This window comes from Neolamprologus multifasciatus, chromosome 7, assembly GCF_963576455.1.
Source record: "Neolamprologus multifasciatus chromosome 7, fNeoMul1.2, whole genome shotgun sequence".
Classification (NCBI taxonomy): Eukaryota; Metazoa; Chordata; class Actinopteri; order Cichliformes; family Cichlidae; genus Neolamprologus; species Neolamprologus multifasciatus.
In genome coordinates, this window is record NC_140445.1 from 3,061,758 (window position 1) to 3,350,115 (window position 288,358).

The 288,358-nt window shown below is 41.8% G+C and overlaps 11 protein-coding genes, 2 long non-coding RNA genes and 1 other non-coding gene across 30 annotated transcripts; 11 read left to right on the top strand and 3 right to left on the bottom strand.

Annotated features, from left to right (window-relative positions):
• Positions 1-4,765: 4,765 nt before the first annotated feature.
• ces3 (carboxylesterase 3) lies at positions 4,766-21,476 on the bottom strand. Its single transcript, XM_085168629.1, has 13 exons — positions 21,331-21,476; positions 15,735-15,936; positions 15,516-15,654; positions 12,982-13,115; positions 12,638-12,791; positions 12,400-12,504; positions 9,585-9,686; positions 9,208-9,348; positions 9,025-9,105; positions 8,720-8,861; positions 7,454-7,603; positions 6,857-6,929; positions 4,766-5,302 (listed from the first exon to the last, which is right to left on the bottom strand). The coding sequence occupies exons 1-13, from the start codon at positions 21,395-21,397 to the stop codon at positions 5,113-5,115; spliced, it is 1,680 nt and encodes a 559-aa protein (XP_085024755.1). The 5' UTR covers positions 21,398-21,476; the 3' UTR covers positions 4,766-5,112.
• Positions 21,477-30,116: 8,640 nt separating this feature from the next.
• On the top strand, positions 30,117-158,590 carry zfpm1 (zinc finger protein, FOG family member 1). Its single transcript, XM_085165579.1, has 9 exons — positions 30,117-30,702; positions 85,374-85,520; positions 91,793-91,930; positions 123,665-123,798; positions 146,678-146,780; positions 146,940-147,188; positions 148,846-149,079; positions 149,160-149,402; positions 149,621-158,590. Exons 1-9 carry the CDS (start codon positions 30,663-30,665, stop codon positions 152,248-152,250), a joined length of 3,918 nt encoding a protein of 1,305 aa, XP_085021705.1. The 5' UTR covers positions 30,117-30,662; the 3' UTR covers positions 152,251-158,590.
• On the top strand, positions 51,213-85,242 carry LOC146513476 (uncharacterized). Of its 2 annotated transcripts, XR_014874966.1 has the most exons (4): positions 51,213-52,053; positions 52,118-61,362; positions 61,395-81,475; positions 81,531-85,242. It is a non-coding gene; the product is annotated as an uncharacterized LOC146513476 (long non-coding RNA). The 2 variants fall into 2 exon arrangements; XR_014874965.1 differs by having other exon boundaries at positions 51,213-61,362.
• trnar-ucu (transfer RNA arginine (anticodon UCU)) lies at positions 157,241-157,332 on the bottom strand. The gene is given in 2 exon segments: positions 157,241-157,276; positions 157,296-157,332. It is a non-coding gene; the product is annotated as a tRNA-Arg (tRNA).
• Positions 158,591-160,045: 1,455 nt separating the features above from the next.
• LOC146513478 (E3 ubiquitin-protein ligase TRIM39-like) lies at positions 160,046-169,429 on the top strand. Of its 3 annotated transcripts, none has more exons than XR_014875237.1 (3): positions 160,046-160,449; positions 163,552-165,769; positions 166,887-169,429. XR_014875237.1 is itself a non-coding variant. In XM_085167765.1 (2 exons), the coding sequence occupies exons 1-2, from the start codon at positions 160,370-160,372 to the stop codon at positions 165,131-165,133; spliced, it is 1,662 nt and encodes a 553-aa protein (XP_085023891.1). In that variant the 5' UTR covers positions 160,046-160,369; the 3' UTR covers positions 165,134-166,920. The 3 variants fall into 3 exon arrangements, 1 of the variants encoding a protein (XP_085023891.1); XR_014875238.1 differs by having other exon boundaries at positions 163,552-165,764; positions 166,883-169,429; XM_085167765.1 differs by having other exon boundaries at positions 163,552-166,920.
• Positions 169,430-170,187: 758 nt separating this feature from the next.
• dld (deltaD) lies at positions 170,188-181,269 on the top strand. The gene is made up of 14 exons (XM_085167766.1): positions 170,188-170,341; positions 171,393-171,468; positions 171,770-171,849; positions 171,967-172,035; positions 172,554-172,623; positions 174,286-174,386; positions 174,482-174,625; positions 174,866-174,967; positions 175,084-175,274; positions 175,420-175,590; positions 176,885-177,074; positions 178,654-178,791; positions 180,240-180,329; positions 180,461-181,269. Exons 1-14 carry the CDS (start codon positions 170,303-170,305, stop codon positions 180,524-180,526), a joined length of 1,527 nt encoding a protein of 508 aa, XP_085023892.1. The 5' UTR covers positions 170,188-170,302; the 3' UTR covers positions 180,527-181,269.
• A 10,544-nt stretch (positions 181,270-191,813) lies between these two features.
• syt8 (synaptotagmin VIII) lies at positions 191,814-200,395 on the top strand. The gene is made up of 8 exons (XM_085168755.1): positions 191,814-191,994; positions 193,918-194,081; positions 194,886-194,981; positions 195,147-195,314; positions 195,471-195,638; positions 197,740-197,857; positions 198,460-198,593; positions 199,776-200,395. Exons 1-8 carry the CDS (start codon positions 191,814-191,816, stop codon positions 200,034-200,036), a joined length of 1,290 nt encoding a protein of 429 aa, XP_085024881.1. The 3' UTR covers positions 200,037-200,395.
• On the bottom strand, positions 191,961-208,293 carry LOC146513481 (uncharacterized). The gene is made up of 4 exons (XR_014875404.1): positions 208,183-208,293; positions 194,238-206,188; positions 192,590-194,002; positions 191,961-192,517 (listed from the first exon to the last, which is right to left on the bottom strand). It is a non-coding gene; the product is annotated as an uncharacterized LOC146513481 (long non-coding RNA).
• Positions 208,294-208,368: 75 nt separating this feature from the next.
• Positions 208,369-223,551, top strand: LOC146513482 (uncharacterized). 3 transcript variants are annotated; one of them, XM_085168756.1, is made up of 5 exons: positions 208,369-208,500; positions 208,584-208,664; positions 210,877-211,061; positions 212,730-221,545; positions 223,517-223,551. In XM_085168756.1, exons 1-4 carry the CDS (start codon positions 208,425-208,427, stop codon positions 213,609-213,611), a joined length of 1,224 nt encoding a protein of 407 aa, XP_085024882.1. In that variant the 5' UTR covers positions 208,369-208,424; the 3' UTR covers positions 213,612-221,545; positions 223,517-223,551. The 3 variants fall into 3 exon arrangements, with proteins under 3 accessions (XP_085024882.1, XP_085024883.1, XP_085024884.1); XM_085168757.1 differs by lacking the exons at positions 208,369-208,500; positions 208,584-208,664 and adding an exon at positions 208,702-208,909; XM_085168758.1 differs by lacking the exons at positions 208,369-208,500; positions 208,584-208,664 and adding an exon at positions 208,983-209,413.
• On the top strand, positions 221,476-229,682 carry LOC146513483 (troponin I, fast skeletal muscle-like). The gene is made up of 7 exons (XM_085168776.1): positions 221,476-221,545; positions 223,517-223,550; positions 223,681-223,717; positions 223,798-223,926; positions 224,108-224,197; positions 224,513-224,689; positions 226,160-229,682. The coding sequence occupies exons 2-7, from the start codon at positions 223,543-223,545 to the stop codon at positions 226,253-226,255; spliced, it is 537 nt and encodes a 178-aa protein (XP_085024902.1). The 5' UTR covers positions 221,476-221,545; positions 223,517-223,542; the 3' UTR covers positions 226,256-229,682.
• A 3,112-nt stretch (positions 229,683-232,794) lies between these two features.
• On the top strand, positions 232,795-256,425 carry LOC146513484 (troponin I, fast skeletal muscle-like). 10 transcript variants are annotated; one of them, XM_085168783.1, is made up of 12 exons: positions 232,795-232,899; positions 240,649-240,684; positions 242,623-242,659; positions 242,760-242,888; positions 243,020-243,109; positions 243,842-244,018; positions 244,517-247,286; positions 249,564-249,630; positions 253,935-253,975; positions 254,087-254,183; positions 254,705-254,967; positions 256,393-256,425. In XM_085168783.1, the coding sequence occupies exons 2-7, from the start codon at positions 240,674-240,676 to the stop codon at positions 244,595-244,597; spliced, it is 525 nt and encodes a 174-aa protein (XP_085024909.1). In that variant the 5' UTR covers positions 232,795-232,899; positions 240,649-240,673; the 3' UTR covers positions 244,598-247,286; positions 249,564-249,630; positions 253,935-253,975; positions 254,087-254,183; positions 254,705-254,967; positions 256,393-256,425. The 10 variants fall into 10 exon arrangements, with proteins under 10 accessions (XP_085024909.1, XP_085024906.1, XP_085024908.1 ...); XM_085168780.1 differs by having other exon boundaries at positions 244,517-253,847; XM_085168782.1 differs by having other exon boundaries at positions 244,517-249,630.
• LOC146513485 (troponin I, fast skeletal muscle-like) lies at positions 254,868-262,185 on the top strand. Of its 2 annotated transcripts, none has more exons than XM_085168789.1 (7): positions 254,868-254,967; positions 256,393-256,425; positions 257,008-257,044; positions 257,793-257,921; positions 258,151-258,240; positions 261,564-261,737; positions 261,829-262,185. In XM_085168789.1, the coding sequence occupies exons 2-7, from the start codon at positions 256,418-256,420 to the stop codon at positions 261,904-261,906; spliced, it is 516 nt and encodes a 171-aa protein (XP_085024915.1). In that variant the 5' UTR covers positions 254,868-254,967; positions 256,393-256,417; the 3' UTR covers positions 261,907-262,185. The 2 variants fall into 2 exon arrangements, with proteins under 2 accessions (XP_085024915.1, XP_085024916.1); XM_085168790.1 differs by lacking the exon at positions 254,868-254,967 and adding an exon at positions 255,181-255,353.
• A 1,674-nt stretch (positions 262,186-263,859) lies between these two features.
• On the top strand, positions 263,860-270,548 carry LOC146513486 (troponin I, fast skeletal muscle-like). Of its 2 annotated transcripts, none has more exons than XM_085168774.1 (7): positions 263,860-265,189; positions 267,405-267,437; positions 267,979-268,018; positions 268,145-268,273; positions 268,354-268,443; positions 270,104-270,277; positions 270,360-270,548. In XM_085168774.1, exons 1-7 carry the CDS (start codon positions 265,050-265,052, stop codon positions 270,435-270,437), a joined length of 684 nt encoding a protein of 227 aa, XP_085024900.1. In that variant the 5' UTR covers positions 263,860-265,049; the 3' UTR covers positions 270,438-270,548. The 2 variants fall into 2 exon arrangements, with proteins under 2 accessions (XP_085024900.1, XP_085024901.1); XM_085168775.1 differs by having other exon boundaries at positions 265,113-265,185.
• A 7,984-nt stretch (positions 270,549-278,532) lies between these two features.
• Positions 278,533-282,421, top strand: LOC146513487 (troponin I, fast skeletal muscle-like). Its single transcript, XM_085168791.1, has 7 exons — positions 278,533-278,806; positions 279,723-279,755; positions 279,924-279,960; positions 280,052-280,180; positions 280,711-280,800; positions 280,888-281,061; positions 282,057-282,421. Exons 2-7 carry the CDS (start codon positions 279,748-279,750, stop codon positions 282,132-282,134), a joined length of 516 nt encoding a protein of 171 aa, XP_085024917.1. The 5' UTR covers positions 278,533-278,806; positions 279,723-279,747; the 3' UTR covers positions 282,135-282,421.
• The last annotated feature ends 5,937 nt before the right edge of the window (positions 282,422-288,358 follow it).

The window sequence follows — 288,358 nt, forward strand, 5'->3', positions numbered from 1 at the left end:
TCACTTAATTTATGCCTCTGCCTTCACCAGTTTCCTGTTCCTGAGTCATCCTACGAGCTGCCACCAGATACAGAAGCATCTTCCCCTGACACCACCTTAGTCTCCTCTCACTGTCTTCTTCTGTAGTCCACCTGTGTGTACTTTATATGTTACACTATGTTTCTCACTGTTGTTGAGATATGTGTTCACAGCCGTTTCTATCCTTTTCACAAAATCCACTGTTATCGTTCATTTTTCTCCTTAACACCATATCTATCCAACACCTGATTATCATCTCTGTTCCCTTTACCTGCACCTAAACTGTTGCCTGTTACAATCACCACCAATCACTTCCCTTCCACCTGGTCTCCCCCCCCCCCCACACAGGATCTGCCTTTCTTCTCTAAACCACACCAGCCAGCTCTCTTCCTGTCAGTTTGTATTCAGTGTTGGTCAAGTTACTTGAAAAAAGTAATCAGTAACTAATTACTGATTACTTCCCCAAAAAAGTAATCCCGTTACTTTACTGATTACTTATTTTCAAAAGTAATTCATTACTTAGTTACTTTTTAAAAACACGATTTACAACCTGATCTTTCAGCCCAATTCTACTTTTTCTGCATAATCATCATACAAAATGTAATCAAATGGAAAAGTCTCTTTTTAAAACTTGTTTTATTAGTTTTAATCTTTTAACTTTATGCATCAAGCAAAAATGTAATTAAATGCAACATTCTCTGACTGGAAGAAATTAGTTTAATATTTAAACTTATTTTCTGCACATTCCAGCACATAAAATATTTTTTGTGTTTACACTCAGTCTTTCAAATAGATGCAAGTAAAACACAGCAGAAAATAAATTCAATTCAATTCAATTCAATTTTATTTATATAGCGCCAAATCACAACAAATGTCGCCTCAAGGTGCTTCATAGATACAGAGAAAAGCCCAACAATCATATGACCCCCTATGAGCAGCACTTTGGCGACAGTGGGAAGGAAAAACTCCCTTTTAACAGGAAGAAACCTCCGGCAGAACCAGGCTCAGGGAGGGGCGGGGCCATCTGCTGTGATTGGTTGGGGTGAGAGAAGAAAAACAGGATAAAGACATGCTGTGGAAGAGAGACAGAGGTTAATAACAGATATGATTCAACACAGAGAGGTCTGTTAACACATAGTGAGTGAGAAAGGTGACTGGAAAGGAAAAACTCAATGCATCATGGGAATCCCCCGGCAGCCTACGTCTATTGCAGCAGATGTAGATAAATAAAGTCAAAGACTCGCGGTCCTGATGCTCTATTTTCACCTGTAAAGCAGGAGTGGGGTAGGCGGAGGTTTACCCTGGTGCAGGTGTGCCGCGGTCAGTGGAAGAATCCGCGAGTTTCTCTGTGAGTTTCCCATTACGTCGTAGCTACTCGGAGCTTGCTCGGAAGTTTAGGGGTTTTTTTCGCTGTAAAAAGAAGTTTTCTTCCCACGCACAACGGACACTAATGTTTTTGTCACTTTTTATGGAATCAAACTCAAAGTAAGGTCAGTACTTCCACGCTTTAAACGCTGCACGCTCATACTCTCTCTGCACTCGATATATGATCCATTGTTGATCTGCACACAGCTGTTGTCACGAACGTCGCACTCGCTTACGTCACTGTCATGAGACATTCTCGCAAAAAAATCACAGTTTTAGTAACGCAGTAACGCAGCGTTCCTACGGGAAAGTAACGGTAATCTAGTTACCGTTTTTGCAATAGTAATCCCTTACTTTACTCGTTACTTGAAAAAAGTAATCGGATTACAGTAACGTGTTACTGCCCATCTCTGTTTGTATTTAAAGTCCAGATCTGCACTCCCACCTTTTCTTCATGCTTGCTGCTTCTGAAGATGCTTCCCACTTTCCTCTTTGTCTGTCTTGCCGTCTGTCAGAACACTACTGGTCAGCAGCACTGGAAGCGGCTGTTGTTAATGGGGTTTGACCGATCCTATGTGGAAATCTCATTGTTGATTAATCAAACTTAACCGGCCTTCAGCTCCTGCTTCAAGAGATCCATCCAGTTCAGTCAATCGTGACAATCACGGCTGCTACTTCAGACATTTGCCCCATCTGTATGCCCACATCTGTAGTATCTGCAGGTCAGCTGGTATCCTCTGGAGGTTTTCTGCCTCTTTCACATTCTTTCTACCCAGATCTATACAAGCTGTCTGTACTTGTCCATATAAAACACATATGAGTGATTTAAAAATTTATATTAAAGGAAAGGTCACTCATTAAAAAGTTTATGTTTTTATTGATTATTTGACTGTAGGGTTTATTTGTGGGCAGCCTTCCAGCTTCACTTGATGGTGTGGCAGCCAAAAGAGTTCCCAGGTGTCTTGAGTGCCTTTTTAATGTTTCCTGGTGGTACCAAGTGATTAAAGTGAGGATTGGATAGCCATATTCCTTTACTGTAGATTGTAGTCGGTAGGCCAAGTGGGAAATATTTTATTTAATAATTGTAATTATGGTTATTATGTACACAGCATTGGTGTGATATTAATAAAGGTTATTAGGTAAGAAATGTGTGTGTAGTTTAGTATGGAACCCCAGATAATGGTATGGCTCGAGGGCCAATTAGCAGCAGTTTATTAAGGGGCCGTTGCTGGATCCATGTCCCACCCCTGGGCTACATTGTTTTATTTCATGTTATGTTTTTGGAATTTTAATATAGGTGAATAAACACACCTCATCTCTGCCTCAAGCCTCCTATTTGAAGCCAGCCACTACAGGCCATCCTAACAGTGTCCCGTATGAATATGGGGTATAAAGGACAGTGTTGGGAAGGTTACTTTTAAAATGTATTCCATTACAGATTACAGAATACATGCCCCAAAATGTATTCTGTAACGTATTCTGAATACTTTGGATTACTTAATATATTATCATGCTGTTTACAACTACATGAATGTACTATTGCTGTGATTTATTACTGTTACTGAAGGTCCGCGGCTCCGAACCGTAGTAAAGGGACCTCTGGCTAATACGGTGGGTTCTGTGTCGGGCTCGTAGCCGAAAACTAGCTTTACTTTGTTGTCTGGGTCAACTTTGCTAGCAGAGACAGAGAGAGGCGTTGAAAGGCTGCTCCAACGGAGCTTATTGTTTCAGAGGAAAACACGAACACGGTGTACAGTCGAGTCTTAATAGCTTACTTACAACTGGGCTCGTCAGGCTCTCTTCTTGGCTGCAGTGGTTATTATTATATTTACATGCTTCCAGCTCCCGTTTCTGCTCGATGACAGCTCGTACTTTTCCTTTTTCTCCCTCCCTCGCTCACAGACACATAACGTGTATGGCAGTCCATTCTCCCTGCAGCACGGACTACACTGCCCATGATGCTACATTCTTTAGAGCTATACCTGTAGCATTCTGCCTATTAGCTTAGCACAACAACAACAACAACAGGCGCTCTCTCACCCAGGAAACACGCAGAGAGAGAGTGTCGCCCTGTAACCATGGCAACCGTAACGCTGCCGCCTGGAACAACAGAACGTAGCTGTCAAACAAAACCCAAACAGTCCTGACCCGCCACAATATGAAACAGGGAAGTACCGCCGTGTAATCCATTTATTTCAACAAAGTAACTGTATTCTAAATACCACCTTTTTAAACGGTAACGGTAACTGTAACGGAATCTATGTCCACTGTGAGCGACCATCTTTGAACAGAGGCGGTGGTTTACGACACCAACTCTCTGCCATCTATAATCCAGTTCTGAGTTCCCTCCCCAGACGCCTTAACGCCCACTCACATCCTGGGCCATCTGACCTCAGGAATTCGCATGATAAGGTGGGGCCAGGTTTCACAATGAACTCACCTGAAACTCTGGCTGATTGGGACCCACACCCAGTTTCACACCTTGGCTCAGGCGATTAGAGGATCATCAGGGGGTCCTTTTGTCCCTCTGTGGGGGGAAACTCCCACCAGGTTTATATCTGGGACTCTCCACCATTTGACCTTAGAACTGAAGAAGCTTCTCGGATGAGAGGTGAAACGTCTTCAACTTAAAGAAGTCCAGACGCTTTTCTTTGCAAGCTCCTTTGACTGTAATGGAATACTTTTACTCATATTTTGTATTTTAAATACGTAACGGCGGTACATGTATTCCGTTACTCCCCAACACTGATAAAGGACAGGGCTCTGTGCTGGACTAAAAACTTGTTGCAGCCGCTGAACCGTGACAGGCTTCATGTAGTGCAGGTTTGTCTTTGGAGTTTTATATTCTGGCAGCTCAGACTGAGTGGAGTGACTCTGTGCTTACAACCTGAACTTGACACCCTTGAAAAAGTCACTTTTTTATTTGTGTCTTTGAGGGTGTCTTGCATCATTTGCAGTTACTTTAATTATTTTTATTTATTCTTTTTTGCATCGATTTTATTTTGACATTTTCTTGGTTAGTTTCAGTTTCTCATTTTGGTTTTATGTCTCATTTAATCATTTTATGTTTTCCAGTCATTTCAAGCCTTGCTGTTGGTATTTTGTGTGTCTTCTGACTGATTTTTCATAGAAGAAATACGGCGTTACCTGTAACATAAAACTGGGGCTCTGACCTTTGCCCAGTAAGACCTTCAGTAATTCAAGTGTCAGACAGAATTACTCAACTTTCCAATAAAACTGATATTTTATTTTAGTGTCCTTTTAAAGTCCTCTGAGAGTTCACCGGGTGTGGGCAGGACTAAATACATGATAATAAGATATATTCCTTCATTCTAGATATGTAAGAATTAGTTATGCAATGGAATAGTCAAAACTCTTGATGTGAAGATTGTTCCTTTGCCTTTTAATATATGATTGCATTTTAAATTATAAGTGGCACATTTTATTAATTTATTATTTTAGGAAAGTAATCAATCAGCAAATCAAGTACATAACCTAAAAGACCTGATAATTCTCTTTTTGCTTTTAAAATTCATTTCAAAGTTCATCAAGCATTATCTTATTTCAACAATGCCTATTTAAAAAAAATTTAATTACAGTTTTGTTACAAATCACTTAGAATTACAAGAGTTGTGAAAAACACTCAGTTAATCTATTCTTAAACAAAGAAAAAAGAGTTCGGGCTGTAAATAACTCTGGATGTTTGTCGCTGTAAAACTTTATCAGTCATCAGTTTCCAGGCACCAGTTTGGCTGCTGCTTCCAACTCTCTGAGCTTCAGAGGCAGGGTGACAGTAGCGAAGTGGACCCTGTTATTCCTCAGTTTCTGTTTCACGGTCTGAGTCGGGCCCAGCTCCATGTACTCCTGCGTCTGCCTGTTGTACGGAGGCCAGCTGACCAGCCCAGGACCATTGGGAGAGCTGGGGATGTCAGTGCAGAGAAGATCATCAGCATATGTTCACTGCGCTTTCATTCTGCAGAAATATCATCATTTCATTTGTATACGGCAACTGCACTCATGTGTGCCCATGTGGGTTGCATCCTTTAACCCTTTAAGACCTACCATAGAACCAATTCCGCCAGAGCTTATATTATATGTTTACATGCTGTGGAGCCATTTTTGGGAGCATTTCAAGTTGCTATACATCAATACAACCATTACAGCCTAAATATTAATAATATGTATGCATTAAGTGCATAGTAATTACATAAATTGCAAAAAAGTGCAATAAACTACAAAAAATTGAAAATCGTTTTTGTTTTTTTAACATATATTTCTAGTTAGAGAAATTTAAGAGGCTTATCCCTCAAAACTGTAAATACAAAAAAGTTGCACAAAATAGTTTCCCACCACAGGAAATTTATTTTTGAGTGTCTTCATAGTTTTATTTTTGAAATACACCAATTTTTATATACTGCAAGAAAAACGAAAATAAATATTATAATGCAAATTTGTAAAAAAGCAGCATATGCATCAAAATAAACTATTTCCAGCAGTGCAATATGAGTCCTAAGCATCCCAGAAACGACACAGAAAGTCATAAAGTCAAACATAACTTTTAAAAACACCAGTATAGGCTCATGAGGCCCTGATGATAAAAAACTAAATTTCCACAAAATGACGTCACTTCCAGTTTCGGGCAGGTCATGGCGGACATGTGATAGTTCGCGCTGATGGACGTAGGAAGTGTTACAAACAGCTGATCGGATCGGCAAAGCGTGTTTCTGGAATATTATGTTTTTGTTGCTGCAAGTGCTTTTTATGCAGTTTTTGCAAAGTTATATGTGGAAGGAAACTGTGACCGAGGACAAGCTGATGGCATAAGATGTAAGTACAACTCCTCCGGTTTCATATGGAAAAAACTTTTTGCGCTAGCTCACGTGGTTGCAGAGCTACCGGCATTTTAAAAAAGTTACGCAAAACGGAGCGTGCCCGCTCCAACCGGCTTTAAAGGGTTAAATATTTCCTACTCCAACCAGCAAATTTACTGCAGTCACCTGTCAGCCACTCACAGCTGATATTAATTAAACTGATTACTTATTGCAATAATTCCTGTCGAGCATTTGGTTCTGGAAGCTGATGTGCTGGAAGGAGAAAAGCTGAGATAAGATATATTTCTTATATCCCAAAAGAAAAACCTCGATGACATCATGGTGGTAACAGAGATCAAACCCGGGCCTCATTAGTGCTCTTATAGACTTGACCTGTGACCTATTTCCCCTGACAAACGTGCAACCATTAGGTGTTGTATTTGGATCAGATGCCAACCTGAACCTGACTCATAAACCCAGACAGGTTGTTAGTAACAGCAAGCAGACCTGTTGAGGCCAGTCAAGAGTTATCTTTTCTGTTTCTACTATACCGTACATCATCAGCCCTGTATCAGTTGCTACCAGTTGATAGTCAGCATGTCATGAAGTTAGTCAACAGTACAGGGTCGGTAGTTTTGCGGTTTGCAGCCGTTTTTACTCACCCGTCTCGGACAAAATTAGCCCAGTATGACATCATCGTCCTGCAAAATCTCTCATCCTCTTTGGTGACGTTGCCTGAAAATGGGACAGTGGAAAGTCAGTCACAAAGCTGCCCTCTGACTTTCAGTCTCCTAAGGTTAAAGCTGATGTATTCTGCCCATTCTCAAAGGTTTTATTCTGTGACTCTGATAATCTGGATCTTCTGTCTGAAACAAGCTGGTCTAACTCTTCCCCCTTTGACTGACATAAACAGAGTTGAAACCGCATGTGGGTGGAGCTTCTGTGCTCCCAGCCAGAGTTATGTGCCCGACATGACCATATTAGGGACATCCATTCTCTGTGACATCATATAGATGCAAGAATAGAAAAAACTGTCTGAAAAGCAGCTGTCTTACACCTTTTGGCTCGTAGTGATTACTGTACATGTGCTGACCTCAGTATTTAGAACTTTGGGGATTTTATTTGACTTAAGTCAAGAAGGGAAAGCAGAATAGGTCCCTTTTAAACAACATTTTGTAGCCATTTGTTAGCCACAACTTTCCCCCATCAGTGATACCACAATAAAAATGTATTATAAGGAATATACTCCACACACTTACCTAAGATTTTTATATTTCCATTCCAGAAACATCCACCAAACATCAAGCCGACATCATCTGCGTGATCTGCTTTCACAAAGCTGGGCCTGTTCTGTTTGTATATCTCAGCCCGGTATGCAAACTCATACATGTAAACTGGAACGCCCACGTCTGAACAGCCGAGGAGACAAAAGATGAGAGCAGCATGGTTAGGCTGGGCTTAAACAGAACAAAGTGAACTTTTCCCCTCACTATGTTAGTCACGGTTCACTACTGGCATAAAGCTTTGAGGAGCTTCTTTCCTTGCATCAGTTATAGTTGGATTAAAGGAGCAAAAACTAAGCTGATAAGTAGGTACACTGATAACCGCAGAAATAAAGAGAAGCTAGCTGCATTGTGAATTGATTTTAACAAGATAAAAGTGTTTATTTTAACCAAAACCAACCAGCCACTGAAAAACCATGGATGGTCTCTAAGCTCCTGTGCTTGTGTCATCTCTTTTCTATTCCCTGAGTCTGTTTCAGCAGAGAGACTGTTAGTTCCTGCTGTCGCCAAGTGCTGCTCATTGGAGATCATCTGATTCCTGGGAGTTTCCATTTAATATTGTAGAATCATCACCTTTTTTATATTCATCCATAGCTGCTGTGATGCAGATGCTGTCGTGGTGAAGAAAGAGCTGAGCGCAAAAGCAAAGCCGTCAATCTACATCCCTACCCTCAGGTTGTGGATCCAAGCGATGGAAATTAGCTTTCTATAAAGCGTGGCTGGCCTCTCCCTTAGAGATAGGATAAGGTGTTCTGTCGAGAGCGGCTCTGACTAGCCGGAAGGGTCTATTGGTTCGGGCATCTGACAAGGATGCCTCCCAGGTGACTCCTGGGTGAGGTGTTCTGGGCATGTTCCACCAGGAAGAACCCCGAGACAGACCAAGGACATGCTGAATAGATAACACCCCTCATCTGGCCTGGAAATGCCTTGGTGTTCCCTTGATAAGCCGGAGGAGGTGGCTGGGGATAGGGATGCGACCTGGCCTCGGAGGAGTGGAAGAAAATGGAAGTATGGAAGCAAGGCCAGGAAAGCAGTTTGGGTTTTTTTGGTTTTGTTCGGATTTCTGCTCCGGATTTGCTGAGTCCCATTTCACATAATGTCTCTGATAGAGAGGCCCGACTGTCTGAATGACAGTGTTTCATTTCTGGCACTTATATGTGTGGTTTTGGGAGTCCTTGGAAGTCCACCTGCTCTAATATTTAAATATAAAGGCATGCTGGATCAGTTAGCCCGTTCTCTAACCTGAGTGGTACCCGGCCACTTGGACAACAGGCAGTGTCATCAGCAGGTCTCCTATGATTTCAGTGAATCCGTCTCTGATCTCCTCTGGAGTTTTAGCATCTTGCAGGTATTCATCTACAATGAGGTTGTTAACAAAGGAGGCCTGGAACAGAGAAACAGGTTTTGAAACTGTTAGATCAAGCTGAGTTTTATTATAGCGCCTAGTCCTGATTTTAACCTGAGCTCAAAAAAACTTCACCTCAACTTCAATCAAATCATTGAATCAATGATATAAAGAAAAGCTGCCCAGCTGTCGCTGTGCTCACCCCTGGAGGATTAAACATGTTCACCACTGCCAGCACGGCCTCTCTGTTCATGCCATTCTCCCACCCAGGAGCGACGAAGCTCTGCAATCCACAAAAACAAAATTTAGATCAAGACTTTAAACAGGAAACACATTAGGAGAGTGGAATCAGCCACAGAGACTGGTGTAGAGGCATCTGTGCGACCTTAGGTAAGATCCAGCCAAATTCATGGTTTGTGATTCCCATCAGTACCGGAACCTTCAGCACTTCCTGTTTCTGAAGAAGAGCCTCTGCCAAGTCAGTCAGAAATTCGCCGTCCACCACGGCCCCGAGGAAAATTTTCATCTGCACAGAAGTGACTGTTGATGACTTCCAACAGACGTCAAATGGATACAGGAAGCTGGAGTTTGCCAGCTGAGAGTGTTTAAATGCTGCCATCTAGTGGCCTTAATTAAGTATTATTCTTGCACGTTTTCACACAATTGGCTTGAACAACATCAGATTCATTGTGTGTTTTTCTTTTCTCTGCCCTCAGTGAATTCAGAAGACGTCTGCTTGCACGTGTTAACACAATCATTTACCTGCTTTGTTGCGGCTACTAATTCATCTTGACTCTTCCCCTTCATACAACGGATCAGTTCCTCTGTGCTGCTGTGGTTACATCCAATATGGCTCGCAACAATCTGGGTATGTGGGGGACATGAATGACAATCACAAACAACACAATCTCTTGCTGCCCCAGGGTTAAAGCTACACTAACTTCACCCAACTTTAGTGAAGTTAGTGTAGCTTTAACCCTTTCACGCACAGTGGGACAGCTATTCAAAGGCTGTTTTCTTGTATTTGTGTCAGTGTTGATGGTATACTTGCACATAAAACACTACATTGGACACTGATGTGTGACTCCATACCCTGCCACCCATGTAAAAAACTCTTTGAAAAGTACATGTTTGAAAAAAGAAGTTCAAGAATCTTTTTTTCATGATTAAAGATGAATAAAAATCCTGACTGTGATTGTTATAATTCATCCATGAAAGGGTTAAACTGAGCAATTTCACTGTTACCATCTCGAGATTTCTTTTTTAACCTCTTAAGCCCCAAGGGGGTTTCTGAGCTTCCTGCTCGAAAATGTAATGCCCAAATTTAATTGATTATTTCTCTGCAATTACAAACTCTGTCCTTACAATCTTGGTATCAAAATAAAGCTAACACTTGGGAAATTTCATCAGAGGTGTAAATATTGAAGCAGAGATTACTGTGTCAAAGTTACTGAGACTGGAACACAGAAAAAGTAAGTAGATTTTATCCTCGCCTAATTATTTTTTTTAATTTTTAGCATATAACCCTTTGAAAAATATGCCTCAGATCACATTTGGTTCCAGAAATTCAGTAACCAACATATAAACATCATCTGTGCAAAGACTCATGTTTCTAAAGTGAAACAGTGAAAAATTACAGCCCTATCAATACAATACACACAAACAATAACTGTAATACAGAAAAGGGCCATTAGATTAATAAATAATGTGGGGTACAGGGACCATACAAATGCACTCTTTGTCAAAATGCAAGTTATTAAATTCCAAGACTTGGTGAAGCTTAAAACAGCGCAAATAATGTATAAAGTAAGAAATAAATTGCTTCCAAAAGAAATCTGTAAATTGTTCATAGAAAGAGAAGGTGGGTATAACTTAAGAGGGAAATGGAATTTAAAAGTACAAAGTGCTAGAACAACTTTAAGAACTATGTCTATCTCAATTGCAGGAGTTAAATTATGGAACAGTCTAACAGAAGAAATAAAAGACAGTAAAAACATAAAACAGTTTAAAGTAAAATATAAAAACCTGATTTTAAATAAGTATAACAATGAAGAAAACGGGGTTAACCCAGGACGGTAATGTTGCTGGTAATGGTGTTGTGGTTCTTTTTTTTGTTTTGTTTTGGTTTGTTTGTTTTTCCATAACTTGTGTATCTGCAAATATACACCTTCTGTATTTTTCATATGAAAGAAACTATACTGTGGTGGGGCTTGCTAATTTCTTATTTTTGATTTATGTATGTTTTGTTTTGCTTTACTTTTGTTTCATATGTTGTTTGTTTAATTTAAGACTAAAAAAAAAATTTAAATGAATGAGAGGTAAAACTTGAGGGGGTAGGGACAAATAAGTAAATACTTCTACCTACTCCTTTTCAAACAAATAATGGAATAATATATTGTAATGATTGTGAAGGCTCATGTTTGAAATGTTTGAAATAAAAATGAACTGAACTGAACTGAATATCCAGACGTTGTACAAAAATGTCCAATTTTGGCACACAATTGGACACCATGCCAGTTGATTTTTTTAGGTATTAAAGAGCAGAAATTAATAAATTTATTAACAGGCCTAAAAATGCTTTTTTTTAAATATATTTTTGAAGAATTAACCACACATTTACGTGGTAATGGCCCTTTTCTGCCGCGCGCATAGAGCGTTTGATTGGCCTCTGGCCCTTTAAACTCCGACGGGCTGTAACTTTGGTTTCTTTTGGTCAATTTGCGTGATTGACACCTCTTTTTAATTGTTTGAGCCAATAGATTCACAGTGACGATGCCACGTTCACGTCACTTCAACCAATCAGACGTTGTGATGCCAAAACCCACGTGGGCCCAAATTTACTGCATGTGGCGTCTGTTCAGTCACGTGTCTGTAGGTGGGTCTAAAATGGAGGCTCTGATGCGGCTAGGTAGGCATGGTAACTACTGTTAATCACGTGGCTACCGGCGAAAATACCGGAGGAAATCGGGACAGTAAGCCAATTTCTGTCTTAGCGCATTTGCGCCGCTGTGTGTTTTTGTGATCTTCTTTTGCGGCTCATTCAGTGAATTTTGGTCTGATCGTGGTGAAACTTGGTGTGTGAAGTCAGTGATAGCTCTGGAAGCTAACCAGCCCATCTTTAGCCGGTTACACGAAGTCTGAAGAATTTCTGGTTCGGTTTTGTTTGTGCGGACTTCTGCGCATTTACGTAACTGCTCGTTTAATCACAGCTTGTTTTCGGTGTGTTTGGTGGTTGTAGAAATGGTTTATATCACATTTTAGCTGAGATTCTGAGGTTTCTGTGGATACCACACATGTCTGGACTTATATTTCTCAACCCGCGTTATAACCGATTAAACGTGATCTCCTCCTTTTTGCCCCCGGTACCGGGGGCGTGGGGCTTTGAACATGGACAATGCATCTATATGCATGTCTGTTCAGATAGTGGTGAAGACTTGATTAGCACTGAAGTATTAACTGTTCATTCTTGGCCAGATTTAGATGCTACTTCAAAGGAGCTACAAAGCAGATATGTTGATCTGCTGATGGAGCAGTCACTGTGAGCTACTTCAAATTCCTCGCATTCAAATTTCAGCACCTGCGCTTGAGACAAAGGATGATTTGTAGTGTAGGTTCCAAGTGTTGCTACTCCACTTTGAAAGATTGCCCTCTGAAACAGTCCTTTTGCTTGTGGAGAAAGAGTCTGTTCAAAAAGAGACAGCATGCATGTAAAATACTCAAACACTTGAATTACTCAGTATTAACTTTGAGGTGCTCATATTTGAGCTTAAACGAATGTTTAGCAGGTTGATTTGACATGCTGATTTCTTCCTTACCAGTATGGATGCACTGATTCCTCCAGCAGATTCTCCAGCCACTGTGACCGTCTGCGGATCGCCACCAAAGGCTTCAATATTTTCCTGCACCCATCTCAGGGCTGCCAGCTGATCCAGGAAACCCCAGTTGCCCTGGGCGTGCTCATCTCCAGTGCTTCGGAAGAAGAAGAGTTGACACAATTTCTTTGGATTGCTTTAACTTCATAATATCCACCACATGACTGATGAACCAGCTGGAGTTATTATTGGCAGCAGATTGTGAGTTAGCTCAACCTTTTTGTTAGAAATAATTTAATTAATGTGATCAGGTGGATGTTGAAAGGTTAAGGAGAACAACTCCTTACCTCAGGAAACCCAGAATGCCGAGTCGATACTGAATAATAACCATCACTATGTTTTCATAAACAGCTAGTGGAGCCCCATCATACTGTGAAGCTGCACCCATAGCCAGACCTCCTCCATGGATCCACACCATCACCTGAAACACAGCCAAAGAACCTGCATGTCACACCGGACCGATGCCGATTGGAGGAAAAGAAAAAGGTAACGTAGTAGAAGCACACGGTCAAATGGAAAGCTGCTTAACCATGTCATCAGTCAAAACAGAGATGCCCAGACTTCCTTCTCGACAGCCAACTCGACTTCTTCAGCGTCCTTTTGCTTTCCCGAGCAAGCCAAGAGAGATAATATCACCAGCATTTCCGGACCCACACCAGGGTATCCTCCAAGTTCACAATCCCCTAAGCCTAAATCCTTCTAATCTAGGAGACATAACCAAATCTGATTACTGAACCGCCACAAATGCTCTCATCTCAGCCCTTTCTGCTTCGCTTATTAACAGGATCCACAGGTATTGGGAACCCTTCAGGTCTCCTTCACTCTGGGCATCAACTTGTTTTTTTTAAGCCAGAGTGGGCACTCCACCCTCTTTCAGATAAAAATCACGACTCAGAGTTTAATCTCCACTTCACACTGGCGATCATCACTCACTGAAGCCAGCAGTGCTGCATCATCAAAGCGGAGATGAGATCCTGAAACCACCGGTCGTGACACCCTCTGTCCCTCGGCTGTAACCAGACATTCTACCCATAAAAGTTTGAAACAGACTCAGTGGCAAAGGACACCCCTGCTGGAGTCCAACACCCACTAGGAACAATATGCCTGGAAATGCAAACCAAGCTCTCACTTTAATTGTACAGTTGGCCCATAGCAATGGCCCTGATGGGCGAGTCGTACGCCTCGTGTGCGGGCTCTGTCGTCCCTGCAGTGGCCATGTCAGTGGGGATCAGGGGACTCTCATTAAGATGTGTCAATAAAGATCTGTATGTGACTGCTTAACCTTTACTGTTGCAAGAACATATAAGGCATATTTGGAGATAGCAGGACTCTGAGCGAGATACCTCCTTAGTCTGGATTTAGATGCCTGAAAACAATCACAACATTCTGCTATGCTTCCTCTACTGAGCATGTTTCACTAAAATAATGTGTAGCCAAGGAAGAAAGGCTTTGTTAGAAGTGTTAGCCACTCAGGAGCAGAGATGGGCAGTAACGCATTACTTGTAACGCGTTGCTGTAATCCGATTACTTTTTCAAGTAACAAGTAAAGTAAGGGATTACTATTGCAAAAACGGTAATTAGATTACCGTTACTTTCCCGTAGGAACGCTGCGTTACTGCGTTACTAAAACCGTGATTTTTTTGCTAGAATGTCTCATGACAGTGACGTAAGCGAGTGCGACGTTCGTGACAACAGCTGTGTGCAGATCAACAATGGATCATATATCGAGTGCAGAGAGAGTATGAGCGTGCAGCGTTTAAAGCGTGGAAGTACTGACCTTACTTTGAGTTTGATTCCATAAAAAGTGACAAAAACATTAGTGTCCGTTGTGCGTGGGAAGAAAACTTCTTTTTACAGCGAAAAAACCCTAAACTTCCAAACAAGCACCGAGTAGCTATGACGTAATGGGAAACTCACAGAGAAACTCGCGGATTCTTCCACTGACCGCTGCACACCTGCACCAGGGTAACCCTCCGCCTACCCCACTCCTGCTTTACAGGTGAAAATAGAGCAACAGGACCGCTAGTCTTTGACTTTATTTATTTTCTGCTGTGTTTTACTTGCATCTATTTGAAAGACTGAGTGTAAACACAAAAAATATTTTATTTTTTGTGCTGGAATGTGCAGAAAATAGGTTTAAATATTAAACTAATTTCTTCCAGTCAGAGAATGTTGCATATAATTAAATTTTTGCTTGATGCATAAAGTTAAAAGATTAAAACTAATAAAACAAGTTTTAAAAAGAGACTTTTTCATTTGATTACATTTTATATGATGGATTATGTAGAAAAAGTAGAATTGGGCTGAAAGATCTATCACTTTATCACCTATTCAGGTTGTAAATCGTGTTTTTAAAAAGTAACTAAGTAACTAAGTAATTAATTACTTTTGAAAATAAGTAATCAGTAAAGTAACGTGATTACTCTTGGGGGGAAGTAATCAGTAATTAGTTACTGATTACTTTTTTCAAGTAACTTGACCAACACTGCTCAGAAGCAACATGCACCCACATATTAAGAAGGCGTCGCTTGGACGATGCAACAGGAGGTCTGGGGTGAGCTTTGTGTTGCTTTGTTGTCATTTTGCTTCCATTTGCATTCATTTTGAATCATTTGAATTATTTGCTGTTATCTTTGGACATGAAACAAGAAAATCTGAAACTGACTGTGAGGCTTCAGTTAAGGTGGTAAATATTTGTTGACCTGGAGGGAGAAGGGTTGTAATGGAAAAGAGCCCAGGACACCAAACTCATCTAGTGCAGAAAATGGCATCAGTGCTGTATTATACTATATAAAATATGCACCCTGCCACTTTTACTCACTGGAAGCTTGTTCCCCTTCGTTGCTTCAGCTGGAGTGTAGACATTCAGATACAGACAGTCCTCTGAGATTGCTGGTGGGATGAATTCGAGCGACATGGTTTTTGAAACATTCACAACTAGTTCAGGATCCTGGATACACCTGAAAAGGAGACCGATGAGGGAGAGCGTGTGATTCAGAATGAGAGTGCTGTTAAAATGTTCTGCTCTTTGGTGACTTACATAGATGGCTCTTGTGTGCCGTCTCTCACACCTTCCCAGGGTTCCTCAGGCCGCGGAGCAGAGAAGCGGAGGTCTCCCACGGGCGGCTGTGCGAAGGGTATCCCCAGGTAGCACTTTGCCCTCCTCTCCGTGCCTTTCACACTAACATATTCTCCTCTGATTCGACCATTTTTCGCCAAGACCTCGAGGTCACTTCTCCCTGCTGAAGAAAGAAGTGTGCCGTTAATAGGCTGTGCATCTAAGGCTACGTTCACACTGCAGGCGAAAGTGCATCAAATCCGATGTTTTTGACCCTATTCGACCCATATCTGATCATGCTATGACAGTGTGAACGGCACAAATCCAATCTGGGTCACTTTCGTATGTGGTCCTGAATCCGATACATATCTGATGTTTCAGAAAGCTGCTGTTTGATGGTCAAGTCGCATTAAATCCGTCTTTTACGTCACTGACACAAGACAGACGCCAATTATCAGCTCCGGAGAAGACATCGCGAACGCTTCCTGGTCATCCGGTGAAACTGTTGGGAAGACAACGTTGGAGAAACGTTAACATTTTATTTGTACTGTATAATCGGCAGATTCTGACAGAAATCTGCAACTATCCTTTGAAGCAGCGCTCCTCTAAAACAGCAATAAGGATCATTATTAGGTTATTTACATTATTATGTAAATAACAAAATAACTTAAAGCAAAAATTGGGAAACGTAAAGTCCGAAGTCTTTATATTAAGGGCCATCAGTCAAACAATACTGTTTGCTCTGGGTCTAAACAGAGCGCGTTGTGTGTGACGTCTTCTTTTGCACATGCGGGCCGCTTTGAGCGTTCACACTAGAGCGCGTTTGCTGTCGCATTTTATTTGTAGTGTGAACGAGCAGACAAAAAAATCGGATTTGATCAAAAAATCGGATTTGATCAAAAAATCGGAATTGAGCATCAAGACCTGCAGTGTGAACGTAGCCTTAGTCTGAAGAAGTCTTTTAACTCAACAGCTTTTAGTTTCTCTGTTTGTAGAAGTTCAAGGTGTCAGAAGCAGATTTATATCTGCAGGTCACATGACTGAAAAGTATCATTATTCATTCAGTTTAATGCAGTTTTATTTATACGTCGCCAAAACACAAGAGCATAATTAATTATTAAGTAAAAGAAAATATGCTCCGTATAAACTGAATGTATGTCAAACAAGTACACTTTATTTTATTAAAATTAACATTTTACATTGCACTTACATGACACACTGACATGGAAAACTGAAATGACTTAAAGTCAACATTTTGGAAAGTGTGTAAAATACAAATAAAAGCAGAATGCAATGATATATGAATCTAAAACTCATATTTAGTTCACAACAGAAAATAGTCAAATATGTCAAATGATTAAAACGAGGGCAGCAACGCTTTGTAAGTTTGACTAAAAAGTGTGATGTAGTCCTGTGTGGAAGGCAGAGGTCAGACCCAAACTCGGGAAACAAAATGAGTAAACTGTGTTATTACCTGTAACACGATACTCTTAAACTCAAAGATACAAGCATACAAAAACTCAGGCCAGGAGAAAACTAAGCCTTAACTAAGAGTAAAAGAGGGAAACACGGAGCATTCGGGGACGAAACTACAAGGGACAAAGTGAAACTGAGAACTTAAATACACACACAGAATAACGAGAGGCTGAACCACAAGTGGGAGCACAAAAGGACCGGGCAAGAAGCAGACATGGAGACGAACACAGAGAAATGAACAAAGGAGCATGAAGGGAGAAACAGGAACAGGACTACAACAGTGTCACGGTGCCATGGAGACAGCACAGGTAGGGGAGGGGACACAGAGATGAGACTGGACCAAACAGGCACAACAAGAACCACAGAATTAGAAATGTAAAGAATGAAAACTCAGACGCATTAGGAACTAAAGACAGAGCTGGAATATGAAAATCTCCAACACCAAACACAACAGCACAACTCCAAAAGACCCAGGATCGCGACTAAAAGAAACAACCATAAGAATATTTCACAACTAACCAGGGTAACTGGTTACAGGTTAGTGACGTGAGTGGGTAAAAAAAGGATCTTAGAGAGGCAGAAGACTGTACGGTACTCAGTGTTGGGGAGTAACGGAATACATGTACCGCCGTTACGTATTTAAAATACAAAATATGAGTAACTGTATTCTGTTACAGTTACCATTTAAAAAGGTGGTATTTAGAATACAGTTACTTTGTTGAAATAAATGGATTACACGGCGGTACTTCCCTGTTTCATATTGTGGCGGGTCAGGACTGTTTGGGTTTTGTTTGACGGCTACGTTCTGTTGTTCCAGGCAGCATTACGGTTGCCATGGTTACAGGGTGACGCTCTCTCTCTGCGTGTTTCCTGGGTGAGAGAGCGTCTGTTGTTGTTGTGCTAAGCTAACAGGCAGAATGCTACAGGTATAGCTCTAAAGAATGTAGCATCATGGGCAGTGTAGTCCGTGCTGCAGGGAGAATGGACTGCCATACACGTTATGTGTCTGTGAGTGAGGGAGGGAGAAAAAGGAAAAGTACGAGCTGTCATCGAGCAAAAACGGGAGCTGGAAGCATGTAAATATAATAATAACCACTGCAGCCAAGAAGAGAGCCTGACGAGCCCAGTTGTAAGTAAGCTATTAAGACTCGACTGTACACCGTGTTCGTGTTTTCCTCCAAAAACAATAAGTTCTGTTGGAGCAGCCGTTCAACGCCTCTCTCTGTCTCTGCTAGCAAAGTTGACCCAGACAACAAAGTAAAGCTAGTTTTCAGCTACGAGCCGACACAGAACCCACCGTATTAGCCAGAGGTCCCTTTACTACGGTTCGGAGCCGCGGACCTTCAGTAACAGTAATAAATCACAGCAATAGTACATTCACGTAGTTGTAAACAGCATGATAATATATTAAGTAATCCAAAGTATTCAGAATACGTTACTCTCATTGAGTAACAGAATACGTTACAGAATACATTTTGGGGCATGTATTCTGTAATCTGTAATGGAATACATTTTAAAAGTAACCTTCCCAACACTGACGGTACTTAACATCATTATGAGATTCAGAGAATGTGGTGATATCTCTGTGCCCAAGGGTCAGGGCTCAATGTATTCATTGGATGGACCGTACCTTGGGCAGCATTGCGTTAAATCAGGGATAATTCTGTGATGGAAATCAGTGCCTGATCTCAGGTACACTACCAGACATCTCGGTCAGTGAACGCTATTCTCTGTCCACAGATGCAGATTAAAGCTCCATCATTGCAGAGAAGAAGCATGTGAACATGATCCACAAACACTGTGTCTTCTCTGGGCCAAAGCTCGTTTAAAATGGACTGAGACAAAGTGAAGACTGTTGAATATTTGAAATTCTTTTTGGAAAACATGACTGTCACATCTTCTGGACTAAAGAGGAGAGGGAATTTCCAGTTTGCTATCAGCGCTTACTTAAAACACCTACATCTCTGATGATAAGTGGGCGCTCAGTGTCCCTGGAATTGACAGCTTGCACTGTAAAGGCACCATCTGTGCTGAATGGTTTGCAGCGGGTTTAGAGCGACGTGCCGTGCAGAAGGTCTTACAAGATAATCCTAAACCACTTTTTCAGCCCCATGGCTTCAGAGTAGTAGCGTCCAAATGCTGAAGTGGCCTGCCTGCAGTGCTGACCTAATGAAAACATTATATGACTCAGGACTGTCGAGCAGCTAGAATCTTCTATGAGACGACAAGGGGACAAAATTCCAGCGGCTCTCCTCAGTTCCCGGACATTTACAGACTGTTGAAGAAAGAGGGGACGTTACATGTGTTGCATGAAACTCAAAAGGACCTTCATGTTTAAAACTGTGCATTTCCTCAGTTCAAACAGTTTACATGTTTGTGTTCTGCTGTGAATAAAATTTGGGTTTATGAGATTTGCAAAATAGCTGCATTCTGTTTTTAGTCAAATCAAATCAGAATTTATTTATATGGCACATATTAAAACAACAGTGTTGACCATAGTGCTTCACAGTCAGTAAAAGCATGAGACAGTTAAAACAAACAATAGGTAACAACACAACAAGCTGGACCAGCCAACTAGACAGAATCAAAAGCCAAAGTAAAAAAATAAGTTTTAAGACGTCATTTAAAAGACTGGATCGACTCGGCAGTACGAACATGAACAGGGAGGTTATTCCAGAGTCTGGGTGCCACGGATGCAAAGGCCCGGTCACCTCTCGACTTCATTCGAGTCCTAGGTTGTGCTAGGAGCCTGTGATTGGACGATCTAAGTGCTCTGTTGGGATTGTATGGAGGGAGTAGTTCAGAAAGATAGCTGGGTGCTAAATTAGTCAGAATATTAAAAGTGAACACGTTCACATTTCACAGCCCAATGTTTTGGAATTAGGTTTATATTTAAAAAAATAAAAATAAAACTAGTGATAAATCATAATCAGTATGTTTCTGTTATTAATCTCTGTCTCTCTTCCACAGCATGTCTTTTATCCTGTCTTCCTTCTCTCACCCCAACCAATCACAGCAGATGGCCCCGCCCCTCCCTGAGCCTGGTTCTGCTGGAGGTTTCTTCCTGTTAAAAGGGAGTTTTTCCTTCCCACTGTCGCCAAAGTGCTGCTCATAGGGGGTCATATGATTGTTGGTTTTTCTCTGTATCTATGAAGCGCCTTGAGGCGACTTTTGTTGTGATTTGGCGCTATATAAATCAAATTGAATTGCTTTGTGCAAAGAGGGTTTGACCTCTGGCACTTCCACATGCCACCCTGTCCCGGGCCTCCTGACTGTGGAGCAGCAGCTCACAGATGCCAAATGTGTGAAGCTGTTCTTTGACTTTGTGTTTGTGTCCAATCATTGCTTCTGTGTAGCTTTAAAATGTTTAGCCTACCTTGAAGAAACGTATCAGGTGGATTTCTCCAGCCCAGTGGCAGATTGATTCTTTGTAACAAATAGGTCGGTTTAACTAGTTAACAGAATGCTTTCCATTAGTGGGCCTTTACTGGATATTTTTACTGATATCCACTGCCACTTACTGCCATCTGCTGTCTGAATATTTCCTGTAACACTGAACTGTGTGAAGCATGCATGTAGTGAAGCACGATGATTTAACATGGTTTTGGTTTTACTAGTCTAGTGCCTTTTCATGGAAACTGAACCCCACATCATTTCTTTGGGTGGTAGTTAACATTTGGGATGACTGGTTTGGGAATGCATTAAGAAATGTGCAGAAAAATAGCCCCACAAGCATGCCTGTGTGTGTGGTTTTCTTCCTGCACAGAGATCGAAGCAGACACCATTCACTGTCATGGAAACACTGAACTACTTTCAGCCAGAATAGCTTAGCTCATCCAAAAAAACCTCAGACCTGGCACTGAAATCCTCCCCAACACACCTGCCAACTTTCAAGGGGGTGGGCAAAATGATGAAGGCGTACATGGAGCAAACATCAAAAACAAACTCGTTTCCTTTGGTCAAATATCAGCATGATTATACTTTATGTGACACAATCCTTCTTTTCTGCTCTGCTAACATACTACAACATCCTGCAGTGAACCCATGAATCAGCCATCTGTCTGCAAACATTACCACGAGCTCAAATGAAGCGTTGTCTCACCTGGTGTTGCCTGTGCTACCACAATCAGCACAGGTAGAACATAAACAACAAACAGCGCTGTTCTCATCCTGGCCAGGCTCAAAGAAAAGACGGACTGAATTACAGTAGTCTCAGAGAAATAGCCTTCGACTCCCCCCTCCCCTATCCTGCCCTCCTCTAGCACCTCCCATACACTCACAAACACACAAGCATTCAAAACATAAAGCGAGTACACAGACTTTTAACCTCTTTCACACACACTCGATATGCGATCGCCTCACCGTTACGACCCGGCTCAAAAGCCGCAACATTAAAAAAAAAGATGAACACCAGAGTTAGTGAGAAGAGGTTTTTTTCTTAAAATAGACGACCAGGTCGGCTAAAATAGCTGATGCCACCAAGGCAAAGACAAGGGAGCTCCCTGGAAGCTTGCCTCAGGTATGCTTTTATCTACACCTGGCTAGGTGTGGCCAATTAGCACCAGCTGAAAACATTGAGGAGATTAGGGGCTGCAGAGGGACGTAACACTCAGCATAAATATTGGAGTCTTCTATTGATTTAAACTCCACGCACGACTCTGACCGCAGAGTCAAAAATGAGGAAATGCTGCTCTTTGACCCCCTCAGATCTCACTGGTATACTCCTAACAGTATGGTAAATACAAACTGTTCTCTATTTCTAGGAAAACAGACTGCTGTCAGACTGAGAGGAGGTACATGAGGTGAAATGTGGTCCAACAAACAAACCCAAATAACTGTGAAATGAATTGTGCACATTCTGCCGCGGCCCTTCTGTGAATGATCGCAAAGAAATCCTTGGAGCAAAGCTGCTGTGGGTTCTTGCATCACTTGTGTTCCTCGTGTGCTTGTAAAAGTCACTTAAAGGTGATCCATAATATTTTCACAGCTGAGGGCTTTGTGTCACATTATGTGGTTCACTGAGCAAACAAGTGCTGGAGTCAGACCTTTCTGTATAAAGACCATGTGGAGTCCCCATCAAACCCAACGTAAACCCAATGAGACTAAGAGAAAATACAGTAAAGTGGCGTCGCTGGTGTCAAATACTGTGTTTGTAAAGAATTGCTTGAGTTCTGATGTTGGTAATTCTCATTTATGTCCAGTTTAAAGGTATTTTAAGCATTATTTAGGTAGGATTTCTTGACACCAACTATATTTACCAGTGTGAGGAAGGTTTAGTCTGCTATAATGACTAAAACATAAGAGTTGAAATCAAAGACAAATGCTCCTATGGTCTTGTTCTGAGAGTATATTAAAGTATTTAGTAAACTACATCCAAAAGACATCAAATTCAGGATTCTGCATGCTCGTTTACCAAGAACTAGATCTACCACGTTTGGAGAGGTTTGGATAAATGGTTTTGAGGATAGGAAAAGAACGGTCAGACAGGAAGATGTAGGAAGATAAATGATCTAAATATACCAAATGCAGTCTACTGGAGTACAAAGTACAATAATTGCCTCTCAGTTTAAAATATTTGAGTACTTTAAGCATTTATGGTTGGGTTTGAGTCTTTCCCAGATGACATTTGGCAAGAGACAGGAAGTCACTCTGGGCTAGAGGTGGGAATCACCATACATCCCACGATACGATATTATTGCAATTTTTAAAAATATTTTACGATATTCAGATTCTGTACATAAAGGTAAACTTTATCAATATTCATTTTATCTAATATCAAAGTCTCACACTCAGTCTTTCTCTCATTTCAGTTTTATTGTTGACAAACTGAACGGTTTGTATTACAGTCTAGTCCAACTTAACTGAATCAACCATCTGGTACAATTATAGCTATTCTGAACTATGCAGTTTATGAAAACTATGCAGCCCCTTCAGCAACTGAAGAATTTGAAAGTAAATTAAAACAAAATATCATTTTACATTAAATAAAAAAGTTTTAAACTTAATTAAAATAAAACATGTCTTAAATTAAAATAAGTAAACTGTCATGTTTATTGCTGCCATAAAAAAAGTTAAACACATTTGGACAGTGAAGGAATGTCAGGATTCTTGCTCAGAAAAAGGATCAACATGCTCTGAAGTCAGAGCACAAAAACCTTTTTGTAACAAAATATCGATTTCTGCTGTTTCTGTATCGATACATTATTAGCAAACAAAATATCACCATGCTACACAGTATCGATTTTTTCCCCCACCCCTACTCTGGGCTGACTTGCAATTCAGAACTAACAGACCTAGAGCCAATGTAGAATCACCAGTACCTCTAACATTCATGTCTTTGAACTGCGGGAGAAGTCAGAGCATGTGCAGACACAGAAACTCCACAACGAAAGGTCCCCAACTGGCCACCGAGTTCCAACGCAGAACCTTCGCGCTGTGAGGCTCCCCGTGCTTCAACTGAATACTTTGGTAAATCTCCGACCTGTTGAAGTTTATATAGTACATTTAGAATTGGCATGTTGACATCCCAGCGGTGTTGGTGGATATTACTGTGCTCAGTTCATTTGACAACTTTCAAAAGATCCCAAACTCCTCTACATGCCACATGGCATTCGGCTCTTGTTGAGTCCCCATGTTTAACAGGATTTATCAGGATTTAAGATTTTTTTTCTCTCATGTTAAGAAAGAAAAACAAAGAGACAAATAAATGCCACACTGGCAGGATTGCATGGATGTGGATCTAAAGTCCCATATATGTGTCCTGGGACGCTACCTAGCCAACCGTTGGTCTTATAAAGCCCCGCTTTTTGATAAAACATTAGAAATTCTTTGTCCAAGAGATAATATGATAATATGATTACTGCACATTCTTCAGCCAATCAGTTTGTCAACCACTCTACCACATTTCAAACGTGTACACTGTGGTTGCACAGCTTGTAAGACTTTCCATCCCTCATGGGAACACAGGCTGTAGACTTAGTTCTGATTAGGTAATCCTCCCCCATCTGCATCCTCTTGATCACCTATAAGGACAAATTCTTCCCTATAGGTACCTGAAACACCTGAAACCATTTTGTAATGTGGCTGATTGTATATGTGACCATAATAGGAAGCAAATTGCTCATAGATTCAGATTAAAAATCTTATTCAGTGTGTTCTCTTTTGTATAATATAACTTCACGCACACAGTCTTCAATAGGAGGCGGGACAGGTGGAGGTCCTGGTTTGTGTCTCCAGTTAACTCACTGGTCTGTTTAGTTTTTATGTGTTTTTATGTTTGTTTACACGTCACTATTTTTGGTTAGGGTGAAACTCCAAAATCTAGCACGGATACCTATCTCGCCGATGACATAGCCCATTTGGTTGCACAGCTCCACCCAAGGACACCTGGTACTTTAACTTTGTTTCACTCCCTGGGAATGAGAATAAGCCAGTTTTATCCTCTGTTCCTGCTTCCAAATGACCAGACCTGCTGCCTAAACGCCTCAGATGTTTACAGTATGGTGCAAAAAAGCAGAACATGCTTTGAGCAATAAAACAAATGGAGTATGTGAGCATGACAAAAATAAAGATAACAAGAGACTGGCAGATGTTACAAACAGAATTCAGAAGTTACAAGGTTCGTCTGAGTAAACAGTGAGCAGCGTGTCAGTGCAGTCTTCCACCCCAAAGGTCAAGTTAGGCAACAGTGTGTTTACCTTTTTACAGTCAGCAGAAAAACAGTGTTTCAAGAGGCCAAGCAAACATGCCAAGTTCTGATAACTTGTTCTGGGAGCATGAAGGGCTTGTAGAAATTCAACGTCAACCTGCTTTCCTGCAACAAGCTGCAAAATAATGACAAGACAAGGAAATATTGCACAGTTGATGGCAGTAAGTGCATAACCCCTGCTGTCTTTAGTTAATGCTTCCAGGTATGTGTGCATCTCCTGCAGCAGCACTCTGGGTCAGTTTAAGTCAGCCTCCTCAGAAGATGCCGAGCTCACAGAAACTGAGCTGACACTGCAGCTGGTTACAGACACTGAGCCATGCATTAACACTACCCTAAACCCTGCTTGTGATCAAATCGCGGCAACAAACTGTATCACACACAGGTTTAGGGTTATGGTAGAGCTGACCCATTCTTCATTCCTATGGAAGCAGTGAGGCTGAACTTTGTTTTTCAAAGGTCTCCTGAGAAAAGCTTTTTTTCCACATGGCCGTGTGGTTACAGCCCTTTATCTGCCTGTGTGCAAATGCATCACTGGCCTCAGTGAAGTGCCACCTACTTAGCTGACATAGGCTACTTTACACTAGTGAAAAAACAATTTATCAGACAACTGCAACAAGCTGGCTGCTAGTGGTTATTTTTAGCCACTTGTGAAAGTAACAACAAAACCTTTGAGTGAGTGAGTGCAAAACCTGACTCCTGCAAAACAGTTGGACAGACGTTCTCACTGGAGACAAAAACAGAATGCCTTGTGTGAACTCACATACTGTACTGAGAGACGTCCATTTGTTCTCACACCACAACATCCACATGTTATTGTCAGGTGTGCTAACAGGCTACATTTTGAAGGTCACTGGGGGAAACAGAATAAAAGTCTGAATAGAAGCTAAGAGACCAATCTCTAATGTGGGGCGCATGAATAAATTAGACTTTATCTAAGGAGGACCATAACCTAAAAAGTGATAAGAGCCCAAAACTAGCCACCACTTTGCTGTGTTGCTGCTTTAAAACTGATTGCAAAATCAAACTACTGCAGTTTGTAAATAGGGAAAAAATGGACGACGGAAAAAATAAACACCCAAAATGTGTGAATGCTAATATTTAGCATAATGTAGCTGCGTTCGAAAAACTTTTTTTTTTCATTTTGTTGTCAGCATTTCTTGACTTACTGTCTAGCAATGACAAAGTCCAGAGTCACTGGAGAGAAAATGCTAACATGCTAATAATAGCATGCTAATCTTTGCTAATTAGGCTAAGATTTTTTTCCCATCTAGAGTAATTTATATTTTACAATATGGCTCTACGTCTGGAGAACAACTTCCACAGAAAATAAGGTTCCTAAATGACAACCGAGGTCAGCTGGCAGCTGACCTGGGTTGAAATAAAGAGTTAACGTCTTGGTCCAAATAAACAGTCTGGAATTTGGATTAATGGTTGAAATTACCCATAATCCACACAAATCTCCAAAGTATCAGTGCTGGACAGCAATTTGACAAACTCAAACAATTCACTGATATAAAGCTGTTGTTAACCAATTCAACACCATCAAATTAAAGAAACCTGAGAAACTCTGTGAAAAGATGGCCTGAATATATGTAAGCCTCTTTAGCATGTTTCCCACAGTACCAGAAGGACTGTGGCAGCAAGACATAAAGTAGTGTATAGTAGTAGTAGAAAAAGAAACCTCAAGATTCAAGTGTCTGAATCTTGAGTCTAACCAAAAACCACAACAGTGACGCAAATAATGGCCTGAGCACTAAACCTGGCCCTCCAACAGCAAGATGTTAAATGTAGCCCTTTGCATCTAAATGTTTGAACCGTTTTCTTCCAAATCTTCTACAAAAGCAGCAAAGTAAATGCATTGTTACAGAACGTTATTATATCGATTCTTCATTTTCTATAAGTCTACTAATTTGTATTTTGAGGTCATTTTTTGAGAGCTACAAATTGCACATTGCATTGTTGTACAACACACCATGAAGAGCAAACATGTTGTGTATTTATCCAGAAGACTATGACCGTGTGTTCAGTAACATAGTGGTCGTGATTAAAATTATTCTGGGCTCTTCTTCTCATAGTTATATTGAAATGGAGTGAGTGTTATTAGTTGTATGGCAAAAACAAAGGCATTGTCTTGATTGAGAAGTAATCAAACTTGATGATGTAATAAACGGCTCAATGGCGTTCAACATTTTGTTGTGTTGCTGCTCTAAAACTGATTGTAAAATCAATGAGAACACACAGGAAACCAGCACTGTGGTGATATGATGTCATCCTCTAAAACCAATAACAAAACGTAAACTATGTGTATCTGAGAAAGTGACTTCTGGTTGGTTCCACAAATGAGTTTTGAAATAGTAAAAAAATCAAAGAATAGTGTGTCTGTGGCTTTTGGGAGTCAGAGGTGTGAGGTCATTGCTGATAGTTCTTAGATGAATTAAAGTTTTAATCTGTAGTTTTAGATGTGAAGATAGACGTAGCCAATGTAATTCACCTGACATATTTCTGAATTTACCTCATGCCATGTTTTGATTTTGGCAACATAATTTTCATATCTGGACAAGAAAGTGGAGTGTTGTCTGTGAAGGTTCTCAGTCATCCAGATCATCGTAGTCTAAGAAGCTTGGAAAGAAAAGCATCTGGACTTAATTATGTTTCTTGAAGATGTTTCACCTCTAATCTGTGAAGCTTCTTCAGTTCTAAGTGCAATTGGTGGCGAGTCCCAAGCTTGGTATTCTAGGCACAAGCATAAAGTGTACGGACACAAATAAGATAAGAGATAAGATAAGATAAGATAAAACTTTATTAATCCCTCGGGTGGGTTCCTCTGGGAAATTTGGTTTCCAAAAAATATGCGCTAAGATAGCTCGAAGAAACAGTCCTATAAATGCTAGAATTTTTATCACCAAACCTGAAACTATTGATGGGTAATATCACCCAGAAAGCCAATTATTTGTCAGATAAATCAATTAAAAATACTCCAAAAATAAACCTACAGCACAAACACGGTGACAAGATCCAGTTCTGTGAGTCCAATTAGTGGATATAAGGCCTAACAGATGGCCAGCAGCCAGTATCCAAAACATTTTACACTATTTTTCTGAAGGTGAAACTATCTATACAACTAGAGGCAATTTTTTTTTTTTTTATTTCAGGCTGTAAATGTGTTTTAAAGCATATTCTCTTGGGCTTTTAACTTGGGAGTTCATGAGGATGGAGTCACTTTTGAATTAAGGGGACATTGAGGCATGCAGGGCAGAGGAGACATGGAGACACCGAGCAGAGAAATGAGCCTTGGGCTGATGCAGCTATGCTCACAGTCATCTTAATTGGCATCACTGAAAAATGTTTCTTGGCCTCCTCTCTCCTCAAAAACTCTCCTTTCTCCTCTGCTCCTTCTCTGTTGGGGGGGGGGGGGGACTTGGACACTAACAGAAGAGCCAAGTAAAGGAATCGAGGACTGATCAAGGAAAGGAGAGGGGCGAGCTACTCTCCTGCGAGGAATCAGTGGTTATTCGAAAAGTGCCCACTAGATGGCGCCAGTGAATTTCGCTGGGAAGAAACTAATCTCGATCCTCTTCCATCTTCTTGTTGAGGGCAGCATGCATTTTTGGAGAAGCACGTGTGTAACCTAGAGGTTGCTGGCTGAAATCCCTGGATAGAATAACACTTTATAACTGAGCCACTGAATGCTGCTATCCAAAATCAAAGGAGGCTTTCAGTTATGCACTCTTAGGGTTATTATTTTTCAAAAGTGATGACGCTATACCGACCTAAAACAATCTTTAGACTATTTTAAGTTATTAAAATAAGCTAAATATCTAAAAAGACAGAATATTAAAAGGAAAGAAGAGTGCAAACACGCTGCATTTCTCTTCATTTTTCCGTCTGCTCTTCAAACTGTAGTGTTAATGTTATTAATATTAATTTTCCATGTGTCATGAAAGCCTCATTATGTCACAGCCTAACACTGCTGTTACACTTTGTAGGTATTCTTATAAGGTAAACATTTCAACGTGAGTCATTCATGCAGGAAACCGAAGCAGCCTGTCGTCAGTCCAAAAGGAAATCCTGGCTAATCTCATGTCTGTATCACATTTGAACAAGAAACAAAGCGCGCGACAATGAAAGCAATGCCACACAGAAGACTATACACACGCAGGTGACACAAAAGAAAAGAAATTTGAATAATTTACCCACCGCTTATAAACACATTGATTAAGAAAACGGGTGGAGTGCTTAAGAGTATCCCAGCGGTCGTAAGGTGAGAGGTGGGGTCTGCTGCAGGGCAGTGGCACATTTCTCTTTTGAGTAAAGTCAAATTCTATAATTTGACTTCCTTCATTTGTGGTCAATCAATGAGCAGTCTACAAAATCATTTAAATAAAAACCAAAGCTCATAAAATAGAAAAAAATGTATTACTTTAATCTGTTTCTACTTATTTGGGCAATTTCATTTATCATTTATTCCGTTTTATTGGATAAATATTTAGTATTAATTTCTACGTCTGCTTAAAGCTTTTGCATTTTTCCATAATTTTTCATATGGAAAACAGCAGATGCTTGTTTGTTTTGCTGCTATTTGTCCCCTATTTACGAAAATTTACTCTCTGCATCACACTATGTTTGAAAGTGCAGTCTAAAATTGATACCAAACTACTAACATTAGACACCAAGATCTTACAGTCACCACTGTTTGGCTCCCATGACAGATTACAGATGTTGATGCAAAAACTAGGGAAAAAACTACACCTACTAAATGAACAAGTAAACAAAAACAGCATAGCCCTTATTTATAGCCGTAGGATGGATGGAGAGCACGGGATATATTTGTCATGCGTGTACATCAGCATTACACTCCACTGTGCTACTGAAAGAAGTGAAAAGAACCACAAAACAGCAAGAAAAAAGTTAAGAAACTGAACTTTACAGACTTTTGTAAACGACACAGTGATCACGGTTAGGCTGGTTTTAATTATCCATCTATAATTACAATATAAAGCAATATTATATCATTAATTAATTAGAGTTGAGGATTTATATACACTGCTGATATTTGTATTGTGAAGTCGATCACGCGGTGGAATTATGAGGCATACTTTCTGTTTTATTGCGCTTTACAACGGGGTAGACGGGAGCCAATCGGGGACGAGTGCGGCGCCCTACGTCAGACGCAAGGGGCGTGTCAGAGGCGCGTCCGCTCCGGTGTAGTAGCGGAGTTGACTGTAGCGCTCGAGCTCCATTGAAAGTGGCTCCCTGGCTTAGACGCGGTGCGGGCAGACAAGGGGGCGGACCAGCCGGAGAAAAACTTGACAGAGAACAACAGCAGCCGCACCGCTGACCTCCACAGCTGACACTTTTATCAGCGCGAGCTTCCACGGGACACACATTTACTGCGTGTCGCTGAGTGACGTGCCAGCGGACACAGCGGAGGCGCGCCCGGTAACGGAGTAACGTTTGCAGGAAAGCGAGAGGTGAGGCGGCGGCAGATATTTGTAGTTGAGAAGAAGAGCCTCGGTCACAGGTGGGGACTCAGCTACAGGTAGCCTCGCGGGAGCTGTCGTGGCACGAGATAGCTGTGAAAGCGCACGCGGGTCATGAGGATTTCTCCGGTCGCTGCTCGGAGCGCCGCGTCGCAGCTGTGAACGAAGAAGAAGAAGAAGAGGAGGCAGAAACCAGAGGAAGAGCCTGACCACTTCTCTGCCGCTCAGCCCGAGAGCAGAGGCAGCATGTCCCGGAGGAAGCAGAGCAAACCCCGGCAGATAAAGCGTAAGCATGACACAAGTTTCCCCTCTTCTTCTTCTTCTGAGTGTTCGTGTGTCGATGCGCCGCACGCGCGTCCCTGCCCGGACCCCCCTCATCGGTGCGTAAATTAGAAAGCACAGCTGACTCTGAAGACTTTAAGTTTCAGATGCAGCTCGTTGTCTCGGGATAACCGGAGGATGTCGCCTCCCCTCCAGCCCCTCCTGCCCTCCTCAGCCTTTATTAAAGGGGCTCCTCGGCAGCTGCCTCCGCGCTGTAAGCCTGTGCAGGAATATCAAAAAGTTTTTCTTTATTACCCTGTGCGGAATGTTTTTGTGCATTGGCAGCTGAAAGTGTGGCCGGGGCTTCCTGTTTAATTCTGTTGTGGAAACGTCAGTGTTCTCGGCAAAAAGCCGATGTGAGCTGAGATAAAGCAGCGATCCGATGTGAGCGCAGATAAAGATTAAAATTGGATCTTTTTTATTTGTTTTCTGTCTGAGGCAGCGCCAAGGCCGCCGCTGCATCCCCCCCTCCTGGCTTTTCACTTCTCCTTCCTAGAGATGGGGCGTGAGATAGGCCGCATGGCCGATCTCTCCCGCTGATAGCTGCTTACAATTGGATCTGTTTTTTCATCTATCCTTTTAACTCAATAATGCATCTCGGGGCCGCTTGAAAGGCCCTTTTCTTGGTCTGGCGCTTGGCTGGTCTCCGTGCTTGACGAGCTCTTCCTGTTTATAAAACGTGTGAGGGTTTATCGCTGCTAACTGATGTTCAGAGTTGATATAAGAGCATATTAATGATGTTGTGATTAACCTCTGCTCCTGCTCTGCGGGCCTGTTGCACACCGAGAGGATGGTGGGGACTCTCAGTGTTAATGTGGTTCTGCTGGAGAAGAACAAATGTTTGGGAGCAGCAGCTGGAAACCGTGACATGAGTTTGTTTGGCAGCGTCGTCACTGATTGTGTCACGGTGTCCTCTTTAACCTAAACCTCCCCAAAACCTGTGGATCTTTTTAAATGAATCAAACAGTTGTTTTTGTGCAGAAACCAAACATACCAACCACAGAGAGGCCGGTTATTAGAAAGTTCAAATGCTAACCAGCCATGCATGCAAGGACTTCTTAGCCAAAGTACAACATCATTGTAAACTGATAGTAATTAATAGACCTGGACGTGTCTCTCCTTAAAATCCATGTGAAAGAAGCCAAAGGAAAATATTAACATGGCAACTTCATCACACGTCTTCCTCTTGTGATGTATAATCGACACAGTAATGACACATATTGATATTTTATTCCATCTTGCAGGTGCATTGGACTCACCAGAGTCAGTGCTGTCATTACAGTTTGTCCATTTGTAAACATTAGTAACGCCACATGTCGGCTGTATTTTTATTGTTATTGCTATTATCATTTATAATATTATTAGTATTAGTTTTATTAGCTGGCAGATTAGCTTTATTCTGTCCAAAGTCCTGGAAGCAAGTCTTGACCCCCCCCCACACACACACACACTCATTTTGAAGCCGCATCTAACTTCATTCGTTGCAAAGACTTAAAAATAAATCTGACCTTTAATAAATAAATGCGTAAAGTTTGCTGGCTTTTTGTGAAAATAAGGTTTCATTGAGTGTTTGCTCATGTGGGATTCCTCTTCCGATTTCTACCACTTTGAGTGCCACGTCTCTAATTTATCTTGGGTACATCAAGTTCCAGATTCAGATTTTGTGGCTGTGCTTAGACTCTGTTCAGTCGAATTCAAGCATCTAGTCCAAAATGGTGCGACACACTTGGAGTAAAGTTTCTCTTTTTCAGTTTGGATCCAGAAATACTTTAAGTAGATATTTAAATCAACCGTTAGATGATTAACCTGGACTAATGAAGGCAGATGATGATGATGTCTTCAGTACCTGGAGAATACAGTTGGTGGTAGCTGTTTGTGTTCTAATTCATCCACGGCATCTGTCTTGGTCGTGGATTTCCATCAGGAATTTCTCTCGATGATGCCTAACCCTACCACCCCTACGTCGGTTCCCATAGAGAGGCAGTGAGCTCCCAGCAGGCACCTCCAGTAAGGCCAGCAGCGAGGCCTGGAGATGTATTCCAGACCCCAAGGCTGATAAACTCAGGCTAGACCCGGTGTGTACGAGACAGCGTGTACATGTGCGCGTCTCAGGGGTGTCATGGCCATCTTTATCAGCGCTTCTGGTCCACCGTGCTTCCCCGTGCACCAGGCCCCGGCTGTGGTCGAGGCCGGCCAGGCTCTCAGCCCCGTGACTCTCTTGTGATTTGGCAGACATTTTGATAGGAAAGAGTGAGGAGTGATAAGGACTTTGTTCAGCTAGGGGGTGTGTTTGGGGGGGGTTCATGAGGTAGGGGCTGCTACCACTACTGTTACTGTTGAACCACCATGTTGTTTTGAGCATGCTGCTTGCTGATAGTGATATGACAAATTCCAGCCAGGTCACGGTGGTGTTGGGTGGTTTCATTGTTGAAACTGACTTTGTTTGATGATTCACGCCTTCGATAAGTCGTTTAGTTACTCATCCAGCTGGAGGTAAACCACTCGGTTTTTAACGTTGCATTTGGAGCTACAAATAAACTTGACCTGCTCTCAATACAGCTCTTCCTGTTATTGTAAAAGTTATTTGGTGTCCAGTTAAAGCTTTCAACAGACGGAGACGTGAGAGCTTGACGCTGATTTACAGTTGGTGTGTTTCCATCATCTGAGTGCAGCTAATGGCCGAATTCTCCTGACGTCTCCTGAAGTTTGTTATAGTTTCTCACGTTGTGGATTTATCCGTTTGCATTTTGGATTGCTGTTTGTGTGATGGAAAGACGAGCGCTCGTGTGTGATCTTAGTGTAACTGCATCAATTTGGCTAATGGCTAAATGTTTAAACGTAGTGTGATGAAGAGCTGAAAGACTTCACAAGCGGTAACTTTTTTATTTATTTAATTGGATGAAGATGTCTGGAAAAAATGCAATTTATATAGATGTTCTTGGCCCCGGCCCTCAGTTTTGTAGTATGATGAACTATTGTCGTCAGTACATCGACTCTTCAGTTAACCTGCTCAAGTTTGCTCAGTCGAACATTACAGGTGAGCTGGCAGGTGGAACCTGGTCCCGCTGAGTTGGATGTTCGAGTTCTTGCGTAAACCTCCAATAGGTAATGCTTTAAAAGGTTCAGGGCTGCAGAGTGTGTGTGAAAAATGCACTAAATGAATCAGTGGGGATACAGCCGGGTGGTTTTGTATGTGTGCAGATTATAATCCAACTCATTAGTGGTGCAGTTACTGTAAAGCAAAACTCAGGTGGTCTAGAACAGCGGTCCCCAACCCCCGGGCCTCGGACCGGTCCATGAGTCGTTTGGTACCGGGCCGCGAGAGTTGAGGCTCAGGTGTGAAATGTATAGTTTTCAGGGTTTTTATCGGTTTTCAGCGTTATTTTGTTATCGTTTTGATCGTTAACTTGGTTTTCCTTGGTCTTTTCACGTGTGTTATGAATAAATCTTTAGTTTTATTTTGTTGTATTTATCCGCGACACCTTAAAGGCCGGTCCGTGAAAATATTGTCGGGCATAAACCGGTCCGTGGCGCAAAAACGGTTGGAGACCGCTGGTCTAGAATCATCCATGAAGCCAAGTGACTGAGTATTCCTGCCTTTCGTACCACACTGAAGATGTTTATGTTAAGACTACTTCTACTTTTCCTGTAAATATCGGCATTAATATAATCGATGGAGATGACATCTTTTTGTTGTTGTCCTTTTCTTTGTTTCTTTGTATCAACTTTTGTGTTTGAAACACCGCAAACATAATTTATTACAGTTAATAAAACTGGAAACACTGTTATTAGCTGTATTACCTCATGGCTGAATCCTGTGATTCAACTATTTATTTTAGTAATAAATTTTATTTTAGGCCCCCCCTGCCTCCCCGTTCATGTTTGGTTGCCTCTCCACCCAGCCGTACCACTCCATTTAGGAAAACAAGAGTCCTGGAAACGCCCCCATAGCTACAGTAGCTAATACTGTGCAGACTCAGGTGTGGTTTGAAAAGCAACAATTGAACACTGGCAGCACCCTCACCCACACACACACACACACACACACACTGGAGTGCTCCATTAAGACAGTGTAGCATGGATATCTCTTTTAGGTTTGATTTTTATTTGCCAAACAGCAGTCCAAGTCCAGAGCTTTCTGGAGGCCCTTAGTAGAGGAGGAGAAGGGGGTGTTTGTGTAGCAGATAGATATTTGTCTGTGTCTCTTTGTGCGTCATCCTCCCCAACGGTTTGTGATCTTTCAGCCTGATATGGCTGCTCTTCTTGATGGGGCGATAGGAGGCAGGCAGGCAGCCCACTGAGGCTGAATCCCTGGGCTTATATTTTGGCGGTTGAGATGGGAGACGCGATAAAACTTGGCGGCGATCGCTGCTGCTGATATCGCAGAAAGCAAAAGAGAGGGGGGGGAGAGGAGGTTGGGCAGATGGAAGGAGAGATGGAGGACGGAGGGCGCATTGTAATTACATGTGGCCGTTGTGTGCCGTTTTTACCAGCGTTGCTGTTGGTGGTTTTTTTGTTTGCGATCGGCTAGGGGTGGATGTCTAGATAATTAAAAGAAGGAGAGAGAAAAGGGAAAAGGGAAGAGCGGTCGGGAAAAAAGTGCAGTGATAAGGGGAGGGGGTTTGGAGAGGGAGTGGAGGTAGATAGTGGGAAGAAAGAGTGAAAAAGTGTGCTGCTAGATGAATGTGTTGTGGTGTGTTTTTTAATGGCAGCCTGCCTGCTCTGCCGCTCCCCCACCCTCTACCGAGAAAGATGTTTGGGGCTGATAAGGAGGCCTGCAGATGGTAGATAGATAACAACCTGCAGATCCACTCTGCTGATTGTGTGTGTGTGTGTGTGTGTGTGTGTGTGTGTGTGTGTGTGTGTGTGTGTGTGTGTGTGAGAGAGAGAGAGAGAGAACGCCTGGTTCCTATGACATCAGCGCTAGAGCTCAGAGGTCAGCATGAATAATGCGCTGCCTCCCACAGCTGAAAGCAAACCAGGACGCCTGCAGAGGCCAGACAAGGAAATCACCGGGCTGACCTCCTCCTCCTCCTTTTAGTCTTCGTCTTCTTTCTCTCTCGTTCTCTTTCTGCTCAAAGTTGTTTTGAAACTTTGAACACTAGTTTTAAAAAACTAAAAGTGTGCAACAGGAATGCGTGGGCGCGGCTCACGTGATTTCCATACAGTCGCACGTCGAGGGATTAATTCATTGTTTGTGAGTGACGAAACTAAAACACAAGCTTGTCTAAATTCCACAGACAGCCAGGAGAGTCACGCTGCGCCTTGGTGGCTTTGCCTTTTGTTTTTTTTCTCTTTCAGTGTGCTTTTTTTTTTTAACTCCTCCTTTGTTCTGCTTTTAGCTTGATGTGAACTTTAGATAAGCCGCGGGGGCCCGATCTCCGGCGCAGATAGAGATCGCCAAGCGTGATTAGAGTTGTTATCAGGCCGGAGCAGGCAGGAGCAGAGGCTCGGCTGCAATAACAACAGGCCCAGGCAGGAGCAGCCGGGGTCCAGACCCTGGCAATCAGTTCCAGCCCTAATGGGATTAATGTTGTTGTATAATTAGATGATAGGTGTGAATGCTTTTCTATTCTCCCTCAATCTCGTCGCACTCTCTCTCCTCCCTAACAAGCGTCCTCATTGATTAATTTAATTCAAATTAATAGCACGTATTACTCTTTCCAGATTGCGTGCGTGATAGCGCAGACATGTTGGGGAAATTTTATTCGATGACTATCTGTTTGTGTTTTAAACATATTCTCCGTCGTTAAAGGCGTGAAACTTTCGGGTGCGTACAGTAAGCGGCGGCAGATGAAGAAAAAGAGGAAAGGCACGGCGTCAGCAGGATGACTTGCTTGATTCTGCTGATATTAAAGCAGCTAGATGGTGACTGATTGGGTATCGACTGGCAAAGATTCTCATGCTGACTATCAGATAGCTCAGCGTGAGAGCCGCATGTGACTGCAGTCAGTCATGCCCACATGTGCACGGATAAAATGCTGTGAACACTTTGAAAACATTGAAATAATCCCGTTTTTAGCTGGTTGAAGCAGATTCGATCGGCTTCCGGTTCTGGAAGGTTAAAAAATGCTTTTATTTGGAGTTAGATCGTGGTTTTGGGACATTTCTCTACTTGATTTGTAGTTTGAAATCCAGCGATAGAGATCTGATGAAAGCAGCAGTTTTGAGTGTTTTTGGTGAAGATGCCTGATCGATTAGCGCGCTCTCTGCTCTCCTTATTGCTCTTTTCATGAGTATGTAGGTATGCATTGTGGCTAACTGAGCAATGATGACAGTGTGTGTGTGTGGTCAGATATACCAAAGGAGGAAGTTGGCGAGGTTACAGAGGAAACACCGTTTGTGTTGAAGGCATGGATGAGTTATTACCCTTTCCTGCTATTTACCCGCGGGGACAGCCTCGTGGTGAATTATGACCCCGCCAGCCCAGCGCAGTTGTAAACGGTTTCACCCCTGACCTCGGTGCTGACGCCTCTGCGCTCGAGGGAGGAGAGAAAGTATTACGCACAGTAGCGTAATCAGCGCCGGCTGTTTGCTCTGGCAGTAATTACAGGTCTGATAGCTCGGTCCGCAGAGCTTTGGGAGGACTTGTGGTCTCTACAACCCGGGGAGCCAAACACCTTCTCCTCAAGCAGCTGTGCCGCTTCATCACGTGACCCCATTGTATCAAAAAGATCACACGGAGGTCAGTTATTGCCGTGCAAAGCAGAAGTTTGTGTGTGAGGTACCTGAGGGCCACGTGGCTCCAATCTGTGGTCAGAATGATTCTTGACACTCAAAGTACAGTGTATTTGTGCAGACTTATCTGTGTGTGTGTGTGTGTGTGTGTGTGTGTAAAGGAGAGTCATAACCAGTGTTATGACAAGCCCCCCCCCAGCAGCAGTGATAAGACGGACCATTTGCGCCTACTGTGCTGAGCACTCTGTTCTGGGGTGTTAAGGCAACCTGGGCAAACAACACCGCCTGACCTGCTTTTACAGCCACACACACACACACACACACACACACACACACACACACAGTTCTTCTCCTGACCAACAATAAATGAAAGTGTACGTTGAAGCTGCCAAGCTTGAATTCCCAGATCGCCGATATGAAACCAAACGGTGAACAGTGCCAGGTTCAAAGGTCACAGAAGCCCGACCAGATAAAACACTGTGTCCCCAGACAGAACATGAAGCGCTTAGCGTACACACACAGACTCATTCACAACGACCTTTGACCCTGTGTGCACCTGCTTCCAGTGCAGTCTGATATTGAGTGAAAAACGACTACACACACACACACACACACACACTAGTAAAATAACAATAGAACAACAATTTGGGGGTAAATATGCAAAACCACGAGTTTCTGTTACCACAGAAAAACACAAAAACACACCAACGTTTGTATTTGTGTATTATTAATATAACATTTATTTAACTCCCTGATGCAGGCAGTTTTAAAACAAAGCTCCATATTCATGTCACGGCATTATGCACGAAGTAATCTGTAATGTACAGCAGGGGTCGGATACCCAAGGCACGCGAAGGGTTAACTGATGGCACGGCCACAGCTGGACTGGCCATCGGACATACCGGGCATTTGCTCGATGGGTCGATGATTTTTTTTTGTAACGGTATAAACAATGAGAGGTGGTGGATTGGCCAGATGCTGGCCGGTGTGTAAAAATAACTCAGTTGTTTGGTGGTGGCTATGGCGGAGCTTCCACAGAGGCAACAGGTGGATGAGGGAAGGGGGAGGCAGGAGGAGCAGAGACCCGAGGCGGCCGCCGGTCTGAGTGTCAGGTGAACTGAACTTCAGGTAAGAAGTTATGACCTGCAGTCTATCTGGGTCAGATATAAACCAAGTTTAGGTGGAGTTTATTTTCGTTATTCTGACTTTTTACCGTCAGTTACAATAACTCGTACTGCTACTAGCTAGCATGATGGAGTTTCTAAACAGCTGGGTGGTGCTCTGATGTTACTGATAGTGAACTTTGTTTTATTCATAAGATTATTTACTAGAGTTGCCAGCCGTCCCATAAAAAGATGGAATCGTCCTGTATTCAGAGAAAATATTACGCGTTTCGTGTTGAGCTGAGAAGGGACGCAGTTTTTCTAGGATGGAAAAAGACACAAAGGTGGAGTTATTCTGTCTTTGCTGCACAGCTGCCTCTTCTTCTCTCATTCTCCCCCCTCTCTCTCCTGTTGCTACTTTAATCATGAAACTGATCAATGATCAGCTGATCGTCTCTCTCGTTTGTTTATCGCCAACTTTGCACCAGAAAGAGGAAACCAGCGGATGTCGCGCTAAACAACAGCAGCACGTTTAAGCTTGATCAGCTGTTGTTAGAATTTATTTAACATTAATTTCTAGTATCAGCTGATGTTTGCTGGAGCCACAGCTGTAAAGCTGCTGGTCATGGTGTCGGTTTGTATATGTGGTGAGAGGGAAACATGAAGATGAAACCAGGAGATGTCCTTACTGAATCATCAGAGCTGAACAGGAGATGGAGTTTACCTTTTAGGTGACATGAATGAGTTGAAGGGAAGTTATGAACTGTTTCTGAGAGACAAATAACACCAGGATCCTTTTCTAAGTAGCTGACAGCTGATAACTGTGCAGGGGCGGGTCTAGCAAAGCTTTGCCAGGGGGGGCAGGTAGGGCACAAAGGAAAGGGGGGCACAAAGAAATACTTTTCTTTCTTATTCTCATTTAAAATGTCTCACTGTTATTAAATAATTATCTGAATCTTACAACCAAAGTTTTTATCTGACCTAAAATGTATAGAAATCATACATATACCAACAAGACTGTACATCACTGTCACAACAGCGTTTGTTTTCATTCAAAGGCTTTATGGCTTTAATACCCGGTGGTCCGGTCTCCAGTCAAGCCCGGGCTGTTTTTTTGTCCCAGTCCAGCCCTGGGCACGACACGCAGTGAGTTAATCTGAGAAGGTGCATTAAAAAATAAATGGCCGCACCAGCGGTTCACATCGCAAATCAGCTCTCATAGACACATTAGTTGTGCCTCTTCTTAATGACGGTATCTTAGCTAACAAGCCCAACTACCAGATTCAACTTGTAATTGGCTAAAAATAACTTCACCTACTGGTGAGAGGGACGTTGTTAGCTTTCCACATTCTGACACCTCAAAAGCTTCAGGAGCTTTCCGCTCAGCGCAGCATCAACACCACGGAAATACACGGATACATCCGTAGACTCGAGACACAATGCGTTTTTGGAACTTTCAGGTGTTTGGACCAATGTTTTATTTTCTGATCAAACCAGAAATCTTTAATGAGCAGCTGGATTTGTCTCGCATTAACTGGCTGAGTAAATGCAACATCGAAGCAGCTGGAATCCACAGCTGTGCGTGTTCATGGAGCTGCATGTTCACCTGCTGGACGTCACCACCTGACAAGTTTAACTGTCTTCAGAACATTGCAGAGACCTTACTGACAGTATTTGGCTCTACATGTCTGTGTGAGCAGATTTTCTCTCACATGAGTCCTCAGGTAGCCTCTGAATGCTGGACACTCGGAGACCAGAGATCACATGTGTGTCTCTGGTCATATTGGCCCAGTTTATTTTTCTTATTATTGTTGTGAAGAGACCATAAACAGCATTTGTATTTTCTGTTGTACAGTTCATTTGCTGTTATGGAGAAAAAGTGTTTTTTTTGTTTCAAAATAGCTGATAACTATTCGCTGATAGCTGCCAACATCTGCAAACAAATATAATTCTGTAAAGTGATTCTATATATTGTGTAGCGTTATTAAATTTATTGCTAATGCAATCATATGGCACACTGACTTCTGAGAAAATTTTAAATGGCACTCGCCATCAGAAAGGTCGCCGACCCCTGATGTATTGGGTAAAATATTAAAGATGCAAGAAACTGAACATATTGAGCATCTTCTGTGATTTTTTTTTTAGTAGTAAAACAATGATCAAATTTGTAATTATAAATGATGATGGGGCAAACTACCGTTGAAGAAAAAGCAGTTTCCTCACATACAGAGCAAGAATAAACTATTGCTCATATTTTGTTTTCAAGCTAATCAGACAGGAAATTTTTTTTATCATTGTGGTGGTAAGTGATACAATCAGTGCCCACTTCTCTGGTATTTTCTCTCTTCTCTGTCACTTCAGTCTGCAGTGAATACACTGAGTCCATAAACTGTTTTATGAGCAGCTTACATTTAATTACTTGAGAAATGTTATAATAAAATTCAAGATAAACTTTATTGGCATAACACACAGGAATGAACCTGACTCCCATTCTCAGCTCTCCAAAAGTCTGCGGTCATTCCGTAGGAGCTAATAGGTATGTGCGGGATGGCGCTCTATATGCAAGTCTGATTAGCATTCATCCAGTGTTGCAGGTTGCACAGCTGTTCACACGGCACATACTCGGAAATGTGCAGACTTGCATCCTTACAGAGAATGCACGTAAACGTGCTCCTTCTATTCATACTTTGTGGGTAAGCAGTAGAGGGCTAGGCCTCCTATCTTGCACACGAGACATTTTGACATGTCTCAGTAAAGCACAGGTGTGAAGAATGAAACAGATGATAGTTGAATATAGCTGCCTCAGTTTCTCACTACTGATGCGCCTCCTGCTATTTCAGGGTCACTGTTATTGCTTATTGGGATACCTGACTGTAAGCTGTGTGTGCACTAGGGCTGCCACAAACTATTATTTTGATAGTCGACTAGTCACCGATTATTTTTGCGATTAGTCGACTAATCAGATCATCATCCATTGGACTAAAACGTACAGCTTATTGCACCAGCAGCATCTGCTCTTATATAACTATCATTAGCTTACATCTTTAAGTGTTTACGGTATGTGCTAACTAAAAATAAAGACAAGATGATAGTTTATTAAATTTTAATGAAGTTTGCAGATTGTTTCGGTGAAGTTTAATAAACTCCTTGCTATCTAAAATATAACAGGACACTGGAGTATATTCTTGAGCATCTCACACTTCTGATAATCAGCTGTCTGCTTGACGTTTATTCAGCTGTGTAAAAACTATAACTTTAATCTCAGCCAAACCGATTTACTCAGGAACAAATAAAATACTGAAAAAAGCCAAACAATAACATTTTTAAGTTATCTAAGTGACTTATATATCATATTTAACCTGAGTAGAGAAAGACAGCGGTGGGTCCGGTGTTCTCACGGCTCTAGTTAGCCTAGCCCCCGGCTAGCTATCCAGCTAGTGGGTAACAGACGTCTCCGAAAACGTCGGAGCGCTTTTGAAAATATGTGGTGTCTTGATAAACTGAGCAGATATTTGAGGTTTACACAGCTACATTTTCGCCTGAAAATATGTTAAACGTTTATTTTGTGACCCAGAAAGAATAATAAGAGTAACATTAAAACTAACTAGCTGCCGCCATGGAAACTGAGCTGGGCTGCGCTATGAATTCTGGGACAGAGCTACTTCTTCTTCTTCGGGGTTTAACGGCAGCTGGCATCCTTGTACATGCAGTGCTGCCATCTTCTGTTTCAGTCCGTTATTACACTCTTAAATCCTACTACTTATTCCTGCGTCTTTTGTGATCTTACAAAGCTTCAAACGACGCGTGGACTATTAAATCAGTCGTCGACGATTTTGATAGTCGACTAATCGTGGCAGCCCTAGTGTGCATGCCTGTATGTGCGTACCCGTGCTTTTGTAAATGAATTAGCGGCACATGGGCCGGTTGTCTGCTTGCTGCAGTTTCTGATTTGAGTCAGTCTGAGGCAGTGTGTTCCCCTGCAGGACGAGAGAGTCTCTGGAAAGGCAGCTGAATGATGAGGACCTGGTCCTGCTGCCAGTATGCAAACCAGGAGTGCAGCTAGCTAGTTATAAAGAGTTTTTATCCATGGATTAAAGCAAAAACTACAATTACAGTTTTTTAATCAATTTAAATGTATCCATCTGCATTTTAGAACATTAATAGAATTCCTTTATTTAATGCTACATGGTGAGAGTCACATTACCATGACAAAAAAATAATTTCCTGTTGACCTTTTTTATTATCAACTAATCTGCAGCATTCTTCTGGGTAGCCAGATTAATCATTTGTCTAATGAAACACATAAAATTGAGGAAATCTGGCCCTGCAAACACATCTAATCCTTAAACTTTAGCACTTTGAACCCATGACTCTTTCTTCTTTTTGAAATTTGAAAGTTTTGTGATTGAGAGACTTCAGCAAAATGTTTGCGGTAGTGGACTGTGGGGGTTGTCAAACTATCGATGCTCTAATAATGATAGTAATAATAATGATAATATAATCTGCTAATCTGGAGCGGGGAATCAGATGGGCTTCATGCCTGATACTGAGGAGGAGGAGTGTGAGCGGTGGACGAGAGAGCAGCTGCAGGCAGATCAGACCAAGATGATCGACTTTTCTACTTTTAAAATCATTTATGAAAAATTTGTTTCTTATTTTGTTGCAGCTGTGAGGTCAGTTTAATAATGCCGGCAGTGACCGGCTCAGCCTGCTTCATACTGAGTGCAGTTTTTTATATCTTCTTCGGTACATATTTATTCTTTTATGTACTTGCGCACTGGATTGCATTATGTGATTTCATGTAAAAAAGTGCTTGGGTGATTAAGGGACTGATGCTGGTTATAACATTAAAGAATAAAGGGGAAGGTAGAGTTTGGGAAATGAGGAAGAAACACAAGCCACCTAATGTCCAGTAATGAGGAGGGGAAGAGGAAGAAGATGGACACAATGAGGGAATGAGGAAGAAACGGGAAGGACGGGAGGCGAGGAGGTGATAAGGGCGCCTCGGCGTCCGAGACAATGCGAATAGAAAGAGGAGATGCTGGAGGATCCTCCTGGGAGCCTCTTTAACAGAGGAGGTCTAGACCGGCGGCTCCTCTCGCTGTCTGCCTACAGACACACAAACTATCTGCTTACATAAAAACAGCACCGTCACCTCGGATCATATGCATTTACCTTCGTACGGCTGATTTCGTGCTTTCGAAACGTGCTCTGTGCCACTTTTACTCCTCTGCTGTGGAAATGAGTCTTTTGGAAATGTGGACCATCGCAAACTATTCCAGATGTTGTTGCAGTTCCCTCTGGCTGCCAACAGAGGATGATAAAAGTCACAAAGAATATAATGTTTTTCCATTTAAAATCCTTTTTCCCCTCAAAAAATATGTTGTGGTTGATCTGCAGAAGTCTATTTGATCAGAAGGAGAAAAGAACTGAGAGCTTAAATTTATGGCATCTCTGCTATTTCAGGGCCAATCATGATCCGACTGCTGCTGATATAAACCAGTAACGTGGAGCTCGAATTGCACAAATTGTTTTCCAGATATGGGTGAACTAAAAATATGCGCACTGTTATAAATTTTTCTAGAATCTATACATGTTTTAAGCAGGGACAGCATGTTTAGATGTACTTTCATTTACTCACACACACACACGTCTCACTGTGTACATTATGAGTCATGTGAGCCAGTAGTGTTGCAGTGATCCGGGCCTCTGAATTGCTTTGTGCTTGTGTAAACCATGGTGCTCTGGCTCCCTGGCTGATAAGTGAGCTGCCAATCAACTGCCTGCATGTGTGTGTTTGCGTGCATGTGCGCGCGCGTGCCTGGCCTTTACAGTTTGGTCATAGACTGTACAGCATGTATATTGGAGCTGTTGGGTTGGGAAGATTGAGATTACTGTCTTAATTAATTCCTGAAATGTGCCGGTGCAGACTGTAACATTCAGACAGCTCGTGAGATCCACTGGAAAGGGTGAGAGCCTATCCCGTGATTACTAAGAGCTTAGGAGAATGAATGATTCATGCATTTCCTTTTTTTACTTTATAATACTACTCGTTATCAAGTCAAACCACTGCTTCTTACTGAAGAGGACACTGACCTACTAGTGCGACTAATGACCGTTTTGGACACGATTATAACTCAGTAACTTAAACTGAAGAAGTATTTGTTTCTGTTTAAAAAATAGTTTCCTTGTCAGTAGGCAACGAGCCTGGAATCACTTGTAGTCACCACCTATTTATGTTGTTTTTAGTTAGTTTGAAACTGAGAGTAGTTTCATATTGATGTATAGATATAATAGATTTAGAACCATTCATACACAGCAAATTCAAAAGTGTTAAATGTTTTGGTGTTAGTAGTCTTAGAGTTAATTTTACTCTAAGTAGAGTCACATGCTTTTAATGTAACTCTGAGGTGTAAAATGATAGTAGTTAAAATCGAGTGTTAAAAATGAGTGTTTCTATTTCAAATCTGGAGGTGTTACAATGGAAACATTAACTCTTGACCTCTTAACTCTGAACTCCTACAGGGGCTATGACACCAATAGAGTAAATTCACAGACTCCGCCCCCAGCACGGCTCCAATCGAAGCTGAAGTGAAGCCGTTTCAGAACATTTTGCTCTACATATTTGAGTTGTTTGCCATGCTTGGTAAGTCATGTTTTCAAAGATTGTTTCAATTATTATTATTAGCTTTTACTTCTGTGGCTCTTTGGAGTTGAGACAAAGCTGTGTGAAAGGCATTAGCCGTGTTGCTCGCTGATAGCACCGCTCGCTGTTTTAGCTAGCTGAAAGGTATTGTTTTCGGCAAATACCACAGCCTTGAAAAAAAGCTTGCATGTGAATTTTCGGTTAAATTTTTTGGTCAAATACACCTAAAACAATGTCTAGAATGTGAAATGTTGGTATAATGGTGCTACTTGAAGCCTGAAAACGATCTCCCATAAAAAACGAGCAAACAGCAGTAGCAGATGTCCTGACTGGATTCTACTTTAGCATTTAGATCCCTCCAGAGTTTTGTGCACACGGTTTAGGTAAAAATGAAAAAGGTTGAGGTTTTACATTTAGTTCAGTATTACCTGTTGTCTGTGTCCTTGTCTTTTGGGAAAATACTTTACACAAGTAATGGCTCAAAAAGGATTCCTTTTTTTTCTGTGCTGCAATTGATTTGTGCCATTAATTAGTGTCAACTAATTTTTATTCAATCTCCACATAGGATATGCTTGTGAAGATGGAATATGGGGGAGAGCAGAAGTGCGTTGAAGTTCCACAAAGTGATGAATGAAGGACATGCATATTGTATTTTGTATTTATTGAAATAAGTGATGAGAATGCTGTTATTTGCATTTACCAGCTCACCTATGTCAGACCTTTTGATAAACGAAATTCTAATGAAAGTGAGAACATGTACACTGTTACATCTTTCAGAAAATGTTTTGAAATTGTGGTGCACAGTTCAGAATAAATGTTTTTCAAAAACCATTGCGTCTTTTTAGTAAATGTTTATTTCCAAAAGAAATTTCTAGAAGTTCAGAACAGTAAAATTCCCGCTTTTTAGAATTAATTAGAAGATAACTCTTACGTAGTTAAACTAAAATACTCTTTGAGAGTTAATATATAAACTCTTAACACCAAGTGTTAAATTATCAACTCCAGAGAGATTTGGTGTTTAACACTAAATCAAAGTTAACGTACCAACTCTCCAAAAAGAGTTAAATTAACACTCTCTGGTGTGGACCCATATAGACACTTTAAAAGTGTTGAAATCAAATCTGACAGTGTTAATTTGGACATGCTGGATTTAAACACTTGAGTAAAGGAGCAATCTTACTCTGACATTTTGCACAGAAAGGTCAGTGTACCAGTCTACTCTGGAGTACTCTGGGTGTTATAATAGTTGTGTAAAGTCTGCGGCCTGACTGATGTTCGATTTTTAAAGGGACAAAAGCAGGTTTTAAAGGATGTATCCTTTGTACTTTATACTTTAAAGTTACTGTTGTGTTAATTATTTCCAAAAGGTTTAGTTTTTATGCACCAATATGGATGTCATCAGCTGCTGCAGGAAGTGCTCTGCTTTGTCTTTTTATGACACAGCCGACACACACACAGCTATTTAACTATTCCACAAAAAGTGTTCTGGCGTAGATGGTGCTGTAGCGCCACGTTAACCGCGTTATCTACCAAACTGTTGGCTCTGTATTAAAACTGGGGGCCTGGAAAGATGTCAGTGATGGATTTAAAATGGGACAGCACAAGGTGCTCAAATGTCTTCGTAACTGCAGAGCTCAGAGTGTTGGGTCTAGATTCATTAAGGCTTTTGGATGGAGAAGCCAAGTCTGGCCCAGATGCTTTACAGGAGTTCTGTCTCTTCAAGGGTCTGTTTACATCTCGCTCAAGTATAGAGAGGTGTTGCCAACTCTGAAGTGGCGAGCAGTCGGGGGAAGGTGCAGACTGAGGGGCTGAAGGTGTTGACAATCTAGGCTGGGGACTGAGGAAGTAACATGTAGTTACCATTATTTGTCGAAGTGACAGTCGAAGCTGAACAGGGGTCATCTCTAGACAAAGGCAGAGTCCTAGCTGAGAACTGGTGTTTTAGGCTACGTCCACACTAATGCGTTTTCGTTTGAAAACGCATCGTTTTCTCTCCGGTTTGGCCTCCCGTCCGCACTGAGATGACGTTTTCCCCAAGAAAAAACGCAGCGTTTTGAAAACGCATCGTTTTCTCTCCGGTTTGGCCTCTCGTCCACACTGAGATGATGTTTTCCCCAAGGAAAGACGCAGCGTTTTGAAAACGCATCGTTTTCTCTCCGTTTTGGCCTCCCGTCCACACTGAGATGACGTTTTCCCCAAGGAAAGACACAGCGTTTTGAAAACGCATCGTTTTCTCTTCGTTTTGGCCTCTCGTCCACACTGAGATGACGTTTTCCCCAAGAAAAAACGCAGCGTTTTGAAAACGCATCGTTTTCTCTCCGGTTTGGCCTCTCGTCCGCACTGAGATGACGTTTTCCCCAAGGAAAGACGCAGCGTTTTGAAAACGCATCGTTTTCTCTCCGTCTTGGCCTCCCGTCCACACTGAGATGACGTTTTCCCCAAGAAAAAACACAGCGTTTTGAAAACGCATCGTTTTCTCTCCGTTTTGGCCTCTCGTCCGCACTGAGATGACGTTTTCCCCAAGGAAAACGCAGCGTTTTGAAAATGCTCTCGAAAACGCACACATTTCAAAACGGAGCTGTTCCGTCGCAGTGTGGACACTCGAAAACGCAGACTTTCGAAAACGATGACGCATGTTGGTCATATGATGCAGTCATGTGACCACTTAAACCAAGATGGTGGACGGCATCGGACAGCAGTTGTTTTGTTTGCTCACAGTTTTGTTCGCCCTTTCTCCCAGTCGATGTTCTCGCTTGCTTTGGAAACCTTGTACTCGTTGGTGACTCGTTGTCTTGCCATTTCGCCGCCACGTTTCAAAGAGCCGGAATATAAATAAACGGCAGAGGGAAACGACGCAGGTCGAGTCGTCTTGCGTTTCACGCATGCGCGGAACTGCAACGTCAGCATTTTCGTCCGTCTTAGTGTGGATGAGCAAATTTGAAAATGACTGAAAACGCTAGTGTGGATGCGGATCGTTTTCAGACCAAGACGCCGTTTTCAAATCTATCCGGGCTAGCGTGGACGTAGCCTTAGATTCTTCCAGGGCTGCTGTTTAGTCTCTCTCTCACCGTCTTGCTAAACCCCCTTCTGAGCGATGAACCAGGGATTGCTGTTGTTGGAACTCACTCTAAAACTTCTGCCCTCACAGACGCTGATGTAGGATATCACATCATCTGTATACTCATCTTAACGGAAATCATCCATGCGGTTTAGACACCTGCCGATTCTTTTAGTGTCTGTGAGTGTGAGGCTAACTTCAGTTTCCTGTCCAGCTGACAGGGATGGTACCCAGTGTGGTCTTCTGCTGCTGCTGCCCATCTGCTCTAAGGTTCAACATGCTGTGCATTCAAAGACGCTCTTCTGCGCACCATGGTTGTAACAAATGGGGGTTTTTTTTAGTTACTGTTGCCATCTCAAGGCAACAATGTATTTTCACCCAGAGAACTGCTGCTTGTTTCTGAAATAGTCAGACAAGCCAGTCTTGCACCAACAACCACGTTGTGTTCAAAATTGCTTAAATCACCTTTGTTCCTCATTCTGAAGCTCATTGAATGTAACTTAGACTTTGGAGGACAAAACCAATTTCAGGGTCAGCTTGAGCACCTCTAAGATGAGCTCTAATAAAAATATTGTGTTGGCTGCAGCGAAGGAAATCTAGTTTTTGAAACTTTGTACGGAAAATTGTACAGTATGGCTCAAAATGCGACCCTTAGCTTGATACAGAATCTCGTCCAACGTCATAAGAAAAACAAACCCTGCTGGAAACATTAATTTGAAGGCTCGGATGTTAAAAGTTCGAGTCGATATTGGCCGCAACAGTGATGAGCAAATGGCATCAGCACGCAGCAGCGTTTCCATTCTGTCTTTATACGTTATGGTGAAGACTGTTGGGAAAAAGACATTTGTGCAAAATCCTGACACATTGTTTCATCTTCCCATGATAAAGACGCAGATAAAGATTGAGTGAGCTATAAAAACTAACTTCATGTAATCTTCCAGATTAATGAATCCCCACTGTAACATCATTTACTGTGGGCGTGTTGATCTAATATAACTTAACAGCTCACAGAGGCAGGAAGTCAGACCGTAAACAGTCCTCCTGAGTGTAGACGCAACAACGGAGCGCAACACAATGTCACTGGCATATCTGCGTAAATAACAAAGCCCGAATGCTTTTTTTCTTCTTAAGTTTATTATGGCTTTTCAGGACCTTCCCATCACTGACGCTCTCCCTCTTCAGTCCAGCTCGTCCATCGGTTCTCTCATTTTTCTCCTTTTTAAATTCCTCTCTACCAGCCACTATTTCTCTCAACTTCACTCCCTGTATCTCCAGCCTTCCACCTTCACTTCTCTATCGCCCCTTCTTTCATTCTCTCTCTCGCTGTGTCTCCAGCCAGACCCCTAGCCTTGGCGAACCAGGTCTTGGCGGTATGATAATGTGGAAAGTTGAACTGGCCCCATTACAGCGAGGCTGATGGTAGGCCCGATAAGCCTGTTGATAATGGGTGCAGATAGCGCTGACACAGCGGTCCAATAGCCTAGCCCTGCCCCCCCGCTTCCCCGCCTTCCTCACCCCCTAAACCCTCCACCCCCACCCCCCCATTATCATTCCTGCCCACCGATGGGCTCCCAGAACGCTATCTCCTCTCCATTTCCACTCCTGCGACAGATAAGAATGGAAATACTGACTTCATAGCTGACTGATTAAAGTGTCTGCCTTTCTTGATAATACACAGATAAATTATGTTTTTTTTCTTCTTCTTCTCCTCCTCTCCCTCTCTCTCTATCTAGAAAAGGGTGGGGCACAGCAGAAAGAAGAAAAACCCGCTTCTTCTTTCATTTCTCTTTTTCTTTTGTGAAGATTTCTTTTTTTTTTAGTGAGTGAGGGAGACGTAGCGCAGAGAGGAGTGGTCGCATGACTGAAGCGACTGTATAAAATTTGCAGATCGTGTGGACGGTAAAGGCTTGGGCACAGAGATCAGTGCAGAGTGGCCATCTGTACCAGGCCGACTATAAAGAAAACTTGTATTACTGGCTTTTCGAGTCATTATAAAGCCAACAAGAGTGGCTGGAGGAGGCGGGTGGTGGCGGTGGGGGACACAGAGATGGAGAGATTAGGGGCAGACAGGCCTATTTGCAGCCCAGTGAACTCCCACTGCAGCTACAGCCGTTTCCAGGTTGAGTTTTTATCGCTGATCGCTCCAGTTTGATACCAGGAAAGATCCCTGATGGATATGCTCCCTGCATCCAAATCCTCTAACCCATTTGCTTTTTATCCCACCCCCCACCCCCCCGAACACGCACACACAACCTCTATCTCCCTCCCCTCTCTTATCTTCAGCTCTCCAGCTCTCTGTCTGTCCAACTGAACTTCTGTCCCTCCTCCTCCTCACCTCTTCCTCCCTTCTTTCCATGAGGAGAAATCCCCCATCTGCACCATCCTCATTCCTCCTCACCTCTGATGGTCCTACGGCATACTCGCCTCCTGGAGGAGGAGCTTTGAAATCTCACGCTGTATGAATCGACTGGCCGCCATGTGAAGTTGCAATAAATCCAAACATATCTGGGCCAGAGTTGAAGAGTCCCAGAAGTATCTGTATGCAGCCATGAGAGCTTTAATGCAAAGTCATCAGGATGCACTAAACCACTGTTTCAAAATAAATGCATTTAACCCTTTAAAACCGGTCAGAGCGGGCACGCTCTGTTTTGCGTAACTATTTTTAAATCCCGGTAGCTCTGCAACCACGTGAGCTAGCGCAATAATTTTTTTTGCATATGAAACCGGAGGAGTTGTACTTACATCTTATGCCATCAGCTTGTCCTCGGTCACAGTTTCCTTCCACATAAAGCTTTGCAAAAACTGCATAAAAAGCGCTTGCAGCAACAAAAACATAATATTCCAGAAACACGCTTTGCCGATCCGATCAGCTGTTCATAACACTTCCTACATTGGATCAGACGTCAGCGCGAACTATCGCATGTCCGCCATGACCTGCCCGAAACCGGAAGTGACGTCATTTTCGCGGAAATGTAGTTTTTTACCATTTAGATGAACACAGCAACTCTGAGTTTAGGATCTCTTCCCCGAGCAGCCAGGAATCAAACCACCAACTTTCTGATTAGCAGATGACATACTCCGCCTCCACCACATGACCAGTCGATGGTTTTTCCATCTAACCTCCACTAATCCACCCAACTGCACCTGTTTAGCATGTTTGTGCTGTCAGTAGCTTTGGAGCCTTTATAATGAAATGATCCGAAAGAAAATGTGACCTGCTGTGGGGTACAGTGGGCTTCAGTTTGTTCATTAAATTGTGTTTATTATTGTTGTTATTATTATTATTATTGTTATTATTATTGTTGTTGTTATTATTATTATTATTATTATTATTATTATTATTATTATTATTATTATTATTGGTCTGTTACTTATCACTAATTAACAGATATCTGTTAACTACGGGTGCACCCGTAGTTTATGGATACAGTTTTCTAACCAAATATTAGCTGATACTGTAACATTCATCCAAATATGTTCACTTTTAGCACCTACCCATATAGAAAAGAAATAGTAAAAACATATATGATTTACTCATGAAAGTGGCCACTTTCTCATTACTTTAATATATTTTTTTAGTAAGTATACAAACCATACGTTTCATTATATAATTTTTCAAGGGATTTTATATGTGTTTTCACTCTTGTGTGCTTTTCATACAAGATAGATAAAAACTTTATAAGATTTATATATCTTTTCCATATGGGTAACAACAACATGGCCAATATCATATCAATGGTAACTCTGTCTATCTTTACATAGACAGCGTTGAAAAATATGACAGTATGTTGATGTAATGAAAGCAAAAATGCCCTGTAACAAATGTCAGTTGTAGTTAATTTCCATTTGCATTACCTGGGTGGGTACAGACAACATCTGTATATGCACCAACCAGTGTCTAACTACACCCCATATTTGTAATGATCCATATAAAATGGAATAATCTGCCCACAGACCAAATTGATTGATTGATTTGATCTTTTTATAAGCTACCCAAAAGGGTCTACTCGTGTTAATGAGGGTAATTTAACAGCCCTGATGAAACACAGACTAAAGTTTAATCCGTTAAAACCGGCAGGTACAGCTTTCCCTTCCGTTTAAAGCAACCTCGCTTCATCATTAGACAGCAGCATTTTTTTTTGTTCGCTGCGAGTGCACGAGAGGTCTGGTCAGCTTGTCGCACAGTCATCCAGCTCAGTCATCTCTCCAGCGAGCCAGTCAGATGTTGTGTTCTCCAGCAGGAAGCAGCGGGATGGAACAACATGCTGCTCGCCCGGGCCACACTCGCTGACCTTGATAGATTAGACCCAGAGAGGCTTTTCTGTCTGACACACAGCAGTGATAAGTCTGTGTGCGAAATAGTTTTTCCTCTTCTCAGAAATATGGCTGCAGTGTAGGCTAGGACAAGATTATGTGCATGTGATTGTGTGTGTGCGTGCTCACGCGTGTGTGTGTGTGTGTCAGTCTGCCTCTACCAACCAATCTTCCTGTCTGTGTCTGCTAATAAGCAACTCCCCTCCCACCTCACGAGATCACTTATCTAAATATATTTTCTTTCCCAGCCCACAGTCTGCTTTGCTTATATGTGACCACTTCTATCTGTCGCTGCCGTGTACACATTAACCATGAGGAGGATGCAGAAAATCGCCATAAAGGTTAATTTGATACCAAAACCTGACTTTACTTTTTAAAGCCAGGGCTGCTTCTTTCTCTTCTTTCTCTTTTTTCTTCGGCAAGTGCACAAAGAACAGGCCTGAGAAAGAAAGAATGAAAGAAAATAGAGGGAAAAAATGAAACTGATAAAAAGCCCAGATAAGAGAATGACTGTGTTGTGTAGGAGTTGATATCAATGTTATCTATCTGTCTTTTTTCACTCTGTGAGCCCTTCTGTTGTTTTTTTAGCCCTTATCTTGCTCCACCAAAATGCCAGGAACAAAAAGAGGAGAAAGAAAGAAATTACCGTGCGGATTATTCATGGGGGTTGGCTGATAAAATGTTGATGCCGAAATTAAGACCAAATACACGGAGGCTCTTTTTTTGCGTGTGTTTATCTTAATGTTATTTGTGTGTTGTTGTTATTTTAAAAATATGCATATAAAGGTTTTTGCATTGTGCGCAAGCTGTGCGTTGATAATTTCTCGCTGTTGCTATTAGCAGATTAGACCTCATTTAACTCCTTAATGCCCTCCCTGACACCAATTCATTACACACACACACATTCTGGTGGGCCCAGATAAGCTCAGTTCTCAATCTGTCGCTAATAAGGAGGCAGAAACCGGCGGCGGACAGGTTTGAGTTTCCACAATGGCAACGGCGGCGGGAATCGGCCGCTTTGCGGCACCTAGCCGTCCGCTGGCGTCCCGACAGAAGACGTGAAAGACGTGCAATGCCAGCAGCTTGACCCCACTTTACATCTCAATCCCTAATTGCTCCTGTGCTTCACACAATAGCTCTGAATTCCCATCTCACACACTGAGTGTGTGTGTGTGCTCATCCATCACTTGTCTTCTCATGGACTAATTTAGCTTATTAATGCTCGCCGCTAACTTTACATAGAAATCGTCCTGGGCCATAAAATGACTCTGATGCAACGGATCTATGGAAGAGCTCGCTTCTTTGCTCATTAAGGGCCTATCAGATCATCTGACAGTGAAAAATGCTACATGTGACATGCAAACAGCCAATCATTTAACTGGCTGATTGGTTTTTTTGCGCCATCAAAATGTGACAACAAAAGAAACACCATGTGCTCCGTCTTGAAGGACAAAGGATGAGTTGCCACTGTGATGCTCAGCAGACTGTTTCAAAAGTATTTTTGATTTGCCGAGGGGTTTGGCTCTTTGGCCATACCCAACCGAGGGAATTTCATGCTGTGCTGCAATACTGGAAATCTGGAACAGCTTTGTGTGGGTCCTTGTGTTTGTTGTAGTGATGTTCCCTCTAAGTGAGCGTCTGCTAGGGGTGGGGAAAAAATGGATACTTTGTAGCATCGTGATATTTTGTTTGCTAATAATGTATCTATACAGGGACAGCAGAAATCGATACTTTGTTACAAAAAAGGTTTTTGTGCTCTGACTTCAGAGCATGTTGATCCTTTTTCTGAGCAAGAATCCTGACATTCCTTCACTGTCCAAATGTGACAGTTTACTTATTTGAATTTAAGACATGTTTTATTTTAATTAAGTTTAAAACTTTTTTATTTAATGTAAAATTATATTTTGTTTTAATTTACTTTCAAATTCTTCAGTTGCTGAAGGGGCTGCATAGTTTTCATAAACTGCATAGTTCAGAATAGCTATAATTGTACCAGATGGTTGATTCAGTTAAGTTGGACTAGACTGTAATACAAACCGTTCAGTTAGTCAACAATCAAACTGAAATGAGAGAAAGACTGAGTGTGAGACTTTGATATTAGAGAAAATGAATATTGATAAAGTTTACCTTTATGTACAGAATCTGAATATTGCAAAATATTTAAAAAAAATTGCAATAATATCGTATCGTGCGTTAAGTATTGTGATAATATCGTATCGTGGGATGTATGGTGATTCCCACCTCTAGTGTCTGCCCATAGGAGGGCGTGGCATTATGGACCGAAATATCATGAGTCAGTATTTCTAAACCTGAATGCCCAAAAACAGTATTTCTGAGGACTTTCTACAGTAGCAACAGGCTGAAGTTACAGAGGTAGCGTATAACGTCAGTCCTGGTCTGTAATTGTGCATGTAAAGCTGGTTGTTCACTAATAGGAAGCCTGGCAGCTTGATCCCCAGCTCCTCCAGCCTGAGTGTTGAAGGGAGTATGCTTGGACAAGCTGCTGAAGCCCCAGAATTACCCCCAGTGTATTACCGATGTGATAGAAAAGGCACTGTGTGAATGTGTGTGTGTAAAGCGCTCTGAATGGTCGATAAGACTAGAAACGCTCCAAATAAATGCAGTCTATTTACTCTTGGCAAGGCGGTAAATATTCCTCAAATGATGGACTAAACAGTTATGTATCGCCGCGCTGGGAGCCCGCCCGCTGAGGCTTTAACTCCTAAAAGTGAATGCTCATCTGCATGAGTGGTACTTGATATTGTGCAGTAATTTAATACAATAATGGATCACCCTTCTTTATCATGATGGAGTACACCTGTAGAAATAGGCCGGAAAAATCCATAACTGGAATGAGAAAATACTGTGGGAGGAATAATGAAATAAAAGAGTGATAAACCGTTAATTCAATGTCTTTGAGAAGATATTTTATGAGGTTATATTTCTTATTTTCTGAGGTTAGATTTTATTAGGTTATTTCAGCTGAGATTAAGATCTTTTTAAGAACTGTGGCTTTTATTAGGTGGTAAACTGTGAGTCTGGGCTAAGAGAGAAGAGAGTGCTGGAGAGGCAGGGAAAGGGAGAAAGTGGTCCTTGTGTTTCACACTTGACCCTGTTTTTAACCGGAGGTCACCTGGCGAGCTACCCTCTGCCCCCCCCACCACCACTCCTCCCTGCAAGCTCAGGTTACCCCTGTAAGTGTGCATCTAACCACTCTCTCATGCATGCAAACGCTTTAGAAAGGGCTTAAAAATCTACATTTCATTCATTCATCAATATTTAAAGCGGCCACTCTTAGTCTGTATTATCAGCAACATTAGCGAGTTTCCAGATTTGCAAACTCGTATTTTCACCGCAGGATAAGGACATATGGGACATCGGCTGTAATTTCCTCCACCCCGTCGCGGTTTCGTTGCCCTTACCTCTTTGTGCCTCTTTGCCCCCTACCCTCCACCTCCACCCCTCCTATCACCGGCGAGTCTTCTTGTCTGTGTATTAGTATTAGCTGCAGCAGCAGTGTCCCCTGAAGTAAAACAATCTGCTGTAATCTATCAGTGCGTTATCGGCCCTATCTGAGAGCTGAGAAAGCCGGGGCCGGGGCTGTGGCGCCGCTCTCCGGAGCTGATAAAGTTTCAGAGTTCAGCGATGATGAATGTTAAGAAACTACACCCTCGTTACCAACGATGTGGACTTGGCAAAGCTCAGCGATAGGGAGGGGCAGCAGGAGGTTGAAAGTGGAGAAAAAGGGAAAAAGAGGAGGGTGGCGGCAGCGTTAGGGAGGGCAGTTGGAGAGGGAAAACAGGTCTGCTTGGCATCAGTCGTGGGACGGGGAGGGGGGTCGGGCCCCGGTGGGCTGCTGCTGCTGCTTCTCCACAAACCTGTGCAGTGTAGTATATCCTGTCTGTCTCACTGACATTAAAATCCTCTTTTTAAAGGAGACACCTGACCAAGAGGGCAGCAGAAATTATGCAACAAATATAACACAACAATATTAACACAAGTTTTTTAGAAGACACTAATTCATAAATGCTAACAACTGTTTTGCAAAGCTGGCTAATGTAACGTAGATGTCTCCTTTTGCATTTTTGGCTCCACAGAAGTGTGTAAAACACGGTTTAGGATTACGATTCTGAGCTGGACCTCGGGGTTCACAATGTTGGCTTTATAATGCACACCATTTTGGCTTTTTCCCTTAGTATGAAAGTCCGATGGGTCGCTTAACCCTTTAAAGCCGGTCGGAGCAGCACGCTCTGTTTTGTGTAACTATTTTTAAATCCCGGTAGCTCTGCAACCACGTAAGCTAGCACAATAATTTTTTTTGCATATGAAACCGGAGGAGTTGTACTTACATCTTATGCCATCAGCTTGTCCTCGGTCACAGTTTCCTTCCACATATAACTTTGCAAAAACTGCATAAAAAGCACTTGCAGCAACAAACACATAATATTCCAGAAACACGCTTTGCCGATCCGATCAGCTGTTCATAACACTTCCTAGGTTGGAATAGACGTCAGAGCGAACTTTCGCATGTCCGCCATGACCTGCACGAAACCGGAAGTGACGTCATTTTGCGGAAATGTAGTTTTTTTTAACCATCAGGGCCTCATGAGCCTATACTGGTGTTTTTAAAAGTTATCTTTGACTTTATGACTTTCTGTGTCGTTTCTGGGATGCTTAGGACTCATATTGCACTGCTGGAAATAGTTTATTTTGATGCATATGCTGCTTTTTTGCAAATTTGCAGTATAATATTTATTTTCGTTTTTCCTGCAGTGTATAAAAATTGGTGTATTTCAAAAATGAAACTATGAAGACACTCAAAATAAATTTCCTGTGGTGGGAAACTATTTTGTGCAACTTTTTTGTATTTACAGTTTTGAGGGATAAGTCTCTTAAATTTCTTTAACTAGAAATATATGTTAAAAAACAAAAAAGATTTTCAAATTTTTTGTAGTTTATTGCACTTTTTTGCAATTTATGTAATTACTATGCACTTAATGCAGACATATTATTAAAATTTGGGCTATAATGGTTGTATTGATGTATATCAACTTGAAATGCTCCCAAAAATGGCTCCACAGCATGTAAACATATAATATAAGCTCTGGCGGACTTGGTTCTATGGTAGGTCTTAAAGGGTTAAAAGAGGCTGAGGGAGGGAAGGACCGTTGCACCAGCAGCTGCATTCATTAATGCGATTCTTGTGATGTGATCATTCATGACATTTTTAAAAGTGACTGGTTGTGCTGCTCCTGTTTGCATCATAAGAAAGGGATGATTTCATTTCTTATTTTTAATGTGATTGCGTTACCATTTTACTCACCTGCCGGTCACGTCAGTGTCAAAGTTCATCCGTCCCCTTGAACAAACTGCTTCTATCTCGCCATCAAACTGCCAGGCCTCAAAGTCCCCCTGATGGAGGTGATAAGAGAGGCGGAATAAATAACTGATAAAGCTTTAGGTAGTTAGTTGACTAATGATTAGTGGCCCAGTTCAAACTCGCCATATCTGTCGTGCTCATTATATTTTGAAGTGCGTGGGGGATGTTTATCGGGAGGTGGCGCGCATCTGAGGAAAGAGCTGTCGGCTTACGAAACACGGGCTGGACAGCTGCCAGTCTGAATGTATTTATGACTTTTGGGAAAGCCTGCCACGTGGAAAAATTGGAAAATGTCGAGCTGCTAATATCGAGCTCTTGATATAGTCTCAGGGAAAATTTGTCCTTGATTCAGGTTTTTCCATCTTTAGATGATTTCTGACTGCACAAGAAGAAGAGTGGTCATACAGGACGCAGCTTTCTGCCCGTGCAAGTCTTTTTTTTTTTTTTTTTACAGGTACAGGCGCATAATGCGTTATAATGGGAGAGCTTTTACTTTATCTGCTGTGCTACTCTGTGCTTTTTATAGTAAAGCAAACTGGCTGTAAAATGTGTCTCCGAGTGATTTGTCATTTGGGTATATATTGTGGCCTTTTGGTTGCTGCACAAGTTACAACAGTGCATACAGTACATATCAATAGTGCAGGGTAATAGTGATAGAGCTGCAAGTAGTCTTACGCAGCACTAGACTTACTGGTTACATGGTTAACAAGCTGTGCAGAGCTCCTTTAACCCTTTAAAACCGGTCGGAGCGGGCACGCTCCGTTTTGCGTAACTATTTTTAAATCCCGGTAGCTCTGCAACCACGTGAGCTAGCGCAATAATTTTTTTTGCATATGAAACTGGAGGAGTTGTACTTACATCTTATGCCATCAGCTTGTCCTCGGTCACAGTTTCCTTCCACATATAGCTTAGCAAAAACTGCATAAAAAGCGCTTAAAGCAACAAAAACATAATATTCCAGAAACACGCTTTGCCGATCCGATCAGCTGTTCGTAACGCTTCCTACGTTGGAATAGACGTCAGAGCGAACTATCGCATGTCCGCCATGACCTGCCCGAAACCGGAAGTGACGTCATTTTTGTGGAAATGTAGTTTTTTACCATCAGGACCTCATGAGCCTATACTGGTGTTTTTAAAAGTTATCTTTGACTTTATGACTTTCTGTGTGGTTTCTGGGATGCTTAGGACTCATATTGCTGCTGGAAATAGTTTATTTTGATGCATATGCTGCTTTTTTGCAAATCTGCATTATAATATTTATTTTTGTTTTTCCTGCAGTGTATAAAAATTGGTGTATTTCAAAAATAAAACTATGAAGACACTCAAAATAAATTTCTTTTTTGTGCAACTTTTTTGTATTTACAGTTTTGAGGGATAAGCCTCTTAAATTTCTCTAACTAGAAATATATGTTAAAAAACAAAAACGATTTTCAAATTTTTTGTAGTTTATTGCACTTTTTTGCAATTTATGTAATTACTATGCACTTAATGCAGACATATTATTAAAATTTAGGCTGTAATGGTTGTATTGATGTATAGCAACTTGAAATGCTCCCAAAAATGGCTCCACAGCATGTAAAAATATAATATAAGCTCTGGCGGACTTGGTTCTATGGTAGGTTAAAGGGTTAACTAACAATGATCCCACATTTTTCCACTTACATGCCGACTGTCCGCTTCACTCGGCAGACACGATAAATTTCATCCAAACCAGAAAATGTTACTTTTAAGAATCGCCGACATTTTTTTGGCTTTTGTGCACTTTTCGTAACAATTACTGATTGTGCAATAAGACGCACTGCAACACCTGAAGTTGTGAAATTTCCAGGATAAATCGGAGCTCGCTCAGTCTCCCCTTTTATGTATTTACATCCTCATCGCCTACATCCTCTCTTTGACACACGTGCACACAGAGAAACACAGAAAGGAAAGCGGTTCTCAGTTCTTAAGCGCACAAAAGGAGACTAAAAATGTGCAAAAGAGAGAATGGGGGGGAACAATTGTGATTGTGACAAAGTTCATGAGCGTATAATAGCAGTTAATGCGTGGCGGGGCGCGGGCAGCTTTGTTCGCCAAAGTGCCGAGCTCTTAATAGAATCTGATAGACGCCTGTCTCCTCAGGCCTGTTAGGGGGGCGATGGGGTGGCTTCCACTCACCGAGCCTCTAGTCTCTCCCCCCTCCCCGCTCTCGCTCACTCCTCTCCTTGTCTTACTGTCATTCTGTGAAGGAATAATTTGTCAATAATTGGCCGTGTCATTCTCGTCAAGACGGATTGATAAAGCGCCGGCTCTTCGGGGGCCGGGCCGGAGAATATCTCCGAAAATGTGGGGAAGCGGGGGAAAAAGGCAGCATGTGGCAGCAGATCTGAGCGAGCGATAGGGCCATTAAGCGCTTTAGAAGTATTTTAGCTGAATTCACACAAAGCAAAAATAGATAAATAAATAATGAAAGAGGAAAAAGTGGAGCGTCAACTGTCAGGGAAGTGATACAGACTTTAAGAAATCATTTGGGAGGGTGAAAGATAAAAGATTATCCCTCTTTTCTGCCAACTTATTGCCTCCTCAGCCATCGCTGAGGCTAATTCGCTTACTCAAGCAATCACGCGGACATGCCGTGTCCCTGTGTGTGTCTGTGTGAGTGAAAGTACCACAGCCTTCAAAGTGCTGCTGGGAAGTGCTTATAGCAGCAGCAGTAGTGTATATAAACTTATGTGTGTGTGTGGGGTGTATGTTGCTTGTGTAAATCTGATCCTGCCTCCGTCCACATCACTCAGCACTGTATGGCATTCATTATCTGCTCCGCTGTAAGGGGCAGGAATTTTCCAGAGATATCGCAGAATGCTTATTATCTCTAAAATATCTCTGGATGGCTGACACTCATCTGATTGGCTAAATCCGCTGGGGCAAGCACATTCCACCGACCCCCCACCCCCCCAAACAACCCCATCGACTGTAATGTCAGGAGACCGGTCCTTATTGTGGAGCTTAGCCCTGTGTGAGAAACAATATCAGAATAGTGGCCGTATTAATCCGGTCATCTCTAAGACATAATGTGGAAATGATATTTGATAGGGTGCACTAAGCAAACCAAAAAATCTATATGGTCAGTTTGCTCAAATAAAAACAAACCTGTAACATCCAGAAGGTCGTTGGTGACCAGTCTGGGGTTAGGGTGACGCTTCTGGTCATTTTTTGTTTTCTGCCTGTTTGAAAAAACAAAACTGTAATTTCAGAATCTGACAGAGTTCGAAATGTCTTCAAGTTGGTGAGAAATCTCCTTTATCCTGAAACGACACTGGACATTAGCTGGACAGAGATGTTGGCAGAGACCTTGTTGGCCCTGTGGGAGAAATACGCTGGTTTATTTGCATGTCCTTAATATCTATCACCTTCTGCTGATGTCTCCAGTTTTTCTGTTGTGGACCTGTAGTGCGTCAGGACATCCTGTATTGCTATAATTCACCAGCAGAGGTAAAAGGGAGACTTCCCTTTTGAGTATAAGGAAGGAGAATCCCCGACCCTCCCCCTTTGCCGTATCACTTCAAGCATCTGACCGATAACAGCCGGCCAGGTTCTGCTTAGCTTTTCGGGCTTCGTGGCCTTAACAACCCCACGCTGACCTTTCAGTCAACTCGCGCCGCTTTGCATACCTACTCACCGTTTCGGTGGCATGCAAATGCAGGGAGATATAGAGCTGGAGTTCCTGGGAGTGAGCGCAGTGCAGAGCCGTTGGGTGGCCCACCGTTTTAAAGTAATCATTAACTGGGCCGGGAAGTTTGGCGTGTAGATTTGGGCGTATTAATCGTCATGTATGTGGAAGGTGCATCAGATTGCTCCTTCAGTTTCCTCCTGCCAGGAATACATTCATGAGTAAATTCAGAATTTACTTTCAGCTGTTGGATTTGGAGGATTTTTACGCCACATGCGTTTTGTAATGTAACATGTTTGTTCACTGAACCTGTGCAGAGCCAGAATGGAAGGAAGTTGAATCCTACCTTGTTTTTATCAATAATTACAAGCTTTTTGCTTCTTCACTGTTGGCAGATTGTGTACACTTCTTATTATATTATTTATTATTCTGCGTCTGGTTGCTGTTGCTGCAGTTCAGACCAACCAAGCGATTGAACAAGAGGGTGAAAGGCTGAGGCAGTTTCTGTATGAGTGGTCTTTTTGTCCCATTTCTGTTTTATACATTTCAACTTTTACAATTGTCCTGTGGCATCAGCTTTAATTAAAAGCGTGTCTAACAGCAGGTAGCTGTGTCAGACCATATTTTTTGGTTTATTTAAAATAAACTATATGTCCTTTTTTTCAGATTCTCCCTGAAATGTTTTTGCACAGCTATGCTAGTTAGCTTTTAGCAGCAACTTTTATCTGGTGTTAATTTTTTTCCCTCTATGACAAAATCGGCTAATAAAATTTTGGAAATGCGTTTATGAAAAGGAATAAAATACCTGAGTATAACTATGTTTACATATTTTAGTCTTTGCATGAGAGCATTAGTCACCTAAAATAATTACAACACTTTCAAAGCCTTTTTCAAAGCTGTTGGCGGAGAGGCTGACGGGCTTCGAGAGGCTTTAAAGAAGATAAAAGTAACAGATACTGGTCTGTTCCTCCTTCTCAAATGATTAAATAATATAGATTGCATGCACAGTGTGGCCAAACACTGTGTGATGGCTAAATGTAATGTGGTGGAGGTTCAGCGTTTCTAGAAAGGAAGTGTTTCGTCATATTCACACCTGAATGTATCTCACACCATCTCCACAATGAGTGAGTGATTTTTCCACTGAAGGGGACGTTTGTCACTTCAAGCTTCTCTGATCAAGAGGTTACCTCTCTCTAAAACCACAGCGCGGCGTTTTAAAGTGGGGACGAGGTAATCCTGGAGTCCCGCGTTCATTATTCATCGACAGATAGCGCTTCCACCAGCGCGGCGGCCCCTCAGAATGTAAGGGCCACGGCGGGTAAAAGCCGAGTGGGTGTGGGTAACGCTAATATTCCCTATCCTCAGAGAGCGTCTCAGAGAGAGAGAGAGACATCTATCGTCCTCATCCCGCTGCTTTTATTTCACTTTCAGCTCGTCTTAAATTTCCATTATTCACCACAAAAAGCCAAACCGAGGCTTTTCACAGTGACTGTTTGACACTGATGGGCCCCTCCTCCTCCTCACACACACACACACACACACACACACACACACACACACACACACACACACACACACACACACACACACACCTCAGAGGACCATGTGGAGGACTATTATTAATCATGCCCTTATCAGCTCCTCACATCTCCAGCACTATTTGCTGTTTAATCACTAAAATAATATGGAGGGGAGGGCGGCGGTGCTGGGGTGGGGGTTTCAGGTTGCTATGGTGACTGAATGGAAAAGGTCAGGCGTGGTTTATCTTATCAGTGATAGGGAATGGTTACTAATTACAGATAGGTACGACCAGCGCTCGGTCCACCGGGCCCTGCCTTAAAACACTATCAGCAATCCACACCGGCCTGATATTAAAATTATCTCTGAAGTCATCCGCGTACACACACACACGCACATGCACACGCTCACACATACACATGCACACACACAGACCTCTTCTAGGCTTGGCATCAGGAGACTAAATCCCTATAAGACACCAGACCAGACGAGGCAAGGCCAGGCCAAGGAAGACAAGACATGCTATCATGGATGTCACCACCTAATAACCTAATAATATGCTTTAATGGAGGAGAGAGCGTCCTCCCTCTGCTGCTACCACTGGCTCGCAGCCTTTAAGCGAGACTCTGCCCTGCACCACTTTGTTTTGCACGACAGCAGAGAGAAAACTTCTCCCAGCTTTCTTCCTTAATCAACTTAACGTTACACTCCCACTGAGTCATATTAAAGGTTTATTTAAAAACCAGTAAGAAAAACACGTGTCATGGCTGGGTTATAGCTTTCTCCCCTTTTTGTGGCTTTAAAGAGTGTCAATAACAGGACTGGTGAGTAGGGGAGAGATTATATTGATAAATGTGAGGATTTATACCTTTTCTGTGTGGAAAATTGTATGGTCTATGTATGGAAATAATGAATTGCAGGCTGATTAATCACGAAACCCTAGCTCGCTACACATCTCTACACACAAAGGCACTGCAAAGGGGAACGTCTTGTGATCATTCACAGGCTGTTTTTTTTATTTGTGGACTTTACTACAGAATCTTTGAATGACTCTGACTTCATAGTGGGCTTCGGTGCAGCCCCTCTATTCATCCTCTGTGTGAAGCAGTCAGTATTAGCTCCTAAACAAAAGTAGAGTTTGTGTGCGGGCAGTTGATGAGCTCACAAACAGGCCTGAGATGGTTATGTGAGGTAGGGCTGCTCGATTATGGCAAAAATGATAATCACAATTATTTTCACTGAAATTGAGATCTCAATGACTTCAAAAAATAATATAAAATAGTGCAAATACTGATAACAGTGCAAATGTTTGCAATATAAAAAATAAATGAAAAATGTAAACATCTATGTTTAGTGAACTTTGCAGTGTTGCTCTGTGGTGCAGCTGTAACCGGTGTGATTCTGCGTTGTGTCTGATAAAAAAGGTAAAAGAAAGAAAGACCTCCAAGTAAATAATTTGCCCACTCCAGCTCCTCTCCCACAGGGGAATTGTAGAAAAGGGGCTGCATTTATTTTTACATTGAACATAAAGTATGCATTTACACGTAACATATTTGACATAAGATAAAACAAAAACAACAACATGAAATCCGACATACCTGATCAAAAAAGGTAAAAGAAAGAAAGACCTCTAAGTAAATAATTTGCCCACTCCAGCTCCTACGACCAAATACAAACAGTGGAAGAGGGTTAGCTCAACCCACCACAACATCCAAGCTAGCAAGGAGTATATATTCATGCTAGCATTTATGGCGCCTAAAACACATTTATGATACACACATACTACACACTTATAACATCTAACAAAAACAGGCTTAATAATTACAATAATTGAACTAAAATCACAATCAGAAACATCCAGGTGGCTAAATATGAATTATATGTGTGTTTTAAGGTGTTGGAAAGAAATGACACCCACCTCTCCCACAGGGGAATTGTAGAAAAGGGGAGAGGCAAAAGGGGTACACTGTATTTATAGGGTTACACCAAAGAAGAAGAAGAAAAGAATGAGGAGGGGCTCTAACTGACAATGAACATAACTACAGGCTTGGAGGTCCTAGAAGTCAGGTATAAAAGGAGCAGTTTGGGGGTTTAGAACACATTTTGTGTAATTATAACAATGTGATTTATGACCCTGTTACACAGCTACTGTAGCAACGTTTACACACTGTGTCTACTTGATCCACGTCTGACTCCGCGAACACATAATGTTTCCACACCACTGAAGTTTTTTTTACCTCTTTTCAACCAACAGCAGTCACTCTCCTCTCCAAATAACTTCTGCTGAGCTTTCCGAGCTTCCCTCGGGTCCTCTTAATCAGCGGTCCCCAACCCCCGGGCCTCGGACCGGTACCGGTCCGTGAGTCGTTTGGTACCAGGCCGCGAAATGTATGGTTTTCAGGGTTTTTATTGGTTTTCAGCGTTATTTTGTTATCGTTTTTATCGTTTACTCGGTTTTCCTGGGTCTTTTCACGTGTGTTATGAATAAATCTTCTTTTTTTCGGTACCGGTACTAGTTTTATTTTGTTGTATTTATCCGCGACACCTTAAAGGCCGGTCCGTGAAAATATTGTTGGGCATAAACTGGTCCGTGGTGCAAAAAAGGTTGGAGACCGCTGCTCTTAATTGTTGTGACACGTGTTCGAAACGCAGAGAGGTGCGCTCGATTTGCCACACGGAGCAGCGCGAGAGTAAAGCACGAGGGAGGGGCTAATAATCGTCTCAGTCATTTTTAATGATCGTTGAAAGCTCAGATCGTAATCGTGATTAAAATTCGATTAATTGAGCAGCCCTAATATGAGGGCTATCCTACAGAAGCACAAACACACTGAAGCAAAGTGTTCAGCGCAGTTTCGATTCACATTGTTAGCTTCTAATATAAAATAAAAGAGTCAGCCTATGGAAACCTGTTTGTATGTAAAGTGTGATGTTTAAGCATCTGTTCTAAGAGTGAGCGACATATTTTTTTATCAAGGAAACCATGGAAACAATCTTCTAATTTCTGGAAATGTTACATGGAAGCACGCTGTTGCCTTTTATCATATCACCTCTGCAACCTGCTGCCATTGGGAATGATTAAGAGCTCGATGCCGAACACATCAGCCACATTTCTTTTTGTGTGTTTGTACGCAAGATTGCTGCAGTTACAGATCCAAGCAGTGCAGACTTCACACTGAGCAATAAACAAACAGAAATGGTCCTTTTAGTTCAGCGCTGAAGAATTCTTACTGCACGACTGGCCCTCCATACACCGTGATAAAACACTGAGCTGTACCTCTGGCTGAATTCCACATTAATGATGCATTGGAAACGTGACGTGATTCTGTGGAGTGCATCTGAGAACTGGCGTCAGTCATGTCAAACTCGGGGGCAAATTGGGAAACCGTCCTGCGGTCCGAGCCCTCAAAATTTCAAGTTCTCTTTGTAAGTCGTGCATAAATCGTCCTCCTGGGTACCTGTGGCCAAGGTAGAGCGAGACTTGTACTAATAGGAAGATTAGTAATTTGATTACTTGCTTGCCAAGATATCCAACCCTACATAAACAGCATGAATGGGTGATTGTGGCAGAGCAGGAAAGTGATACATAAATACCAGTTTATTTACCTTCTGGCCTATTATTAGTTTTAAAAGTGAGTGTCTGTGAGTGCACGGGCGTTTGGCATGACAGACCAGCAGATCTGATGATATGTAATCAGAGATGGGCAGATGGTAACGCGTTACTGTAATCCGATTACTTTTTCCAAGTAACGAGTAAAGTAAGGGATTACTATTGCAAAAATGGTAATTAGATTACTGTTACTTTCCCGTAGGAACGCTGCGTTACTGCGTTACTAAAACCGCGATTTTTTTTCCAAGAATGTCTCATGACAGTGACGTAAGCGAGTGCGACGTTCGTGACAACAGCTGTGTGCAGATCAACAATGGATCATATATCGAGTGCAGAGAGAGTATGAGCGTGCAGCGTTTAAAGCGTGGAAGTACTGACCTTACTTTGAGTTTGATTCCATAAAAAGTGACAAAAACATTAGTGTCTGTTGTGCGTGGGAAGAAAACTTCTTTTTACAGCAAAAAGAAGTTGTTTTTTTTTACAGCAAAACTTCTTTTTACTCGGTGCTTGTTTGGATAAACAAGCACCGAGTAGCTACGACGTAATGGGAAACTCACAGAGAAACTCGCGGATTCTTCCACTGACCGCTGCACACCTGCACCAGGGTAACCCTCCGCCTACCCCACTCCTGCTTTACAGGTGAAAATAGAGCAACAGGACCGCTAGTCTTTGACTTTATTTATTTTCTGCTGTGTTTTACTTGCATCTATTTGAAAGACTGAGTGTAAACACACAAAAAATATTTTATTTTATGTGCTGGAATGTGCAGAAAATAGGTTTAAATGTTAAACTAATTTCTTCCAGTCAGAGAATGTTGCAGATAATTTAATTTTTGCTTGATGCATAAAGTTAAAAGATTAAAACTAATAAAACAACTTTTAAAAAGAGACTTTTCCATTTTATTACATTTTGTATGATGATTATGCAGAAAAAGTAGAATTGGGCTGAAAGATCTATCACTTTATCACCTATTCAGGTTGTAAATCGTGTTTTTAAAAAGTAACTAAGTAATTAATTACTTTTGAAAATAAGTAATCAGTAAAGTAACGGGATTACTTTTTTGGGGAAGTAATTAGTAACTGATTACTTTTTTCAAGTAACTTGACCAACACTATGTAATTACTTATTTCAGCAAGATAATGCCAAACCACATTCTTCCTGTATTACAGCATCACATCTCCATTATAAAGAAGTTTAGGTGTCATTTAAGAACGTGTGAGGCATTTTGAAACCAAAAATATGAATATTAAGCACCTTCAACTTTATTTCCAGAGTACAGCGAGTTGGTCTTGTCTGAAAAATGTGAAAAAAGATGATTTTTTTTTTTACCTTTCTTTGTATTTATAGCACTTTTAATGTGTGTAGCAGTTCAGAAAGAATATATTTTTGTGTTTTCTTTGACTCTATGGCCGAGTTTCTGTGACAGAAATGTTCATTTTTAAAAATTAGAGTTAAGGTAATCATTCAAACAGCAGAGGAGAGAAAAAAATAGCTCTGGAAGATTTTTTCTCATCGAATGACGCCGCCGCAGTGCGCTGGAAATATAGTGAATATCTCATTTTGCCTCATTTGTTGTGGGTTAACCAGTGAATTCATGAGAACAGTCATCAGCTGCAGCAGATGATGCAGCTCAGCGCGCTCTGTAGATGTTGTAGATGAACAATTAAACACCTGCCAAACAAGCGCGGCTCAGTTCGTCAGAGGAAAGTTTGCCTAATTTCATCTTGTACGGCGATGCATCCCTCAGATGTGGAAGAAACAGTCGTTTGTGTGTATTTGCATGTGGCTATACAAGTGAAGAAGCGAGTATTGCTGTGTGTGTGTGTGTGTGTGTGTGATCTTGTCTCAGCACCCTTCCATTTATCATCTCTGACATTTGGCTGTACTCCCCGTCTATCTGACCATCATCTGAGGAAAGCACATTTTTCCCATCAGAAATCCCGTTGTGACTTTTTGCGTTGGAGGGGTGTGTGTGTGTGGGGGGAGGGGGTTGCTGATACTTCCTTTGGTGAGGCAGAGAGATACATAGATGTGAGCGAGCGCATCTTTTCTTGGCTCTGCTCCTCCGCCTGTGTGTGCGTGTGGGCGCATGCGTTCGATCCATAGAGTAATTATGGATATGCCTTTTGCGAGAACACACACACACTTAACATGGATGTTATCTGGGTAGTGAGGGCTCCACTGATGCCCTGCCTCTTGAAAATACCCCCTTTCTTTGCTGCTGCCAGCCATGCAGCGGGTTATATTTAACCAGTTATCTCCTTTACATCCCCTCTTCATGCTCCACAGGGCTATCGCAACAACACTGCTGCCACCATCTCACTTTATTTTTATTTTTATTTTAAGCCTTGTGACAGGAGGCGGAGATAACAGATGCAAAGCCAAGTTGTGAGTGGCGTACCCCCCCTTTCTCCTTCTCTATTTCTGCTCTCTTCAACAAAAAGACTGCCCCCTCATCTTTCCATCTCTCCTTCCTCTTGTTTTTCTTTTACTTTGCTTGTCTGAGTCTTTATCTTTATCATTTCTCTGGCCTTTTATCTCGCCTCCCACCCCTCCTCTCGCTCTCTCTCGTGGTATTTCTCTTGACTTCTCAGAGAGGGTTTCCTGCTAGAAGCTTCCTCTTGTTGGTAGTGGAGAGGCAGATTTACAGTAGGCAGCCGGAGATCACGCAGATGTACGACACCGTGGGATTCTCTCATGTGGAACGGTGGCATATTGAATTCTTTTAATGCCGTGTTTGGTGACTATTTATTGTGCACATCCTCGTCACACTTGACCCTCGGTTACAACAGGCGCGTGCAGAAAAAAAGCAACGTTTGGACAGAAGCTTTCTGTATGTTTGACGTTTAGAAACCTAAAAATCAAGCTGAGCTTCGCCTCTGTGACAGACTAATCCAAGTAGGCTGCTCGCGGTTTCATGACGTGCTTTTAATTCAGCAAAAACAAACAGGTTGCTGGAGAAAAGCAGCATCTATCTCACACGAGAAATCGTCAGCGTTGAGAAAAAGTGCAGGTTAGGAAACATTTTTAAACCGGTGACAGCACAGAAGCTCCTGAAATCCAATCTGGGAGCAATCAGCTGTGTTGGGAGGAGAAAAGAGTATAGTTGTTAGGCGGATCAGACCATTAAGATGATTTACATCCTTTAATTAACTTGGGGAAAAAAAATCAACACCGCGATGGTAATTATAGAAGAAATGTGTGAGAAAAAGAGTATTTAGAAGTGTTTCCTTTGCTTATAGGATAATAAGAGAGTCATGTCTCAGGGCAAACTGCAGATAAGAAGGCAAGAGAAATGATCAGATCACTGAGGTAACTCTTCTGTTATTTGGCAAAAAGAAGCATCTGATAAGCGGTACTTTTAAGAAGTAAACTTTCGATTTTACTGATCACAGCTAAAGATTAAATCTCTGAACACCCACCACGTCACCAGTAATCGTCTATGATTGAGCTTTTGTTCTAGGAACATTTTCAGAGACTATGAGCCGTCTCAAACTTCAGGGGTTAACAGAACCGTGTTTGTAGATGGGTTACCGATGACTCGGGTTCATCAAGTCTTCATCGGTGACAGCTCTAACCCCACACTGCCAACACTTGGGATAAAAACCAGACTTTCACCCTCTATTTGCTACAATCTGATGTCACACAGAGTTTATACTCGGGAGCAGGCAGATTAAAAAATGGCTAATGTCCACGCATTACACATGCAACCCTACCATGGTAGGTGCTATAAAAGTTCAGTTTATGTGTAAAATGTCTTCTTGGGTTTCATTTTACCGGTAAGAATAGTCTATCTAATAGAGATCAGGGGTCTCGAACTCCAGGCCTCGAGGGCCGGTGTCCTGCAGGTTTTAGCTGTGTCCTTGATCCTTCCCCGTGTCCAAATTCATGGGCTGCTTCCTCCTGAGGCCGCATTTGTAGACCGATTACGTAACAGCAACGCGCCGAAGGCTGTCCAAATTCGTAGACTCCTCCGAATGCAGCCGACAAATGCGTCCTCCTTTTCCCCGAATTTGAAGGATGGGTCGGGTGTGTCCTTCTTGGCCCACCATATCCCAGAATTCATAGCGCGGCCCAGCCAAACTCCAGTTTCCAACAATGGCGGCCGCTACTAAGTTTTAAAATTACTCTTACTAATCTTTCTGGGTCACAAAATAAACTTTTAACATATTTTCAGGCGAGAAAGTAGCTGTGTAGACATCAAATATCTGCTCGGTTTATCAAGATATCGCATATTTGCAAAAGTGCTTCGACGTTTTCGGAGACGTCTGCTACCCACCAGCTCGATAGCTCGCCGGGAGCTCGAGGGTCACTGATGCGGCCGAGAACGGCACAACTCCCGGCACATCATTTTCAGATCACCGCGGACTTTCGCTGCTCGGGTTAAACGTAATATATAAGTCACTTAGACAACCTAAAAATGTTATTGTTGGACTTTTTTCAGTGTTTTGTTTGTTTGTGAGTAAATCGGTTTGGCTGAGATTAAAGTTATTAGATTAGATAAAATAAAACTTTATTAATCCCCCGGGATTTTCACACAGCTGACTAAACATCAAACAGAAAACTGATTAAACAGAAGTGTGTTCTTGATCCAACACAGCAGATTTAAATGGCTAAATTACCTCCTCAACATGTCGTGAAGTTCTTCAGAGGCCTGGTAATGAACTATTGACTATTGAACTGTTGACCCAGGGTGAGATCTAAAACCTGCAGGACACCGGCCCTCGAGGCCTGGAGTTCCCCACCCCTGGTCTAGATCATATAAATCAAAGCACAGTTGTTGTGCTAGGTTAGCTCCCTACTGCACAGTTGTTTGCACAAAAAAGGAGGGAAAATATTAAATTTCACTGCCTGTCCAAGTACTGTTTACCTCTGCACATGTACAAACAAACCTCAAAACCTCATTTTTTTTCTAAAATATGTTTAAATGATTAAAGCCTGATGATTGTAGTTACCGTTATGTCAGTTGTTCAGTGAGTCCAGTTAGCAGAGGTGAAGCCTAGCCTAGCTCTGCCAATCAAAGCAGACACTTTAAGACTTTAAAGCAGGGGTGGGGAACTCCAGGCCCCGAGGGCCTCCTCCTGCAGGTTTTAGATCTCACCCTGGGTCAACACACCGGAATCACATGATTAGTTCATTACGAGGCCTCTGGAGAACCTCAGTCGTGTCCAAATTCATGGGCTGCATCCTCCTGAGGACCCGGCCTTCGCGGTCTACGTGGGCTGGGTCCTCAGAAGGTCGGGTAGGCCGGAAGTAAACGGCTGTGAAATTGGACGGTCTAGCCTTCAGATTAGCGTCACCGCTGTCTCGGTGAAGTTTAATAAACTCGGCCGTCTGTTCCTTGCTGTCTAAAATATAACAGGACACTGGAGTAAACTCTCGACCGTCTCACACTTCTGTTTAATCAGTTTTCTGTTTGACGTTTAGTCAGCTGTGTGAAAACTAAGGAGGAACCCACCCGGGGGATTAATAAAGTTTTATTTTATCTAATCTAATAACTTTAATCTCAGCCAAACCGATTTACTCACGAACAAACAAAACACTGAAAAAAGCCCAACAATAACATTTTTAGGTTGTCTAAGTGACTTATATATTACGTTTAACCCGAGTAGTGAAACTCCGCGGTGATCTGAAAATGATGTGCCGGGAGTTGTGCCGTTCTCGGCGGCTTCAGTGACCCTCGAGCTCCCGGCGAGCTATCGAGCTGGTGGGTAGCAGACGTCTCCGAAAACGTCGAAGCACTTTTGCAAATATGCGATATCTTGATAAACCGAGCAGATATTTGATGTTCACACAGCTACTTTCTCGCCTGAAAATATGTTAAAAGTTTATTTTGTGACCCAGAAAGATTAGTAAGAGTAATTTTAAAACTTAGTAGCTGCCGCCATTGTTGGAAACTGGAGTTTGGCTGGGCCGCGCTATGAATTCTGGGATATGGTAGGCCACGAAGGACACACCCGACCCATCCTTCAAATTCGGGGAAAAGGAGGACGCATTTGTCAGCTGCATTCGGAGGAGTCTACGAATTTGGACAGCCTTCGGCGCGTCGCTGTGACGTAATCGGTCTACAAATGCGGCCTCAGGAGGAAGCAGCCCATGAATTTGGACACGGGGAAGGATCAAGGACACAGCTAAAACCTGCAGGACACCGGCCCTCGAGGCCTGGAGCTCCCCACCCCTGATTTCAAATGTAACAATAAAAATGAAACAAATCGCCCACCACAGAGTTGTTATGAAGGGGTACAGGCTGTTTTTTAACTAGCTGTGGAGCTAACCTATAGTTTTTTCATTTCTACATCAGCTTAATTCTTCAGCAGGAAAGGTTGCTGCTTTGTCTCTATTTTAATTAAATACTTTTTACTCACTTTACTTCTTCAGAAAACACCAAAAATAATGCCGAGTTATGGGTCACACATAAATCGGACAACTTTTAAGGTCCCGAAATCTTTGAAACCAGTTTGACTCGTTCAGGAAAAGCATTGAAAGCCCATGTAGATTAGAAGAAGACGCTTCAACTGTGTGCTGGAAGTTGCTGTAATAGTTGAAGGTCATGCCTGCAGATGTCTTGAGAGTAGTTTCACCTAAACGCATCATTTATAAATGACATCATTTCCACACAGACACAAAGCCTCCCCTGAGCAGTTTTCATTGCACTCTGTCATGTTTTTGTCTCTGTTGTGTCGCTGTTTTCCCTCCCTCCCAGAGTGTGTTTAGTCTCATATTAACAGAAACATTTGTGTGTGTCTGTGTGTGTGTGTCTCTTGTGTTCAGTCCTTCTGTGCAACTGTTCCTCCAGCGAAGCGTGCAGTGATATTCGGGGTTAGAGTCGAAGCTCGACGAAGACTCCGATGACGAAAAGGCGAATAGAAGTGTTAAGAAAATCGAGGTTAAGCGTTTTAATAATAAACCGCTGCCTCTTACGATGTTAACAACATGGCGTGCAGAGCTGGTTCATGTCAGAAGACGACGCGGTGTTTGGGGTCACTCAGACTGGAAGGGCGAGCGAGGGAGGACCACATCGGTCTCTTTCCTCCTGCATACCGTTATAATCTCGAATCTGCCTCCCGTCTCCAGTTGAGATCGAGATGTCATGCGGACACACAAGCAGTCACACAAACACACACATTGGCAGTGAAACTGACCACTAATCAGTGTAAAAGTTAAATAAAAACAAATGCACGATCACTGCTTTTCTCACATGTGCACACTTTGCTGTTGAGGCTGTGCACGAACCTGCTTCTGCAGCTCCTGCCGTTAGCCTGCTCTAACCGCACGAATAGGCAGACACCAGGAACCGAGTGGGAAATTTCTTTAAAAAATTGGCAAAAGTGAAGCTTTTCAGGTTTCTGGATGTAATTTAAAGACATCCTCATGGAAATGTAGAATTCATTTTCAGATATTATTTCCTGCAAAGCCCAAGATGACCCGTTCTTGTACGTCGGAGCGGCGATAAAAGCACGTGATCTTTAACAGCTTACGAGGATGTAGCATCTAATCTTTGGATCAGCCGCCCTTATTGCATGAGCTCTGTGGTTTCTGTTACATGTGTACTGAAAACTCCTCCTCATAGGTCGACCTTTTCGCCTTGTTTTACATACTTACACATAGATACACAACTTTCAGAAACTAAAAGTGTCTAACATGTTGCTGTTTTCTCTTAAAAGCATTTCCCTTTGGATGTTCACAAAGGGTCAAAGACAATGTTTAAAAAAGAGCTGGACATTAACCCCAGCCCTAGATAAGTCGCTGACTATGTCACTGTCACTGACCAGAGAGATTAAATTGTATCCCTTATTTAATCAGAAAAGAAAGGCAGCTTTTCAGCCCTGCTCTGCTCACTTTCAGAGTGTTTTTGGATGCGAGACAGAGGCGTGTCGCGCCTGTGCCGTGCTGTTTGAGTCTCGCTCGTCTGTGGATTACAGGAGTACATGAATGAGTCCCATCAGTAATTCTCCACGTATGCGTCTCACTACCACGATGAGTACATGGGTGACCTTTCACTGAAAAAACTGTGTGCGTGTAGATGTGTGGGTGAAAATTCTCACGAGTTTACTCAAGGCCAAGTGTCTTTATATCAGCGGAGAGGAGCAGAGATATGGAAAGAAACACTGTCTCTGATATGATTTGAGGATAGAGCGATGATGGGTAGACTTCACAAACTGCATGACCTTGTGTAGGCATGTGTGCGTTTGTGTGTACGCGTCTAGAGGAACCAGTTAGCGCTTCCTGACCTTCGGTTGTCCACTCCGAGAAACCTTCTGGCCGCTCTGTAACTCCTCTTTTTTTTAAGTGCACGAGCGCCTTTGAATGTATCAGCCTTGTGTTCCCGCTCCACTCGCTGGCCTTGCCTGGCTGTTGGGTTTGGGGAGGTAAAGGGAGGGGGTGCTGGTTGTAGATAGGAGGGGATTCAATAAGTAGTTGAATCAACCCCTCCTCCCCCTGTGGATCGTAGGACGGTGGGAAAGTTCAAATCTGCTGCTATTTTCTATCTTTTATCAGCCAGGCTTATCGGCTGGCTTTCTCGTCTGCATGCCTGCTTCAATAGTCCAGGGTCTCAGCTCCGGCTTCATGGTAACTGCTTTCTAACTCCTTTTCTTCAGACTCCTCCCTTTTGAAATGCCACCTGTTTTTACTCCCTTTTCCCGTCTACATTTTATCATCAGAGCATGAAAAGACAAAGAATACATATACACATGTAACTCATGTATACCAATGCAGATTTTTGAGAGTAAATCTTCACCCACACCTGCTGATATTCTTACTATCAGTTGTAAATGAAAAGGGAAAATGATGAGGGCTCTGTTTGTTAACTCTCCACTCGTGTGTTGAGTGTGTGTCTGTTCAGCCATTTTGGCTGAAGGAAACAAATCCCTGATGCTACACGTGCTGCAGACAGAGGGAGTCAGAAACAGCGGTTTGGAGCCGCTCTGCTGGACAAAATATGTAATGACACCATTTTTCTGCTTTAGGCCCCGTTTAAGTAAAACAAACATCATTTTTTCACTCATATCTCTGAGCATGGATGGGATTTGTTACATAGTAACTCTTCAGCCCCATTCCCTGATAGCAGACTAGAAAAAATATATTTCTATAAATAAAATCTTTGGAAAGTAATGAAAGTGGCATTTTGTTTTGATTATTTGCTGCCTAAAAAGAGCAGCTAATCCATAAAAGCTAGTCGCGATCTTAAGACTCTTGTGGTTTTTGGTAGTCTTTGTGGTTTGGGGGTCACCGCTCACAGTGAATCTGACTCAACATGAAGCAGAGCTGCAATTATTCTGCAAACAGAAGCCTGTTTAAGCGTTTACATGATTTCAGTGATGCGTTGAGTTGGCAGGTTTGTGGCAGTCATCTTTTTTTTACTTTTTATGGTCGTGGACCAAAGATCCAGATGAAAAAGTGAACCCTATTTTGTCCTCATTAGCTCATAAGGCTGATAGCTGTTGCCTGGTTTCCTCAGCTAACATGTGGAGCATGGTTTAACCAGTTGGTACACACGCTCACTTTTCATTAGCTTTTAAAAGGAACACACCGCTTGCTTTGGCTGCATTTAAGCTGCAGACTGAGGTTCCTGTGCGATGCATGTGGGAGTGAGGCGTCCTTGAGGAAAATGAAACAGTCTGTCAGGGCGAGTGCGTCTGAAGTGCTGCCAGAGAAGAAACGGTTGTGAAACAGAATACCAAAGGGAGGACTTGATCCAACACATCATGCGGTGTCTCAACAGCACGTGTGGCGTACGAAGCGGCTGCAAAAAAACAAGCTTATAAAACTTTTAGCTCACTGAGACAGATCTGCCTGCTGCGCGGCGTGCAGTCTGGCCTTTTGTTTGTTAAAGTGTGCAAAATGCAGCCAAAATGGCAGCAAGCTGAGCAAAAACAACGACGAGGCAGGCGCTGTTCAGAGAAGGCGAGAGGTGACTTTGTATTAGTCACACCAGCCTGATAGGATCTTTCTGTCAAAGGTGATGAAATCTGCTGAAATGCAACATCTCCAAAATGTTATCGCACAATCTCAGTCATGTAGTTCAGTTTGAACTCGCTGCTGTCGAAACGCCGTGCGCTGCTTCGTTCCTCGACGGTGCAGCGACCTGCTGGGATTAACTGACGCCTGTTTTTCTTAAACTGACCCAGGATCAAACATTTATACATTTATCCTCTCCTGTAGGGGCGCAGTCGCACTCACAATTCACACACAGCAAAGAAAGCAAAGTGAATTAATTGGCCATGATTGTTACTGTGACGTGCTGCAGACGGTCAAAAAGAAGATATAATTAAAGAGCAGAAATGTGCCCTGATGCAAGCATGTTAGTGTTGCGTGACAGTAGTTAAAGCAGGAGTGCAACATAGAGAAAAGCTTGTTGGGGGGTAATTTTTGGGGAAAAGTCGCTGATTTTATTTAATTTCTCCTGTTTAAACGTGAAGTTTTTGACCTGTTGACCACTGAAATGGACATTTTGGCGCCCGGTCTAGCCTCGAATAAGTGTTACAAAGTTCTCACACTTTTAATTAGTGGAAGTGCACAAACTGCCAACAACGAGGACTTAGCTGGAGCCTCTGGAGCGTCTGCGCTTCAGTCGGGGACACACGAGAGGTGTTCACGGGATGCTTCCTCACTAACTGGGCTAAAATAATTATTTGCACCTCCTCAGACAGAAATCCCACCATTTTTGATTTCAGGCATGACTCCATCATCAGGAGAGAATATCTAGTGGCAGCCGCCACAACCAGCTGCTTGTTCGACACACGTGGAAGTTTCTGTTGTGGTCTAACTACACTTTTAACGTCTGCGTTCTGCCCTCAACCCTCTGAGAACCAATCAGCAAGCATTAACACAACCCTAATGGGCCTCATCAGCTTGTTTGTTGTCTCCAAGCAGGTGTAAATAATAATTTAGCTGTAAATCTTTTAGCTTCTGTTCAGAGAGGACTGACTCAGTTCTGCTGCGCCCCCTGCTGAACTGAAGCCAGTTCCTGAACAATGGGATTAATAGGAAAAGGGAGCTCTGGCTCTGTTCCGCTCTCTGCTCCTGAAAGTTCCCGATGAGTGTGAAAAATGAACCTTTCCAGAATTGTGTTGTCTCCGGTTTGAGCTGATGGACACGGACAGTGTACAGGGACGCTGATGAGAGCAGCGTCTGACCCGTTCGGTTAACAGATGCTTAGTGAGGCTGCTCTCCTTCCTCAGAGCCCTGTGATAAAGGCGTGTGTCTGCTCCACTGTATGTGTGAGCGTGTACAGTAGCAGCAACACGGCGGCGCTGCTATCAGGTCTGAAGCAACACGGTGTTCCAACATGTAACGCAGCGGCAGGGAGATTTATTTCAGCGAGCTCGGCCCGCTGAATAGTCCTCCTGAGAGGCTCCGGACTATCAGATAGGCCTGCTGTGAAGGGGCTACTGATCTCCTCCTCCAGGGCTAGTTTTCTCTCTGGGGGGCATGAAGAATACCCCGCCGCCGGGCCATCCATCAAGGCCGCGAGTCGGTGAGGCTGTCTGTGCCACTGTGGGGGCGGTGTTGTGTGCTATCTCTCCACCTGCCCTCATCGTGGCCAAAGCAAGTATCTCCTCCTCCTCAGAGGAAAACTAATTGTTGGTGTCGAGCCTCTCAGTCCGTTTCCATTACACTGCATCAGCCTGTCCACTGCTTCCTGTCTTCTCTGTCTCTGCACCGTGGTTCAGACGCTGTCCCACCCCGCCATCTCCCCAGGACCTTTATCGGGGAGACGGCTTTGCTCATTAAGGAGTTAATTTTCTCCCTCCTATCTCTGATTAGTATAGTCAACCTAAAGCACTGTGAATTCTTTAAATTTTCTTCCTTGTTATCAAAAAAGGGAGAGGGAGAGAAAAAAAGATGGGAATGGGGGATATTTAATCGTTTAAGTAGTCTTCCTCGGGAACTAGATTTCTCTCTCTGTCCCCCTCCTCTTCCCACCAATGTAAAGAAATCTTTGCTGAAAGCCGGCCCAGCTCAGTAATTCAGTTTTTAAAGCATGAGGATGGAGGAGGAGGAGGTGGTGGTGGAGGGGGGTGGTGGTGGCGGCGGTGGCGGGAGAGTGAGGGAAGAGAGAAGGAGAGAGGGAAAAAAAAAACGACTTGATGAAATTCCGCTATCAGCTCCGAACCAATATGCAAAATATCTCGCTGGAAATCAAATAGCTATTATGTTTTCATTTCCACGTCGGCGTATTTGCTTAATGAAGAGGAGACAGATCAGACCGGCAGAGAGAGTCTGCAGGAGCCGATAACCGCCAACGGCTCCCAGCTATCCGCACAGAGTGACGCTCCCAGTCACTCCGCTTTTTCACCGGGAAGGAAGAAAAAAAAAGGGAAAGGGGGTGGAGGGGAGGGAGAGACAGAGGGAAGGTGATGGAGTGCAAGGAATGGAGAGAGCGCGAGTGATATCGAAAGGGGACGGAGAAGAAGAAAGAGAGGTGGCGGCGGCGGCGGGGGTGGCGGGGATGAGAGATAATGACAGAAAGAGAAGAGGAAGTGAGGATATAAAGGAGAGACTGCAGGTTGAGATGAGCGATGAGAGAAGAGATGGAGAGAATTTGAGTTTCACAGAGAGGCTGAGGAAACAGGCTCTCTGTAGCATGTTTCTTCACGAGTGTTTAGGCCTTTGATGTTCGCTATCGTGCCGGGTTCACCTCGCCGCCACTGCAGCGTCATCATCAGCCTTCCAGTACGCCGTGTGCCTCAATCATGGCCGCGATGGACGTTTCCTACCTTTCCTTTCTTTATAATTCAATAAACTTGAGCCTTACATGAGTTGATACTTTGCTGATATTTGCAGAAAATGTAACGAATGAACCTAAACTTCCACAAACTGTAACAGTGTTACTGATAACTGTTTCTCTTCCATCCTGTTCATGTTTTAAGCTAAATGCAATGAAAGAAGATTTGGAAATTAAAAAATCTCAGCAAAGGAGTGAAAGTCAGTGTGTGCTGAAGTCTCAGACGGTCGATACACGACTCAGATTCTTAAACAATAACTGGTTAATGTGAGCGTGCTCGACCTGACGAGTCAAATGGTTACGATAAAGATATAAAGGAGCACGATGATGTGAGGTTTTGAAACTCACTCTGTTCTGACTCATCATGCAGGTCTCACTGAAAACACAAATACCAACTCGTTTCAGAGCATTTAGGACACGGGGGCTCTGCAGACCTCACCCTGCAGGATGTCAGCCCATGCACCCCCCCTCCTCCCACGTGTGGAGATGATCAATAAGTCCCCAGAGTTTCAGTTTCTATTGCTTTGCTTGAGTTTGTCGTAAGCGTGCACATCAACAGTGCTGCTCAGCTCTGATGCTAAAAGCTGAGCTGATTTTTATTGAAGCTGAACTGAAACGGCGGCCTGCGCGGACACTTCCTCCCGCGGCGCGAGCACCGACGGCGGGGACGGTGGCCTTGGAGGAGCGATAAGAGCCCACGCAGCGTCGAGGAGAGTGCTTAAAGTGCAAAGTTGATTAAAAGTATTTCCTCTGTGGTGGGTAATTCTCTGCTCTGATCAATAAGTGGCTCCTCTCCAGTGCGCGACTCTGTGTCAGGTACCTCAGGTTCTCCCTCTCTCTCTGAAGAGGCAGCTCACACATCCTCCTCTCCTTCCCATTCTCTCCTCCTTTTCTTTCTCTAAATATCCTCTTTTAATGTTTCTCTTCACAAGTCTGTGATTTTGTGATACAAGCGCGCCTCTCTCCCTCTCCTTCTCTTGCTTTCAGCTCTAATGTATTTTTTGTGCGGCGGGTTATTAGCGTGAGAGCGGCGAGGCTTTCGTCTGTTTAATCAGCTTGTTGAGCATGCAGGTTTGATGTGTGTTGTCTCTGTGTTTAATCAGCGAGCTGCTCGCTGCAGGTTTGATGTGGACGGAGAGTTAATAAAGCAGTATCTTCGGCGCCTTCATCAGCTGCAGCACTTTGTTCTGCCTCTCCTCGCGCCTCCGAGACAGACAGCCGCGGTCTCCGTGAGGGAGCTTAAGTAGTCCCGTAGCGCCGCGTCAGTGCCGGTCCCATCTCGACGGGCGATTGGATCGCTCCTCTGTCAAATTGGGGTTGTTGCTGTAATTCGGGACCTTTGCAGTGTGAAGTTTGGTTCATCTTTTGAAATACGTCCAAACAAAAAAATTCTCACAGTAGAAAAGCAGAAGTTTGTGGTTGAACCTGAACGATTTCTCTTTATAGAGTGCTGTTAATCATTTATTGCATAAATACCTGCGAGTGAAATGTGACCATAGCATCTAGCAAAACTATTTATCAGCTTGTCAGTTATCATGTGATCAGATAGTCCCTAATCTAATCTCTGACCTTTTTTTTTTTTACTTTTTGTTAAGACTCAGACACCAAGGCACCGAGAGGTTTGTCATAGTCTGCTCATAGTTTCTTTTTTGTGGATATACATATTCCTAGAAATAATTAGCTAACTTCTATGGTTCTGTTCATACAGTACGCTGTAAATAACTCCCAGTTTTTTGTCTCTTACCTGCACAAATCATAGTTTGACTGCTGATAGATTTGTCGATACAAAGTTTGATGACATCCTTTGGAATTCAAATACTGATAATGTATTAATAGTAAAGTTTTATTATTATTTCCAGTATTTCTGTGATAACATTGTTACCTGGTACGTGTTTGACCATGACAATCATTAACAATCTGATATCATGCCAGCTGCAGTCGCTCAGTTTTAGTCTCTGTTCAGAAAAATGCTGAAAAATGGGACTCCTTGTGTTGATACCATACCATACCACCTTTATTTATAAAGCACTTTAACATAAAACCAGAGTTCATAAAGTGCTGTACATGCTAATAGCATAAGTAAAGAAAATTTAAATGAGATAAAATAAAGTAAATAACTAAAAAACTAAAATAAATTGAAACATGTTAAAACAAATTGAGTCAACCCCTCTAATCAATGCCAAAGGCTTCAGCGAATAAATATGTTTTAAGACTTTTAAATTCAGAAAGAGACGAGGCCTGCCTAACATGCAAGGGTAGATCATTCCACAACTTTGGAGCAACTACAGCAAAAGCACGATCACCTTTAAATTTATACTTAGTTTTTCGGTACCTTAAGGAGCTGCTGATTGGCGGACCTAAGGGAACGGGCAGGTGTATATGGGTGTAGTAGCTCCGAGTGGTGGTGGGGGGGGGGGGCCATTAAGAGATTTAAAAGCAAATAAGAGAATTTTAAAAACAATCCTAAAATGTACAGGTAGCCAGTGGAGTGAAATTCATTCATTCATTTCAAAAAGTGCAGTGAAAACGCACCAGACAAATTGGTGGAACTGAACGGGCCAATCACAATACTTTTATGCTGCAACCATCCCACACTGTAAAAAAAAATCCGTAAAAATACAGTACAATTTACTGTTTAAACGTGAAGGAATACATAGAAATGTACGTTTAAGGATATAAAGAACTATATTTAATGAGTTACAGTGAAAAGAAGTGCTTGGAAATAGGAATATAAACAGAAATTTAAATTTTTCCATTAACAGAAAATATCAGGTAATGATACAGAAAATATACTGTGAATAAACGGAATTTTCCGTTTTATAGCTGAAGGAAATATCCGTAAATAGTACAGAGAGTATACTGTAAATCTACAGAATTTTCCGTTTTATCATTTACAGTAAAGTCTGTCAGACTAACGTAAAAAACCAGAAAATGTACTGGCAGAAAATTACCAGGACATTTTCCGTTTTTCTACGGAATATTTTTTTTACAGTGCACATTTCTAGTGACGTGCATGTCAGTTTACGCCATAGATCACGGTGTAGGGTTTACAAAGGTTTTAATAATAATAATAATAATAATAATGTGTATGTGTTAGTCCCCATAGGGAAATTGCTCCTCTGCATTTAACCCATTCACCCAGTGGGCAGCCACCAATGCAGCGCCCGGGGAGCAGTGTGTAGGGGCGGTACCTTGCTCAGGGGTACCTCAGGGTAACCGCTCAGTGGAGTCGAACCCCCGACCTTCCAATCATGGGGCAACCACTCTACCTGCTGAGCTGCCCTTTGCAGGTGTAATGTAGCGAGGCATAGAGGGAGGTTAGCTCTTCAGTGGTTTCTATGAACGCCTCTGACCTCGGTTGCACTCGTGGTTTCATTCATTTCTGCCTGCTCCGTACACAACTGCTGGAAGTTTTAGAAACAAGGGTATTCATCAGTGAAGTGTTGAACCAAAACTCATAACACTGATCATTTAATCCAGAGCTGTTGGGGTTTGTCAGGTGTACGAGGAACAACTTCCAGTCAGACACACACTGAGGAATTCATCAAAAAGCTCCATTCTGTTCAACATTTCGGGGAAAGTTTCGAGTTTTACTGGCCTCAAGTTTAAAAATGTGAACAAATGCAAGCTTCAGGCTTTTTTTCCTCTTTTTTTTGGTCCTTCTTTAGCTCACAGCCCAGAAAAACGATGTGGCGCTGCTGGATAAGTCTCAGCTTAATTGATGTCTCTCCTACAGAGATACACATTTGGGTTATGTCTTTTTATTATTTCTTCATCTCGCCAACGAGTTCAGTCCAATTTTCTTGGATATCACGCCGTAACAATTAAAGGCTTTAACTTTAAAACTGGCAAATGAAGTAGAACGTGGCGCACTTATCACAAGACGCCCCGCTATCCTTTCTGCCAACTATCCGAGACAGGAAGAGAAGGGGAAAGGGAGAATATTTCTCCTTGGATAAAAGCGAGGAGAAAGTGGAGCTGAAACTTTTTCCGCACCATTTGATGTCTGAAAGCAGTGATGCAGCGATTGATTCATTAAACCGGAGCCGTAATGAGGAAAGAAATCATAATTCAAACTTACATTTTAAACAGGAAATATAATTGGAATTTTATACAGAGGAGTCCCTTTGTACAATTATGATTAAAGGAAAATTAATTGTATGAAAATGTCCTTATAGATACTGAAAATTAGATCTAGCAAAGCTCCAGCGACACGGACCTAATTCTAAAAATATTGTGTACAGGATCGATCATTTTTTCCCCCCTTGTCTTTCTCCTCTTTTTTTTTTTAAACATTTTTTATGAAGGTCCAAATCTAGCTGTGTTAATTTTATCTGAAATTAGAGTGAACCATGCAGGCGTGGAAGTTGAAATTAGCCTAAAGATGTTTCATTTACAAAGACAGAAACACTTTGTCAGCCGGCGATTGTTTCCCAGCATTATCTCTGCCTGCTTTTAATTGCTTTGGTGAGTGAAATTAACAGAATTAGAAAAATTGCCTCTCCCTTTTTCTACAAGCTTCTTTATTCACGGGTATTGTTGTGTGCTTTGTATAGATTATAGACTCCTTTTGTTACAGTATTGTAAATATATACGCCCCCAGTCACGGCTTTAGCTCCGAAACAATCCCTCTTGCTCGTTCGACACAACCTAATGAAAATTAATTTACAACCTGTCTGGATTGAGGGAGAAATGAAAGCGGGGGGGGGAAAAAAATCCTGGATTTTTTCTCTTGGTATTAATGTCAGGCTGATTCAGTTATTCCGAACCAATGTGCCCACCCTCCTTGACTTTCCAGGACATCGTCGTGTTTTCTCCCCTGGCGTTCGGCGGCATCTTCACCATTTCTGCCTCACTCTGCCGCTCGTAATCCTCTTAAAAGAAACGCTCGCCCCCGGTTAATAATTCTGTCGTGGCTACTTCTCGGGGACTGAGAACGAAGCGTGTCATCGGATGCAGACGAGCATTTCTGACGCTCACGGTTGAATGTGAGCATATTTCAGGGTTTGGAGCTCTTAACGTGCCGTTCAATCGTTCATCTTATAGTCAGAATATTATTAATGAAGCAATTTAAAAAAAAGTCACATTAAATCCATATTAACTCACTTCGTTTTTTGGATGTAATCTTCAAACGGGCTAAAATAGATCAAAAGTACTGTATAATTACTGTGGTCAGCAGGGATTATGAAACTGTAATTGATACAGATCAGCCCTGCACTAATCACTCTTTTAGCTGCAATTTTAGGTATACTGTAATTTGGCTTTAAGGTCCCCCTTGGCTTCTTGGCTATTAATCTTCTGGATTAGACCGTTCAGCGTGTCCAATTCTTGAAACCGTGTTTCAATGAGTCCAGTAAGTGGGGCTGGGGGGGCATATCTCTGTGTTTAGGGTATTTTCTTCCTTCCTGTCTACATACATCCGAACAACCGTACGGAGCCTGTTAAACATCATTTTAATTTCCACTTCTCCTGCAACTCTCGAGGCCCTCGGGAAGACGATGAAAGCCTCGGGGGGTGTTATTGTGTGACTGCAGACACATCTCCTGAGTGGTGTATTTTACAGACACACTTCAGGGCTTCTGTCACGCTTTGGCCAGCGAGGTAGGGGGTCACAGATCCAGTCTGAAGGAAATCCACTGAAAAATCGACCCATTTTGTTCTGCCGAGTAAGAAAAGTGTTCCTGGAAATAATTTTTCTCTATTCCGCTCATGTCCAGTACCATATTTTTTACTGAGTAACTCGTCTGTCTGATATTGATTGCTTTAGCTCCTCCCCCTTTAATGTGGCACTGTTTAAGTCTTTTAATTGGCTGCAGAGCTCAGCGCCAGTTAATTAGTTTCTATTACTTTTATTCATCTTATTTGAGCCCAACCAGCATATTTAAGCAGATGTTGTAGATTAGACTCGATGGACACATTCAGTTGTTGATTAGCCCTCTCCTCTTCCCCACAGGTTCTCTTGGGGATCTCGATGGCGGCGAGGAAAACACACCGGACAACCTGAGCCTATCGGGAGAGGAGGGCGGAGCCTCCGACCCAGACGATTCTGCAGAAGGCGACAGCTCCAGTCCGCCTCCGTACACACCATTGTACAACGAAGGTGAGAAGAAGAGTGAAACATTGAGCTCTAACGAGGATAGTAGTACAGACGTTGGTTTAGTGCGGTAACCATGCGCTTTTCAGTTGGTTTTCCCTTTTTTGCAAGGTCTAATTTCCAGTTTCTTTCATTTAAAATGCGAAAAAGAAAAACGAGCAGCAGCAATTAGTCTGAAACGTTTGATTTTTAAGCGATCTCTCTTTAAAACCAGCAGATGTTCATGCCCAGTGAAACAAAGAGCTCGGGACAAGTGACAAACTAGCATCGCTGCAAATGCAGTTAAGCCATTAGGACAGTTAATGTGTTCCAAAAGTCTTTCATGACAGGTAACCTACAAATGAATTATATTTGGAGAGCCATGCAGAGCTGCAGGCTGTGGTTCACGTGGACTTGTTTTACGTGCATGAAGATGGCGTTCTCAGCACTGACTCACACGCATCTGTTGTTGCTGCAGGTTGTTCAAATGATGGAGTGATTATATCTTTTTTCAGTGTAACATTAAAAAAAAGCTGCTGAATACTAATTTTCATTTGATACATTGTATCAAAGAGATATTATCTTAAGATCTACTTTCTATATTTTGATTCTAACCACATGTCTGTACCATAAATATGTGTCTAGCTTTAAAAATGGACTGAAGATTCCCTTAGTTAGCCTTTCAAAGACCTTCATGCACTAACACAGGGGAGTCCCTGATCCTGCCCATTCTACTTTACGGTGCAGAGACGTGGACGATGCTCAAACACGACCTGAGCAAGCTCGAAGTTTTCCAAATGCGTTGCCTTAGATGCATTCTCGGCGTTTCCCTTCACGACCGTCATTCGAATGACACCATCCTCACCAGCTGCGGCAGCCAACCGACGATCGGCGACCTAATCCAGCGCCGCCGACTCCGTTGGTTTGGCCACATTTGTCGAATGGACCCGATGGCCTACTCTGGTTGACCCGCCCCACCGATTGGAAGGTGCATCGAAATGCACCAAAGAAGACATGGATGAAACAAATCCAGGATGATTTGAAGGCCCTTCGACTTGACCTCGAGCAGGCAAGAACCATCGCCTTAGATCGAAAAGCGTGGAAGATAATCGTTGGTCAAGCAAGAGAACCTGCGGCACCTACAGCAGCGTACTGGTTGCGCGGCAGACCACCGCCGCTGGTCGCCCGCTAAGGACAAGAAGAAGAACACAGGGGAGTCAGCATCGGCCTGGCAAAGACTCCAATACGTAGTACTGCCCTGGACGTGACTGCAAAACGTAGAAGTGTATTATTCAAGAGATTTGTCTGTCGTACACACACAAGGTTTTTCCACAGATGCTACAAAGATAATCTGCTGTAGAACTTTCACTTTCTGCCAGCAGATCAGCTCTGCACACAAACACGTCATCGGCCTTAGCAAAGGTTGTAAAAAAATCTGTTCTCACTCATTTTTTAAAATATTTCTATCACATTTTCCACAATATCAGTGGCACACTTACAACATCCGTCAACAGCGAGCTCCTCTTGAAGTAAAATAATCCAGATATGCAGTTTACTGGCAGTTATTAGTGGTTATTAGCAGATTAATCTCTTCATCAAGCCGTTCTTTAATCGACTGACGTGTACCTGTTATCTGTCTGCAGACGTCACCCAGAGACAATGCAAAAACTCTGCGGCACCATTTGGAGGTTGCAGCTTTCCACACACGTGTCACTCTTTTATCTCTAATATGGATAACAGATAAAAAAGAAGAAGAAGAAGAATTCCGTTGGCTTCAGTGAGTCCGCCCCTGTCGTGCACCTCTTATCCCGAGCCTACCCCCCCGCCCCCGCCGTGTGATAGCAGAGTTTTTCAGTCATATTCTTTTGACTTATTCGAGATTTCACCAGCTGTGTTTTTTTAATCTCAAAAATTCCTGCTCTTGTGAAATTTTGGGGGCTGCGAGTGATAAGCGTCTGCTGGTTGGCTCGGTTTGATAAACCCATGGAAATTCTGTCAGGTGCTAATCGAGACGAGATTAGAGATTAGCTCCAAGACTGTGTGTGCGTGTGTGTGTGTGTGTTTGAATTGAGGGGTGGGTTATGTGTGTAATAGATTGTATAAGACGAAGATGAGGGAAGTCAGGCATACTGCACATGTGAGGAAGTTTGTCCATGGCAACCTTGCTTTGTGTACTTGTTTCTCTGTTTTTTTGCGTGTTTTTTAACCCCTGCGTGCGCACACACACACACACACCTTCCCTCTCCATCACACTGTTGATTTACTCCTCTCTCTCTTCTCTGGGGTTCCTCAGTTGCCCAGCGCTGCCATTATCAGTTCTCTGTAAATCAGCCATGTTTGACGAACCTGCTCTTTCAACCTGGGATCAATACCAGGTCGTTATCTGGCCAGCGCTGGCTAATAAAGGCAGGGCCTCTTATCCACCATCTGGAAGAGAGCGAGAGAGAGAGAAAGACACACACAGACACACACACACTGGCGATAACCGCCCTGATAACTTTAGCAAGAAAAACACATTCTAGCAGTAACAGGACCGAGCACTCTGTCTTTTCAACCTGACAGCCAGAGCCAGTAATATTAATGCTGATACAAAGAAGCGCTGCACACAGACACACTTGAGCATCTGTTTGGTACGTTTCTCTCAGTTGTGGTGATTTTTTTTCCCCTTTCCCTCCTCTCTCTTCTCAGAATTGCTCTACAGTTGCAGCGACCCACAGAAACGAGCAAAGTTCCTTTTTTCATAACAAGGCAATCATTTTTATACATCACAGGAAGCCCGATAACATCCACTTCTGGGCTGATAAGGAAGTAATGTTACCTCCTTTTGACCTCTAATTGTCATGCCCTCATTTGAGCCAATCAGAAGGATTTTTGTAAACTGTTTTTTTTTTCTTCTCTTCTTTTCATCAGAATCTGATTAGCGCCGATAGAGAAAAGTGTGTGTGATGCATAAACGGACGTAACGGAGGCGGCGTTCTCCTCTGGTTTCGTTTTGAGGAACGGCTCGGGGCGTTTACAAAAACGAACTTTCAAAGGATTGAAAATATTTTCACATAAAGATAAAGTTGATCGATGCGTGTCAAACAGACAGAAAGGAAACGAGCATGTGAATGTCACTTTTTGTGTTTTCATACACTTCCTCCTTTCCTTTCTTTTTTTATTTTGAAGGGAAGTTCTGCACTTCCTGCTGTTGTCTTTTTTCTCCTTCTTTTCTGATCTTTTCTGCTTCCGTTTGAAGCAGCTTTGGGAGTTTTTCTGGATTACTGAGTTTTTAGCAGCGGTTCTGTTTCGACACACAAATCTTTACATCATGAGGATGTGCTGCTTCCCAGCTCCACCTCCCTGTGGATGCATGGACGTGGATGACTACAGTGTTTACGTTTAGTTGAAAAGACATGAGAGGACCTCTGATAGCACTTAGCTTTTAACATACTGCTTCATGCACTGTGCTTCCACTCCAGGACTTTTATCTATTTATTTTTAATGTCTCATAAACATTTAAATTGATTTAAAATGTTCTGAGGGACAAATTTAGTCTAGATTACTTCTGATTGGATCACGTCCAAACTCCTCCCACCTTTCTACACAACTTGTCTCTCCAGAATATTTTCATCTTTCATCATATTTTCATTCACTTTAGTTTTTATTTAGTTTTTGTTGAGGGGGAAGAAAGTCGCTGACAAAAATGATGACAAAGAGTTTTGATCAAAGATATCAACACTGTTTAGAAGGATTGAGAAAATTAAATCGAAGCTCGAGGAACAACAACACACTTTCAAGAGTAGCCCACGTTACCATCTGCGGTGCATGTCTTTGACACTGCCCCCTGGTGTGGACTGTTTTTTATTTTTTTAGCTGCAACCTCAATGCCGTCTGTAGGAGATTAGCTTCAGTGTAATTCAAGCATGTGTAAATAAGTTGCTCTTTATGTGGGAACTTCCTATTTCTGTCTCTGTACGTGCGTTATTGATCGTCTTCGGAGGAGTGCTGGCGTGCAGCAGCTCTGTGGACGGACGGCTGCAGCTGCTGCTTTCTCAGGACGCTTTCATTCCTTGCACCAACACGGAGACTGTCTGAGTGCATAAGTTGGACCTTAAACACGAGGGGAGGATGTGTCAATAAACAGGCGACACCATTATAATTATGGCTGAGACAGAGAAGACTGTAGAAGTTAGGAGGCGAGGGATTGTTGGGTGACTTTGCCCTGCAGGTGTGACAGAGGAAGTTCAGCTTATCAGATTGATGGAGACTGTCTCGCTGTTGGGGGGGAGAGAGGTGGGAGGGGAGGTAGGAGGGAGGGGAGAGAGGGGGGGGTTGGCAGAAAAGTGTCTGTCGACTCCTCCTGATACCTGCCTCCCTGTCTGAGATGATATGGGAGATAATATTGATAATATTAAACGCAATAACTGTGTCTCCAGCTCCCCTCCCTCGCTTCAGCCCCTGCAGGATAAAATCAATGTGCCATTCAATGTGATTTATAGCTGAAAATAATGGCACTGTTTAGGCGGGGGTGTGAGTGGGGGAGGGGGACGCGGCGTGTGTATGTGTGTGTGTGTACAGTATGTCTTGGCTGAGTGTTTGCGTGTGGATATGGTTGAAAGGTGGACGTGACGTGAAACTGGATGTGCATCCTGTGTGTGTGTGTGTGTGTGGATTTATTTGACGGTGCACATCCACCCAGCCTCTCAACTGTTACATTAATAATGGCGGCGTGTGAGGGCATCACGTGGTCACGAGGCGTTTATGGCTGGTATCGATCGGGCGCTATCGCTGTTTATCGGAGCGGGAATGCAAGGGTAAACACGGCCTTTGTGCAGACAGCTGAGGCGTTATCGGGGTGGAGGGTGAAGACGGGGCGGGATTTGGGGAAGGGGAAAGAGATAGGAAAGGAGAGGAGAGAATGAGGAAGGAGGAAAAGGAGCCGTGAGGACGACGATTCAAAACGTGCAGTCGAGGGGAAGCTTCGTTAAAGCTTTGTGCTCTTCCAGTTAAATCACACTGGGAGAAGTTGAGCTGAAGCAAAAGCAGAACTTGGGAGGATTTTGTGTTTGTTAACCATGCACACGCAGAATAAAATACATTTTTAAAATTGTAAAGGTAGCGTTCAAAATACTCTACGTTTATTTCAGCATTAAAAATAGAAGTAAGAGCCACTTGGCGAGGGGTGTTCCAGTACCCACTTGTTTAGTCATACAGAAACCAGACCAGTAAGAAAAAACCCAGAGTGGGGGGTTTGCCGCAAGCAGGATTACTCAGTGGGCTCGGTCACTTTGGAACTTTTATCAAACCAATTTCCCTGAACATGCGTTAATAAATGGAAATAATCTATGACTAATCGATGCATAATCTCTTCGTGAGAATATTTTAATTTTACAAATTCAGAATCATTCGTTTCTTTCGTGTTCTAGAAAGATCGGCCAGCTTCAATCACTTTGCACATCATCGTGAATGAACGGGGCTCTCTCGAACAGGTGCTTTGTAATGAATTTAAACTGAACTGAATATTGAGATGTTTGCGATCTGGTTCCATGCAGTCAGCTTTTGAGTCACTCTAACCCTTGGCCTGATGATGGTGTAAGAGCAGAGAGCAAGAAGAGAAAGATCTTCAGGTCAGATAGTCTGAAGAGCTGTGATGTAACTATTAATCTAATCTAACTAATCACGAGTCCCGTTAAGAAGAAGGGACCGAGCGGCCCGATGAACTGCCCGATACTGGCTGCACAGGCAAAGTTCAGGGTTCACATATCTCTGGATAAACACACACACATATGCAGATACTCGTATTGAAGCATGCACACACACACACCACCTGCAGAAGCGCACATCTTTGATCAGTGAGCAGGAGGCTGTGTAATCAGCTTGATCAATGGCAGGGATATCAGCAGTGATTACAGGAACACAGCCAGCCTCAGTCTCTGCTGAGGGTGACAGGCCTGCGGGAGGAGATGGAAAGATAGAGGAGGAAAAGAGGAGCACATAAGACGGAGACCCACCTACGTTCAGCGAAAGAGAAGCGGAGGGAAGGGTGGATGAGGAGGAAATGGAAAAGCTGCCGGGAGAAGATTTGGGAGAGCGAGAAAAGTAGCAGCGATGAAGGTGAAGATGTTGAGTCTTTGATTCTCCTGAGTTGTAATGAAAATCAAAGGGTCCATCTCTGCATGGCGAGGGGTTGTGTTACACGGCGAGGGAGGCCTTTGATCAGCAGACGGGAACAACGGCTTCCAGACATACGTACACACACACACAGGTTTCAATCAGGGTGTTTGTTTTAATCGCTAGTCTTTCTGTTGTGCGTCTAGAGCCCAGAACGCAGGACTCGGGAGGAGGTCCGGATGATAAAGACGTGGAAGGGGAGGAGCCTGCGTCGACGCACAGCGGAGCAGAGGAGGAAGAGGAAAGGGAGGAAGAGCAGGAGGTTTTACATTGGAGGGGTCCAGGTCAGTACACTTGCAAGATTTCCATCACTGAGTTGCAACAGAGCTGTGAACTCTTGGTCTGACGAGTCCTGTTGGTTTTCTTCAGTTAGATAAACATCGGAGGTTTCAACCAATCAGATCACTCAAAAAAAATCTTATTTGCTTCAGAAATGACAGTAACTTTCACAGTTATTCTTCGCTTTCAAATTCAGTCGCGCTAATGTGCAATAAATGAAACGAGCCTTTTTCACAGAAAGCGTTTTGATATGTGACAGGATTCGGTGGCGCACAGCAATGGCTGCTGTTTCCTACGATGACAGTAACATGATGAATCATTAATTCAATTTGGAGGAAAACCCACCTGACACCAGAGACCGGCCAGTGCTAACAAAGCTTTATGGGGAGAAAAATAAACCAGTATAATCGACATATTCCTCAGAGCTCAGCTGGTAATCAGCTGGCCTATTATCGCAGTAATGTCCTTGGTCGTTGTGTCCTTGGGCAAGACACTTCACCCGTTGCCTACTGGTGGTGGACAGAGGGCCCCAGGGTGGCTGTGGCTACAATGTAGCTACCATCACCAGTGTGTGAATGGGTGGATGACTGGTTGTGTAAAGCGCTTTGGGGTCCTTAGGGACTAGAAAAAGCGCTTTACAAATACATTTACTATTTACCATCTGTAATCCTGCTGAGTTACAGCTGACTAACACGGACCTTAAAGACATTTCAGAAACAGGAACAATTCTTTGTTTCATAATAACACATAGAAAGATCAGAACAGGCCAACAGCGACCGGAGGTGTCAGTCTCACACCTACAGATACTGTAAATGTGTGTCTGTAGTAGGGATGGATATCATTTAGGTTTTATCCGATACCGGTGCCAAACCGGTACTTTTGAAACGGTGCCGGTGCTTAAAAGGTGCTCAAACCGGTGCTTAAAGAATGGAGAACACAAAATTGGTCCAAAAACCTCTCATGTTCAGCTGTTTTTTTGTAAAAAGATAACAATGTTAGCCTTTTCTGCAGCTATGGGGCATATATGGTATCACTCTTGGCTGGAAGCAGCTTAAACAATGGAAAAACACAAATTTTGTCCAAAAACCTCTCATGTTTAACTGTTTTCCACTTTTTCTTTGGTCATTTTAGCCTTTTTGTCCAGGGTGAAGGGAGTATCTGCCATCAAACAAGAAGACAGCCGCATGTAGCTATGATGATGTTTGCTAGTTCACCTTACATGCATTAATGTAATAACGTGGTTAGCCTACTCAACGTAAATAACACACGAACAACATTAAGCTACTCACGCAGAGAAGAACGGCTGCTGCTGCCATCATCATCCGTCATCATTTCTGCTACACTGGCAGGGCTAGGGGCCAGGACTCTACTCTTCGGGTTTTTGGGGGATGTTGCTAACTCCGTGTCCGATAACAGGCACCACACCTGCAGTAGATGTGCTCGGTGTGAGGTCTCGCAGCAAGCTATCAAATACGGCGCATTTCTCGGCTTTAAAAAAGAACGCTATGCGTCGCCAGGTGTTTCATCAGATTCGAGGTGTTACCTCCTTTGACAGTATCACAGTATCAGCTTAAAGCACTTGTTGCAGCTGCTGAGTTTGCATCTTTTGCTGTGAATTACAGCCAGACTTTTGACTGCTTCGCCTTGGGCATTTTTAATCTGTAGTTCTGCTCTAAAAGAACGTACGTACCTGGACCCGCCTACTATCCTCGGAAATGTAAAATGATTGGCTAGAATCTAAAGCGTATCATTCCATACCAGTTGGTGGCGGTAATGCACCTTTCAGTTGTTTGCCAACCGCCAATACAAATGTAAGGAAGAAGAAAGTATCACAGCTCAGGAAAAAAAGCGCCGAAATAAAGCACCAAAATGTGCGCTGCTTTTCGGTCTGGTTACTACCGTTTATGTCAGAACCGGTGCCATCATGGCACCGGATACCGGTACCCATCCCTAGTCTGTAGTTGTTTTTAGTTGGTTCAAAATTAGTCTGGGGTGCTTTTTATTCCATCGATTGACAGCAACATTACGTCTGCGACGCTAAAGTGAGGAAATCCGAAGTTGTTGTGGACTTTTTAAAAAAGCTGCGACACCACAAGCGTCCCCGTTTGTCAGTGCTGGTAAGGTTAGACAGATGAAGTGATCGTCACTGCAGAAACAGTTTCATAGAGATCAAAATGAATGTAATTCGATGGCTTTCTAATAGGGCAGGGCACATAGAGGTGTGGTCGTTTCTGCCTGTTGGTAGGTGGACAACATGATGATGTCATAGTATCTGATTCAGGGCCTAAGCTGTACCTGTGAGCCCAGTTTGGCTGCTCCTGATGGTGCAGGAGGAGTTTGTGGGCAGATATTATAATAAGATATTACAGCGTGGTGCAAAAACACTCTGGTTTGGTCTTGAATGAATTCTTTTCTTACTCACCAGCTTGGATTTTAATAAAGATTAAAGTTGGCTTTAAAAGCACGGCTGCTTTGATTGGCCAGTCCTGGTGACCTCCAACGTCATACTGAGAAACTCCAACCAACTAACCATCATTTGAGCTCTTCACGTGTTCACGAGGGGATCTTTAGTCACTTGTCGCAAGGCTCTTTCAGGGTCCATTGTGTTGTTCTGCAGGGGAGATGTGGATGTGACAGGCCGGGGGAAAATTTATTCAAGTCGTAACAAAAACACACACACACGGCTAAGAGAAGATAACAAGTAAATCGCCATAATTTTATTATTTATTTCCCCTCTTATCGAGGTTTGTTTGGTTATTTATTTCTCTCTGTCCGTTGTCTTCAATGAGTTAAACAATGCAAGAAGATTACCACACTATCTCGCATTATTTCCTTTTCAAGCTGCACACGTTTTATGTACGTTTGTGCATGTAGTGCCGAGTGTGTGTTTACGGGTGTGTTTGTGCGTGCGTTTTAATTCCTCTGCTGGGGGAAGAGAGGATGTGTTCATTATCGTCCTGTCCCAGCCTTGTCCCTTTAACAGTAATTGGAGCGATATTAATTGCAGCGTGGTGGCTGGTTGATGGTAGCGCCATGATGCTGCACTGATACGGCCCTTCTTTCTTTCTTTCTTCTTTTTTTTTCTCTCTTCCTCTCCTCCTCACAAACTAACTGCCGGGTGAGTAAGACGGGGGAGGGAGGGGGTGAGGAGGAGGGGTTGGGTGAGAGAGTAAGGGAGAGAGATAGCCCCTCTATCAGCTCCGGAGCAGGCGCTGTCTTTATCAGGAGCACGATTGGCAAAAAGGAAACTTTGACCGGTCTGAATTTTTCTCTTATCGTCAAGCCCCCCTCCCCTCCCCCTTCCTCCTCCTCCTCCTCTCCACCTCCCCTTCCTCCCTCCCTCCATCCATCCACCTTCCCTTCCTAGGGTCTCTCCATCACCACTAGTCCCTCCTTCCTCTCCATTCTCCACCTCCTGGGGAGCGTGCATCTCTCACTCTGTTCCCTCCATCTTTTCATTGTTTCTTCTTCTTCTTTGTCTTGCATGTCACGGCCGGACCGGAGTCGCCGTCAAGCGCTGCTCCTGTTCGTATGAAACATTCGCCATGTATGTGACATGGGATGCTGAGAAGAGGTGTGTGCGTGGAAATCAACAGGGGTTTAGGCATTCCACTTGTTCCTCCCAGTTTTACCTTTTAGACATTCCAGGAACCGGAAGCTTTTAATCGGACACTTTAGCTGCTTTAGTTGGTCCAGTTGTGTCGCTGAGCATAAGATTATTTCTACATAAAATGGGTATTTATGAAGTTTTAAATTGGCTCATGTCATAATGCAAATAAAAAATGAGTCACTTTTGCAAATATGAGGTATTTGGCAAAGACGTTTGGTTTGCAGCGCTGTGATGATTCTTCAGCAGAGCTGTGAAGTCTTTAAACCTCTCTGTGGATAAAAACACCTGTTAGCATTGAGTAACATGCTATCTTACACTTTACACTTTGGGAACTTACAAACTTGTAACCATTTTCTTACTTTTCTAAAAGTTCATCTAGAAACAATCAACAGCATCGATCAGTCGTTGGCATTCTGAAGGCAGAGCTAAGAAATGTAGGATTGTTACTCGGAAATTTAGGCAGTTGTTTTTATCACGCCTAATCTCCAAATCATTTGTGAAACTGGATTATCGACTGTTTTGTAAAACATATTGTGCCAAACACTCATTTTACACTAGAGGTGGGAATCACCATACATCCCACGATACGATATTATCACAATACTTAACGCACGATACGATATTATTGCAATTTTTAAAATATTTTGTGATATTCAGATTCTGTACATAAAGGTAAACTTTATCAATATTCATTTTATCTAATATCAAAGTCTCACACTCAGTCTTTCTCTCATTTCAGTTTGATTGTTGACAAACTGAACGGTTTGTATTACAGTCTAGTCCAACTTAACTGAATCAACCATCTGGTACAATTATAGCTATTCTGAACTATGCAGTTTATGAAAACTATGCAGCCCCTTCAGCAACTGAAGAATTTGAAATAATATATAATATAATATATAATATATAATATATATAATATATACAAAATATAATTTTACATTAAATAAAAAAGTTTTAAACTTAATTAAAATAAAACATGTCTTAAATTAAAATAAGTAAACTGTCATGTTTGGACAGTGAAGGAATGTCAGGATTCTTGCTCAGAAAAAGGATCAACATGCTCTGAAGTCAGAGCAAAAATTTGTAACAAAATATCAATTTCTGCTGTCCCTGTATCGATACATTATTAGCAAACAAAATATCACGATGCTACAAAGTATCGATTTTTTCCCCCACCCCTATTTTACACATCAAATCACATTACAGGACCTGGAAAAAGGGCTGTACCCTTTAAAACAGACACACACACACTTTGACATAATGTTTTTCCCTTACCCTAACCATCAGAGATGAATGCCTAATCCTAAACATAACCTAATTGTAACCCTGACACTAAAACCACATTTTGTGGAGACTGGGATTTTGCCCCCATAAGGGCTGTCGTCCCCACAAGCATAGTAAACTTCCAATTTTTGGTCTCCACAAAGATATGTAAACATTTGTCCTTCCTGTCAGCTGACCTCTGACCCCTTCCAGTTTTTCTTTATGTCCTTTTTTGTCCCACAACATTGTGATCCTGCTCTTATCTCAGCTCAGAGTGGGCCCCATCCTTATAGCTCCACATATAGCGCCCTGACAGTAAGTTATATATCAGTGCCAGTCTGTTATGCAGTCTTGTGTTTAATTTCATTGAATATTAATCTGCTAATTATATTTGGAAGCTAAAAAAAGATGAATTCTTCTTGTCTGAAATACAGTAATTCCTAGATATGAAAATTTTAATTTCCCTTTTCGCACACATTCTGTGAACTAAACCTTGGGATAATAATCTCTTAATTTATTCAAACATTTTATTCAAATCAGTCTTTGTTGCGGTCATTACTATTGTTCCCACAGACCGATATTAACATACAAAACAGAGAAAACAACAACAGAAGATTTCCATTCATCCTCCGTGCCTGCTTAGAGATAATACAGTTCATTACTGGACACAACATTTTTCACTCCACATATTTGACACAGTCTTCTCGGTGTGTAATGACTTGTTTATATGTCAATCTGAATAAATTCCTTAGTCATAGATGATAGTCGAGCCGCTTCTTTTTGTGTTTCGCTCTTTTCATTTTTAGCTGTTTTTGCCAACAGCGGCTATCAAACCGTTGGCTTTGTGGCTTCTATTGATATGGAAAAAAAAAATTAAAGAGATGATAACTGGGAATGGATTAGAGGCTTCAGCAATTTGCCATTTCTTTTCGTCTTAAAACAATCAAGATGATGTCTCTGTGCATGCATGTGTGTGTGTGTCCTCAACCATTTTGATGAGGGTGGTGGTGGCATGGTGTCTAGGAGAAGTCTAGGTGGGAGCTGCTTCCTATCAGGGATGGTATGATATGCTAAAGCCGCCTTTTTAATCTACAGTGTGTCCATACTGCATGATATGCAAAATAAATTATGAAGAGAAGAAAAAAACTATCATTTGAGTGACCTTGCAGGCTGGAGGGTTTGATATTTTCTCCCTCACTGCTTAAAATTCTTGATATGCAAATGGATGTCACAGTAATCCCTTGTCATTCGCTAGCTGGCTGGTGTTCCCCACACATTCCCACTCGCCATGCTGTATATAAACCCATTGTCACTGGGCAAGGGGAGCATATTGCAAAAGTTTGATGTGTTATATATGATGGATGATGGACGAAATAACTGAAATGGACTTTAAACGTCTTTCCTGTCATAGAAACATCATGCCAGGATCCTCCGTGTACCCGCTGGTGCCCAATAAACCGAGTGACTGTGAGCTGAGAGTCTAAAGTTAATTAACAAATCAATTATTGAGAGAAAACTCATTTCAGTTATTGTGAAAGTCAACTCATTGTTTAGTTGAGTTTATTAAAAAAAACACCTAACTGGCTAAATGGCAGAGTAATAAATTAGAAAATACATTTTTGTACCTTGAAGCGTTTTCTCCCTACGGTCAGGTTGCCATCGGTCTACAGCTGCAGCAAACAATCAGCTCATTGCTTTGATTGTTTTCTGAATTAAATGTTTCATCTGTAAAAGGCCAGAAAATGTGAGTCATAGTTTAACAAGGCTCCCAAATACTTGGAAATGTAAGAAAATTACAACTCGGCGTGTGATGAAGTTAATACCTAACCCTGCCCCCAACCACAAAGGTTCACTGTCACTTAAGACTAGGGCTGCCACGATTACTCGACTAGTCACGATTACGTCGACTATCAAAATCGTCGCCGACTGATTTAATAGTCGACGCGTCGTTTGAAGCTTTGTAAGATCACAAAAGACGCAGGAATAAGTAGTAGGATTTAAGAGTGTAATAACGGACTGAAACAGAAGGTGGCAGCACTGCATGTACAAGGATGCCAGCTGCCATTAAACCCCGAAGAAGAAGAAGAAGCAGCCCAGCTCAGTTTCCAACAATGGCAGCATCTAGTTAGTTTTAATATTGCTCTTATTATTCTTTCTGGGTCACAAAATAAACGTTAAACATATTTTCAGGCGAGAATGTAGCTGTGTAAACCTCAAATATCTGCTCAGTTTATCAAGACACCACATATTTTCAAAAGCGCTCCGACGTTTTCGGAGACGTCTGTTACCCACTAGCTGGATAGCTAGCCGGGGGCTAGGCTAACTAGAGCCGTGAGAACACCGGACTCCCGCAAATCGTTTTCAAACCCACCGCCGTCTTTCGCTACTCAGGTTAAACATGATATATAAGTCACTTAGATAACTTAAAAATGTTATTGTTTGGCTTTTTTTCAGTATTTTATTTGTTCCTGAGTAAATCGGTTTGGCTGAGATTAAAGTTATAGTTTTTACACAGCTGAATAAACGTCAAGCAGACAGCTGATTATCAGAAGTGTGAGATGCTCGAGAATTTACTCCGGTGTCCTGTTATATTTTAGATAGCAAGGAGTTTATTAAACTTCACCGAAACAATCTGCAAATTTCATTAAAATTTAATAAACTATCATCTTGTCTTTATTTTTAGTTAGCACATACCTTAAACTCTTAAAGCTGTAAGCTAATGATAGTTATATAAGAGCAGATGCTGCTGGTGCAATAAGCTACGTTTTCCGTCCAATGGATGATGATCTAATTAGTCAACTAATCGCAAAAGTAATTGTTGACTAGTCGACTATCAAAATAATCGTTTGTGGCAGCCCTACTTAAGACGGCTTTATGTTTTTGGGCTTTACACTGTCCCACCCCGTTCATGTGAGCACAGTAGCTCAGGAATGTCTCTGATTATTTTTTCTCCTAAATGTGTTCACTTAGGCTCAAGGATGAAGTGATTAGATCTGGTGCTCAAAGGTCACTTTGACTGTACCTCCTTAAAAAAGACGTGTGCATTTACACCTAAAAGGTCTAAAAAGTTAACAGGATCCAGTAATTACATTTTATATCCAATGATATAACAAAGCAGAGCAAGACAGGATGCAAATTATAACTTTAACGTACAGTAAAGTACTGGTAGCTACATTTGCCAGCGTGCACTGTTATAGTGTACCTGCAAAAAGCTGCAACAGCAGCTTCTGCAGTAAGAAACGTTGAATTACTCGTCGTAAAGAAAAGATAAACCCTGCCAGCTGTTTGGTTAGCATTATTCTGCTACTCCTACTTTAATCTCCTGTTGATTACTGTAGATTTATACCATAAAACCACCTTTCCTTATGCGGGTTTCACCATGAAGGTAGTTCACTTTTCATCTTCACCTCCATGACAAGTCAGGCAAGTGCTTACCTGCTTGCCCAGCTTCCCATTTCCTTCAACCTTTGCTCCTTTAATACCTGCTCCGCACATTTACGGGAATGCTGCCATGTTTTCACGATCACCATAAAGATGAGTGCTCGTCACAGGTGATTGGCAGATGCAAGACTCTCAGGCCTCATGCTGGCTAAACAATTTAACAAACCACATCACCAATCCACAGCAGGCGAGGTCTAACTGAAGTAACAATCACAGCACTCAGGTTTATGTACATCTTGCCGACAAAGACAGCTGTGAGATGGTGCAGTAGCTCATTGTCAGTATTTATTTTGTTATAGTAGAGGCTGTTTCCACCATAACGATCAGTTTTACAGTTACGCAGCTGTAAGGCCAAAACAGCCTTTAACCACATGAGTCAGAGAAATTTAATAAACATTTTAAATCTCCGTCACGAGCCGTGACGTGATCTCCAGCCAAAAGTAAAATGTTTCCTCATCCAATCAACGCTCCAAGACTGGATGGTTGTGACGAGTCGGTGACTCTTAGTGAAGTAGCAGCTCCACTCTCACTGATGAATGTGCCATAGATTAAAAATGGACTGTGTTTTAATATCAGGGGAAAAAAACGGCCCTTGTACAGAGACCTCTGGGACGGATAATTGACCTCCACAGTGAGGTCTTGTAAATAAAAGCAGTTATTTACTTATGTTTCATCAAATTCTAAGCTTTTCAGTTCAATTTGAAAAGCGTGTAGCAAATTGCATTTTCTGCGTTGCTTCCGAGCCTCTTAAAGTTTGCAGCACAGATTATAAAGAAGGTCCCCTCACCCTCTGACATCTCGTCTACTCCAGAGGCCCCGAGAAGCCAGCTGAGCGAGGCGAGTGCTTTCCTGCTTGCCCAGCACTCCTCGGTCCTTATCCTTCTCTGCAGAGTTATGTAAATTACCTCCAATAAAGCATTATAATGGCAGGCGTAATAATGGTTATTATTATTTACCAGGCACCGTGTGTGGCTGCATGCGTGTGTCTGTGCGTGTAGTGTGGATGGGCGTTGGGTTATCAAGCAGTAGTTAATTATAATGGAGCATGAAGTCGCACTATATGCATATTATCACTGCTGAGAGTCTAATTTATTTGGGCTGAGAAACGGGAGATGTTGGTGGTGTCACATTTGCATACTGAGCATGGCAGCACCCCCACCCCCACAGGCCCACCCCTCCCTGAAAATCACCGCAGCACAAGGTGCTCCCTCATCACTTTGTCCACATGTGATAAGACCTTTGTTTCTCAGTTTGATCCATCTAGTCATGGATGGCTGAATGCAGCAACTGCAGGATAAGATGTTTGTGTAAACGCTTCCACTTTTCTGCTCTGCTACAGGTTCGCCCGTCTCTTTGTGGGGCTATTTATACAAATCCTGGACCTCAGACCTCTGATATCTATAGACTGTCATCAGGAATGCGGTGCAGCAGCCTGCAGTGTTCAGTCCACGTTATTATTTCAGAATCAAAATCACCAGAAATACATAAATCAATGATTTAATAATTCATTCTTCATGCACAAAATCTTGTTGAAACTGAATTTAGACATGAATTAAATGAATGAATTTGCTTATGCATGTATTTATCTTCATACTTGCACTTCAGATATTGTGTACTAATATTTATTCATCTAGTTTGTCTTCATTGTTCTCCTTCTGAATCGTTCCATATACAGAGAAATATGTACACAGCAATAAATACAATGTAAGGCCAGTGCAAAGAAATAATATATAACTGAATATAAAATTAAATAAATACATCTGGTAACCAGTACATTAATAATTTAAATGGAAACGTATCCTGAGCTTCTGTCACAATTAAATGATATTTCACACACGTCACATTTAAAACCCGTTTATCAAATCAAATCACTTTTATTGTCACATCACATGTGCAGGTACACTGGTACAGTACATGCGAGTGAAATTCTCGTGTGCGAGCTTCACAAGCAACAGAGTTGTGCAAAAATACAATAACATAAAACAAGCAAAATATAAGAATGGCTAAATCTGAGACTAATAAATATATGTACAATATATAATAGTGTATACTAAATATGTTTTTCTACGTGTGTGTGTGTATACATATTTTACAAATTAAATAGAGTAAGCAATAAAATATATAATATACAGAGGTTTATAGTTGGATATTGTGCAAAACAGTGGCATTAATGTACAGTATGTAGTGCATAATGTTGAAGTTCCAGTAGTGGAGGTGAGGTGTCTATGAAGTGTTCAGCAGTCTGATGGCCTGGTGGAAAATGGTGATCAGAGTAGAAACACCACAAAAACAAAACACACTGACGGTGTCCAGCTGATTGCCCACAGCTTACATTCCTGTTTTTACAGTAGCTGCACCGTAAAATAACACCGGCACATGTAGCTGCCAGCACTTTACTGTAATTTAACAGGGAAACTTGCTCCAGTGTGCAGCTTAAGTCATTAACAGAATTTCAGAATTGCCTCAACCAAGCAGCGAAGTTGCAGTTCATATCTCGTCTCGTCTTGTCTTCCAGCTGTATTTTTTTAATCCCTTTTCGGTGCATTTAAAGGAACGTGAAATGATTCGAGTTCAAATTATTTTGAATTTATTTTCAGGAGTTTCCTTATCAAATATCTGTGCAGGTAAAACTTTGAATCTAAGACACTGCTCACATTTTGGTACAGTGTGTTTTGCTGCACACGCTCTATGTTCGGGCTTAAATGTGTGAATGTGTGCATTTCCCTGTGTGCTATCTGTTATCTGGTCAACCAGGAGCATAGACGGTTAACTCCCAGTGTCAAAGACGAGATATCATCTCCATCGTCGAGGTTAAAAGGGGTTGAAGGGTTAGAATAGGCTCAAGAAAGAAGGAAATAGGGCGGCGTGAAGAAAGGAAAGAATTAATATGGGGACAGGTGAGAAGAAAGAGGGAGGGAGGTTTAAGACGGAGCGGGTTAGAATATAGAAGTACATTATTCAGTTTAGAGTGCAGAGATAACTAATGAAGGGTGAAAGAGGGGTTAAGGATCAATGAGAGCGAGAGATGGGGGGGTGAGAGATTTTAAGAGGTAAAATTCAGATAGTGAAATTAGAATTGAGGAACAGGAAAGCGAGTGAGGTTAAGAGATAGAGGGATGACAGAGAGATAATATGACAGTCAGCCAATCCTGTTGGCTCTGGGTTAAAATACAGTTTGTAGCCATGCTAGAGGCTTGGCTTTAGGGATGACGGCGTCTGCCTGTGGTGGAGTAAGTCTGCCATTTTGAAATATCTCAACAGCTGTTTGATGGGTTGCTAATTTATTCATGCCCTCCGACTCTAGCTTCCCTCGAGCTCCGAGAAGAGTCAGACTTTGTCGGCGTTGTGGCTACATATCCTGCGCATATTTAACATGGCCAGCTCTTCGATTTATGGCTGTGAAAAACACAAACACAAACCGTCTGCTGATCGAACCCTCTGTTTGCAAGAGGCAGCCAATCAGAAGAAAGCTGGCTAAAAGGAAGCATGGCCTTAAAGGGGGTGGAGCTAAAACAGCTTGCATGAACTCAGGAGCGTCACCGAGATCCATTATAAGATAAGTAAGGATTACATTAAACACGAATCATCCAAAGCTGCTTTGAATTAAAATACGAAGCTGAAAATGAGCACAAGAAGTCTCCTTTAACCAGCGTCTGATGCAGGGGTGGGCAACTCCAGGCCCCGAGGGCCGGTGTCCTGCAGGTTTTAGATCTCACCTTGGGTCAACACACCTGAATCACATGATTAGTTCGTTACCAGGCCTCTGGAGAACTGCAGGAGCTAATTTAGCCATTTAAATCAGCTGTGTTGGTTCGAGGACACATCTAAAAGCTGCAGGGACACCGGCCCTCGAGGCCTGGAGTTGCCCACCCCTGGTCTGATGGATTGCGGCCAAGTCTGATGCCCCTGATGTTCCTGTCAAATCAAAGCTTCATCAGCTTCAGTCACCAAACTTTTAGGATTTCTAAACTTTAAGGAAGTAGCCTAGTTCTCCCATTGGCTGCTTGCGGTTTGCATAATGGTCGTGAAAGACTCCAGCGACTCTCTTTCTGTGAGTAACAGGCAAAACCTCATAGCTTGTTTTGGACAGTCGAGCTAAAAGTTACAGTTGGGACGCCACGGCCGGTGCCTCGTTTTCAGCCGTTGAATTGCAGAGTATTGTTCACCGATCAGTTGCGGGCGCAGGTAAAACGGGGCTGACCTGTGCCCATTTATCCCTCACTTGATACGTACTGTACTCTCACTCCGTCTGCTCCCTAACCTTCCTCCATATCTGCAGCCAGCAGACTCCCACGTCTCTCAGGAGGAGGGTGTCCCTGCAAGCTCGCTGTCAATTTCACCTGTCAGTCACAATGCTTTAGAGTGATGATTTGGTTGTCATGTGTCCACCGGGCATGTCTTGTCAGCGAGTTTGATTCCCCTCAGAGTTCAGAAAGGAGCCTGGTGGAAGCTCGTTTTGTGCAAACCCAACAAAACAAGCAAATATTTTTTTACATCTACCAGGTTACTGGTAGGTTTATGGTCCGGGTGGATTTTTGCTACATGCTAAACGAGTGCGGCTTCTGAAACTAGTAGATGTTATCTTTCCATCCATCCATCCTCTTCCAAAGACTAACTGCACGTTTTTGGATTTTGGGACACGGACGCAGGGTGAGCATACCTGGGATATGAAACGGTTAAATAAAGGCCAATCAGATTTGGACGTTGGATACTTGAAACCTTACACTTGCTGCTCCTGCGTGGCTTCATTGCAGACTTACTATATGTCAGACAAACGAGTTCAATGTAGCTGAACATCACTTCATCCTGTTACTTGTTTGTTTAGTCCAGCTGTTTGGGAGTTTTAGGAGAACCAAGAACTGATTTAAGTTTGAAATGTCTTCAATTTTACTCATTATCTTAAATAAACACTCAAATTTAAACTCTCTACTACTGCGTTGAGTTGGGTCTGGTTAATGTACAATTTTAGCCCTCAGTTCTCTGTAATGCCACCGATTATATGTTTTAATGATTAAAGAAATAGGCAATGATTTCCCCGTTCTGACGCTGAAATGCTGCACTGTTGGAGAAGGTGTCTCATGAACCCGTCCAGTTTGGTGACTTTTAGGCTACTGTAACACAAAGTAGTTCCCACTCTTACGGGAAAACTCGTTTGCAGTGAGAAGTTGTATTTCGTAAACTTCAAAGTCGACGCCCGTGAACCAGCAGCAGGCTCTGCCCTCGTTTCAATCACCCACTCCTGATCTACACCACATATTCTAACTGACACACACACTCTGTCACACTCTCCTCTCCCATCTCCTTTCTCCAGCCTGCCCGCGATGTGTCTCTCCCCTCCTCCATTCCTGATGATTGATAGGCACGAGGCCCTAATCTAGAGGAACATTTCTCTGCGCTGTCCGGCTTGCTATCAGCCCAGCAGTTCTCCGTGCACCCAATGTGTGAGCCCACTGCAGGCCTGCCTGGTGCTGGTGGCTGGGACAGGATGTTGGCACGCTTGATTACCTGCCTATCAGATGCTTGGCCTCTTCTGCAACCACCACACTACAATCTACATACCTTCCTCTCGCACAAAAATACACTCGGGCACATGATTGCGTTTAATGCACCAGGCCGCTCAATTGCCTCCATCCATGCCCGTTTAGAACGGGGACAGCTACACCGCTTCAATCTCCGGTGGATACAGTTGGAACTCGGAGTAAAGTTCAAGACTTCCAAACGGTGTCACTGTAGTAAAGTGGACATAAAGGCTGATAACGCCGTAACTGCACGTTCACCTGCCGTCGCTTTATGCTTTATGAATATTCTGCCAGCTTTTTGAGCTATCTATGGAGCGTCTGTGTACGCTGCTCAGTGCCCGTAATAAACAGATAAACAGATATAAGAGAACGTATGTTATCACAAGAGATATTAAAACTGTAATAAATGGGATGTATAAATGCAATACTGATGGCTGACTAATAAATATTATAAGATGGCTTTTAACCCTTTAAAGCCGGTTGGAGCGGGCACGCTCCGTTTTGTGTAACTATTTTTAAATCCCGGTAGCTCTGCAACCACGTAAGCTAGCGCAATAATTTTTTTTGCATATGAAACCGGAGGAGTTGTACTTACATCTTATGCCATCAGCTTGTCCTCGGTCACAGTTTCCTTCCACATATAGTTTTGCAAAAACTGCATAAAAAGCACTTGCAGCAACAAAAACATAATATTCCAGAAACATGCTTTGCTGATCCGATCAGCTGTTTGTAACACTTCCTACATTGGAATAGACGTCAGCGCGAACTTTTGCATGTCCGCCATGACCTGCCCGAAACCGGAAGTGATGTCATTTTGCGGAAACGTAGCTTTTTACCATCAAGGCCTCATAAGCCTATACTGGTGTTTTTATAAGTTATGTTTGACTTTATGACTTTCTGTGTGGTTTCTGGGATGCTTAGGACTCATATTGCACTGCTGGAAATAGTTTATTTTGATGCATATGCTGCTTTTTTGCAAATTTGCATTATAATATTTATTTTCGTTTTTCCTTCAGTATATAAAAATTGGTGTATTTCAAAAATAAAACTATGAAGACACTCAAAATAAATTTCCTGTGGTGGGAAACTATTTTGTGCAACTTTTTTGTAGTTACAGTTTTGAGGGATAAGCCTCTTAAATTTCTCTAACTAGAAATATATGTTAAAAAACAAAAACGATTTTCAATTTTTTTGTAGTTTATTGCACTTTTTTGCAATTTATGTAATTACTATGCACTTAATACATACATATTATTAAAATTTGGGCTATAATGGTTGTATTGATGTATAGCAACTTGAAATGCTCCCAAAAATGGCTCCACAGCATGTAAACATATAATATGAGCTCTGGCGGACTTGGTTCTATGGTAGGTCTTAAAGGGTTAAATGATATTTTCATGCAATGCAAACTACAGAAATCTATCCAAATTCATAGAATAACTTTAATAATTTCATTCATTTCATACTACACACCAGCCCTCATGTCATGTATTTCACATTTAAGCATCGCTGCAGATCTTTCAGGCATAGGATGAACCGAGGAGTCGGGTCGAGATCCCGAACGAGAATTAAAGCCCAAAAATGGGCTGACGCTCGAACATTATTCACTAATACTTCATAGGAACCAGATCGATCCATCATACTAGTAAAAACAAAAACAGATGTCAAGGCTTGTGAGGGTTTTTCCCCTCCACTGAGGCTGTAGCATGATGTAAAAAAGGAGCATGGAGAGGAAAATCCCCGACACACTCGTCCTCTGCCTTCTGCTCATTTTCCCCATCCTTGCAATATCTCTCTCTTATCATGCCCTGTCTCTCTCTCTCTCTCTGTCTCCTCTGCAGTATCTCTTGCTCACCAGTTTCCTTCCTTTATTAGACAACAATCACTTGTTTTCCCAAGCAAGCGGTTTAGGGCGACCACTGCAACAACAGCAGCTAACCATACGGAAGAATTTACGTATATAACTTTGTATATTTTCAACATTTAATAGCACGGGGAATTCGCCCCGCCACATCTACCCTACAGCTTTGATTCTTAATGGGCCATTCAGTGCTGCATACTGGCTATAATTACTTTTTAAAATGAAAGTAAAACAAATATTGTACAGCTGAAACATTACAGCAGCAGAGCAGGAAGAATTCTGTAAAGGAAAAAACAGCTTTCTGTCTTCACTTTTAAAGTGACGGTTTTCTTGAAGCAGCAGGAATATAAAGTCACGATTATGTAGGTCAGGCCAAAAATAAACGAATCATAAAGTCTTCTCACTCTCTGTGTCCAGGCTTCCTTTTCAGCCATTAAACACATATATTGCAGGATGCTGTGGCAAACAGTATTTGTGTACTCGGTGAATCAGTGTTTTACATCCCTTCTCATGTCCCCTCTGTTTGCTCACTTCACTCAGCTGCCGTCCTGCTCCGTTTAATTGGCGAACCTCTAAATGACCCCGAGTGCGTCGAGCTGGTCTATCACTCTTTAACTTTTACTCGTCTCCTCTGCGCGCCCGCGCTGCCTGATTGAAATGTCCTTTTTTTCGCAGGAGCCAGAAGGAGTTGTTAAAGCAGACATGAATTAATGATTGAATTAATTATCGGAGTCACATACCGTACAATTAATTTTGTGGCTTTGCCTCAGTCTTTTCTCCTCTCCCCATCTGTGCATAGAGAATGTCAAGAAACATTTTCTAATTAATTTATGTGTGATTATCAGGGGTAGTTTCTGGAAGGTCTCCACTTTCAATTTGTGACAGGCTGCAACAGAGAGAGGGAGATGGCTGGGAGAGAATGAGGTGGGAGTGAATAAGGGACAGGCTATACTTGTGAAGTATGTGCCCTCACACACACACACACACACTTAGAATTGAGGGTTTTTTCCTCCACGTTACGGTTCTGTTTAAAACGACTTCCAAGATGTCAGTCTTTCTCATCGAGTCGTGACTCTCCAGTCGGTGTTCAAATCTCTCTTTGTCTTTCCACCTGATTTTAGCTGATGCCATTCATACGATCCAACGTATCAGTTTGAGGTTAGTTAGTTCATATATACTGGTTAAAAAATGCCCCCTGCGTTTCTTCCACGGTGGCGTTAAACTGCATTTCTGACAGAGGAGAGACGTGCACGTACCTATGTGGCTGCTTTCAGTGGCACAAGCTATTCTTAATTGAAATATTAAATGACTCTGTAATAAATCTGCACATATTTTATTTGATAAGTACTTGGTGAAAAGTAGCTGATCAAATAATCACCTGCTTTTGAACTCTAACGTGGCGGTCTTGGAAATCCAATGACAGTCATCCCTGTTCTGCTCTGCAGCCTCTATGAGCCACCAGCTGTCGTCCACTTTAATTTTGTTTCTTTTGACTTTAGTTTCCTGAGCAAAGAGCTTCAGTCACTCACTCGTAGAGGTGGGAATCACCATACATCCCACGATACGATATTATCACGATACTTAACGCACGATACGATATTATTGCAATTTTTTAAAATATTTTGCGATATTCAGATTCTGTATATAAAGGTAAACTTTATCAATATTCCTTTTATCTAATATCAAAGTCTCACACTCAGTCTTTCTCTCATTTCTGTTTCGAGATGTTCTGTTTAGCATCCTTTTGAGTCTCACCAAGTGTTTTGGGTGCATTTGGATTGCATTATTTTGAGTCTTTGCAGGTGTTCAGAGTTTATTTGCAGCTCTTTGAATCTCTTTATAGTTGTTTAGAGTCACTTTGTAGCGATTTTTTTCTTTTTGCAATTGATCAGAGTTTGTAGTTGTTCAGTCTTTGTTTCTTTGTTGTTGTTTTGTGTATTTGATTTAAAGTCTATTCTCTTGGCTGTGCAACAACCTGAACCTCTTGGTAACCACTTTTTATTGCAACTACTGATTTGTGTTTTTTGATATACAGTAGAGGTGGGAATCACCGTACATCCCACGATACGATATTATCACAATACTTAACGCACGATACGATATTATTGCAATTTTTTGAAATATTTTGCGATATTCAGATTCTGTACATAAAGGTAAACTTTATCAATATTCATATGATCTAATATCAAAGTCTCACACTCAGTCTTTCTCTCATTTCAGTTTTATTGTTGACAAACTGAACGGTTTGTATTACAGTCTAGTCCAACTTAACTGAATCAACCATCTGGTACAATTATAGCTATTCTGAACTATGCAGTTTATGAAAACTATGCAGCCCCTTCAGCAACTGAAGAATTTGAAAGTAAATTAAAACAAAATATAATTTTACATTAAATAAAAAAGTTTTAAACTTAATTAAAATAAAACATGTTTATTGCTGCCAAAAAAAAAGTTAAACACATTTGGACAGTGAAGGAATGTCAGGATTCTTGCTCAGAAAAAGGAGCTGAAGTCAGAGCATGTTCCATTCCACAAAAACCTTTTTTGTAACAAAATATCGATTTCTGCTGTCCCTGTATCGATACATTATTACCAAACAAAATATCACGATGCTACACAGTATCGATTTTTCCCCCACCCCTATGAGCCAGCAGCTGTCGTCCACTTTAATTTTGTTTCTTTTGACTTTAGTTTCCTGAGCAAAGAGCTTCAGTCACTCACTCGTGTTGTGTTTAGATGTGAAATCTTTTATTATATTTCATACCTTTTTTCTTTTTCTTTGAGAAAATTGCAACCCAGTCTGCCCATTCTGCAAATAACCCCAAAAACATATGTTACACTGACTCTCTACGAGCGGTGCAAACATTTTATTTAAAGAAAGAGACAGAAATAGAACTGAAGATGATGACTCTATGGATGGAGTAGCAGACTAGCAGCAGCATCGAGCGCTATATCTGCGTGTCCACACATCGAGGGCTTAAAACATGTCATTGAAGGCTAAACAGTACCTGACCTTTTAAAATACACACCACACATCCAAGATGCAAACCTGGCGTGCAGATGATACGGACAAACGCACAGGCTTTTTTAGATTTAATTTCTCTAAATCAAAACAATAAATCATGAGCCGCATCGATGCTTCATTTGTTTTAATCACACTTAACAGGCGGCGTCTCGCGGCGCTCTGCAGCCTTTGAAAAATGGTGGATTCAGCTTCAATAACAGAAACGGGCCAGCCAGGCTGCAGCGAACGCCTTCATATGCTTCGACTCTCCATTTAAAATGAGCGGCGCTCGTTAGAAAGAGCCCTGCGTGATCGACACGGAGAGTCGTGGGTAAAAAGAGAGGGCCAGTGTTTTCCCAGCAGTTCACCACGCCACTGGGGACCCCTGTGGTTAACCACACTAACAGCCATGCATGAGTTCATAAACATAAAATGGGTGTACCGTATCATCAAGATATCATGTGTGTCAAAGCAACTTTCAACCTCAGGGTGACATTTGAATAAAGTTTGTTATCATTTCAGAATCTTAAAGGGAACCTGTTCTGTTCTAGTGCTGTTTTCTTTTGCTCGTAATAAATTAATTTCAGCTTTACTGTCATTCCACCATCGACACGATATAAATAAACGAGTTCATCATATATAAAATGAAACCTCACGAGGCAAAAGCTCAGGCTCCAAACACTTTGTTTCAGACGGTTTTTTTCTACTCTTGCACCTGTATGATGTCACAGAGTAGATAATGCTGTTACTGGGATGTCAGCCACACAACTCAAAAGTCCCTCCTGCCTTCTGTTTGTAGATTAAGCATCAAAATACTCAAGGTGTGGGAAAGTAGAGCTTTACCCACCATATTCACACACCAGATCGTAAGCGTGACAAGCGTCACCTTAAGGTAAAGCTGCTGATTTTAGAGTTACACATTTATCTCACTATTTGAGCTTGCTTATTTTTAGCTACTTGCATAAGCACACACAGAAGAAGATCATCCTGCAGCTGGTATTTCAGAATCGTTGTATAGTGATATTGTTGCAACATATTGTGATGGTTTCCGGTGATTCCCACGCTGTCGGTGGGCGATCTTGTGACCGGTTGGATGATGCTGCTGCTCTTCTCACAGACTGGCGTACAGAGATGGTTTATCAGCAATAAATAAAACTTCCCAACGGTCAGGAGACTGAATTCCAACATCAAGTTGTTGCATGTGAATGTCGGTATTCTTTGCATTCATTTGTCTTCACTGAGGTGGACGGTGTGGAGGACTCATCTCATCAACAGCAGTCCTGTCACCCCCTTCGTCCTCGAACAGAAACTGCTTTTAGTCCCCCCCCCTTCCGCACACACACACAGTTTATCTTTCTTCGCATATTTGTGAATTTGCATGTTTGCTTCTTGCTCTTTTCTGGTGGTGTATGTATTTTGTAGATAAAAGTTCAGCAGTGCAGTTAAGAGAAATTAGTTGGGTAAACAGTGGTAAATGTCAATGATAAAGTTCTGTTGAAGCTCATCTGATTAGCGGGACTACGCAGGTGTCTTATCTTGCCTGTGCAACAGAGGGTAAAATGGAAATGATTGCGTGGTCCTGAGCAGTAGATGCCTATCCCAGAAATGTCTATCTGCTGCTGAGCTGAGCCTGCTGGACTCCAGGGACCCAGGGGTGCAGCGTGGAAGATCATGGAGAGAAAGAGAAAAGGACGTGCAATCGGGTCGTGCTTCTTGTAAGATTGAAGTCTTTTATCAGCCAGCTTTATAAATGACAGGAGTGGCCATTAATGAGAAAAGCTGGAGAGAATTCATTGAACTGAAATTGAATTTTTGAGAAAAACGTTCACCACATAAAGGTGACTCAATCGATACGTATTTTTCCTTCATGTAAACGTCTAATGTGGTGCCGTATGTAGGATGTATACTGACGTCATTCGTTCAGAACGGCCTACTCTTTGTAGAAGATGTAATCATGGAAGATCCCTCACTCACCTGTATCTAACTGGCTTATATCTGAAAAACACCACTATATGATACAATACAATATGTTAGAGGTAATTTTTTACCTCTGTTTCATAATCAATACAGACTATTTGGTGAGGGGGGGATACCACGTTTCCCTTGCATACATACATAACCTTTTACAAAGAAAAAGCTTCAGTCAAACAAAGATTGTCGTTTCTGTCAGCTAATAATTTATATTCGGTGGTTCATTTGTGTTCTCTGGCTTCTCCACCCATTTGATCAATTCAATTCAATTCAATTTTATTTATATAGCGCCAAATCACAACAAAAGTCGCCTCAAGGCGCTTCATAGATACAGAGAAAAACCCAACAATCATATGACCCCCTATGAGCAGCACTTTGGCGACAGTGGGAAGGAAAAACTCCCTTTTAACAGGAAGAAACCTCCAGCAGAACCAGGCTCAGGGAGGGGCGGGGCCATCTGCTGTGATTGGTTGGGGTGAGAGAAGGAAGACAGGATAAAGACATGCTGTGGAAGAGAGACAGAGGTTAATAACAGATATGATTCAATGCAGAGAGGTCTATTAATACATAAAGGCAAGACTGATATGACTTTGATATACAGATATGACATTGTTTAGGACTGACACAGCATGAAAGGAGGAGCCGGGGTGCAAAGTGGCTTGCAGCGACGTAGGATGGAGGCAGGCTCAAGTAGCTTAAATAAAGCCTTTGCCAACTGGGTATGTAGAGTAGAATCAGCTGAACCTGCTTGAACTAACATGGTGCTTTTTAAACATCTATGTTTAGATTGTACTCAGGTTTAGTGCTGTATAATAGTTGATTGTCAGCTGTCTCTGTGTTCAGTATGTATTTCTTTCTGCAGTCTGCGCTCAGTTCCTCAGGTCGGCGCTCCAGCACATGGCTCTCTGGGGACTTGAAATGCATTCTGTATTGTTTTCAACCTGCAGACTTGGCAGACAAAGTAATGATTTAACACTTTGTGTAAACACAGAGCACAGGCCCCATTCGTTTTTCTAATACTAACTAAACTGAAGTATTTGCCGTGCGTTTCCCATAAGGGCCGAAGCGAGAACAGTGTAAGGAAGGGGAGGTGTTGGGATTTGTCATTCAGCAGAGGTTAAACCCCACCTATTAGCGCGGGGTCGGAGCAGCACGCAGATAAAGATTTCCTGTTGTATGGTGTCAAAAAATCAATGGCTCTGGTGCGATGTGCTCATTTGATATCAACAATAGTCTTTTTAAAAATCAATTAGGCCGGATAGAGAAGAACATCAGTGTTGGGTTACACCTTTCTCTTTTCACCACTTATTCTTCACTGATATCCAGTAAGGGCAGGCTGTTTGTCGAGGATACTCGGTCCCTCGGATGAGCAGGTACAGTGCTCTCATGTGGCTTTGCTTTTTCTTTTTTTGATCATTTCCCATTATGTAAAATGATAATATATGAAAGTCACAGAATAAACTAGAAAGATATTCTGTTTAACAACTTGTTTGTGTGAAAGAAAGGCTTCCCTTGAACCAGAGTCGTTCTTAGCTGTTGGGAATCTAAATTTAAGGCGACAGGGCTCAGTAGAAAATCTAGTCATTCACAGTCATGCAGTGATTATAATGATCAGGCATAATATTATAACCACTGGCAGGTGAAGAGAATTACACTGATTATCTCTTCATCAGGGCAATTGTAGATGGGTGGGATATATTATGCAGTGAAAGTGAAAAAAAATCCTCAAAGTTAATGTTAGAAGCAGGAAAAATGAGCGTAAGTACTTGAGCAAATTTGGTGAGAGCCAAGTTGTGATGTTTGGGTCAGAATATCGCCAAAGCTGCAGCTTTGTGGGGTGTTCCCGATCTTCAGCGGTCAGTATGAGTGTGGGAACGGTGTGAACCAGCTAAAGGGTCACGTGTCAGGTCTCATTGATGCATGTGGGAAGAGAATCACACAGATGAGCTTGATGCTAAGTTGATGCTGGTTTTGATAGAAAGGTTTCAGAGCATCGCAGTTTGCTGCAGATAGAGCTGCATATCTGCTAGAGGTGGGAATCACCATACATCCCACGATACGATATTATCACAATACTTAACGCACGATACGATATTATTGCAATTTTTAAAAAATATTTTGCGATATTCAGATTCTGTAAAGAAGGTAAACTTTATCAATATTCATTTTCTCTAATATCAAAGTCTCACACTCAGTCTTTCTCTCATTTCAGTTTTATTGTTGACAAACTGAACGGTTTGTATTACAGTCTAGTCCAACTTAACTGAATCAACCATCTGGTACAATTATAGCTATTCTGAACTATGCAGTTTATGAAAACTATGCAGCCCCTTCAGCAACTGAAGAATTTGAAAGTAAATTAAAACAAAATATAATTTTACATTAAATAAAAAAGTTTTAAACTTAATTAAAATAAAACATGTCTTAAATTAAAATAAGTAAACTGTCATGTTTATTGCTGCCAAAAAACAAGTTAAACACATTTGGACAGTGAAGGAATGTCAGGATTCTTGCTCAGAAAAAGGATCAACATGCTCTGAAGTCAGAGCACAAAAACCTTTTTTGTAACAAAATATCGATTTCTGCTGTCCCTGTATTGATACATTATTAACAAACAAAATATCACGATACTACACAGTATCCATTTTTCCCCCCACCCCTAATATCTGCAGACCAGTCAGGGTGCCCATCCCCTGTACCAACAGTGGGCACGGGAGCATCACAGGTGGCCTGGTCTGATGAATCCCATTTCCTTTGACTGGGGAACACCTGGCATCAGGCTCAACTATGGGAAAAAGGCAAGCGGGTCCTGTGATGCTTTAGCCAACCTTCTGACATGTATCCGCTAGCTAAGCATTGTTGCAGGTGTACACGCACGAAATGGAACAAAGACAGTTCAGGATTGGTTGGTATTAGACAGGTGGTCATAATGTTAAGGCTGATCCATGTGTATCAAAATGTAGCAGATCATTTTAAATGAGACCTTATATAATTTCTAGCAAGGTCATTTTTTACCTTGGTAGCTTAGCATGATTAACAGTTCAAAATGATTCCTCTTTGTATTATCCTAAGGCCAATTCAGCCCCTCGCTCTGTCTGCTGTCCCAAAAAACCTGTTTTAGCTCTTAGCCATTTAAGAACACTTTCTTCTGATTGGCTCCCCCTCATCATCAGAGAATTTAAACAGCCATAGCTATTACCATATAAGGACACCCCCCCGTCGGTGACATTGTAAAGATTCAATGGTATAAAAACTCATTGTGAAACCAGCATTTCTTCAGTTTGGGCCTCCAAGACAACTAAAAGCCACCCCTCAAGTTATTGTTTCCAAAACAGAAAAGAAATGAACGGACTGGAGACAAACTTCTGAAGTATCTTATTAAACTCTGATGCCTTGGAGCCAGCAAAATCTGCTTCCCCATCTCTGGGTGAGAGTACTGTTTTGGATCCTTCCCAAAGTTGTGGACAGTTTCCACTAAGTAAGCATTTAATAATAATATGACATACCATTTAAGATAACAGCCCACCTGCAGGTTTAATTAATTTTCCTTCCAAGCTGAATATACCTGAAGATGTATCAACAATTAATCTAACCAGCTGAGCATAGAAGAACACGTTTGTTCCTCATACTTTTTTCCCAGCAAATGAATCTTAGAAAAAAAAGTAATAAAATGAACGAGCAACATTAAAGACTTGATGGATTCACAATCACTTCAGATTTGTTTGGGTTTTTTTCCTTCAAATGTTTAGTGTTTGTGAGGTATGTGGCACCGTTTTAAGCTTTATCTCTTTAAAACATGAAAGAGGAACTCAATATGAAGCCATGAGTCAGTGTTACATTCACTGACCTTTGCGGACTAAAGCGTGTCCAACCAATAACTTCATCAAGGCAGCCATAAACCTTCCACCACTCCCAAATTAATCACCGCTAAATCTTTAACGATATGTGATATACATGGCCCGGGACTGAAATCTTTGAATGCTTCTGTCTTATTAACACATACATGCCTTCTGTGAGAGTGATGAGGATGCAGAGAATCCTCTCATTTATTGACCAACAGGCTTTTTCACCTTTCAGTCAGAACATCAATGAAGTCAACAATAGATGGTGCCATCTTTTATGGTTTTAATCATCTTTATATTGTACATACATCAATATCAAACTCATTAGCAAATCTGTAAACTGTAATAACACAGATTTGTGTAATTTCCATCGACAACACGCTGATTAAACTGTCGGGACGACAAGAAAAGCAGCACTGATCCATAAATCCTGTAACGACATAATCAAAACTGTCCTGCTCTCTTCTAACGGCTGCCTGCCACCTTCAGCTCGGCTCGCTGTCTCACCATTATTCTGCGCGTCCTCTCCCTCCCCTCACTCATCGGTTAATTGCGTTAGTCGTTTCATTAATGACGGACTGATTGTTTTATTGTGTTGGCTCGTCAAAGAGGTCTGGACGCCCCAGTGGTTGCTGAAGCGTCCGTATTGATAAGCCTTTGTGTGGGTAGCTGGTGACAGGGGCTGTATTGGTGTGCGCATGCTGGATGTGTGTACCTGTGTGTATGTGTGGAAGAAAAAGTGAGCGTGTGTGTGTGTCAGAGCTAAATGAGTGGGGCAGCATGGATACTGAGAAGCTGGTTGATATTGATAACGAGCCCATCCAGGCCTGTGTTTTTTTGGAATAGGTCATCCAACAAAATAAGTGTGTGTGTGTGTGTGGACTACAATGTGGGGTAGTATCATGCGGAGCAGAAAGTGTAATAGCAGCCAGTGCCGCCATATTGATAAGGAGCGGTGGGTTATTATGCAGGTCTGTGGTGGGCAGGAAGTGTAATTAACAGGGATTAGGATTGTAGGAGGCCTCATGTTACCCCAGTGAAGACAGCTAACCTGTTGGGATTAGTGAGAAGCACTCATTAGTGGAGCGAACCGATAGGACTTTCTCTCAAATGAAAAGGCAGTGTTTTTTTAAACAGAATCATCACTGATGCTAACTATAGTTAACAAGTTACATTCACTTGGTTTCCATTAATGTAAACTTCTATATTGGTAAAAACACAGAATCGAGGCTTTTACCTGTGAAAGATACCCAGTGGGAAGATTTCCCAGAAGGAAATCTTTTACATCAATTTTAAAAAGCTGTAATTACCACTGCCTGGTAAGATTTAATATGCTACCACAACTAGCATGTGCCAGTAATGCACCAACAAGCCTTTTGCACCTTTTGCTGCCATTAAACAGCAAAATGCTGTGAGGTTAGATGAAAATGTAACAAACAGGAGAACTATGCAAAGGCAAAGATTTACGCCAGCCACAATCAATACACCCTCACTCTTATTTAAAAAGGTCAAACACAGATTTCTTTTCACTATTTCATATAGAACTGAGGTTTATTTTTGGCAGTAGCATGGGCTCATGCATGTCCATGCACATAAATGCATGTCCATGCACATAAATGCATGTCCATCCACATAAATGCATGTCCATGCACATAAATGCACGTCCATGCACGTCCATGCACGTCCATGCACATAAAAGCATGTCCATGCATGCCCATGCACATATAAGCATGTCCATGCATGCCCATGCACATAAATGCATGCCCATGCATGCCCATGCACATAAAAGCATGTCCATGCATGTCCATGCACATAAATGCATGTCCATGCACATATAAGCATGTCCATGCATGTCCATGCACATAAAAGCATGTCCATGTATGTCCATGCACATAAAAGCATGTCCATGCATGCCCATGCACATAAAAGCATGTCCATGCATGCCCATGCACATAAATGCATGCCCATGCATGCCCATGCACATAAAAGCATGTCCATGCATGTCCATGCACATAAATGCATGTCCATGCACATATAAGCATGTCCATGCATGTCCATGCACATAAAAGCATGTCCATGTATGTCCATGCACATAAAAGCATGTCCATGCACATATAAGGGTACACACCCACATTCTCCTAGAATTGAATAAATAACACTTTTTACTGACTGACCAGCGAGCTATCCTTCCTGTGAACAAACTCCCAGTCCGCTATATTAACCTTCATTTGGCGATAAGCTCTGCAGGTTTGGTGAGCTTGGCATGTTGAGTTCTGCCTCCCTTTTTCCTACTTGGCCATACTGCACTTTTTGTGAGAGGACTAAGTTCTTTTTTTCCCTTTTTATCTTATGTAAGCTTCACCTTTGTCCACCATTCCTGATCATGCCATGATGTCATTGATCTTAATGTTTGATAGCAAACAGAACAACAGTTGGCTAGCTTGCTGTTGGCTCAGTAGACCCCAGCTCTCACTCCTTTAGATCTTTAAAACAATGCTCCTTTTCTTTTGCTGTTTCCACAGTTTCTCCATTTTCTCCACCATCCACTCTTTCAGTTACCTGGGGGTACCTACTGACAGCTGCTGCAGAAAACTAAAGTCTCACCCTCTTCCTCTTTTGTTTCTGTAACTGAGCTTTCATTTTCTTTGAAGAGCATGCACCCGGTGGCAGGCAGAATCACATAATTTGACAATGAACATGCCAGCGGGGTCCCCTAATCGTGTAATCAACGTGACTTCACAGTAAGCCAAAGCGTAAGAAAAAGTGTCATATTTATTGGGACTTTTTGCCCTTTTTTGTCTGCTACTTGTGAGGCTTTGATTTATCTCTGCACATCAATCATGCAGATCCTATAAACTATTTAGACAGTTGGTTTAACCTCGACCCCGTCACAACATCCAAAGCTAACATGAAAGGAAATGTTGGAACATGTTGAGGCTGAATACCTGACAACGTGATGCTTGTGTTGGCCTTGTTTAGAAGTTAATATCTGCATTGGCTTACTAAGGTCAAATGCTCATGACGTTTCACAATTAGGGTCAGCAGAGCTGGTCAGCCTGATAAGCGTTCCATGTGGTTGGGATTGGCCAATGGCTCAAAGAGTGGCTGGACATTGATGGAGTGGTGAGATAAGGAAGAGGTCAAAGTGGCCAAACTGAGGCCCCACTGCGTGATAGGAGATTACTGGACTTCAGACTCTGCTGCCAGGACAGACTGAGGACTCATTTTTGGCTCAGCATCAGATTTCAAAACGGGAAATCTCATGTCCAAAGAGACTCTGACACCTGTCCTGTGTCTCAACTCCAGACCAGCTATACTTTGTAGCTTCAGACTCTTCAAGATATATATATGTGTGACCCCAGTAAAGACTCGAGACACCCAGCGTGCTTGTGACAGTGTTTTTATTTAAATGTGCTTTTCTCAGTCACTAAGTCCATCGTCCTGACAGCTTTCCAGCTGTCTCCACCTGTCCTCCCTTCCTCCAGCATCACTGAAATAGAAGAGTATAATTACTGAATTGCTTCCAGCTGCAATGCCAGCCTCCCCCTCAAGCCCGCTGCACCACCCCTCCTCTGCAGTGGACCTGCAGACCACACCTCTGCCACATACCTCCACCGCCCACCTGAGGCTGGAGAGCCATGCGGCCAAGCCCAAGAGGTAATAGCGAAGAGAGTCAACTGCCGAATTGATGGCCAGACACTCCTTCTCCACCGTGCTGTATCTGGTCTCTCTGACAGCTTCCGGCTGATTTCCACAACAGGGCGGTCAGCCCCCTTAACTGCTGGGACAAAACCGCCCCAAGCCCTTTGTTCGAGGCATCCGTCTGCAGGATAAAACAGAGGGAAAAGTTAGGTGTGTGGTGCAGCAGCTCCCCACAGAGATCCTACTTCACGTCACCTGGCATTGTTCTGTCCACTGGACCCGATCTGCGGCACCCTTTCAGCTGAGATCACTCAAGGCGCTGGTCAGCTCTGCAAAACCAGGCACGAACCAGCGGTAGTAATCAGCCACACCCACCACTTCCCTTTTTGTATTGGGGTGTGGGAAAGAAATGATGGCTGTTGTTTTCCCAACCTGTGGGTGCACCTGCCTACCTCCCAAGTGGTACCCCAAATATTGTACCTTCCTCTGTCCAACTCCACACTTCTTTGGGTTGGTCGTGAGCCCAGCCTACCTCAGGGACTCCAGGACCACGGCCACCTGCTGCATATGCTCCGCCCAAGTGTTAGTGTCGATGATAATATCATCCAAGTAGGCAGCAGCATTTGCAGGTTGTGGATGCAACAACTGAGGTGCTGGAAAGTGGCCTGGGGCACCTCCCACACTGCAAACAACAGAGGGTCTAACCAGCAATCCCAGTTGAGTTCATCCACATGGATGAACTTCTGAATCATGGACTTTAAAGTCTGATTCATCCGCTCCACCAGCCCGTCAGTCTGAGGATGGTAGATGCTGGTCCAAACAGAGTTAATGCCCAGTAATTTGTACAGCTCTTTGTAGTGTGTGAGACATAAACTATGTGGCCTGGTCAGTCAGTATTTCTTTTTGACCAGAAATACTGCCTATGCCACACTCTTTGCAGAAATGATATGCAGCGGCATTGCTTCGGGTTATTGTGTTGCATTATCCACCAGAACTAATACAATCCAAGTGTACTCAATCCAAGTGGCCCAATGAGGTCCATGCCAATGCGCTCAAACGGGACCTTCATTAATGGTAACGGGCGCAAAAGCTTTTTTGGAATCAGCGACTGGTTAACCAGCTGACACTCCATAAAATCGGGCCATGAATCGATCCAGAGGTTTTCGTGTCCCACAAGCCCTACCATGGGGTTGTAATGAAATGCCTGGAAAATAATTTCCTGGTGGCTTTCAGGCATCAACAACTTGGTGTGTTTGTCTTCCTAGCGTGTCATCCCGCTCTAGTGGGGTCTCCTGTGGAGTGAACCACTGGAGCCAGAAGGGGCTTACAAGAAGTCCCTGCCGTCTCCTTGTCCCCAGAGACAGCATCAAACAACCCTGCGTCATCGCGTGCAGCGCAGGCACTACACGCCGCTAAAGGTCGTGAGCACATCCCTACGCACTGCTCTAAAGGTTATTAAACCTCGGCCAATCTGTCCCCAGAATTAAGGGACAGATTGTTAGGCGTCGGCTAACTGCAGCCTTTACTTGTTTAACCATTTTGTCCTTAAATTTGATCTGCAGCGGCACTACGGGATATTTGTGAAAGTTCCCTCCTGACTTTCACCCACTCTGCCTCCAACAATGCCCCGAACCCGGGTTTGGTGCATGTAGCCCAAATTTTAAGCACTATTTAACTCGCAGTGAATCGTGGCTCAACAGTTGGGAGTTCATCTAGTAATCGGATGGTTGCCGGTTCGAGCCCCGGCTTGGACAGTCTCGGTCGTTGTGTCCTTGGGCCACCACCAGTGGTCAGAGGGCCACTGGTGGGGGTCAGAGGGCCCAGTGGCACCAGTGTCCGGCAGCCTCGCCTCTGTCAGTGCGCCCCAGGGTGGCTGTAGCTACAATGTAGCTGCCATCACCAGTGTGTGAATGTGTGTGTGACTGGATATGTAAAGCGCTTTGGGGTCCTTAGGGACTAGAAAAGCGCTTTACAAATACAGGCCATTTACCATTTATCAATCAGTTAGAACTAGAGTTAAGCTGCAGTTTAGTCACATGTTGAATATGCGTTTTTTTCCAGAATGTTGTCTGGATGCCAAAATATGAACAAATTCTATATAAAGGGGTAGGTGTGAATCTAACCCTGAATCTGAACCTAAGCAGGTCACTGGTAACCTGGTGGATGTTAAGAGATTAAAAAAAGAACCCGAGTCACACAATAAAAAATTCAGCCCAACCTGACCCGAGCACAGCAGGTCGGGCCAGCTCCTGTTGCGTCTGGCATCAGGCATCAGTATCACACTCTTCTGTTCACAGGGGCAGAAGAACGAGAAAGCACGGCTGGTTGCGGCGTGTTTTCTGAGTGCACAACCTGAGGTTGATAAAACTGATACCATCAGTTACCATTGAATGTTCTCAGTATAGCACCTGTGTGTTATTCGTCATACTGGGCTGAGTCTAATTGCAACTCTGAGCTCTGAGTTAAGAGAAAAACACCACTTCCTGTGCACCGTTGCCACAAAACTCTCTTTGACAGCAAAAACAATATCTCCAACCGCTCCTTGGCTTGTAAGGACTCATTTCATTGAATTAACGTCTACTTTTTTTTTTTCTTTCTCCAAACCGCACTTCTTCCTGCTTTTTTTCCTCCCCCTCCATAACCCCAAACCCACCACCATCACCTCCTTCACCCACTCACCCACCCCCAACCGGCTGTGGGAAAGCCATTTTATCAGCGTCTGTCCGTTGTTCTCTGGTGGGGATAGATACAGAGAAGATAGATGAGTGTTTTGACATGGAGAGTGTTAGACAAACACTCTTATCAGGCCCGCCACTTTAGACCGACCCCCCCCCCCCCCCAAACAGCTCTTGGTTGAGCTGAGGGGGAGCTGGAGAGGAGGGCAGGCAGATTTTGTATGTATTTTGATCAGTAGGTGGACGGTTATAACAAGAGAACTCCTCAACAAGCAGACCCCAGGGCTGCTTGTGTAACTGCAGCAGCTGCTGTTAATCCCATCCAGTCAGAGTTCCCGTTACAGCACTCACTTGCAGTCTTCTTCATTTATCCTCAGATGTGCAGAGACTCCTCTAAACGAGAGACTCTCACAGTCCGAGCTGTCTCTAAGTTTTTAAATAGATGGTTCAGTCCTCCATGCCTGCCGGCTATCTGCCTCTATCTGGGCTGCAGCGGGCTCAGACCACAGCTGTCACTGCCATCCTTCTGCACTTATCTTTTCACTTTGAGGAAGTACACAAGAAGTTTCCCCTGTTTGAACCGGCCAGGACAGAAAGCGCTGTGCTTGTATCAAACTCCCCCTGCTGTTGAGCTGCTGACAGTATTTTCTGTTTGGGCTGAGCTCCTCTGAGGGTTCAGGTCAAGTTCAAGCCAAATGCTGTTTGAGTTTTTTGTCTTTTGAGCCACCCATACAGCCTGCACTGTGGCACTGACCCTCAAAGCTTTTCTGATGAATGGTGAGTTCAAGGTTTTTACATCGTGCTCCCGATGAAGAGACCTCTTCACGATCTCTTCGGCACATGAATATTTAAACCACTCTGGGCTTATTTAATGTTATTTTCTCCTCTGTTTCCCACCTGCTTCCCAGATGACCTGGAGCTAAGTGATGAAGGTGGCGACAGCAGTGTGGTGACAGTAAGAGACCTCTCTCCAGACACAGTATGGGGCCCCTACCCAGGAATCGTCCAATCACAGAGCAGCACCGATGAGCAGGAGACTGAGGTAAGAGCTCGTCCAGCGTGGTTACCACGGCTTAAAGTTCTCTGGCACTGTGCTGAATTTCCAGCATGGAGCTGTTTAAGATTTAAATATAGAATTATGTCTATGGTAACGATTCCTGTGTATTTTACTGCGTTTGCACTGCTTAGCAAAGTGTTGGCTCAACCGCCGTCTCTGCAACATGAAAGCACGAGTAAACTGTAGCATGGACGGCTCAGAGACCAACAGAGGATTGATCATTTAAAAGTTTTTAAGACGTGATATTCTTTATGACTTTGTTATGTTTGGATTTGGATACAATAAATCTACCAGACTATCTTTTCCTGCTAAAATAATGAATATTGTATTTTTGGGGCTCTAAAGCAACTTTCAAGTTGATGTGAGAACTCACATTAAGCAGGTTGAATTTCTCAGATGGTTGCTACCACAGCCTACCATCTAGTTTATTACCTGGAGCTTTGTTTTTAGCATCGTTGGACACTGAAGTAGGAGATCACTGTACACATGAAGGCCTCATACGCTGTCAGCTACTAGGTTAATGTAAAGGATTTTTGTCCAGTGAGATAAATGAAAAACGTCCTCGTCCAGTCCTGAGCTTCTCAGGGTTCCTGAAGGCTCTTTATTGTGGCTACAGTACCACTACGATTAATGTGGGCTGTCCTCATATAGTTAACCTCAGTGAAAGCGGTCTTAATTCAATTCAATTCAATTCAATTTTATTTATATAGCGCCAAATCACAACAAAAGTTGCCTCAAGGCGCTTCATGGATACAGAGAAAAACCCAACAATCATATGACCCCCTATGAGCAAGCACTTTGGCGACAGTGGGAAGGAAAAACTCCCTTTTAACAGGAAGAAACCTCCAGCAGAACCAGGCTCAGGGAGGGGCGGGGCCATCTGCTGTGATTGGTTGGGGTGAGAGAAGGAGTCTTAGTCAATTATTGTGACGATTGTGTTGCTGGTCCCGGGACATCTGTGGTGGCAGCAAGCAGCGTAGCCTTATTCTCTTTCAGTGCCACTTTTGCTGATGTCATGCAGCAGAGTTGATGTTTTACAGGCTCGTTAGGTTTTCTGCAGTGTACCAATGTTAATAATGGAGCCAAGCCTGCAAGCTACATCAGTCAGGCTTCCCTTTCCTCATGTCGTGTTCACACCTTCCCACTTTGGCGGCTTATTTAAACTGCAACCAGCTGGGCATCAAACTGTATTCAGCTGCTGTAATAAATCTTTCTTTTTAAAAGTTGAGTTGCCCAAATAAATAAACATTATTTCTCAGCCAAAGCTCAAATCTAATTTTCTTTTGGTTGCAATATGTTGTTATAGAACTCTGAAACCATCTAAGCCTAAGTGATTATTGGATTTAAAGTTTAAAGTTAGAGTTTCAGCATGTTGATTTATACCACCTCTGCACTGTAACACAGAGCTGAGGGCAAACCAGGGTGAAACACTAAAGAGAAACCTGACTGAAGGGATTTCCACTGGTCAGGTCAGAGGTCAGATGGTTGCAGACAATGAGTACAAATCTTATCATGTGTGAGACAGTGGTTGGAAATGAAAACAACCATGCGTGCAATGTATTTATATGTGTGTGTGTTCCTTGGGAACAGTGTGTGGGACCGGATGGAGCCCTATCAGAGGATGGGTTTGTGCATCATGCGCAAGTCCATCTTAATCATATGATACTGATGCTGGGAGAGGCTTCCTGGCATGGAACGCACTCTCATACGAACACTAAGCCTCACACACACACGGGGTTGTTCGCACACAGCCATTCCCTGCCCAAAATTCTTGTACTGATTGATTGATTTTTGTGGCTCGATCTTCAGTTTTTGTCTCAGCTTTTAAAGGCGTCACATTAGCCCATTTTGGGCGCATCTGCATCCAAACCAGTTTCTCATCAGTCCACAAAAAGACTCCCGTTCAAATTTAGATGGAGTTTATACCACACATCCTGGCCTTTCTCCATCAGAGTCCTATCCTCTTCCATCCTCTCCCCTCTTCTCCTCCTCTCCTCCCTGCCCTCCCCAGACGTCCGCCTGTCTTTTATCTCCACATGGCGCCATCCTCCTGGACAACAAACCCCAGTGATTGATTCCCGCTTGATAGGCTCTCATTTCTAAGATTTCGTTTATTATCAGTGTGGTTCTGAGCGTACAGATAGATGTTTGTGTGTGTGCGCGCGCTCTAACACTCTCACATACACACACATACACACTCACCCATCACCTTTTGTTCCTCCCCTCCCCTTCCGCTGCCCATACTGTCCTATTCCTCCTCTAAACTGTATAGTCTTTTTCTGTTCTTCTGAGGTCTTGGCATTCATATGGAAAGCATCTCATCCTGACTCTTAAAAACTCATTTTCTCCCTCTTCTTCCTCATTTTCTGTCCCCCCTCCTCCCCTCTCCCCCCTTCCTATCTGTGGACTAAAGGAGTGAGGAGACGGACCTTCGGTATCTGCTGGAGATAGTGGCCGTAATCTCACATTCCTCCTGTGTTTCTCCCCCTGTCACTCCATTCCCCCCTCCACCCCCGCCCTCTATCCAACCCTCAATCCTTCCCCGCCTCCCTCCCTCCTGGGTCAGCAGGGGTCAGGGCTATCCTCCTTAGTCTGTTGGAGAGGAGAAATCTGCTCATCTTCTTCTGCTCTGCCAAAGTGTGAGCCTAAAACACTTTCAATGCTAAGGATAAACTCATTTCACATACTTTTATTTGAATTTATGAATTAAAAAATGCAGTTTTCATGGCTTTTATCTAGGGATGCACCGATACCGATACTGGTATCGGGTATCGGGGCCGATACTGTAAAATGTGTGTGTACTCATACTCGTAAAAGTTAACCGATACCATGAACCGATACCAACTTATTTCATTAATCAGAGGGTGGCTTGTCATTTCTGTTGTAGTTTTTTAGATTGGCCACTAGGGGGCCAATTATTATTTTATTTATTATTTATTTTATAATTTTTTATATTTTATTATTTATTTAATGTGGGGCGATCGTGGCTCAAGAGTTGGGAGTTCGCCTTGTAATTGGAAGGTTGCCGGTTCGAGCCCCGGCTTGGACAGTCTCGGTCGTTGTGTCCTTGGGCAAGACACTTCACCTGTTGCCTACTGGTGGTGGTCAGAGGGCCCGGTGGCGCCAGTGTCCGGCAGCCTCGCCTCTGTCAGTGCGCCGCAGGGTGGCTGTGGTTACATTGTAGCTTACCATCACCAATGTGTGTGTGAATGGGTGGATGACTGGATATGTAAAGCGCTTTGGGGTCCTTAGGGACTAGTAAAGCGCTATATAAATACAGGCCATTTACCATTTACCATTTAATAATAATTATTTTGTGTGTTTGTTTACAATATAGACACTCTGCAATAATTTAAAAGTTTATTTTATTCTCAAACCTAATTTGTATTTATTTTATTCCAAACAGAAGTGTTTATTTATTATTCTGAAAGCTCGAGACAGTGCCAATAGTTCAGTGATATTTTGTAAAATTACAATGTGGAGACTCTGCAATAATTTAACAGAAGTGCTTATTTTTCACTTGAAATTTTTTTGTGGTCATTTTTATTAAGATTTTATTTTTTATCGGCAGGGAATAAAATAAAACCTGTCTTCCAATTCATTGTATTTGTGTGTGTGTGTGTGTGGTAGAAGTATCGTTTTTTGTACTCAGTATTGGCAAGTACTCAGATCCAAGTATCGTATCGGTTTGAAACTGCTGGCCAACATCAGGGTTTTAGATGTGAGTTTGGGTCTGAAAGTGCATACTAACTAATAACGAATCCGGGTTAGCCTACAGCTAAGTTGTTAGGATGTCTCTGTTAAATCTATGTAAAACAGTTGGAATCTCTAGCAGGATATTTATCAGTGTTTTGAGATATTTTGAGTATTTTGAGAGCAAAATGTCAGTTTTGAAAGACAAATATTGTTCTTTAAATAGTGCGTTCCCTCATAAAGGTTATGTGGGTTACACTGTATACCACTCACATCACTTCAGTGTTTGATGTTAAAGCTTCCTTCCAAGATAAACTAGTTCCCCGTGTCATGTGCACTAATCCACCTCCAAATCATCTCAAACGTCAGCTTTTGAAGTATTTCCTCGTTAGCTTCAACTAATCGTCACGTTATCATCGCTGTTGCTATAGATGAAGTATTTTTGTTACAAAACTAACAAGGACGCTTAATCAATAACGGAGATCACATTGGATGTGTCACAGGTTTATTGGATATTGTTTGAACTTCTAACTAACTGCCCCCCCCCCCCCCCCCCCCCCCCAAAAAAAAAAGTGATTAACATAAAATTTGAAAACTGTTTAATATTGTGTTGTCTTATTCTTACAGTAGGCCTTTGACTTTCGGTGTCATTTATTCCCAGATAATAGAAAGGGACCAAAGTTTTCCACAATTCCTCCATTCTCTAATGCGTCCTGGTGGCTTCTTACATTTCTGATCTTTTAGAACCAAACGCTCCCTCTCGCAGCCTGAGATCTTCTAATCAAAGGCTGTTGGTAGTCCCACGAACTCGTTTTAAGACCAGAGGAGATAGATCTTTTAGAGCGGTGGCCCCCAGGTTGTGGAATGCTCTCCCTACATCATTACGTTGCCTTGATTGTATTTATTCTTTTAAAAAGCAGCGTAAGACTCATTTATTTAGATTGGCGTTTAATTAGATTTGTGCTGTGTTTTATTATTAATGTATTTTTAGTATTTCTGTTTTATATTACTGTGAAGCACTTTGTGGTTTTTATCCTGTGAAAAGTGCTATATAAATAAATTGATTTGATTTTGATTTGATTCTGTATAAGAATAAAATAATATTTTTTATGATAAAATACCAAACAAAAGTAAAACTTTCACTTTTCACAGCATGTAATGCCGGATTAAATAAACGGGTCAAAATGACGTTTGGGAGTTCCCCTCTTCAGGGCAATTTACAAATGTCGTGCTGCTTCCTAAACGCAGGGGCAGTCAGTTTGTTTCAGTATCAAATACAAAAATAAATAACTAAAAAATAGGACATGCTTTCTTTTTTTCAGCGCAGTTCATGGAAGTTGTGTGTCGCAAACATTAGTAAGTCAGTTTGTAAGATTAAATATACTTTTCCTCATATTTTGTGTGTGAGAAAGAAACTCATATTCCAACTGAGTCTGCTCACCACGCTCTCTTTGTAAATACTGACATTTTCAAACCCAGTTTGCTCTGGTGCAACACCTTATTGAATCAGACCTGAGGAAGGTACTCTTTCTTCTTCTTTTGGCTGATCTGCCTTTCGTTTGGCTCAGATATCAAGGCGTTTCCTGACACAACCCTCCCCACTGCACTGTACTGGCATTTGCACATGCTTTCACTTCATTTCTTGGTAAGATTGGCACGGCCCATTCTCAGCCCCACCCCTTGCAGCATTGGCCTTCTTCACTCTTTCTCAATTAACCTCCCTCAACTAACTTGGGCCCATAAGCCAAGATTTCAATACCAGGTCTACCCAGTGACTCAACAACACTGTGTTTGGATGTGCAGAAACACGTACAGAAACATCAGAGATATTAGCTGTGTGTTGTTTTATGCATGGGTGTGAGTTCTGAGAAATCAGGGTGGGGCAGAGAGAGCGAGGGAGAGAGGCAGATGAGATCCAGTTCTCGTTCTCCCTCCAACAGATCTCCTTCATTAGATTAGCAGCGTGTTAACTGGCCTGTGTCATATGGAAATTCTGCCATTTGCATCTCTTGAGAAAGAGGCGTAAAACCATTTATCTATTTAAATATATTCTGGCTGATATGGCTGTTGGACTTTAGAACAGGGTATAATAATGTTTACTGATCAACTGATCAGCTGGCTGCTGATTCCTCACAGTTTTTGGTTGAGTGAACAACCAGGTCCTCCTCGGCGAGCCTCCCATGGCAACCCAGGAGCGAGCACGCCACTGCTGCTTTTTTCTGATTGGATCGCACATAACAGATCTGATATTATATCTCCGCTTCTTCTGATTGGATCCTGCTTTAATTAACTGATAGTGCGGTTGTGTGCGATTGGATAGAAGTTGTAGGATTTGTGAAATTTTAGCTCAAATGAAGGATGAAGCGATGATGCTAAAGAGCGAGCAGAGTTTGCTGCATCTGTTGCATCTTCCAAAAGGACAAATGTCCTAGAAGAAGTCTGCACCACAGGAAAAACTCCGCTTACATCGTTCCTATTGTTCCCCCCCCCCTCTTCAACAGCACCCAACAGCTCACCCCACCCCAATCTTGTCTTTCGTGGAAAGGCAGCCCCAAGGCACGATCCTAGAAGGAGTAGAGTAGGGGAGTTCAAAGCGTTATCACGCGCCGAACGTCTTTTCATCATGTTTTAGAAACAAGCGTTCGCACTAATCCCCCAATAATCTCTCCAGGAGAACTGGGGCGATAAGGCGCGCCACCCACGGCTTTTCAAACACTTTTTGGGTAGTCTCTTCTCACTCTCTATCTCTCTTCCCCTCTACCTCCTCTCCACTTCCTCTTTCCCTCACTCCCCGAGAAGGACGAGTGAAGGTGATCACCGTCTCCTCCTCACTCTCTCTCGAGCAGTTTTCTCCTCGTTTTTCCTTTTTCTTTTTTTTGCGTATGCGTGTTGACTCTGAATCGGTTTGTTTACATCCTGATTCTGATCTTTTGCAGTTTATCTGGACTCATCAACAGTGTTTCTCAGCCTCTGTGTTTCTTTCTCTCCTCCGCCCATCAAATTAGAATGTTAATTAAAATGGTGCTCCTTCAGAAGATGACAAATCGATGATTACGGTGAGTGTTGAGACACCTTCTGTGATGCCCCCCAGAAGAACGTGAGACATAAGTGGCGTTCCTAAAACAGAGGCAGAGTGCAACAACAATAATATTTAGCATTAAAGACACAGGAAAAAATATGTTTTTTTAAACGTTTCCCTTTAACTGCATTTTAAAGTATTCATATATCGAATCCCTGTACTATCTTGCAGTAAAATGTTTAAATATTTGCGATAACTCATCCCGCACCCTGAGGCATACACAAAAATGAAGTCAAATGTGATATGAAGCCATGCTTATCTTTGTTGGCTCGTGGCTTGTAGTAGCTAGCTGAGCAATATCATGGATGTGAAGTGTGTGTTTGAATATCATTTGGCAAAACCCTTGTTTACATCGCTAAAAGTGCACGGTTACCATTTCATTTATTTCTCCTTCATCCTCCAACTCCAGTTCAAGGACACCGTTGAAGGAGGTGTGGGCGGATTCCACAATGGCAGAGCCCAAAGATCGCCAGTAGTGGTCATGGCCGAATCGCATCACCTTGGTGTTGTTTTGTTGGATTTTAAAGTATTGCACTGCACTCTCTTTGCAGTTTAATGAACCAACAGCAGCAGCAGCTGGTCACACAAGCTTAAATGGCTGGATGTGTTTTCCCCGACCATTTGCTGCACGTTGTTGGCAGAATACGGTGCTAAATCCAAAACCTCTACGATTGCTTTGGTCGCTAACAGATAAGTCGCAGAAGTGTTAGCAACCAAAGCAATTACAAGAAGGTTTTTTTGGAGCACTATCTTTGCAAGCACTTAATTCAATTCAATTCAATTCAATTTTATTTATATAGCGCCAAATCACAACAAAAGTCGCCTCAAGGCGCTTCATAGATACAGAGAAAAGCCCAACAATCATATGACCCCCCTATGAGCAAGCACTTTGGCGACAGTGGGAAGAAAAAACTCCCTTTTAACAGGAAGAAACCTCCAGCAGAACCAGGCTCAGGGAGGGGCGGGGCCATCTGCTGTGATTGGTTGGGGTGAGAGAAGGAAGACAGGATAAAGACATGCTGTGGAAGAGAGACAGAGATTAATAACAGATATGATTCAATGCAGAGAGGTCTGTTAATACATAGTGAGTGAGAAAGGTGACTGGAAAGGAAAAACTCAATGCATCATGGGAATCCCCCGGCAGCCTACATCTATTGCAGCATAACTAAGGGAGGATTCAGGGTCACCTGGTCCAGCCCTAACTATATGCTTTAGCAAAAAGGAAAGTTTGAAGCCTAATCTTGAAAGTAGAGATAGTGTCTGTCTCCTGAATCCAAACTGGAAGCTGGTTCCACAGAAGAGGGGCCTGAAAACTGAAGGCTCTCACCCAGTAACAGCCAACAACCTACAGTAACAACTCACTAAGCAGTCACTAGTGACCATAGGTTGCCATGGGACCTCTGACTGGTATCTTGGCCAGTGTAATCCAAAGCTATTGCAATCATTCAAAGAAAAGCTGCTGGCATGGTGACCCTTTGCTGGCTTTGTCCACGTTATGTTAGCTTTCCCACAAACAACCATTTCAAATATCGAATATCACTGGCGGACCTTATCGACCAAAAAAACTTTTAGCTAGCTGTAGCTGCTACTTTCAGGCTGTCATACCTTCTATCACAAGTTAAACTAGCTCTTGCTTAGCTTTGTATTCAGCTAATTTCATTTTGGTAAGGACTGCAAGTAGTAACTGCACGTCGAACGGAAAACACAACAAACTTAACAACACACGTATCGGTGCCTTCTCAAAGGTAGTGCTAATCCCCGCTTGAGATCAGTGTGGTTGCCTAGATATTCCCTATTCCCTAATTGATTCTGTCACGTCTGACTGAGTCCCTCTAGAAATAATCCTTCCACTCGAAAATGCATCGCAGCACAAACGGCTAAGCATGCTCTAAGTCGAGCATAGCATCAGTTCAGCCAGGCGACAAAGTTAAGCTCAGCTGTAATTCCTGCAGATCAGTTGATATTCTTCTACACATCCAATTGCCAATTCTCATATATCATATACTATCATATTTTTATTTAAGTTGCTGCAAGCCACTCTGCAACCCACTTCCTCCTTTTAATGCTGCATCTTAATTATTGTCATCTGTTGTGATTAATGTGTGAAAGGACGAGAAGGTTTCACAACTCTAGATATAATTTCTGCTCTTCTGACTACAGTGGTCCTGACTGAGCTGACATTATACTGTAGCTTTAAATATGTCAACAACTAGAGCTTTTAAGGGGGGGTAAAACCCTTGAGTGATAGACGTTATGGCTGAAAATGTTGACCATCATGGCATTAAGGGGAACCAGCATCCATCTGACTGAATCAGCGTGCTCAGTATTGGCTACATTTACCCTCACCTGTCATATGATTTCCCCACATCGTGACAGTAGCTGTCTGATTGTCAGTCTGGCTCTGACAGAAGAGTCTATCACCCCAGGAGAGAGGAAAAAACTCCCTCAAAAAAGATCAAATGGACCGATACTGATAGAGTTAGCCCAGAGAGAAGGAACAAAGGATGGCCGAACAGAAAGGAGGGAAACAAAACATTAGGAACAAAGAGAAATATGAGAGAAGTGGAAGAGAGGTGAGAAAACCGTGGAAGACGAGGGTTAAACAAGAAGGAGGGAGGATGTGTTCATCACTCAGTGGCAGTGACTGGCTGGTATCTGCATCTCGCTGTCATCTGCACCGGCTTTTGCAGGGTGGAGGAGGATGGAAAAAGGAGGAGGAGGAGGTGGTGGTGGTGTAGGAGAGGAGAGAAGAGGAGAGGGAAAACCTCTATCCTGTCTATCTCTGAGCCTCATCTCCTGCAGTTCAGGAGCCCGCTTTCCAAGAGTGCCTCATTTTCAAATCTCTTATCTCAGCCCCCGTTTTAAGTATCGCAGTTTTATATTTTTACATGTCATTTGCATGCAGCTCATCAAACCAGACTCCCTCTATTTTTTCCTCATTCCTTTTCTTCTCTGAGGTGTGCGGCGATACATGCGGCTGTGCAGGAGCACCCCTGCTAAAGGGAATGAGCTTTCACTAGCTGCCACCTAGCCTTGGCTGTATACTGTACTGACAGCATTTATCCTGTGTGTGCAGAATACACAGCATTAAAAAAGTATCTTGTGTCTCTGTTGAATGTTAGGGAAATGCTTTGCTCGAGTGCAGCGGAGGTAAAGTGTGTGCATGTGTGTTTGTATGCGAGAGGCGGATGAGAGTAGGTTTCTGATTTTATCTGCCTTCCTTTTCTTCTTTGTATTTTTGGAGGATTCACACAGTGACCTCTTTGTTTGGGACAGTGAGTACACCCCTCCAACTCTCTGGATTGCAAAAGAAACTATTTCCTGTGGCCGAGAGATAGAACGAGAGACGGACTGAGAAAAGAGGGAGAGATAGGACGGGCAGGCAGATGGACGGACGGAAGTATAGGAATGAGAGGGAGAGGAAAATGAATCGGAGATTAAGAAAGAAAGAGGTGCATAAAAGGAAGGAGGCGGTGCAGGAGAGACAGTGAAAGTGGAGAAGGGAGGAAGAGAGTGAATTGGGATGATTGAATGAATGATTCTGTGAGGGGAGTGAATGAACGGCCATGGTTGAAAAGGTCAGGGAAGGAGCAGAGCAGCTTATTAAATTCCCACAAACTGTTTGAAGCATTTAATGCAGGAGAGGATTTTGCAGCTTTTTTCGAGTATGTTGTGATCTGCTCAAAGGCCTCTAATATGCCAGTTACGCTTCAACAGTCCAAAACCCAAAGAAAGTCATACTTTACAGTGATATCTAGTGCCTGAAAGGGAGTTATTGTGCACATGTGAGAAGCCTAGTGCCGACGATTACACAGGATCATTTCTGCTCATTCCCAGGCCCGTGTCCTTTATTCTTGAGCTCTATTATAGGACTTTTGCATGATTCACACATCAGTGGAGCTTTTTGTAACCGCTCAGTTCATTCTGTTTGCTAAACAAGCTGTTTTAGCTCCTCCCCCTTTAATGCCACCCTCTCCTTTAGCCAAGTTCTTCTGATTGGCTTTAAGGGGCAAATAAATACAACAGGAAGTGTATTTCACAGCACTGGTTTCCATAAAATAACTGCTATTACTAATTTCTATATAACGTAGCTGTTTGACATACCTTCTATGTCAAAAACTAAAGATGCACAAGGGAAAAACATAACAAAATTATTGGAACCATGTGGAATAAACTTGCAGTCCTGTTGCCTTTGGTTTGTTGCTTTGAAGGTGGTGAGTTTGGTGGTAAAACAGCAATAATATGGACTCTGCTATCAGTTTGCAGTTGAATGAAGTCAAGCTGGTGACTACATGCACCAAAAATCCAGTAATTAACTTATAAATTGGTGAAAATACAAATCTAATGCTATCAGGTAGCAGATCTGTTGCTATCTACATTCAACAGAAATTCCCATTAGCTACTTACATTATGAGCGCAGCCAGAACCCCATAGAAGTGAAACAGTGTTTATATGAATCTTCCAGTCGGTTAGTCTGAGTCGTCCTGTGATTGCTTGGGGACAGGTTGCCCACCACTGGGTGATCTGTGCATTATAATGGTAGTATAACCCTGTTATATAGCACTTGCCTGCACAATCTCATATACACACACACACGCACAAACCTTCATATACATCAAGTTACTTTTTGCACAATGCTCAGTCTTTTGCACAACCCACTGTCCTTGTTGCACTTTTCTATTGCACTGTTGTGTCTGTATCGTTCTGCTGTCTTTGTGTTGTTTAGTTTTTTTTGCATTTTATGCAGTTTTTGCACACTTGCACTTTCTGTAGTCCTGTGTTGATTGTCTGTTATATGTCATTTGTAGCACCAGGGTCTTGGAGGAACGTTCTCATATTTCACTGTGTGCACATGGTTGTACAGGGCAACCACTTGGTTGTCGCGACGACTTGCGATCGAGTCGCTGTAAGTGGAAAAAGTCAATGCAGTCACCGGTTACCTTAGTGTGACTCAAGCATCACTTCCATCTCTAAACTCAGGTTTTCTTTTCCTGAGTTGAAACTATTAGAAAACTTTGTTCTGTTTGCATTAAGTACAGCAAGAAAATTGGTGCATGTTTCCTTTCCTGGAATCATGAATTTTCTCTCTTCCTCATTTACAGACTGTCATAAATACTACAAAAGGTCCATTTTTGTTATGTTTTGTTTTCCACACTCAATAAAAGACATTTTCCCGTCTTTTTTAAAGTTTTTATCTAAAGAAGCCGTTTTAGTGTAGAATAATCTGGGTAATCTGGGTTCTGTTAGAAGCGTGCACTATCATGCATTATTGACTTGTTTTACATTTAATAACCATCCCGCCATCACGCTCCGTCTGTTTTACAGCAATGTAAACTATATTAGACGACGTGAAACAGTATCCAGCATTGAGACATAGATGTGCTTGATGTACCAGAGGTTATTTGCATATACAAACATACTTATTCCCCAGTGGTAGCAGTAAAACTGTGGCAGTTGACAGCTGCGCAGAGAAATCTTAATCTGCTCATCTACAGGGTGCTGGTGGAGGTGCTGAGATGAGTCGTTTTCTTCTGCTTTAATTGACATCCACATAGACCGCGAGGCGATGCGACACGGGGTCAGGTGTTGGGGATGGTTCTGGGAAAGTTGCTGTTGATGATCGTCATCATCATCATCGTCGTCGGTGGTGTTTGGGTCTGCAGAGAGAGGGAGAGAGAGGTTGAGCAAGGAGCCATTCTGATACTGAATGAGGGAGTGGAGGAAGAAAATGAAGAAATGAAATCAGCCCAGCATCATTTGCATTCAAGTTTTATCAGCATAGGAGGAGGGCGTTTTTGGACCTGATAAGAAGAGGGCGTCGCAGGCTGCGCTGGAGGTGGCGGGGGAGGGGGGGGGAGGGGGTGAGAGAGAGAGAGAGAGGTGTGTGAATGGATGTTATATGTGCAATGACTTTGGCAGAAAAAAAAAAAGTGGTTGGAGAGCTCAGTCGGTGTGTGCTTGCTCTGACACACATGAATGTTACAGAAGCTGTAGTGGAGACACAGTATTGGGGGTGGGAATGGTGTGCGCGCGGGGGGGGGGGTTAATATCAGACCAAATAATTAGATTCGCTATCGTCGCGGCGGCAGCAGTGCGGGAATCAGGCAGATTAAAGCCGGGCTCGGGGCTGGTTAATATTCATGAAGGGACCAGGGTCCGGGCGAGGGGCTTAGACTGCAGCTCAAAGACTCTCCTCCGGCTGATGGGGCTTAAGGCAGCGCTCTCAACCAAGATGGAGCTCTGCCGCGGAGGCCTGACATCCCACTGATAGATGGAGGGCTGCGCGGATAGTTTAGGTGACGGGAAAGGAAGAAGAAAGGAGCAAGGAGTTTTTGCACTCGATACACCGACATCCGTGTGGATCTCCTGATCGTCATTCGATCGAGCTGCTTTCATGAAACAATGAATCGTCTCTGAGTTCTCTTCTTTTTTCGTTTTCCTTTACAGACACTGTTCATACCAGCACATTTACACGCATCTGAAAACCCTCAGCTTCTATTCTGGGCTCTTTCTGTGAATAGGAAACACTCGTAGTACATTTCCATGTTCTGTGCTACATACGGACTGTGTCTCAGTTAGCTGCAAGGTGGTGTCAATGCCAATGTTTCAGCATTCAAACTGAAGTCTGAAGGCCCTTGCTTTGCTAACCAAGTAAAAGCAGTTGGTGAAAGCAAACGTTAAAAGCCAGAAACAAACAGATAAAAGGAGGCGAAGCTTAAATCCTCTACCAACCATTTCACCTCCTCGTGTAGAAGCAAAAGTTACCTTCTTGGTAACGATGAGACCCAAAATAACAGAAGTCAGTGCCCGGATGAGAACACATTGATCATTTGTTGGCGTTTAAAAGGTTTTGCCATCACGGGAGGTGATGCGGCCATGAAACAATGGCTGTTTCTAAGGCTACGTTCACTCTGCAGGTCTTGATGCTCAATTCCGATTTTTTGATCAAATCCGATTTTTTTGTCTGCTCGTTCACACTACAAATAAAATGCGACAGCAAACGCGCTCTAGTGTGACGCTCAAAGCGAAAAGAAGACGTCACACACAACGCGCTCTGTTTAGACCCAGAACAACAGTATTGTTTGACTGATGGCCTTAATATAAAGACTTCGGACTTCACGTTTCCCAATTTTTGCTTTAAGTTATTTTGTTATTTATATAATAATGTAAATAACCTAATAATGATCCTTATTGCTGTTTTAGAGGAGCGGAGCTTCAAAGGATAGTTGCAGATTTCTGTCAGAATCTGCAGATTATACAGAACAAATAAAATGTTCACGTTTCTCCAACGTTGTCCTCCCAACAGTTTCACCAGATGACCAGGAAGCGTTCGCGATGTCTTCTCCGGCGCTGATAATTGCCGTCTGTCTTGTGTCAGTGACGTAAAAGACGGATTTAATGCGACATGACCATCAAACAGCAGCTTTCTAAAACATCAGATATGTATCAGATTCAGTACCACATACGAAAGTGACCCAGATCGGATTTGAAAATATCGGATTTGTGCCGTTCACACTGTCGCACCATGATCAGATAGATGGGCGACCCATCTATCTGATCATGGTGCGACAGTGTGAACGGCACAACGGTAGGGTCAAAAAAATCAGATTTGATGCGCTTTCACCTGCAGTGTGAACGTAGCCTAAGATTCTTATATTTGTGCTATTTTCATTATCCACCTTTAGATAATAGTGTTTGGCTGCTCTGAAAACTTGAGAAGGTTGACTCTTTGTTGGTCGAGACGTTCCAGAGGCGAACGTTGGCCGTTTGAGTCATTGTGATCGGCTTCAGCCCAAGAGAAGTGAAAAGGGCTTTGATAACATCTGGTGGCCTCTCCCTTCTTCTTAACTCACTCGCACATCTCTGGCATCTGCATTCTCTACTGGCCTGGTTAATTACACACACACACACACACACAAAGTGTGATCTGGCCCTCTGCCTCGCTGACTCTCATTATCTCATGTGAAACTGTGTGTGTGTGTGTGACTGTAAAGTGTGTAAAGTAGCGTGTTCTCCTTGTTGCAGTTTGACACAGCAGATTATCTGTTAGCGTCGCTGGTATTAGGTGACGTTGTGATTTACTTCCACGAGCCGAATCCTCCACTTTAGCTTTGTCGGAGCAAAACTAGCAGCATCTGCAGGACAACGATTGATCTCTATCTCCTTTAAATTCAGCTGTGGGCACACCAAGGACAAGCAGGCCGAATTTACTGATAGATTTCTAAGTAATCTTGGAGTTTTAACACAGCCCGTGCAGGCGTTTGCATGCTACTGTAGCTCCCGCGGTGTTTCCTGAATTCCAATGAGACCACAGATGTGGGATGTGCTCCTAAATACAAATATTTTTCTTCACTCCTTCAGATTTCCTGTGTTCACATCTGGAGGCTGGCCAGTTGACCTCTTTTTACACTATGAAATAACTTAACAAAACCAAAAACACAGCACAGCTAATCATAACTGAACCTGCTTCACATCTGCTAGCTTTGCTACTGCAAACCTGGAACTGCCCCCGCATGCCCTCCTGGGATGTATTAATGACCCACATCAAACAATGGGGTCTTGGTTAGTCTTCGGCTCTTCGGCTCTACAGTGTCCTCCATGCAGCTGGCTTACATGCTTACAGGATTTACAAAGAACAGTTTTGAGAATTGCCCCTAGTGTGAGTCATCATGAGGGTGGAAAAGCTGCCACGTCTCACTGGGATGATTTATCTGGTCAGACATCAGATATGAAAATAAATGGAAATTGCATGTGACATTTCACAACATCTGTGACGTTAACGTTCAATCAATAACTCCAAAACAAATATTCTATTATCATGTTTCTTTTGTGCTAGCTTGTTGACGTCGTTGTGGTCGGAGAGGAAACTCCATCGGGGAGACGCTGAAGTGTTATTAGTTCTGAAAGAAGAAGAACAGGGAGTGCATCGCGCTCTTTAATTATTTCATATTTATTTTAGATCTTTAAAGGATGAGCATGTGTGTGTGTGTGTATTTATATGTATAAAATATGTGTGTGTGTGTGTGTTATTTCCACTTGCGCGCTAGTGAGCTCTCCCCATTGCCCTATCATGGTGAATTCCAAAGCCGTGGCCGTGATGAATTAGTCTGAAGCAAATTAGCAGTACTTACAGCTCAGACGGCTCCAGCATTGGGTTACAAATTAAAACAAAAGCAGCCGTATCTCCACATCAGCGCTAGTCCCCCATGAAATACAATACGCTCTGCCTCAATCTTTAACGTGCAACAGACTCAGAGGCTTCCTTCCTTCTGTCCTTTCCCTCTCTCTTCTCAGTGTCTTTCCAACATCCATCTTCTTCAGATATTCCAATGAGCTGTCTGATCATAACACACTGCCCGATGTCTTCAGCTAACAGTGGCAGACTTCACGTTAGGTATTATTGACCAAACCAGTGTTGTAGCTGCTTTATGTAAAGAGATAAGGGAAAAAAATACTGTGCGAAATGAAATTGCAAATGCGTTCATTTGAAAACTGAGAAAAACTGCTGTGAAAAGTTGTGAAAAGAGCAACAAAAGAACGGAAAAATGTTGCAGTATCTCATAACTAATAAGGTTAACCCTTTAAAGCCGGTCAGAGCGGGCACGCTCCGTTTTGCGTAACTACTTTTAAATCCTTGTAGCACTGCAACCACGTAAGCTAGCGCAATAATGTTTTTTGCATATGAAACCGGAGGAGTTGTACTTACATCTTATGCCATCAGCTTGTCCTCGGTCACAGTTTCCTTCCACATATAACTTTGCAAAAACTGCATAAAAAGCACTTGCAGCAACAAAAACATAATATTCCAGAAACACGCTTTGCCGATCCAATCAGCTGTTTGTAACACTTCATATGTCCATCAGCGCGAACTATCGCATGTCCGCCATGACCTGCCCAAAACCGGAAGTGACATCATTTTGCGGAAATGTAGTTTTTTTTACCATCAAGGCCTCATGAGCTTATACTGGTGTTTTTAAAAGTTATCTTTGACTTTATGACTTTCTGTGTCGTTTCTGGGATGCTTAGGACTCATATTGCACTGCTGGAAATAGTTTATTTTGATGCACATGCTGCTTTTTTACAAATTTGCACTATAATATTTATTTTCGTTTTTCCTGCAGTGTATAAAAATTGGTGTATTTCAACAATAAAACTATGAAGACACTCAAAATAAATTTCCTGTGGTGGGAAACTATTTTGTGCAACTTTTTTGTATTTACAGTTTTGAGGGATAAGCCTCTTAAATTTCTCTAACTAGAAATATATGTTAAAAAACAAAAACGATTTTCAATTTTTTTGTAGTTTATTGCACTTTTTTGCAATTTATGTAATTACTATGCACTTAATGCAGACATATTATTAAGATTTAGGCTGTAATGGTTGTATTGATGTATAGCAACTTGAAATGCTCCCAAAAATGGCTCCACAGCATGTAAAAATATAATATAAGCTCTGGCGGACTTGGTTCTATGGTAGGTCTTAAAGGGTTAATGAGTAACACGATTAGGTATAAAACCAACGTCCCTGAGAGGCAGGGAGCGATTCACCACTCTTTCAGGTTTCACCAATACGGACCTCGACTGTGGCTGAGGCAAACCAAATGATTACAAGTTTGGCACATGTCTAAATTTAGTCATTGACTATGTTAAGTGGGACAAAGAATTCTGGGTAAATGGAGGCTTTTTAAAGAACAAAAATGGCCAACCGGTTTACATAATACCTGCTCAGCAGTGTTTACCCCAGCAGACACAAAAAATAGAGTGTTGGAAGCTTCTGTGGCGTAAAGTCTGAATACATACAGCAGAGCTGTATACGAGCTTCTGCTAATTCTTAGGTTGAGAATAGATTCATCACACGGACAAACAAAACCAGCTGCCTGTGTGCACGAGCCAAGCTTAGTTAACAGCAGTCTAACCGTGTGTAATTTTAACCCAAGTCTTTTATTTTTGCAGTGCAGTCAAACTGATATTAGAGCGTAGTTAAGCCTGGTCTAAAATGTCCTCTGAACAATGAACAGGCAGCAGCTGTTGGAGGAGCTCACGCTAAGCTGCACCGAGGCTGATGATAAGAGCAGCTCTGAAATATTTTTGGGAAGGCCTTCACATGAATGTGTAACATCTGAAAGTAATTCCTAAAACAAGCCTGTAATTCGAAAGAAGCAGCGCTCGCTTTTTCCTTTTGTAGTTAAAAGTTTAAATTCGGAATTTTCTGCTTTTAGAGTTTAGTTAAAACAGTCGAAACTTCACGTAAGTGGTTCCTGATTTTTACCTCATATTTGTCCTCTGCGCTTCAGTTGTGGTGAGACATATGTAACATCTTTAAAACACACAAAGTTAAGGTGAAAAAGCCACTCACACAGCATCAGTGTTTATACAATACAATACAACTTTATTTATATAGCACGTTTAAAAACCAACTGTGCTTCACAATAAAACAGCAGCTTTAAACATGAATAATATAAGACCATTAACAAAGTGCTGAATATGCTAACAGGTCAGTGTCACTAATTACACAAGAATAAAAGTGAATATCAAATCAAACACACAGCTTTTAAAGCACACGCAGGCTTTCTCAACAACCTCCGTTTGTTTTCTGCTATGTGCATATTCTCCACGAGAAATGTTTCCTCTGAATGTGTCGTTATCTTCTTCACTAATCAGTAATAAAGCCGTTTGCTATTCCTACTCATATGTTTCTGCCGTTAATTTCATTATTATTAATGACATTTTAGTTCACTGGATTAAAAACAAGATTTCAGGATAAAAATAAAACGAGATGAATATAAAACAAACAGAAAATATAAAACTACAGTACAGGTTATTCATTTTTTTAACACAGTAATACAAACTGCTGTGGTGATAAATACTACACCTGACCACAGTTACAGAAATAAACCTAAAAACATACATAATATAATAAATACATTTGTGAACTGGTTGAGTAATAATCATACTTGCACACATTTTAAATGCTGTATAATTAGGAAATCGCTACTTTTTCAATTGCATTACTTGATCAATGTTTAATTAGTTCTTTAATATCTGCAAGATAACTTTGTATTAGCTCCTAAAACCTGCATCACACCTGATGGTGAACATCACAGCGCTGCTTTTGTAAGGAGGATTTTATTTGTATTCAAAGTGTTTGGAATTTTTTACAGAAAACTAAAAAATAAATCAATAAAATAAGTTTTACAGCAGTTATGAAACCTGAATATTAACAGTAAAAAAGTATTAATAATCCTGTGATGTCACAGACCTGCTGCAGACGAGGAGAAACAACTTTTTTTCCTCTCACTGGTCCAAACTGGCGATTTGACGTGTTTGTTTATCAGCAGTTTATGACTAATTATTGATGAATTGAGACTAATGCAGTATATCACACTGAACATTTTCCTCTAATAGATCAATTATAGATGATCGTGCTGTCTGTGGTCAGTGTGGTTCTCTCTAAAGATCATTTTAAGGACTTTTTTATATGACGGGTTTGTTACAGATGGTGAAGGTCAGATACACGAGCAGCGAGAATCAGCCTCACTCATCTTTTCTTTGGCCGAGTGCATGCAGCGTGTCACTGGCTTTCCATGAATTTCCTTTTTTCCTCCCAGAATGAATAATTCTGAATAATTCTGTATAAATAATATAATAATTATATAAATAAATTATAATATATATATATATATATATATATATATACATATATATATAATATTATATATATTATATTAATATATAATTTTATATTATATATTAATATAATATAAAATGAATAATAATTCTTCAGTTTCACATTTAACGCCACTCTTAATTTGATAAAAAGGGGAACCCTTTCAGAAGGTGCCCGGTGGTCGGGTCATATCTGGATTTTTTTTTGCAAACAGAAAATATTTTTAAAAAGGAAACTTACTGAAACATTGAGACAAATCTACAGCGTGTTTAGAGGAAAGATGTCCTCAAAATCAGACTTAAAAACACCAAAAGTCATGGAAGACGTGACAGGGAAAATCACGCAGGAAGCTTCTCCGTGCTTCTCTCATCGACTGTAACTGCTCAGCGAGGTCCGTCACGTCCTGGGATGAGGGAATGCTTCCTCTTGGTGGAGACTGAACGGTACTGCATCGCTGTGCAGCTCTCACACAGTGAGGACAGTCGGTCATTGCATCAGAGATTTCTTCTCTTCCCTGTGGAGTCGCTGCAGCTGTCACAACCCAGTCAAATCCACTTTTATTATTATTTATCTCTGTTGGTTGTAGAGAGATTATATTTTGAATATTTGTGGTGATGTCTAGAGTATGATACTTAAACAGAAACTCTGGAGGAAAGGTGGTGTTGGTGGTGTTTGAGGAATAATGTACAGGAGAAAGGCCTCGCTGAGAGTTATCAGTGATGGGATACACACATGTGGTGGGAGTGCTCCCACAGCTACATATAAACAAAGACAGGATTGTACTCGGTGTGTGTGTGTGTCATACCTCCACACATACAGACAGTGGATGTTGACTCTACACTCATTGTCCAGTGTATCCACCGTGGATCTTATTATGGCTGCCCTTTGAATAGCCGCCTGTCGACTTCATCAGATCTTTTTTTCCTCTTCCTTTTCTTCTCTCCTTTCTCCTGAGCTCCCTCTTCCTCTTTTATTCCTCTTTTTTCTTCATTTTCGGGGTTGCTTTGTTCCGCTTGTGCTCCCTCATTTCCTTCTGGGGCTGTAATCATCCTCCGCTCACTCACGGCCTTTTCATAAACCGGTGTTTACCGCTGGCCGCACACTGGATACTCACGTGTGGCTGTGTCGTCCCAGCTGGCTGCAATTAATGCTTTGATTTTGGTGATTATCTGCTGTAGTTAAAAGAAGAGCGGTAATACTTGAAGAAGACAATAGCAGATGTTTTACTTGATTTGTGATGTTTAGACGACAGGTTGAATTTGAGCTTGGGCGTGCTTTAAAGGGGGTTTCCCCAGTAACATGTTTATTCATGTTTATCATGAAACAGATTAGATATCTAATCTGGGGGGGGGGGGGGTCACAATGAGTAAACCACGCATCATCACGTGATGACACCAGAGTTTGGATGATCATTTTCAAGCTTTGTGGGAGCCCAGAATTTAAATGTAGCATCATGGAGCAAAAGCTAGTTATGGCTGTGGCTGTGGCTCAGGTGGGAGAGCAAGCTGCTGATTGGAAGGTTGGTGGTTTGATCCTTGACTTCTCCAGTCTGCATGTCAAATATCGTTGGGCAAGATACTAACCCCAAGTTGCCCTCTGATGTGTTCATCGGAGTGTGAATGTAGATTAGTTTGCACTTGTGTTTAGAAGTGCATGTGTTGTATACAGCGCTTTGAGCACTGTGGGAGAGTAGAAAGGCGCTATATGAGAACCAGTCCAAACTGGGCTACACTTATACAAACACTTTATGACTTGTAATCTTATTCAATTCAATTCAATTTTATTTATATAGCGCCAAATCACAACAAAAGTCGCCTCAAGGCGCTTCATAGATACAGAGAAAAACCCAACAATCATATGACCCCCTATGAGCAGCACTTTGGCGACAGTGGGAAGGAAAAACTCCCTTTTAACAGGAAGAAACCTCCGGCAGAACCAGGCTCAGGGAGGGGCAGGGCCATCTGCTGCGACCTGTTGGGGTGAGAGAAGGAAGACAGGATAAAGACATGCTGTGGAAGAGAGACAGAGATTAATAACAGATATGATTCAATGCAGAGAGGTCTGTTAATACATAGTGAGTGAGGAAGGTGACTGGAAAGGAAAAACTCAATGCATCATGGGAATCCCCGGCAGCCTACGTCTATTGCAGCATAACTAAGGGAGGATTCAGGGTCACCTGGTCCAGCCCTAACTATATGCTTTAGCAAAAAGGAAAGTTAGAAGCCTAATCTTAAAAGTAGAGATAGTGTCTGTCTCCTGAATCCAAACTGGAAGCTGGTTCCACAGAAGAGGGGCCTGAAAACTGAAGGCTCTCCCTCCCATTCTACTTTTAAATACTCTAGGAACAACAAGTAGGCCTGCAGAGCGAGAGCGAAGTGCTCTAATAGGGTGATATGGTACTACAAGGTCATTAAGATAAGATGGGGCCTGATTATTTAAGACCTTGTATAACTGTATGTATGTATGTATTTAAGACCTTATGTGCAGCACTTTGTGATTCTGTCTTGAAAGGTGCTATATAAATAAAAATCATTTATTTACTTATTTATTTTCTCATTTAATGTCAGGTTTTAATTATATGCTTCATGATCTGATTGATTGTCTGATTTTGCCATGTTTTTTTACACTAAGAATAAATCCAGAGGAAGAGAGAGGTTCTTTGTGATTCCAGCTGATGATAAATATAATAGTAGGATTTTTCCTGCTACTATTATATAGTCATAAGTTTGGATATTTTATCCCCCACAATCAAAAGACATGGATAAAAGATCTCATTATAGAGGAAAAATCTGTCGTAGTGCTTAGAACGTAAATTAACTTTTATTTTGAAAATATAAATTCTTCCAATTAACCAAACAGACATTGATCTGTTAATCAGTCAGGAGTAGATATACATATATACAATGATACCGTAATGGATGGAATAAATGACAAAAAAAAAAAAAAGAATTACGAGAATTTAGCCTCCGCTTCAGAACATTTTCCACAACTCACCCAGAAACTGAGCACAAACTGAGCAGGTCTCTAAAACCGAAATGATCCGATGACCGACTGAGAGAAAATTAACAATTTTATCTTAAAAACAAAAGTGACTCATAAACACAGCATCTTGGGACTTTTGATGAACCCATTTGGTTACTTTGTTTAACTTCCTAAAATATTCTTGATGCTCCACGTTTGATTTAGCAAAGATTATACACCGGGTCCTCTTCCTGACACACACCTCCCCATTTATCCGCGTTCTCGACCGGCGGTAGGGGAGCACCGACTTGTGTGTTGTCAGTTGCAGCCTTGTGGATCTGCTATGATGCAAAACGAGTAACAAGAACCCTTTGTGTGTGTTTGTTGTGTGTTGGTTGACAGGCAAGAATAAAAACCTTGGCTGTGATCAGTCTGATCAATGAAAACTGTTGTTTGTGTGTGCAGAACATTCGGATGACCGTCGTGTGTGAAGATCCAGATTGTTGGATTAGTCGCCTCCCTCTGACCTCCGACGCCTCTGCAGCAAACTGCTCTATCTACAGCCAAGGTGACTTTTTTTCTAATGCACGACAATACGATATTTATCTTCTAGCTGCCTTCAAAATCAGAATCTGTGTATCAAACAGCAGAAAGCTGAGATCAAACACAACCTGTGCATTTTATGCTGCCAGATTTCCAGTTGTTACTCCCTCCTGTTTGTTTTCAGGCGAGGACTTGTTCTGTAAGGTGATGAAAGAGCTTACGGCCGGTGAAAGGCTTGTGGCGTTCGTGTCTCCTGTTCCGCTGGGCTCCTCCTCTCCGGTGGCCCAAGGCTCTCCTCCACTGAGCCTCGTCGCCCACAAACAACCTGTGGTGAAGGAGGAGCCGTCGTACCCGGCGGCGCTGCACTCAGAGATCCAGCTCCTCCCGCAGCAAGCTGGCATGGCAGCAATCTTGGCTACTGCTGTTGTCAATAGTGAGTGTTGTATTCAAATCGTATTCACGAAAAGAGCATTTTAAGTGGTTAAAAGTTCAACTGGCTGTTTGCAGAACATTACATATTTTCAATTAATTTCAAATGAGGCAAAAATGTATCAGGTATATGCCATGTTAGAACTCGAGACCTCAAGGCTCAGGCTGTATCCCAATTCAGGGTCTGCAGCCTCAACGATCCTCAAGGGCCGCGTACTTAAAGACCGCTGAGGCTGGAAGTGCGAGGCTTGTGAAATGGAACGGTCTAGCCTCCGTTGCGCTGCCCAGGTTGCCTAGCAACCATGATACTAACAGCTGGAAACGTTTCATACAGCTTTGTTTGACAGAAATGAAGGAGAAAATCTTTTGTTCATTTGTTTCTACATGAGCTTTGATCATTCTCTGTAAGATTAAGCTCAGCTATTGAACGGCGTATATTTTAAAGTAAAGGCTGTAAAACCTAGTTAGTACAAACGTCACTAATGTCACATAACTTTGCCGACATGTGGCCAACAGTAATGTTTTAATGTTCTTCGTTAGTAAACATTTGCACATAAATAAGTGACATAATATTCAGTACTTACTTAAAGTTTACTCTTCGGGCGCCCCTCATCCGCCGTTTTTTTTCGGCAAAATTATCCACACCCACCGCCACGCTATGCATTCTGGGATATGTTGGGCCACGAAGTCTACACCGCCACGTCCTTAAAATTCAGGGAAACGAAGGACGCATTTGAGGGCCGCATTTCAAGCAGCCTTCGAATTGGGACAGCCTTCGTCGCGTCGCGGTGACGTAATCGGCCTTAAAATGCGGCCTTTAAGGCTGCAGACCCTGAATTGGGATACAGCCTCAGTGTCCTGCAGGTTTTAGATCTCACCCTGGGTCAACACACCTGAATCAAATGATTTGTTTATTACCAGGCCTCTGGAGAGCTTCAAACTGGTACCTGCAGCTGTTGTGATTTACTGAAATGTACTTTGTTATATGAATGTAATGTTCTCTTCAGTCACAAGATGGCACTGTAGCGCTTTTAAAACCAGCTGATAGTTTGTGCCTTCCACTTTAAAGTTTGACGTCTGACTGATGGTCAGATAATTCACAATCATCACACACCGGTAGATCTGGTGCCTCTGTGGCAGGAGACTTCTGAAGGCTTCTGTGGTGTGCACACACGTACTCACCTGCCACTGTATTAGGTACACCTGGGTCGCACTGGGTTGCACCTCCTTTTTCCTTCAGACATGTGTGCAACAAGGTGCTGGATTCCCTTTAAACTACAGATGTTTTTGTGGGAAAATCCCACTAAATCAGAGGTTCTGATACTTGAGCTTCGGTAGGTTGATGTAACCATGGCTACATGCCTAAATCCATGAAGTTTCTGCCATGTGATTGGCCGACTAGATATTGGTGTGTTGATGAGCAGTTGAACTGGTTTAAGTAATGAAGTGAGTACATTTGGAAATAGTCTAGAGTAATTGAAAATGTATACATAACTGTAAACCACAAGTCTGTGAGATTACAATTAGACTACAATGAAAACTTTGTATAACTTTAGCATCCTTACTTTTGCTAATTAAACTAGCGCTTTTCAGGTTCTTGAACCAATATTTGTGTCTGTGTTTGACTGACTAGCTCGTGTGTTCTTGTTTTTGCTGAACAGAGGACATTTTCCCATGTAAGGACTGTGGGATCTGGTACCGTAGTGAGAGGAACCTGCAGGCCCATCTTATGTACTATTGCGCCAGCCGTCAGAAGCAGCCAGCTGCAGCTTCCTCCCCTCCACAAGACAAACCCAAGGAGTCCTACCCCAATGAACGCATCTGCCCCTTCCCACAGTGCAACAAGAGCTGCCCCAGTGCCAGCTCACTCGAGATCCACATGCGCACACACAGTGGTGAGAGCAGTATTTATATCTATGCATAAAAGGGTCAGAGCATCTGGGCCTGACTGTTATCCTTCTCCATCCTTCCACAGGCGAGCGTCCATTTGTCTGTCTCATCTGTCTGTCAGCATTCACCACTAAAGCGAACTGTGAGCGGCACCTTAAGGTCCATACGGACACCCTGAACGGGGTGTGTCACGGCTGCGGCTTCGTCTCCACCACGAGGGACATCCTCTACAGCCATCTGGTCACCAGCCACATGGTTTGCCAGCCTGGATCTCACAGTGAGGTGTACTCTCCGGGGCCAGGTCTCCCTAAGCTACCCCTGTCCATCGGTAAGTCATTCCCTCATATTCTGTTATTTTTTATACTTGGATTACGTAGCAGTAACTTTAAAAGGTTCACTGCTGGAAAGCCGGCACGTTGGCCCTTTTTTGTCCTTTAACCCTCCTGAGATTGTTGGAAATTTTGGACATGTTTAATCTTAATCATGTTTAAGTTATTCAAATGTAAGCGACTGTTTTAATTTACTAACCTTGACTCTCCTGTTAAGGTCTGAGTCCAGGAGACTCTGGTGTCGTGCTGAAGTGTCAAGTTTGTGGCCACAACGCTGACTCGCCTGCTCAGCTCCAGCAACATGTACGAACTCACCTGGAAGTCAGGGTCCCGGCTGAAAGAAGCCCTACTCCTCGTCAGAGTACCCCATCGTCGGTCGACCACCCCCAACCGTCTCCCCAGGAGAAGGAACCCCTGGCTTCATCCAGCCCAGGCACGAACGGAGGCTCAGCCACTCCTCGAGACTGCAGTCCTGCTGATGACCAGATCCTGGAGTTAAAGATCAAAGAGGAGCCTCATTCAGATTCAGACACAGAAGAGCAGGAAATGGAGATTAAGGAGGATGAGGAGGAGGAGGAGGAGGAGATGGGTGGAGAGGAGGTAGATCAAGAGGCAGGAAGGAACATAAAAGAGGCGCAAACGACCTCCTCCAGCCAAACATCGAACTCGCCGAAGAGTCCAGCTACAACAACAGTGAAGGCAGAACCCACTAGTCCCACCCCTGGTTCTAGCCCCGCCCATATGGGAGGTGCAGGCTCAGTTGTTCCAGGAGGAGCGCTGTTCCTGCCTCAGTACATGTTTAACCCCGAGGCAGCCATCCTGCCTCAGGCCTCGGAGATCCTGGCTAAAATGTCAGAGATGGTCCACAGTCGCCTAAAGCAGGGCCAGACGGTCGCCCAGAACAACGCCGCAGCCTTCTTTCCTTCTGGACCGACTGCACCCACGGCGACGGCCACTCCACCTCACAAAGGAGCTACCTGCTTCGAGTGCGATATCACCTTCAATAACATCAACAATTTCTATGCACACAAGAGGCTTTATTGCTCAAGCAGGCATCAAGGCGAAGGCGCATCCTCAGCCTCGGGTGCCGCATTGACTAGAGACGCAGCCTCGGCCGCCGCGCCTTCTGCTGGGACACGCGGCTCATCTGCATCTCCTCAGGGCGGAGCGTCAAGTAGGGCCGCCTCTGCCTCGCCGTCTGACTCCGAGCCTCCTGCAGGAAGTGGAGCAGCAGAATCCAGGAGGGTGCTGGAGGTGAAGACTGAACCTCCAGCGGGGACAGAGGTAATCCCGTCCTCTTCTGAAGGGGAAGGTGCTGGTACGAGTGTGGGCGGAGGAGGAGGCGGAGGAGGACGAGCAAGTGAAGGCAGCCAGAGTCCTGCTAGCGGTTCCACAGAAGACCTTGACGACGATCCCAACAGAACCTTCTGCGAAGCCTGCAACATCCGTTTCAGCCGTCACGACAACTACACTGTCCACAAACGTTTCTACTGTGCGTCGCGCCACGACCCGTCCAACCAGAGAGCCGTACACATGGCCAAAACCACCAACACAGCCGCCTTCATTCCGCAGCCCATCCGAACACGCAAAAGAAAGAAGATGTATGAGATTCACATGGCAAGAACCGAGGCGTTAGCTAACGCTGCCGCTGCAGCAGCAGCAGCGGCGGCCACTGCCGCCGCCTCTGCTCCATCCCCCTCGGTTCTAGGCTTGGTAGTAAAGCAGGAAGTCTCTCCCAGTGGTGCAGGTGGCTCAAGCCCCGAAGGAGATGGCCCAATCGACCTGAGCAAGAGGCCCCGTCTCAGAGAGGCTCCACGGCACAGCGGCAGCGGCGGCGGCAGCAGCATTCTCCCAGCCCTGCCTCTCACCGACTACCACAAGTGCACAGCTTGCAGCATCAGTTTCAACAGTATTGAGAACTACCTGGCTCATAAAACATACTACTGCCCCGCCACCACCCTCCAACCCCACACTTTGGAGCAGCTTCACAGGCTCAAGAGATCAGCCTCCACCTCTCCAAAAAGCAGGCCTCAGCAGGAGCGTTCGGATCTCCTGCACCCTGTGGAGAATAAAGCTCACCCAGCTGAGTGGGTGGCCCAGGCTCAGGGCACGTCATCCAGTCCTCACACCTCTGCCTTACCCGCCTCGGATGCTGCATCTCCTTCGCATACGAATACCACACTTGCAGCCTCTCCAGGAGCTGGAGCCAAAAGCGTGGTCACGGCTTCTGCTCAGATGGTCTGCCCATACTGTCCCAACAGGCCCATCGCTGGTGACTTGATGGAGCATTTCAAGACTACCCACGGGCTGGTCGTAACCATTCAGCCACCCCAGGAGACTCTGCCCCATCTGGGCAGAACAGCGAGCCGCAGCCCGAGCTTGAGTCCCAGGGACGGAGCCGCTTCAGCTACTCCAACCAACCAGGCCAGACTTGTCTCTCGAGTTCACAGAGACAGCATCAACGGGCAGGGTCGGAGTGGTACAACTTCCCCCGTTTCGCCCCTGGTGAACGGCAGCCCCTCCGCTGGGGGCGGATCACCGTTAGCCAGTTCTCCTCTGCCTGTGTCTCCCCCAAGGGCTCCGTCTCTGACTTTGTCACCTGTGCCTGAAGTCCTGAGGGAGAAGCTGGGATCGTCACACGTTCCAGACAAGGCCGCCCAGACCGCGGCCTCCCACGCGATCCCCGTACCCAGCGTCAGTCCTAAAACCACCCCGGTCATCTTCCCCGTGCAGAACGGTAACTCGCGCTTCTGTCGGCTGTGCAACATCAAGTTCAGCAGCCTCTCCACGTTCATAGCTCACAAGAAATACTACTGCTCTTCCCACAGTGCCGAACACGTTAAGTGAGCTAAGACACTTTTGATCTTTCCCTTCCCTTTCATCTTTCTGAGCGGAAGTTTTCCTTCACTAAGTTTTAAATGGCTCAGAGGGTCCTCCTCCCCCGCCAGTGTCCCACATAGGTGCCAAAACGGGTGGCATCTCCACGAATGACAGTGAACGACTGTTACTCACCTGGCAAGGCCTGATGCCTGGCTCCTCCGGAGCAGAATTCCCAGGTGGTGTTACTCACATACAGAAACTGAAATTCCTCCTATGGGTCAAAGTGTGTAGTACACTAATAGCTGAGACACATGCTACCTGCACACTGGTGTGCCCTCGTCCCGAAGATCACTCTTTGTACACCAGTCGCCGATTCAACACTTACCACACCCTCGCCTCACAGTAGTGTTATTATGGGACGCTAAATAGATGTATGTCAACAAAACCTTTTTTCCGTCTCTGAACTGAGCTTTTCATGGCAGTAATTCCATTCTGACTGATGATGATGATGATGATAGTGCATCTCCAGTGTTTCCCCGCCCCCTGAGCTCTTTTACGTTCCCAGACCTAAACGGAGGAATCATTTCTCTCGTGTGGAAAAAAAAAGACTTGATCATTGTTGATGTTTTTATTATCTGTGCATAGTGTATGATGTCTGAAAAGAAAAGAATTCTATGCTTTTGGGTTCAACACTGGCTCTTTTCTGCTTACTAGAGAAGCTGAGGCATTTTAGCTGACACGCAGATACGTGCTATCATGATGTTACTAATTACTGAAGGATAATATTTCAAATTGGGACTTTTTTTTCCTTTCATACACACAAATTTTTATTTTCTCTGTAAAAAAAAAAAATGCAAGGAAGAAGAAAAAAGATGTGAAATATTTATCTTTTAGTCGTCACTGATTTCATGTCAACAGAAAACTACCTACTTAGTGTCCGAGAGTTTTTGTATTTTTTATTTGTATATTTTTCATACTGGTGGAAAGTTTGGATCGGGGTGTGTTGAAGTGAATTTTCTAAGTGTAGATATGTAATATCTTTTCACAGTAATCGCTGGGATCACACTGAACTTTATCATGTTAGTATTTCTCGTTCTGTTAACGTGGGCTGTAATCGACGCCGTCTGAAAACCAGCACAGCTTTTCTTTTTTTTGTCTTTCTGTTTTTAACCCCACGATTCGTGCGGAACAGCCGTTCGTTTCCACGCCGTCACGTCCGAACATTGAAGGGAGCTCGTTGGACACTGCTGCGTTCACACGTTGGTGAGAATGACGAAGCTTTCCACATTTTTAGGTTACGCGAAAATCCACATTTTCAGTAAGACGTTTGTCTTCAGACACACACACAGCTTTACATTATTTGTTGCAAACTTCACTCTCATACTAAGTCATATTTATTATTATGATTGTACTTCTCTCCGGCAATGAAGGCAAAACAGTGAACAGTCACATGTTGATGTAAGACAAAAGAAAAGTAAGCACATATAACCATATGTTGTGGCTGTGGTGTGTATGTGTGTGTGTTTCATTTGTGCACAGACACACCAGATGTTCCCGTGCTGCTGTTGCAGTTGCAATACAGTGTTACCTAGAACTGTGAATTACTTTTTATTTTTCCGACTGTGATGCAAACTAACCTGTCGCTGCCGAGGGGTAAAAATCTGCATCTACATCACAGCGTTTATCTCCCCCCCAACCCCCGCCCCCCAGCTTCTCTCAGGATTTTAGCTCTTTTCATTGTGAGTAGGGATGGAACGATACCAATTTTTTCAAACCGATACGATACCGATACTTGGATCTGAGTACTTGCCGATGCAGAGTACAAAAACCGATACTTCTACCACACACACACAGGCATTGGCTGGTCATCCAGAGCGATAAAATGAGTCAGAGCCTCTGTTATTTTAACTGCCTGTGGATTTTCTCTTGACATTTTTCATCGCTTTTCCAAAACCTGAGTTAAAGTTGGCTGTTCCACACTGCTGACATTTTGTTTAGCCTAGCTACAGCAGCCTCCAGTTTCTCTTTTTTTATCTGGAGCCGCCAGTCTCACTCTCCTAACCCTGTGCCTGTTTAGCACGGGATGTCCCCCTAGTGGCCAATCTAAAAAACTACAACAGAAATGACAAGCCACCCTCTGATTAATGAAATAAGTTGGTATCGGTTCATGGTATCGGTTAACTTTTACGAGTATGAGTACACACATATTTTACAGTATCGGCCCCGATACCCGATACCAGTATCGGTATCGGCCCCGATACCCGATACCAGTATCGGTATACCCGATATACCAGTATCGGTATCGGTTATACCGATACAGGTATCGGCCCCGATACCAGTATCGGTATATCCGATACCGGTATCGGTATCGGTGCATCCCTAATTGTGAGCTATTAAAACTGACTCAGACTTTCAAGCGACACTAAAAGTACAGTTTTAAATAGCAGACTGTTAACAAGCCCCAGGAACCCCACCGCCAGGTTTTCAAGAAACAAATCTAAATGTAAAGTAATAGAACTAAAATCATTCCTGCTTTTCACAGACTCCTTAAATATTCAGCCAAATTTCACTTTACTTTTTTGACAGTGTGAGTTGTCCATCTTTATATACAGTCTGTGTTGTGATCCTGACGCGACTGGTTTGAGGTCTCGTCCACGCATGAAGTATTTTTTTAAGATAGAGCTTTCGGCCCCTCGCAGACGGTTCCAGATGACTGAAAATGGGCCTCATTCAGAAATTCAGGAGCCATTTAATGTCACGATTCCCCGTGTTTACATGGTTTTCTTCACGACTTTAAGCTTGTGGTTATTTTGCCAACTTGTTGGTTTGCTCTTAACAGCACTTGGATTTTGTTTTTGCATTTAACGCAGACACAAGTCCACGTGTGTGGAACTAAAGCTGTAGTAGAATTTGGACCTGGTCCGATTGATTGGTGTCCCGGGAGCTGCAAAGATGTTAATGGAACAGGTGTAATATCACCAAGAAAGCTTTTTGTGCGTCCATCCACACTGAAGGGGAAGCAGTGGATCACCTGGTTTTAAGAGTCTTCAGCTGTTTACAAATTCAGGGGGAAAACGTGCACCTAACCACAACCTGGGGGTGTAAAGGGGCTAAAGGAGCATCATATTTGGGGTCAGAGGTCACTGGAAAATTCTCATAAGTAACCTTTAAAGATGTAAGAAACAAGGCAAAGCAGTTATTTACATCCTGCAGTCACAGCAAGATTAGAAAACTAAAAGCAGAACCCTTTTTTATGCTCTGTTCTTCTTCAGAATCTCCTCAGAAACTTTGTTTTTGCCTCTAAATATCCACATTTTTGTAGTTGGTCTGTTTTTTTAAAGATGTTGTTTCAGAGACACTGGACCAAAACAGTAACATAACACAGTGTAGAACAAAATGATCGACCAGCGCAGTTTTAAAGGATACGTATACCGACTCGGTGGTTTCCATACTTTGCTTTTAAAACCTAAGATTATATCATATAGATTCATTTTTCATAATTCCAGTTCTTTTTAAATTTAGGAGACATTACCTGTTCCTGTTTAGCTAGGAGCACCAGTGCACCAGACTCATCACACTGCTGTTTACAGCTGTGGTCTTAAAAGTAGAGAGAAGAACACGCCATGAGCCACTTTTTCACTGCAGGAACTTTGCAGGAACCTTTGGAGGAGCTCAGGGTGTTTTCACTGTTGGGACTAGGGTCTAAATGAAGTTCTAGGGGTTTTTTTTGTTTGTTTTGTTAAACTCTGAAAGTCCCTGTTCAGGAGGTAGCCCCACCCCCAAAAATTCCTGAGCTTTTTTGGGGGTTGGGTACTTGCTTTCTGAGCTTTTCTGATTGGTCAACTATTCCTAACATTTTAAGCTAGTCTATGTCAGCATCTGCAAAAGCTTTTAAAATCATTTTGCTTTAATTTTGGTCGAGCATTTCTCGGCTCATGCCTTCAGTGACTGTTTGCAAAGTTGTAAATCACGAGCAACAGCAGTATCGTTGAATATCTTCAACGCTGACTGCAGTTATGCAGTCCCCTGTCCCTCACATTACATGCCATTGTCGTCTGCGTTGTTGTATAATCTGTAGCTTGGGGAATGACGTGTAAAAGCTTCCTTACGTCCATGCAGAGGCCTGACTTTCTTAATCGTCGCAGGTCCTCACACCACAGTGGAAATGCAGAAACCCAATGATCTAATGGACCTTTTAGTTCCTTGAAAGACGTTCCTGGCACTAAAGGTTTTTGGTAGCTGCAGTCATGTCAGCTAGTTACAAATGGAGGAACTGAGTGCTGAGAAACCACCCTTAGATCTTGCCGCCTTTTCGTTGCACTGTTGTATAAAAACGTGCTGAATGTTTTCGTTTTAGCTGCTTTTTTTTTTTTTTTTTTTTTTTGGTAACGTATTTATGTTTTACGGCACTTTTTCCCGTCCAGAATGCATCCTAGCTCTACCTTGAAGGACGTTTCTGAAAGATTTTAAACCTTGAATAAAACCTTTCTTTGTTTAATTGTAAACCTTTTTTTTTTAATGATTTCTTTGATGTCTGTAACGGAGAAAATCACAATGAATGTCAACACTTTTATGTCCATATTTTTCATTTCAGTTCCACTACACTCATCCAAACTATGCATGGGAAATAAAAAAAGTTCTGAGAGACACTGATGAGAAGTGTGGCTGTATTTCTCTCTTTGGTGTGATTGCATTTCTTCGGCTTTTAGGGGCAGCTTTAGTACTCGCTTGTGTCTTGTCACTCTTAGATCACAAAGGTTCTACTTTGCAGGTTCTGTTTAACAGTTTGTTAATTTCACATAAAATATAGTATTTGTATATAAAGCAGAGTAAGTCTGCCCTCTAGTGGAGGGTATCACAAAAAGCAGCCTGAAGCCATAGTAGGGCGTGATAGACTCTGTCAATGATTTTGTTTATGTGAGTGATGGGTCTGTGTTTGACCTGACCACCTTAATAAAGCTGTTTTCCAATACTGATCAATTGAAGTGCTTATTAATAGAACTTAAATTACAGGCATTGACTCTGGTGGGACTCGAACCCACAACCTTTGAATTCCTTCCTCCGTTCTTTGCTAGAAGTCCAACGCGCTATCCATTGCGCCACAGAGCCCTTTGAAGCTCAGTTTGTCATTTAATTGTTTATCTATTGAGTGATTACTTTGAGGTATGAATGGCCGAGCAGGTACGGGTTGAAAATTCATATTTGAAACATAAGGCCCGTCCTTATGTTTCTAATCTCTTTTTTAAAAAAATCCAGCACCAACATAATGTTAATGTTTGGGGTTTTTTATGTTATGTTTGTTGTAACTGTGTGTGAGCAGGTGAGAAGCAGCTGCTCAAGACACCCTCTAGTGGAGATGATCCCAAACAGCAGCCTGCAGCCACAGAGGGGCATGATAGAGTCTGACAGTGAAGCAACTTGTTTTTAAACCTTAAATATACATCTCAAGTTCTCCAGACTCAGAGTGATGTTTACAGATGGTTGTCCTCCATGATGCTCTGCTCCAGTGTAAATGACTGCGGCTCATGTTTTTCCTTTTCATGCATAAATGGAGTACAAAAATGACATGAAACGGGAACGTGTGTTTTTGATTCAAAATGCTTGCTTGGAAAACTTTGAGAAAAACTTTTTGTACAGTTTTACTCTGTGTTAGAGATCAGTCAATATGATGAATTCATTAGATAACTGAGATTAAGATAGTCAACAGCCCTGTTGATGCATTAGATTCTCCACATATAAACTGGACATAGAAACAAATCATAAGGGGTACCTGGATGATCTAAAAGTAGATGCAGTCATGTGTTTTTCTGAAAATGTGTAAAGGTTTTAAAACAAAACTCCTGATGATGTGTAAAATACATATTTAATGTTAGTGGTTAAATAAGCTGATTAATTGAAATTAAAAAGGAAGCTCGGTGACTGTACCACATATCTTCAGCAGTGCCAAGTGAAACAGCTACATGAGTGACATGTCAGGTGATGATTGGCTGTTCACAAGGCTGCAGGCAGATCTAAAGAGGGTGAGTTAGACAATATTGGTAAGGCACTTTCACTGAACCAATGAAGTGCTAATTAATAGAAATTGACTCTAGTGGGACTCGAACCCACAATCTTTGAATTACTTCCTCTTTGCTCTTCTAAAAGTCCAGTGCGCTCTCCATTGCACCACAGAGCCCTGAGTGGAAGCAAAAGATCAAGATTTCACAGCCGGTGCAGGTGGACTCAGGTTAGCAAAAATGGACGTGTGCAGGTCTGTGGCCTCGAGGGCAGATCTACCCTAAAATTATTCAATTAAAATAAGGTGGCATTAACACTTTGAGCTCAGCAACAATTAAAATTAAATACAAGTTTTACAGTAAAAAAATATATAACTACTAGGAGTTTATGTTTTTTTGTGTGATTTCTGATCAGTTGTGTCAACACAGTATGTCAGTGAAAAAATAACTGTAAATTCAGACATGTGAGGTTGAGCTGAAAAGAATGATACCAAACAAGGCAAGGTAAAAAAAAAAAAAGACAATAATAAAATAAAACCATCTGAAGATGAAATACAAATGTCAGATTAAATTTCAAATGGCCAATTATATTTTAGACCTCACAGGGTTAACCCAAAAAATCATCAAAGATTACGTTTACATTTTGTTCCTGACAGCCACCACACGTTGTGCAGCTTTCTGGATTTTATACTTCCTGGCAAGGGCGTAGATTTGGTTTTGGCGTTGGTGGGGACGGATGATTCAACCACCGAACTCTGCCCTGTTTCTTTTTTTTTTCCTTTTTGTCTTTGCTTCTTGATAAAAAAGAAAAAAGAGAATTATACTTGCCTACATATGCTATTCTACATGCTTTTAAAGCATTTAAAATTACAATTCATAGTTTTATATGTGAATTATATAATGTTAAATTACTGTTAAACAAATGACTGACTAAGTATTTTAGAGTTTAGTTTACTTTAACCATATTCCATATAAATCAGGTATCATACAAAAATAAAAATAGCTTCAAATACAGAATAAAATATAAGAATATGACTTTAAGGACTTAACAACATTACTTCAGTTATAGTACACCAACATCTCTGATACATCAGCACTAAGGCAACACTGAATGACCTGCTGGTTTTTGTCCATAAAACAAATGGATCTCTCAGCAAGATTATGCAACATTTTAGGCACTATTGCTCTGATCAAATCAGTGAGCTGAGATTTTTTATTCTAAACATGAACTACTGTTACAGCAACAGACATGGACTACATGTCCCACACAACAACTCAATGTCCACTATGTGAAGCAGCCAAACACATGCCTGCTCCTCTCGTTAACTGAGATAAACTGCTGGCATATTTGTTTTACATCTATACTGTCCAGTGTCTCCTGGTGGACATACAGCAGCATTGTTTAATCTCATTTGAGTCATTGTTGACCTTAGCCATGTTTTTGGTCTTCTGAGAGCACTGAAGCTTCTTTCAGAGCTTTCTGAGCTACAACATGGCAGAGCTGCTTCTGTCACCTGATGAATAACAGTGAGACATTCCACATACATGCAGTCACACATGTGCTTCAAATACAGTAATGAACCATCAAGTCATCATCCAATTTCACCTGTGATCTTGTGTCACCATTACTCTCTGAGCTTTGTGTTGACATGACAATAAGAATAAAATGTGGAGCTGCTTCAATGTTTCTGTCAATTTGATCTGTTTCAGCAGATCTTGACTCATCAGTAATGTTTGTAGGCTAAGTGCATTTTTAAAACAATTTGTGTAAACTGCACTAAGGTGGAATATTTGCAAAATCATGACTACCTCATGATATATTGTCTCAAAAATTAACCCTATGAATATGTCAGCGCCACTAGGATGAAATTAATGTGTCACCAACATTTTAATGTTAGACATATAATTCTAACAGCCTCTGTAAACTAATATCCTGGCCTGCTCGAGGCTGCCGTTTTCTCTGACACTTTCAATCAAAATTAGAAATGCTGCTCTGAGACTGAGAGAACTAATAGTGCTGCCTGCTGTGCAGTTAGTTTCCAAAATACTTTTTCCATGCCAGCCTAAGAAAATTTCTCTAGATCCGCCCCTGCACAGAGCTGGATTAATCGGCTGAAAGAGGAGAAGAGCTTCAACGTCATGTTCCTGAAATGAAACTGAGGGTTTATCAGACCAACAGGTGGCTGCAGACAAGTGTCTCTGTCAGTCAGAGAGCCTCTACACAGCAGCGGTGAGTGCAGCAGATTCAATTTAAGGATTGAAAATTCAGCAATGATGCAAAATTCAAGCTTATTATTCTGTGCTGTGTCTTGTCAAATTGAAACAACTGAAATAAACTGTCAGTTGTTTTGATTTTAAAAAGGTTTATTTTCTATATTTAGTTTCATTTTTTCCTGAAAATTATCATCAACTTGTACAAAGATAAATAGAAGCTGTTCTGTCTTATTCACCTGAAAAAAACATTTTCTGTCGTGTGATTGGCAGAGGAGCTTTAAAAAGGTAGTGGGTGTGTGAGGTGAGGTCAGCTCTCCTCTGTGGGAATGATTTTCAATAAGACACTTTTGTTGTTTGATTCAGATTTAGTATTGTAGCTGCTCATGTTTAATTCGTCTGTTTAACATTTGTATTGTATCCCATCAGTTATAATTGTTCTTGCACAGCTCTCTTTATCCAACGTCTTTTATCACAACAGCGCAGTGGTCACAAACTGTGTGGTTTTTCCGAACAGCAACACCTGGCGCTAATTGTATCTACCTTAAATACATTCCCAGAAACACACCAAACTGTAACACACAAAAGGTGACCCCTATTTGTACACATAAGGTAACAACACAAAAAAATGGCCCCGACAGGTCCAGCTGCTGTATTTCACAGGGAGAGAAAAGAAAGAGCGCTAACTTCTCTCAGAGATGGAGAAAGAAGAAGAGAGGTAGATTTAAAGGGACGGACTGCTCAGTGAGGTTTGATTAACTGGAAATTTAAAGCTTACATGTAAGTCCTCATGTTTTCAAATCAGATATTGTGTCAAGTCATGATAAATAGGTTTGTTTGCGGCCATCTGCTGCACATGCTCCACCACGGTGTCACTATAGATCAGGGGTCCTCAATCCCAGTCCACGAGGGCCGGTGTCCCTGCAGGTTTTAGATGTGTCCTTGATCCATCACAGCTGATTTAAATGGATAAATGACCTGCTCAACATTCTTGAAGTTCTTCAGAGGCCTGGTATTGAACTAATCATGTGATTCAGGTGTGTTGACCCAGAGTGAGATCTAAAACCTGCAGGGACACCGGCCCTCGTGGACTGGGATTGGGGACCCCTGCTATAGATGATCCCATCATCCAAGTAGGCAGCAGCATATGCAGCATGCAGCCACAGCACCCAGTCCATGAGGCGCTGGAATGTGGCCGAGGCTCTGAACAAGCCGAATGGATTGTATTGATGTATTGAACTGGTACAAACCCTACAGAGTGGAGAAGGGCGTTTTTCCTTGGACTCTGCAGACAAGGGAACCTGCCAGTAGCCCTTGGTTAAATCCAGTGTCCAACTGGTCCAGGAGTTCATTGACCCATGGCATGGGATATGCATCACAGCGTGACACTTCATTTACTTTGCAATAGTCTACACAGAACCGTGTAGAGGGGCCATAAACATGCGAGGCTGCATCTCAAAATGATTATTATTCAGCCGCTCCACCAGGCCGTCAGTTTGAGGGTGGTAGACGTTGGGCCGAGTCAATTTATTGCTCAATAACTCGCACAGATCCTTCAGTGTGCAAGACTTTAACGATATGCCCTGGTCAGTCAATATTTCTTTTGGAATACCGACTCGGGAGATGACCTGAAACAGTGCCTGCACCACACTCTTTGCAGAAATTGTGCGCAGTGGCACTGCTCCAGGGTATCGCATTGCACAATCCACCAGAACGAATACAAAGCGATAGGCGCATGCATTCTGATAAAATGGCCCGATGAGGTCCATGCCGATGCGCTAAAATGGGATCTCCATTAATGGGAGTGGGTGCAAAGGTGCTTTTGGTATGGCCGGCTGGTTAACAAGTTAGCATTCCGGACAGGATGCGCACCAGCAGCGCACATCTGCCTGGATTCCAAGCCAATAAAATCGGGTCATTATTCACTCCAGAGTCTTGTCATATCCCGTATGCTCTGCCATGGTGTATAGTGAGCCGCCTGGAAAATAATTTCTTGGCGGCTTTGTAAATGGCCTGCATTTGTATAGCGCTTTACTCAGTCCCTAAGGACCCTAAGGACCGCTTTGTGACACCAACAACTGGGTGTGTTCCACAACTCACTCGATATAACTCGATCTTTCCACAATACGAAGCGCAGGTAGGTCCACACGGCTTCAGGGCACAGCACATGACCATCAATGTCTACCACTTGGTCGAAGGCTGAGCGTAGGGTGTCATCACGAGACTGCTCCAGTGGGAAATCTCCCATGGTAGGAATTTCCGGAGATGATGGGACCTCACTCGAAAGGCCCACCCCGGCCCAGTAGGGCCAGCATGGCCCAGCAGACAGTTCCCCCGCGATGTCGGCGGCAGACTCGGTCCCGCAGTCTGGGCCTCTCCAGTATTGGTAGTAGTGGTGGCGCCCACTCCGCCAGAGGCCACTGTCATGCCTCTGCAGTGGCCTGGAAGGTCTCCAGGAAGACCTGGGGATTGTCCCCTTCCCCCATCCTGTGTATCGGCACCATCAGTTGAAAGGGGGTGCAGCGACACCGCAGCCCACACCAGCTGTGAGGTGTGGTTCCCCCCTAGGAACCACACCTCACAGCGTGAGACTCCCCAAAAGTTGATTCTGTTCATCTGGACGTTTTCAGTGGGAGAAACGTTTCGTCATCATCCAAGTGACTGAAACCAGCCCACTGAAGGAACAATGGGCTGGGAGGTCAGTTCCTTCATCATTATTATGATGATCGTTAAAATGAAAATTCTCATGACTATTAGTCAACAACCACTGATCAATGGCCATGAGTCCCATTCACAGAGAGTTGGGGAACGGCTGCAATCACAGCATTGTAAGATCATGAGATGTACCCTTAGGCCCCTCCTCGATTTAGAGATGGTCGTTCCCTTTTCATATAAATGGCCTCCTGGACTCTGACAACAGTACTTAAACTTTTACTAGATTACTTTTTTTTTAACAGTAGTATTTGTACTTCTACTTCCAAAATTAGAGGTGAATAGGAGGAAGAAAACATAACAAAGAAATCAAGTAAATTATAGCCTCCACACATTGTCTTACTGTTTATTGAATTATTGAACGATAATGCAGTTACAGTTTTTCCTTTCTCTCCATTTACCCTCCCAGTGCGGACATGTCTGCTGCCAGCTGTCTGCTGTCTGAAGACCAGTTTCTGTGCTGCATTTGTCTGGAAGTGTTCACAGATCCAGTCAGTACACCATGTGGACACAACTTCTGCAAGAACTGCATCACTCAGCACTGGAACAGCAGTCCTCTGTGTGAGTGCCCCATCTGTAAAAGGAAGTACTACACAAGACCCGAGCTCCATGTCAATACTTTCATCTCTGAGATGGCTGCTCAGTTCAAGCTGTCAGCTCAGCAGGAAGCCAGCAGCAGCACGAGGAGATCAGAGCAACAGTCTGCTAAACCAGGAGAAGTTCTCTGTGATGTTTGTACTGGGACCAAACTGAAGGCTCTGAAGTCCTGTCTGGTGTGTCTGACCTCCTACTGTGAGACTCACCTGCAGCCTCATCAGACTGTTTCAGGCCTGAAGAGACATCAGCTGATCGACCCTGTTAAGAGCCTGGAACGAAGGATATGTTCAAAACACGATAAACCGCTGGAGATGTTCTGCAAGACCGATCAGATGTGTGTCTGTGTTGTGTGCTCTGTTTCAGACCACAAGCGCCATGATGTTGTTCCTCTGAAAGAGGAATACAAAGTGAAGAAGGCAGGGCTGGTGAAGAAAGAGGCTGAACTTCAGGGAATGATCCTGAAGAGACTGGAGAAGATTCAAGAGGTTAAACGCTCTGTGCAGCTCAGTAAGGAAGAGGCAGACAGAGAGCTGGAGGGGGGTGTTCAGTTCTTCGTTGATTTGATGGAGTCTATAGAGAGAGGTCTGGATGAGCTGACAGAGGCGGTCAAAGAGAAGCAGAGAACAGCAGAGAAACAGGCTGCAGACGTCATCAAGGAGCTCGAGCAGGAAATCTTTGAGCTGACGAAGAGAAGCTCTGAGATGGAGCAACTCTCCAGCTCAGAAGACCACCTCCAGTTCATCCACAACTTCTCTTCTGTGAAAGCTGTTCCACCCACTAAAGACTGGACCAACACCAGTATCCATCCACCTTCATATGAAGGGATGGTGGTGAGAGCTGTGAGTCAGGTGGAGAAGAAGCTGAATGACCAGATGAAGAGTCTGTTTGAGGACGAGCTGAAGAGAGTCCAGTGGTACAGATGTTATGCCATGCTTGACCCTGATACGGTTCACCCCAGACCCCCCCAGTATAAAGGGAATGATTGTAGATGTGTGTTATCAAATCTGGGTTACTCTTCTGGAAGATTTTATTTTGAGGTCACGGTTGACAAGTGGTCTACGTGGACTTTAGGAGTGACCAGAAAGGATAATGTGAAAGGACAAGTCCAGCTGAGTTCTAGCAACGGTTTCTGGACTTTATGTTTGTGCTCTGATGGGTATGTAGTTTCCACGGAGCCGGCAGTCCACCTGTCCCTGAGGTCGAAGCCTGTGAAGGTGGGCGTGTACGTCCACTACGACGAGGGTCTGGTCTGCTTTTATGACGTCAGCACTGCAGCTCTTATCTACTCCTTCTCTGACTGCTCCTTCACGGAGAAGCTCTACCTGTTCTTCAGTCCCTGTTCCAATGATGGTAATAACATCCACACTGGTGGGTTCGGCTGCGTAATACAATAACCAGAATGATAATGATGTGCACACCTTTTTTATATTTATCAACTTTTTTCAAGATTTTGTGTCATAATCTCTTTTTATGATGTACAAGCACTTCCTTTGAGCTCCTAAGACCCAAACTCTTTCATGGCATGCATTTTGAGTTTCTCTTTGCTATTTAGGGTGATTGGGACCTGATGAATGTAAAATAAAGAATTACGTGATTTTTTCTTTTAGCCTGATTTTTGTTTTTGAGGAAAATGAGATCCACATATGAGGACATTTAAATTTCGATAGAACAGTTGCAGTATCACGGCCTCGTAAGTGGACATCTGGCCCTTGTAGATCAAATTTTAAGTATTTTGAATGGTAAATGGCCTGTATTTGTATAACTCTATTCAATTCAATTCAGTTTTATTTATATAGCGCCAAATCACAACAAAAGTCGCCTCAAGGCGCTTTACTTGGTCCCTAAGGACCCCAAAGCGCTTTACACATTCAGTCATCCACCCATTCACACACTGGTGATGGCAGCTACATTGTAGCCACAGCTGCCCTGGGGCGCACTGACAGAGGCGAGGCTGCCGGACACTGGCGCCACCGGACCCTAGACAACCCAAAATGTGATGTCCACATATGTAGACACTAGGGCTGGGTATCGTCACTGATTTCTAGAATCGATTCAATTCCGATTCACAAGGTCCCGAATCGATTCGATCCACGATTCGATTTAATTCGATTCGATTCGATTCACTTCGATTTGAATCTGGGAAATTTTGACAGTCAGAAATATTATAATTCAGATCAGTACAGTTACATATTTTTGTATCTATAAAAAGGAAGCTGACACACGCAAGACTTTATCAAAGGTGTGAGCATCACAGCAGATGCATTTGTGTCAAAGTAGCTGAAGATAAAACACAGAAACACATGAAGGTGATTTTTCCTGGCCTGGGATTTTATAAAAATATTCTGCAGTACATCAAAAACAAAAGAAAACCATTAATCAACACATGAACATTACCTCTGAAGTTACAGCGGTTTTATTAGAGACACGGCTAAGCATTTTGCATTTTGCATAATTCTAAAAAGTTTAAATTTGTTCGGTATTGAACGGCAGAAATTAGGTTTTCTTTTCGGAAGTATATAAAACGAAAAAAAAAACCCATCGGCCGACAGCGCTGTCCAAGCAAGCGAATAATGCAGAAAACAGTACAGAGAGAGGGGGAGAGCGAGAGAGCAAGAGAGAGCTGTGCAACGTGGTTGAAGCAAAACAGTAAAAGTCAGAGTGAATTCATGACGATGTTTATGTGAAGCGTAGTTTGGATCTTCTTTTGCTGCTGGTTCGGTCAATATTGTTTGGAGGGAGATAAAACTGACAGCTTTAGAATCAGCACATAAAGGGCGTGAACACAAAGCGCGGACCGCCGACAGATCAGAATCAGCGAGCTGTCGGCTTTCAGCCCCGACCGTGTCCGTGCCATCGGGTGAGAAAGGCGACATCTCACTGATTCTGATCCGCGGGTTGCGCTGTGTGTTTAAGTCTTTGTGCAGAATCCATGTTCCTGCTCTCATTTACTGTCTTAGCTGTTTGGTGGCTGTTGAAATTTTGTGAGATTTAACCAGAGATTCTGGCATTTCGGGCAAAATAAATTTATATTAAAAAATCGATTCAGGATTTTAATGAATCGATTTTACGCTATCCAAGCCAGAATCGATTTTAATCGATAAATCGATTATAAAAACCCACCCCTAGTAGACACCAGATCCTAGGAAGTTAAACCTGTTTAAACATCACAGAAAAGGGAAAAGTGGAAAAAATATGGATTATTTTTGTGTGTGTGTGTAAATAATCGACTATATGTGGCATGTCCTGGGTCATGAAGCCAGAGTTTTGAATTTCTGTAGAATCTGAATCTTTGATTATTATTCTGTTTGGTTCTTAGTTTATTATTTACTTAATTGTCCCGTCCTGTTCATGTATATGTTGAGGTTTCTGATCTGGGAGAAGCAAATAAAAAGAATTGCTTTGTTTCAGCAACTCTTGATGAAGTTTCTTGTACCAAGTAACTGCAAATAAAATGTCCTTTTGCAAGGGAAGAAGTCGTAAGGAAGTCTGTTTGCAGCACTTCTGTTCCAGCCGTCACTGATAAATAAATTCAGTGGCGATCAAGAAATGCACCTGGAAGCACAAAAATGGTTAAGCTACAAACCAGAACACAAATAACATTTACCAGCATCCACAGCATCCTCTGAACTGGCACATTACAAACACTAAACGAAAAGCAAACTGTCAGAAACTTTGTCTTAAAGATTTTAGTGCTTTAAAATGGTTTTTATGACAAGTTTGTGTTTTTCTGAAAATGTGTACAATTAAACTTTTATAAAAGTCATGATAGTTTTATTTGACTGTTAGTTTTGATTATGTACAGTGCTTAGGAACTTTATCACACCAAGTGTTTTTAAATCTGTTTAAAAGAAGAAAACTGTTTGGTAGGCAAATAAACAGAATTCACATTTTTATATTAAAATTTGAGCCATCACTCACCGTACAGCCTCATCATTTTTGTTTAAGTAGATGGGTTCTTTGGCCAACTGAATGACCATGAACCTAAAAGTATTTCATGTATTTAATTGTAAACATTGTTTTGTCTTTGTTGCTGTTGTGTCATTTTTCCTTTCACATATTTTCCTATAAAAGCAACGCGGTGGTGATGTCAGGAGGATTGGTTATCCACAGGAACACCACACACTTGACCATCAGTTGATCAAAAGGAAGAAGACGTTCAATGAACGCAAAGGTGTGCCAAAGACTCACAGGATTGATCTGTACAGTGAACTTGAGATGACCACCAACACTGGCATACACATTCAGTGTGTATCAGTGTTGTTGAAGTGTGAAGATGTGGTTCAAGGGTCAATATTTACCAATAAACTTAATCAGTTTTAATCAAAGAATCATGTTGTCATAAAACCTTGAGGCAGAGATATTTGTAAGGAGAAAGGATTTCTTCATGTTTTGAGGAAGTGCTGAAGACTGAAGTGACACAACTTCAACTTCATGAATGACACTGATTGATTTAATTTTGATATGATGTTGCATTTATTAATGATGCTGCTGCTCCTGTCTCTTCCATCAGGTGAAGAATGCTGCTCACGCTCGTCCGGAAGGTCCTGTTGTTCCTGCAGGAACAGGAAAAACGCGTGGGAGCAGCGCCCTCTCGCTAATGCGCGAAAGGGCGCTGCTCCCACACCATCACATAAAATCCAGGCCCATCCTCGCACGGGAACAAGATTACCCACTCCGAGCCCCTCCTGCACACGTGCAAGAGCGCGCTACGCCCACGCCACCACGCAATCCAGTCCACCTCTCAAACACGCACCAGATTACACCACTCCAAGCTCCTCCTGCACGCGCGCGAGAGGGGGCCACACCCAGCCACCACTCAATCCGGGCCACCTCTCGCACGCGCACTAAGGAAAGGTCCATAACCTGGTCGGGAGGAGGGATTTAGGAGGTTCAACGCTGGAACGTTGAACAATCCAAGCTCCTCCTGCACGCATGAGAGGGCGCCACACCCAGCCACCACTCAATCCGGGCCACCTCTCGCATGCGCACCGGATTATGCCACTCGGAGCTCCTCCTGCATGCGCGAGAGAGGGCGCCACACCCAGCCACCACTCAATCCGGGCCACCTCTCACACGCGCACTGAGGAACGATCCATAACCTGGTCCGGGAGGGGGGGAGAGGAGGTTCAACGTTCCAGCGTTGAACCTCACACTCCGAGCTCCTCCTGCACGCGCGCAAGAGAGTGCCACACTGGCCCATCTCTTGCACGCGCAACAAGATTACGCCACTCCAAGCCCCTCCTACACGCATGAGAGGGGGCCACACCCAGCCCACCACTCAATCCGGGCCACCTCTCGCACGCGCATCAGATAACAACTCCGAGCTGCTCCTGCACGCACACAGGATCACACCACACCCACGCCACAAAAACACTCCGGTCCCCTCCACACTGAGTTTAGAGAAGTTCAACATTAACGTGGACACTGCACGTCCCCTTAACATTTCCACTTTAGCAAATGTCACCTGCTGAGCGGTCCTTACTGCACTCTTCAAAAGGTTTCCATCTATTAATAATATGACAACATTCATTTGAACAAAACACATTCTAATAAAAATAATCGACCTGGTTTATGGCACAAATCACACTTTTTTTTTTAGGAAAGAGATGCATTAACCTGTCAGTGTGGGTTTTCACTGATGCATGACACAAATTCAAGTGTGCTTTTAATTATGAAACACACACATAGTTTCTGTAGTTAGTTCTGACTATTGTCACAAGGGGGCGCTCTGATGCGGTTTTGCGTTACGGTGTCTTTATGTCTCGTGCGCGGAAGCATTTTTTTTTTCACTTTTAAAAACTTTATTTAGAACAAAGACAATGACAATCTGAAACAAACAGTGAATCGAATCTTTCACAACAGTATATCACACCTCTTTTTTTTCTTAATCAGAGGATTATTGCAGCATTGTAGTTGGTATGTCACAGTCAAACTAACAATAATTGTAACTAAGTATATAAAAAAGTAAAAAATAAGTAAATGAATTAGAAAAAGATTAAAGAACAAAATAAAAGAGATAAGGGGGAGCATGAAAATCATTAAAAGTGAGGTCTTATAAATAAGACATATAGCTTAAATAAGGGGATAAGTGAGAAACGTTCTTCTAAAAATTTATTTATTATTATTATTTATTAATTTAATTGCCTGGGGCTTATTTATTAGCTTCAGAGATTTACGCAACAGGGAAAGTTCATTTTTAAGAGCAAGCCATGAAGGGGGGGATTTGGCATATCAGCATTTATGAATGTAATATTTTGTTGTAATAATGAGATTGTTTACTAAGAAGTCTCTATTTTTGTCCTTGAGGATTACTCCTATTTGGATATTCTGAAAAGACCAAAAACCAACATTTGTAGACCAGGACGATATCAAGTCATAAAACGTCTTCAGCTGTCTTCTTGGTAAATAGGAGACCTGTGTGACATAACTTGACCAATGACGTGTAATAGATGCGACCCGGAGGAGTGTTCGGTTTGGACCCATACTGCGCGTGCGCAATGATAGGAGTCCTTGGCTGCTCGGCCTGCTGTAGGTTACGGATCCAGTGAGAGTACACCGACAGAATGCAGAGCTGGACACAGTTATACCGCTCCCTGGCCACGGTAAGCAGTCATATTATTTTCGCGATAACCAGTATGCGAAACCCGGATGTGTCGTAAACTGTCCTGCGTGCTGCAGATCTAGAGGATAGGGGAAATTTTGGACCTGCGGCCCGCACCTGGCTAGCTACTCGGCTAACAGCAGAAGGCGAACCAGACTGTACTGGAAAAGACATGCAATTTGGAGTTGTTGTGGTTATCGATGTCTAAACACGTTGCTTGGTTTTCAGTTGATGTTTTTCCTATTCATATACCTTTTTCCTTTTAATTCGGCATGAGTTAGACTAACAACCTTCCCCACATTTAAACTAAATCACGACTTTTCTGGTTACATATTGCCGCAGTATTTTGAAGTAAAACCTGCAATGAAAAGAAGCGTGATATTTGTATTCTGCTAATATTAAAGGGGCTTAAATCACACAAAGCTAGAAGAAAAGCATCTAGGTTCTATGACTTTACAGTTGACATTTCCCACTCTGGTGTCGTGTTAGCTCGCTTAGCTGTTTAGCAGCAGTTGCCTAACTCATAATTTATGTTGTAAGGTCAGCTGTTGTCTCACAGCTTCACGGCGAGCATCAGATTATTCCGAATTGTTTCGAAGCTTTGTGACTCTATAACACTTAAATAGTAGTTATTTGCTAACTTGGTAGTCTGCTAGAGGGGAAAGTTTCAGAGTTGCTAGTGGACAGGCTGAGGGTGTCGTTGCTGAGAGCTGGCACTGCAACAGCAAACCAGCTGAATGTGGTACAATTCCATGAAAACAAGTGCATGAGTCTAAATATTAAACTAAATATGAAAATTCAAATGTTAGTTTAGTAGTTGAGTTTGCTCCTTCGTGACTCAGTATCTGAGTATGCAGCTTTAAAAGGAAATAGTAGTGATGTAAATAGAAATGATTAAGCAGCAGATTACGGAAGTGAGAGAAGCCACTGAAGACAGATGCTTTTAGTGTGCAAAGTTGGCTTGGGATGCACTATAACATTGTTTTGTGTTGCATTGCCTAGTTGTATTGTGCATGCGTATTTTCTAACTGTGCATTTCGTTTGCTTCACAGCGGAGCCACCACCTGCCCTGCAAAGTGCACGGAGCTGCAGCGCTGTCTGTTCGGACCTACGCTGACAAAGCAGCAAGTACGATTGTGCTGTGAATCTTATCATAGGACTTTATTTGTGACACAGTGTTTACTGAACTTTAGCCACATGTTTGTGCGGTTTGATCTCTGATGTTTGTATCAAAGCAGTCTCATAATTCAGACTTGCAGAGAGTCTCCGGTGCTGGATTTGGGTGGGGATAGGACTTCATGGGCTACGTAAAGAGGGGTGGTAGAGAGCTTGCATTAAAATGTTCATTTACATACACCAGACCTTAATCATGTAGTTTTCTCTGGTGGTGTAAAGTCATGCTAAAAGCTGCCGTGTTGCCTCTCTGCAGTTGATGCAGACGTCACAGTGGTGGGCTCCGGTCCAGGAGGCTACGTCGCTGCAATCAAAGCTGCACAGCTCGGCTTCAAGGTAACCCACCTGCTCGACAGATATCCTGGTGTCTAAACAGATCCCACAGATGGTCACAAGTGGAAGTTTTTGGTGAATAATGTATCCCCCGTCTCTACATTTGTTATTTTTGGACAGACAGTGTGTGTCGAGAAAAATCTCACACTCGGCGGGACTTGTCTCAATGTCGGCTGCATCCCCTCGAAGGTAACAAACTGCTTTTAATCACCACAAATTCACAGGTTTGTTTGTAAGAGGTTTGATCAGTATGATTGTTTTACAGGAAGGAGAGATACCAAGGATGTTTTTATCTTGGGTTTGGTTTCTCTTTCAGAACTTGTACACCTTTAGTATAAAAGTAATCCAGTGATGGTTTTCTATCCATAGATATATTATAAAGGGCAAATGCTTCCATGGAGGACATTTGAGTAGTAGAAGCCGGAAAGAATAGCAGCACATACCCGTAGCATCTTTTTATTGTCTTGATGAATTCAAAAATAAGCCAATACTTTTGGATTTATCCAAGCAGAGTGGGAAAAACATTTTCCACTTCATAAAAGGACTAAATTTCACAGAGAGAGAAAAGCAGAACCTAAAAATAACTTTTCAGTTTGGTGATGAGCACTGAGCGTAAGATTGATTAAACTATATTGAATCTGTAAAATGATGTAAACGTGTTTTAAGTCATTCCTCCAGCTGAATAAGCTGCTGTTTTGTTTCTGCAGGCTCTGCTGAACAACTCCTACTTGTACCACTTGGCTCATGGGAAGGACTTTGAAAGCAGAGGCATCGAAAGTAAGAATCACCATCAGGCTTTAAAGGGACGTTTTGTACATTTTGTGTAGCTCGCTGATCCTTAAAGGGGGCTCATTTCCAGTTATGTGTTATAATTTTGAGCTCTAGTAGAGCTTTGCATGATTCAAAGTTCAAAATAATCCTTCTTTATGTCATCCTGTCAGAAACAAGCTGTGTTAGCTCCCCTCGCTTTAAGCCAACCAACCCTCTTATGATTGGTTTGACCAGCAGTACATGCTCTGTGTGCCTGAAATGGCTACAGTAGAGAAATCCATTGTCTTTAAACCTTTCAAGTAGATTTTTTTTTTAGCCAAGATTACACTGAAGGTCGTTATTTGCAGCATTAGCCATATTTAATATAAGCATATATGTTATTACAACCAGGGTTTTAATAGTTTTGCAATTTTCATTAGTTTTTATTTTTATTTAGTTTTGACTTCAGATTTTCAATTTTATATCAGTTTTAATTAGTTTTTACCAATTGTTTGCTAGTTTAGTTTAGTTTTTATTTTTTTGAAAATCCTTAGTTTCAGTTTAGTTTTGATTAGTTTCAGTTATAGTTTTAGTTGTTTTTGCAATAATTAAGTGTAACAAAATCCCAGTTTCATCATATCAGTCATTCTGCTCATCCTTGGGTATGTTGCTATTCCAGCTACCATACTGCACCCTGGACAGGTCGCCTGTCTGTCGCAGGGCTAACACGCAGAGACAGACAACTCACATTCCCACCTATGGGTTCTTTAAATAAATAAATAAAGGCAGATGAACAACCATTGATACCAGGCAACTATAAAATGTATATCTTGGCCCCAATGAGACTATTAACTCTTGCAGCACCGGGTGTTCGTAATTTTGGTTCAAGTGAATTGATAAACTTTTTGAAGGTAATTGACTCACACAGTTGTGTAGATATCCCCGTCCTGTTGTCTCGGGATGCATCACGCTGCCTTGCCTGGGGTTAGCTTCTGTTTTCTGGGGATGAGGGTTGAGTGTGCTCCCTTACCTTCTCAAGCTAAGCTAGGTTAGCCTTCTTGTGTGAGCTTTTCAAGTGCACTTTAAGGTTTGTGGGATTTTTTTCCCTTTAGAAATGTCCCTCATAATTTGTCTGTTTCCACTACAAGACACTTGCTTTATCCAAAACACAGTCATATTCAAAGTAATCCCAAACTGGACTCTGGCTCCCGACTTTTCCTGACATGATTCTGCGTGTGGACGGAGCAGCGACACAGACGACTCGACTAACGTGCTGCCACCTGCTGGCATAATGAGACACAGCAAGAAAAAAATCTGGAAACTAAACTTCATTTTCACCCTTGACTCTTGTATGACACGCACACATCAATGAAAACTAAACACATTTTTGCTATAAATTCAGTTAATTTTAGTTAGTTTTGTGAACACTCATTCCAGTTTTAGTTAGTTTTCCTTTTTTTGTTTTTATTTTTATTTCTGTTAACGAAAATGTTTTTTCACTTCTAGTTTTCGTTATTTCGTTAGTTTTCATTAACGATAATAACCTTGGTCTGTATTCCTTAGTACTGGATGCTGATGGCACAGAACGTGTTTTCGACAGTACACTTTAATTGAATGTAACTTGTTTTTCCATCGGTTTTTTAGTTTGACATTTGTGACCGCATTGACAATCAAGTCTTTGTCTTCCAGTTTCGGGCATCTCGTTGAACCTGGAGAAGATGATGGCTCAGAAGAGTGGGGCGGTCAAAGCGTTGACTGGAGGAATCGCACATTTATTCAAACAGAACAAAGTCAGTCTTCCCTCTCTGCGTTAGTGCTGGTTTACACAGATGCTACATCTGAACCACTTTTAACAGTGTCTGTGGTGTGACGTCACTCCCCACAGGTTACTCACGTTAGTGGTTTTGGAAGGTTAACCGGGAAGAACCAAGTGACCGCCACAACAGCTGATGGTACAGAGCAGGTCATCAACACCAAGAACATCCTCATCGCCACAGGCTCAGAGGTCACGCCCTTTCCAGGCATCCAGGTGTGAGAATTTGTGACCTGTTCATACTTCATTTCACTAGTTGCAGGTTTTTTGCTTGTTGTATTCACCAAAGGAGGTGGAGGAGGCGAGGAAGGGTCAGTGCTGCAGGTGTCTAACAAAAGGCGTCCTCGTCTCGTCACCCTCCTTTCACCACTCCATAAAAACTCACATGCACTTGATTTTTAAAAGATAATTCTGGGTTGATTTTTAAAAGAAGTGTGTTTAAATATGTTTCTTTAGATTGATGAAGAGACCGTCGTGTCATCGACAGGAGCTCTTTCCCTGAAGAAAGTACCAGAGGAGCTGATTGTGATCGGAGCTGGAGTCATCGGGGTGGAGCTGGTCAGCATCACTACAGACTGATTCACCCACAAACACATGATCATGTGGACTACATCGGCAACATTTCCTGCCTCAGCTCTGTTTCTTTAGAAAGTGTTTGTCCTGCCGTCCTGCAGGGGTCAGTGTGGCAGCGTCTGGGTGCCAACGTCACAGCGGTGGAGTTCCTGGGCCACGTGGGTGGTATGGGCATCGACATGGAGATCTCCAAGAACTTCCAGCGCATCCTGCAGAAGCAGGGCCTCAAGTTCAAGCTCGGCACCAAAGTCATGGGAGCAACCAAGAGGCCCGATGGCAAGATCGATGTGGCGTGAGTGGAAAAACCAGACTCAGACTTTCAGGACTCTCTTTGATGCCTTTTCTTTTGGGCTGTTTTACACCCATAAACTCATGAAATTTGAAATATGGCTGGGGAGCTTTGTCGTGTAACCACGTGGGTATTATGCGTGTTTCAGGGTGGAGGCGGCAGCTGGAGGGAAGAGCGAGACTCTGACATGTGACGTGCTGCTGGTCTGCATCGGCAGACGACCTTTCACCCAGAACCTGGGCCTAGACACTGTCGGCATCGAGCTGGACAACAGGGGTCGCATCCCCGTCAACAACCGCTTCCAGACCAAAGTCCCCAGGTACCGCCGAGCTCATGCTGCCGAATTTAACCCTTTAAAGCCGGTCGGAGCAGCACGCTCCGTTTTGCGCAACTATTTTTAAATCCCAGTAGCTCTGCAACCACGTGAGCTAGCACAATAATTTTTTTTGCATATGAAACCGGAGGAGTTGTACTTACATCTTATGCCATCAGCTTGTCCTCGGTCACAGTTTCCTTCCACATATAACTTTGCAAAAACTGCATAAAAAGCACTTGCAGCAACAAAAACATAATATTCCAGAAACACGCTTTGCCGATCCGATCAGCTGTTCATAACACTTCCTACATCCATCAGCGCGAACTATCGCATGTCCGCCATGACCTGCACGAAACCGGAAGTGACGTCATTTTTGCGGAAATGTAGTTTTTTACCATCAGGGCCTCATGAGCCTATCCTGGTGTTTTTAAAAGTTATGTTTGACTTTATGACTTTCTGTGTCGTTTCTGGGATGCTTAGGACTCATATTGCACTGCTGGAAATAGTTTATTTTGATGCATATGCTGCTTTTTTGCAAATTTGCACTATAATATTTATTTTCGTTTTTCCTGCAGTGTATAAAAATTGGTGTATGTCAAAAATAAAACTATGAAGACACTCAAAATAAATTTCCTGTGGTGGGAAACTATTTTGTGCAACTTTTTTGTATTTACAGTTTTGAGGGATAAGCCTCTTAAATTTCTCTAACTAGAAATATATGTTAAAAAACAAAAACGATTTTCAATTTTTTTGTAGTTTATTGCACGTTTTTGCAATTTATGTAATTACTATGCACTTAATGCATACATATTATTAAAATCTGGGCTGTAATGGTTGTATTGATGTATAGCAACTTGAAATGCTCCCAAAAATGGCTCCACAGCATGTAAAAATATAATATAAGCTCTGGCGGACTTGGTTCTATGGTAGGTCTTAAAGGGTTAAGCTAAAATGACATGATTGAATCTCTGAAAGCAGACTTACCAATTTGGTGCATCCTCACCAGTTTACCCCTGCTAAAATTTTGTGTCCAATTTAAAAAATATCAAAATCTCTAAAAATAGTAAGCACAAATAGATTAGTGTAAAAATATCATTAGTGTTAGTAACAGGAGAAATAAAGTAACAAGTCTGTTACGAACAGGCCTTTGATCACATCGCTGGGATGCTCTGTTGCTCTGTAAGAGAACCTCTCTGTGTATTTATGTAGCTGCTGAAGTAAATTACATGTATCGCTCCTTGCAAAACACAGCTCAGTGACATTTGTTCCCTCTTTGCTTCTTCCTCTCCTCTTTTAGCGTTTATGCAATCGGTGACGTGGTTGCCGGGCCGATGTTGGCCCACAAGGCCGAGGACGAGGGCATCATCTGCGTGGAGGGCATGGCGGGCGGCGCTGTGCACATCGACTATAACTGCGTCCCTTCAGTCATCTACACGCACCCCGAGGTGGCCTGGGTGGGCAAGAGCGAGGAGCAGCTCAAAGAGGAGGTGAAAGCTGGGAAGGTGTTTGCTTCCAGCACGATGGATAGCCAGCTCTCTGGGTGCAGCGTTGTTCTTCTAGGGCAACTGAAGGAAATGTCACTAAACCATCGTAGCAGAGATCATGCACAAAGTAGCCATGCAGCATAAAGTGCTTTAAATGTAAATATTACGGGTGCAACGATACACAAAATTCACGGTTCGGTTCGATACTTTGGTGTCACGGTTCGATATTTTTTCGATACAAAAAATTGTTCATGCTTTTTTAATTTGTCATTTATTAAAATTATAAATATATATTTTAACTCAAAAGTACAGTTTTTAAGTTTAATGTTGCTGAAACAACAAAGTAATAAAAAAATAAATCTGATGGAGAAATCCCTCATCTTTGGAAAAGAGAGTTTATTACAGAGAAATGTCTCTTTCCAAAATAAAAGCTATACTATACGCTTCTTCTGGGCTATATTCTCAGCAGCATATTAAACATATCAGGTCCCCATAAGGAGAATCATGTGCTAACGGCTGTCTAAATGACTCGGCTAAAGTTTGTAGCATGCGTGCTTGTTGTTTTTGTCTGCTTCCACTTGTCTTTGCACTAGGATGATGTCGGAGTAAATGTGCAGTCATATTCGTTGTGTTCCCACTAGTGCTGTCAGCGTTAATCTGAAATGACGTTAACGCCACAACACGGCAAATCTCCATTAACGAGCTACCGCGGATCGCCCCGTGCGTGGGGCTGGACGGCCAACACGTTAACGAGCTAACTGCGCTAACGAGCTAACTGCGCTAACGAGCTAACTGCGCTAACGAGCTAACTGCGCTAACGAGCTAACTGCGCTAACGAGCTAACTGCGCTAACGAGCTAACTGCGCTAACGAGCTAACTGCGCTAACGAGCTAACTGCGCTAACACACTAGTTCCCACCAATGTAATTGAGCATTGCGTGGCAAATCCGACATACTGTTTTACTTTAGTCCATGACGCGCTTACCTTCAGGGTCATACGTCACATGAAAACCAAAATAGTTCCAAACGCCAGATCTGAATGAGGGTGGGGGAGGTTCAATTTGCCATGTTGCAACGAGCTTAACTTCTGTCTCGCTAGGTTGTGCTGCGTGATCTGCGCTCGATGGTGTAGCCTAGGCGGAGTAGTGGGACGCAGATCCACTGGGCGCTCAACACAGACAGCATCGTCAGAAGAAAAGTTGATAAAATAAATTAAAAATGTTGTATTGTTCGATACATATGCGTACCGAACCGAAAGCACTGTATTGAACGGTTCAATATCGATACGAGTATTGTTGCACCCCTAGTAAATATGTGTCTCTGTTAAAACTAAGCTGCTTCAGACATTGACATCGGCCACCTGGTGGTGATATTTCCCAACATTTCAATCCAGATCCATGCCAAACGAAAGGTTTCATCCTGATTGTTTGTGCTTATTTATATTGTACAAGTGACAAACACAAACGTGACAGCCATGAAGCGTCCCATAACTTGGGAAAAGCGTGTGAAAAGTGCAACATTTAAAACGAATATTTCTGTGTCATTTCACTTCAGTGTGAGGAGTCCTCTCTTCTCCTCTACAGGGTGTCCCGGTTAAAGTCGGCAAATTCCCCTTTGCAGCCAACAGCCGAGCCAAAACCAACGCCGACACCGACGGCCTGGTGAAGATCCTCAGCCACAAGGAGACCGACAGGATGCTGGGAGCTCACATCCTCGGATCTGTAAGAGTTCATCAGCCTCCTTTGGACCCGCGTTAGCCTTAAATGTAAAAACATCTGTGTGGGTGTTAATGGGCTCAGACTGTCTTTGTAGAGGATCATCTACCCAATCAGATAGACATTGAGCACGTGGGAGGATGATGATGATGATGATGGGAATCGAGTGTTTACAGCTTTGGAGTGTTTATGTAGAATATCAGCCTCCTATGAAAATGGAAGTTAACGGTTTGTGTGTCTGTCTCATTACTGCATCTGTCCTAATAAACACTAACCCCAGACAGACGCATGCGAGTGCTGTAAAACCATCAGGCTGGCTCTCGATGAACGCACTTCCCCGTTAATGACCTTTAACTGTGTCAAAGACGAGACATCCATGTTTGTACAGCTCAGATTAGACTTAAAGTAACTCTGAGGCGACAATAAATCAGATATTTGTCAGTGCAAAGATCCGAGGAGTGCAGGTGGACTGACTGACATTCATGGTTCTCTCGGATCTCTGTTAACATCTCTGTCGGTCCTTTATGAGACCAGAAACGTCTTAGTGGAACACAGTAGGGATGCACTGATACCACTTTTTTGGAAACGAGTACGAGTACTTGCATTTCAGTACTCGCCGATACCGATACCGATACCGAGTACTTAATAAAAAGATGATTTAAATTTACAGGTAACAGCCATGATTAACCCCTTACATGCCGCTCAAACATACAGGTCTCAGACTGTGGTATCGGTCCCCGGTATCGGGGGACTCTTAACGAGTACTTTAGAAAATGTGGTATTGAGGCCAATACCGGTATCGGTGCCGATACCGATATGCATATCGGTATACGTACCGATATATACGTACCGATACCGATATGCACCGATATCGATCGGTACCGGTATCGGTATACCGATATGGTATACCGATACCGATCCCGATCGGTATCGATACCGATATGCACCGGTATCGGTACGTATCGGTACCGATATGCACCGGTATCGGTAGGTATCGGGTATCGTATCGGGATGCACCGATACCGGTATCGGTACCGATACGTACCGATGCATCCCTAGAACACAGCGTTCCTTAAAGCTCTCAGTTACGTGCACAATTACATTTTTGTTTCATGTTCCTGAATGCGTCTCAAACTCCCCCCTTAAATTTGCTGGACAGTCTTAGACAGAAGATTGGTGCAGTGAACCCATGTGTAAAAAAAAAAAAAAAAAATGGACATGATCCGCAACAATGGACTGTGTTTTCTCAGGCAGTCATTACCTCTCCATCACAGGGATAAGTGCCTGAATTAAGTGGCCAAGTTTGCTACTGTGTTTGTCTTGCTGCGCATTTGATTGTAATTACCTGACAAGTAAAATAGCTTGCTGGAAAGTTAATTGTTGTAACAGACCACGTGAAGCTGTTGCTGTTTACAGACCTGCTAAACCAGACACTGCTGCGTATTTCCCTGCAGGGCGCAGGAGAGATGATCAACGAAGCTGCTTTGGCCATGGAGTACGGCGCCTCCTGCGAGGACGTCGCCAGAGTCTGCCACGCCCATCCGGTGCGTTCTCTTCATCACACACGACACAGCATAGTGCACATGCACAGTTCTTAGTTTATCTTGTAGTAAAGATGTGTCCTGTTGCACCGTGGCCTCTTTCAAACGCCTTTCTCTTCGTCCTTCTCCTGCAGACGGTGTCCGAGGCGTTCAGAGAAGCCAACTTGGCCGCCTCCTTCGGCAAAGCCATCAACTTCTGAGCCGCCAGCCGCTGTCGCACCTTCAGCGGACATGACAGCGGCGAAACAGAAAAGCTGCGTGTCTGCTTCAAAAACCTTCTGACTTTGACCCACCTGGGATCCTCGGTGTTCATCCAGACTGTACCAGTTTAGCTCTAACGTTATTTAAATGTTCAATAAAATCATAAACGGGTGGTTTGGTGGGTAAATAAACACTGACTGCTGTCAGGCTTTTTGTTTTCCACACATAGTTTAAAAGCTTTCAGCAGAGATGCACTCATTTGCAGGTCAGAGAGACATATGAATATTATTTTGGCTGTTTTGTTTGTGCAAGCAGGCGAGGATGTCTGTTGTTTTACAGCATGGAGGAATTTTAACAAATCTGATGGGTAATCAGCAGGAAACGAGCTGCTCGAAGATTCACATCTGCATGTTTTCAATTTTAAGATGGATTTCTGGCTCGTCTCAAATCGGTGACTTCATAGCCGGTGCGGTGGTTGTTAAGTTTATATTTCTTTCATGTTCACGCCGACTGATGTCACAGATTTGTGCAGAAACAGATGTGTGATAAGAATGAATGTGGCTCAGCTGCTGCTTCCTGTGTAACTAAAGTACTGAAGGACTCTTTTAGGTCAACATCAGCTCACATTTGGAGGGGAGCTGTTGATAGTTGCCGGGTGACTGTTTCCTACTCAAATTACTCTGCTGTGATTCGTTCTGGCCTGTATCACACAATCTCAACCAATAAAGGCAGTTAAATCGGACACTGCTGTGTAGCTTCATGTGCCGACATTATTTTTGAAGGAACTTTCGGTGCAGATAGCAGCTCTTACACTGGATGATGTAGATGGGCAGTGTGAAACTAAATTAAAATTTAAACTTCATGTAGTGCATTTTGAAATTCATCCGCAACAGGACCATGAAGTTAAACTGAGAGATGCATCTAGCCTCATCAGAAATGACATCAGTGGCTGTCAAGGCGTTTTTAAAGAAGTGTGACGGGGCGCACAGGCTGAGGTCTCCCAAAATACACATGAACCAGGCTGAAAATCAGTGGCAGAAGATCTGATGGAGTGATGGATCCAAATCACTGGAGGACAGAGAGTCTACAGCCATCTGTAAAAGATGATGAAGGTGCTGTTATGATTTGGGAAGCATTTCAGCCAGTGATATAAATGGACTGATTCTGATATAGCACTTTTCTACTCAAAGCGCTCTATGCTACATTCACCCAATCATTTTCTTATAAACTGAGTGCTTCCCAGCTATATTCATACTCCCATGGATGCAACTTGGGATTATTATATTGCCCAAGAATTCTTGGCATGTAGACTGGAGGAGGCAAAGGAGCTTGGAAAGAAAAGCGTCTGGACTTCTTTAAGTTACTTGAAGACGTTTCACCTTCATCCGAGAAGCTTCTTCAGTTCTAAGGTCAAATGGTGGGAAGTCCCAGATATAAACCTAGTGGGAGTTTCCCCCCACAGAGGGACAAAAGGACCCCCTGATGATCCTCTAATCACCTGAGCCAAGGTGTGAAACTGGGTGTGGGTCCCAATCAGCCAGAGTTTCGGGTGAGTTCATTGTGAAACCTGGCCCCACCTTATCATGCGAATTCCTGAGGTTGTTCCTGGAGGTGCTGTGCCGTGCCATGCATGGCACAACACAGAAGAGCCACCTCCACAGGACAAGACTCAGCTGTCCATCTGCATCTTAAGGTCAAAGGTCACTCTTTCGAGGATGCCATTGTTCACATTTTGGACAGAGAGGACAGATGGTTTGAAAGAGGAGTGAAAGAAGCATCTATGTCCACTGTGAGCGACCATCTTTGAACAGAGGCGGTGGTTTACGACACCAACTCTCTGCCATCTATAATCCAGTTTTGAGTTCCCTCCCCAGACGCCTTAACGCCCACTCACATCCTGGGACATCTGACCTTAGGAATTCGCATGATAAGGTGGGGCCAGGTTTCACAATGAGCTCACCCGAAACTCTGGCTGATTGGGACCCACACCCAGTTTCACACCTTGGCTCAGGTGATTAGAGGATCATCAGGGGGTCCTTTTGTCCCTCTGTGGGGGGAAACTCCCACTAGGTTTAAATCTGGGACTCTCCACCATTTGACCTTAGAACTGAAGAAGCTTCTCGGATGAAGGTGAAACGTCTTCAAGCAACTTAAAGAAGTCCAGACGCTTTTCTTTGCAAGCTCCTTTGACTACGATGACCTGGATGACTGAGAACCTTCACAGACATAGACTGGAGGAGCCTGCTCACCTTCAGATCAGGTGACTGGCTCTACCTCCTGAGCTACAGCCACCCCAAATGTTGGAGATCTTTTAAAATTTATTGAATTATGCACCCAGAAAAGTACCACCCAAATCACCCTGGTTAACATCCTGAATGAAATGATTAGTTCATTACCAGGCTCTGGAAACCTCAAGACATGTTGAGGAGGTCATTTAGCCATTTAAATCAGCTGTGTTGGATCAAGGACACATCTCAAACCTGCAGGACACCGGCCCTCGAGGCCCTCCCACCCCAGTGGGACACTATCAGGCCTGGATCGGCCTCCTCAGAGCCCAGAGCTCAACATTATTAAAGCAGTGGGGAATCATCCTGACAGATAACCAAATACAGCCAACATCTTTCAACAAGCCTGGAGAAATATTCCTGGACAGAAAGCCGCCTAAGAGAGTTCAGGTTGTACTGAAGAATAAAGGTATTGACTTTTAAGCTCATTATAACTGTACACAGAAAGGAAGCGTGGCTCAAGCCTGTGGCATGGTTATGCTAAAAAGAGTTTTAGGAAGGTAAGATCTCAGTCTTCTTCATTTGTCCATGTTGGACAAGCGTTTCTTTGTCTATGGTTCATTTACATCATCTACGTTATATTGAACAGCAACTCAAAAATGTAAAATTAAAGGTAAAGTAATAATTCTGACGCGGGTGCAGCTGATAGGTGGATCGTGTGACGATAGAAAGTGTGATGACTCGAAATAGCCTCCTGTTAACATTTAAAACTCAAGACATAGACTGTATGTACTAGGGATGCAACGATACCAATTTTTTCAAACTGATACGATACCGATACTTGGATCTGAGTACTTGCCGATACAGAGTACAAAAAACGATACTTCTTCCACACACACACACACACACATACAATGAATTGGAAGACAGGTTTTATTTTATTCTCTGCCGATAAAAAATAAAATCTTAATAAAAATGACCACAAAAAAATTTCAAGTGAAAAATAAGCACTTCTGTTAAATTATTGCAGAGTCTCCACATTGTAATTTAACAAAATATCACTGAACTATTGGCACTGTCTCGAGCTTCCAGAATAATAAATAAACACTTCTGTTTGGAATAAAATAAATACAAATTAGGTTTGAGAATAAAATAAACTTTTACATTATTGCAGAGTGTCCATAATGTAAACAAACAAACAAAATAACGAAAGTATTTGGCATTGATAAACCGTTAAACCGAGGACTGACATCGCACACACACTGCTTGTCTTTACCTCTTCAGAAAGTTTTGGCACCATTATCTCCCTGATGTGTGGGCAGTTGGGAATTTCATATCGCAGCTCGAGTATGCTGAGAAGACGGTGCAATCCTATGTTTTCCACGACCGGCATTGGCTGGTCATCCAGAGCGATAAAATGAGTCAGAGCCTCTGTTATTTTAACTGCCCGTGGATTTTCTCTTGACATTTTTCATCGCTTTTCCAAAACCTGAGTTAAAGTTGGCTGTTCCACACTGCTGACATTTTGTTTAGCCTAGCTACAGCAGCCTCCAGTTTCTCTTTTTTATCTGGAGCTGCCAGTCTCACTCGCCTAACCCTGTGCCTGTTTAGCGCGGGATGTCCCCCTAGTGGCCAATCTAAAAAACTACAACAGAAATGACAAGCCACCCTCTGATTAATGAAATAAGTTGGTATCGGTTAACTTTTACGAGTATGAGTACACACACATTTTACAGTATCGGCCCCGATACCCGATACCAGTATCAGTATCGGTGCATCCGTAGTATGTACTGTAGCGAGAGTGATTATTATGGTTAAAGTTGAAATGTCAATGATCACGAAAGTGCGATGATAATAACACTGATTCATACTCATCTTCTAATAACTGATCAACCGTATTTGTCCAGGTGACATGATTATAGTTGTCTTGGTTTGCAGCCCCACCTACTTTTAGTTTAGATCTTCTGATTCCATGGGGCAGCCAATCAGAGCTGGCTTTAAAGGACAAACTGAGGGGAGCTTAGCTCAGAGGATTATTATGAACTCTGGATTATGCAAAGCTACTCTGTTAGAATGGGATCCTTGTCTTTCTTCAGCAGCATACAAATAAACATCCAGCGGCTCTAATGGTAAAATCATCAGAGCATCTTAACAGCTGAACTGAAGCTCACTGTACACATTTTGCTGTTTCAGTAACACGTAGCTGTTTTTGCTGCTGGGTGACGCATGTTTTATTTAAGTAAGCAGCATTTCACTAACTCCACCTCTGTTTAAACTCTGACTACTGTTTCTGTGTGTGTTCAGCAGGCGTGGCGGCTGCTCCAGGTTGAATTAGCCACGCTTGAGGAGTCGTAGACGCTGCAGGCTCGAGCTGTTTAACAGCCCCGTAAACAACTGGAGAAGAAATGAAGTAAAAGAAGAGAAAAGTCCTCGTTACACTGGGGTATTGTTGCTGCTTCTGTTTGTCTCTTTTTTAAAAATGTTGTGTTATGTGACTGTTTGAGTCTCAGGGGAAATGTCAGTGTTTGATAAAGTCCGATTACATTTGTATCAGTTAACACACTCACTGTTAGCCGGCTTCGCCCATCTTTCTTTCATTTCTTCTCTCTTGTTTCTGTGATCGCCTTCTTTACTTTTTTGTTCCGGGATCTCATCGGAGAATCTGGGATGTGCTTCATGTCTACATTCTTAGTTTACACATAAATTAATTTCTTCTCTGATTTTGTCTCTTAAACTTTGTAATTGTGTTAGTTTTTTCTTCATTTCACCACTCACACTCTTCTCTGTCTCCCTTTTCTTTCTTCTATTTGTTCTTTTCTCTTCTTCTTCTCCTCCATGTAACCCTCCCAATATCACAAACTTTCCCTGTCCGTGTCCTTTCTTCCTTTGCTTTTCCTTTTTTGTACTTTTTTTTTGTCTTCGTTTCTTGCACGTCTCTAAATCTTCACTTTATGTCACAGTTCTTTTGCTGTGTGTGTTAGTTAACCAAACATGACATTCAGGAACATTTGCGTGATTGTATCTGTGTGATTATATAAGCACATGAACATAAATTGCAAAGCTGCAGGAATGGAGGTGCATACATTCGAAACATTTCAGAGGTTTTGGTACTTTATTTGATAGAACATGTAAACGGAGTTCAGCAGTGAACAATAATGCCTCAGTGTACTAAAACACTTCAGTATTACTAGTTTTGCTTTGTCACACTCCTTATGCAACTTTTCAAAGATCGCTTTGAGACATATTATAGAATATTTAGAAATACTTTCCTTTCAATAATAGCAGAACAACATCAGACACTAGTTATCTTGTAAAAAGGTAATCTTGTTGTAGGGGAGACCGGGGATAGTTGTAACACTTCCAATTTCTCCAATCAGGGCTAAGTTTCAAATGATGTGATTCATCCTGTACATGCCCAATTCAGTTCTGCTATCACATGTGAAAAATCAGCACATTTTGTCAAACACAGACAATTTAACATGAAAAAAAGTAATTTGTATGCCAAAAAGTAAGTTTTTCTACTTTATTTCAATTTCTAATAGCATTATCTGCTTTGCAGTTAAACTCATCAAACTTAAATTATGGTATTTGTATGTCTATGGGGATATATTCTGTGTAGGTCTTTAGTGCTAATGTTTTAGCCGTTGGCTGTAATGTTAGCTAGTTCATGGCTATAGGAGTCTGGGTCAGTTGTAACAATAATGCAGATGTTACAACTTACCACACTATTACTTTAACTTATATTAAACAAGTTGGGGCAACGACATCAGCAGGGAGAGGTTCACTGGTCGCTTTTGTATATGCGGTTAACAGAGATGGGCAGTAATGCGTTTCTTGTAACGCGTTACTGTAATCTGATTACTTTTTTCAAGTAACGAGTAAAGTAAGGGATTACTATTGCAAAAACGGTAATTAGATTACCGTTACTTTCCCGTAGGAACGCTGCGTTACTGCGTTACTAAAACCTTGATTTTTTTTGCGAGAATGTCTCATGACAGTGACGTAAGCGAGTGCGACGTTTGTGACAACAGCTGTGTGCAGATCAACAGTGGATCATATATCGAGTGCAGAGAGAGTATGAGCGTGCAGTGTTTAAAGCGTGGAAGTACTGACCTTACTTTGAGTTTGATTCCATAAAAAGTGACAAAAACATTAGTGTCCGTTGTGCGTGGGAAGAAAACTTCTTTTTACAGCGAAAAAACCCTAAACTTCCAAACAAGCACCGAGTAGCTACGACGTAATGGGAAACTCACAGAGAAACTCGGATTCTTCCACTGACCGCTGCACACCTGCACCAGGGTAACCCTCCGCCTACCCCACTCCTGCTTTACAGGTGAAAATAGAGCAACAGGACCGCTAGTCTTTGACTTTATTTATTTTCTGCTGTGTTTTACTTGCATCTATTTGAAAGACTGAGTGTAAACACAAAAAATATTTTATTTTATGTGCTGGAATGTGCAGAAAATAGGTTTAAATGTTAAACTAATTTCTTCCAGTCAGTGAATGTTGCAGATAATTAAATTTTTGCTTGATGCATAAAGTTAAAAGATTAAAACTAATAAAACAAGTTTTAAAAAGAGACTTTTCCATTTGATTACATTTTGTATGATGGATTATGCAGAAAAAGTAGAATTGGGCTGAAAGATCTATCACTTTATCACCTATTCAGGTTGTAAATCGTGTTTTTAAAAAGTAACTAAGTAATTCATTACTTTTGAAAATAAGTAATCAGTAAAGTAACGGGATTACTTTTTGGGAGAAGTAATCAGTAATTAGTTACTGATTACTTTTTTCAAGTAACTTGACCAACACTGGCGGTTAATGCCATTGGCAACACAATTCCTCCACTGTTTGTGTTCCCACACATACATTATGCAGACCACTGTGTCAGAGATGGACCAGTAGGAAGTACTGGTAGTGGAAATAAATCAGGATGGGTGCAAGAAACAGATTTCCTCATCTTTCTGAAGCACTTTGCAAACCACACCAAGGTAAGCCATGATAAAAAGTAATGGAATTGCGATGCTGGTGAACAACTACATTTTTTCAGCTTCATTGTTATGTTCAAAATTGGTGCAAGAGTTGTAGGTTATAATGGCCACTGAGCCAATGAGGCCAAACTCAAGGAAGACCAACCAAAATTAATGAAATATTCAGTTGCAGAAAATTCCATAATTTGTCTTTTTTGGGGGGTTGGAATATGTTCAAAAGCTAGATTTCTGCATTCTGTCACACACACACACACAGCTACATAAATGGCTCTAAGCGCATTCATGTGTTGAATAAACAAAGATTACATGTTAATGTTTTGTCAGTACCCTTATTTCATTGTGTTACATTTCACCCCAGAATATGTTACAACTAACCCAGACTATGGGGTTAACTGTAACATTTCACTCTTTGTGTTTGAGACCATACCATGCAATGGGTAATTGTGCTGCAGAGAAAATAGCTGCAATATTTAATAGCCGAGACATGTAAATACTTTGCATTACATTTTGAATCCACTACCTTAAAAGAGCTCCAATTTACAGACAGAAATGTGAAAAATGTTACAACTATCCCCGGTCTCCCCTACTAATCTAAGTAATCTTTCAGATTATTTGGACAGAGCTGATCATCCTATCTGCTAGAAACTTGTGAGTCCTGAATAAGTGCATTGTTAAATTTGAGACTGTCTGGATGAGCGGTTCTCATACTCTGGCTAACCTTTTTTAACTGTTAGCGGGACTTCTGCCTCCCCCAGACACAGGCATGTTCATCATTCATTTACATTAATGAATTCCTGGAACTCTTACATCTCATTTTAACCCTTGAAACTTAGGGCCAGACTTTGACCCAAACATGAACCTAATTCCAACTTTAACCCTGAGATCAAATCTTAACTCTCAGACTGATCTTTGAAGGCACGAGAGAAAAGGCAGTGTTTTAGCTTTCAGAGACTTTGGTCGCTCTGACTATAATTGGGCAAGGTTTAATTTAGTTTTATTTATTGTCCTCACTTTCAGTAGCCTCCATGATGCCACTCCGTGGTTTTGGACTGTTGATTTCAAAGCTTTAATATTTGTTTTAGTCACCATGGTCTTTGTTGGAGCCTGAAGCTCCATATTTGCCTTCATCTGAACAACTGTGTCTCAAAATAGCCCAATAACTCACTCAGTGATGTTTAAAAAAAATCATCAGCACTGTTTTTATGAAGTGGGAAACTATCCAAAGTCTGTTTAAAAAAATTGTAACATGCTTTTTAAATTCGGTAACATTTGTCACCAGCCTCGTGCAGGGACACCTCCAGCAAATTTTGGGGGGTGCCCGGAGCCCCTCTGGCCCCACCTTGGTGGCAGCCCTGGCCTCATGTGTCTGCTAGAGGAACAGCAGTTTTTTAAGTCTTCAGTATATTCTCCTTTCAGTGATGTCACAATAATCATGAAAGACGGAAAACTTTAATTGCTGACAGGCGGCCATGTAGTCTGTTATGTCTGTTCAACAAGAATTTTATTTATTATCATGTAATTTGACCTGCATGCGTGCTTATCAAACTAAAAGAGCTGTACTGTCAGATCCCTTTATAAACAACGATAGACTCCCCGGAGCTGGAGCTACGAGTTTTGTTTCGCCAAAGGGAGACTATCGTTGTTTATAGAGGGATCTGTCAGTACAGCTCTTTTAGTTTTTCAGCTTCAGTCGTGCAGTAAGTGGACTTTTTGCCACTAAGCACTTCCACAGTTTAAGTATATAGATTAGAAGAAGGCCTGTCTCCTGGTAAATCCTGATTTTGAAGCTTTTGTTGTGTTTCCCCTTCTGATTACGGGGAAAACAGAGTGGATGTAGCTGGAGGGAGGAGAAGTTTCCTCTCTTTAATCAGCAGTTTAAAGATTGTTTTTAGGAAAAGTCCCTTTGTTAGAGAGTCCGTCCTTCCTCTTCAGTTATTCTGCAACAGAACTTTTTTTAATCTGAGTGGTAAAGCACATAAAACTATCAGCCTTCGCCAGTCGCCTGTATGGACTGAGCAGGGATGTCAACATTTCTGTTAAATTCATCATAAGTAAGTAAAATACTTCCTTTATCCTAATTTTTTTTGCCTTTTTCAAATCGTTATTCTTAGTGATTTCACAAGAGATGTGATCATTTATATAACATTATATAGAGAATCCAATTTTTAAGGGCTTAACCCAAAATACAGAGCAGAAATCTTTCTTTTTTGTTTGTCATCGTTTAACTTTGATGATTAGCAAGGATCCTGCTGGTGCTTAAAAAATATTTCTAAGCACTGAATTTGTTGCGTTAAAATAAGGCCTGAGTTAACATTAAATGTTTTAACTCAATCTTTCAAACATTTCAAAAATATTAAGTTGTATCTCTAACTCAGAGGAATTTATCTTTCTTTTCCTTCAAGTTGACTTGTTGTTTAATTTGTTCATAATTTTCATTCTGAGTGGCAAAAAAAAGGTTTGTTATTGTTTTTAAAGTCTTAAATTAAATTGCCTTAAGCTGCAGAAACCCTGCGATGGTCTAAAACACTAAAACAGTTCTTTAAACGCTGGGTAGCGTACATGCAAATAGTTTTAATGGATCGCCATTAAAACTATTTGCATGTACGCTACCCAGCGTTTTAAGCAACATGTTTAAGGATAGTTGGTTTCCAGGCTTAATTTTAGCGTGAACATTAGATCACAGACTATGAAGGACTAACATCAGGATGAGGAGTTTGGCAGCAGGAGTAAATTCAGTATGTATGCCTGGCTTTTGGGTATTTCTACAAAGAGAAACAGTCCTGAAGCATTGTGTGGAGTGCTGTTATCGGAGCATGAATCAGACCGCGGTTTAATGTGCTGCTGCTGTTTGTTCATGGTGGAGGGCCGTAGTTGGAATTCCACTCAGTCGTATCAGCAGATACGATTTGTTTGATGGCTCTGATGTTTGTTGAAATTGGTTTTACGTCACTGTTGCTGGGAAACTTCCTTTAAAGTCCAAAAATATCTCAACACTGAAAAGTTTTATGGGTTAAAACTGTTCAAAACTATTTTGACCAGGTTGTAAAACCATGGTCTCTCTGTAATCTGACCACAGTGTACCACCAGTGGTATAGTTACAAATCACTTTCATAAGATTATAGTGCAGTGGCGAGTTTTGAATATGTTTAAGAACAAAATCAACCCAGTGTATAAATAAAAGGTCAGGATTTCTGTTAACTAGGTGCTTTCTTGGAAGATAGCAGGCGACTTTTCACCTCAGAAACAATGAGCTGTCGCCTGTCACACCCAATCAATTGCAGCAGATGGCTTTTTAATATTGTAGGGTCTTTACCAAACAATATAATGTAATAAGAATGCGTGAATCAGGTCTTTGTGGTCAAATAGCTGCTAAGAAGCCACAACTAAGAAAAAGCAACAAGCAGAAGAGATTTGTTTGGGCCAAGAAAGAAAAGGGACATTAGACCAGCGGAAATCTGTGCTTTGGTCTGATGAGTCCAAATTTGAGATTTTAGGTTCCACCCACCGTCTCTTTGTTGGACTCAAAAAAGGTGAACGGATGGTGTCTACATGCATGGTTCCCACCGTGCATGTAGACACCATATTTCTGTCAACATTTCCTAACAATGCTCTTAAGGCTGCACTCATCGGTGCTTCCTGTGCCCCAGGAAGCACCTGGGGCACAGTAGCGCTCTGTGAACAGCCAGCCTTTTCAGCAGTGGCTTAGTCTCCTTGTGGAGGGTGATCATCGCTTAATGCAGGTCGCTTAACATTTAAATGGACTCTGCAGCCCAACTAACCCAGTGCTTAAATTTCTGTTCTTACTACCAGTAAAACAGCCTTAACTTTGATGGTTTATTTTAGTAACAGTACCTCGTTAAGTTGTAAAGGATGTGGCTCAGTGTGTGTGTTTTTAAAGTGACTGCACATGCATCATGCGGTCACTTTGACTCATATCTATCAAGCCTGTGGTAATTTGAGGGAAGCCATTCCCTCCACTTTTCATTAAGCACAAAGGCTGAGAGACTTTTTTGTTAACACATGTAAACATTTGTCGTCTCTTGCTTCCAGAAATCTTCATCCTCTTCATCATGTCTAAAATCCTTCCACCACAACATTCTTCCCATGTGAAATCTAACTTGGCATCAAAGGCAAAAAGCTTCACAGTCACAGATTACCCCACCACCCTCATCTCCACCACCTCCACATATACTAACACCACTGCCGACCCAGCTGTTGCCTTCATCAATGGCCTGCTGGACCGGATACCCTGTGAGTAATGAATTATTTCCCAAGTAGCCAAAGGATAACTAGAGTTAAATACGTGTTTTGATCTTATCAGGTGAGCAAATAAGTTAGATACAAATGCTAGTGATCTCCCCCTGCTGCCGATGAAAGACACAATGATGAGAAGGGTTTCAATAATAGCTTCTTTCCCCTTCTCCCCAACCAGTCAAAACAGATGGCTGCCCCTCCCTGAGCCTGGTTCTGCTGTATGCTGTGTCTTGTAATATAAGATGCCTGGGTTTAGCTGTTATTTGGAACGTGTCTTAAAATTTCACTAAAACTTAGATGTTGTCATTTCTACTGCCTGAAGGACCAACAACAGCACAAACAAGAGCAGCACACAAACTTATTGTTGCACATATTTTTTTATGACAGCACAAAGTTATTACATGTATACGATGCTCTGCAAAGTTGTGCATAGGCTCAGTGCACAACCAAGCTAGTGTCTTATGTCATCGTTGTTGATGTCCTCAATCTGAACCCTCTAAAATCTGAATATGTCCTTTTTCTTTTAGTTGGTGTTACGGCCCTAGCAGGGCCCTAGCAGGGCCGTAACACCGCCTAGACCCCTCAGGGGAACGTAACAGTTGGTCTCTGAAGACTCTGTAATCAGGAGGCCAAGAAAATGAATATTTGGAAATGCATCAAAACCTATTCTTATTTTCAAAAACGTCCGTTTAGCCATTCTCCAAAATCTAGAGTCAAAGTTATCACTAATGATGACTTTGATCTCAGAGGCTTAAAGTTGGTCATGCACAAAAGTGTGTCATCTGCATAGAGTTGTACGATTTAGAGACGTAGCTGCTTCCAGAGTGTTTTATCTCCAGTCTTAAATTATTCTCTTTAAACTACATTCTTAACATACTTAATATTATGTCCAAATAAGTTATTTATATTTATCTTCTGATGAATTATGTTTTGTCCATCTTTTAGCACTGGGACATCAAAGGATTTAAACACTGGCACTATTTGACACTGCAAATGCAAAAAAATAATTTTAATGTGAACTGAATGTGTAATCATCCATCCATCCATCTTCATCCGCTTTATCCGGGGCCGGGTCGCGGGGGGCAGCAGCCTAAGCAGAGAGGCCCAGACCTCCCTCTCCCCAGCCACCTCCTCCAGCTTATTCGGGGGAACACCAAGGCGTTCCCAGGCCAGCCGAGAGATATAATCTCTCCAGCGTGTCCTGGGTCTGCCCCGGGGCCTCCTCCCGGTGGGACATGCCTGGAACACCTCACCTAGGAGGCGCCCAGGGGGCATCCTTGTCAGATGCCCGAACCACCTCAGCTGGCTCCTTTCGACGTGGAGCAGCAGCAGCTCTACTCTGAGCCCCTCCCGGATGGCCGAACTTCTCACCCTATCTCTAAGGGAGAGCTCGTGGCCATAGGTGAGGGTAGGGACGTAGATCGACCGGTAAATTGAGAGCTTCGCTTTTACACTCAGCTCCCTCTTCACCACGACGGACCGGTGCAGCGTCCGCATTACTGCAGCTGCAGCCCCAATCCGTCTGTCGATCTCCGGCTCCCTTCTCCCATCGCTCGCGAACAAGACCCCGAGATACTTGAAGTCCTCCACTTGGGGCAGGAATTCATCCCCGACCCGGAGTGGGCACTCCACCCTTTTCCGGCTGAGAACCATGGCCTCAGATTTGGAGGTGGTGATCCTCATTCCCGCTGTTTCACACTCGGCTGTGAACCTCGGATACAGGAGGAACAATGCGGTTTTCGTCCTGGTTGCGGAATGTGTAATCAGTTTACCGTTATTTCTAACTCTACCATAAAGCTCATATGTTCAACTTTTAATCAAAGGAACAAATGTTTTCATAGATTTTCAATGAGAACAAAATGGACATTTTGTTTACAGTCTTTGTTGGTGAGATAATGTGGACTCGTCTTATCTCCACAGTGCCTCGATGGGCGATCTACACCATCTTTGCAGCTGGCGGTCTGCTGATTCTGCTCTGCTGCCTGTGTGTCTGCATCAAGTGCTGCTGCAAAGGAAAGAAGAAAAAGAAGAAGAACGAGCAGATCAATCTGAAGGCGGTGAATGGAAAAACAACCACAGCCCTGGTGAGTGGCAGCGGCCAGAGTATCTGATATAAATTTGACTGATACACAACACAAAAACATAATGTATTCTATTGTTTTTTATTTCCACTGAACTGATTATAACTACACACTACAGACTACACATAAAAGATGGAAATAACCATTGGAATGTCTCACGTGTTACTTTTCAGTATGCCAAAGGTATTCCTGGGCTTTGCCAACCCTCGAGAATTCCTGTGAAAAGACCTTGGTTAATGACAGGCTCCTTGTAAACTGGACAGATATTAGTTGCTGAACAGTTTAGTTACTTCTTGGGTCAAGAAACAACTGGTCAGAACCTTTGACTTGATTTTACTTTTGATAGGTTTGAAAGCACTCAGTGAAATAACTTTTTGGTAACTGCGAGGGTCTATGCCACTGACTCGTCTTTAAAGAAACCGTTGAGTCAACATGAGACTATGTCAAATAAGACCTGACACTAACAGTTAATGCCATAAACTCATCAGGAAAATGTTCACTTAAGTTATTGATCAAGTAGAGCAGTAGCTGTGTAATCGCTTACTTTTTTCAGTAAGAACCAGCGACCCCTGCTGTCCTTTAGATGTAATGCACACTAGGGCACCACATGACTTTATCTTTCAGACTCAAAGAACAGACTTGATGTTCTATGTTGTGTCGTTACTCTGGATTTATTTGGTTCTGGGTTTGACATCATTTTAATTTTTTAATTAAAAGTATACAACAGTTTTAGTTTAAAAGTTTAACATGGCTCTACCCCCTGAAAAGGCTTGGACAGCTAATGTGCTTCCTGTGCTTGTCTGACAGGTTCAGCCAGATGTGGCAGATGTTGATTACGGCTCAACCAAAAAGCAGAGAGGAAAGCTGCTCTACTCTCTGGAATATGATGGGCCTCTGTCTGAGGTGATTGAATGAATGTCTAATTGTTTACCTTTCATGCAGCGTTGCACTTCTATAATGTTGCATTCTTATTTTAAACATTTGAATGTGTGAAATTTGTTCAGCTCCTCTTTAGTTTTCAGCTGTGCTATGAGTCAATATCCATCTGTTTCCTGTCGACCTTTACAGCTCAAACTGGGGATCAAACAAGCCAGCAGCCTGATGGCCATGGACCTCGGAGGAACCTCAGACCCATATGTCAGAGTCTACATCGTCCCCGAAAAGAGCAAAACCTGTGAGACCAAAGTGTTCAGGAGCACGCTGAACCCTGTCTTCAACGAGCAGTTCACCTTCCAGGTAGAACCTGGGTGACTTGCCCTGTTTAGTTGCATTTGCTTAAAAAACAGTTATAATTAAAAATTGTTGTGTATGTGGTGAATTATTGAAGTTGAACCTTAATGCTGCAAATCCTCAAAAAAGAAAGAGCTTCCAACCTTAGTTATATGCCCCCAGCTACCAAAGTCTACCCTCATGAAGTCGACAGCTGTGATGAAAGTGTTTGACTTTAACCGGTTTTCCAAACACGAAATCATCGGCGAGATCCGGGTGCAGCTCTGCAATGTTGATTGGAATCACATCATCGAGGAGTGGCAGGAGCTGGAAGAACCCGCCAAATTTGAGGTTTGCTTTCACACATTTCCTTATTCTTCATGGTCCAAGTGGTGGCATCTAGGAAGGATGTAATCAATTTTTGTCAAATGTATTTCCATATTCTTTAAGGATTCAGTTTCCTAATCCAAACCTCTTGTGTCATTCAAAAAGAAAAAGCAGTCATGTTGCTTCCTGGGACCAATAGTTGGATTAATGGCAGGATTAACAGATTTTCAAGCTTGTTTTGTTTACTCTTCTCTTCATACTGTCAAAATCTAATCTGGTTTTTTATACTATACCCCAATCAGTGTTGGGAAGGTTACTTTTAAAATATATTCCATTACAGATTACAGAATACATGCCCCAAAATGTATTCTGTAACGTATTCCGTTACGTTACTCAATGAGAGTAACGTATTCTGAATACTTTGGATTACTTAATATATTATCATGCTGTTTACAACTACATGAATGTACTATTGCTGTGATTTATTACTGTTACTGAAGGTCCGCGGCTCCGAACCGTAGTAAAGGGACCTCTGGCTAATACGGTGGGTTCTGTGTCGGCTCGTAGCTGAAAACTAGCTTTACTTTGTTGTCTGGGTCAACTTTGCTAGCAGAGACAGAGAGAGGCGTTGAAAGGCTGCTGCAACAGAACTTATTGTTTTTGGAGGAAAACACGAACACGGTGTACAGTCGAGTCTTAATAGCTTACTTACAACTGGGCTCGTCAGGCTCTCTTCTTGGCTGCAGTGGTTATTATTATATTTACATGCTTCCAGCTCCCGTTTCTGCTCGATGACAGCTCGTACTTTTCCTTTTTCTCCCTCCCTCGCTCACAGACACATAACGTGTATGGCAGTCCATTCTCCCTGCAGCACGGACTACACTGCCTATGATGCTACATTCTTTAGAGCTATACCTGTAGCATTCTGCCTGTTAGCTTAGCACAACAACAACAATAAGGCCTCTCTCACCCAGGAAACACGCAGAGAGAGAGAGAGAGAGCGTCACCCTGTAACCATGGCAACCATAATGCTGCCACCTGGAACAACAGAACGTAGCTGTCAAACAAAACCCAAACAGTCCTGACCCGCCACAATATGAAACAGGGAAGTACCGCCGTATAATCCATTTATTTCAACAAAGTAACTGTATTCTAAATACCACCTTTTTAAACGGTAACTGTAACGGAATATAGTTACTCATATTTTGTATTTTAAATACGTAACGGCGGTACATGTATTCCGCTACTCCCCCACACTGACCCCAACACATCTTTCTTGAGACACTAGCCTGTAGCGGAATCACTGACACGTCCTGAAACTAATTTTATTCAACTCAAAAATCTCAAAACAACCGATTTACACTTCCTGAAGGATCTGTCCCGGGACCTCTCCTATTAATAATCCTCTTGGTCTCTTCTCTTTTTTAAATTTGATATTAATTTCAATTTTTATGCTGATGACACCCAGCTTTACCATTTTTCGTTGCCTCAAGGAAATTGAATCCTGGGTCTCCAGTAACTTTATCAGATTGAATAGTGAATATTGAAACTGAGGTTCCCCTCATTGGCACCAAATCCAGGTTATAAAAGGTTCTCCTTTCTCGGTTCCCCCCTCCTCTCAGGTTAGAGTCATCAGATGCTTTCTCCTACCAGACATCAACTGCCTGACTCTCTCCACTTTCAAATCCCAACACATTTCTTTAAAGTGACTTACTCTTTCTGACCATCTTCCACCTGTCACGTGCATCGTCTGTTCTTAATTATTTTTATATACTGCAAATTTGTTTTATTCACTTTGACATTTTTCTTGGCTTTTTAAATTTTTTAAACTCTTCTATATAACCTTGAATATTTTGAAAGGCACTTAAGATAAAACGTATTATTCTTATTTTTATACTTGTTAGTAACATTATAGGTTTTGCAGGTTATTCAAGAGGAATGTGAATATTATTTAAATCATTTTGTACTGTCGCTAGCACAAGGCTCTCATAATGGGTAGATGGTCACTTTCTCCTTCAGCTTCCTCCTTTTATTTGCATTTTTATTCATTTCAGTTTACTGAAATATATCAGAGCTGATTCAGTTTGTAAGAACTACAGATTTCTGTATGACGTTTGTGCTGCAGGAAGAAAATCTAGGAGAGATCTGCTTCTCCCTGCGCTATGTTCCCTCCGCCAGCAAGCTGACTGTGGTAATCCTGGAGGCCAAAAACCTGAAGAGCATGGACGTTGGAGGAACCTCAGGTCAGACTGAGATGGGATCTTAATCAAAAATGTAACTTTTCAAAAACGCTAATTTACAGCAAATCCAAGAACACATTTGCTCTCCATTAAACCAACGGGTGATCCACTGGAGGTGTAACAGAAGACAACACTGCCTCACAGTGGTTGACAGCAGTAACTACAGAAACAGTGAAGATGGGAGAAGTTTGGTCATTTCAATCTTCATATTGTGGGAGCTGTACTCTACTACAGCAGCTTCGTTTATCTTACACTGGGGTCTAATGCATCTTATCATAATCTTTTTAGCCCCCTTTAAACAAACTGTCTTTTTAAACAGGTTTGAGCAGTGCTGACCATGTTTAATTTAAACAGCTGTATATTTATTTAAAGAAAGCCATAATGGATTATCTTAACTAAAAGTCTGATTATCTAAAATTTCTTTATTGATGCAATTCAGACATGATTGCATCAATACTGTTACAGCTGTTACAATATTCATGTTTCTTGATTCCTGTTTACCTTATTATTTTACGCCATTAATTATTCTCAGGTATTTTATGCATCTGCATGAAGAAATACAGTTTATAGATGCTCTGAGTGACTTTCCTCCATGCTGTTTGTAGATCCTTATGTGAAGATGCAGCTAGCTCTGGACAAAAGGAAGTGGAAGAAAAAGAAGACGTCTATCAAAAAGAAGACGCTAAACCCTTATTTCAACGAATCGTTCGTCTTTGACGTGTCACTGGATCAAATCCAGGTGAGTGTCACGACATCCTGGCTGGAGCAGATCTTTAACAATATTTGAGACGATCTGAAACAATAGACTGGTCATCGATATTAATTTCACATAAACACAAAACATTTTAACAGTAATTCTGAAGACATTTTGTGATGATGGTTTAGAATATAAAGAATATATATCAGCACAGATCCTGGATTGAACTAACTTTATACTTCTGCACTGGCTGACGCATACACTGTGTCAATAAAAATAAAATTCAACCTGTTATTTTTCCAGTCCTGGTCTAAGTGGTTACATAATCCATGCCGAATTGTTGAGAAGGGAAACAGACTCCTGCCACTTTCACAATATGTTTGATAATTACCCTGTTACTGTTGTTCTGAGTGGCTGTGATTGTCTGATGAACATGGCGCACACACTTTTGTAAACCGTCACGCACTGAAGGCTTTAAGGTTTTCTACCTCTGGTGTAGGGATTCAGCTCCTTTCTCAAAGAAGAGCCTAATGCAGCCTAATACATAAAGGAACGACCCTCAGCTGTATGCAGTGAGGGAGGCAGCTTTTTAGTTTAACACTGTTATAAGACTGACACACTTGAGGTATCACATCAAACTAAAAAAAATGGATTGGTGCATCCCTGTGGAAAAATTTACTTCACTTCTGTTCAGTTTTATTTATAAAGCACCAAATCACAACAACAGTCGCCTCAGTGCTATATATGTTGTAAAGTAGACCCTACAATAATACATAAGAGAAAAAAACCCAAATCCTGTGACCCTATGATCGAGCACTTTGGCGACAGTGGGAAGGAAAAACTCCCTTTTAACAGGAAGAAACCTCCAGCAGAACCAGGCTCAGGGAGGGGCGGGGCCATCTGCTGTGATTGGTTGGAGGGGAGAAAGACAGCATAAAAGACATGCTGTGGAAGAGAGCCAGAGGTTAATAATAACTATTGATTACATGCAGAGAGGTGTATAAATACAAAGTAGGTGAAGAAGAAACACTCAGTGCATCATGGGAATCCCCCAGCAGTCTACGTCTATTGCAGCATAACTAAGGGAGGACTCAGGGTCACCTGGTCCAGCCCTAACTATATGCTTTAGCAAAAAGGAAAGTTTGAAGCCTAATCTTAAAAGTAGAGATAGTGTCTGTCTCCCATATTAAAAACTACCACTTTAATCTGAATCTCTTTCCTCAGAGGGTGAATCTGGTGGTCTCGGTGTGGGACCATGACGCCGTGACCAGGAATGATCCGATAGGGAAGATCTACCTGGGCTGCGATGCCACGGGGAACCAGCTAAGGCACTGGGCCGACATGTTGTCCAACCCGCGACGGCCGGTGGCTCAGTGGCACAGCCTGCTGTCGGCCGAGCAGGTCAACTCCACTCTAACCCTGAAAAAGAAAATCCCCATCCCCAGCAAAATGAAGGAAAGTGCTCAGCAGTGGTACCCTAAATGAAACCATTTAAAAGAGAGATTCAAATATTTTTGATAACCATTTCTCTCTTTGTTCTTCTGATATGGAAATTATTGAATAAGATTACTTTGTATTATACTGTATATTAAGATTTGTAATTATTATTTTTTGGTATCAAATCAAAACATGCTAAAATATATTTTCTAACATTTACTTTTGCCTTATAAACACAGTTTAGCTTCTGTAGCTGTACTGAGTAATACAGTTCAGTCCATAGCTTCAGCACACACTTTCCCTCAGTACAACAACAACATGGTGGATTTTAAATCAAACAGTCAATATGTTCACTCATTATTCCAAGACAAATGAAGTGCATAAAAGAGTTGATTCCAAGTCTGGAACTTCTGAATGAGCCTCATTCAGTAAATGTTTTTACCCTGTGAAAGACATGAGCTTGCACGTGAAACTTCTGGCAGATTCATGACGAGTGGGCACCGGCATCGTTTGTGCTGGCTGTCTGCAATCTGCATACCGTCACACTTATTTCTCTATATAAGGAAACAAGTTTATCTCAAGGTGAAACGGGGAGTGATGCTGCTGTAAAAGAGGGAAGAGGAGGAAAGCAGGAGAAAGGCTGACATAAATAAGTCATTTTTTAAATAAGATATAAGATTATTACTACTAGTAGTAGAATTGCAATTCTTAGTACTAATCAATATAAAGGTGTGTTTTTCTTGTGTTTTGTAATATAACCAGAGCTTCATCATTTGTTCATGCATGCAGTCTGGGGCAGTGCTATATTTCTTCGTACCGTATGAACAGAAGTACAAACAGCTCAGCAGCACTGTGAACATCATGCAAGACAACTGATGGTTGTGGAATTCTTTCTATGGTTAAAAACAACAGCTTACCAAGCCAGGACCTCTCTTAATTCAATTCAATTCAATTTTATTTATATAGCGCCAAATCACAACAAAAGTCGCCTCAAGGTGCTTCATAGATACAGAGAAGAACCCAACAATCATATGACCCCCTATGAGCAGCACTTTGGCGACAGTGGGAAGGAAAAACTCCCTTTTAACAGGAAGAGACCTCCAGCAGAACCAGGCTCAGGGAGGGGCGGGGCCATCTGCTGTGATTGGTTGGGGTGAGAGAAGGAAGACAGGATAAAAGACATGCTGTGGAAGAGAGACAGAGATTAATAACAGATATGATTCAATGCAGAGAGGTCTGTTAATACATAGTGAGTGAGAAAGGTGACTGGAAAGGAAAAACTCAATGCATCATGGGAATCCCCGGCAGCCTACGTCTATTGCAGCATAACTAAGGGAGGATTCAGGGTCACCTGGTCCAGCACTAACTATATGCTTTAGCAAAAAGGAAAGTTTGAAGCCTAATCTTAAAAGTAGAGATAGTGTCTGTCTCCTGAATCCAAACTGGAAGCTGGTTCCACAGAAGAGGGGCCTGAAAACTGAAGGCTCTGCCTCCCATTCTACTTTTAAATACTCTAGGAACAACAAGTAGGCCTGGAGGCAGGAGTATCTCTGTCAAGGTCTACAAACCAAAGATGTCTTACTGAATGGAAATACAGAAAGTTTAGGACATGCTGCAAAGCACTGGGTGGCACTCAAGGCTATACTCTGTGATCAGACTCTGACCGATCATTTTACATTTTACAGTGCAGATGGATGATGACCCAAGGCTGACTGCAAAAGAAGCGACCCGCGAGTTTCTCAAAGCAAAGAAATGGGGATATTCTTCAATTCGTTAAGTCAGTTACCCGAGCTCGATTCTGCAGAGCAGCTTGGGTGTAATTCATAAACACTTAATGCAATATTTTTGTTAAAGCCGTTGGATTAAAGCTGAACTTCTCCACTTCAGCCACATCTTCACTGTTTGATTTCAAATCCCCTGTAGGCAAAGGCAAAATTGCAGTTGTGCCGGTTTCTAAATACTAATGGACCTGGAAATGCATCATTTTTTCTTATGTAAACACACTGAAAGTGAGATCTATTTTAGTCTACAAAACACAAACAACTCTATATGTTTTTATTAAGAAAAGATCTTGTTAACTTTCTACACAGTTGGAATATGATGTAAAAGCTAGAAACACAATCGTTTGTGGACAAACAAGTCTGAGACTCACTCGTCTCCCCTGACAGACGACGATTCAAACAAAAACTGAGCTCAATCAAGCCGAGTTCAGCAGGTGCCTTCTCCTGCTGGCTCAGGCCTCCAGGGACCGTCCTCATTAAATGCTCTGTGAATGCACAGCTCAGTGCATCCACAGAACGGGAGATTTTCACTCTGTCAGCATCTGATGTTAAAACATCAACTACGATGAGCCTCTGTTGACTTGAAACTTTGATTTCATAAGCAAAAATGACCCTACCTCTAATAAAGTTTGAAAACATTGGAAGATACTGGCTTCTTTGAGTGATATAGACACTTCTGCTACAGATTGTTTGTTTGTTTGTTGGATATTTAATGTTTCTCCAGGATCAGCTGAAGCGATATGGCTTCATGATGTAAGACGATGGGTCTAAAATGGATTCAGGCTGCTCTGTGGTTCAAGACAAAAAAAGACGCCATCATCTCGCAGCGTTTCAAACCTTAACCACAATCGATGGAGTTTAGCTTATTGCTTACAATGCTGAATACAAATAATTATTTTAAGAGGATTTCTTTTTTCAGAACTTTCAAGGGAACTTCAGAAAACGTTCCCTGAAAGTTATTTCGGGAAACCTTCAGAGCACCTTCAGGGGACGCGTCTGAAGGTTATTCTGCAAAGCTCCCAAGACCTTACGAGGACCCTAATCTCAACAGTCCCTTTTAAAGGAGCACTACGGCGCAGAGCACCTGGAGGACCTTCTGTGGAACTTCTACAACCCTTCAATCCCAATAGAAGCTTTGTTATGTTGTCACATCGTCAAAGGACCTGCCTTAATGTTCTCCGGTTGTGTGAAAAGCCCAGAGGGCCTTCAGAGAACTCAGTATTTTTTGGAGAACTTCAGGAAGCAAGAGCTTGTAGGTTCACAGGGCAAAGGAAGAAAGATCCTTATCAGAGTGGGAACGAGTTCAAGAAAGTCACCTCAGATTGACTGATTAATTTCTTTCGTTCATCCATCCATTCTCCTACAATCGCCACTTACTTTCTCCTTTGTTCTTGTCATAATTACCACAGCCGCTAGAGTGTACCATCACAATAAGCTTCAATAACAAATGATCTACGGGCTTGTATTTTACTGGTCAACATTATATTGCTGCTCCTGATTTACAGGAGGCCAGTGAAGGCTCAACAGACCTGATAGGGACGAGCCAAGAAGCTTGAAAGCTCTCTTTGAAATGTAAATGTCCCACCCACTTAACTTTCTGTCACCTGCAGATGACACTGACACATTTGTAGTCTGAGCATTAGTGATTTTATTCTGTCTCATTAAAAATAAACGTTAAAGAATAACGGGAACATCAGTTGCAGGAATACAAGTCGGAAAAAAAATATTGCCGCACATTTTTAACTAATCTGTCATTACTACTGCAATTTTCTGTTAGGGCATCAGCAGCAACAGAGCCAGCTGATCAAGCTGATTAGGTTCTGGGGTCTCTGGAGCCCCTACAGGTGTTTCCTGGGCAAAGATTGTTGCTGAACATACTGGACAACACCTCACATCCCCTAAAGGACCTACCGGTCAAACAGCAAAGTGTGTTCAGCAGCAGCCTCCTTCAACTCTGCTGCAATTACAACAAAAATCTTTCCTACTCACTCCACCTAAAATGGGCGAATTGTGTCTTCTCCGAGCAGCAATCTGTGGATTTGCAAACCTTTACACCAGGGGTCCCCAATCCCAGTCAACGAGGGCCGGTGTCCTGCAGGTTTTAGATCTCACCTTGGGTCAACACACCTAAATACATGATTAGTTCATTACCAGGCCTCTGGAGAACTTCAGGACATGTTGAGGAGCTAATTTATCCATTTAAATCAGCTGTGATGGATCAAGGACACATCTACAACTTGCAGGACACCGGCCCTCCTGGACTGGGACTGGGGACCCATGCTTTACACTAAGCCACTAATGCAAGAACTCTCTCTCTATACCAGGGGTCCCCAATCCCAGTCAACGAGGGCCGGTGTCCCTGCAGGTTTTAGATCTCACCTTGGGTCAACACACCTGAATCACATGATTAGTTCGTTACCAGGCCTCTGGAGAACTTCAGGACATGTTGAGGAGCTAATTTAGCCATTTAAATCAGCTGTGATGGTTCGAGGACACATCTAGTGTGTTCATGTGTTCACGGATGGTGCTAAAAGTCCAGATACTGGAAGTACAGGGTTTGGAATAGCAGTTCTGTCAAAAAAATATTGAAATAAACAGGCGCACTTCGGATAGACTGACAGTGTACACGGTTGAAATGGGTAAAGTGTTCAAAAATCAGGCAGGTGGTAGTATGTTCTGACTTGGCAGCTGTTCTTTCAAGTCTACAATCATTTTGTTCGAAGACAAGGCAGGGCATGCTGTATACTATTCTGGAGACTATAAGCAGAATAAGGTGTTGTGGTGGCAGCTCATGTAGGCATCAGTGGAAATGAAAGGGTGGATAGGTTGGCAAAAAGAGTGTTGACTAAAAATAGGACTGAGATGGAAATTACAAGCAGCGGATCTGAAGCAAAAGGTATTGTTTGGAGGCAGGTTGTTCAGGAGTGGCAGAAGCGGTGGGATTCAGGGAATAAGGGCAGGCAATTGTATCATCTTAAGAAGGAGGTGGCAGAGAGTAGGTTGTATAGGGGTAATAGGAGAGATGAGGTGGTCATTACCAGGCTTAGACTGGGACATTGTGCATTAAATAAAACACTACAGATGATAGGAGAACATGAGATGGGGCTTTGTGGAGTGTGCCAGGAGGAGGTGGAGACAGTAGAGCATGTGATACTGCGGTGCAAGGGTTATGATGTGGAGAGGAAAGTTCTGCAGAATAGATTGAAGGAGCGGGGAATTGGGGAATTTAATCTGAAGAGTGTGTTGGAGGGTAGTAGGGCACAGGTGAGGGAACTGGTGGGGTTTCTGAAGGATATAGGTGTTTATGAACGAGTGTAGTTTTTTTTTTTTTTGGATACAAATTGTAAAGTCACTGTCTGACCCATACTCCGGAACAGTAGGAGGCGGTAATGCTCCTTTACGTTGGTTGCCAACCGCCGTTAAACACAAAGAAGAAGAAGAAGAGGACACATCTAAAACCTGCAGGAACACCATCCCTCGTGAACTGAGATTGCCCACCCCTGCTCTATACCTTAATGTAACATCATGCAGTATTTTGTCATTTATTCCTTTTTAATTACAGTGGCTTCTGTGCATTTACTTTCCTTGCTTTATCTCCATCATGCCATTTTTTTGTGTTTGTACTTGGTGTGAATTTGCTCTCTGTTTCACTTTCTCTTTCTCTCACCTGGTTGAGCAGGTGACCCATGAAGTACAGAAGGCTATACCTGGGTTTGAGTGTCTACCGGGCTGCTTCCTCTGTGTCATTCTCCTGCACTGTCTCACTACACTTTCCTATCCAATAAAGGTAATAAATAAATGAAGTTAAACAAACAAAAATTCTGATCCACAGGAGTCAAAATTGGACAGCTTTTATATTTTACCTCCTTAACAAAAGCTTTAAATATGAAAATGATCCATTAAAGGTTCCTAATCTGCTTCAGACTCACCTATAACGTAACAATTAAACTAATGTAGCTCTCATAATTTTGCTGAGGGGCCTCGAGTCAAAAACAATCTTTTTCTTATTTTGTGTCAATATTCTGTTCCAGTGGTGGACATTTGTGCTTATTATAATCACTAACTGGTGATGAATCCCATCCCTTTTCAGTAATAATTAAAATGTACCCAAAATACCACACATTTTAATTATTATTTTGAATAACAATTCATTCTATAATAAAACAATATCACTGTTATCTGTGTTTGGAGTCGATGAATTGTTAATAAAGGTGCAAAAGTAAACTGGAGAATAAACTGGGGTCACCTGTTTGTGAGAAATTCAGTGTCTCCTGCTCAGCTTAAACCAGCCATGGCCTTCATTGTCCGGCTTATCTCCTGTGAATTTACCCTCCTGCTTATTGACAAAGGCGGCTGGATACACTCACACTTCATTATGGAGAGCAGTGACATCAGCAGATCGGTGGGTTACCAGGTTACCTGAAGAGAAGCCCAGACCATCCAATTAAAGCATACGAAGAAGAAGAACAGGATCAACTCTGCTTCAGTCATTCAGTCTGAGAAACAGCTGCAGCCTGCGTGTCTCTCACACACACACGGTGAGTATATCCCATAAACTTATGCTACAGACTTCACTTTACACGTCATCTGACCATTTCTGCCATAAATGTGAATTTATATTTATTTAGTGAAATATTTGGAACTTTAAACGAATGTTTCCATCTTTAATCCTTAATTCTTCTGTAAGGTTTTGTCTTTGTTTAACTAGACAACCACAAAATATACTCTGGATTCCATAAAAATAGAAATAGTCAAATAGATTTAATAGATCTTAAGGAAAGCTATGGTACAATGAGCTACTGGTAGATTAAGCACCTAACAAAGACTAGTTCACTGGTAACCAGTTCAGGGTTAACGACATTTACAACTAAGCCTTTAAACAAAATATCTGCGCGTTTCATTGAAATAGTACGCACGGAAGAACAAAATAGTTACAATGGATCACTCATTACTTAATTATATATGCTATGAGACAGACAACGGTGACAAAGGCGGCTCAACTAGTTTATTTTCAGTGATAAATGATCCAATGATTCTACAAAGAGCGAGGAAAATTAGCGGTAACCGAATAATATTATAAGCGCAGATCTCCCTGAAAACAGGTGTGTTTTTGATACAAGGGATAGCTCTTCTATTAGGAACTGCTATTAGAAACTATTCCACCACAATCTAAGTGTAACAGCTGACCTGTGTGACGTGCAGAACAACTGTAAACAATATTTCGCATAATATTGTAAATAAGTGTGTTGATGAAAGGAATGTTACTGTGCCACACGCGTAAATGCGCGCATCGCTCTTTCCAGCAGTCGCATTTCTGAGAGAGATATTTCACTTTGGTTCAAAACAGATTCAATATGATGAGTCCATCAGCGCGTACGCATTGCTGGGAAAATATTCCAGCTCAGTTCTGCTCTGTTTCGGTGAGTTTTATTACTACAGATGCAGAATTATGCTCAGCTCCGAAGACTCAGTGTGAGGGCTGAGTGAAGAGCTGCAGGACAAAGCCAAAGCAGAATCAGACATGTTTTTGTGGCATGCCGCAGAGTGAATCAGAGTGAATTATTTAAATATGTCTCCCAAGATTTTGTGAAAAATACCCATAAGCACGCCTTTCGGTGGCAAAGCTACAGAAGAGGATGAGGGCCACTGGGGGGGGACATATGAAGTGAAGTAAGATGCGCATTTTGAAGTCAGCTCAAGTGAGGATTTTGGCAGTTCTCCCGCTCATGTTTTCCATTAAGGTTATTTTTTTTTTAGAAAGTGCATTGGAAAAGATTATGAGGTTGTTTTGGGTTTTTTGTTGTTGCTTTTCCCACTGCCCTGGGACTCACTGGAGTCACAATTTAATGAAAGCCTACAAGTTTGCGTTCTTTAACCCCCGGGTTTTGTCTCGCAGGGAATTTCTATTGCGTATAATTACTTGCTGTTAATCTAGTTTTGCAAATACACCGTATAATTTACTCAGATAATACGTATTCGTATTTGTTTAAAGGTTAAACGTTGTCATTAAGCGGGGGAAATCCTGTAAGGCTAATCCCAGGACAACAATTCCCATTGACTGGAGCCGGCGCGCTCACGGTGCTGATGCTGCTGCTGGTGGTGGTTAGCCAGGCAGCTAATCACTGAAGCTCCGGATAAATGGTCACATTTACGGCGTTTAACATCCACGTTAACCCGCGTTGTGTGGCGGCAGATGGACGCATAATATCGTGTGCATGTTCTTGTTGTCGTTTCGTGTAATGGAGCTGTACCACCCGTGTACGAGCCGTGAGCAACGGATACTTGTGCAGTCTACGGTTAGCTCGCTAACGCTCCGGGGATTTTTAAGGTTTACTGTGGTTAATGGCTCTAGTCGTCAAGCTGTCGTGAGCGAGCCCTGGTTTGCTGCAGCTTCGCTTCCCCACTAGGATTACCTGACGGTCAGAGCCTCCACCAGCTCCACGATATGACTCACACACAGTGAGCCGACCAGCTGGCTGGATGGCTAGCTCTTTCGTTAGCAGCTAACCTAGGCGGTGATGCTAGCAGCCGTTCGGGTGTCCGTACCGCCAACTATCTGAAGCCATGTCTGCCCGATGTAGCTGATGTGTTGCTCGGCTTGCCAAAAGATGAAGGGCCGGGGTTATGATGCGCCTCTGCCTGCAGGAGGCGGAACATGGATGCAGAGGAAGAGCGGAGTGCACACAAAGTTTTGGATCCAATGGTGCCCTGCAGGCAGAACGGAAGGATCGGTAAGACTGGTGCCGCTGTCCTTTTCTAATATCTCCTCTGTGTTTTAAGTTCTGTGTAAGGTGACCTCTCTGTCTGTGCGCAGGTACTTTGAGAACTCTCCACCGCCTGCTGAAAACCCAGAACACACTGCAGATTCAGTCCATCACCCGCTCAGAATGTGCTGGTAGGTCAAACCCTGCATGGGCAGAAGCTCCCTTAATCACAAGGTGTCACCACAGCGGGTAAAAGGTGTCATTAACGGCACTTCCAGGTCATTAAAAACCAGCTGATTAAGATTTAGTTGATTGGCAGATTTTAAAAGGAGGGAGCAGCAAATCCCAGCCTTCTTTTTCCTGATTTCAAACTTGTGGACAAACAGAAGGAACGAGTCCTGGGCTTGAATAACGTTCTGCATTTTTTCTGATGGATGTAAGTAAGATGCAAACCTGTAAAAGTTGTGCAGAATCTCATGGTCAATTTATATGCAGCATAAGTCCAGTTTGAGCTCAGACGGGCTTTATAGTTATTTTGTTTTAAAGATATAAAGTTCTAATTTTTATCGTTTAAACATAAACGGTGAAAGTCAAAGTATTTATCTGTTGTAAAGAAATTGAAGTATGTACTAAACCCAAAAATCGAGCTATGAACCCGGTTTCCCTCCTTCATTGTCCACCTGTTGACCTCCTGTGAGCTTGGCAGTAACATCTTTGCTGGCAGTGACGTCCACTCTCCCCACAGAGTGACAGAAGCACACGCCCGGGAGAATACATGTGCATTAGCACAGATAGAATAGTATCTTTGCAAACAGTGAAGTTCTAATTTAAAACTGAAACTATTACCGTTAGAAAACCTTCCTTCTATTGTCTCTCGGTTTTAGAGTGCACAGCTTGAACTTGTTGGTCGAACGAGATGCTGACAGGAAACTGCAAAGAGGTAGATTAAATTGAATATAAATCTAATAATATAATTGATTTCAAATCTTCAGTTCACAAACTGTCTGTGTAAAGCTAGTATGAACTAAAGCGTAGTTTTGGAGAAGTTTCATCCTTTATTCCTCAACTTGACTTTAAACCTTTGGAGTGTTTGCAGAGGATGATCTGATATCGTCGTGTTGGTGTTGTTCCCAGATCATCATGAAAATGTTGTTCCAGGTTCAACATTGCAAGTGACCAATCACATTATTGTGACGTTATTCTTTTGCGCACCAACCCATTCGTGCATTTATGAAATTCCAATGTTGCAAGGACAATATCAATTCTGCTTAGCGTTTATTAAAGGATTAGGGTTAAGGTGAGGGTCCGTTGATCGGCGGACAAAGGCGGTTTCTCGCAGCTTGAGTACAGTTTTTTGTTTTACGCCGGTTTTTCCCGAAGTCGCAAAAGTATGACATCACAACATTCTGATTGGTCACTTGCAATGTTGATCCTGGAACAACCTTTAGTATGATGATCTGGGAACAACACCAACACGAGGATATCAGATCGTGCGTTTGCAGATTTGGGGAAAATGGTACCGTAACATTACGGCTGCACAATTAATCGTTAGAAAATCACGATCTCAATTCAGACTTATGTGCGATCTCATTTCCAAATGACAACGATTTAAAAAAAGAAAAAGATGACGATTGTACCGCATTTTGATCCGGGATGTAATCTGCATGAAAACAAGCGCTCACTCTTCCTGCTCAACAAATGATAAGGGCGGAGCCTTATACCACGATACAGAAGCTGGCTGCTAAAATTGGCAGGGAAAAAACAACGGAGAGCACGTCAGGGATGACGAGAAAGTGACTGGAGAAAATCCGTCCCGGTCAACCACCCAAACATCAATAACGGGAACCTTATACAGCGCTTCCCTATACCCGTCGAACTCCCGCAGGCACAAAGAAATTACGGAGGCTGTTACTTATCACCTGACCAAAGATATGGCTCCATCAACACTGTGCAAAACGAGGGATTTAGGAAAATGATCAACACCCTAGACAAACGCTACACAGTGCCGTCCAGCAACTATTTTAAAAATGTTGCACTACCTGCTCTATACATGCTGTGTCGAGCAACGGTGGAGATGGAATTACAAGCAGTACATTTCGCGGCAACGACAAAATGTGAGACATTTGTTTTTATGTTCAGTCTCAACTGTTACGAAGTTGATGTGCAGTTAATAAGTGCAAGAAATATTTATATTGGAAAAGAAAATCGTGAGAGAATCGTGATCTCAATTCTAAGCCGAAAAAATCGTGATTCTCATTTTATGCAAAGTCGCGCAGCCCTACGTAACACACAATTTTAAACTGTTGTCTGTGAATGAGAATTCTTTTCATGTCGTCTCCACAAACACTGAGAAGTTCTGTTATTTGCCTTTTGATCTCACATGAGGCCTCCTGGGTGTTTCAGGTTCCTGTCCGAATCTAATGATGAGTAGGAGCGAGCATGCCGATGCAAGGCCCGTGCCCGTGGCCCTCACCCCCCAGCTCCCTGCCAGAGCCCACCGGCCTCTCTGTGTGTCGGTGTCCTCCGACAGCAGCGGACGCTTCAAGGCTCTGGAGACGCAGGAGTGGAAGAACAACCTCAAAGCTCAGGTACACAAACATCTGCTGCTACGTCCTCAGCAGGAGTTGAGGAACATCTGGATCCTGAAACATCTTCATATTCAAAAAAAAACGGCGTTTCTAAAAGAATGAGTTTGTAACTGTGGACTAGTGTTCACATACAAAAATAGGCACGTCCATGCTTTTATTTCTATAACTAAATACTATATTAATCAATTAAAGAACAACAAGAAAAGAATGAAAAGAAGTAGGAACATTTTGGAAATCTTGCTGAAAATATTTGAATGAACTGAAAGTAGAACAGATGCGTCTGAGTGATGGATGTTGTCTTAATAAATCAATCTGATAGCAGTGTAGGTCACAGAAGATGCTGACTACAGGTTCCTCTTTTTCTTGCAGAAAGGTGACAGGGTTCTTAAAGCTTGTGGCTGTATTTCTACTTCAGTAGATCCAAGTGAAAGTCCATGTGGAGTTTAACTCCTCACAGCGTGGAAGGGTGTAGAGAAAGGATTTTAAATTGGTCCATATTAGGGATGCAACGATACCAATTTTTACAAACCGATACGATACCGATACTTGGATCTGAGTACTTGCTGATACAGAGTACAAAAACCGATACTTCTACCACACACACACACACAAATGCAATGAATTGGAAGACAGGTTTTATTTTATTCTCTGCCGATAAAAAATAAAATCTTAATAAAAATGACCACAAAAAAATTTCAAGTGAAAAATAAGCACTTCTGTTAAATTATTGCAGAGTCTCCACATTGTAATTTAACAAAATATCACTGAACTATTGGCACTGTCTCGAGCTTTCAGAATAATAAATAAACACTTCTGTTTGGAATAAAATAAATACAAATTAGGTTTGAGAATAAAATAAACTTTTAAATTATTGCAGAGTGTCCATATTGTAAACGAACAAACAAAATAACGAAAGTATTTGGCATTGATGAACTCCTCATCTGCCCGTGGATCATCAGTCCACTGTGCCGTTAAACCGAGGACTGACATCGCGCACACACTGCTTGTCTTTACCTCTTCAGAAAGTTTTCGCACCATTATCTCTCTGATGTGAATTTCATATCGCAGCTCGAGTATGCTGAGAAGACGGTGCAATCCTATGTTTTCCACGACTGGCATTGGCTGGTCATCCAGAGCGATAAAATGAGTCAGAGCCTCTGTTATTTTAACTGCCTGTGGATTTTCTCTTGACATTTTTCATCGCTTTTCCAAAACCTGAGTTAAAGTTGGCTGTTCCACACTGTTGACATTTTGTTTAGCCTAGCTACAGCAGCCTCCAGTTTCTCTTTTTTATCTGGAGCCGCCAGTCTCACTCGCCTAACCCTGTGCCTGTTTAGTGCGGGATGTCCCCCTAGTGGCCAATCTAAAGAACTACAACAGAAATGACCAGCCACCCTCTGATTAATGAAATAAGTTGGTATCGGTTCATGGTAGCGGTTAACTTTTACGAGTATGAGTACACACACATTTTACAGTATCGGCCCCGATACCCGATACCGGTATCGGTGCATCCCTAGTCCATATCATATGTTGGAAGCACTGAGGAATCTGTGTTTCCTGGCTTTTTTATGAAGGGGGGGGGCACTGCTATGGACTTCTCAGGTGTGGTTGGTGTGACAAACTGCTGTGAGAGTTGTTATCCATGTTTCATTTGTGTCTGTGTTGCAGATGGAGAAGGCTCACAGTGCAGGAGCAGCCAGCAGCACGGGTTCTCTGGAACGAGCGTCCTTGTTCTGCGCCTCTGCTTCTACCACGGTGTCCAGCTCCGGCCTGTCCAGCCCTGTGGAGATACTCAACAAGAGCAAGTCCTCCAGCCGCTTCTCTCTCTTCTCGCCGCCCTGGAACAGCAGCTCAGAGTCCGACTCCAACCCGCCATCCCGCTCCGGCTCTAAGAAGCTCCGCAACTACAGCCGGAGAGCCGCCACGGGGCCGGCCGGAGCGAGGGGCCCTGATACGCCAGAGCCCAAACCCAGTGGTCCCGAACACTTCCAATACTCGGAGCCCGTCATCTCCAAGGTGACCGATTACATCTACGTCGGCAACCTAAACGCAGCGTACAATGGCCGCACGCTGTGCCGCAACAACATCGATAGCATCATCGACATGAGCAGCGCGCCAGGAGAATCGGCCCCCTCCCTTAGCCTCATACCTTGCACCTGCTCTCGTGGCGCCCGCCACAGCTGGTCCCGCCTCAAAGTGGACATCGGAGATGTGCCGGACGCTCTGGGCGATGGCCCGTCGCTGAAGCAGCGCTGTTTCGAGGACATCAACGAGTGCATCAACGCCTCCACGGAGAAGCGGAAGCGCGTCCTGGTCCACTGTCGGGACGGCTACTCTCTGGCGCCCACGTGCATCATCCAGTATCTGATGGTGAAGCAGAACATGAGGCTGATCGCTGCCTACGAGCTGCTGAGGGCCAAGTACCCGGTCAACATCAGAGAGTGCCACCAAAACGTCCTCGTGAGCCTGGAGAGGGCGCTGCGGCCCGGCGGAAACATTGACCCCGAGTGCTTCAAACAGGCCATCTCACGCAAAGTGGCGTGGACCTGATTTTGTTTCCCATCATGCTCAGCTGCTGCTCGACGCCCTCTCTGCTCCTCCCACAGTATTGGATCCTTTCATACAGACAACCAAGGGCAGCTGTAGACTGATCACATGGATATTATTGTCCCCACTTGTGGTTGTGAGAATTTGATGTATTTCCTCTTCAGACCTGTAAATGTGACCTGGCCGTGATTTCCTCCTTCATACTCGCCAAATAGGAGACGCAATAGACTTTGCTGTAGTGCGCAAAGCTTCTCGGTATAACAGTGTGATAGTGTTGGCTGTATAGTTGATATAGTCCTGCTTCAGTTCTGTGCCACACCGTCGTGTTGCTGTTCTATATCAGGGGAATTTCTTACCGGGTGATCTCAGGAGATTATTGATGTCATACTAGAACCGTGTCAGTGGTCGTTCGATTATCCTGCAGCTTCGTTCACACGTGGAATCAAAAATGCAGCTCGGAGAGTCGGGAAGGGTTCCGCAACAGGTCCGAAAGGGTTATGAAGCCGTTGCCCGTTCACGTTATGCATCCAGCTGGCACCACGGCCACTGTAGGAGCTCTTCCACTTCCCGTTCATGCCATTGCACCGATGTTCGCTGCAGATCAGACGAGAGCGCGTAAGAGTTAATGGAACCAAAATGTCCCCACAAGAGCCCACATTTGATTTTAACTTTGAAAAATGGTGAACGGATAATAATAAAGTCTCTGAACTTGAATAAAACGCGTTTATGTCTTTTAAGAAGCCGATCTGGTCCCGATTGGTCAGATAAGGATGTCTGATAGGATAGCACCCATTTCTAAACAATAACTTGATAGTTTAACCCCCAAACAGGCTCTTCCATGTTTGTTTAAGTAGCAGCCGTGCTGTGACGTCTCTAATACTCACAGAAATGCCTTTTTTAACTCAAATATATTGTTTGTGTGTTCTTTATTTTTCTTAAAATCAAGATGAACATTTCCCGATGAAAAATACTTATTCAGCTAAATTGATCTCGGAGGGCTGCATCATTTTGGGCTATCGCCCAGGTTCGGTAAGACGAGCACCAGAGCGTGGTGCAACTCGTAACTGTAGCTCAGCGCAACTAAAAGAAAGGACGCACTTGCTGGATGAGCAAAGTCGAACTACAAAAATCAAACCGATTGCAGATTGAGTCGGGTTATCGCAAATATGTTTGCCCAATTGCTCAGCCTAGAGTTTGCCTTTTATGGACGACTCAATAAAGCAAAGGATGCCTGGATGCACAAAAACACTGCATGTTGAAAACGACCTTTCAGGTGTAACCTAGTCGTGTAAATCCAGTGTGACATCGCAGTAATTCCACTGGTGAGACACGTAAGCCTGTAAAGGATGCTTTTCTTTCTCGCTTTAAGATGTGAAATAACTGTAGAAGCAAGCGACCATGTGGAACGTCGTACAACATGGACTCTGTTACCAGCCTGAACGTTGGGCGAGTGCTGTAATGTATCTGTTTAGTTTACACGAATCATTTTACGTAAAGACAGTTTAGTAGAACTAATAGAAAAAAGACAGCAATGTCCTGATAAAATAACTGTTGCCGTGTGTAAATGAGGTCACCTGTGATTCAGTACTCTCCCAATAGTACATTAACCCAGCGCAGCGTCACTTTGCGTTGTCTATATGCACATTAGAAAACCTAAAGATGCAACAAACTGGAATTGCACCAGTAGGGGTTGAAAATTCCTTCAGCCGTGCTTGGAATGGCCGCGGCTTTCAAATATTTGAATGCTTATTAAATTCTAAGTGTATCTGTTGTATCTTCAAATACATATTTTCCCCTATTTTTGTCTTTTCTAGTGAGCTACTGTAACATGTTACTACTATGTGCAGATGGCTATAAGATGTAGTTGGTCACCATTAAACGACTAAATAGACTAAAGGACGGGCACAGCTCATCTTGTTGTGTAGGAAAGGTCAGCAGAAGCTGCTCACGAGTCTTCTGTTAATTTAGCTCATTGACTTTACAGCGATTCAGCTCGATGAGAATGGTATAGAATTGTTTTACTAAGTAAGTCCACTGCAAAGTCCACCAGGTAGAGCTAACACGTCGCAAGCTAGCCACAACTGCACGCAGTCGTTTGAGAAATCATCAGTCTTTGCTTAGAAATGTCCACCCTAGTTTTTACCCAGAGAACCTCTCCTCACAAATTTACTAAGTTTTAATGTGAGCTGCAGACTCGGGCTGATGCTGGATCCATTTAAGAAAACGTTTTAGTGCCAACTGTAACCTGCCATCAGGTTCATGTAGACGTTTGGGCAAAGTGAGGAGATCTATAGCTGATAAAGTCTTAATCGGAGTGTCATCGTAGATGAAATATGGACTTGGGTTGAAACCCAAACAAACCGTTTGTACTCCAGCCAATGGAGGACATGCATGCTGTTTGTTATCTTTAGATCTACAGCCGCTTCCTGGATTATGTTGCAGTTTCATCTTCTGTCTTAAAAGGGAACTTTTGCACATGGACACTTTGTGTTGTTTCTGACCTTTTTGTGCCGTTATCTCTTTTGTGTGCTTGTTTTTTATTTTTTATTTATTTTTCCCCCCTGAGGTCCTACTCGACAGGATGAACGGTCCCTCTTGTCCTCTGTGAGGAAGACTCGAGCCTCGTTTTTAGTGACAGTTCTGTGAATTTGAACTTTGGCGTGCAGTGAAGTTGGGTGACATGCATCTCTTATCAGTATTAGTGCATCATCATTGCTGAGCTGCGATTCGGGGTTTATGCATGGCAAGAGGTAATTATTTTTCTTTACTTTTTCACTCCACTGCTTACAGAACTGTCTAAAAAGAAGAGTATTAAAGTTTCCCTGTGAATGTTTAAAGACATTTAACATGACTGAGTTTCACAATGAGGAAAAAGGAGACAATGTTCATTAAAAGTAACCAGATGAAGGTGTTAACAGCAGTCAGGGCTTTGAAGTCATGAGTCTTTCACCTGTCAAACCAGAAAATGGTGAAAATGATCTTTTCAGAGGTACTGTTTTGTCTTTAAAGGTACCCTTTTTATTTACCCTTTGCAAATGTCACCACCAGGGGGCAGCATTTTAACAGCAGGTGTATTAAAACATGTTCAGATGTGTGCTGCTGTTCGTTAAACTTCCAACGTTTCTCTCAGCCCCGTTTCCTCTAGACGATTTGCATTTTACCAGGTTAGCTGTGGAAATGGGAATCTGCTCTTGGGTGACTCACTGTGCCATCCTGTGGTACGACACGAAACAACGGCATAGGCCTGTTTTAACATCAGTTGATGTCGCTTCAACACAGTACACAGATGTGTTTCAATTCAAAGCAGTTGCTTCTTTACATTCTGTGGGTGTAGTTGGTTTTTAACTAAATATATAAGCTGTGAAAGGCTGATGGTGTATTGTCATCACTCAAGTTTTATAGTTGTATCTAATAAAAATCTTGTATAAGTTTGAATCACAGTGACCTTGACCTGAAGGTCAGAGGTCAGCTTTTCTGAAAATCATCTAGGAAGTTCAAGTTTATACAATAGACACATCTACTAAGAGGCTAAAAGGATAGCACTGGCAGTTGCCTTTTTGTTGCGTGTGTTAAATTAATGAATTTAGAAGTACCTTTAAACACAAAAACATTTGCACCAGGAAAGCATCACCATTTCTGGCTGTAATTACTTTAGTTATATCTTTAATGCTTACGCAGGCGTGTGTATCAAAAATAGGAAGTATTGTGGAGGACCAGAACTGCCAAAATTAAAAATGAAATAATGACTCAGTAAAGTGTTAAAAATATTAAAATCAAACGTAGGCTTCATTTCATAAACTGTGACATGAATTCATATCTTTGTTTCTTAAACTTACCGTTTTTTTCCCGATTTTCCTTTTTATTCTCTTTTAAGTTTAATTTGGGGGTTTTCAGATGATTTGATTGGACAGTGCAGTACAGAGGAAAGAAGGGTGAGAGGAAGCGACACATCAAATGACCTGGGACATACCACTGAAATGAACAAAACAAAATCAAAAAAACAAAAGGAATTTTAAATTAATTGTAAAGGAAATTTTAAAAGTCATTTTTCAAATTAATGTGCGATTTTATATTTTAGGTGTAATAACATAGATGTATATATGAGGTCTTTTATTTTTGATTAATTTGGTCTTCCATACATGCATCTGCTTGTAGTAATCTGTAGGAGGTAGAGCCAGGTGGAAGGACTTTTAAGGAGCCGTACTGTTTGGATGTCAGTGGTCGTGTCCAAATTCATGGGCTGCTTCCTCCTGAGGCCGCATTTGTAGACCGATTACGTCACAGCGACGCGCCGAAGGCTGTCCAAATTCGTAGACTCCTCCGAATGCAGCCGACAAATGCGTCCTCCTTTTCCCCGAATTTGAAGGATGGGTCGGGTGTGTCCTTCTTGGCCCACCATATCCCAGAATTCATAGCGCGGCTCAGCCAAGCTCCAGTTTCCGGCAATGGCGGCCGCTACTAAGTTTTAAAATTACTCTTATTAATCTTTCTGGGCCACAAAATAAACTTTTAACATATTTTCAGGCGAGAATGTGGGTTAGCTCGTTTATAATTAAAAATGAACACAAAAAACGGAGAAAGATTTCAGGGTCCATTTTCGATTTTCGTGCCGTGGCGCTGACAACCGGAAATACTCTGAATTAAGGGCGGGAGTAGATCGAGAAGGCTAGACCGTCCAATTCCATAGCCGTTTACTTCCGGCCTACCCGACCTCCTGAGGACCCGGCCCACGTAGACCGCGAAGGCCGGGTCCTCAGGCCCATGAATTTGGACACGACCAGTGATTGAGCAGACGGTGACGGTAGCAAAGGTTGAACACTAGTGGGGACGTATTTACCACCTGCTCTCATCAATCAGAACTATCCTGCCCTCTCATTGGTTGAGGAAAGTGCTGAACCTCCCACTTCTCACCCCGAGTGAAAAAGTTGAATGTCATTGAGTCTTGATGGTCTTTGGTCGCCACATCACTGCTAGCCACTTCGTTTTTAGCCAATTTATTGTACAAAAATATATATATTGTTAGGACAGAGTGTTAGCCATACAGAAATGAGCTCATTGCCAAATTCTCACTTAAATGGGAGCGTAACATCGGATGGTCCATGTATTTTCGTAAGGGGGGAAATGGACCAGTGTCCTTTGCAAAAAGTGTGAGAATTACTGGTTTCAATGTTGAAACCACTGCTGTGGGTATCATGTGAACTACCGCAAGAAATTCACCAATGACGTCCATATTTAGCTCCGATTCTATCTGAAGTCTGTCAAAATGTGGGCTGGTTGTTAAATGGCATCAGGGCAGAACTGGTACTCCATCACTGCTGACTGGGTTTTATTTTGCTTGTAGTTTCATTTTTATTTTTATTTTTTCCATATTTTTTTTCGGGGGGCAGGTCTTAGTGAAATTTGGTATCCGACAGGCCGCCACGGTGACCCTGGCATCACAGTTCATGTGATGGAGTCGAATCTAAAAGTACGGTGCCTTCATTTGGAGTCATCTCATGAGCGTTCGGTGATGTTTGCACACTTTGTATGACTTTAACTTCTAGATATCTTGTAAGATGTTGAATATTTTTGGATGTTTTATTTTGAAAAAGAAGAAGAAAAAAGACATTTGTGTGACTCGTCCTTGCTGTGATATATTTGCAGACGTTAGTGTATAGTAGCGGTGAGACTGAAACGGATTCTATATTTGACAGATGTTTTGACGCTCGTGTAGTGGAAACGATCATCAACAGATTCTTTTTCTTTCTTTTTTTTCCCCCGTCGTGGTAAACTCTCGCCATCTTAATCGTCATATCAGACTGAATAGGTTTTCTAACTCGTTCTCTCAGGTGATTTCTCAGTATCCCAGAATGTTCTCAATGAATACGATGTGATTCAGAAATGTGAAGCAATGTATTTCTCATGTCGTGTTTATTAATCAGATTTAATTTGTACTGTTGAAATATTAAAGAAACAGATGTATCTAACAGCTGCTCGTGTGTTGGAAGTGATTTGAGCACAGACAGCTCTGTTATGTTGAAGCCGTTCAGAGTTGGTGTTGTGTGCACGCTTAGGTGACTGTGATGTCACCCATTACCATTTAAGAAATTAGCTCATTGCTAAATGTTGATTTGTAAGCCACTCCCACCCTGGAAGTTCCCTGAATAAGCACAATGTGGAGGTCAAACTGTCTCCTGTTGCTTCGTTTGTGCCCTGGTTCCTCTGACATACACTAAAGAACTAAGTTCCTTCAATCAGGAAATTTCCTGCAGTGGAGCCAGAGAAAGAAAAAGACAGACGTCCAGAGAATATGAACAATATGAGATCCGAATGATCAAAATCTCCAGGTTCCTGCTGGAGTATTTCAATTCAATTCAATTTTATTTATATAGCGCCAAATCACAACAAAAGTCGCCTCAAGGCGCTTCATAGATACAGAGAAAAACCCAACAATCATATGACCCCCTATGAGCAAGCACTTTGGCGACAGTGGGAAGGAAAAACTCCCTTTTAACAGGAAGAAACCTCCGGCAGAACCAGGCTCAGGGAGGGGCGGGGCCATCTGCTGCGACCGGTTGGGGTGAGAGAAGGAAGACAGGATAAAGACATGCTGTGGAAGAGAGACAGAGGTTAATAACAGATATGATTCAATGCAGAGAGGTCTGTTAATACATAGTGAGTGAGAAAGGTGACTGGAAAGGAAAAACTCAATGCATCATGGGAATCCCCCGGCAGCCTACGTCTATTGCAGCATAACTAAGGGAGGATTCAGGGTCACCTGGTCCAGCCCTAACTATATGCTTTAGCAAAAAGGAAAGTTTTAAGCCTAATCTTGAAAGTAGAGATAGTGTCTGTCTCCTGAATCCAAACTGGAAGCTGGTTCCACAGAAGAGGGGCCTGAAAACTGAAGTATTTGGAGAGAACCATGTGGCGACAGCGTCGTCCACTTCCTCTCGTATAGCCCGCTCACCTGCAGTGTCACATTTTGTACTTTCTGCTCCACTAATTATGTTCCAGATTTAAATCTTAACATTAAATATAATAAAAGGCTATAGCATAAACGATGAAGCTACCAAGCAGATTTCAGATATATTGAAATGAGTTCCAGCTGTAACAGCTGCACGATCGCTGCTGAATACAAAACACTTATGTAATGCAAAGCAATTATCAGACTCGTGTGCAGTAATACGCCTGAATGAGGGCACAGGGCTGCACAAGAGCATGAAAATTGTTCCCAGTGTAGTCTTTACTCTCCCTCTGCTGCCACATTAGCAAAAAAGCCTCGTTTTGAGCCACTGGTAGAGCTTCAGCAGCATATCAGAGCATGAAAACAGCAGATTGCATGGAACTCTCCTCAGATAAACCTGTTTTCTATTTCTCATCTATTGCCTTATTAAGAGGAAAAACAGGAAACAGTGGGGAATTCCCGCTCTGTTTTTTTTCCTCCTGCACTGAAAAGTAGAAAGTGCTTGGCCACCTTCTGTTAACAGCTTCTTAATCGTATCCTTCAGCCAGGGTCTTGACAACATTGCTCTGCCCTCCCACCTGCTGTCTCCTTAACTTTCATCACTCCTCCTCCGTGATCTCCTGAAAAACTGCCTAAAACCTGCAAATATACGCTGTTTGATTTGCAACTTCTGCGTTTCTCAGTACAGGAGCGACTTCCTTTTTGGGGGTAGGAAGAGAATAATTCAATAAGCAAAGCAATCTGGGCAGAAGGGGTTATTTATAATGACGAGATAGGGCGGGGAGATTCTCAGGGGGTGAGGAGGGGAGGTCAGATATAATATTTCAGGTGCTGGATCCCATTGGTCAGTGAAAAAGTTGCCTTCCATAAAGAGAAAGATGGGGTTCCCTTTGCCTTTTGGGAATGCAGTATATATACCAACTTATAGCACCAGGAACGAGGCTGCTTCCCAAATCGGTTGGTCCCTTCTGTTTTCCTCATCAGCCAAAAGGTGAGAAATCTCTTAGACTACTTTTTGGACGGATCTCGTTCTGTTGCAGTTCATTGGAGGGATCTTTTTTGAGGTTTTGGTAAAAGCTAAAGCTAAACTTGTGATGTGGTGAGAAGAAACGAGCTCATTAGAAAGTGTCACTGCAGGATGATGACGATGACGATGGTGATGAGAAGCTTTTTAATGCCAGTATGGTTTGTTTTGGGGGTGACGCTGTCAGCGCTCCAGGTGTGAAGTGCAGTGTGATGAGGTGCGCTGGTGCAAATGGACTCTCGCGTTTGGAAAGCGATAGTCCCAGTTTTTCTCGCTGTGTCATCACAGAGGTCATGTGTCACATTTATCTGGTCTAATGAAGTCAGCTCCATGTTTTATACAGATAAGCTCCAATACATGGAAACATCAGCATCCAAAACATAATCGAACGCAGTGAAATGTCATCCGTCCCACTCAGTGGGACTGAGTCACCTGTAAACAGTTTGAGAGCTTCAGCACCTGTAGCTGTCACAAGTCCAACCAAAGTGCGACAGCTGCACAGAAGAAGCGCACCGATGGTGTTCTGCCTCGCGAGTAATTAGAAATGCGTTGCATTTTCAACTCTCTGTGATCCTTCAGTGGTTGTTTTGTGGTACGTTGTGTCATTATCCCAAAAGAAAAGCTTAAAGTCACTTCAAACATGTGCTCTCCCTTTTGTATCGTCAGTACTTCTTTCTTCTCATGATGTTTGGAGTTTGCGAGTTCTAAAAAGTTGAGTGTTGTTGAGAAATGGTGGGAGTTTGAAGGCATCAAAATAACTTTACATTTATTGCTTTTTCTTGAGACCATCTTGAGATCCGCATCTTTTAACTGATGATGATGATGATGTGTGTGTGTGTGTGTTATTCTATAGAAATATTAAGCTTTTTATTGGATTCTGTTTTAACCCTCTCAGGCTCAAATTAAGTTTTTGTTGCTAATGCACAAAAGAATACCTGCAGTGGTACTTCTGAGTAAAAAAACTCATAAAATATGTATGTGGGGTAATCAGGTTGTTAGCTTTTACATGTTGCAAATCTGCAACGCCTGCATTGAGAGGGTTAATACTTTGAATGCTAGAAAGCTTGGATGAGATTAAAAAAAAGAAGAAAGGTTCAAACTGCAGATTTATGCAAAGTGACGCTACGATTCTGTATTCTGGGCTGAATCTGGGTTAATTTGGTCATTTGCAGGAATGTCTTGTTGGTCCAACCTGGACCAAAAGTCACGATGTAGGCCTGATACTATTTAGAGCAAATGTAGTGTGTGCTGTTGGTAGCCCAAAAATCCTGAGCTGAGCAAGAAAGGTTTTGCAATTATTGTGTGGACCACATGTGGTCCAAATGCCACAAACAATCTTGCCATCTATGCCATATAAGGTGCACCTAAGTTAAGGCAGTTGGACTCACCCTTAGTCTGTACCATCAATCAGGGCTGAATGTGGCCCAGAGAAACTGCAGATTGTGGACCACATTTGCGCTAAACATTTATTGCTAGTTGAGTAACGAGTACTGAGTACCTAAGGAAGATTCTTGATTCTTCTTGGTTAAAAATGGCAGGGTCCTTATTTCCCTTCTCTCGGCCTGGGTGCAGCGATTGTTGATCTGGATTGTTCTGCTCAGTCTCTATTTTCAGAGAAGGCATTTCATGACTCATGTCTGAGATGTTTGCACCAACACAGGAGGTATCAGGTTTATCTTGATAATCGTCCAGAAGACAGACAAGGGAACCCAGGGGGGGACAACAGGACCCAAAATCCTGATCCTAATTTAGCCAAGAGGCTTATCCTCAAGTCAGTGTCGTGTTTCTCCTAAGTGGAGTTATCCTTTCCAATAGAAGCATTCTTGAACTGTTTCTCACTTTAACCTGCCTTCCTTCTCAATCTTTCTGTTAGCCCATGACTTCCCAGTTATTTCCTAATAATTAACCATTCTTGTTTCCCCTGATGTTTCTCTGCAGGGTTTTGAACCCAAACAAACACCAAGATGTCGGGGTGAGTACTTCTGTCTTGTTTTTACACAAGTCTGAAAAAGTTCTTAAACATTTTGAAGTAAAAAAAATGATTTATCTAAGCTGATTTTGAATTTTGAATTTTGCTTATGACAAAATTGATTTTCTTTTAGGAAAAAAGTGTCATCAAGTCGTAAGCATCAGCTGAAGGTAAAAGCTTTTTTGCAATCGGAACTATTTGCAATCTGCATGTACACTCGACGTGACATGTATGTTATTTTTTTTTGAAGAGTTTGATGCTATCCATCGCTAAAGGTATACTGGAGGAGGAAGAAAGAGAGCGAGAGGAGGCAAAGAGGAGGTACATAGCTGAGACCTGTCCTCCTGTGTCCATGCCCAGGACCATGCAGGAGCTGCAGGCACGTCACAAAAGAACGCCAACACTTGTGCTGAGGATGTCACACAGACTAGCGACCTGGCTCGTTAATGACCATTTCATGTCCAGCATTTGTGTTCTAATATGCATCTCTGTTGGGTAACGTCTGGAAAAGTTCATAGTTGCAGCGCATTTGTAACAATGGCTTTTGCATCTGTGCTCAGGATCTGTGCAAGGAGATCCACCGCAAGATTGACGGGATCGATGAGGAGCGATACGACCTGGAGATGAAAGTCAACAAAGCCAACAAAGAGGTAGAATATAACCCTGCAGAACCTGCCGTGCGCCCATCATCAGAAGCTCGGGCTGTGCTTTGTTTGAACATTTAAACTAAGGTATCGGTTGATGGTAAAGTCTTCCATGGGGCAGAAGGATGTCATGTCAGATTTAGGGAGTGTGAATAAAATTATGTAAAACACAGCACCGCTGCCCAGATGGCAAACCTTCTACTTTTTTTCACCCGACACTTTAATGTCCTGATGATTAAATAAAACTGGAATATCCAGTGCTTTTGATCAAATTCCATGCTGAAGAACTTTCATCATGGTCTCTGTAATCTGCTTTTCCAGATCGATGACCTGAAGATTAAAGTCCAGGACCTGATGGGCAAGTTTAAGAAGCCCGTGCTGAAGAAAGTACGCATGTCTGCAGACGCCATGCTGAAAGCTCTGCTGGGCTCCAAACACACAGTTAACCTGGACCTGAGAGCCAACCTGAAGCAGGTCAAGAAGGAGGTGAAGGACGAGGTGAGGACCTGGTTGGATGCATATTTTATAAATGTGGTTGTTGTTGTCTCAAAAGCAGCAGCCAGTAATATTTATCAATGTGCATTTATCATTTGATGCTATTTTTTAGGTTTCTAACATTTTGTCACTTAACCAACGTTTAATCAAATTTCATTAAATAGCAACGACATTTGATTCTTCTTTTGGTCATATTTGGTCGTGACCAGTGTTGGTCAAGTTACTTGAAAAAAGTAATCAGTTACTAATTACTGATTACTTCCTCAAAACAGTAATCCCGTTACTTTACTGATGTTTACTTATTTTCAAAAGTAATTAATTACTTAGTTACTTAGTTACTTTTTAAAAACACGATTTACAACCTGAATAGGTGATAAAGTGATAGATCTTTCAGCCCAATTCTACTTTTTCTGCATAATCCCTCATACAAAATGTAATCAAATGGAAAAGTCTCTTTTTAAAACTTGTTTTATTAGTTTTAATCTTTTAACTTTATGCATCAAGCAAAAATTTAATTATATGCAACATTCTCTGACTGGAAGAAATTAGTTTAACATTTAAACCTATTTTCTGCACATTCCAGCTCATAAAATAAAATATTTTTTGTGTTTACACTCAGTCTTTCAAATAGATGCAAGTAAAACACAGCAGAAAATAAATAAAGTCAAAGACTAGCGGTCCTGTTGCTCTATTTTCACCTGTAAAGCAGGAGTGGGGTAGGCGGAGGTTTACCCTGGTGCAGGTGTGCCGCGGTCAGTGGAAGGATACTGCAGTTTCTCTGTGAGTTTCCCATTACGTCGTAGCTACTCGGTGCTTGCTCGGAAGTTTAGGGGGTTTTTTTCGGTGTAAAAAGAAGTTTTCTTCCCACGCACAATGGACACTAATGTTTTTGTCACTTTTTATGGAATCAAACTCAAAGTAAGGTCAGTACTTCCACGCTTTAAACGCTGCACGCTCATACTCTCTCTGCACTCGATATATGATCCATTGTTGATCTGCACACAGCTGTTGTCACGAACGTCGCACTCGCTTACGTCACTGTCATGAGACACTGGCAAAAAAAATCACAGTTTTAGTAACGCAGTAACGCAGCGTTCCTACGGGAAAGTAACGGTAATCTAATTACGTTTTTGCAATAGTAATCCCTTACTTTACTCGTTACTTGAAAAAAGTAATCAGATTACAGTAACGTGACTAACACTGTTGAGTCTCAGGGTCCACACATCGGTCTACATTGTACTGAACAGATCCCATGTGTGTTGTGACATCTGGGCCACATCTGGCCATATAACACTTGTCAACACCCTAATAGAGCGGTAACTGCAAAAGGTGATCGAGATCATGCCCAAATATTTCTGCTTTTGGTGAAATGTGCCTTTTATCGCTGTATTCAAATGAAAACAGTTTATTAGACTCTAACTTGGTGTATGATTAAAGCACCTAACCTGGCTCTCTTTTTTGGTTGTGTTTTAGGACAAAGAGCTCCGTGATGTCGGCGACTGGCGCAAAAACATTGAAGACAAAGCCGGCATGGATGGGAGGAAGAAGATGTTTGAGGCTGAGGCCTAAAAAATGCTTAAGAGTATTTTTCGTTTCTGTTTGTCACTGACGGGCTTAATGTGACGATTAGAAAGCACACGACCATTTTTGATCCTGTAAACATTTTTACTGAATAAACAAAGAATTCCTGCAGAAGAAGATGTGCTGTCTTTACTTATGGTAATGCCAACCAGGTCGAAGCATTTCTGGTTTACACTAATAGAAACCAAACTGTGACAGTATAGACAGCCACAGTCTAAAAAATAACCTCTAAATGATAACTGCGCTGTGATGGCTCATGCTTATGGACAGTGTGGGGGAGTAACAGAATACATGTACCGCCGTTACGTATTTAAAATACAAAATATGAGTAACTGTATTCCGTTACAGTTGCCGTTTAAAAAGGTGGTATTTAGAATACAGTTACTTTGTTGAAATAAATGGATTACACGGCGGTACTTCCCTGTTTCATATTGTGGCGGGTCAGGACTGTTTGGGTTTTGTTTGACAGCTACGTTCTACGGTTGCCATGGTTACAGGGTGACACTCTCTCTGCGTGTTTCCTGGGTGAGAGAGGCCTTGTTGTTGTTGTGCTAAGCTAACAGGCAGAATGCTACAGGTATAGCTCTAAAGAATGTAGCATCATAGGCAGTGTAGTCCGTGCTGCAGGGAGAATGGACTGCCATACCCGTTATGTGTCTGTGAGCGAGGGAGGGAGAAAAAGGAAAAGTACGAGCTGTCATCGAGCAGAAACGGGAGCTGGAAGCATGTAAATATAATAATAACCACTGCAGCCAAGAAGAGAGCCTGACGAGCCCAGTTGTAAGTAAGCTATTAAGACTCGACTGTACACCGTGTTCGTGTTTTCCTCCAAAAACAATAAGTTCTGTTGGAGCAGCCTTTCAACACCTCTCTCTGTCTCTCACTAGCAAAGTTGACCCAGACAACAAAGTAAAGCTAGTTTTCGGCTACCAGCCCGACACAGAACCCACCGTATTAGCCAGAGGTCCCTTTACTACGGTTCGGAGCCGCGGACCTTCAGTAACAGTAATAAATCACAGCAATAGTACATTCATGTAGTTGTAAACAGCATGATAATATATTAAGTAATCCAAAGTATTCAGAATACGTTACTCTCATTGAGTAACGTAACGGAATACGTTACAGAATACATTTTGGGGCATGTATTCTGTAATCTGTAATGGAATACATTGTAAAAGTAACCTTCCCAACACTGCTTATGGACATAGTGTGTGTTTAACTGAAGAAAATGTGATTTATTCCAAAACAACAGTGAGGTTTTTTTAAAAAACATTTGTAATAAGTTTGTAATAATGAGCGTTTGGCTGACAGGGATTACTGCACATACTCAGTAATCCCTGTCAGCCAAACTCTCAGGCTGCCGACTGCTCGAAACACTTAACTTCACGCAGTTTTTTATACGTTTCCCTCTGTATGATGTCATAGACATAATACTTTAATCTTTGCATTATTATTATTATTATTATTATTATTATTATTATTATTATTATTATTATAGTTGAACAATGACTTTTCAGCATCACGATGATTGTTTTTGAGAACATTTCTTAAATATTCTTTAACCTGTGGTCAGTTAGCTGACTATTTGGTCTTAAGAATATGCATTTCATGGCTGTGCTGACATACCGAAGTGGAGGTTGGGATAGTTTTCAATAAATAGGAGTGAAGGGAAAATGAAACAACACATGTCCTTTATTTCTTCTTTAAAAAAGATCTTTTTGTGGTTTCTCTTTAGCTTGCGGGAATGTTAAAAAGCAGCAGCTCTAATCTGGTTCAGAGTTCTGGACTGAGTTGTGTTTTGTGGCTGTTTTTGCTTTATGAGGCCCAAAGGATCTAATGGTGTCAGGCAGATCAACTAAATTTGTCTTCGATGGCTCTTTGAGTTTTGGTGACAGACAGAGGCGACACCAAGACTTCATACAAATCACCTTGGAATTGAATCTTTCCCACAGGTTTTACAGTTTGATAGAAAAGATGACTGTTTAAGAAAAAGCAGAATATCTTTGTATGTGTTTGACCTCCCTGTTTGCTTTGGGAACAGCAGAACTTTTCGTAGTGATTTGCACCATTCAGTTATAATGACGGTTGGATCTTTTGTCAATAAACGTTCAGTCGAAGAATCCCGAGTGAGAAAAGTTCCACAAATTGCAAATATAGACCAATAAACCAATATGTCATTTTTTAAAGATTTATTTGCGATCCCAGTTTTCATCTGATGAGCTGATGGTTATTTCTACAATTTGGAAGTTTAATGAAGTCACACAACGTTTGATCCTCATCCCTCATAATCATACACATTTATAGGGATGGGCTGAAGCTTGTATGTGTGATTTTTAAGGCTACAAAACACATTTAAGCTCTGCTACAAACAGCAATTTTACACTGACTACAAGCGTCACAATCTAAAGCTAAACTCTTAGTTTTCCTCAGAACTATTTTTAGCTTTAGTTTTACCTTATTTGGTTTTTTGGGGGGGTTTTTTGCCTATGAAGAAATCTGAGCACCAGTATCACAGGGTATAACATATTGGTGCCCTGGATGTTTGATCAGTTTTCTCAGTCTATAACTTTCAAGGTTCCTATCAGTTTAGTTTAGTTATTATTAGTTATTAGTTAGTTTAGTTGTTATTCTTTCTGTGTCAACAAAGTTTCTGAAATACTCGTGTTTAACTCGGAATATTACAACCATATGAAGGTTTAAAAAGCTTCATAAAATTTACTATTTAAATATACTATGAAAAAAAATCTTGCTTTTGGGCTCATGTAAAAGTATAATATAAGAAAGCAGAAGTATAAAAACATTAAAGAGATGCACAACCTGTGCCCTTAACTGCTTTGTAAGTAAGTAAGTAAGTAAAACTTTATTTATATAGCACCTTTCAAGATAAAAATCACAAAGTGCTTCACAGAAGCTAAAACCTAAAAATAAAAATCAACCAAAAGCAAGTTTAAAAAGATGAGTTTTTAGCTGTTTTTTAAAAGCGACCACTGAGTCCACAGATCTCAGTTCCAAAAGCTTTGTCGCCTTTTGTTTTCAGCCTCGTGTGTTGGACAGCAAGCAAGCCCTGGTCACATGACCTCAGGGACCTGCTGGGAATGTATGGATGTAAAAGTTCACTTATATATGTTGGTGCTTGTCCATGCAGAGCCCTGAAAGTCAAGGTCAAAACCTTAAACTGGATTCTGAATTTAACGGGGAGCCAGTGCAGCTGAATCAGCTGTTTGGGGTTCTTCCTGATACAGTTGTCTTGCTGTATCAGGCGGATCTGGTAGCATTTCTCACCTTATTGGCAAGACGCAGAATATTGTTATGTTGGAAGTCCTCTTCTCCCCCATCCTGGGAAATCTGGATCAGAGATGCTTTGCATTTTAGCAAACTCGAAAAGATTAAATTCACCCTGCGTGGGTCTATGGCCAATTTTTTAAAGATCTGGCAACCCTTTTTTGACCTTGTTCAGACTTTGCGGTCCCGCAACGCTCCCAATTAGCCAGCTCAGACTTTATTCTATTTTATTTTATCTTATGTTTAAGTATACGGACTCTATTGTGCCTGCGCTTTATGATGGCATTTACTTACCTACTTTATACATGTTTCCTTTCTCTTACAGATTTGACTTATCTCTACAACTAAGCTGACAAATCATTATGTTTGTGTTTGTGATTGGACCCTTTCTTTTTTCTTTTTGTACACCCACTGGTACTCCTATAATTATGAGGTGGGAGTGTACGTTTCATATTGTTTTATGTTCTTCAAAAAGAAAACGGCACATTGTTCAATTTGTCTTTTGTAAAAATGGATGCAGAAAATTTAATAAAAATATCTGAGGAAAAAAAAGAAAGAGATGAACATTTTAACTGCTGATCATTCACATGCAGGTTTTATGTCCCTGTGAACATTAAATTTAAAGTTGTTTTGGATCATGCTCAGAAATAAAAGAAAATGTTGTCTCCAGGAACACAACACTTGAGTATCATTTGGAAGTAAAATGATTTATAAAATTAAAGGTTTATTTATTCAAATGCATAATCTTTAAAGAAAATGGGATTGGTATTAAATGAATGATACCAATTAATACATTTCAGTTGAGCAGAATCCATTAAATCTAATGATTTCTGTCCCCGATGAAGCCGAGACGTGTTGGTCAGCGAATAAAGTTGTTCCCTAGCGCTTCAAGTATTGCTGGAGTCTTCATGCCGCCTATGTTAAAGTCAGCATTTTGGGCAGAAGCCTTTTTGAGTAAATGAAAGAATACAAGCTTCATGATTTGTTAGTGTTTACATTTTGGTTTTGATATAACATCAAAATTTCCTGATGTCTACTGTGTTTCCTCGCCGTCATCTGTGGTCTTCTCCTTCACTTTTGCTCCCAGTTTTATTTTGGTAACGACTTTCTTTCTGAGTCCGTTCCTTCCTTTGTTTTCTTTCCTCTGTGTGTGTGTCCATATTCTTGTCTTTCCCCTTGTCTCCTCTTATTTCCTGGTGCTCCTTTTCAAAGAGCATATTAGACTTGGTGTATTTCGATCATCCTTTAAAGACTTTTTGATGAGTCCTCTTTACCTGCATGGAATTAAAACAGCCACTCTCACCTTTAAGAGCGTGGGCAATGCAAGTTGTCATGTTCTTAGTGTTCTTAGTTTTCCTGTGGTTTTGTATTTTGTTCCTTATGTTCATTGGATTGTTTGGTTTGGTATTTGGATCCCCCCTGTGTCCATGCTGTTATTGTGGTGTTTGTTCTGGTACCGTGTTCCCGTCCTTGTGTTCTGTGTTCTCCTCATCCCCTCGTGTATTCATCCTTGTTCTCTGCCTCTCTCTCTGCGCTCATCTCTGTGTACTGTGTTGTGTTCAAGGTCCACATCTTGGTGTCAGTATGTTCAGGTTCGTGTCCTGGGCTGTATCCCAATTCAGGGTCTGCAGCCTCAAAGTTCGCAGCCTCAACGATCCTCAAGGATCCTCAAGGATCAATCGCGTACTCAAAGACCGCTAAGGCCGGAAGTGCGAGGCTTGTGAAATGGGACAGTCTAGCCTCCGTTGCGCTGCCCAGGTTGCCTAGCAACCATGATACTAACAGCTGGAAACGTTTCATACAGCTTTGTTTGACAGAAATGAAGGAGAAAATCTTTTGTTCATGTGTTTGTTTGTTTCTACATGAGCTTTGATCATTCTCTGATTAAGCTCAGCTATTGAACGGCGTATATTTTAAAGTAAAGGCTTTAAAACCAAGTTAGTACAAACGTCACTAATGTCACATAACTTTGCTGACATGTGGCCAACAGTAATGTTTTAATGTTCTTCGTTATTAAACATTTGCACATAAATAAGTGACATAATATTCAGTACTTACTTAAAGTTTACTCTTCAGGTGCCCCTCAGCCGCCGTTTTTTTCGGCAAAATTATCCACACCCACCGCCGCGCTATGCATTCTGGGATATGTTGGGCCACGAAGTCTACGCCGCCACGTCCTTAAAATTCAGGGAAATGAAGGACGCATTTGAGGGCCGCATTTCGAGCAGCCTTCGAATTGGGACAGCCTTCGTCGCGTCGCGGTGACGTAATCGGCCTTAAAATGCGGCCTTTAAGGCTGCAGACCCTGAATTGGGATACAGCCAAAGTATCCCTTTGTTCCGTGTTGCGTCGTCCCTCTAGGTTGTGTGCATGTCCCGTGTCTTCCCAGCGCCTCAGCTTTAGTTTCTCCCAGTATAGTTTTGTATGACTTCTTATGTTCCTGTTAATAAAGACCTGCCTTTGAGTTCATCCCCGTGTGTCTAGAGCCGTGCATTTGGGTCCTCTCTTGCCTTCACACAGCCGCCGCCTGACACAAGTATTTAAAAAAAATCTAATCTCTGAGAAACTTCTTTGAAATTTTGAAACTAATTTTGAATTTTCTCTGACAATATGACAACTTTTTAATTGTGGTCGCCGACTTTGTGCCATCAGCAGAAAAAGGGTGTTCGACTGTCTACACTCAGGGACACGTCACAGGTAAGTGTTCTTTATCAAATGTTTTTCTAAAGTTGTTTTAGTTCTTTTTAAATGATCACATTTTATCCCAGGTTTAAAATAATCTAAAATGTGAATTACACTGCTTATTAATGTTTTATAGGATGCTAACGTTCCTTTTTATTCTCTTATTTAACCAAGTCTCTCCCAAAGCTCATCTCTGCAGCAGCACACTGTGAGTTCCTCTTCCTCCTGTTTTCAAATATTAAAATGAAAAAAAAAAGCTTCTCCATAGCCAACAGGTTAAAGTTAGCAGTGTGTGTTTTCCTGCTCTATCTCAACTCATCATTTGTCAGCGTATTTATATAAGTGTTAAGTGGGATTCATAAAATATCTCTGTGGTTTCATTTCTTCCTTGAATTCTGCCTGTCAGAGACTTGATGGCTCAAGATAATACAGATTACAATGTTAAAGGGCGGGTTATTTATAATGAGGCAAGCCGTGGAAGGGGGCAGATGACAGTGTACTGTATTTCATGACCTTGCCAGCTCATTGGTTTGACCAGTAATCCACTTCCATAAAGAGAAAGTGCAGGATTTAGAAGGCCATGGAGTTTGCAATATATACCTTCTTAACACTTGGTCTGCCTGCAACTGCGTCTGTCTCCGTGACTCTAACAGCTCGGCCTGGTTAAAGTAAGATTTCTCTCTTTTCCTCTTTGATTTTAGTTGATCACATTTTGGTTGGTTGCAGCTGTAGATGATTTGTTTCGTCTCGGGAGCGCAGACGTCTCTGTGGAAGGTTGAAGCTTTGATCTCAGAGGAGATATTTACTATTTGCTGTCATTGACGGGAGGATGTTGTTGGCGCCTGGCCAACTATTTAAAGATGGTGTCAGTTTGATAAGTTTGCAGTGACCATAAAAGGTTCTTGGAGGTTTTACGTCTTTTGGGAGTCACCATTATATCGAATGTTGACAGTGGAGAATTTGAGCGATTTCCTCACTCTGTAGTTAATGTTTATGCAGAGTTACATGTAATTACTTGACATATTTTTAGGATTTCAACGTTTGAAAGAGTTGTTTTCCGTCTTGACGTGTGCTCGCTCTGATGTTTGGCGTACGGTGATGTATGGCGTGGTGATGTGGCATGCTGAAAGATGACACCACTACAAGGCATTAACCTGAAAGTCGATCTGTTAGTGTTTATCCTCCTGTCAGCACTGAGGGAAGCGGGGGGACAGCGGAAGAAAACTGGGTCTAATCTTCAGGGACCTGACTTCACATTTTACACTTCAGTTTAATCCCTGCTTATCAAATTCAGCCTGTTTTTTTTCCACACGCGTTAAAGCATTAAAGCCCAATATGGCTTGGTTTTTGGTTCTTTTTCTGGACTTCTCTGAACAACAGATTGTGTATTTTAAATATAACTTTAAGTCATATTGTTTTTGTTGTACCCATGTCTGTATTTTGCGGAGCCCCGCAGGGGACACGGGAGAAAAAAAAATTAAGACTGACTTTTGCGAGATCTCGCAAAACTAACTCGGGATCTTGCAAAAGTTTTGCGTTTTGATAAAAGTCTTGATAAAAATCCTTATACACAGAACCCTTGTCCATAAACTGATGCTAAATTAAGACGGACTTTTGCGAGATCTCGCAAAACAAAGTCGGGATCTCGCAAAAGTTTTGCGAGATCTCGCAAAACAAACTCGGGATCTCGCAAAAGTTTTGCGAGATCTCGCAAAACAAACTCGGGATCTCGCAAAAGTTTTGCGAGATCTCGCAAAACTAACTCGGGATCTTGCAAAACAAACTCGGGATCTCGCAAAAGTTTTGCGAGATCTCGCAAAACAAACTCGGGATCTCGCAAAAGTTTTGCGTTTTGATAAAAGTCTTGATAAAAATCCTTATACACAGAACCCTTGTCCATAAACTGATGCTAAATTAAGACGGACTTTTGCGAGATCTCGCAAAACTAACTCGGGATCTCGCAAAAGTTTTGCGAGATCTCGCAAAACAAACTCGGGATCTCTCAAAGGTTTTACGAGATCTCACAAAACAAACTCAGGATCTCGCAAAAGTTTTGCGAGATCTCGCAAAACTAACTCGGGATCTTGCAAAACAAACTCGGGATCTCGCAAAAGTTTTGCGAGATCTCGCAAAACAAACTCGGGATCTCGCAAAAGTTTTGCGAGATCTCGCAAAACAAACTCGGGATCTCTCAAAGGTTTTGCGAGATCTCACAAAACAAACTCGGGATCTCGCAAAAGTTTTGCGAGATCTCGCAAAACTAACTCGGGATCTTGCAAAACAAACTCGGGATCTCACAAAAGTTTTGCGAGATCTCGCAAAACAAACTCGGGATCTCGCAAAAGTTTCGCAAAAGTTTTGCAAGATCTCGCAAAACAAACTCGGGATCTCGCAAAGGTTTTGCGAGATCTCGCAAAAGTCCGTCTTAATTTTTTTTTCTCCCATGTCCCCTGCGGGGCTCCGTAGTATTTTGTAGAAATATTATTTTTTGAGGAAAATATAATCTTCAAATGTTTTAAGAAACAACAAAACTTCATTTTATCAACTTCATTTCAAAGCTAGCTTCACATCTATGTCTTTATCTGGAGTTTTCAGCTGTTTGGGACACTCAAATGGAAATGCATGCATGAGACATGAAACTATGTGCAGAATAAGCCCGACCACAAAGCTAGAAAAATATTTTATTCCACATTTCGTTTGTGTTTTGGCTCGTTTTTAAAAATACTTTCCAACTTTTTTCTTTTTTAGCCGCTGTTGAAGTCATCATTCGTCTATTGATGATCTTCAACAAGTGTTTGTAGCTTCATTTAGGCTTTTTGAACACTTTTGAGTCTTTTCTCTAACACACATGCTGTTACAGCATTGGATGGAAATGTATCCTGTATCTTCTTGTTTGTATTTTCGTAAGAGTGAAGCAGTGTGTGTCTGAGGACAGCGGCACGCTATTTTTGTGATATGCTCTAGTGTCTTGGCTGTCTGAGGGATGTTCTGCAGTATTGGGTTACTGTGAATCCTCCTGCTCCTTCAGAGACAATCCTGCTCATGATACTCACACACGCACACACACTTAAAAATCAAGGCCCCTACAAATATGATTTTATCTCCAGAGCAACATGCTGTTGTGCCCTCAGAGTTTTGAGTGTCTTAAAATACCCGGCGATACCCCCCTCACCGGCTTCTTATTGGCTTACAGATGACGACCATGTGTTCCTGGTCAGTTATGTGCGTTAGGATGCCTGCAGTGGTTGTCACTCGTCTTTTCTTTTAAGGCGAGCCTGCTGTCCTTCTTTTTTCCCCCTGTACAATGAAGACGTCAAGAACAGCTGTGGCTCCAGAAATAGTCTTAATCCTCTCCTCCATCACATCTCCTAAACATTACAAGCAGCTCAGGCAGTGACCGTCTAACTTCTGAGGATGTCTACAAGTGTCGTGTGGCTGGTGCTTGAAGGGTTGGTTTACCCGTCCACTGACATCTAAACCTGCAGATAGTTTGCATTTTGTTTGCCTGGAGTTTGGATCTATTTGCAAACTAAACAACAACTGATACTATGGAAATGTCAGTAGTTTTACATGTCATGAACTTCCAAGTACCTAATGGTTGGGCAGATGAAAATTCAAAGGCTCAACAAAGTTATTGAAGTTGTTGATAAGATGAGTGATTAGTAAGCAGGGATGTCACATTGGAAGAAAAGCCAGAATAACTGAATATATGACAGACTGATAGTGCTATCCACAGACGCGCCGAAGCAACTGTTTTCTAGCTATGTACCATTATCTGTGATGATAATAAAGGGAGAAGGTACATTTACAGAAGTGAAGCTTATGCAGCATCTTAATTGTGGTTGTGTCTTAGGTATGGCTTGTAAATGGGCAAAATAACCCTAAAATTTGGGGTTGTTTACAGTTCAGACAACTATCTGTATTCTCAGACAGTAAAGGCTTAAAGGTCTGGGCCTTGTCAAGTATGGAGACATGGCATCGTGCTCTGCTTTTTCCACTTGACGTGTTCGGTTGGCTTTATCAGGCCCCGACCTTTAGCACCCACTGCGACATCTTGCAGCCAAGTGTTAAAGTCAGCATCTCCAAGTCTGAAACCTTGGTTCTCTCCTGAAATTGCAGATTGCTCCCTCTGGGGCTGGGTTGCTGTTAAGGTGTTTTAATATCTTGAGGTCTTGCTTGTAAGCGATGGCAATGTAGAGTGTCTGATGGGAAGGCTGACTCATTTGGAGTTAGATGAAATGCAGGAGTTTGACAGGCTTATTATGGTGAAAAGCTTGACCTGTAAAGCAATTAACGTTTGCTTTAAAGGCAGATCTGTGCTCCAACTCTCACCCATGTTTATAAGCTCTAGTTAGTGACAAATGAAAAAGAACGAGACAGCTACAAGAGCTCAGCCCTGGAACTTGGCTTGCTTTGACATCTGCTCCTTTGTGTCAAAAGGACATCCAAATGACGGCAGATGTGGTGGTTTGGTGCCTTCCTTTGGAGGTTTTACAGACATGTCCGGCTGGGAGGAGACCCCGGGGTAGACCCTGAGCTGGGGGTATCACATGTCTCATCTATCCTGGGAATGGCTCAAGGTTGCCCAGGAGGGACCAAAAATGTTCCAGGGGAGAGGGATGTCTAGGATACCCTTGCTTAAGATGTGATATCCAACTTTGGACAAACAGAAGAAGACGTGGGTGGATGTTATAAAGCATGCTACATGATACACTTCTGGTAGGGATAATCTTTTAGAAGCAAAGGAGAAAGTAGTTGTCTTTTTATAGAGAGGTTGCTGAAGTGGAAGGATAGTCATGAACTCCTCAATGTTCTTTATAGCATATGCTGGACGTTGTAAAGGTCATTATCTTATTATCATGCTAATATTAGCATGTCCTGTTAACATCACACCAAAAGTACACGTCTGTTCAGGTTATTTTAGAGGCGCTGGTATTATATGCTTGTTATAACACTGTGACCCTTATAACAACGTTATAACACTGACTTTTAGTTAGTTAACATAACATTGATTTAGCATTGTAGTAATCTGTTCCAAAATCTATGCAAATTCATTTTTTATTGCATGCTGCAGTGAAGTAAAAATCTGACCTGCGCGTGGCGCTGAAAGCACAGGCACAAGACAACAAATGTCATGGCAATCCACAGTTGTTGAAATGTTTCCCTTCGCAGTGCTGGACCTGTATCCCTTGAGCTGTGCTGCTAGAAATAGCGGCATGGTTCCTTTAAGGCATTAACACGTCCTGGGTTACAAAGTGCCGTTCCATGAAATTTCCTGGAATTAACATGATGTCTTAAGATAGAATTCACACGGTCCAAACATGAAATATGAGATAGGTGAATGTGGGTGGAGGACAGCGTCAGAGAACGGAGATATGTGGTTTAATACTGAAATAAAAATGTGGGTTATTGCTTTTCCTTGTTCACCCTCAGTTCTTTATAAAGCAAACAGTGGACAGCTGCGGGCAGCCTGACTAAAGGAAGCGTTCCTCCACCCGTCAGCAGAAAAGCTGCATGAATTTTTCCGAGGCCACATTTGAAAGTGCTCCAAAGATTCATTCTTTGTCCGTTTGATAAAACGAGTACGCTGAAACTGCCTTGTTAGTGCTCCATGGAAAGATAACACAACCGTGCTATTCTTAGATCTTTGCCACTGTTGCCAATGCTGTTAATATACCAAAGAAAATGGGCGTTCATTTCTTTATTTACTCCCAAGGGAAAATGTTTTCACAGGATTCTCTGCAGTCCTGTGAAAAAAGTAAATTTTTAGCAAAAAATAATTGGAAATAATAGATTTCTGTATGAGTTTATCAGTTGCTTACATTGTTGTGGAGGAATTCTGGCCCACTCTTTATAGCTTTGGTTCAGTTCATTACATGCACAGCTCTCTGAATGTCCTGTCAATCAGACTGACATCTGAAAATTGGCTGCAAATTTGCAGCACCTTGATTATTTCCTCATTATCTTTGATTATTATCCTGTTGCATGATGCAGTGTAGACCAGGTTTCAGCTGCTGGACAGATTACCTCACATTTATTTAAATTGACTTTATTTTATTATTATTATTATTATTATTGTCCTGTTTGGATCTTTAGCCATCAGAATTGTTGTCTTAAGGTCAAGAAAGATGCCAAGCGGATTTATTTTACCAAGTGGATCATCATGGCCATATTGGTCCATTTGATTGACCTTTATTATAATTATGTATTTATTTTATTTTCGGTTGCTACAAACGGGACAGACATGACTGGGGAATAGGACAGGGAGGAAGAATGAAAGAAAGAAAGAAAACCAGAGGGGAGAAGAGACGGTGAGAAAGGGGGAAGAAAGAAAGAAAAACAAACAAAACATCTGGATCACCTGTATGGAGAAAAAAAAACAGAAGAGAAAGCAAACAAAAAAGAGCAACATAATAAAAACAGCACCATCACAATAAACTAGCTAGCAGTAGATAACAGTAGATACCAAATATTAAACGATATTGTGCAGCACGCAAGATAGACAGCGCACAATTTAAATTGACTTATGAATACTTTAGTATAAAGAGGAGTTTGTGGTGCACTCGGCGACTAAAAGGTCTCTAAATAATCAGCCCCTGAAAACTGAAAGTTGGTATGAAGTGTTTATGCTGATACACAGTGTTTGTGTATAATACTTGAATGGGAAGATGTTAATGTCATAAAAGCGGTTTGGATAGCTTTCTTTCCCTTTAATAAAAGAAATCATCATTTAAAAACTACATGTTGTATTTGCTCGGGTTATCTTTGGCCAGTTATGCCTCAGTCTAAAAGGCTGGGAGTATAGTTGTTATCCCGTGGACATTCAGATTGGTGATCACGATAACTCGAGACCCTGGTGAGAATTAATACTTTAGGTCAGGTGTCCATAACCGCCAACATCAAAAGAGCCATTTTAGCTCCTCCTACCAAAGAACGTGAGAAAAAGAGCAGCACACGCAGGGGACAGATTTGCAGATGTAACTGGGAGAAGATACATTAAGTATTACAACATACAGTATGAATAGTAACAGGATTACCGTTCACCCTAATTGTAACCTACGGAGCCCCGCAGGGGACATGGGAGAAAAAAAAATTAAGACGGACTTTTGCGAGATCTCGCAAAACTAACTCGGGATCTCGCAAAACAAACTCGGGATCTCGCAAAACTTTTGCGAGATCTCGCAAACGTTTTAGCCGCATTCTTCGGACGCTGGCTCGAAGCCGACCGGGAGGTCGAGGCACGATGTGCCGGGAAAGCGGTATTCCTCCCGGCTGTAGTAGGTCTCGACCTCCCGTTAGCTTCGAGCTAACGGGAAGAATGCGGCTAAAACTTTTGCGATATCCCGAGTTTGTTTTGCGAGATCTCGCAAAAGTTTTGCGAGATCCCGAGTTTGTTTTGCGAGATCTCGCAAAAGTTTTGCGAGATCCCGAGTTTGTTCTCGCAAAAGTCCGTCTTAATTTTTTTTTTCTCCCATGTCCCCTGCGAGGCTCCATAGTAACCTGTGGCTCGTGAGGGAGCCACAAGTTGCCAACCTCTACCATAGGTGCTTCTACTCATCTACCCAACTTTCTGCAGAGTTTATGTGGTCTTCAGATTAGCTCAAGAAGTGTGTAGAGAGATTCATGGGATGGGTTTCTATGACCGAGCAGCTGCATCCAAGCCTTACATGACGAAGGTTAATGCAAAGTGCTGAAAGCAGTGGTGTATAGTGCGCTACCACTGGACTTTAGAGCAGTAGAGATGTGATCTCCATAAGCCATGCTTCTCTGTCTGGCAATCTGATGGACTGGTCTGGATTTGGCAGTTGCCAGGACAACAGTACTTGTCTGACTGCATTGTGGCAAGTGTAAAGTTCGGTACAGGAGGGATTAGGGTGTGGGAGTGTTTTTCAGGCGTTTGGGTCAATCCCTTAGACATTTTGGACAATTTTATGCTACCAGCTTTGTGGGAACAGCTTTTGTTTCAACATGACTGCTCACCAGTGCACAAAGCAAGGTCCATAAAGAGTTGGATGAGAGAGGTTGGTGTGGAAGACCTTGACTGGCCTGCACAGAGTCCTGACCTCAACCCGACAGAAGCCCTTTGGGATGAATTAGAGCAGAGTGTGAGCCAGCGTCAGTGTCTGACCTCAGAAATGTACTTCGGGAAAATGGCCAAAAATTCCCATGAACACAATCCTAAACCTTGTGGTATGAATATGAAAGATAACACCCAGACAGGTGATGGTTTAACAGGTGGTGGCTCCAGATCACTGCTCTCTCCTTATCCTTTGTGACTTATGTTTTTCTCTAGTTTTGCTTTTTATTGTGTCCCTGTCACCATTTTGCTGGCAAGGACATTAAAATGTATATATTTGTATATTTGTATCTAAATTGATTCCAATAAAAAGCATTAAGTCTTGTTTTGTGTTTGTCAGGTAACCTCGGGATCGTCCACCAAACATGGCCTCTGAGTGAGTAAAAATGTTACTATTTTCTGTAAATCGTGTAAGTTTATTTTCCCTGTTTGTGTAACCAGCCAGTGTGCAAAGGAACAAGCGGTTTATTCAGTGTGTGACATTTAGCTTGCATTCATCATAACTGCACTGATTACTTTATTATTAAATTATTTATGGGTCGCTAATGAGACATGCAAATGTTTTCCACGATCCCTGGATGGTTCCAAAGTTTTTAATTCTTGTTGAATATTAAAAGCTCTTAGTTTTGTTTATTTCATCTTTGATTTTCATTTATTCTTTGGTACTCTGTGTAGTTCTAGTTACTGTGTATTTCTAGACTTTAATTAATCCCTGCTTTATTTCCCTCTGACTTGACATCCTCTGTCTGTCCTTTCCTTTCATTATAATTGTTTTTCATTTCCTGATTGTCCGATTTAGTATTTTAATACCTTAATCTTCTGTGTTTTGTATTCAGTTTTACTGAAGGTCCGCGGCTCCGAACCGTAGTAAAGGGACCTCTGGCTAATACGGCGGGGTCCGTGTTGGGCTCGTAGCTGAAAACTAGCTTCAACTTTGCTAGCGAGAGACAGAGAGAGGTGTTGAAAGGCTGCTCCAACAGAACTTATTGTTTTTGGAGGAAAACACGAACACGGTGTACAGTCAAGTCTTAATAGCTTACTTACAACTGGGCTCGTCAGGCTCTCTTCTTGGCTGCAGTGGTTATTATTATATTTACATGCTTCCAGCTCCCGTTTTTGCTCGATGACAGCTCGTACTTTTCCTTTTTCTCCCTCCCTCGCTCACAGACACATAACGTGTATGGCAGTCCATTCTCCCTGCAGCACGGACTACACTGCCCATGATGCTACATTCTTTAGAGCTATACCTGTAGCATTCTGCCTATTAGCTTAGCACAACAACAACAACAGGCGCTCTCTCACCCAGGAAACACGCAGAGAGAGAGCGGCACCCTGTAACCATGGCAACCGTAACGCTGCCGCCTGGAACAACCAGTGTTGCCAACTTAGCGACTTTGTCGCTATATTTAGCGAGTTTTCAGACCCCCTAGCGACTTTTTTTCTAAAAAAAGTCGCTAAAAAAAGACTTGAAAGACATTACAAAAAACAATAATTGCTAAAAGAAATTTAATTTGTAGTTCTAAATAAATTCTAAATGCATTTAGGACGTTTTTTGCTCACTTTATGTCTCGTCCACGATGTTATTTCTCTCTCCAGCAGCGTAGGTTACAATTATATTAGCATGACCAATTATGCAAATTAGGTGATGATGTCATTTTGATGACTTTTAGGACAACCAATAGCGATTTTCCTTATTGAGGAGTTGGCAACACTGGGAACAACAGAACGTAGCTGTCAAACAAAACCCAAACAGTCCTGACCCGCCACAATATGAAACAGGGAAGTACCGCCGTGTAATCCATTTATTTCAACAAAGTAACTGTATTCTAAATACCACCTTTTTAAACGGTAACTGTAACGGAATACAGTTACTCATATTTTGTATTTTAAATACGTAACGGCGGTACATGTATTCCGTTACTCCACAACACTGTAAATAGTGCTGTTTCCTGTCAGTCCCGTGTGTCTTCTCCCTCGTGATTGTCCGGCTCTTTTGGACTTTGTTTACTGACTTTGTTGCTTTGCATTTTGTAACCTAGCAACAGTCACAATAAAGCCGCTCACTTATTTCAATGCACTGAAAATGTATAAAACTTTAAAGATTTTTTAAAGGAAATCAAAATACCTACATGTCGTTTAGGAAATTAATTTTAACAGACATTTTGCTTTGACAATGAAATATTGATGTCGCATCAGTGACCCACATATATTACTATTTCCTTTGGGAATGGATTAAACCGATCTTTATGGTTGCAATAAAATTGATCATCACAAATATACTTCCATCAATTATAATTTGTGTTTCTGTCTGCAGGAAAAGGCTGTCTGCGAGGCGTAAGCACACCCTGAAGGTAAGATTAACTTTAACCGATAAGCATAACAGAGCAAAACACCTCACACATGCCTGTGCTTCCTCTTACCTGACATGGGGCGATGATGTAATCTCCTCAGGGTTGCATGCTCGTGGTGGCAGGTAATTTGTTGGACGCTGAAGCGACTGTGAAGGCCAAAGAGAGAGAGACGTTTTTGGCAGATAAATGTCCTCCTGTTGAGCTGCCGTACTCCAGGGACGAGCTGCTGGTGAGAAGAAACTGCGCCGTTTCAAACAATTATGCTTTTGACACGTTTCATATTGCATTTTATTTCTTTTGTGGGTTTTTGAAATTGGAAGCATCTAAAAAAGAAAACTTTTATCACTATGTCGACTTTAGGAACTGTGCCAGAAGCTTCATGAGCAGATAATCATCAGTGAAGATGAGAGATACGGCATAGAGTTCAAACTGAACATGGTGCTGAATGAGGTGAGACACTTTTCATTGCACCGAGTAGAGATACTGTATCTGTATATGTCTTTAACCAAACTGCAACAAACATAGGAAGCTATATTTTAATATCAATCACCTGAGCACCTTAAAACAAAAAAAGACCAAAAAAGTATCACATACCTGACTTCAAGTTTTTTTAACCATTTCAGTCATTTTCAGTTGCTGTTCGGTTATTTTCATGTTAGAAGCTTCCCCATCTTTTGGATTTTGGTCTGACACTAAGGAAAAAGTACATTAAAAAACTGCTTACTTCAAATATAATATCACGCTGGCTCTGCAGTCCATCTGGGTGGCACTGCACTGTGTACACAGGCCAGATGCACATGTAGTCGTCACCTTTTAGGGCTCCTCCCTGTGTCCTCTGCCCGTTACTCCTCAAAGGAGCAGATACCGATCTTGCTGCTAGGCTGATGCTTGTCAGGCTTTCATTGAGTAACTGACCATTTTCTGACTTCTCCTCCACACTCTTGAGACTTTGATGGTCTGCAGTTGCCGTGAATCGTATAGCAACATTAACTAGAAATATTTCACATCCTTATTCCTTCCTGTAGCTTTTCTCTCAGCATTTTAATTACCCAACAACACTGTTTTAAAGCTAGCGGTACTTGGTGATGAATTCAGCACCAAACACCCTGCATGTCACTGCTGTTTGCTTCATGATTGATTATTTAATCTGTCAGCTCAGTAATCCTCAGAATCCTCCTTCAGGTCAGGGACCTCAATATCAAGATTGTGGATTTGAGAGGAAAGTTCAAGAGACCCCGGCTGAAGAAAGTGCGCATGTCTGCTGACGCCATGCTCAAAGCTCTGCTGGGCTCCAAACACACTGTCAACATGGACCTGAGGGCCAATCTGAAGCAGGTCAAGAAGGAGGTGAAAGAGGAGGTGAGCAGCTACCTGGTTCATTTGGTCCTCACGCAATAAAATCACAGATACCTGTGAGGTTTAAGTCCTTATCAGCGATGAGAAGTAACTACTTTACCCACTGGTTGAAGCTAGAGCATTAGTATTTTTGCTATCTTCGTGCTGTTGTTACTATTAGCCCATATTTAGGCTAAAGGATTGAGTGCCAGCACACTGGGCCTCACTGGGCTCTACAGCACAGCAGGTCTTAATCAACAATACTAAGACCTACAATACTAAGGTGTCCATCTACAGTAGCTCCACATGTCGCTCTGGAGCTGCAGATTTGAGACCCCTGGTTTAGGAGGTAGAGTTTCTTCTCAACATCGAGGAGGACTTCATCCTCAGAAACTGTAACAATCCATTTTCTGGCCACTAGGGGGCAGAAAAACCATCAAAACAAATAGTTGTTTTCTTGATTAGCAGCCTTTTTGCATCTGATTTCAGTCTGGACTAACAGAGCATCGTCTGTGTTTGCAGGACAAGCAGCTGCGTGATGTGGGAGACTGGCGTAAGAACATTGAAGACAAGTCTGATAGGAAGAAGATGTTTGATAGCTAAATGCGAGGACAGAAATCAGATTTACTGTCTTTGTTAACCGAAGGGTTTTAATCCAAAGTGATGCATTTCCCCTTTAATTTTTACTTGATCTGTAGATCCTGATCTTAGTAAACATCATCTAAAGGCATATGTTTGGTGGAAGGTTATGGTGCTTACTAAGCTTCTGCTTTGGTACAGTATGTGATAAACGGCCTTTACTTTAATTCAAAGCTTGTGTTAAGGTGCAGTGAAATGTAGGGAATCTGTGATATGCGCTGATGCCAGTGAAGCATGGTTGTAGTTTTTGGATATCTCACTTTGATTTATACCCGTCACTAAGCTTCCTTCATGCTTTAGCCTGTATTGAAACTGTACTGTGATATATTTGTACTGTGTTACAGTTAGTATGTGTCAGATAAATCAATTCTCCTTTTTCTCCTTTTGCTTTTACTAATGTGCCTACGATGTACGTTTCCTGAAACTCCAGTTTAGTGTCTGAGGTTAAAATCCAAATGCAATGGACGCATATTTTGCAAATAAATCATGACCCATATTCTAACTGGCCCAGCATGAATAAATGAAACACTACAACATGCTCTTTACACACATTCGTTTGGTCAATCCTTCACTTCTCCCTTGTTTGATGTGGATTGTAGAACGTCTAGTCAAGTGTTTCGTGCCACTTAGCTGTCCAAGAACCATTAGATCTCTGACATGACCTGTTACCATAAACTGTAAATATCAAAACATCACTTAGTGGTTTGTAAAGTCTTGTTGGGAAGCTGGTTGTCGGTCTGATAACTGACACTGACGTGGCCAATGAGCATATTCTGGACAATTATCTTTTCTGTCTCTTATAATGAGATAATTTATAAAATAGACCTAAAGTTTCATTCATTAGAACCTAAAACTAGTCTGGAAACTTGTCAGACCAAACAAGTTACAAAGTTACATCTCTTACTCTGTCTGCCATCCATTTATTATTTTGCCTAGTTGCTTTGTGAATGTAACAGTTGATTGTTTTCTGCAAGTGTAACAATCCATTACAATCCATGTGAAGCGCCTTAAACAGGTTACGAACCCCCTCCAGACCTTTGCTAATGAGACTGTGGGCTCAGTTGCTCATGTTTAAAGTAACATTATGCTCTTTATGAAAGTTATGGACCCCGCCAGTGGACAGCAGTATAAAAATTGTTATGGTTTCTTAATCGCATCCCTCAGTTGTGACGTCTGGTTTTAAAAAGATAGGAGGGCGAGCCATCAAAAACTGGACTTTGGGAGCCGGTTTGTAACATTACGATGTCTTTATCCATAGTTCTCATAGAGCCTGTGGGAAATAACTAATTTGAGAAGGCTTGCATTTGCCTGACAGCCTATAATGGATCAAATAAGGCATAAGGCCAGTGTAGAAGAATAATTGTGCTTCCTACGTTGGAGAACTGTAACAGTACTAAATCACTTCATGTCTGTGAAGGTTCTCAGTCATCCAGGTCATCGTAGTCAAAGGAGCTTGCAAAGAAAAGCGTCTGGACTTCTTTAAGTTGAAGACGTTTCACCTTCATCCGAGAAGCTTCTTCAGTTCTAAGGTCAAATGGTGGAGAGTCTCAGATTTAAACCTAGTGGGAGTTTCCCCCCACAGAGGGACAAAAGGACCCCCTGATGATCCTCTAATCGCCTGAGCCAAGGTGTGAAACTGGGTGTGGGTCCCAATCAGCCAGAGTTTCGGTGAGCTCATTGTGAAACCTGGCCCCACCTTATCATGTGAATTCCTGAGGTCAGATGGCCCAGGATGTGAGTGGGCGTTAAGGCGTCTGGGGAGGGAACTCAAAACTGGATTATAGATGGCAGAGAGTTGGTGTCGTAAACCACCGCCTCTGTTCAAAGATGGTCGCTCACAGTGGACATAGATGCTTCTTTCACTCCTCTTTGAAACCATCTGTCCAAAATGTGAACAATGGCATCCTCAAAAGAGTGACCTTTATCCTTAAGATGCAGATGGACGGCTGAGTCTTGTCCTGTGGAGGTGGCTCTTCTGTGCTGTTTCCTTTTGTCCCTCTGTGGGGGGAAACTCCCACTAGGTTTAAATCTGGGACTCTCCACCATTTGACCTTAGAACTGAAGAAGCTTCTCGGATGAAGGTGAAACGTCTTCAAGTAACTTAAAGAAGTCCAGACGCTTTTCTTTGCAAGCTCCTTTGACTAAATCACTTCATGTTTCTAAAACAAAATGTGAGGCACTTTTACCGTCATTTTGCTGTCACATTAACTAGAAAAGCTTCATCTTGTTCCCAGTTTTCCTGAGTTTGTAAAACACTGGAGGTTAATTTTATTTAACTATTTTATTGCACTAAGATACTAACTGAGCTATTTTTTACCTATACACTTTGAAAATTATAGTAATGTGATGTTTTATAAAAAGTTGAAAATTTGAATTTATGGAAGAAACAACATGATGCTTAAAGCCGTTGGCTTGTTTGTGGAAAAGGCTGAAATATATTTAATTAGATGACTTCCAAAACCTGAATCCTAAATGTTTTTGTTATAAATGAAGAAGTCTGGCTTATTTTCCACAGAGCAGAAAAGGTGAGCGTTTAAATCACATTTTACTATTTTTAGATTTTAAGCTTTTTTCCCCCCAAATCACTTGATTTTCTTTCCTTTCTTTGCAGATTCGATCACTTAGATGTGACACAGCATGCTTTTCCGCAAAGGTACGCTGAAGTCAAACATATCCATAAATTTAAAAGTCTTCATGTAGTTTGATGGCAGTAAAATAAACAAATGAAAGGTTATTCATGCAGATGCCACTGGGAGTACTGGTTTCAACTTTCAGCTGAAACCTGGAGGTGCACGTGTGGCATTTTGTTAAATCGTAACCAGATTTCACACCTTAAATCCATCCTCTCATGTCTGTCACTCAAAACCCTGTGATACTTACAGTATGAGCACAGAGCAGAAGCCCCCGTGTATGAAAACGGCAATACTTTTACTCCTTCGATGGAGCAATTAGGAAAAAGACAGAAAGAAAGAAAGCTTCAGAGTCACCAGTTCATTGAAAAATGCTTGATTCACTCCCTCCAGAAAGCTTTTATTTAGACATAACTAATAATGCATTGGACTCCTTGTTATTTTAGCCATATTCTCAGTCTTTCACATTATTGTGGGGAAAGTTTGGCCCACTGGTCTTTACGGTGTAAAAAGGTAGACAAACATAAATCCCCCTCCAGTGTTGGGGAGTAACGGAATACATGTACCGCCGTTACGTATTTAAAATACAAAATATGAGTAACTGTATTCCGTTACAGGTACCGTTTAAAAAGGTGGTATTTAGAATACAGTTACTTTGTTGAAATAAATGGATTACACGGCGGTACTTCCCTGTTTCATATTGTGGCGGGTCAGGCCTGTTTGGGTTTTGTTTGACAGCTACGTTCTGTTGTTCCAGGCAGCAGCGTTACGGTTGCCATGGTTACAGGGTGACACTCTCTCTCTGCGTGTTTCCTGGGTGAGAGAGCGCCTGTTGTTGTTGTGCTAAGCTAATAGGCAGAATGCTACAGGTATAGCTCTAAAGAATGTAGCATCATGGGCAGTGTAGTCCGTGCTGCAGGGAGAATGGACTGCCGTACACGTTATGTGTCTGTGAGCGAGGGAGGGAGAAAAAGGAAAAGTATGAGCTGTCATCGAGCAGAAACGGGAGCTGGAAGCATGTAAATATAATAATAACCACTGCAGCCAAGAAGAGAGCCTGACGAGCCCAGTTGTAAGTAAGCTATTAAGACTCGACTGTACACCGTGTTCGTGTTTTCCTCTGAAACAATAAGTTCTGTTGGAGCAGCCTTTCAACGCCTCTCTCTGTCTCTGCTAGCAAAGTTGACCCAGACAACAAAGTAAAGCTAGTTTTCAGCTACGAGCTGACACAGAACCCACCGTATTAGCCAGAGGTCCCTTTACTACGGTTCGGAGCCGCGGACCTTCAGTAACAGTAATAAATCACAGCAATAGTACATTCATGTAGTTGTAAACAGCATGATAACATATTAAGTAATCCAAAGTATTCAGAATACGTTACTCTCATTGAGTAACGTAACGGAATACGTTACAGAATACATTTTGGGGCATGTAATCTGTAATCTGTAATGGAATACATTTTAAAAGTAACCTTCCCAACACTGTCCCCCTCTGTGTGAATAGTTGATATGCTGTGTTTGTGCTGCTGTGCTTTATGACCAAGCATCTCCACTTTGGTCCTGTTTTGCTCCAGAAGTCTTGAGTCTTTTTCGAGAGAAGAGGCTTCCTCCCAGCAACTTTTCCAAACAAGCATAAACTTTGACATTTAACATGTTAACTGAGGCCTGCAGAGACTGAGCTGGTTTCACAGTTTCTGACCTTGGGGTGAATTTGCTGGCATGTCCACTCCTGACATGATTGTGTTACTGTGTTAACACACACCTGAAAGCTCCACACCTGCAAACTGCCAAACTTCTGCTTTTGCAGAGGTGCAGATAGTTGGTGATGATCAGTTAATCAAGTGCATTTAACTAACAGCACCTGGCTGATAAGTACTCTCTTATGTCCTAATGAAGGAGTAAGGGTGGATTTAGTTTTTCACAGGACTAAAAAGAATCCTGTGGAAAATTTCTCTTTCACACCACTGTGTAGGTTTCTCCTGTCAGAAAATCGTTTTGTTTCACGGGTACACTTGGAGATTGGATTTTATTAGTCCACTTTTCTCCTCCACTTGACGCGTCGACAATGTCTTGTGCATTTGGCATCACACTGCTCAGTGTTACCGCAGGTTATATTTGACCTCTGCTGACGGCTGCATCATATCCTCAGATAACAGCTGCCTCTCCACTTAGATTCACACCAGCCAGAATTAGAAATGAGAGAACAGACAACGAGAGGAGCGTTTACAGTCTCCTCCATGCTGACCTGCAGTAACCCGTAGAAAAGTGCTGCTCACAGTACATCCTTCTTCTCACCTTCAGGAAGGGAACCATAATCTCTGTCATACTCAGAGGCCTGAACATGAATAAGTGTCTTCAGGACTCAGAGGTAAGAGATGGATGAGAATCTGAGGGCTTGTTTTAACATAACAGTCACTGCCTTGATGAAAGATTGTCATCCATGTTCAGCGTTGGTAGAATCCAATGGAGATGATATGGATTGTATGCATGTATATATAGTAACAAGAGGGGAATAACAGCTATTAATTGTAGTGTCATTAAAAACCAAGGTTCAGTAGTGTCCAATGCTAATTTATGGGAGGCTGCAGTCTGTGATCACTCTGTATGTAAAAGATGGATGTAGCCAACATGAAGTCCAACTCTCCCCCAAAGATGACTGGAACCTGCCGTGGTTCGATCCATGATTAAAACGCAGGAATGTAACTTTTGTCCATCTTTAAAATGGCACTAGTGTTGCAAAAGACAACATTCATCTGTTTCTGCAAATTTCCATATAATTTAAGCACTTATGGGCATTTCATGTGTCTTTTTAAGTATGAGAATAAGAATCAAGTAAAAACAAAGGCCTCCTTTATTTTTACCTGTGCCAGTTTCTCCACAGGTTTAGAATGAGCTTCGATATTAATGTGAAATACTATATGTTGTCCTTTTTTTGGACTGGCCCACTCTGTGTGCATTGGGAAGATTATAAACTATGTCCACTAGATGGCCGATGAATACCAGTGTTGGTCAAGTTACTTGAAAAAAGTAATCAGTAACTAATTACTGATTACGTCCCCCAAAAAGTAATCCCGTTACTTTACTGATTACTTATTTTCAAAAGCAATTAATTACTTAGTTACTTTTTAAAAACACGATTTACAACCTGAATAGGTGATAAAGTGATAGATCTTTCAGCCCAATTCTACTTTTTCTACATAATCATCATACAAAATGTAATCAAATGGAAAAGTCTCTTTTTAAAACTTGTTTTATTAGTTTTAATCTTTTAACTTTATGCATCAAGCAAAAATTTAATTATCTGCACCATTCTCTGACTGGAAGAAATTAGTTTAACATTTAAACCTATTTTCTGCACATTCCAGCACATAAAATAAAATATTTTTTGTGTTTACACTCAGTCTTTCAAATAGATGCAAGTAAAACACAGCAGAAAATAAATAAAGTCAAAGACTAGCGGTCCTGTTGCTCTATTTTCACCTGTAAAGCAGGAGTGGGGTAGGCGGAGGTTTACCCTGGTGCAGGTGTGCAGCGGTCAGTGGAAGAATCCGCGAGTTTCTCTGTGAGTTTCCCATTACGTCATTGCGCACTCGGAGCTGGTTTAGGGTTTTTTCGCTGTAAAAAGAAGTTTTCTTCCCACGCACAACGGACACTAATGTTTTTGTCACTTTTTATGGAATCAAACTCAAAGTAAGGTCAGTACTTCCACGCTTTAAACGCTGCACGCTCATACTCTCTCTGCACTCGATATATGATCCATTGTTGATCTGCACACAGCTGTTGTCACCAACGTCGCACTCGCTTACGTCACTGTCATGAGACGTTCTCGCCAAAAAAAATCACAGTTTTAGTAACGCAGTATCTGTGGAGCGTAATGCAGGTTTGAGTTCCAGTCCAACGCAGCAGCAGCCGATCGTACCGGTTACCTCTTCCTCTCTGAATCAAACGTGTTAATTAGTGAAATCAGCTGCTCTCAATGTCACATACTTCAGCTCCTCCAAAAATTACCGTGACAAGCCGTGGTGCTAAAGTGTTACTTTGCACTTATCAGGTGGCAATTTTAAATTACAGTTAAAAGTGAGAAATGCTCCTCGGTGCGTTGTCACCAGAGCATCTTGCACACTGTTGGGTGACCACATGCCCATGACCGTATACCCAGAAAGCTCATTTACCTTTAGGATTGTGTGGTTTTATCAGTGAGGTGGAGTTTTTTTTACCTCCCAGTGTTGGCGAGTTTTTGGCAGCATTTGTTCTGTACTTTGTGTCCGGTCCTTTATCCTGTCGGCACGGACCGACATGTCCAATCTGAAGGGACAGAAAGGCGGTTTAAAAGGAGGTCAGGCTGGAGGTGAGTGAGTTGAAGGAAAATGACACCAGACCAAACACACCTGCTGAGTGAGTTTTCCGGTCCAGCCTAAGCATTGGGCTTGTCTCCTTATAGGGGTGTGAGCAGAATGCTGGCATCAATAATCGCTCCAGTTCATCTAAAGTTATTCTAAAGAAAGAAACTGATTTAAAAAAGCATTTTTAGCACCAACGTAGTGATTTATTTTTTATTTTTTGGTTTGGTTTCTCTTCCCATTGGGACAAGGCTTTTTAGTGTGCAGCTAACACACTGCAGTTATATGCTGAAGAGGATGACCTGGCATCTGCTTGGCTTATGTGTATTAATAAAACTATTTTTTGTATATATCTCATGAAAAATTATTACATCTGTTTTGCCCAATCAGTGATTTAGATCTAGATTTAAATCTGTGATTTAGTAAATCTAACTTGTAAGATTGAAGTAGAAACAAACAAAGCATAATAAACTATTCACACTTTCCAAATGTTATCGCTGTCAGCAGTTTTCTCTGGTTGCGAGTTGCCTTTAGATAGATGCATGGTATTTTAACACTGGGACGCCTTAGTGACAGGCAGTAAATCTAACTGCAAACCATCCCTGCAGGAGGCCACATGAACACAGATGGTGGATGACTCTGAGCAAACTACTACAAGCATCAGGAGCATGTATCAAACTGCGCGTAAACATAAACATATAGTTATTAATACTTTCACATAGTGAGGAAAGGCAGCACGCTTCACTTGAGTTTCTAAAGTCGCACTGGAGCTATGGAGCGTTCCTCGAGTTGTAGGTCGTGCGTTTTCACAGAAAACACCTACTGGACTCTGTGACGGGACCGTAAACCTGACCCCAAACGTTGCCCCTTAATGCTGCATTCCCAGCACGACTCTTCATCATCTGTGCGTCACTCAGACCCGTCAGCACCTTCCTCCTCAGCCGCCAGCTTATAAGACTCTTTACATTCGTTCGTGGGCCTGAGGTGAAAATTTAACAAACAAAGCAATTCAGGTTTTTTTATGCTTTTATTTGATTTCCTAAAAGGCTCTTTGTAGAATTTGATCAGTCTCACAGCTCCACTACATTTTAGAGCTTCAGTTACTAATTATTTTGTTAATTTACAATATTTATTAAAACTCTAAAACTACAATCAGAGAATGCTGTATTGTTTTTTTCCACATATATGTCTGTACATGTGACGTAAAGTACACGTTTCATTTACCATTGCATGATTCCAACTGCTCCTAAACCAAAGCAAAGTAGTGATTAAGTACTGAGATTTAACCAGGCTAAACAAGAGAGGTGCATGCTGGCTGTGGAAGCAAGTAAAAATGGGCAAATCTCAGCATGTGCAGAAGAAGTTAGACCGAGAAAACTATCTACTGCCGATGGACAGCACTGGAAAATCATGTCCTTAAGAAACAGGAAAAATACATGGCAAAGACCTGACACAGTAACTGAGAAAGTCATCTGGCCTTTTAGTTTTTTAACTGCTCATCAAAGCAGCAGGAGCATCCTGACAGCACAGAGCAGGAGGCAGAAACATCCAACGAAGAGCCTTGAATGTCCTTCTAGAAGTCTGGAGAATATTCCTGAAGACAACGTAAAGAAATGACAGAAGCTGAAATAAATAAATAAACAGAATAAATTATATTCAACCAACTTTATGGTCTTCAGATAAGAGGGGGGGGAGCACAAACTATCTAACATATCAGTTTCTAGGTCAAAAAAGAGAGCCATCTAAGAATGCACCAAAGCACTGAGACTGGAGAATGATCTAAATTTGTTTGCTATGTCCCACCAGCATCTTTTCTAATGTCTCCAGTGATGGTGAAAATGCTCAGCTTGAAGCTTCCCCTCCTGGCAGCTGTGTCCATCGTTTGTAAATGGTCAAAAATAGCGAAGCTAAAATGCTTTGATGCGATTTTATGTCATCCAAGAAAAAAAACAACCTCCATCTCGATCTAAGACACGTAACTTGATCCGCGCGGCCCTTCTGCAGCCAGAGAAAGATCCGGAAGCCTTTCCATAGCTCAGACAAGAGGTCCAATATGAAACAGTAAGCAGGCCAGCGAGTCATTAATGTGATATTTATAGTCTGCAGAAATGTGAGCTTGTTAAGCACTTTGTTTGGAGCAATGTTTAAAAGTTCTATCAAAGTTTGTTTGATTATTTGAAGCCACCTCCTGAACTCCGCTCGGTCCAGCGCTCTTCATTCATCGCAGCGTTCAGATTGATCGCCGGTAGAATCCCAGATCAGATGTGTTCAAGTTAAATTATCCATTAGAAACTTAGTTTTTAGACTAAATCACATCCCTTCTGGCTTTTAGGAATTGGTTTCATGTGATCCATCTTCGGAAGTTACATGAAGGTAAGCTCAAACAAGAGATATCATCCCACATTAGCAATGTTTGCATCTTTATTTTGGTCCATTGAGGATCAAATTGAATTGTTTATTTTTTGTCATTACCGGGAAAACCAGGCTTTAGCCCCGTCCTGCGTTCAGACGGGTCAGGCAGCTGTGGAGATGAAGGTGAAACATGGAGATGCTGGGATTTAAGTTCATGCCAGCTTCAAAGGTTGTGCGCTTTGTGAGAAATGTTCCTTCTAATTAGTGATAAAATGCTCATGTTTCCAATGTTGGCACACTCAGGTCTGACACTTTAGGACTCCAGAAGACAAAGTGACTTCTTGACTATCACATAGATATAGATACAGTTACATTTTGATGTAAATTACTCACAAGAATGAATTCAATGCATTTTTAGAGCTTTCTCCTTGAATCCTGAGAGGTTTGACACACAGTTAAGCAATCATGTTGGACCTGTAAACCTTTAAGAATTTGTAGTGATGTAAAAAAGAGAAAATTCACCCTTTAATTAATGACTCAAAAGTGAAAACCAGCCTGAAAAGTTTGTTTTGTCACAACTTCTTACCAACTTCTTGGATTTGAGCATCTTGAGCTCAATAACAAGCCAAACATGTTTTTACTGTCCCTCTATTTCCAGCAGTCCCATGATCACCCAGTGAACTATTTGGACTCTGATAGTTTCATATCAAATGTGAATCATCATCATCCTTCTCTTCCTCCCTTTTATAGCATCCCGGTGGCACCCAGCAAAGTCCTAAAATGAAATCAGGCTCCTCCTCATTTATCCTCCTCCTGATTTATGGGGTGAAGTTGGAAGGGGTTGATGATATTTCCGGATCTTGCTGGCCGATTGGTCTGAGGATTCTGCATTTCCATAAACAGGAGCACCATATCCATATCTGATACCTCATATATATACACCCCTGGGATGATTTCTTCCCACTGCTACTGGCCACTGCTGCCCTCCTCCTGGACTTTCCGTCTCGTCGTAGGTGAGACCAGTTTCCCTATCTTCCTCCTCCTCCTCCTCCTCCTCTCTCTGCATGTCTGTACAGAGCTGGTAAACGGATATGAAACCACTGCTATGTGGAATCTTTTGGGGGAAAGCGTTAAGGTGATGAAAGTCCTGACCTCTGGGGTTTGTTAATAACTGAAGGGAAACATGAACCAGGGCGATCTGAGCGTTGTGTGTTTGAGCAGCGCTGCAGAGACTGAACGATGCTCTCATTTGGTTTTGACTTTCTATGACGATTTCTACATTTTGGCAACATTTTGGAAAGTTTTGATAAAATTTAGATGGTTTATTTTATTTTTAGGTTTATTTTTTTAGATGTTTAGAAAGCAAAAACAAAGCTGGGATATTTCTACTGATTTCAAGGTTAGTTTAACTTTTCTTTCCTAAAATAATCAGCGTCTTACAGATTTATGTTTGGGAATATCTGTTCTTTTTCTGTATGTTTCTCTGTAAAAACAATTTGTGAAGCATTAAAAGTAAAATCAAAGTACATTTTATTGTATTTTGTTGTTTGACTGAGTTTTAAAGATCAGGATCTTTGCATGTGGAGCTATAGACGGGAGAAAAATACAAAAACTCACGGAGTTACTTTTCATGGCTAAGTTTTTCCTTTATACTTGACTTGAAAGTTTTTTAAACCTGAGCTCTGTGTCTGGGTGTTCCTACGTGTCCTGAAGGAAGGAAGGAAAAAACATGGAAAAAATGAGGTGTTATGATGGATATTAGTTTCCTTTTTTTGTTTTTTATCATATAAAATCTTTTTGACTGTTTAGGGAATTTATGCTTCACTGTTAAACATTTCTCATGCTGTGAAGTCACTCTGCTATAAGCATCACAAAATGTAATTATTTGTTACTTTTTTTAAGTATATTGATTGGTAAAGCATGGAGGTGATTCTGAGTGTTTTACGGTTTGATTTGTGGACACAAATATAAAAGTTCTTCTTTTTGTTTTACAGTTTTAGACGTTTTATAGCCTAAAACTATAAACCTTCTTGGCTTAAATTAGCTTCTTTGTGTCATATTTCATCTGGAAAACTAAACCTGTGTGTTATTCTCATTAAATATATCTTCTGAAACTTGACTCTGGGACCGGCTGCCTTGTTTTTGGGGTGTGTTTACCCGCTGGTGTTGGCCGTGAAGCTGCTGCCGCAGCAAATTCTGTTAGACGGATTCTCTGGGAAAGGAATTGAAGTGTTAACTCCCCAAGGATATTTAGTTATGAACCCCGTAAAGGAGCTTATCGCAGGCGTCAGTGGCCACATTTGACCCCAACCCCAAAGTTAGCTCTGTCATCACTCAGCTGCTCATCAACTGGCTGAATAGATCACATTTCATACAAATGAGGTGTCTCATATGTTTCCATCCTGATGAGTTTTTCTTCTGTTTCTTTCTCCAAACAGATTGTGAAGAACAGAAACCGTAAACATGTCTGAGTAAGTGTCTCTTCATCATATATCAGTGATTTTAGTGGAGCAAGTATTTTACTGGACTTCACTGGATCAAATGAAAATGCTGAGTTACTTAAAGTTAAGAACATAAGATTACTATGGATCTTATGTAGGAAGTAAACGTTAATAGAGGAAAAGAAGGAAGGAGAGAGCAAAAGAAGAAGAAGGAGGATGGAAAAAATGGAAAGGAAGGCAAAAATTGACAAAAAAGAAGGAAAAACAGAAAAAAGAGGATTTAGAAAAAAGGGAGGAATTTAAAAAGAAGAAATAACAAAAGCAGAAAAGAGAACAAAATGAGGAGAGAATGAAAAGGAAACTACAGGAAAGAGCAGAAAGAAGGACATAAATAAAGGAGAAAATTAGAGGAATTACTAAAACAGGGAAAAGGAATGAGGAAAGATCAAACAGACTAAAGAAAGAAAATGATCAGAAATGAAAGTGCAAAGAAGAAAATTAGGAGGGAAAACTTTAAAAACTTCATGTCAGTTTCTTTCTAGCTGTGTTTGTACAGCTGTTTGAATTACTGCTGTTACAGCTGTGACAGACTGTTGTGTTCACTCCTCGCAGAAAAAAGATGACTTCAAGCCGCAGGCATCATCTGAAGGTATGTCGTCTGCAGTCTTGCTGAGCTTTGAACTGTTTTATTATTATTTATTAGAAAGTTGGCAAGTTCTCTGTATCGACTGTAAATAAAAGATGGATGTTGATACTGTAACGTCAACCACATTAAGCAAATGGGGTTACCTAATGCTTACGTGTAGTTATTTATGAGATAATATGACAATGCAGCTGAAAAGTAATCTTTCTTTATTGTCACAGCAAGTTGTAGATCAGTCCTTTGTGCGCTCCCGACTCAGCTCAGATCAGCTGGTGGGGTTTCTGGTCTTCCAAGCACCTGTTGTCAACATTTAATTACACAGCGCCCTCTGGTGGACAGACTGCAACATTGTTTGCATAGTTTTTTGTGTCCTGTCTCTTTGTTATTTTATTTTTTAATTTTCATTTATCCGTCATTATACATACATACTCACATACTGGCAAATATAGGCCAATTTATCATGAACCCAACCCTACTTTATTATCTTTCTACATACTAATGACGATTGACAAAATGACAAAATTGACAAAATGAACTTCGTGCTATATTCCAAGTGTTAAAAGTAACAGATAAACCATAAACTCAACAGCAAAGTGTTTTCTGAGGTCACAGGTCAACTGACTCAAAGACTAGTTTCCCCTGGACCTCTATACAGCCAAAGGTGTTTCTGCTGAACATTTTAAAGTATTCAGGTTTCACTTTCGCGCTCAACGGTTCATTACTACTGACTTGTTGACTTTTTTTTGTCCTGCAGAGTTTGATGCTGCAGATCGCGGCGAACTGGCTTGAAAAGGAGAAACAGGAAATTGCAGCCTCTAAGCAGACCTACATGGCAGAGAATTGCCCCCCTCCTGCCATGAGTGGAGACCAGGCAACTCTGATGGTGAGAGTCGAAGCTCAACTGAAAGCTGCTGAATGGAAATCATTCTGAATATCCTTCTTTATTTTCCCTTTATCATTATTTCACGCAGACGATGGTTCTTTTATTTGAGGATTTCCGAATTGTCAGCTCTTATTTATAATATTCATTTAGTGAGGATATTTGTAACTATAATATCATCACTAAAGATGAGTCCTGAGTAACAAAACATTGGATGTGTCTGTTCACTCAGGAAACCTGCAAAAAGTTGAGCGCCCTCATCGACAAACTTGATGAAGAGAGGTACGACCTGGAGATGAAAGTGGGCAAGGCTGATAAAGAGGTACACTTCCACCTGCTGTGCAGAACAGACTGGCAGCTTTTCACATCCACAGAACGTGTTAACCTTGAAATCACTCAGTGTGATATAGTTGTAAACAAAACAGGAAGGCAGGTTGTTCTTTCACCTTCTTTCTTGCACAAGAGTTAAAGCATCAAGTACAAAGGTTCACTGTAATGATCAGGTTGGTAAGATTGGAGTCGGGCTACTGTATTAAAAGCCTATTTGAAGCTGAGTCAAGACAATTTTAGTTTTTATCTGTTCAGCTGCAGCTGTTTAATGTTCTGGGAGTCAATAGAGACGACATATAAAGAACAAATTGATCTACATACAAATTTGATATAATTTCAACAAATATAAATAGATGTCCCATATTAGTATCATAAATTGTTGCACACGAGAATCCATATTTCAAGGGTCTTTCAGAAATCATGTTATTTTCCTTAGAATTGACTGATCTGTGGTTATTATTCTTTTATATATATATATATATATATATATATATATATATAAATATATATATATTTTTTATTATTATATTTTATTATTTTATTATATATTTTCTGTTTTCACAAATAGTACATAATTACATAATTCTGAACCAAAAATAAATAAATAAATGAAAAACAAACAAAAACAAAACAAAAACAAACAGACTGATAACTAAGCACAGAACACCAGCTCAGTTCCATCTAATAAATAAATAAATAAATACCTAAAATACCTGTGGTCCCAGTAGTACGTTGCAGTTTGAACACTCAAGAGAATCCTTGTAACATAATATTAGAAACATCAGGTCCCACATAATTCAAGTATGGTTCCCACACCTTAAAGAATTGATCTGTTTTTGAGTGCAGTACACATGTAAGATATTCCAATGGCACTAGATCCAACACTACTCTTTGCCAACCTTTAATAGTTGGTGCTTTTTCATAAATCCATTGGAGTAGTAGGTGAGAACACAGTACAATCTCCTATTATTCTTGGATATTAATCGCCGGCTGGGGAGGCCCAGTATGAGAGACAGAGGGTCCATCTGTCACGTTTTAGTTAATGGACTCAGGCGCAGACCGGGAATCTTTATTCAGTTTATTTACACAACGAGACCTGGTGATACTATTTACAACGTGCTGGAGGGAGGGGAGGGGGGGGTCCAGGGTTCCCGGGGTATGTGAGGGGAAAGACGGGAATCAGACGCACTCCAAAGGCTCGCTCTTTTTGGAAACACAAATCCACTCACTCGTCCACACAGAAACAGGCAGGCAGGGAAAGGTCCGGGGTAGATCTGCACACAGAGACGGGGGTTAATGACGAACAGACGGAAACAACTTTACGGAGTTTAACTCACTAACGGTTGAGAGACTGACGCTGATAGCTCAACGATCCAGTGACGAGTGACACAGTGCTGCCGTCTTAAATTGGCCTTGCGATCATCCCGATAGGCAGCAGGTGCGTGGGCCAGGGGCGGGAGCCCATAATGAGACACACTAGTCTAACACATTAGACCAATATTCTTGCAACTTCAAACATCTGTGGTTATTTACCGAACCGTACCTATTAGTCTCAAATCTAGAACATTACCTCCTACAGAGCAGGTTAGATCTGCAGTTTAAGTTACCATGGTGATGTTCCCCAGGAAGAAGTGAAAGTAATACTGAACACCGAGGTTAAACCCTGAAGTTATCTGGATGAGCACAAATCCTTTCTCTTGATGTCTGCTTTATTCTTTATTCTTGATATTTCCTGACACGTCCACTTTATGAGCGAAGCAGCGTTTGAGAGATAATCTTTTTCTCATTAATACTGATTATTGATTAGACTGTTTTATTTTTAACATTTAAATATGGATAATAAATAGGGGTGCAACGATACACAAAATTCACGGTTCGGTTCGATACGTTGGTGTCACGGTTCGATATTTTTTTGATACAAAAAAAATGTTCATGCCTTTTTAATTTGTAATTTATTAAAATTATAAATATATATTTTAACTCAAAAATACAGTTTTTAAATTTAATGTTGCTGAAACAAAGTAATAAAATAATAAATCTATCTGATCGAGAAATCCCTCATCTTTGGAAAAGAGAGTTTATTACAGAGAAATGGCTCTTTCCAAAATAAAAGCTCTACTATACGCTTCTTCTGGGCTATATTCTCAGCAGCATATTAAACATATCAGGTCCCCATAAGGAGAATCATGTGCTAACGGCTGTCTAAATGACTCGGCTAAAGTTTGTAGCATGTTGTTGTTTTTGTCTGCTTCCACTTGTCTTTGCACTAGGATGATGTCAGCGTAAATGTGCAGTCATATTCGTTGTGTTCCCACTAGTGCTGTCAGCGTTAATCTCGTTGAAATGACGTTAACGCCACAACACGGCAAATCTCCGTTAACGAGCTACCGCGGATCGCCCCGTGCGTGGGGCTGGACGGCCAACACGTTAACGAGCTAACTGCGCTAACACACTAGTTCCCACCCATGTAATTGAGCATTGCGTGGCACATCCAACATACTGTTTTACTTTAGTCCATGACACGCTTACCTTCAGGGTCATACGTCACATGAAAACCAAAATAGTTCCAAATGCCAGATCTGAATGAGGGTGGGGGAGGTTCAATTTGCCATGTTGCAACGAGCTTAGCTTCTGTCTTGCTAGCTTGTCCTGCGCTCAGTGAATCTGCGTTCGACTACTCCGCCTAGGCTGCACTGTCGAGCGCAGATCCACTGAGCGCTCAACACAGACAGCATCGTCAGAAGGAAAGTTGATAAAATAAATTAAAAATTTGTATTGTTCGATACATATGCGTACCGAACCGAAAGCACTGTATCGAACGGTTCAATATCGATACGAGTATTGTTGCACCCCTAATAATAAAGTAACAACAAAATACATTGTATATTTAATTTCCAGCAAATTTTGTCATTTATCGTCACACCCAGGAATTTAATTTCACTCTATCTTAACATTTTATTTAAGTATCTAAATTTGATTTATTTTATACATAATACTTTGAATTGTCTGTTTTTCAAATTTAGTGATAATTAATTTATGTTAAGCTTTTTTTAATCAAGTTGATGAGGTTCAAAAGTTGTAAATTCTTCACAGAGCCGGAGATATTTGTGTAATCAGCAAATTAAAATGAATCAATAAATAAATCAGAGCCCCTCCTGCACTGCTAATGTGATAAACTCACATTACAGATAAAACACCAATGTAGGGTGCATGCAAAATGTGAAGCGTTTTCAGCGTTTCGCCGCTGGTTTAAATGCGTCCGCACTGCTCTGCTTTCGACTTGGTTTCACCTTTGAACTGCTTGGTCGCTCGTAGATCGATGACCTGAAAATCAAAGTGGTCGACCTGGCTGGAGTGAAGAAGCCCGCTCTGAAGAAAGTGCGCATGTCCGCCGATTCCATGCTGAAAGCTCTGCTGGGCTCCAAACACACAGTTAACCTGGAGCTCAGGGCCAACCTGAAGCAGGTCAAGAAGGAGGTGAAAGAGGAGGTGAGTGTTTGCATTTAATATTTGAATTTAAGATTCATTTAGGAGGCTAGAAAGTCTTGACTGTCTCTGACTGTCACTGTTTTTCCTGCAGCCTGCAGAGGCGGTGGGCGACTGGCGTAAGAATATTGAGGACAAGGCTGACAGGAAGAAGATGTTCGAGACCTCCTAAAGAGCTGCTCGCTGCTCTTGTAGCTGTTCTGGGATGTTAGCACTTTTTATGGAATTTCTGGCGTTGCTCATTGAATTGAAAAAACCCCTTTTCTCATTAAATTTGTAAGTTTCATCCTGCTTTGTTATTGTACATTTGTATAACTTTATAAAATTCAAAGGGTAAAAGCTGCTTAAACATTTTTCATTAGTGTAACTTCCTGTTTCCATCTGTACTGATGTTCACTTTTAGCAACTTCCTGCTCCTCGACTTTTTGTAATAAATGTATTTAATTTCCTACCCCTGCTGTCGTTGGATGTTTTGTCTTTGACTCAGTGATGCACAACACTGCAAACTGAGTGCACAGCGCACTGTTACAGTGCTGAGCTCGTCTTTCTGTGTTTTTGTCCATGATTAAAGCAAATGTTGATTTGGAACGGAAACCAAAGTGCATTTTTTTCTGCAATGACGACATGTTGAAGTGAAGTTTTACATAAAAAAAAACGTTTAAAAATTGAAAACAAAAACTTGCAGCTGATTGTTAACGAGTTCTGTTTGAAGGTGCTCTTTGTAGTGCTGTGCATGTCAGTGAGGGACAAGACACAATATCCATGTTTTTCCTACGGCATCATTTGTGTAGCAGTGATGTCGACTTGCAATTGGAAAAGCCATTTATCACTTTAAAGAAGGGGTTATAGTGTGTTCAGGGAGCTGTGAAAAGTGAATGTAATCTTTTGTAATTCACACTTCATAGTATTTAGAAAATACAGGCCCCTCCCCCTTATAGACTGTATATAAAGATGGACAGTGAATCTACCCTTCTATGTTCAAAGGAGTAACCTAGAATCCCACACTTTGCAATATTGAATTGATTTTATCAGACCGCAGTTGCATTGTTAAAAACAGAATAGTGAATGCTGCAGTTTCTGATGTACAAAAGCAAAAATGTCTGTGTTAGCAGGAAAGCTAACATTTACCAGAAGCAAGACAACTCCAGGATTGAGAAGCAGTTTCTCAATGAATCAGATAAACTGACCTGACAGTTGTCTCCCGATGTTGGGTAGATTCCCATTTAGCCAGGCAGCCTTCAGTAGGTAAATGTGATATACTTCCAGTTAGCTAAACTTTAAACTGAAGAAAGCTTGTGACAATATAATGATTTTATATTTTTATGGATATGCCATAAGAAATGGCAGGCAGTGCTATCTGTGGTCTAGTAAGACTGATGCATCTTTGCAAAGTTTGGTTATTTGATAAGAAAACTTTTATTTTTGTAAAGTTTTTTTTTTTCTTTTAACAGACACATTTTTCCTTAAATCAGATCCTTCCTTCTCAAAATTACAATGTTGGGCCTAATACACTATCACCACTATTTCACACTGTGTAGAATTGTGGTCTAACCACGACAGTCTGGCTATGTTGGAAACTTGCTCTACACTTATCATTTATTAGATAAAACCTCTGCGTGACCATTTTTCGATACAGTCTACAAAAACTGACAAAAAGACAACATAACAATAATGAACAAGAATGAGTTCTGGAATTGAAAAATTAAAATTCATAATTTTTTTATACATCTGAACATTACACTATAGAACTGCATACATACTGCATTTACAATACAGCTTCCCTTTTGTATATATATAGCAGAATGTAGTTGTATGTGGTCATGTGACAGATCTCTACACTTTCTAAAAATACTTGCTCATAGAGTGTTTATTCTTAATTATTACTATATATATATATATATATATATATATATGGCTGATTGAGGAGTGTATATATATATATATATATATATATATATATACATATATATATATATATATATATATATGGCTGATTGAGGAGTGTATATATATATATATATATATATATATATACATATATATATATATATATATATACATACATATATATATATACATACATATATATATACATATATATATATATATATATACACACATACTCCTCAGTCAGCCATGATTGCTGGTTATAAATATTCGGTATGGCTTTTTAAATAAACAGTTAAGTTTAAGTCACATCTGATCTCTAGTAACATGATGAAGAACAGGTAATACACACCTCTGACCACACGGGGTCAGCAGAGGATTTCCTGCACTGGACTTCTTTAAAGTTTTCTATCTGCAGTCCTCTGCAAACGCCATCAACTCATAAAAATGTATCCAGTCAAAATGTTTCAAACAAAAGTAAAATTAGGATTTTCAGTCTATCAAAGCAGATCTGAGAGGACTGATCCATGACTTCTGACTATGATGCTAACTGACTGAACAGGATGGGTAACGTCCTGCTGTTTTTTTAAAGACTTTTTTGTTTTGTTTTTTTGTTTTTTACTAAAATTTTGTATTTTTGTGTTGATTACAAAACCACATTCAAATGGACATTTTCAGGTGAGTCACAGTTTTTATCATATTTGTCTTTCTTTGCCTTATATGTGAAAATGTTCACTGTTTCTATTTATTGCAGTTTTTAAAATTTCTATCTCTTTTTTCTTTTCAGTTGCTGCCAATGTAACGTGAGTATTTTAACAATGTCTGCATCCAGTACTTCATACCACAGCAGCGGATACTGTGGATCACGGAAGTTCTGATTGTATTTTAAAGCATGTTTCTGCACAAATCTATGAATAATTAAGGTAACGCACTCCTAATGACAAAGGGTGTATGTGCAGTTTAAGTGCATTCTTTCGTTTTGTAGATAATTGCAAAAAACCTCCAGAATCTCTGATATATAACATTTACATCACAAGAAAGTGCTTAAACACAGTGAAGGTTGAAGACAGACTCTATTTCAAATATTTAATGCTTTAATCTGATGCCCAAAATAAATGTTTTTATTTATTTTTTAAATTTATCTCTTTGCATATCCTCGGTTTTGATTTCTTGACGTTGTCACAGCTGTTTTTGCTGATTTTTGAATGCCATAACTAGAAATTATCCCAAACTTTAAGTCATATTAAGTATGATTTAAGTATCTTCATTTCCTTATCTCCCTGTGCATAGTGCCTCATGTCCAGCTGTCAGCCTGACCTGTCCCAAAGAGGACTGCTGACCGCCTTGGATTGAGTATTTATGAGGTGACTGGTCAAAGGATGAAGGCATTTCAGGAGCTGATTGGCCTGGTCGCTCTCAGGGTTTCTCATGGCCATAAAAGTTGAACAGCCAAACCCCCGTCCAAGCCCATATATACCCCACAGAGTTAGCTTTTTAATCAGTGACTCCCTCACTGCGTCCCAGCCCTTCAGCCAGTCTCTGCCGGCCTCCTCATCATCACTTTGTAGGTGAGAAACTCTTTTACTTAATGCTTAAAGTGAAGCTGATCCTCACAGGAAATAGAATTTAGTGATTCTGGTGCAGATTAATCTTTTAACAGGTGAATAAACCTTCAATATATAAATCTTGAATGAATGTATTCAATAAGAAAATTATTATGTACAGAATTACTGAATTTTTCAATCATAACTGAGGTATTGAGTAACATTTTTGGAGGTTTCTTGTTTATATATTATGGTTTTACCATTTTGCACCCTTACATTATGTGCATAAAACTATAAGATCTACATAAAACTACTGTAAGATTAAAAAACAAACTAGATTTCCATATTTATAAATAAACAAGAAACTGATTTATTGTTTCAAAAATGAGTTTTCCAAACTGGTTAAAAGACATTTCTATCTCGTTTTCAGCCTGAACATCACAATTAAGCTCCTTCTTATTTTTTTAAATTATTAACATGGTATTAAAACTCGTGATTAATGCACATATAGTTTTATGCAACTGCATTAGAATCTGTAAATAAATTGACTCAAACAGTCATCAGCCTGCAGGGTCAAAGAACAGAAAAATCAGATGGTGCAAGACCGTCGTTATCTTTCCAGCACATCCACCTGAGCTCACCTGAAAGGCAAAAGGAAAGAGGAAATGTCGCTGCACAGAGATAATGAGCGATTTTCTCTGCCAGTAAAATAATTAGTAAAATGTGAAAGTGAATGAACTACACGTGTAAAAGCCTGCAGCAGTCTAAATCAGGTGTTGTCCTAAAGTTAATGAGCTGGGATCAAATGACAGAAAATATAAATTAAATCTTTTTTTTTAACAGTTTGATCATTTTCACATCTTAATGTCGCCCCTTTGGATTGCATTTCTCTCCAACATGTGATGGATGACCTTTGACACTGAGCCAGGATTAGCAGTGGCCCAGCTGGCACAAGATTCACCCTGAAGTTTCTATTCTTAAATGACCAAAAATGCACAAACCTCCTGTGGAGGCTGTCGGGGGAAGTTTCCAGAGGGAGACATCAAAAAAAAGAGCAGAACAAAACTGAACTTTAAGAGTATTTGTGATGTACTTGTTGATTTTAACACATATTTCTACACCAAGTTGCATTTTAATAGCAAATCTAAATTTAAAAAAGAGTCCTGTGAAAAAACATCCCACGATTCAGCCTGTAAAACCATCTTTGGTAACTGACCGGCACCCAAACCTCAGCTCGCTCTCTGGGCAGTTTACTTTTTTGGGAATAGTGTTGTTTTTCGTTCACATTCATTTTGTTCTCTTTATTCTTTTTAAATCTACTTTATGGAGTTTGTAGTGCAGTAAAAATAAAGATGAGGTCAGAGGTCACGTGATATTTGGATTCAAACTATAATTCCCATATTTCCTTATATTCCTAACGCTGTCAGTACAAACTAAGGCAGCAGGAAACGTAGTTTTAAACAGCTCTATATTGGATTATTATCACGTTGATCCTCAGATCAGTCTATGTTAAGAGATGTATTCTAAAACACTTCTTCAGCAGAGAATCAGAGAGGAGAAACACACAGATTTTCTTGCTAGCAAGGGCAGTCATCAGAACTCACACACCAAGAGTGAGGCTCAGAGACTAAGCACTGAGGACTGCCCTGGTCTTTATTTATATGCTTCAGTGAGCGTTTGTTCCATACATTGAAATGTGGAGGTGTACGTGTGTGTGTGTGTCAGAGTGTGACCCCATAAATGACTTCCCTACACCTGCTGGTCTCGAAGTCCAGCCGTTCATCAAACCAAAAGGCACTTAGACTAAAACTGACATAGCTACGTTAATCCTACCGTAAAACAATAAGACAAGGTACCTTTCCCATGCTCCTAGGATGTGGGGGTGAATGCCAGAACACCCTGGAATGTTACAGACCTCCTGGAATGTTACAGACCTCCTGGAATGTTACAGACCTCCTAGGATGAGACATTCTTTCAATATGCCACCAACTATATACTTCTAAACACAAATGATTACATGCAGTATTCTACCATATTCAAACTTATATCATTAAAAGACTATACTGACTACTAAATACAATTTTCCATTGACAGTCTATTAACCTTGAAGAAGAGTTTAGAGGTCATATGTGGTGTGACATTTAAGATTTTGAATTTACTGAATGTAATCTTTTTTTATTTACATTGTCTCAAATCTTTGCTTTCATTTTCTTCTTTATTTTTTTCGGATTATTACCAGAGTCAGAAACCTGAAGGAAGCCACAATGTCTGAGTGAGTATATGTTTATTCCAGCCCGTTCTCACTCCCGAGGCGTAACATGGCGACGTTTTGTCACGTCCCGCGGCGTTCCTGAGGAACGCGAAAGGAGACTTTCAGCATTGTTATGGTACGCGGCGGGTTATGGGCGAAATCGACGTTCCAGCCCTGTATTCCAGCCCTAAACCTAACCTTATCCCTAGCCCTAACCATAACCTTTTTCCTCACCTTAACCAGGACTTTAATGATGTTAAATAGCGTGTTTCTAAGCGGTTTGAAGAAAAAGAGCGAATATGTGTAGATTGAGTCCATACGGTTCTCATATTTCCTCATTTTTTCCGTTGTCATTTAGGAACGTGGTGGGTAGCCGAAAACGTAATATGTTGACGATTTGTCACCTAGCGTAAAATGTTACGCTTTGGGAGTGAGAACGGTTTATTCTGTGTAAAACACTTTGAAAGAGCCAATCAGGATGTCACATTCATCATTTTGTGAAGAGTTTACATCAGAATACTCGAATGTTGTTTTAAATATGTCGCGTCTTTATGAATTAAAGGGGAAAGAAGATGACGTCAAGCCGCAGGCATCATCTCAAGGTAAGACTCTGCTAAGATTATCAGCGCTGCGTCTAAGTGGCCCCGAAAGTAAATGAAGCAGCATCAAGAACAACAGTACAACACACCGCAGTAATAATGTGGAATCTCTTTGTCGTCCTCTTTCAGAGTTTAATGCTGCAAATCGCTGCCAACTTGCTCGAGCAGGAAGCCGCTGAAATCATCGTCACCAAAGAAGCTTACCTCGCAGAGAACTGTGCCGCCCTCGACCTGAGCAGAGACCAGGCAGCTCTGATGGTAAGAACATCAACCTCACTCTTACATGATGGGCTGTTGATATCACAACTGCATCTGTTTGCTTTTTTAATTCTCGACAGGACTTCTGCAAAAAGCTGCATCAGGCCATTGATAAGATTGATGAGGAGAGATACGACACCCAGGTCAAAGTGGAAAAGGCCGACAAAGAGGTGGAGGATTGTGTGCATCTGTCCTCCTTTTAGCAGATTGTGTGCTGCAGGCAGTGTTGGGAAGGTTACTTTTAAAATGTATTCCATTACAGAATACATGCCCCAAAATGTATTCTGTAACGTATTCCGTTACGTTACTCAATGAGAGTAACGTATTCTGAATACTTTGGATTACTTAATATATTATCATGCTGTTTACAACTACATGAATGTACTATTGCTGTGATTTATTACTGTTACTGAAGGTCCGCGGCTCCGAACCGTAGTAAAGGGACCTCTGACTAATACGGTGGGTTCTGTGTCGGGCTCGTAGCCGAAAACTAGCTTTACTTTGTTGTCTGGGTCAACTTTGCTAGCAGAGACAGAGTGAGGCGTTGAAAGGCTGCTCCAACAGAACTTATTGTTTTTGGAGGAAAACACGAACACGGTGTACAGTCGAGTCTTAATAGCTTACTTACAACTGGGCTCGTCAGGCACTCTTCTTGGCTGCAGTGGTTATTATTATATTTACATGCTTCCAGCTCCCGTTTCTGCTCGATGACAGCTCGTACTTTTCCTTTTTCTCCCTCCCTCGCTCACAGACACATAACGGGTATGGCAGTCCATTCTCCCTGCAGCACGGACTACACTGCCAGTGTTGCCAACTCCTCAGTAAAGAAAATCGCTATTGGCTGTCCTAAAAGTCGCTAAGTGACGTCATCGCCTAATTTGCATAATTGGTCATGCTAATGTAATTGTAATCTATGTTTTTGGAGAGAGAAATAACATCGTGGAAGAGACATAAAGTGAGTAAAAAACGTCCTAAATGCATTTTGAATTTATTTAGAACTACAAATTAAATTTATTTTAGCAATTATTGTTTTTTTAATGTCACAATTCCAACCCTGCTTCTTTACCCGGGCTTGGACCGGCAAAAGTGACCCGAAATAGGCACTCTGGTGGAGTTACTTTGTGTGTGTGTGTTTATAAGTAGTTTTAAACCTTGTGATCCACAAAACAGCATAAGAGTAAAAGAAGAACTGACTGCGTTACAGCATCCACTGCTTGTTGAGAGTAAAAGCGATATGGGCTTTCACGTCTTATTTTAGCGACTTTTTTTTTAAAAAAAAGTCGCTAAATATATTTAGCGACTTTTTAAAAAAAAAAAAGTCGCTAAATATATTTAGCGAGTCTGAAAACTCGCTAAATATAGCGACAAAGTCGCTAAGTTGGCAGCACTGTACACTGCCCATGATGCTACATTCTTTAAAGCTATGCCTGTAGCATTCTGCCTGTTAGCTTAGCACAACAACAACAGGCGCTCTCTCACCCAGGAAACACGCAGAGAGAGAGAGCGTCACCCTGTAACCATGGCAACCGTAACGCTGCCACCTGGAACAACAGAACGTAGCTGTCAAACAAAACCCAAACAGTCCTGACCCGCCACAATATGAAACAGGGAAGTACCGCCGTGTAATCCATTTATTTCAACAAAGTAACTGTATTCTAAATACCACCTTTTTAAACGGTAACTGTAACGGAATACAGTTACTCATATTTTGTATTTTAAATACGTAACGGCGGTACATGTATTCCGTTACTTCCCAACACTGGCTGCAGTATACGTGGGTCTGTGTTTATCTGCTCTGTTCAGCCTTTGAGCTTCTCCTTTTGACTTCAGATCAACGAACTGAAGATGAAGGTCGTCGAGCTGGCCGGAGTGAAGAAACCTGCCTTGAAGAAAGTGCGTATGAGTGCCGACGCCATGCTTAAAGCTCTGCTGGGCTCCAAACACACGGTAAACATGGACCTCAGGGCCAACCTGAAGCAAGTCAAGAAGGAGGTGAAGGATGAGGTGAGTGTTTGCAGGCTGATTGTTTAAGAGAGCTAAAAACAGTTAACTGTTGCTGATGGTGGGCTGTGTTTGTGTCCTGCAGTCTGCTGAGGTGGTGGGCGACTGGCGCAAGAACATTGAGGACAAGGTTGACAGGAAGAAGATGTTTGAGACCTCTTAAAGACTTTCTCATCCAACTTTTGTTTTGCTCATTCTGGGGTGTTACAGCTCTTCATCACTGTTGCCTCTGATCTCTTACGTGCAATTAAATGTTCTTTTTGGAATAAGGCAATGCTGTGAAGCTGCACTTTTTTCAAGGCGGTCTTTTTTTATTTTAACGGCTAATTTAAGTCGGGCTAATTTAAGTTGGGCTAATTTATACAGGCTGTTGTATATTCACTTACTCCTGAGTTCAATCAGGTTCAATCAGAAATCTAAACCAGAAAAAGCTTTTTTTTCCAGGTGTAAGATGACTTTAATATAACTTACATTTCCAAATAAGCAGTTAGAAAACTGAGATGTGTTGTGCTGATGTTGAACCACCAGATGTCAGTAGAGAGCCTTTTCATCCTTCATTTGCTGGCTCCGTTTTCTTCTTTTACATCTTCTCTTTTTAGTTTGAGTCCTAGAAGACTCAGCTATCTGACTCAAGACTCAACTTTTGCTGACAGATTTTTTTCGTCATACTTGGAATTTATTGATCAATCGTTTGTAATCAAATCATATTTGATCACCAATAAAGCTGCAGCCACACAGAGTTCTACAAATGGTGAGTGCTGTTACTCTTTTGACCTTCATCACTCTTTGTTTAACCACTGCATTCAATTTGTCTTCATTCCTTACAATATTTACAGTTTTTATGTTAAATAACTCGTATAAATTAAGTAGGGATTTCTCAACATAGTTGGTGTATCGGGTATGTTTAGATATCTTTGCATTTGTGAATGTCATGGCTGAGAGGGGAACAGCTAACAACGGTTGTGTTAAACATCAGAAATGGATTTTTTCTAAATGTTCAAATGTTTCTCTATTGATTTAAAGTTCTAAGGAAGAATGCAGTCAATCAGACTGTTTTCAGCTTCTATTAACAATAAATCAACAATAATAACAATAAGTCATCATTAATGCATTCAGTGATAGAAACAGAACATACATCAACATCAAGTTAAGTCCCTGTCTTACTTTCACTTTCCTGATTCCCCTCATAGGCAGCGACCTGGTGCGATGAATTTCAAACTTAATGTGCATTTTAAAAAAAAAAACCTTAAATACTAATATTTGGATAGTCAAGACAAAATCGAACATTTAGTACATTCGTATTGAAATATTAGTGCTTATTAATGTGCTTATTATAGGTAGTAGCACAGGGTAGTACATTAGTATTATACTGGTGTTGCATCTATATGTGGTAAGCATAAATATTAAGACATACTTTTATTAAATTGAAGTAGTCTGCTGCAAAAACTAAGTTACCGTCAAATATTATTTCACTGTTAGGATAATAATATGGCTTATATAATTCATTTTTTTATTTGTAATGTAATCCACCAAAAACTGAAGGAAGGAAATTTTCTTTCAATTTCCGTCTGTAAGCAAAGAGGAAAAAGCCAAAATGATGCCAAATGAGTTGTTTTGCTTCATTTATACATTTTAACTTACATTTACACGTTAATTTGTTTCATTTAACCTCCTAAGACCCGAACTCTTCCACAGGATGCATTTTTAATTTCTCTTTGATTATTGGGCACATTGGGGCCTGATGAATGTAAAAACAAAGAATTACCAGATTTTCTTTTCACCTGACTTTTTGTTTCTAAGAGAAATGAGAGCAACATATGAGGATATTTGTTGGAAATTGCGATAGAACAGTAGCATTATAATGTCCTTGTAAGTGGATATCAGGCCCTTGTAGAGCAAAATGAGTATTGTGGTCTAAATAACCCAGAATGTGATGTCCACATATGTGGACGCCACGTCCTAGGAGGTTAAATATTAGATTTTTATTTATGACTTTTTTTAAATTTTACAAAATATATGTCCAAATTTCAAAATGACCATCAGCATTATGGCTTTAAGCTCATAAAACTCATCAGTATTAAACTGTCTTCTTAAGTCCGACTTTGTCAGATTTAGTTTTGTTGTAGTTTTTCTGTTTTTGTTTGCTCTGTATTTGGCACGCTGACTCTACCAAGGGTGTGGAACCAAATCCACGGCCCTCTTTGCTCAAAGAGCTGATTTTAAGTTGTGCTGGCTGTCAGTTTTTATGGTTTGATTTCGTGTTTAGCCTCTTAACGTTCACCTCGTCACCGGTGACCAGTGTTGGTCAAGTTACTTGAAAAAAGTAATCAGTAACTAATTACTGATTACTTTCCCCCAAAAGTAATCCCGTTACTTTACTGATTACTTATTTTCAAAAGTAATTGATTACTTAGTTACTTAGTTACTTTTTAAAAACACGATTTACAACCTGAATAGGTGATAAAGTGATAGATCTTTCAGCCCAATTCTACTTTTTCTGCATAATCCATCATACAAAATGTAATCAAATGAAAAAGTCTCTTTTTAAAACTTGTTTTATTAGTTTTAATCTTTTAACTTTATGCATCAAGCAAAAATTTAATTATCTGCAACATTCTCTGACTGGAAGAAATTAGTTTAACATTTAAACCTATTTTCTGCACATTCCAGCACATAAAATAAAATATTTTTTGTGTTTACACTCAGTCTTTCAAATAGATGCAAGTAAAACACAGCAGAAAATAAATAAAGTCAAAGACTAGTGGTCCTGTTGCTCTATTTTCACCTGTAAAGCAGGAGTGGGGTAGGCGGAGGTTTACCCTGGTGCAGGTGTGCAGCGGTCAGTGGAAGGATACGGCAGTTTCTCTGTGAGTTTCCCATTACGTCGTAGCTACTCGGTGCTTGCTCGGAAGTTTAGGGGTTTTTTCACTGTAAAAAGAAGTTTTCTTCCCACGCACAACGGACACTAATGTTTTTGTCACTTTTTATGGAATCAAACTCAAAGTAAGGTCAGTACTTCCACGCTTTAAACGCTGCACGCTCATACTCTCTCTGCACTCGATATATGATCCATTGTTGATCTGCACACAGCTGTTGTCACGAACGTCGCACTCGCTTACGTCACTGTCATGAGACATTCTCACAAAAAAAATCAGTTTTAGTAACGCAGTAACGCAGCGTTCCTACTGCAAAGTAACGGTAATCTAATTACCGTTTTTGCAATAGTAATCCCTTACTTTACTCGTTACTTGAAAAAAGTAATCGGATTATCATCTCTGCCGGTGACCCATCGAGATGGTTCTTGTTGTTTCGCAACATTCACACAGTTTATAGGGACATTTTCTGAAATTACAGGATGTTACCTTTGACATACAGTTGTACTTTCATTTCGGCATTAACATTTTAAAAAGGGGCGAATTTAATTCACCCTCCCCCTCACCCCTACACTTAACCCTGGACAGGACATCAGTGATGTCATGTGTGTGAAGAGTAACTTGGTGCTGAAGCCTCATTTTAACGACAGCTGAACTTGATTGTGTCTAACAGCTTCACATGCTGTTGTCAGAGCTCAGTGGGAATCAGTGAGATTGAATTATGTCAGCCACTCCGTTTGACTGTTGTGTGACAATTGCTTCATCCCTCCGCTGGCCTCTGCGGGTGGGAACCTGATAGCGTCTGTCCAGCCTCCCGTCCAGGGAGGCGACTTCCTCCAGTAGAAATTTATGAGGTTCCTCGTGGTATTTCTGGAGCCTGATGGTCTGAAGTAGCTCTGCTACCATAAAGAGGGCTGGCTTTCCTGCTGAGCCAACACTTTATAGCCTATATACTCTGTTTAATCTTTACTGTTTGAGACTTAGTTGTGTCTCCCTCCCTGTTCTTCTTCCTCGTCTTGCTCAGTAGGTGAGAATTTCTCCTGTAGCTTCCCTCACTGTCAGGGAACAACACAGGGAGGGCTGCTCAAGAGGTGGGGCGTCCGGGCGTTCTGGAGAGGCTTTTTAAGCACGAAGGACTAATTTTTTTGTTTTTAAAGATGTTGCTGCAGATGTGACCTCTGACCTCTGATGCTGTGTTTAGAGAGAGAGAGAAGGAGCAGTTAGCTGGAGCTGACACTTACGATGGCTATTCAGACAGGGGACGATACTGGACATGCAGACGGGTTAAAATGTGGATTTTGGTGTTGCAGAGCTTTTATTGATGTTTGCTTTGCAGCTTGCACGCTGCTGAGGAAACTGTCAAGACTTGAGGCTTGAAAAATGCTCGAAGATGCGTTTGTTTTACCACTTTAGCTTAAATCTGCACACAGATTTGGTTGGAGTTTTTGGATGTTATAGACCTGCCATTCCTCAAATCATTTAGAGATCACATCAAATCAGGATAGATCATATAGATCATACCATCATGAAAAAAATGGAGAAAATGGTTTTATTTAGAGGTGAAGAAGAGTCGTTTCCTGCAGGTTTTGCTGACCAAGTTTAAGGAATGTGTCGTGTTTTTCTATGATCAGTCCTTAATGATTTGAGTCTTTCTAATGCATCTTTGAGCTAAATCAGTGACTCTTAGCTCACAGGACTCCGTTTGTGTCTTTTAGGTTGTGCTGTGAAAGTGAGGATTTGTATTTTGATGATGGATGCAGACTCTGCAGGATGTTGATATCCGTTAGCTGCTCTCACTGTGCACTCGCTGCCACACTCGGTTCATCTGCCGGTGACATTTAGTGCTCAGATCGTTGGAACTTAAATTCCAGGCAGAAATGTCTTCAGAGGGGACAACTGTCGAGCGCTCCTGGACGCCTGACCCCGCCTGTCCAAAATTAGCTGGTTTGTGGCAGTGTGATTTTCCATGATAGTAAAGCGCATCGTGTTTCTCGCTGGAGGTCAAAGGGCACCCAATCAATAACAGGTGTGTCCAGCTGAGCTGTGAGTCAGAGTTCTGTTACTTTTCACTCCTCGCGTTTGACTAACGAGTGTTTTCTGTCTCTGCAGCGTGTGAAGATCACAAACAGCCAAAATGACTGAGTACAATTTTACTTTTTTCATTTTCTCCTTATTTGCTTGCCTTCCATCTTTTTTTCCAAGTCTTCCCCTTCTTCTGTGTTTCTCCTCCTTCTCCTTCCTCCTCTTCTTTACCTCCTTTTGTCTCTCCCCCATCTTCTTCTTCTTTTCTTACTCCTGCTTCTGGTTCACCTTCTTTAAGATGATTGCACATGAAGCACTTTAGACTTAGAAAAATAGCACTTATCAGTGAGAGTGAGAGGTGAACATGACACACACAGGACAAGGGACTATCAAAATAAAACAGGAACTACCTAACAGTGAGACCTGGACGAAGACATATGAGCTTGATGCAGAAGCACAAGCGATGCGGAAAAAGCGAGGAACAAATAAACCAGTCTGAAACCAAGAAATGCTGCAGTACCACCAGAACAAACCAGAACACAAACAGCTCTAAGACAAACTCGAGGTCAGCTGCTTGCACTTGGAACTGAAACCAGCACCGAATAATGTGACAAAGATGATCACAATTAAAAGCTAAAGAAAACTCAAAACAAACTCCCAACCCGGGGTCAGCCATCCATGACATCTAGAAGCAGATTTTGTAGACATAGAAAGGTGTTGCGTCAAATAAGGAACTGAATTACCAAAATTACAGTCGGTCATTTCAGCTCTGATGGTAATTTTCTAATCTCTGTCTCACAGGGGAAAGAAAATGACGTCCAGCCGCAGGCATCATCTGAAGGTGAGGCTTAACCTTCATAATGTCCTCCTGATTTCCATACACCTGTGGTGCTCAGGGGTCAGAAATGTCCCCACTTCATTTGACTGTTTTTTAAAGTATAAATTGTCGATCAATTCAGTGTTACACCTTAGTTTTACTTAAGACCAACACATTAACACAAAATTTACCCAACATTATACATTTTAGGGCCACCAGACCTTGTTTACATAAAATACACTCTGTTTTTGAGCAAAAACAAATTGAGAAAATAAAATATTTAAATGTTCAGATTATTTTGACTATCTGACTAACTACAAAGTGTGTAGTTTAGTGACAAACTTTAGTGACAATGTTTTTTGAAGCATTTATAAATGTTAAATGGCAGCACATAATCACAGCTGTGGTCCTCAGGGGTCAAAAATGTCCCCATCTGGTTTGATTGATACTTAATTAATATGAAGTGGATTTTCCCCCACTTTTAATTAAAACTTAATTCAAACATTTTGACACTATTTCTTTTTTCCATTTCAAATTTAAGTCTGATAAAACCTTATTTATACGAAATGTTTCTTTGTTTTTGGGTAAAAAATAAATTAAATCATCAGTTATCGTGATCATCGTTTCACAACCAGAGTCGGCTGCTTTAACAGATGATCACAGACGGGTTTATGTCAAAGTTCATTTAGGAAACTGTTTTTAAATTTTTTACTGGCAGCAAATAATCACATCAGTTGTCCTCTGGGCTCAAAAATGACCCTGTTTGCTTTGACTGTTTATAAAGCCATAAATATAAAATATCATCCATCTCTGTGTTTCAAGGTTTTATTCATCTTTATTCCAACTCGTAACCTGACAGTTTTCTATATTTTGGCATGGTAGGAACACCAGGGCATGAGTCTGAGTGAAGGCAAACTTTCATGAGGACAAAGGCGTGTCCATATTTGACACAAGTGCAGGAGGAAGCTCAGGTTTATTCCTCTGCACTGGTCCCATCATGGACAGCTTTCTTTCTGCAGTTGCAGGCCAAGGGTCATATACAGTAAACAAGTTGTTACTGGTGATGTTTTTATCTCATAGCTCCCTGGTTTACTTGGATGTTCTGTTGGACAGAGTCCTCTGAAGGGGACTTGGTGCTCATACAGTCACATCAGTACCAGGATCTGACATCACAGCAGGAGACAGGCCCACTTGTTCCATACACCTAATGGGAGCACGTTTGTGTCATGAACGATGATCATCTATTGTGTCTTTATCAAGAAATTATATCCTTTTTGTGCTTCTCTGTTTAATCTTGTGTCACCTTTAAAACTTCTCTACCAGACTCAGGATGTCATAAACTGGCCGTAGCGACTCTACTGGCTGCACAGCAGTAAGAATCAACACATCCACATATGCCTACAGCTGCATTCGATCCATTTGTCTTCCTCTCTCGTTGTCCCTCCTTGTTCGTCATTGAGTTGGCTGTAGAGCAGCTCATCTGTTAATTGGATGGTTGTTGGTTCAATCTCTGTGTGCTCTAGTCTGGAGTTCTTACCAAGGTGTCCTTGGGCAAGTTACTGAACCCCAACTTGGTCTCTGATGCATCCATTGGCATGTGAACGTTAAAAAGCAGAATACACTGTGTATAATGCTGCAGTTTTTTAAAACTGATAGTTAAGTCTGATAGTTAAGAGAGCAAACAATGAAACTTATATAAATGATACTTCTTTTAAAAAAGTAATTACATTTCTAAATGCACAATAACATTTACAAAAGTTCAAGCAGTTTTTGCTGTTGAACCCAAAACATCATGTTTTCAGAGAGCAAGCAAAAAAAAAACATTTTTAGATATTTTCCACACAAAGAAGCAACGATTCAACCATCTCGTCTTTCTCGTCTTTCAAACACTTTCTGCATGTAAAGAAAAAACATCCGATTCCAAACAGTTTAGACTTTAGAGATTATCAAAGCAAGCTCATCTTACCCTGTTGCAAGTAAAAAATCATGTTGCAGAAATGTTCACATGTTGGAAGCATTTCCATGTTTTTATTTTAAACTATGTTAGCGTAGCTTTGTGTAATTTGTGGCTCGAAATAATCCTTCTTTAAATTAAGCTGGGCTTGGTGTAGCCCCTCATTTTAGGAACTTTCTTCTGATTGGCTGTGAATCTCAAACAAAAGCTTTGATCAGCAGGTGGGCGGTGCTTATTTGGTCAAAGGGAGAGCTTTGTGATGACCCTGTTAGGGCTAGCCACGCTTAATGACATCATTCGGAGCCAATAATAGACACTTGTTTAGAGGAATCTGCAGCCTAAACTTTAAAACACATACACTACAAATTTGAAATTTTGGCCACTTTTCATAGAAAAATTCAAATTAAATAATTAAACAAAATACATAAAACAGTAAAGAAGGAAACATAATAATTTAACGTTGGGTTTTACAGGAAAGCTGATGATTTCCATTTGTTGTGATGCTGCAGGGCTTAAAAAATTAAAGATCAAAACATATATTAAATCTGTCCAAAGCCTTCTGAAGACATAAAAAGTATTCATGCTCCTTTAAGTTTATTCCATATACACAAACACAGCGTGGAGGCATGAAGGGCTCTCACAGGGAGGGCGTTTTGCAGAGCAGGGCTGGGCCGGGTGTATTTCAGGAGCTCGCAGGCCTATTGGTCTGCCTGGGAATCCATTTCCATAAAGAGGATCTGGGCATTTTGCTGAGGCATCGCAAACCACCATATATACCTATTTCATTTTTCACTGTCTGTGGCTTTGGCAGTGTCTCCTTTTCTTCCACCAAGTGTGTCCTGTCCTCTTCTTCCTCCTCTCAATAGGTGAGAAATCTTCCTTACTTTATCTGTTTTCTTTTTCTAATATCTCCAGCATCTTTGAGCTTCTCTGAGAGCAGCATCTTTGATTTTATCAGATAGAATAAAAAGATGCTGCGCGCAGCCACGTCTCAAAACGACTGTTTAGAAAAGACATAATTTAAAGCAGGATTACAGCTCTGACTGTTCCTCACTCAATCCAAGTGGCTTCTTTACATTTGTTGGTGACATTTGACCTTTTTCTGTCAAACCTAAATCTATATGACGTGTTCAGCTGCTCTGCCTCCGTCTCATCAAAGAGCTGATTTTAGCTGTTTTGCCTCAAATTGGATGTGCGTACAACAGAAATATGAGCTGATCAGAAGGCCTGGAATTACAAAAATCTGATTCTGGTTTGGTAAATATTTTCTGGTTCTCTGAAAATGTTAAAAACTGAACAACACTTGAATCATTAATTAATCGTATATATGTATATATACCCTGCCTAAACAAACAAACGAAAAAAGATGTCTAACCTAATCTTCTAATCAAAAAGTGACATTAATTGGTCATGAAGACATGCTGTCAGAGGTTAGCTACTGTCAGCTAGTTCATGATGTCATGTTAGTTAATGATATTCCACTGGAGATTTGTTCAAATTAATCCTTCACTCGATCACGTGTAAACCGCAGAGACATGACACACGATCCCGGCCGGCCCAGTTTAGTTCAGTTGACGTCGCTGCTCTTCAGCTGTGGCCTCAGATCGCGTTACGGCACAAATATTCCCGTCTATCCATCGCCATCACGGCAGCAGAACATGCTGATCTCAGCGAACCTCGCGCTGATCATCTGAACATCTGAACATCTCTGCTGTTCAGCAGGGCTCAGAAAGACCTCAACGTTTCCTCCAGTCACTCAGTTTTCTGTTTGTTTTACTGCAGGTTGTGAACCCGAAAAACCGCCAAGATGTCTGAGTAAGTGCGAAGAACATCCTGTCTGATTGATGCACACTATACCTCATTTATATATGCATCCTTTTAAAGATGCTCCCTTTAAATGTTTAATATCCGGATCCAAAATGATGTGAATTAGAAAAATGTAACCTTTACAACTATTAATGATCACAACTTCCTCTCAAACAGGAAAAAGATGACTTCCAGCCGCAGGCATCATCTCAAGGTAAATAAGGATTATGAAAAAATATTGAGTTCTTCTGCTGCTGAGTATGTTTGAGTGCAGACCATGTTTGATGATGATTTCTGTCCTGCAGAGCTTGATCCTGCAGATTGCTATGAACTGGATCGAGCAGGAGAAAAAGGAAATCGAGACGGCCAAAGAGGCCTACATGGCCGAGCACTGTTCTGCTCCAGACATGAGCGGAGACCAGGCCGCCCTGATGGTGAGAGAGACATCAGGGTTCATTCATTCATTTAATTAATTAATTTATCCTGTTTATTACTGTATTTATTTCATTATGTTGTTGTTTTGAGTAGAAACATGCCTGTTATTATTATTTTGGCATTTAAGTGCCACCATAATGGAAACTGGACACTTGAAGGATGCTAATGAAATGAGAAGCTAGCCTGAACTTTGCTGCTGTAATTCATCATAAACATAAATTACCTGAAAGTGTTAAGCGAAGCACTGAGCGACCTGCTAACATTCGCACTCCTCTGCCAGAGGAATGTACATCCTTTAGCACCTAGCTGCTTTGATTAGCATGGGTAGCAACGCGGTAACTTGCATGTCTCTTCCCATCTTGTGTACTTTTAGAAGCAAAAGTAGTTTAAAACTTTATATGAGCTTGAAACAAATGATTTACTCACTGGTTTTGTTACTTTAACAGCACTTTTGATATAAAAAGAGAAGGCCGTATAACTCTAAAGCTGTGGGAAGATCATCTTCTGGGGTTTCTTTATGCATCAACAGGAACTCTGCAAGAAGCTTCACGCCACCATCGACAAGATCGATGACGAGCGGTACGATGCCGAGGCCAAGGTGCAAAAGGCTGACAAAGAGGTAATCTTCCTCTGGGAGCACAACAGGATTAGAGTGGCCTCTAAAAAGTAAAGAAGGGTAAATATAACACTTTGTTTCTGCGCATAGATTGAAGACCTGAAGATCAAAGTTGTGGACCTGATAGGAGTGAAGAAGCCCGCCCTGAAGAAAGTGCGTATGTCTGCTGACACCATGCTGCAGGCTCTGCTGGGCTCCAAACACAAGGTGAACATGGACCTGAGGGCCAACCTGAAGCAGGTCAAGAAGGAGGTCAAGGAGGAGGTGAGTTCACAGACAGTTTACTGATGTGGTGCCAGTAAACCTGTTTTAATATCTATGAAGCAGCTTATCATCAATGTGATGACACTATCAGAATATTAGATATAATGTTACAAGTGTTCTCCAAAGTTTTGGCATTAATGACAAAATAATTCTGACGTGCACCAAAAACTGTTGGTGACTTGGACGTCAAAGCGTCACACGGTTAGACGATACACCGTGGCCTTTGAGTTCCAGGCTGAGATTATATTGCAGATTTCAAACATAAATCAATTTTTACGCAGCCAAAAATCAAAAGCACACCCAGGGAAACTTGGAGGCAATCTGGAAGAGAACGTTTTTGGACTTTTGATCAGAAACTAGCACTGCAGCCTTGTATCCCACACATTTGCTCACAGATGAAATTAAAAAGCTTTTTTTTTCTTAATTTCTCTTAAATCTGTAATTAACAACCGAATCATATTTGGTCCACAAGTCTTTGGAGGACGTTTTGGAGACTTCTGCATCTTTTGTGTGTTTTTTTTTCCTGAAAAACTTTAATTTTTCACAAAAATTCACAAAAAAATTCACAAAAAAACCCAAAAAAAACAAACAAATCTCGTAGTTTGTGATGCAAATTAAAACTCATTCAGGAAATTAATATATATATATATATTTTTATTATTAGGAGTAATATATATAATAATAATTAGGAGTATTGCCTTATCAAAAAAAATAAAAAAATCCTGTCAATTATTTCATCAGTCAGTCTTTACAGTATTACAGAACTTTTCTACTTCTAGAAACATAAAGTCACACTTCATAATTTTGAACAATGACTTCAAGGTAACTGGGGTTAAAAGCTGTCAGTATCAGGCATGTAAGGGCTGGTTTTCCATGTGTCATCTGTCAAAGTGCAGAAATCAGCTGATTAAGTTCAATCACTTCTCTTTTTAATAGAACTAAGATGTCTAAATTCCCGATTTGTTTGGACTAACTCTGCTTCCTGTCCTCTGCAGCCTACAGAAGCGGTGGGCGACTGGCGTAAGAACATTGAGGACAAAGCTGACAGGAAGAAGATGTTCGAGGCCTCCTAAATGTTTTGCTGCTCTGCTTTGTTTTTCTGTTTACACGAACTCCATGTGTCTCATTTGTGCTGGTGGAAGAGCGTGTTCGCTTTATGTCACACAGGTCTGAAGAGCAGGTTAGCAAATCTGAGAGGCGGGGAGTTGAACTTACCTGAGGGTTGTTATTTTGCACTTTGTCGTAGTCTGGAGGGAGGGGAAGGTTCACACACCAACACCAAGTCTTCAACTCCACACAGTCGGGGAAACAATCGCACACAATGTTCATTATACGCAATAAAATCACGTGTCAGAGACAATCATGCTGTTTTTGTCTTTTTTTTGCCCCAACGTTCATCATCATCATATTTACAGGATCACTGTAGATGCTGAAGTTTAAATCTGTTTTAAAGCTTTTACCACGATGCCAGGAAGAAACTCTGATTCCCACCTTTATGTCTTATCTTTGTTATCCAACCTAAATGTCCTCAAAGTGAAATGAATTCTTAAAACAAGCCTACTCTACACATGATCAAAGAAATCTTGGTTCAAATGGAAACTAATCTGATTTTTACCAAAGATTTGAGCTTTTCCTTTGTAAATCTATTTGGGAATCGTTTTAATTGCTATGAGGTTGTATTTTATTGTTTTTATGAAATAAGTTGTGGAATAATTCAGATTCCATACAGTCAGACTAGGACACCTACGTTTGGTTTTTAGATTTCTCACCAGTGCTGCTAAATGCAACCGTTGCTCTCTGTTGTGTAATTTATGAACCATTAATGCATCTATCATATTTTCATGGTAATTGTAATGAGGAAAAGGGATGGGAAGAGGTTTTGGTTTATCTTAGCTGCAGTTTATTTGTTGAGTGTTTAGATTTCCAGCATCAGGTCCATCAGTACCAGCAATCTGTTTTTCTGTCTTCGTCCTTGAACGTTTTTCTTCAGACATTTGTTGAATCGTTTTGAATCACCTCATTTTCTGATGTGAAGCTAAATTGAGAAGAAATGTTACATTTACGTAACCATAAGGGTCAAACAGTGACAGAAAAGCAGCATCAAAGATCTAGATTTCTGCATTCAGCACCGAAGCTTATAAGACAAAAGTGTGAAATGTGGATTTCTAGAGCCGACCTTCTTGACAGCATTAAACACAAGCAGCACTCAACCAACTGCATGAGCCTGGAGTTATTTCCATTTAACAGGTGAGCCTTGTCAGTATGTAAGTGGTGGAGTCTCTTTCTTCCTCAGTGTTATTAGAGAGCAGCTGCTGTCCCAAGGAAGACCCCCATCCACCACCTGTAAAGTGCAAATTATGGCAACTCTGATCTGATCTCTGAAGCAACCAATAAATTAAACTAGTGAGTTAATTTATTGACATTGTATCTGTTTTTTTTTTCAGTATTTCTAATGTTTTTATGACCTGGAAACATAAACCGCTTTATGGGTTGCAGGGATGTAGCCGCCACAATGATCAGACAATATTGAGACAAGAAGGTATTTTGTGTAGATAGCTTTTTATAATATGACATCATTTGATATTAAATGTTTAACTACTGAGAAGTGCATCCTGGAGAAACTGAGCCATTCTCTGTAGTCTTTTAAAGCAGCTGAACAGGCAACAGCACCCACTAGCTCCTCAGAACAATCCTTAATAACGCTGAAATGTAACTGTAACACATTTAAAAAAGTGTTTTGCATAAACATTTACACTGTCAATCAAAGCAGCCAAAACTCTAATTTAAAGTCTTGCTCTCAGGGAGAGGTTTTTTTTAATTTCGTTTTACTTATTTATTTATTAGAAAACGGTCAATGTTTTTATTTCTGCTGTAAAGTTATAACCTGCGAGTTTAAATGCACTGGCTCGCTTTTGGAGTCTGCCTCAAGTGGACATTAGGAGAATTGCAGTTTTTGGCCACTCAAATTTTCATCCAGAATTTGCTGCAATTAAGTAAGAGCAATATGATGGGTGTTTTTAGGTGTTTTTAGGTGTGCCAGCACAAAATACCTTGTTTGTCATGTTTTTATGTGAAGGTAAAGTTTGATAATGATCAGTACTGTTTTGAGTGCATTTAAAAAATATTAAGAGAACTCTTCTTATTAAACAAAAAGTTCTTCCTCATCTCAATTTGTCTGATCATTCAGGTTTCCTCTCTAACTTTATAGGATATTTTAAAGTGCCTTGACATGAATGTTGTTGCATTTTTTAAAAAAATCATAAAAAATGAGTGAAGTAAATTTAAATGTCATGCACAGCCATCAATCAGTTAAACACTCCATTGAGACGTTAATGATTTATCTCACTGGTTGCAAACACGCTCCACCCTCCCTCAGATGCCCTCGCACTCCTTGTATGGTGCTCTGAGCTCTGCCTCCAGCCTGCCGGGGCCCTCGAGGCTTTGGTTTCTCGAGGGGCTAACTTTATCCCCTGAGACTCGTGGGGAATGTGAGGGAGATGCCTACGAGTTATATTTGAATCATCTGACTTCAATAAGACTCCTTAAAGGAAAAAAAAAAGAAAAGAAAATTGCGGCGTCTTCCCTCCATCACCGGCCCGCAGGGCTGCGACTGACACCTGCTTTTAAATTTAGTTTGAGTGCTTTCAAGCAGCTGCTTTTCCCCGATGACATCTGTCTGCCGCTATGTATCTGTGACTGTTTTAGCATTTTATTGTGGAACGCACATAAACATAAATGCAGCTCCTCGTGACACCGTTCGAAGCTGTAAAACAAAGTACAACAGTGCCGCTCGGTGAGGTGGTCCTCCTGCCTCGTCCTGTTTTCACCCACATTTCAGCTTTCCAGCACCCTCGTTTCTCTGAAGCCCTGCAGTTACTTGGATTTACTTCCGTTCTCCATCTGTCCACCAGGTGTCCTCTAACTACACCATCCTGTGTCTTGTGGGCTACAGGGACAGTGAGGCAACATGTTAACATGAAAACATGAAAACGGAAGTCTCAGTTCATCTTTTCTTTAACCCTTAGATGCACATGTGGTCAAATGACCCCACAGGTTGTTTTTCTTCAACATCTTTAAAATGAAAAGTTGTAATATATTCATATTCCAGGTATTCCTCATAAAATATGTTTGTTACATGAGGCCATTTGCATTTTTATTTATTTTTCATTAATGGTATCACTACCCCACTCTTCCACAAGTGGGTCAAAAATGACCCCAAGCAGTTCCTGTGGGATCTTCTATGAAACTTTAATTCTTAGCAACTCTGACTGACCCACTTACACTTCTGATGGATCAGTTTATTTTTACACAGTAACATACAGGATTTATAGTTTTCTGTGCATTTCAAACACTGTCCTTTCTGATGTTTATTTTTAATATCTAAAGTGACATGGCTACTATGAGGCCAGCTGTGGCCCTGTGGACCTTGCCCTACAAATGATCCAGGACGGATGGGATGAAGAGACCATTGGAGGCATTGACTGACATCTCAGATATAGAGGACCCAGACTTTTGCAATGCAATAAATGGTACACATCCAGAGGATGGAACAGCCCCCCCATTGCAACAATCAGAAACCCCCCAAAAGTCTGAAGTCTCTGAGGAGCAGCAAATCCATGATTTTTGTGCTGTTCCTGCCCACAGCTGAAAAAAAGCTAAAATCTGAGGTGCTGCTGTAGATGGAGGTTCGTGGTCAAAAGAGGGCGTGTTTGCACCGCTTTTCGCTTTGAGTGGAAGCTCAACAGTGCGAGGGCTCTGCAGCCGTTTAGATCAGACAGACTTTAAATGTTGACTCAATGCAAACGGCCTGTTTTTCATGTCTGCCTGCATTATGTGCGTATGTCTTTCTTTGTTCTGTTCTACTTTTCTGCTATTTGCTTTTGCTCATGGGTGGAAAATAACTTCGTTGAGTCTTGTTTTATTTTTACAGCACTTCAGAAAGAATAGATGTTCATTTAACCCCATTATATTCATCAGATACTTTGTAGTTACTTTACAGACTCAAAGGGACCCAAAGGTTAGAGAAATTAGATTGCTGGTTCATAAGTGCCGAAAACTGCAGTTTTTCTAATGTCCACTTGAGGCAGACTCCAAAAGCGAGCCAGTCCACATAAACTCCCAAAAAAAGTATGTGCCATAAAAAATCTGGGTGGGAAATCAGAAAAGTGACGACTGATTGAAAAGGTTAAGAAGTCTCAGACTGAGCTGCTCCAAATCACTGTTTCATGAGTGGATCTATGAAGAGAGCTGAGTAAGGTGCAGCCACCCAGCGTGACCAACCTGCTCCCAGTCTGTCACATTAAATACGGGTGTTTTGTCAGATGCTGTTGATGTCTGAGATATATACAAAGGATGTGCCTCACTGTTGGTGCTGTGACACACTAGGTGTAGAAATACTGAGTGAACAATGAGGCAGCAGATTACAGACCTGATTTTCAGGAGACTCTGATTTGTCTTTTTTGGTTTTACTTAAGTATGAAGTGATTCAGATAGGTTTCAGAAAAAACTTTGATAAGGTTCATTATCAGTACTTGGTGAGTACCAATTTGGAGATGTGGATGTTCAGAAGGAAAAAGAGGTTCACCACCAGAAAATCCACCGCTTAAAGAAAAGAGGAGATGCGCTCGCTGCCTGTCCTGTGGCATCACCTGGACAGCATCCATCTGTCATCATCAGCTAATGCCACCAATCTGCAAAGCAAGCTAAAGAGGCACCAAAAACCCCCTCTAGAAACAATTGTAGAAGCCTACATGCAGTTTAATTTGAAATGTATGCTTTTATTTTGATAGTGCAGAAAAAACAGGAAGTTGGGCGAGAGGAGCCACATGGTTTTTTGACCTCGCAATCTCTCATCATCCATTTTGAATTGAGCATTATAAGTTTTCATAATTTGGGATTCTGTTGCTGTGTACCTGTTTGGACTTTTGAAGTAAATATTGAGAAACTATCAAGGACTGTTGTTTTTTGTTTTTGTTTTTTGGATATGGAAAGAGGGACTAAGCGGAGCGTCAAGCTAAGACTCCATTCGAAGGAAACCTACAACAATTATTTCAAAAAGGGAGACGATTGTCAGCGTACAGTAGTGTTCACAGTGCAGACATCATGCCACAAACTAGCTGTCAGAAGCAGTGTTGCCAACTCCTCAGTAAGGAAAATCGCTATTGGCTGTCCTAAAAGTCGCTAGAAGTCGCTAAATGACGTCATCACCTAATTTGCATAATTGGTCATGCTAATGTAATTGTAACCTACGCTGCTGGAGAGAGAAATAACATCGTGGACGAGACATAAAGTGAGCAAAAAACGTCCTAAATGCATTTAGAATTTATTTAGAACTACAAATTAAATTTCTTTTAGCAATTATTGTTTTTTGTAATGTCTTTCATGTCTTTTTTTAGAAAAAAAGTCGCTAGGGGGTCTGAAAACTCGCTAAATATAGCGACAAAGTCGCTAAGTTGGCAACACTGGTCAGAAGTACAGCCTTCAGACTGAAGCCATGTTAGATAATGTGGTGTCTATTTTAGATGGATATGAATACAAGTGTATTCATATTTTGATATTGATATTTTGTGTCCTTTGGGCCAAAACCTTTAAAAACCGCTGGGTTAAATATGCAACAGTTAACTTGTATGTTTAAAAATGATGCTGAAGGGTGAACTTAAATGATTTGGGAATGTGATCGATGTCATTGCAACACGCCAATAAAAGGTCACCTTGGTGTGTTTTTCTTAAGTCTGCAGAAAGAACATTTTTATTCTTTCAGGCCTGATTTTTTAATCCACAGGGATTCATACTTGTAAAACCTCCCTGTCACATGGAAAGAGGACATTTATTGTCATGAATTTTTATTTAAAAGATGATGGCAGCATGATGAGCACACTGCACACTGCATGATCTGGTCATGCAGTGTGCTGACATATACAATTTTAATTGCTGACATATACAGTTTTAATTGTATATGTCAAATTGGGGTGTCAGCATTAATCCAGTATCGAGACTTAAGGCTGAAATGTTTCTCTTTGTAACCTTCCCACATTATAAAAATCGATTAACATAAATGAGTTTATTATGCCTGCACCCAAACATCCAGGAACACGTGATAAAAACATCATAATAATCGTCTTTCTCTGTAACAGTCTTTCTGTGATCAGTTTAAAGGTGTTTTAAATGATTTCTTTGAACATTTTTGAAATGAAAGGTGTGAGTTCCTGCTTCCTGTCTGTTACTGCCACCTTTCTTTTCTTTTCTTTTTTAAGTAAATTCAGTTCACGTTATTTCCTGCAGCCATCACTCACTCTTG

Bases quoted from the DNA above. Each gene is read 5' to 3' on its own strand.
- ces3 (XM_085168629.1), bottom strand. From the start codon at position 21,397: ATGAGAACAGCGCTGTTTGTTGTTTATGTTCTACCTGTGCTGATTGTG. The intron at 9,349-9,584 runs GTAAATGATTGT...ACTTCTGTGCAG, and splicing joins TAGTAGCCGCAACAAAGCAG to ATGAAAATTTTCCTCGGGGC. The intron at 9,106-9,207 runs GTCGCACAGATG...TGTGGATTGCAG, and splicing joins TTGGCTGGATCTTACCTAAG to AGCTTCGTCGCTCCTGGGTG.
- zfpm1 (XM_085165579.1), top strand. From the start codon at position 30,663: ATGTCCCGGAGGAAGCAGAGCAAACCCCGGCAGATAAAGC. The intron at 85,521-91,792 runs GTGAGAAGAAGA...TTGTGCGTCTAG, and splicing joins CACACCATTGTACAACGAAG to AGCCCAGAACGCAGGACTCG. The intron at 149,403-149,620 runs GTAAGTCATTCC...TCTCCTGTTAAG, and splicing joins TAAGCTACCCCTGTCCATCG to GTCTGAGTCCAGGAGACTCT.
- LOC146513478 (XM_085167765.1), top strand. From the start codon at position 160,370: ATGAAACTGAGGGTTTATCAGACCAACAGGTGGCTGCAGACAAGTGTC. The intron at 160,450-163,551 runs GTGAGTGCAGCA...TTACCCTCCCAG, and splicing joins AGAGCCTCTACACAGCAGCG to TGCGGACATGTCTGCTGCCA.
- dld (XM_085167766.1), top strand. From the start codon at position 170,303: ATGCAGAGCTGGACACAGTTATACCGCTCCCTGGCCACG. The intron at 178,792-180,239 runs GTAAGAGTTCAT...ATTTCCCTGCAG, and splicing joins GAGCTCACATCCTCGGATCT to GGCGCAGGAGAGATGATCAA. The intron at 180,330-180,460 runs GTGCGTTCTCTT...CTTCTCCTGCAG, and splicing joins GAGTCTGCCACGCCCATCCG to ACGGTGTCCGAGGCGTTCAG.
- syt8 (XM_085168755.1), top strand. From the start codon at position 191,814: ATGTCTAAAATCCTTCCACCACAACATTCTTCCCATGTGAAATCTAAC. The intron at 197,858-198,459 runs GTCAGACTGAGA...TGCTGTTTGTAG, and splicing joins GGACGTTGGAGGAACCTCAG to ATCCTTATGTGAAGATGCAG. The intron at 198,594-199,775 runs GTGAGTGTCACG...CTCTTTCCTCAG, and splicing joins TGTCACTGGATCAAATCCAG to AGGGTGAATCTGGTGGTCTC.
- LOC146513482 (XM_085168756.1), top strand. From the start codon at position 208,425: ATGGATGCAGAGGAAGAGCGGAGTGCACACAAAGTTTTGGATCCAATG. The intron at 208,665-210,876 runs GTAGGTCAAACC...TGGGTGTTTCAG, and splicing joins CACCCGCTCAGAATGTGCTG to GTTCCTGTCCGAATCTAATG. The intron at 211,062-212,729 runs GTACACAAACAT...TCTGTGTTGCAG, and splicing joins AGAACAACCTCAAAGCTCAG to ATGGAGAAGGCTCACAGTGC.
- LOC146513483 (XM_085168776.1), top strand. The intron at 223,718-223,797 runs GTAAAAGCTTTT...TTTTTTTTGAAG, and splicing joins GTCGTAAGCATCAGCTGAAG to AGTTTGATGCTATCCATCGC. The intron at 224,690-226,159 runs GTGAGGACCTGG...GTTGTGTTTTAG, and splicing joins AGAAGGAGGTGAAGGACGAG to GACAAAGAGCTCCGTGATGT.
- LOC146513484 (XM_085168778.1), top strand. The intron at 242,660-242,759 runs GTAAGATTAACT...TAATCTCCTCAG, and splicing joins GGCGTAAGCACACCCTGAAG to GGTTGCATGCTCGTGGTGGC. The intron at 243,110-243,841 runs GTGAGACACTTT...ATCCTCCTTCAG, and splicing joins TGAACATGGTGCTGAATGAG to GTCAGGGACCTCAATATCAA.
- LOC146513485 (XM_085168789.1), top strand. The intron at 257,045-257,792 runs GTATGTCGTCTG...TTTGTCCTGCAG, and splicing joins GCCGCAGGCATCATCTGAAG to AGTTTGATGCTGCAGATCGC. The intron at 257,922-258,150 runs GTGAGAGTCGAA...CTGTTCACTCAG, and splicing joins GAGACCAGGCAACTCTGATG to GAAACCTGCAAAAAGTTGAG.
- LOC146513486 (XM_085168774.1), top strand. From the start codon at position 265,050: ATGGCCATAAAAGTTGAACAGCCAAACCCCCGTCCAAGCCCATATATA. The intron at 265,190-267,404 runs GTGAGAAACTCT...GATTATTACCAG, and splicing joins TCCTCATCATCACTTTGTAG to AGTCAGAAACCTGAAGGAAG. The intron at 268,274-268,353 runs GTAAGAACATCA...AATTCTCGACAG, and splicing joins GAGACCAGGCAGCTCTGATG to GACTTCTGCAAAAAGCTGCA.
- LOC146513487 (XM_085168791.1), top strand. The intron at 280,801-280,887 runs GTAATCTTCCTC...TTCTGCGCATAG, and splicing joins TGCAAAAGGCTGACAAAGAG to ATTGAAGACCTGAAGATCAA. The intron at 281,062-282,056 runs GTGAGTTCACAG...TGTCCTCTGCAG, and splicing joins AGAAGGAGGTCAAGGAGGAG to CCTACAGAAGCGGTGGGCGA.